Source organism: Pezoporus occidentalis, unplaced genomic scaffold (assembly GCF_034315485.1).
Source record: "Pezoporus occidentalis ecotype Australia unplaced genomic scaffold, CSIRO_AGI_Poc_V1 ctg3, whole genome shotgun sequence".
NCBI lineage: Eukaryota > Metazoa > Chordata > Aves > Psittaciformes > Psittacidae > Pezoporus > Pezoporus occidentalis.
The window spans coordinates 17,203,855-17,492,212 of record NW_026914940.1 but is presented as its reverse complement, the minus strand read 5'-3'; the positions used below and the strand labels follow the sequence as shown (position 1 = coordinate 17,492,212).

Genomic DNA, 288,358 nt, shown 5'->3' with positions numbered 1-288,358 from the left:
TGTTCCCCATGCTATGAGCATTTGTACAGAGGCATCTGAGCCGAGCTCCAACTGAAGCCGGCTCATTGGCTGGAGCGGCTGGAATATATTTACATTGCTCCAAGCATTTATTATAGGTGCTGGCAACTGACTGGGTGTGTCGGGATGGAATGATGCCCCCCTCCCCCGACACATCTAGTTTAAAGCCTCCTTGACCAGTCTGGCAAGCCTCCTACCAAAACTGCTCTTTCCCTTCTTTATCAGATCAGCTCCACCAGCCCCCACTAGACCTGGCCTACAAACTTGAGTTACCAAGACACCCAAACCCCTGACTATGACACCACCCTTTTAACCATTTATTAACCTGGCCAATCCTCCTGGCTTTTTTTAGGTCCTCCCCTCTACCCTGGAGAATTGATGAAAAGACTGTCTGAGCTCCAGAGCCCCTAACCACCTCTCCCAGGGCTCTGTAGTCCTTCTTTATGTTCCCCAGGCTACTACTGTCTATATCCCTAGCACCCACATGGATCACTAGAAGTGGGTAATAGTCTGTGGGACTTACTAGAGCAGGCAGCCTCTCTGCCACATCCCTGATCCATGGCCCCGGTAGGCAACACACCTCCCTTGAGATGGGGTCTGGCCGGCAGACGAGTGCTTCTGCCCCTTTCAAAGTAGAGTCCCCTACTACTACAACCCACCGCTTTTTCCTGGCAGCACCAGTAGAGATCTTTAGCAGTGCACCAGCCGGCTGTTTCTGGCGCGAGTGTGTCTCCTTATTAGCCCCCTGCAGGACAGCAAAGCGGTTCTGTGTGGGGACAACAGATTTAGGGGGAAGCCCCTTGCTTTTGGTTGTCCTTTTCCTCCTTTTTTCTTTTTTTTTTTTTTTTTTTTTTTGTCACTAATTCCCAGCTTCCCGGGTTAATGGCCTCCTTCTTTCCTTCATGAGCTAGAGGGGAATCTTGAGGCCCCTGCACAGTTTGGGCCGGGAGCAAGCATTCCTGCTTCCTCTCAGCTTCCCTGACATCTTGCAGTCTATTAACAGCATCCCGCAGCTCAGCCCCTGCTGCAGGAGGACCTCCACCAGGGAGCACCGAGTGCAGCCCTGCCCATTGTGCACCCTCCCCTCACCAGACCAGTGCAGGCACTCTCTACACCCCGAGCTCTGCACTGCAGCCTCCCCTGTCATCGGCTCTGTGTGGATGCCTATGCTGGCCACCACCGAGGCAGCCAGAGCAGAGCACCCAGACCAGTCCCTTGATCATACGAGGGGCTCTCACCATCCTGCTCAGCTGCCCGCTCAAACTGCCTCCCCGCGCTCCCTGGGGCAGGTTTTTACCCACTCAGGGCTGGCGCCGCTGCTCCTGGCTCCGCCCCCTGTGAGTCAGCTGCTGGCGTCAGCTGAGCTGCCGGCTCCTGGGCATTTCCTGTCGAGGACTTGAGGCTCCCTCGGTGGCTCTTGGCGCTCGGAGTTGAGGCTCCTGGACGCTGATCCCCCCCCGCTCCGGTGTTGAAGGCGTCCTCTCTCGAGCTACTCACCTCAGCAATTGACCCAATCTTGCCAAATCTTGCCATTTTTGAAGGCTGTGGTGACATTTGCTTCTTCCAGTCCTTAAGCGCCTCTCCCGATTGCCATGGGAGTGGCTTAGCAATGATGTCCACCAGCTCCCTCAGCGATTGTGTGTGCAAGAAGTTTGTCTAAATTATCTCTAACACAATTCATCCCAATCAAAGGAAAGACTTCCTTTCTCCAGACCTTGTCCCTAGTCTCCTGTGACAGGGATTCCTGAGGGCTGGCCTTGGCAGTGGAGACTAAAGTAAAGAAGGCATTCAGTACCTCCACTTTCTCTGCATCCCCTGTTGCCAGTGTCCCTGCTTCATTCAGTAGAGGGCCCACATTTTCCCTAGTTTTCCTCTTATTATTGATGTATTCGAAAAAGCCTACCCTGTTGTCCTTGACATCCTTAGACAGATACAATTCCAGGAATTGACAGGGATATTTTTAGAAAATTGGAATAAACTCAATTTTCTGGGTCAGTGATTCCTGTTTGTAATCAGCCAATCAAAGTTTGCAGTCCCCTAAAATATTTATTCTAGCTCCATTTTAAAAGCAGTTATTTTTCTTGCCTCCACTGATCCTGTGGGAGAGTTGTTACAAGATCTTGTTGCTCTGGTGTTTAAGAATACTTTTTCTCATTTCCATTCCAAACTTATCCATATACAAATTTTCACTTGTTCCAGCATGTCCTCCAACCTTGCAGACTCCCAGCCCTTCCAGGTAACTCGCAGTTACCTCCTGGGCATGACGTGCTGTGGTATGGAATACCTCTTTGGCTAGCTTGGGTCAGGTGTCCTGTCTCTGCTTCCTCCCGGCTTCCCCTCGTCCCTGGCAGAGCCTGAGGCTCACAAAGTCCTTGGCCAAACCAAAACATCATTGTTATCAGCTCTGTTCCCGAGCTGAAAGTCAAAACACTGCACTGCACCAGCTACCAAGGAGAAAAATGACTGCTACTGCTGAACCCAGGACACAGCATTGTCCTTTAGTTCAAATCTCACACTTGATTTGTGGATATAAATGATATTCCCCTTTCAGCCTATCACTTCAGATCACAGAGACATTTTCTCCCTTTATCTTCATCATACCAGCATGATGTGACATGAGCAATTTTTGCTAGGAAACCACGGTGCTCAGGTCAATACCAAAACGTTTAACACAATTAACCCAACCTACTCTTTCAAGAGCTCAACCAAAGTCCCCTTTCAGCATGATACTTTGAACGCTGCTCTTTGGCAAATCAGAACACAAATTACTAAATCCATATTATTTTTCATTTTCCTTGGCTTAATTAATAATTTTAAATCCTCATTAAAGTTTATTTTCTGCAGTTTTACATTCTATATGACTGATAAAAAAAAAAGGAAAGATTACTATTACTGTAAAATGCATTCCCTTCAAATCATTTTTCCAGAAACAAAGAGGAAGAATATTCCAAGAAACAAAGACTATTTAGAGGTTATATTCAGTTATGACCAGAAACAGAAGTGCTAGAAATCTTAAAAGTAATGATCCTGCTGCAAGACTTCCAGCCCAACTGTGTAGATTCCAGAGTATTAGATAAACATCTGAACTTTCAGATACTTGTCCATAGCTTACCCAAATTCCAAGTCTTTTGGGGTCACCCATCATTATGAATTTCCTTATTTTTATGTTTTCCAGACCCTTTTAACCCTACATTTTCAGAGGTTCATAGAATTTAATTGTTCAACTCCCCCAAAATCCAGAGGTAGGGTGATTAAATTCCACTTAACTCTGAAAAGTTAAAGTTCACTGTTACTTAATGTATAACCCTGTCTAAAAAATGTCATTAACATGCACAATTCATACAACTGTGGAAACTCTAGTATCCCCTTAAGGTGAAGTTGCTATAATCTTGCTATTTGTAGGTATGTGTCATTATATTCCTTGTTTATGAGTGCATATTAAAAGCAAATGAAAATCCCCCCCAAAAAAAGAAAAAAAAAGAAAAAGAAAAAAAAATTCCCTTCAGTGTGTTAAAACTCATGAACATTAGAAAATACAAGTTCTGCAAAATGTTGAAATTTGCCAAATTCTTTCATTTTCCTCAACATAATGTGTTCTTTAAGAATATGAAATTAAAAAAAATCTGTACTTACACATATTTTTGTGTTGTACTGTTTTGTTGTCCTTAAAAACTATAACTGTGGTTCTATCAGTTATGCCCTATTTATTAGTATTTTTAATGTTTTAAACAAAGTTTTGTTCACTATTCACACCTGTGTCCATGTGTACTCATAGAATAAGTAAATGAGGCACCTTTTAAAAATGTTTCTGCAACTGATTGCCTGAAAGTAGGAATATAAAATCCTAATAAAGATTTTAACTTGCTTAATTTTCAGTACCAATTTCTGTCATCTTGCTTAACAGCAAAGAAGAAGTAAAACACAAATCTTTGCAGCAGACTTTTGTTTGATGTTTAAATATTGCATCTATCAGTCAAAATAAGAGAGGAGATGAGCACTCTGCTGGCCTTTTCCATGGATTTTTCTGAAAAAAAAAAAAAGCAAGATGAATTCAGAGTTGCTCCACCAATATTCTGAATTCCTATTTATGACACTGTCACTTGTTATGTGGGCACTTCTATTTCTATTTTCTATTTCTTTGCTTTAACCTGGAAACACTTGTGCAAACAGGGATGGCATATAACAGTACCTCAATAATCAACACTAGTATAAATTTCCCAGAAGACCACTGTGGTCACAATCCTGCAGAGACGTGCACTTGTTCTGAGTGTTGTGTGCTAGGATTAGTGCCTTCAAAATCAATGTGATTAATAAATGCGATGCCTCACAGTGTGTGTGTTTGAGCACGGATTTAAGTTGTTGCAGGCTTGTCCCAGTGGAAGAGAAAGTTTCTGGTTTCTACAGTGATAACTTCAGAACTGAAAAGAGGCTAAACATTGAAGAAATAATACATCTGAAACACTTCTCCAGTAATTTGGGAGGTTCTGCTTTTAAATGCAGAATTCAAAGGGGAAAAAAGGGATTTGTTAAAATAATTCTCACAAATTATTTTCATTAAAAAGTAATTACAGAAATATCTGTAAAGTCTAGCTTTTGCATACATGTTGAATTGCAGATTCCTAAATGACTTCTAACAGTGTCTTTGATCTCTTTGCAAATAACTTTCCTGCTTGTATGATTCAACATGAAAATTGTGAAGAAATGAACCACTAAGGTCCACCACTCCCCCCCCCCAAAAAAAACCAAAACAACAGAGAAACAAAAAGTCCAAACCTGACACTAAAGGTACTTTTGTACTCCAGGTCTCCATAGTGGTTACTATAAAGTTATTTCAGAAAAAAACACATTCTTCACATTCTTTCAGGAGAGTGTTATGTGGTTTCAAAGATGAAACAGATCTAATAGTCATTCTAGCTCTAGTTCAAAAATTTCAGTATGACAGTGACTTTTGTACTTTCCCTCGATGAGAATCATGTTACTTTCACGAGTTTAGTGTCTTTTCATCTTGGAGCAAATGACAAAATGTTAGTTTGACACTGAAGTATAGCATTTATCTTAATACGATGGCAAAACAACATTAGTCTGACATTGCAATGTGGGATTTGCCCTAATATGACCATTTTTCATTTTATAGTACTTTTGATTGCCAAATCATTATTCCTACTGGCAAATCAAAATCACAAAATAGCCTTTAGCCTTTCATTTTGTTTGAATTCCCCAAACTCCATTTAAAAGGCAATATTGACATCCTTAACACATTACAACAAAATCCTGTGTCATGGCAACAAAAAGCAATGAATTTGTTTTGTGTTTGAAATTTGCTACGGTCATTTCTACAATGCTATCTAGTTAAGTTTTTGGCTCTCTCCTGTTGAATACCCTTTCTAGGTTTCAGTCATCTTGCTGGACTTAACCGCAATCTTTGTACTGAGGTTAGCAAGGCATAAAAATTAGATTGGTTCTAAATAGTTGTTTAAATTGGATAATGTACAAAATCTCTGTCTCTGTGAGACAGCAGAATGATAAATGAGCATATTTTAGAGTGGGAAATCCTCCAGATTTTATACCTCCTCAAATCCCCCTGAAGAGTGAGAGCACATCATAATATTACTGTAGTTTTAGGTATCAGTAGTTAATTTTTGACAAGAGAAAAAAAAAGGAAATAAACATTCAGAAGGAAAGATGCAGTATCAAATAGTTCTAACATAGTTACAGCATTAACAAATCTGTTCAGAAATGAATTTGAAAGGAAGGTAACCTTCACCAAAGGACAACACACATGACTGCGACTGTAATTCAGATTTTGAACCTCCCAGATCATTATCTGTTTCTGCTAAAATGATGGAAATTTTTCCACTGAAATAAATAGAAACCACTCATTCTGTGCTGGGGGTGGTAGAAAGGCAGTGTCAGGAGGAAAATGACCTTTGCTGTATGCAAGTACTGTGTAATGTACTGCAGTTGTGGTTGTATTGAGATCACTATCAATTCAAAATAATGAAACAAAGAATCTGTAAAGATAATGTTTAGCTGCAGTGTAGAAAACACAAGGCCAGCTCCCAGTGCCTTTCCTCATGTTGACTCATACTTAACTACTCTAAGAGGAACCCCACTGATTTCAGTGAGATTGTTTCTACTGAGAAACTGCTGGGGTTGAAACACATCAGAATCTGCTCATAATGTGTAAATGGTCTGTATCACAGAGCTTCCATAATCTCTATATAAACACACTGTAAATAGTTTATACACGCTAAGGTGAAACAACCATCATGCAGTATGAGGGTCCAACTTGCAGTACTTGCTGTCTTGATGAAGAGTGGTGGGATTGTCCTGCAGAAAATGATGGGAGTTTAAAGAAAGTTCAACAATAGTTATAAAGTTCTACCATATGGTATGTTATCGTTTTCATATGTTGTGAAGCATGGGCAGGCATTAGAGTGAGTTCCAGAGCAAACCTGAACCTTCCAGAACTAAGCTGAGCCCAAATCATGTCAGTCATTAAAAGATAAGCCAACTATGATAAATTTCATTTTATTCTCTTTTCAGGTATCTAGCTCATATTTTTCAGACAGGAATTGTAACAAACTGTGTGAAGAAAAGGTTTTTATCACATTATTGGTTCAAATAAAATTTTACAAGTTATCTAGTCCTATATAAAAAAAAAAAACAACAAACAAACCCACAAGTGTATTGGCAATACTCAGGATACTCAAAACACTATTTTTTACTTCTCTACATCAAGTTGAAGCTTTCCATCACAACTTGTAAAATCCTACAAGACTGCATTCCAAAAGACATTTCTCATATGTTTATCAGAAGAACAAAATGACTGAGATTAGAAGGGACCTCTGAAGATCATCTGGTCCAAGACCCTGCTCAAGCAGGGACACCTAGACACAGTTGCCCAGGACTATGTCTAGATGGCTTTGGGTATTTCCAAGGAGAGAGATGCCACAAACTCCCTGGGCATCCTGTGCCAGTGCTTGGTCACCTTCACAGTTAAAGTATTTCCTGATGTCCAGAGGGAGCTTCTTGTGTTTCAGTTTGTGTCCCTTTCCTCTTTTCCTGTCAATGAGCACCACTGTCTTTGTTCTCTTTGCTCCCTCCATGCAGGTATTTGCACACATTGACAGGATCGTCCTGAACCTTGTCTTCTCCAGGCTAAGCATTCCCAGCTCTCTCTGCCTTTCCTCATAGGAGAGAAGCTCCAGGGCTGTAATTGTCATTGTAGCTCTTCTCTGATCTCTGTCCAGTGGCTCCATGTCTCTTTTGTACTGGGCACTCCAGAACTGGACACACTACTCCACCTGTGTCCTCAGCAGTGCTCCCTCAACCTTCTGGTAACACTTCTTGTGCAGTCCAGGATACCTCTAACTTTCATTGCTGTAATAGTACATTGCTGGCTCATGTCCACTGGGCCCCTCAGGTTCTTTCCTGCCAAGCTACTTTCTAGTCAGTTGTCCCCTAAGGACGTAGTTTCTAAAAATTATTTTTCTTTACCCCTTGAAGAATCCAGAAATACAAACAAGTTGGTCAGTTGTCACATAAAAAGTGTAGTCCTGCAGTAAATTATTAGAAAATATGTATATGAGACTCCAGTTTTATATCACGGTTGTTTGGGGCTATATGAACAAATGACAGCCATTGGGAGAAGATGCCTGATTGTTTGCTCAATGTACAGGTACATTTGAAGGATACCTAAGGGGTTATTTTAGCTATCGACCTTAAAATTCTCAGGGCAGCCTAATAGTGGTGGGCAGAAGATAATAGTGTTTGTATATTTGGATGGAAAAGAAATATATATTTTCATAAATCTGCAAAGACTGCACAAGGCGGCCATAAGGAACAGCCAGATTTAGCCAGGGATGATTCAGCCCTGTGGAAGTGAAAGTAGTGAGGGCAAACCATCCAGGGAGACCGCAGGGAAATAGCTGAGAGTTAAAGAATATGGAAAATCTTATTCCTCACAAAAGTTCCTTTGTGCAGTTCAGCTTAGTCCACTTTGGGAAGAAGCTTGTTTAGGCTTGTCCACATGGTGACTTCCCATTATTTTGCAACAGCTTTCCTTGGCAACAGTTCAGATTGATTCAAACAGCCTGTATTGATATGACAGACAATGCAAGCACTGTCAGAAGTGAGAGAGAAAGGGATCCTTATAGGGACCTGTCTGAAATAGCAACAGTCCGTTGCTTTCTAAAGAGTTTTCTTTTACTCACTTCAGTAGCCATAAGCTTACCACAAAAGAAATTCTTTTTTGCTTCTCAGAAAGGTCAAAACAGATGAGCAGATGACTGAAGATAAAGAACAGATCTGACTCCAGTGTCCTCACTCATCTGAAAAAGATTTGTGTTGCTTTTCAGACTATCTCCTCCCTATAATTCCAGTTAGGATATGAAGCTGAACAGACAGAGAAAAAAAAAGACAGTCTGGTTTTGGCTTAATCAAAAGTCTCATGAGATTACCTGTAGCTCCAAAATTACCAGCATGATTTCTTAATATGGAGCAGGCCAAACAAGCTTCTAACAAACATTCAAAAATGTGGAAGTTTATCTAAATCATTTTCCATAACAATAAAGTCCCACTTAATTTCAAATCCATGCTGGAATTTTAAATTTATACTAGAAATTGAGCAGAAGAATTAACTAAAGAACATATTTCTTTTCCCAGTGCTGATCTATCCAGGGATCACTGCTAGCTAATTTCAAGTTGCCTGTGTTAATATTTTCAAATTCTACTATACTCTCTATTGTTTAGTGCACAACTTCCCATTAAAAACCTTGATTTTAATTCTGAAATAGACTCAGAGAAGTTGTGTAACCTTGAATATTGCCAGACAAGGACAAAGTGAAAATAAAGTAGCAAATGAAACCAAAATAATAAAAAGTAGGCTAGCTTTCAGTGTCAAAAATGAAAATAGATTGTGGGTTTTGATGCTTTACACAGAACTTCATTGTTACTCTGCCTTTTACAGAGTAGGACAGGAATATATAAAGACAAAAAGAGATTTTTTTTGTGCCGTGGAGGCAGACCTCCACTGGCATTAAGTGTGATTTTATACACAGTGAAACAGCATCAGGTCTAGCAGCTGAGATTTAGCCTCATATTTTGAGCATTTTTTCCCTTTTCCTGGTCACCAATAGCTATGAAAACATTTTCCGAATGCAAATATTGTCTCAGTAGACCCTTGCTGCATGAATCAGTATGGTTTTCCTTTGGGAGCTCATTACACAGCCTTGCTCCTTTGCCCAAATATTCTGCAGCTTTCATACAGTCCCTTGCATTCTGCAGTTGAATTATACAAGCAGGGTAAAATGCAGTATCAAGTTGCATATGAATTTTCAATCCCTGCTTTAATAGGGTCTTAGTCTGCTGCTAGTTTTGAAAAATTAAAGCCACCAAAACTCACTGACATACTGGATGTGAAGCCCTTGGAGAGACTCTGCTGAGAAGAGACACCATTCAGTTTTGCATGGACAAGTCTCTGCACTGCTTCCATACTCACCACCTGAGTGCTGTGATTTATGAGACCTTTTTTTCTTCCAAATTCCCACCCCGGTCACAGGAAGAACTTTCAGCTACAAAGCTCAGTTTTCTCTGACAATGCAGTATTATTCCTCTGACAGTAATTCATCTCTCTTACAGCAGAGATGCATTAGCCTTTATCAGATGCAAAAATATACGAAGGCCAGCTGTCAGCTACACAATAATAAACAGACCAATAATTTCAAAATATGAAGATTCAGTTTTATATCAATACAACAAACTTATCTGTGAGCCAAAATCAAAATTATCTTTCATTAGTGACTTTCAGACACCCCCAAATACAAATCCCTATGTGTTCAGAATTTTATCATAAATAAAAATCCTGCTAAGCAGGCTACAAGTGTGTAATCATTTTCAAGGCATACTAATTGTAAAAAAATATCACAAAATCCTTGCTGTGAACTGAAAAATACTTAAAATTATCTCCTTTAAAAATCACTTCTTAAGAGAAAAATATTGTAACACTGAAGATAAGAAATTTCATCAACAACGACTGAGGTTTTTTAAAGTTAATAGACCAGGTATTCTAAATCTTCCCATATAGACTGTAAACATGCAGAGAACAGTAAGATTTATAGATAGTAAGTCATCCAGTAGAACATGAAAACTCCTGTAAATCTCCATTCAGAAGAAAAAAAAAAAAATCAATAAAAAGAGTCAAAGCAGAATAATGCAAAAGACTGAAAATACAAGATTAACATAGAACATGTTATTAGCTTCAGACAACTAGACAGACATTTAGGATGTTTGGGACATAGCAGGCTACAAAAATTACAGATAACGATAAGTATTTAGAAAATATTACCAAGTGCAAGGCCAGCAACATTTCACGTGATATGACTGATGACTTCATTTTATATGGAGTTGAAAACTGTTTAGCAGATTATATCAAGCAGTTTGGTTTACAGCTTCTGAAAGTCTTCTGTGTTAGAGAGTTACGTATCCTGTTAAGAAAGGTTTGTGGGCTTGTCCTTGCTATAGAGCTATGAAAATTAAGCATTTAAAGAGACTCAGATAATTTTTTCCTATCATGTGACTTTTATTGTTCTAAGTAAAGTTGAAGTCAAGAATCATATGTAAAAATAAAAATGAAAACATTTATGTGAAAGATCAACCTAGAAAGAGAATGCCTATCTAAAATATCAGTAGAAAGCAAAATTAATTTTCATTAATGTAATGCCAAAGAGTAGAGAAGCAGTTAAATTTTTGCACTTAAAATTTTAAATAAGTTAGAAATGGAAAAAAAAAACCAAAAAAAGTTTAAATAAGTTAGAAATGGAAAAAAAAACCCAAAACAACAAACTCTTTTAAGACTGTGATATCTACAGAAATGTGCACTGATTTGAGGGTTTTTTAAATTTAATTCCATGCTTTTTAGCATGTTCTTGCACAAGACAGCATTAATAGTCATTTTTATTACGTAGTACTATTGTAAATTACTGTTAAAATTAGAAGACTTTAAAAATTATCTGCTTCTGCTCTGTGACTTGGGCAAGCTCACAGATACCTATATCATTCTCAGCAGGCTTTTGCATGAGCTCAAGGTGTTTGCAAACCTCGAATAAAAGATTCCACCATGTCCGAAATATCCCTTGCTAGAACTGAGTATTTCGACCTGTCCAGTTCTTGTGACCAAGAACAAATTAATCACTGTTCTTACGGTCTCTTTGCTGGAAAGCTCTCATGTCCTCCTCCCTCAACCATTTGTTTCCTAGATAAAACAAAAATGAAGTCTTTTGACCTTTTCTAGTGGTTTGTAATTTCAAAACCTCTTTTCATGCTTAGTTCTCATTGCTGCTATCGATATCTTTATGGAAGTATAGCATGCAGCTGGGCGCAGCCATCCAACCAGCCATCCTTACCATCCTTACATTTCCCAAAAATAGCTTACTAGTTACTTCCTGGATGAAAGACACACCCTTTATCCTGGAATGAGATTTGTTCAGTTCTCCTTGCAGCCTCAAACTTACGTTTAGTTTGCTACCCAATTTAATAAGCCAATTTCTGAAGTAAGAAATAGCTTGTTAGTTATCATGCTTTTTCTTCACAAACACTTCACACTTTTTAAACTGTATTTTACTTTGTTGCTTTCAGGCTTTTTCAGCTGTTAACAACCATTTTGAATAGTGTCACATAAGTAATTACGTTAAGTTTAGATCTTGTCATTAGTTTGACTTCAGTGTTATCCTTCCATAAAAAAAGATTAATTGCCCCATGAAAGCAGTTAGTGCCTTCTACAATAAATAATGCTTTTTATTTCTACCCAGGGGAGTTTAAAAAAGCTATGTTCTCTCTCTTCTTCAAAGTAATAATTGACGACATCATTGAGGTAATAAAGTCACCAAATCCCAGCCACCTTACCTATGCTGTTAGTTCAAATGACTTCAAAAAGTTAATAATCTGAGCAATTTGAATGGAATTTGGCCCCGATGACATACTGGTCGTTTTTATAACCATTAGATAGAAACATGGTTTTGTGTGAAGAATGAACTTCATTTGTCAGTTCATTAAGATTAAAACGCAGAACTTTAGGGAACTCCGGTCTGTATGCTACCATCACCTGTCTTGTGCTAAGAAAAGTTCAACAAACCAAGAAAATTTAAACACTGAACTGATAAATAAGATAAAATGTTTTCATGGATTGTGTTCAAGCTCTTTTCTTGTGGTAACAGAATGAACACTGAAACAACTTGCATATAAACACTAAGTGATTCCTCTTCAGTTTTTTCAAAAGAAGAAAAATCATCTATTTTATGGCTATAGATATTTTTTCTTTTTTTTTTTTTTTTAAATTTATTGTGTGGAGCAAACACCCCCAAGAAACACCCAAAAGTCTAGAAGAGTTTTCCTTTCTTGATCAAGAAGTGTTTTTAACTTCTCAACACTATTCCTGGGATAAATATGCTAGGGTACCTACTTATTTAGGTGCCTCCTTGAAAGGGAGGGAATTTTGCATAACATGGAAGGGAGGAAGATACTGTCAAGTCATTGCCACTGAATGTTTAGTTGGCTTGTATCTTGATCAAATTGCCTTAATTGCATTACACAATCCCATTGTGCTTTAGATGTTACACATCTGGAATGCAGCATAAAGGGTTTACTGGATTGATATCTTTTATTTCTTTAAAATATAGTACTTTAGAAAATCTCATTTTTCATTTGAACTGGTCTGAAGAGAACTCAGAGTAGGCAGGGATGATAGGTTTTGTTGTTACAAAAATGCTATGTGCAGTAATTAAAATGCCCCAAATATTTCACTGAAAGTGACTGACAAGAGTATAGCATCACTTTGATTATTTACAGACCTACCATTTCAGAACAATTTACTTAAGTAAAAAGATTTGGCAGCCTTGTATCCCCTGGAAACCTGCATGAGTAGATTTGGATCACAGTTTTATTAAACAGTGAGAAAAAGTTTAGAGGTATTTTTCTTCTTGCCCTCTCAATGGGATCTGCAGATATATCTAAGGGACCTAGGGAAATTCCTTATCTGATCATGGTATTAGTAATAGATAAAGTTCAGGTTTGCTTTTAACATACAATAACATGAGACAAAGTCAATATTGTTATTCAGATATGCTTCACTTCTGCAAAAAGAACTTAACAGTTTGACTATACTTGTTTATATTTTGGCAATCAGGATCAATTATTGTGCTAGAAGAAGACATCATCACAGTGTGTCTGCAATCTCATTTAGGCAAGATAAAACTGATGTGTAAAATACAAAAGAGGCGGTAAATTTACAGATACTGTACCAAATAATCAAATAAAACTCTGCCAATTTTGTCCAGATTCTTTTGGCTATCAACTGCATGTCCATCTTTAAGATGCACCTAGCGGGTAGATTTGTATTCAGAAACATTTGACCTGGAAGCAGTGTCAAAGCAAGTTCTTATTTTTATTTGTTTGCCATCTGTAGCAATAATTATTTACTGATTTCTAATCAGTGAAATACAACATAGGCATTTCAACTTTATATCAGATGTATTTCCAACAATAACTGTGTCACATGCTTCACATTAATATTAAAAAAAATACCTTATGAGTAAATAGAAGTGTGTCTAGTAGTAGAAACAGCCATAATCACTGAGGTGTGATGTTTATTACTTATTCTGAAACATGTGTTTCAAATGCATTAAATATGAATGCCCTATTTCTTTTCTCTGGTCTTCCCCCTTCCTTTTCTTGTGAGGGTGCTAGGAACATCCTATGTCAAAATGTTTGAAATGCACTATGTAGAAAAGTATTACCTTTCATGTATTTTAGATTTCTTACACTGCAATTTCTTTAAATGTTTCACATTTTTAAGAGCTAGGAGAAGAGAAGCTACAAACATGTAGTCTATATTTCATTCTTTACATTCTTTTATCTAGTGTCATGAGGGGCTGCCTGCTTTGATAGGTAAAATAGGTTTTGAATTATTCTAGATATAAACAATTTTTATAGTCATAGGTTTGGTAATGTCATCATGCAATTCTGGTTCACTCTGTGTTCTGCATTATTATTTTTTTTAAAACTTTTAAGACAGGGTGGCCAATTTCACATAAAATATTCCAGGCAAACACATCAATGAATCGTGTAATGGTAATAACATTTTAAAATAAAATTTCCTAGTTCTTGCAAACCCTAGTGACTTAGGTTATCTTTCAGCTGATTCCTATCTAACTCTTTTGAACATAGGTCCTCACTAACATATCTGCAAGGATAGCCAGATCCCTAAACTGATCTGATGCTGTTAATATCAGACTCTTCTAAAGTTTTTGTCTATAGTATTGTTTTATATTTATCAGCATTGAAATCCAACTGCAATAGGAGTGACTTCATTTACTCCACTTCATTATGCATCTCTGAGTGACTTACCAAATCCTTCTCATCGGTAGCTGTATTATTATCTACCAAATATTTTCTACTTTCATTTCTCCCAGAATGTACTCGCGTTCTCCATAAAATCAATGATAGTAATGCAGAAATTAGTGAATATTTAAAAGACTTCAGTACTTCTTCTTCTGGAAATAAAATTGCTTCTTGAAATAAGGTTTGTTTGGGGGAATAGGAGGAAAATAGGAAAGAGGAAATAATCATAAGAAACTTGTAAACAAAATTATTTTGTGACGTTACATATACTGGAGAAGGTGCCTAGAAAAGGAAAACTTAAGAATTTCCTAAGGCCAAACAGACTTGACAGACAGACTTAATGACTTTAGAGCCTGATTTTAGTATCGTTTTCTTTGGTAAGTAACTCTTGACCTCTACTTTAACTTGGTATTTTCTGGGCGGCTGTAGAATTTGCCAAGACAAATCCTATTCTGTCTGGTAACTGCCTTCAAGATCTTCAAGAACAGAAATAAGTCCTTAAACTGGAAGAGGAAGTCCCTTACCATGATGGAATTCTATATAAACTTATTTTTTTATACTTTTTCAGTGGCCAGAACCAGAAGGAAGGCAGAAAGGTACATTTTGTAGCAGCTGGAACATGCTCATGGCAGTGACATTCAGTTTCAAAACATACATTTAAAGTAGTCTTCATGGGAGTCAGGAAAAACTGCAGACTACTGCAGTAAAATTCTCATCAGAGAGAAGGAAATTAATTTCCCAGCCAGCTGGAGAGTTAAAAAGGCATTTCTAGAAACGGATGTTACCTGCTCATGCAGTGTCAAACAGAGCCCCGAGGCTTTGCTGTGATGGATGACAGCTGTATTTCTTCAATGGAAGGCAGAAGCATCTTTTTTTTCTGACCAGATATTCAAAGGATTTCCCTATTCTGCTCAGTATTACTTCACTCTTCACTGGATTCAGTCTGACCAGTGAGGAATGCCTCTGGCATCCTGACAATCTAAAACCAGGGAAGTCCGTAAGTCCATCAGCTGACATTACCTCAGAATTTCCTCCCTCTACTGATTGCTGGTAAAGGCAATGTCAGTCATAATGTACTTCTCAGTTATGTGCAATTATCTAAACTAGCCAACTGGTGCCCAGTCTTCTTCACAGAGCTTTTGATGCATGTCACTGTCATTTAACCAAAGGCTTAAATGTAGCAAATGGAGGACATGGGTATTTGAGCCTTTGATGCTAACTATTTAAATAGGAAGATAAGATGAGTATAACTGCCATCTACTCTCTAATCTAGTGCGGTATGTGCAGGGAAGAGGAAATATCTTTTATGTGAAACACAGAAAGACAAAAAAGAAGAAATTCAAAACATCATTTTTATATTGCCAGCCTTAAAAGAAGATACTTATCATCAGAAATGAAATCAATATACTATAATATCCACTCGATAAAAGTCTTTTATTATCAGTCTATCTCTTTTAGGAAAATATGCCAAAATACCTCTAAATATATCAAATAATCCATTCCATTCTTTGGAACAGGTCGCCTGTGTTAAGTATCTGTAGAGTGATTGATTAAAGCAGGACAGAAATAATTTTATGTAACATTAATAGTAATTATGTCTGCCATAATTTGAGATTAAGCAATAATAAATTTAATGAAAAATAACCTACCTATCCCTATGGTCTTCACAAAAGTAAAACCCTACATTGCCCAATATTAGCATAACTTTTTTTCTGACAAACTAAATAACAGAGACGATCTTGTAAAACTTTCTGACTCTAGAAAACCTGAGGGGTTTACAGACTCTTTGGGGCAAAAAGGGGTTTACAGACTCTTTGAAGACCAAATGGAGAATGGCCTGTCAGGCAGTTTATGTCTTGTTACAGAAAGAATTTCAATTCAGTTGTCTCTGCTGATCAAAATATGTCACAAGGGAACTTGTGATCTCTTAGGCTACATTTAAATAGCTATATACCTCTGGTCTACAAAAATTATTTCCATATTTGAGGCCAAGTAGCACAGGCCACCCACACCCACATCTCCTATGTCTCTTCTCCAAGTAGCCTATGGTTCTATGTTTTATGTGTTTTTTATATTCAAAGTGTCTGCAAGCAATGTTAAAGCCTACTAAAGTGTTGGGGTTTTCTTCATAGCATGGTATTGCAAAAGTGTGTTATATGCCAAAGGGTATGCTGGGGAGGTAGATGAGAACATTTGAGATGGCAAAGCTTGTTGGAATAAACAAGAAAATATGTTTAAAAGTTCAACATTAGCTGCAGTCTTGACCATGCTGACTATTGGGGATGGTCCTGGGTGCCTGCTATCCACAAAAAAACATGCCTAGGATTTGCCTCAGAGAAAATTAGTAGCCATTACTGACTAAACAGTACCTAGATGCATGATAACAGTTAAGGAAAGCAGGCAGCCAGCAGTTCCTTTATCTGTCAGATGTCTGATGTGCAGTGTAAAGTACCTTTGTACATGACTGCCACTTTAATTAGTCTTGAAAACAAGATAAACTAACAATGCTCACATAATAATGGCTTAGTTCATTTACAGAAAAAAAAAACTTATTTAGTAAATTAAAGCTTGTTTAGTTTGTTTAGCAGATTGTTGAGTACCAAATGGAAGTAGAGCATAGAGTAGTAGTTAAGCATTGGTATGACAAGGTGTGGATGACTGCTGTAAGATTTGTATCTGAAGTAAACAAACAGTGTCTGCTAGCTGTCTCCATTTGAAAAGAGGTGTATCTTCAAACACAAAATGCTTAAAACTTTGTTTAGATAGGTCACAGAATGTCAGTACTTTGGCCCACTGTCCAGTACAAGGGAGTCCCAGCCTAGTTGAGGACAGCTTCACAGCGCTAGTGTAACACATAAATAACTGTTTTTTTTTCCAGTCCTATACATATATATGACATTTTAAAGAGCATCTTTACTTACAGGGACCTAACTTACCTCATTCGGTAATTTTTAATGAACTCATATAACTTTTCTTCTGTCATAGCTGAGTTTTGCTGCATTAATACATGATTTCCTGGAGAACTGGCTAACTGTTAGGAAGAAAGTATGTTATACATTTCCCTGAAGTGTCACAACACTTAAGATTTTAATGCTGAAATTCTTTTGTGATTGCATTGCTCTCAACCTCTCATTAAAAGCAATTTGGGAGTAAAGCTGCTTTTTTCATGCAATCATTTTCTCCAATTAAATTACTCTTCTCCAAATTTTTAAGGGTCAACAGTTACTTTCTCTTAAAAATGTCTATTTTTGGCAGGCTAACATCTTAGTCACCTCAGAGAGAACTGTCCTGCTTTGAAGAATCAGGGCACACAGAAATCAGAAATATGAGGCTTTGGCCTAATTATTTCTTAATTTTTGTTGCCACATTGATAGATGGTAGTCTGTTATTTGCTAAGGTAGCGATAGAAACAGGAGTAAATTTTGCATATGATGACTAACATTTTGGCTCTGTATTTATACTGTGTTATATTAAAATACCAAGTTTTCCAAGAACTGGAAACCACAATAGCTCTATTTAGGCATGGTTCATGCCAAGTCCTAACAGCAAGTGATCTGAAACCGAAGTTTTTGTTAATATTTACGGGACAATTACAGCATCAGTTGACACCAAGGACCCAAAGTGATCTCCAGATTTGTAGTGGTGTACTCCTGACCTAAAGAGCTGAACTCTGAAAGTCGGAGCTGTAACTGATCTGCATCTGAAAGGAAGCAGTTGAACTCGTGGGAGCTTAAGGGCAATGTATTGAAGCTTGTCACTAAATTTCAGTTGAAAAGTAGGCATTTTGCACTGCATATCAGACATCTTTGTTCAGCAAGCACCATGGAATTATTATGATTTCTGCAAACTAGAATTTAGACTAAGATCCCAGAAAGTCTCATTTTTTACAGAGGAATGGCAGTGTAACTTCACTCTGGTGAAAATGATTTGAAAACCAGGTTTCAGTAGGAATTAAAAAAAAAAATCAATCTTGTTGCCATGTGGGCTAGCCAGTGGTGTTGACCTCAGTCTTAGCAATGGTCCACAGAAATGAGCTGTAAACAGAGAAGCACATTAAATCATAGAATAAGTATATAGAAGTTATGAGTGATCTTTACACTGAAGTAAGTGGAGAAGCAAGTTTGTTGTGTACTACAGAGAGATAAGGCAACTACCTCCATAGAAGAGCTGGCTAGGGACCTCAATGTTTTCCATGAAAAAATACTTAATCATTAGAAGAATGACATATACTGTGGGAATGCATCTATTTCAGTATCTTCCCATTGGAAATAAGAGAAACCCTGTTTTCTGACAGCTTATAGGTCTTCTTTGCGTTTGCCCCAGCTCCTGAACCAGCTGGGCTGCCTGACTTTCAGGAATCATAAGCTACCTTCTTGGGAAACTGTGTGCCACAGAAACCCCAGCTCCCCAGTACAGCCAGTACAGCTGGGCCTTCACATTTCATAGCCCTTAATATACTTCACACTGCTCCAAGAATGAGTTCCTCTGTGTTTCAACAGTTTCTAAATCATAGCTCCCACGCTTTTTTTTCTTTACTATTTTTTGTACATTTTAAAATACATCTTAAATATTCTAAATGGAAGATTTGAACAATGTTTTAAAAGTTTCATTTTAATTTCTTCTTCAAAGTACCTCCTCTGGTGTAATAAAGCTATTTCAAACCTTGAATCAATATGTAAAAATGTTCCATTATAACATCAAGTAAGGGAATAAATAGTTTGAACAAGAAAGTAAGGTGCCTCACTCAATGCAAGTCAGAGTAACAGCTTTTTTATTACTGCAACAAAATGCAACCAAGCTGCCATCCAGATATTAAAACCAGATATCTATCTCAATTGTGCTGAGGGCTCATCTTATTTTCTAGTTCAAAGTTTAAGAGTCTTCTATAAAAACTTTAAACAAAGGGACTCTGAAGAGAAAAGCCACACAAACTTTATGTCAGAAGCAAGGGTTTAAAGTTGAAAAAATTATTTTGCGTTAATTTAAAACAAAAAACTAATATAAATTCACTATGTAAAAACATAATAAAAAAATCTAAATCAGAAAAAATAACATATTGAAATATTCATAACTATAAAAATTTGCATTCTTACAGTGATTCTAAATTTAATTTATGATTTTTTTAAACCAAATATTGAAGTTAGTTTGAAGTTGAACTTATAATGGATTCTTTTTTCCTAGGAGACCTTTGTAAATTTTAGTTTTCATTTTAAATTCAAATAGAAGCAAATGTCAAACCCTCTAGCAGTGGATTTACTTGTCTTTGTCCAGTTCTGTTTGCAAGCACCAAGAGATTCTTTTAGGCTGCACTGTGAGAATATAGCATTTTCTTTGGCAATCTGAGAACCACAAACAAGAAGATATTGTCTTTGTATATATCAGTTTAGATGCCTACAATTTCAAACTACAGTGTATTTCAAACATATGTCTGCTACAGAGATGCCAGTTCAATATATAGCATTCCTTTGGGATTTACTGTTATTTGCAAAGTACCTTTACAAGAAGCACATGAAAAGAAGGCTGAATAAGAGTGAAATGTATGAATTGTGGAGAACTGGATATATTAACTGAAACATAGAGAACTAACTCTAAAATATGAGAATGTTTTACAAACTAAGGCCTTTGCAGGAACATGGTGTATGTTAATCAAATCTTATGGAAACTTCTCATGTAGTTAATTGTGAAGATTTTTTTTCTGTATAAAACATCTGTCATGAAATTTGCGTACAGCTGTACAGGTGCAGCTGTACCTAGAAAGTGCAAACTGCTAAGGTCTGAAATCCCTCCTGTCCCCAGGAATTTTTCCTACTCTAATTAGATTAATACAAACCCCATTTTTCAGCATAAGTGTAAATTTCATTTTGTTACTTTACACTCTAGATAGCCGGAGATGCAGTTATGGATTGGAAGTGCATAATTGTTTTTCTAATCCACTAGTTTTATGTTCTGACTTATTCCTTAGACTATTGAACATGCTTATTAAAAAAAAAAAAAAAAAGAAATTAAATGGGGAAAAATTCAGATTAGTGTTGGTTTTATTTTAAGAATAAAAGATACTTATATCTCTTTTCAAGCTCAAAATTTTTAAAAGTAGAGCCTTATATTATTTGGAAATCAAAATCATAAAAATTTGAGTTTTCTTAAAATTTACATAATTATTCCAGTATTTTAATTAAAAAAAATAATAATATTGAAAGGTAAAGCTGGTGAGTTGCACCAACTCCCAACACTGTTCCCTTTCTGCCAATAAAGTTGGAGTGCTGTGAGTTCCTCCTTTCTTTCCTGTACTCATAAAGATGCACATTTATCATTTATTTATCCAGTCAAGGAAGGAATAATTTAAGCCTGATGTCCTGAGCTAATCTTTGAATGAAACCTTCCACACCACATCTGCCTGAGTGACATAAACTCTGCTACAAATAGTGCCAATTCTGAGTGCAGCAGTCTAGAAACAATATCCTGTTTTTCAGAGTCTCTTAGCAAATCTAGGAAAGAGTGATGACTCCTTTACAGGGCAGTGGCACTTTTTTCCCCCTGGAGTACTCCTTTCCACCTCAGAAGACATTTTTCATGTTCTAAAGTATGCCTTGCCATAATTTCCTGGAAGTATGCCATATCTAACAGGTTAAAGCCTTTAAAGAGTGTCCCGTCTGCAGGATTTTTTAAAGAGTGGGAATAGCTCAAGTATGCTGTGGGTCCAAATACAGAGTTTAAAACACTAGAGATATCTAAAAATAGTGCTTAACAGAAGCAGAGAAATGTTCCTGGTCCTCCTTAATCTCCAGATTCACCATGGGATAGCAGCTGCATATGTAGATACCAGACACTGGTGATTTGTGTGCATGTAACAATTGAATAGGTATTACAACAGATCTTCATGGGAGGAAATGATTTGGACAAACCAGTAAAAGTATAGCTATTGGTCTGTTGTAAATCCTAATCCCCCGGGAGAAAGACAGTGCAGACCTGCTCACAGATCAGGGAATGCAGTATTATGGAAATATTCTTACTGCTTCTTTTTGTATGTAGAAGCTTTTCATACCAGGTCTACATTATCATTTATAGCAACACACTGTACAGAGACTCGACTAGCATGATAGGAACAGGTTTCTGGAGATGGCATCCTGCACTGTCATCTTCTATGCCTATACCTTATTTTTCTTCTACTCAGTACCAGGTTAAAAGCATCACTTGTTCTTGACCATTGCTATCAGTGCTTCCTTTTTATCTCCTCAATTTACTCCCCACATCCTGCCCATTCCTTTCAGTTTCTCTTCAGTAGCCAGGTTTGACACTGTTTCTATATTGCAGCATTCTTGAAAAGCTTTTAGTCTGAAATACTTTATAAACCACAAAAATATGGTCATACAAATCTCTCTGGCTCCACTGCAGGTTAAAGAGGTTCCACTACTCCAGTTAGAGAGCAAGAGTGAAAAGAAAGTTCTTAATTTTGGTGCAGCAGTTGTGCAAGACCCCATTGAAATGCTGGGCTACATCAGTACTAAATTTATCTATATATCAGTCTAATTAGGAAAGCATACACTCCTGAGACCTCTCAAGACATAATTTTCATTAGCTGTTACTTATAGCTTGATTTGATGGAAAGCAATGAGCCAGATTTTCACTAAACCATCTGTTAGATAATAACGATGAGATATCATGACATATGGCCATTTAGTGAATATATTCCCAATATTTAGAGCTATGTAATGAGAAAAAATCCCTTGACATAAAAAAATCTTTTTTTCAAGGAGGTCCTGGGAAAGACTCCAGACACAGACAGATTCACAGATGAAGTGTCACGGCGTATCGTATATTTATTTCAGTAAGACAGTTAAAGAAATAAAGCACAGCCATTTGAAGTAACATTTGCAAAGTTCCAGTGCTCTCATGGCTCTCTATCTGAAAACAGGTTAATCATGTCCATGCATTTCATCCAGCCATTACCTATCTCTATTACGGGGGAGACGCAGTAGACAGAAACAATAAACACTACTAATTATAGGTTTAGCTTGTGCTATATATTTTCTTCATGCCAGGTTCCACGTCCTGTTCATTCATACCTCTAAGGGTATATGTACAAACACAAGCCAAAAATAAATAACATGCATCTCACACAAAGAAGAAACCCATATTTTTATTCCTGTTCAAATATCACTAGCACAGTAGCACTAAAATACATAGATCATTATGTTCTAATAGACAAGTGCCTCAGCATTTAGCGCTTAAATATTCACCCTTGAACATTTCAAAAGGAAACAATTCTTTATGTATCTCACGTTTGTTAGATAATTCTAAATATCTGTTAGAAGTAGCATTAAATCCTTCAGAAGGTGTTCAGTAATGCATAATAAATCTGTTTGTAAAAAAGTAAAATTAATCAGCCTCCTACTTCAGAGGAGAATCCCCCACGTATTTTCACATGGTCTTTAATAGCAACTAAAACCTATTTCTTATCCTACCAAGTACTGCTGAGGCAGCTGCAGAGAGACAGTGAAAGGCTGTTTGTAGAAAGAGCAGATTATTTTTCTTTCTCTGGCTAATATAACATTTTAATTCTTTTAGACCTTGAAGTTATTTTTGGCGGAACCAATAGAACCAGGCATTGTTACAAAGTCTCATCTCACAGCCCTCTACTGTTGTAAAGGATAGCCCCAGTTTTCATCCTCTGTAAAAATATTAATCAAAAAAGTTCCCCTAAAAAACCTTATCCCCACCCATCTATTCCCATTGCTAACCAGATGTTGAATTTTCTACACACCTCAAAGCCATTCTTTGCATGAATAACTAGGAAATCTTAATCACCGTAAAAATGATGAAAACACGGCACTGATTTCTCACCATCCACTGATTAATCATGTGCATGTTTCTCTCTAGCTCACAGCTGCACTTCTAGGGTCTAAGAAGAGGCATACCTGTAAACGCCCTGAAAGCAAGGAAAAAGCCATTAGAGGGGGCATACCATAATCATAGTAAATCAAAATAGGGTATGTGCAGTTTACTACCAGAACATCAGTCATCAGAAGTAAATTGCTATATTTCGGGTGACAGCCAGAGTCTGCAATTTTTTTTGAGTAATAATTGTGAAGTTCACAGCAACATTCCTTGTATCTGGCAAAACCTGCTCAGACCAGCCCTGAGCCGAGATGCACACAGAAAGGCACACAGCCATGTCCACCTCCATTAGCTTGCAGCACTAATCAGATCACAAAATCCATCTCTGGGAGTACATATGTAACTCCATGTATGGAGACTCAAGTGGCAATGGAATGGAAATGTTAAATCAAGGCTTCTAAAATAGGTACATCAGTGTGCTGTTTCAAGACAAGCATAGTTAGTAGTGATGGATATCTATAATGCTGCCAAGATCCAGCTGGGACAGCTTCTTAAAAAGTACAGAAAAAGGATAAATTATGTTTTCTTCTACTGAAATTGAGCTCTCATCTACATTGCTACAAATCTCAGACCTCTGACACTTCAAAATGTAACAAGACTGTTAATTTTAAGGTGGAATACGTTTTGAAGCGGTTACGAAAACTGAAGAGCACCATAAAGTCCCTCTTCTTTACTGATTACCTTTCTAGTGCTGAAGACCAGAGACATGAATAAAATATTACTGAATTTACAGAAAATCTTGAAGGTGTTAATTTATTTTTGCAAAATCCTCTGTGAAGAACATTTTATATCAGGTGGTGTTTATTGGAACAGAAATAACAGGTAGCTTAGAACATAAACAGGAATAAAGTGATCAGAACAATATCCTTCTTTCCAATGGTGTAATGCAAATATATTGCTGCACTTAATGCATTGGTTATGCAAGATGAAAGAAGTTTTCTCAGGGCAAGTGGAGCCTGTAGTGTACAGAAGTTCCACTGACATAAGGAAGCACTAGATCACACATTTAAAAACAGTAAGTTTTGACTTCTCCTGTCACTGATGTAAAGATGTTTCAACATTTACACTCAATAAATGACTGAATCTGTTTCTTTTTTTCCTTTTCCCCTTTAAAACCAAGGCAAATCTCTGCTGCCTGCAACAAGTAGGGGGTACATTACCATCACTGAAGTGTGACAAATGTTTTTAACCAAGACAACCTAAAGCAGTGACAAGAGTAAAAGCAGGGATAACAAATGGCAGTATAGAAGCACACAATAAGAAAATATGTATTTCTATACATCTATAATATTACAAGAACTAAAACTCTCTTGGAATAGAGAGATGGACATTGAGTGTTTATCACATATGAAATGTAGATAAAACTTTAACTTGATTGCTTTCTTTAACACTCAGCCTGATGCCTTTTTTTAAGCATTGTCCAGAACCTCAGCTTTAACAGTATAATTATTAACTAAAAGACTAGGAGGAGTAAAACTGATAACATTTGGTTTTAAACAGTAGGATACCCGTATAAACCAGTGAATTACCTAATTTTGAAGAAGAGTGATCCTGAAAGGATTGCACTTACATCAAAGAAGATCCCACAGGCTTGAAATCTTAGCACCAGTCAAAGTGCATGGAAACAAAAACGTTTTACTGTTAAACACACCTCCTTTAATGAATCACACACAAATCTGACTCTGCCTAGGGAAAATATTTTCACCTCAGTGACTACTTGAAGTAAATAAAATAACTTCATAGTAGTGCAAATACATCCCAATGCAAACAAAATGTGTATAATAATGTGTACCTTTTATGTTACACTTCTGTGAAGTGATTAATCTGAAATACTGCTAATATTGTAATGATGGCATAACAGTAGTCAAGAAAGCCCTCTATTGTGTTAGACCTTCTCACCACTGTATGAAAATCTTAGGTTTTGGAACACAGAACCATTCGGGTGACACTGGCTCTATGTTGTCCATAATTTTCTTTTGATGAAAAACTGCATCTGATGTTTTCAGTGAAATAGATATGAAGCACAGAGACAAGCATACTCTGCCTGTCATATGGTATCTACTAGCTCAGCTAAAAATATATAGTTCTATACTGTAAAGCTTTTCTTTGATTGACATAAATGGGCAGAATTGCATAAATACAGTAATAACCTTTTAAGTTTACACTTTCAATGCTCATTTTCCCTCTTGAGAGTTGTGAAACACTATATAAACACAATAACAGAGAATATAAAACCTCAGTCTACAGGATCACACTAAAGGTGCAGGAAAAACATGAGGAGTTTTAGTGATTGGCCAAACATTCTGTACCAAAGCTGTGACAGTGCCAAGAACAGAACACCAAACTCTGGGTTTTAAATCTTTAGTTTTAACATTTAATTTCTTCCTGAGAAGTCTTCCTTACATCTTTAATGTATCACATCTATATTGGGCATAAATTCAATACAAACCATTCTGATTTTAGCAGATCGTGGTCTTGCTAATGTGATTATATTCATGTCTTTGAACGATACCTTAATGAAAAGTGAAACTACCAAACATTCTGAATCAGTATTGTGATGAATTCTTTTAAAATCTATGTTAGAGGGCAAATTTTCAACTCTTATTCCTATGAGACCATATGCTTAGCTGGGTCATGCTGGTGTTTGGGTTTTAGGTGGATCAAATGGCACTGTGTTACACACACATACACACACACGTGCACACCCCATTTCTTTCAATGCAAGTAGGTTCATCAAGTATGCTTCACCACTCAGAAGCACAAAAAACCTGGATGAAGAACCATAGCATTACTGGGATTCCTTTTGCAGAACCAAACATGGGTGAGTCACACCCTGATAATACACAACTTTTTATAAAGCCATAGCAACATTACGTATCTTGGTTTCTTTTTAGGAGTTTAAGGGGTTTAGCAGTGATATTCCTGAAGACATGTTTCTGTAAAGTCTCAGGTGCTTTACTGAACTTATATCCAAAATACAAAAAAAGATGGGTTTTGTATCAATGTTGGAAAAAAGTGATTTTTATTTACACTTTAGAAATTAAATGTCTAAATAGTGAGAAGAATATTTTTTCTTAATCAAAACCTGAGTGCCCAGTAAATTTCACAAGCACCACAGTCAGCTAGGAAGACAGCCAGATTCTTTATTGAACCTTGCATCCTCCCAAAGGCAATCTCTCTTAAATGATCAAAAATGATCTATTTACATATGTATCAGCAGGTGGTTTTCTTAAGGGTTTTTGCATGCCTAAGAATCCAGACTAACAAAGCCTGAAATATAGAGTATAAAACATCAAGTTACACTATTATATATCAGTCTAGAATACCAAATAGCATGATACTATCTCAGAGCTATCTATTTTGCTGCTGTTAAATAGAACAGGGAAAGAAATTTATTTCTTGTTCCCTGCTATTGTTTTCATAGTCTCCGTAGGTTTTGGGATCATTCACAAGTCTGCCCAACTGTCACAAGATGCAGAAAGCAATTTTGTCTTTGGTTAGTCCAAATAGTTGTTAGCAAACTAGTTTATTTATGCAGCTATTCAGTTTCCTCTCAGCCAAAAAGCAAAGGACCAAAGGAAAGTACTCATTTTTCTGCACGAGTTACCATAAAACAATCAATGGGTTTGTTTTCTCCCCACCTACAACATTCAGAAGAGTTGCACATCACAGTCCGTAAGTGCATCCTGTCAGCTGTCAGTGACAAGGCTTTCATAATGTGGACTTTGTGGGACTGTAATGGCTTCTGGCCTTGGAAAACAAGGCATCAGAGAAGCTGTTCTGCAGCTATTTCAACCCATCACTGGTGTTTCAACAGAAACAGCTACAAATTAGAAATATTTGCTGGAATTAGCTGATTTGTCACCTCAATTCCCTTCCTCCTTCTTCCCATGAAAGTTATTCACAAACTCAATAAACAGCTCACAAAATTAAGCACACTAAGAAGCCTTGCAAAATACACTTAAAAACAAAAATACGCTTGGACTTGAAAAGACTCCAACTGAGAGCTCAGCAGTAGTGCAAAATTCATCCTACCACTGATTTTATTGAACCTGTCTTGTACCTCTGTTAAGAATAACATATACATTTCAGATGCAGTCCCTTGTATAACACAAAATTCATTCTAGAATATAATGAAAGAAGTAAGGAAATACAGAAGTTGGAGCTGAATTAATTCTGTCCCTGGGAAAGAATTTCTACCCAGAAGCATTACTTTATGTATAAATATTTGATAGGTAATGACAAACTACCTAATGATTAGAGAAGCTGTCAACACCATAGATTTGTCAACAATAGAAAGCATCTGGAGCCCTATGTGGAAATAGGTGCCACAAAACCAGATTTTAAAATGAAATGTGCCAACCCTGCTTACCTCATTGCATAAATTCTTGTTGCACTTCTGAAATAATCTCATATTTATGTTTTAAAAGATAGGGAAGTGATACAACTCAAGAGCTGCCATCCTAAAGCAATGACCAAACAACAGAGTGTGAGAACTTTAACAAGCAATGATAAGTCACTTATAGAATGTTCTCTAAATAATATCACTCACAAGTGTACTGAAAAAAGTGGTAATAATGCATGAAAGACAGGAATGTACTTTGTAATTTCAGAACAACTTTATATGTCAGACTGCCAGATAAATATTTACAGCACACTCCAACTTAGCTGAACTTATATGACTTCAATCAGGGGAAACTGCTTCCAGACACGAAGGTCGTGAAATATGTTATCAACTTTCCAGAGCCTCCCTTCAAAATCACATTGAAAGTGGAGAGCCACACGGCTGTCTAGTGTTATGCAGACTTAGAAACACTGATAAAGAAAAGATTGTACTGCTATCACACTATTTAATAAAACTAGGGAAGGTTGTTCTTTATGTATGATCCTTATAACTATGCCTGGGAACACCAACCTGTGACATAGGAAGTTATGTAGATTGCTGAGACTGAACATGGATGGTAAGAATCACTCTGACAAGTGAGAACAAATGCATAGAAAGGATGTGCAGCAGGCACCTAGCCAGATCTGCAGTGTCTAATTGTCTTCTTTTAAAAGAAATGTTACTAGTGCTATGCAAGAATGGAAAGGGAAAGTACAGCAGTTAGAAAAGACTGTGAATGAAGCCAGAGACCAGCTTCATTTTCAGTGGCTGTTCTCACTTAACAGCTACAGTCACAACTGGCAACAAATGATTATTTGATGTGAAAATCTTTTAGATCTTGAAGAAAATGTGAAGAATAAACAGTGTTTCTAAGGAATGTCACATTCTACTTGACATCATTATTATTCTCTTATTAATAGGTTAACTCATTATATAAAATTAGCACATAAAGGACCATTTACCCTGCTAAACAGAAGACAGACAGAAGAAACCTATTCCAGGTATGACAGAAGTCTGCAATTTAGCCATTAGGTCACAGACAATAAATTCTTCAAATTGCAGTTAAAAGGAGTGTTTTGGTGCCAATTACTATTTTGAAGCAACACTAACAACGCTGAGAATTCAAAAAATTCCCAGTCAGGAATCCTTTCTCTAGTTAAAATGTTTAGCTTCTTTCTATATGCTTTCAGTTTTCAGAACCTTAGGCACATCAAAAATACTTTTTCCAAATGATGAGAAAAACTAGAAATTACTTTTGCTTCGTTTGGATTTCTTTTTTTTTTTTTTTGTTATAATAGAACTTACAATACTAATTTTCTACATTTGCTTCATCAGAAATTTTTGCTCATCTGGAAAAGCACAAAGGAAAGGATTAGTCTTTTAACTATTTTCTTGCAACACTTCTTTCATACCCAGTATTACATATTGCTAGTCCTGCTGTACACAGAATCACAGAATGTTTTCGGTTGGAAGGGATCTTAAAGATCACCCAGGTCCAACCCCCTGCCATGGGCAGGGACACCTTCCACTAGACCAGGTCACTCAAAGCCCCATCCAACTTGGCCTTGGACGCTGTCAGGGATGGGACAGCCACAGCTTCTCTGAGCAACCTGTGCCAGCACTTCACCACCCTCACAGAGAACAATTTCTTCCCAACATCTAATCTCCCCTCTTTCAGCCTAAACCCATTTCCCCTCATCCTATCCCTAACATGCTCTTGTAAAAAGTCCCTCTCCAGATATCTTGCTGGCCCCTTTAGGTACTGGAAGCTGCTCTAAGGTCTCCCTGGAGTCTTCTCCAGGCTGAACTGAGTAAGACTCCTGTTGGATCCACCTGCATGCACTGAAATCATCCATAGATATCAATTTGCACACACTACAGGATACTGCTGAATACTTCTATTACTACTACTGGATAGCAAAGTTGGCACTGAAAGAAAGACTGTAAAACATAGTAAAAAAGTATCAGTACCTACTATTTTCTTAGCCAGCTCTCACAGGAAGTAAGAAATACCATTAACACCACCATATGTATAAATTCATGAACAAATCAATGAGTTTAGATATGTTACTGCCTTAAGAATCTGAAATTTGCTCACCATGTCCTACAATAATAATGTGGACTGTTACTATCCATACAGTGAATATGTTAGTTCTCAGAACACAAGACAATGCATGCAGCATACATAAAGGAAAGAAGCAAGAAAAGGCAGACCCACAGACTATTCCCTCACTTTGATGAACTTTCTGTCTCTAAATGCTTTTAAATAAAGCAGAAGCATTGTGTATATTGCTCACAGCAGACTTATGAAACCTGTGCCAATACCCAGCCCATTGATCTGAGAAATACAGGTTAAGATGACTGCAATTTAGACCTCCAGCTGGGATTCAGACTGAGTTCTGAAATGATGATGATGATGCACAGTAGGAGAAGCAGCAGGTAGGTGACAAGAAGGGCTAAATGTATCCTTTTTCAGAGCTGACACAGGAAAGATTTTCCCACTGTATTAGAGACTTATGAATCACATTCTTGGCCTAATGAAAGGATGGCCAAGTTGTGATATTTAGCCTGACCATTAAGTTCTTTTCTTCACATTACGACTGGGCTCTCGCATAAATTAAATTGACTGATTTAACTTACAATATTCCAAAGAAAGGACTGGGGGAGGTACTTCTAGTTCATGGGGAAAATGTGCATGTTCCTTTTTCTAAAAACAGTCCTGGGAACACAAAACAACTTCATATGTAGTCTAAATCTCCCCAACAGCAGTTCAATGATCTTCGCTACTATTTAAGCAGGAGCCTATCACCAAAGCTAAATGCACTTGCCATGTCATTAGTCAGTTTTAGAATCAGTTCAGTTTGAGTTTGCTATAGTCACACAGAGCAGCCACAGAGATCTGACAATTTTTTAACATTTGAACTTCTTTGTCCTGTAACCTGTTTTATTTTAGCACAAACTGTCAGAAGAATAAGATACTGTGAAACCCTATTGCTGTCTCTTACTGGCGAGATAATCGATGTTGCAGGCCTGTTGCTCTTATCTTTGGGAAGTGTTTAACAGCATGATGGGAGTTCCATTTGATTTCTGACTGTTTCAGCTGGGTGGCCCAAGCATCCTGTAGAAGGTGTGAACAAGCAGACAGCTAGAGTTTTTATAAAGTGAAGAGTTTGTTCTGAATGTCAGGTTTTATTTTTGCGGCAAGCAGAATCAGGATTACAGTAAGACCTTGGGATCAAGCTGTTGTGTGCACATCTGATAATATGAGATTCACACATGCAAAATCAAGTCTGTCTGGAACTAGTTCATCTAAAGAATAATACCAAAAAGGAGGTACTAGAAGATGTACTTCTTCTTGTAGCCTAAGCAGCATACCATATGCAGGATCATGGGTTATTCCAACAGCACTTCGCAATTTAAAGCAAAACGAAATTTTCAGATGTTTGGCCTCTCTCAAACCTCTTTTTAAAATGTTTGCCTTTCAAGCATAGCATCAATCACTGTTGCTTGTAATGTAATTATGTGAAAAATGCAATTGAGAGAATACCTGTTTACATAAGAGGCCTTAGGTTATTGAAGTATTTCAAACACAATGTTACATTTAAATGAGTTCAGACATACTGAAGAAGGTGGCAAGAAAATTACTGTTAGGAAGCTTCTCTGGATCTAGAAAGGCATCATGTCTACTGATTGTTTAAAAAAATATGTGCAAACCTAACATCATTTATTGTTTTCTACTAAAAAGAGAAACAAATTGCATCTGGTTTTGATTGTTGGGGCCATTATTTGATTAAGTGTATTTCAGCTGAAGGTTTTAAGCTGCAAGATAGTTAGGAAAGTTGATGACCTACACGAATATGTAGAGTATGCATGGTGCTGAAAGGCAAGAGAGTGAAGTTTGACTCTATTAAGATGGATGTGGAGTGATTGATAACATGTGTGAGAATGTAGATAGGAGTCTTGAGCACGGAAGCAGAGGAGACAGTGAGTGTATTTTTACTCATTTCTAAAACTTCTTTTCTAGAGCCAGAAGGGACAACATGCAGATTATTTGTACTCTCCTTCACTTTGCTGTGGTAAATATGACTTTTTTTAAAAATCTATGGAACCACAACTAAAAATAGAACACTATAAACTTTATGACTTGAAGAAACATTGATCAGATTCATCACAAGGTCTTCTTATTTGGTCTATGAATCATGTTCCTATTGCACACAATCACAAAAAAGCTATCAACGTCCATTAAGAATATTACTTGAAACATAAAAACTCATGAGTATTCTTTTGCTTTTTACAGAACTATCCTTTAATTTTCTGTGCAGCTTGAAAACTGAGGAAGTAAGCTGAGAAGACTGACATAAGCACCCTTATAAAAAAGAAGACTATCTGCCTTCTAAACTTCAAAGTGGTGCTTAGAAATAATTCTTCAACTACACCTTAAGTGTGAATTGTGCCATTTAAAAATGTTGGGTCTTAGTCTTCTGCTCATAAATAAGGCACGTTATACATGTTTATCCTAAACCCACTGGTTTTAATTTATTGCAATCAGTAGACTCTCAATCACTACACAATGATGATTTAACTCTATTTTAAACTTAAACATGAAAAGTCATATAAGCAAAATATAATTTATGCTATCCAAGTCAGTCAAATGTTCTCAAACTTCTAGTTGTTATAACAACCCATTTTCTGGGCTTAATCATTCAATGTACTTTTAAAAGATTTCATGTCAGTTGTTACCCCTTTTCTTCATTATCTTTATTTTGTCAGTAACACGTCTTTCCCTATGAGAATTTCCAAAATTCACCAATATGTCTTGGAACAGCAGTCTTGTAGCTAGGATGTCCTAAAGCAGTGATGACTCTAACATATTTCAGCACACAGGCATACTCCCCATTTCAGCTACTTTTCCTGTTCCCTTGCATTGTGACAGCAGTACACAAGCAGGCTGCACTTATGGCAAGAGATAAATAAGATGCAGAAAAATCTTACTGCATCTTACTGAGAGTTACAGAGTGGATGTTGTTATTCAAAAGGGAAGAGAGGACAATCATCTAAAACCAACCATTCCTCCTTAAGTACCATGATCTTCGACTTGCCGCTGTCTCTAAACAAACTTGTTATTTTTCATTACTCTTAACATTTTCCTCCAAGTCATAAATTGTCAGTAAAAGAAATAGGTTCATAAATAGATTTCAGCAACTTTTTGCATTTCACACCAGGAAAAGAATATCTCTGGAAAATGTGCTACAGCCATTTCCCCTGCTTTGTTCAGATTGGTCATTCAGAAGTTCTCAAGGTCTCACCCAGTATTTTCCATTTTATAACTACTGCTCCTAGTGAAAATGTACTTTAATCTGCTTTCCATACATCAGGAACTTTGAAAGTTAGTAAGTATTATCTCTATTAAGTTAAGTAAACGCAAAGAACAGAACAATCAATAGCTTTGTGAGCTATTTTTACACATCTAACTTCAGACACACTGTGGAAGTAAAAAGAGCAGTGATCCATTTGTCTGAAACATCAAACCTTTTAAATTTGGCATCAAATAGCCTGAGTTTGGGGATCACTTCGAGTGTAAGCTCAACACTTTCAGGGTGTCTTCCATATTATTTTTTAAGAGTTTAAGTGTAAGTTTAGTAGAAAGGAGCTCCAGATTCTGCCACCTGATTTCTTAAAAATTGAGGAAACCAGTTCTTTAAACTTTTTGTTTTTATATATACATATATATATATTTAACGTTTAAAATGCTAATCTATCACTGTCCCTATTTTGAGGTGAGTGGTTTTAGTATTGCAGGACAGGGCGGCTTGGTATGCTCACACTCGTCATCTCACCGCTACTCATCTCTCTCTACTCATTGCAGGACCTTCACGAACCCTTCACTTTCCAGCTTTTTTCAGCAAACCAAAGCAAGCATCATACATTTCACAATAAAGGCCAGAACACAAGCATTACCCAATGATAGTTTCTAGCTCACTGTGGTTACATTCATCATCCTTGGGGTATGTTTATTTTTTGTACTATTTACTTCTCCTTAATATGATCATTTAACAATGAAGCTATGCCATGTTTACATGTGCAAAATATTGACTTGTTACACATGAACAGACCTTTAGTTTGTTGCCTTCATCTTGACACATGCAAGTAGATTCGTGAAAACACTTCTTGTTTGGTCCTCACGAATTCTCCCCCATCTGAACATTCTTTTTATGCTTTTTCATATTTGGCTTAAGTCATAGTATATTATGTTAAAAAACTTTTGGCTCCATTTTATATCATTGAAGCAGAAAGGCTCATAATAAATTGATTTATGATCTGTAAAAAGACCTTACAGAATGTTCAAGTCCTTGCCCTTATTTCAGTGTGCATATATGAGAGAATATATGCATGTGTGTGCATTTTTATGTACACGTATTTTGTATGTATGTGTATATGTTGTTATTACAGTGTGGCAAGTGTCCAGTATCTGAAGGTTTCCAGCTATGGTATGGCTTAGAACCTTAGCCAAAATACAGTGATACCATGTATATCAATAGCACAGTCAGCGGAAACACACTTTGCAGTAAATGCCTCTTACCTCTGATAATATACAGATATTTCTTAGTAGAACTTATGTACAGGACTACCTTTCTGAAAGAGAGAAACATGGGGAGTGGGGAAAACAAGTAAAAGGAAAACTGCGTGGTGTTCCATCTAAGCAAATCACTACAGATGTCTCTACTGATTCTTACAGATTTCACTAATCTTTTTAGAGGAGAAAACAGTTGGCACATCTTTGTCAGGGTGAAATAAACAGAGCATTGTTTTAAGGAAAGAGTATATACATATTTTTGAAACCTCTTCGCATGATGAGGAGTGGGACATTGGGGAATTAGAAGTGTCTGTTCTTTGTAAAACTCCTCTGGTTCCTACAGAGATCCTCCCTGCCTACAAAGGTTTACAAGAGAAAAGAAGATATAATGAATCGTCTCATAACTGCTTAGGCCTCAGAGACGATTTTTTGTAAATACCTCCTGATTCTTAGATAAGGTACAATGCTTTTTTTTTTTTTGCCTAGCACCAGAAGGACTTACTTCATGAAAAGTGAACTACAAATTTGACTAAAAATAAGTAGAAACAGTTAGGACTCAGATATTTTACTTTTCCCCCAGATGCAGTATTTAAGTTTAGTTGTAGAGGGCCTGAATGTTACTTTGTTTATCTGAAATTTTTGCTGCCCTGTGTTTATAAAATTGCAGGAAAACTGGATGATAACTTTGTTTTCCACATATTTTGGTGGTGATTTTAGAACAGTGATATTGCTTTTGTAATGTAAAGCTCTTTGTGCCTTTTACTTAAGCAAGTCCAGCCTTTATCCTTGCCTTTCTATACCTATCCTTCTTCAGTTTTACCACTTTCCAAAACCTTTTAGCAGGTGGCTAACCCTATGCTCAGTTTTACATGTAAGAATGCAAAAAATTCAAGATATTACAGTAGCTTCTCCTTTTTTACAACAAGCCGAGAATGGTCATATATCTGTCCCAAATTGTATTTTAATTATTTGAAGGAGATAAATCTGATACATTCCAACTATTACCAAAAATACACTGTAGTGATGGCTTTGGAATCCAAATCTGAATATTTATTATACTGTAATGCTCAGAACAGAATATAGAAAAATAAACTATTCCTGGGATAGTCAAAACATCTTAAGGCTCTAGGGATTTTAGTCTGAATTTTGGAATAAACTTCATTTAGAAGTGCCATTTTGGTTGTACTTAATGGTAAAACAGCATCTAACTGTTATCAAATCTTTTCTCTTTCTGAATTAGGCCTCTACATATGCTTATTTTTGACAGACATGAGTCTATAAGCCCTGGAGTTGCAGGTAATTATAGTGCTAGCTCCGTTGCAGATCTTCTGTATTTATTTTATGCATTCCCAAGGAAATATTGACAAGCATAGAACCAGTTAATGTTGACGAGGCAGAGCTTACTTTCATTACCAAAGGCGGAGCTGAACTTAAAATACTGGCAGAGAGCTAACTAGGAGTTCACTGTTCTCCTGAGAAAGTTTGTGAGTGGCCATTAAAGGATGAAACAGTAAGTACACAGGTTAAAAGTACTTTTTTCATACACGCAATCTACACATGTGCCTGCATTGGTACAACTACCCATGACTAATAGACAAGTGTATGTCCATGGGGTAACTTAAAAACATGTGGAAAGCAAAAAAAGATTTTGAAATATAGTTCTGTTTAAAATAGTATTTGTTCCATTGCTCTGGTTCTTCACATCCTCTCTATAAATAATGAGAGATTTTTTTCCTAAAATCTTTGTGTACATTTGTCTCAATCATCTATGACTAGGTTTGATGATGAGGACAACTGTACCAACCAACCTAAATCACTGGTAGAATTGGGTCTGTCAGAGATAGGTCTGCTGGGTACTAAATTTGAAAAAGATTGTACTCTGGCAATACAAATGTTCTAATAACAGCCTTGGCACAGCCACACACATCATTAATTTAACTTGTTAGGCTCATCATGAAGTAAACTGCATGCATTTTATTTTGATTTAGCATATAGCCTATAGAAAGCAAGACCTACATGAGAAACATACAAAAGAATGGGGTAAAGCACAGTCTCATCATCAGTCACTTGGATTGAGATTGCAGCCCACACATTTCCCCACCCGCTGCTTGCAAGGATAGGCAGTAAAATGGATCCAACTTACTGTGACAGAAAAAAACAGATAGGATTCTGCTCAAGCAATTGCATTTGCTCAGGGTTAATGCTTAAGCAACAGGAAAGGTGGTGCAAGCCCTATTGAAATATGGATGGCCTACATAGAGGCTTCTGTGTGAGTTCTGTAACCTATCTCCATAGACTCCATAGAAATCGTTTCAGAGGATATATGCCACTAGGTTTTATCCATTGATCATTTTCTGATAGCAATGTTATGGACACTTCATACTAACCTCCAGGAATTATTTAAGCATTTAAACCAGGATTTATGTGCCCTAACTTGGGCATGTCTATATAGACGTGGAAGCATGACATCTACAGGTCCCATTTTATAGACATAGATCAAAATAAGCACTTTTAGCACATCATTTCATATTGAGATACCTTTGATCAAAGATGTCTCCCTACCACCCTACTGTTTAAAGTCTTCATTCCTGCAATACTTTTAAGAAGTATAGAAGCACATCCAGCAGTAGGGCAGAAAGATGCTGCAGGTAACATTCACAAAGATATTTAGACGACTGCTCTTGATCAGGTACCTAATTTCTTCTGAAATTCACCAACAGTTTGTGTTTGCGTAAGGTTAAGCTGTAAACCATAATCATCTTGTAATACCTGGCTTTAGCAGTTTGCATGTTATCATATACAATTTTTTTTGGCAGAGCAGGAAAGCAACACGACTTTTGCAAATTTAGACCAACATTAAAGCTACCAAGTTATCTGCCCTCTACATTATCTCTCAGCTTTGCCTAGCTGGTGCTCCTTCCTTAGTGTTTATTCAGCTAGTTTTTATGTCTCCATATCTCACTGGACTCACTGCTTAGGAGAAATTGCCTTATCCTTAACAAAATCACTCCTACAGCAAAGAAGTTGTTTGAAAAGAAGTATAGATATCCCCAAAGAGGATTAGCAGAGCCTTCTTACAGCAAGCTGACATGCTCTCCTTTGTTTTCTAGTCTCTTCTTCCCTGGCACCACAATACTTCTTTCTGAATTCAGACACTCTAGAAGTATCAACACTCATCAACATGATGGGTTGTCAGCTTCACAGCTAAAAACCTGAAGGCAGGAGACATTTAGGTAAATTTCAAATCAAGCCAATCTCAAAAATTTATAAAAAAAAAATAGCTTGTTCCATTTTAAGAGAGAAGCAGCTGATAAATGAACTGACCATTCCCAAACCTCACACTCATATCCCGATCAGCCTGCTATCTGTTCTGAAGAAAGAGCAGGGAATTGAGGAACAACTCATGCTATAGTCTTCAGTTCTCTATGTTGGTATGAATTGCCCATCAGATGAGACAGCTCTGGTTTAGAGCTGAATAGATGTGATAGTGCAACAAACAAATATGTTCATCTTCTGATTGGAGCTTGTTAGCTCCAAAATGTGGTGTGCAGCTAGCTATGTGCCACCTGAGATGTCTAGTTTGTGTCTGACTTTTCACACAGGTAAAACTTTCCTGCATTTACCAACATCAACCAATAAACACCTTTCCATGACACACTTCCCTGTGTCAGTCCAACTGGCTGGTGCCCTGCAGAACCACAGGCATGTGAGGGGTCAGGTCCAATGGACCTGTTGCACTTCCCAAAACCTGAGGGGAAGGGAAGTCTCAGCCATGCTTCCTGCTGCTCACACTGGGATTCATGAAGCCAGTAAGCCCATGAGAGGGATAAAGGATCTATCAAACTGTCTCACACCTCTGTGTGGCCAAGTGAAGATTAAGTTGCTCAGAAATAAAAATCAAGTTGCAGAGACTCTGTGCCATCGATAATGTGTACAGAGGCTTCAGGCATATCTACACAGGAAAGGTGCAAAACATTTGAACTCAAAACTTTATGAAGCATAAGCAGCTATTTGGAGTCCAAGTACTGCTTTAGCAACTATTTATTGATACATTTCCTGATCCCATATATTCAGAGAAAGACATTTCCTGTTTTTCTAACAGGATTATCCATTCTGTCAGAAAATATGCCAAACAGCTGATTACCCTTTAAACATGGATGGATGCTTTCCCTGCTCTGCAAGAATGACTCTTTGAAACTAGTTATAATGACATTATAAAAGCACACAGTGTTTTATAATTAACTGCTAATAGGTAGCTACATGATTTGAAAAGGCTTAATAGATTGAATTAAACTACCTAAACATTTACATTGCTTTAATCAAGTGTTAGGAAATGAGCATGATACCTGGATTTAGGATTAAGTTCAAAAACCTTTTATGAATTTGAATAGCCTTTAGGTTGAAAGCTATGTATTTATTAGTAAATGTAAAACGTGAATGCTTGCACGCCTTATTCCTTAGGAAATGAGTGTGGTTTCTTTAGCAGATGTTTGCAATAAATGAAGTAAGCTCCTGCCTGGAGAGAGTTTTACAGAAACTGTAGTGTATTGCACTTTTATGTTTAATTTATAAGTTTAATTGATATGTTTAATTTTTTATTATTAGTATCTACCACAATAGCACTTAACAACAGGGTCAGGTTATACTAGGTGCTGCTAAACAGCTGCACAATCAAACAAGATTCAACTCTTTAAAATTAGATAATATAATAGTTTATATGGATGATCCAAGACATTTCTACCTGTCAGCTGCTTTGAAACTATACTGTTTCATATTAATAAGTGTGTTTTGTACCACAGCACTAAATTAAACCAGGCATCACACAAGTTGTTATGCAAGCACCCACATTTAGCTTTGCCAGCAAATGTCAGCACTGACCCCACAACACCCCATGCCTAGGGCCTCTCTATCACAGAGAACACCAATTGTACTGAACTGTGGGAGCACTTGTACTGTGAAGAACAGAGGCTAAAACAAGACCCACCAAACTTATTTTCACTTGAGATCAAAGACAGAATGTGAGTTCAACTCTCCAGACATCAAAGACCAGCACAGAAGCCCACTGTGCCACTTCGACCTGAAATTATGCCCTTATTATGTACAGTGGAAAGTTTACAGCTTTTATCTCAAAACGCAATGCAAGAAACTCAGTTAGTTAAAAATAAAAGATCAATGTAAATAATAATAACAGTGGTAATCACCACCATCAACATCACCATCATCAGGACTTGACTGGTAAGAACACTGCTAATTAAAAGAATTGTTTCTAGTCTGCCAAGATTTCATGTTAATTAGACTATGAATATGATTGAGTAGAAAGACCTTATCCACATACAATGAAATCAATATAATTTCCTTTCTAATAGAATTTGTTTACACTCTGACTTAAGCGTCTCATGGGTTTGCTTTGTTTCATGAACAAAGACATCAGAGCTGGCTTCTAGTTAAACCTCTCTTACTAAATTGGAGATCATTAGCCACTGCAGTTCTGTTTCCATACCCTTTGAAACCATTAGAAAGGCCACCTGCCGCTTCAAGAAAAGTGGGGAAGCAGAAGGTTCCATTGATGTAGGTAAGGTTAGTTCGTGTTGAACATTCACATGTTCTTATAGGTGAGCGCATTGATAACAGTGTGAAGACTTCACTAGTGCCACCAAGGCAGATGAGTGTTAGATCTGCAGTGCTTTGTTGTTCAGTAATGAAACAGATAAGAGATTATATAGACAGATGGTTTCCTAAATTCCAGTAGGTAGTAAAGGTAGCTTGTTATGTACTTGTGGATTGTGACTAAAGCTATGAAAGGTACGCCTAGACTAGATGGCAGGCACACAAGGGTTATGGATCCTTACAAATACATACGAAGGACCTGGTCAAAGCAAGTTACATCTTTCCAGTGAGCAACTTGAGCTTCCTTCTGTGGAAACAAGGGTGTGTAAGGGAGACAAGGTGTGCAGCACGTACTGGGGTCCAACAAGAGTGTGGTGTGTGGAAGTGCTCCAAAACCCTGAGGCCTATGTCTAGTGACACGATTGTCTCTCCCATCTGCAAGAACTTTTCACTTGTTAACTGTACAATAAAGTTTTGTGAAATATCAGCAAAATAAAACTAGTGTACCTGTAGCACTATAACAACCCAGAGTAGAAAGTCCATACATGATCTGAAATTTTTGTTTCTGAAAAGCTGCAAAACAGAAGATGTAGTACGCACAAATATGTTTGCACTCTTGATCACCATAAATCTGTGCTACAATGTCAGCTTCTTTTCTGACATTGTAAGATGATGGTGCAAGGGTCTACTTTATGGTTCACATCCACTCTTGTTGCCTTGTGTTCAACTGGCCAGTCAGTATTGATTGCTCTTGACTGACCACTCATCCATCACCCTGCACCCAGGTTTGAACCAAGGCCATAAATCAATGCCCTTAGCTCAGCTCCTGTTCAATAAGTGAACACACAGTGCAGTACGACAAACACTTGTAGCTAATAAAAGATGTAGGACTAAATAAGCATAAAAATTTAATTGTCCTTTGACCCAATAGGAGTGTAGCTTCTCAAGCCGTGAGTGAGGAACATTTGCTATCACATGATGCCCACCCACAATTTATCTAGGCCCTGAACATATTTATATATTAAGAAAAAAATTATTTGAGTGTTCTACTATATAAATTTATAAATATAGAAGAAAACAGTACCTTTGATATATTCTAAAGTACTAGAATTTCAAAAAGAAATTATTCAACCTCAGTTTTGGCTTCAGGGTGTTTCTATTATTGTATTTTATTAAAATTTTATATTGCAATATACTTAGAAAGCTAAATATTTATAAGAAGGTGCCAGTGAATAAAGACTCCACACAGAATTTCATTAAAAATCTTTGTGTTTTTCCTGTCCTATAAAAATAAATAACCTTTTCTTCCACTGACCAAAACGTAGTCATTTTGAATAAGAGTACAATTCATCATCCATCCAAGTTGCTCTTTAACAATACCCTTTCTCTCTCTGACATAAATCTGTATTCATTGCTTTTTGAAAATTTCCACTCTTAAAAGCCTGTAAAATTAAAAACATGTACTGAAAATACTTTGGATGTTTCTTCCAAAATGCATCTTAAAGAATAATGAGACTTAATTTCAAAATAGCTGTTTAATAACCACAGGGTTCCAAATATTCAGCCTGAAAATCTTGAGAAGTTTTAGAAGGTAGAGGCATAACTTCAGTGTGAGCAGAGTTGTGCAGTTTGAGCAGACATATACTCCAGGTTGGATCACAGACTAGCTAGGCACTGTCACTGTCAGTCATGGCTCTCAAGACTACAGCTAGTGTAGACCCCCTGGATATTCAAGGCGAGATAATGGAGCAACTGGGTTTCCTGGGGAAAAGGGCAGTCGACACTGCTTTTTGGGGGAGTGGTAAGGAGCAGAAAGTGATCTTGCAGACAGTTATCATGTAGCGTGGTGTTTCTTCCCACCACAGTGGAAAGCAGTTTTAGGCAGTCACCACCAAGACATATGACTCAGAAATAGAGCATAAAAAAGGTTTACATGTGTAAAACCTGTGTCTGCAGCTAACAGCAGATAAGGCAGACTGACATTAGATAAATTGTACCAAAGTCAACTGGACATACCAGCAAATAACTTCCCATCAGAGAACTGTTAGGTGACAGTAACACACAATGTAAACAAGAGTGCCAGAACCTCAGCTAGAATAAACACAGTGGCACAACAACAGATTAGCTGTGGTCATAGCACCTTTGCTAACTTAAAACTCAAAATCTATGATGATTTGTAGCCAAAAAGCCCTGGAATAGCTCATTTTGAGCACTTTTATAAAGTGGGTGGAAGAATTCTTGGTGGTCATAATGACTGCACCTTCAACAAATGAAAGCAAAAAGTTATTTTAATCTCTCACGTTAATCCCTCGCTAAATTTTGTTTTCTAAGTAATATTGTTTTAACATTTGTGCCAATAGAAGCCTTGCCAATATTTTCACAGAATGTTGATAGGTTTTGCCAATATTATATTATGAAGGACATCTAAGAAATGAAAACATTTAGTAGACTTTTATGAAAAGTGATGTCTGTCCAGTATCTCATACCACTGGATAAAAAAGAAAACAAACCCAGAACTAGACCTCTGGAATACATTCATATCTCGTATGACAAAAAGACACACTCTTTGTCCTGTGAAACCCTAACGGTCTACAAGACAACAATAAAGATGCATGAATATACAGAAAAGAAGTAAAGAAAGAAAAAAAATGGGTGATGATACTGAGGTCATGAGACTAGATTTCTCCAGATTTTCATTGGTATTAATCACACCAAATAATTCTAAATAGGTAGGTTGCTTCTTATATTTATAGCAAATTATATAAAAGTATTTGGTTGAAAAAAAAATAATAAAATCATAGAATCATAGAATCAGCTAGGTTAGAAAAGACCTTTAAGATCATCAATTCCAACCATTATCCCAGGACTGCCAAGTCCACAACTAAACTGTGTAATAGCCTCATCTACATGGTTTTTTGAATGCTTCCAGGGACAGTGATTCCACCACTTCCCTGGGCAGCCTGTTCCAATACCTGACAATCCTTTTGGTGAAGGAATTTTTCCTAATATCCAATCTAAACCTCCCCTGGTGTAGCTTGAGGCCATTACCTCTTGTGCCATCACTTGTTACTTGGGAGACCAGCCACGTGGTAACAAACTGATGAGGAGAGACACTGTCAGAAAAGGCATACATTTAGAAGCTCAGAATCAGTGAAGAAATAGCAAGGGTTTCAATTAAGTGCCCTTCAATAAAAGACAGGCACTTTGTGTTTTGTGCCAAGAGAAGGGGAAACTACAAAATATGAAGGCGTAAAATGTATTAGGGACCAAGTTCTGCATAACAGCACCATCTTAAATGATGTAAACTGAAAGATTCGGAACTGATAGTTAAGATTTGCTTCTACGTGGATAAAAAGGAAAGATTAGTCCCAGAGATGGAACCTGTAGCTCTGGAAAGGAGGTTGAGGTTGACACAATCCCCATCTTTCAGGCATCAGTCCCAGGGAGTACAGTGATGATTCCATGGCAAAGATAATAAAGAATGTAAGTATCACTGAGAAGACAGAAAAAGAGTGAATTTAACTTGGAGTGGAGGAATAAACCTGTCAGCCATTGGCATACAGATGACAGCTGGAGTTGTGTTTGTAAAGAAGATCCACAGAGGGGAAAAGAGAAGTAGGATAAGGGATGAGTCCCATGAAACCTCAGAGAAACTTGGAAGGCATACAGGCTCCCCAGGGAAACAGCAGCAGCAAATGTTTTTTGCACTTATTATTGTAACTTGTGTTTGAAAATTCATAATTTTGTTTAAAGAAATACCATTAAACACAGCTGAATAGAAATAAGCTCTATTATATAGTGACAGGAAGATGATTTCCAAGTTATAAAGGATGGCTTTTGTCAAATAAATTTGGTGCAGTATCTGTATCAGGCTATGAGCAACAAGGCAATCACTGCTGCCAAGTACTCATGATATTTAATATAACTCAGGTTCTTTTCTCTTGGGTTCTCATATCACATCTTCTGGTGTCTCACTGTCTCTTAAGTGTATTTGTGCTTTTTTTCACTAAATTTAATAAAGCATAGTAACACTTTCAACAAAGTTTAGACAAAGACTGTACAAATCCCTTAAATTGAGTATGTTATTTCAAGAACTCTACAACAGCAAGTAACACAGAATTTATACTCATGTCTGTGAAGGTAAACAGAGAATTATAAGACATGGTCAAGAAATGTCTATAAAAATTGATAGCAGTTCTAGAAATTATACTAGTTTTATTCTTCCTTTAATTCCAGGATACTTCCATAGGATTTTATTCTTTCTGTGGTGCCATTTCTCCATCTATACTTCATAGAATCATAGAATGGTTTGTGTTGGAAGGGACCTTAAATATCATTTTCCACCTATTTGCAAAATTTATTTTGCAAATGACAGACTATGCTGTGTATGGGAATCTGAGTACATTGTGATTTTTTTATTAAGATCTCACAGTCAATTGACCTAAAATGAAAAGTTCAGCTGCACTGACAAATATAGAAATATAGCACATCCACAATCACTATTAAATACTGAAATTATTTATTATTCATTTAATGCACCTTTAACTGGTAGTGACATTTAAACCATCAGATTTACAGCATCTCAAACTGGAGAAAGTTAGGATAGTCATGTTTAGGTTGCCCTCTACTGTTTAAGATTATCAAGACAAGGCGTGTTTTTACAGGACTAAAAAAACAGAGTTTGGGCGAGGAAGGTAGTTCTGGAACTAGAATATGAAAATAAAGGCTTGCACAGAGGATTTGTATCGTTATTAAAAATCCATTCATTTTAAAAGGCAACATCAGAGAAACTCTCTGAAAAGGAGTTCATGAAAGAGCAAATGTACAAAGTTCAGTAATGTAACTTGATTTCTGTGAGATTGTAAAACTTACTTTTCCTGGAGAACCACCAACTATAGGAACAAATCCTGCAGTTGTAACACAATTTCCCATTCAAATCAATGCCACAAATTTAATTTCTGGAAGTTTGATCACTCAGCTGAAATTACTGGCTTAGAGATTTTGACCTGGGAATGTGGCAAGAAACACTGACTTTTTTTATATCTACTTTACAGGGGTACTATTTTTCAGTATCATATATATCAATTTGGAAAATCCAGGGGTTGTGATACCCAAATAATTGAGCTAAACTGGATCCAGGTGCTTCCTGAGCCTCAGCAAAGTTCAATGCTAAAGCACTTGAAGGGTGGTCCTGGAATGACAAGCCTTTCAAGAAATCAAGGTAAAGATTTACTGGACAGTGAAGAAGCCCTCCATTCTAGACAAATAAAATCATGGCTTTCCTTAAAAAATGATCATGTCCATCCCTTATATAGGGTTTTCTTCACTAGCTTTTCTCAAAACAGGACAAAAGCCAGCTGAAGCATCAAAGTAGATACCCACATTCCACTATGACTTTGAGAAAGGTAGTAGGTAATGGCAACCCAGGAAAGCTTCATAGATTTTTGCTTGCTTGCTAAGTCAGCTGATCTTTAACAGTGCAATAAGGGCAAATCAAATTTGTTTGGTCCAGAATGAAGAGAGGCTGGATATGCTTGATTTAACGGGAGCAGAAGGGTAAATAGGTTTGTTGCTTGGCAGTGGCTGTCAGTCATGGTGTCAGTTGCTGTCCCAGTATAGTGACTGTGGACCTTTATAACGTGCTTTTGTTCTGGGCAGGTGAAGAAGGTTCCAAATAAAGGAGGTTTCTTGCTCAGTAGTGCTCATAGGAAAATGCAGTGGTCTTTGCTTTGAGTGCTTTATATGGACATGCTGATCTGCTGATTATGCTGTTTCTTTCCTTCATGAACATACAAAACAATCAGATTTTTGTCTAAAGAGAGAAGGTAACAAGAGAAGGTATAGTGTCGGTCGGAAATGGAGGAGTAACGGGAAAAACATTTGGTAATTTGGGGTGATTCAGTTCTGCTGGATGGAACCATTAAAGGGAGCACATTTCTTTAAAAGAGTTTAAGCATATGAGGGCTGCTACGAAAAAAAAACAAATTATTGCCACATGACATCACTATGGAGTATGGCAGGGGTGGGGGGAGGAGGGTTGGTGGGGACTTGAATGTCTTTCCTGTGCATTTTCTTCATCAAATCCATCTAGGTTTCTTACATGGCTCTGTATTTGTTCTTCATGCCCTTTGGATATCTTTATTACTCCAGATTATAGCTGTATCTTGTGACCTTGAGCTTAGCATAGTTTTTGTCAAGGATTGTGTATATTTAGGGTCACTACCAATTAACTTCTATACAACATTGAATTCACATAATAAATTCAAGAGAATACAGTGTGGAGAGAGATCTCATTGCCTTTAGGGACAAGACTTTCTGCCTCTAAAAAACACACTGAACTGACCCAGATGTGCAAGAACAATTTTCACTGACTACACAGAACAGGTTCTGGGGTCCTTTGATCTTAACCTCCCCATTTCTTTTCTAAACATCTTCAAAGGCTGCCTTTCTGAAAAGAAGTTCACTCATCCTCATTTTCAGACTGAACAGGAAGGGCACGTGGAAGCTTTTTTTATTTTATTGTTTGATTTATTTAAAAAGCAAATGTAAAAGGTCTGAAATATGTGACACTTGAATCCAGGAATGAACGCACAACTCAGCTCTGTATCACAGAAAATGCAGGGGAGTAAATAACTACAGAGAAACACATGGATTATTGAAATGAGTCAGTGTGAATGTTTTTTCCATTTACACACTAGTCTAATGCTACAGAATTTCAACATGGCTAAATGCTGTCTGAAGTGTCCCTGTCACTTACAAAAATATGAAATACAGACAGATCTTGGAATACAGAAGTGTTCTTGTTCATCAGAAATGTCAGTTCTCCGATTTTTTTGTTCAGACTATTTGATAAACTGAAGGAAATGTGTAAGTGGCTTCTTTTGTATTATTTATAGACTGACTGATTAAGATCTCTCAAGCAACATTGTGTTTATTATTTAAGTCTAACAAGTAGGCAAGAAAACAATTATTTAGACCATTTCCCCAAAACTGACAGGGTAGAAATCAGTAGCAAGACTAAAGTATGATGCAGGATCACTACTCTATCTACTTCTTTAAAATAGTTCAAAGCAGATGTGGTCATGTTTTTATGGTGTAAGGCAGTTCAGAGACTATTTCATGAATACTTTAGAGTGCATCTATTTCTGCCACACCGGAATCCTAGAATTTTAGTCATTATTTCAACTGATCCTCTGTATTTTCAATTCTTTTATGAATAGGAAGACATGCACTTCTCCATCTTCCAAGGTGAGGACAGAAGAAATCAGCTTCAAAATGTGCCTCAGAGATATTAAAAAGCAGATTATAGCTATCTAACTATGCTACCTTTCTGATTCTCAGAAGGGTAAATAAAACAAACATCATGACAATGGGAACTCTCAGAAATAAGTTTGTGGAAGTTCAAGTTTCATATGACAGCAAATCGCACTGATTTGTGAAGTTTCTAAATATGGGGACTTCTGAAATAGGACTTAATTACCTAAACACAGAATAAAGTGCATGTCCTTATCATCTGTCCAATAGTTACTCCACATCTGGAGCACTGTGTCTGGTTTGTAGCTCCTCAGTACAAGAATGATGGTGACACACTGGAGCATGTTCGATGAGGAGCACTAAGCCAATGGGCCAGAGAACATGATGTGTGAGGAGAGGCTGAGTGAACTCTGCCTTAAGAAGAGAAGATTAAGGGAAGATCTTAAGAGCTGTCTACAGCTACATGATTAGAGGACGGATACAATTGAAACAGAACAAGACTCTTGCAAATACACAGTCATAGGAAGAAAGGCAAGAGACACAAATTAGGAACATGGAAAATTCTGATTAGTGATTAGAAATCTAGCTTTTTCCATTAAATATTGGAACAGGTCACCCAGAGAGGCTTGGAGATATTCCACATACAGCCCTGAGCAAGCTGGTTTAAGCAGATCTGCTTTGGATGATCTCTGGAGGTCACTGCCTACATAAATGGTGTGACTGTGTGAGTCAGTGGGTGATGTTCTTTACCCACTAATGTCACTGTCTGAGAGCCTGGGCATATTCTTGTGGATTTGAATCCTAACAGGCTGGAAAAGTATGTTGACTGTAAGACTCCTACTTTCTGGCAAGAGCTCTAACTGACACAGAAGTCAGAAAATACATCCTCTACTGTCTGTTCTGCAATAAATTAAACTCTACTGTCTTCTGTCAAAGAACAGATATATAATCTCAGGAGCTTCATATTCTGGCTCCTAAATAGACAAAAATGCCTGTCTATAACCATTATAAAAATCTATGCAAGTGCTACCAATCAACGGTTCCTCAAAACTCAAAGTTAACCATCTTTTAGAAGATCTGAACTTCATTTACCACAATTTTCTCTCTTTGCCTTAGAGTGGTATTATGGACAGAACATACAACTCTACATATTGTTTAATTACTAACAAGGCTTCTGCTATGTTTCTTTTTTCATGTCAAAGAGTACCCTCTTAGACAACATGAGAAAACAGTTTGGGGATGGCAAAGAGTGTAGGAAAAAGAACATTTAGCTATAAGGACATAATCTGTGCCATGACAAAGTCCCTGATGTCCCATTTTAATTACATTCACTGATTCAAACAAGCATTCTAACTCTTAGGCTTTTGGCTCCTTTCTTGGATATAGCTTGTAGTCATCCAAATTACTTACCCATACAGAAAGCAGTGAAATTACTTTCCAAATGCTACTTAAGTGTTTATCCATCTCTCTCTTTTACTCTAGAAAGCAGAACGTAGAAGAAACTAGTCAAACTCTCTGAGAATACCATCCCAATGCAAAACGCCACAGCAGCCTAGTTACAGCATACAACCATCAGAAAGGTCCTAGTGCAACACCCCGTACAGACAGCAGAAAAATTTCTACATTGTTAGACACTGGATTAAGTTCAAACAAAGTAAGAGAAGATGGAAACTAACTATATATATATGTGGAATTCAAGAAATATAATTCAGGAATAAAGCAAGCAGTGATAATACTAGAAGCATGCATCTAAACAGGAAGCTTGTCAAAGGCACATGAGTAGAAATTCCTCAACAAAACTTTAGTTGAGAGCCAAAGAATGTGGATTTATTTCACTAATGATGACAAGTTCAAGGCATCTACAGAAAAGTAAGATAAGTGCTGAAAGATGAACTGACACAAGCTGTGCACTTCATTGGAGGAGTGCAGATACTGTTCTTACAGGAGGATAGAATCATTCAGAGCACAAAATTATTATAGACAGAACAATGACTGTTGTAATGAAACGATGTACAACAGGTCAGAGGCATACAAAAGCTCTTTCTTTCAGGGGGATACTTGAAGGCTTTTTCTAGTTTAGAACTGATAATAAAATTTTCTATATTGAGAAACAGCTGAGAATTCCCAAGCACAGTATTGCTATGCATTGTATCAGTTCCTTCACTTTAGGTTTAGGTCACACTTAACCCTAAATGAAAATTATTTCTCTTGGAGGCATGCTTTTCCAAATTTACAAAAAAAGCCAAAACAAGCCAAAGCAAACCAAACCAAACCAAACCAAAAACTTGCATATGCATCTTCCAGTTTGCTATAGTTTTGGTTTTAGGCAGAACGCCCATGGAACATGACTTCTCTTACCATTTACACTCAGCGATAGCCATTTACAGAAATTAACTTAAGATTTTTATGTTAAAACTTGCACTACGTATATTTACAGATATCCGGGATAAAAAGCAATCTAAACCTAAGAAAAACTATTCAACCAGTATCTTTCCTTTGATATATTTGAACGCTGAACTATGAAAACCAAAAAAAAATCTTAATCAGCATGAAGAATATTCTAGTCTTCTACTATTTAGACTAGAGATGGAAGAAGGGTGAAAGACATGCAATATTATGCTCACGTAGTCCCTGAAATCTTGTATCATGCCAGATCTGTAACACTACATTTCATTTCATATTCTTAATCTCATTTGCATACAATGGAGGAATATAGATACATATATACACAGAGAAAACAAAACAGTTTTGCACAGCCAACCATCCTGAATGAATTAGGTCCATCTACTTATCTTATGAACCATCTGAGAGCTAGTCTAGATTAAATCTCTAAATGTTAAATTCAACCCCACAGAGGGAGATTCAAAAACTCAGCAGGGCAAAGGAATTTTGTGCACAGGAGTGTACATATTAAAGATGTTTTGTAGACAAGACGTAAATCCAAGCCTAAGTTTAGAATGATTTATAGCCCTTCATAACTAAAGAAAGCCCATTTAGCTGAAAACGCCACAGTAGCAGCTCATTTCATGGAAGTGTACTCCTGTTATTAGTAACAGGCAAATACGGTACTTAAAGGCAACTAGCAAGATAAAGGGGTTCAGAGAATGGCATCAGCTGAGAAGGTGTAAGTAGGATGAAATCCTCACATGGGATAGTCCTATGAGACAGACTGAAGTATCTGATAGTCTGATCTTTTTTTCTTTCTTTTCCATTTGTTGAACAGTGCTGCCCATTCTGTTGTGCTGGGTGACAATAAACTTATTTTGAATTTTAGACTAGTGTAATAAGAAGTACAAGGAAAATAAGCATTAGAAATGTATTCTTTCATAATCAGGAACAAGTTTTGAGACTAAGAGGAGAACATACACATTAAATTGATGTAGAAAAATGCCAAGTTAAAAAAGTATTCAGTAGTGCATTTATTGAGAAACAAACAATAAAAAAATTAGTAAAAATTATAGCCTTAAATCTCATGGACTCTACTATCTTAAAAATAAATAAACACGTTAAAACCAATTTACAAATGGAAGCCGGGGATCTTAAATCATCCCTTGCTGAGAGAAGGGAAGCTGAATATTTTTAAAAAACACGGAAATATTGAAAAATTTAGGACAGAGAAAAAAAAACTGTTTAATGAAATTGTAAGAGACAGACACATGCATTATTTATGCTTACTCAGGAAAAAAACAATAAAATACAACGTTAATGTTTTTGTTTACATAAGCAAACAGTGGAATGAGACAGCTTGAAAAAATATTTAGAATATACTTTGAAGCTTCACTAATATGTTTATACTTTGTGTTTCTTTAATTAAGTTCTTACTTATTTTCCAATTCTGGAGCCTTACCTCACCCTTAAAAATATTGTATCTAGATAGTAAAGTAATATGAATAAATAACTTTGGTGCAGTGATTGAAACATCAGCAATACACAGTGATGACTCATAGGATTAACTTCCTATGCAGCTGTTTGTAAAACATGTTTAAATCTTTGGAAGAACTACTAAAGAAATACAAAATATTATTATTAGAAGATGTTACAACAGATGTTTCCCAACAATTTGCTACAAAAAAAAAAACAACACAAAAAACAACCAAAAAAAAACTGAAATTATTTTATAAAGAACCTTTGGTGTTTCAACAGTCTTTGAAGTACAGAATAACATTTTCTAAGATCTGTGATTTACAGGCATACTGTTTTATTTGGATTTTTTTGTAAATCATGTGGTGTTTTTTCTCCTCTTATAATATGACAGCTTAACTCCTCTCTTATGTCAGAACAAAATGAAAAAAATTCCATAAACAAAGGAAACTCTCTTAGGACTTGTAATTCATAAAGTGTACTTTGTCACGATGCATATCAGAAGAAAGCTGTAGGCAATTTCACACTTGCTTTCCTTTTCAAAGCCTGATGACTGGAATTTTATGACTTCATCAGAAGGATTTTAGATCTAGTTTACACTAAAATTAAACATTGAAATGTGTTTACTCTTGATATCTAACTGAACATGATACACTTACATTTCACAAAAATTGTCCTATAAATCATGATGTGGTCCTGCATTGGCCAGGGGTACAACCCAGACAATTAACTGAACTATTCAGTGGTTGAGTAATTTTGAGAGCCAGCCCTCCTGACACCTTTGAGTCTAGAAGCAGAAGATAAGAAGTAGGATAAGTTTTCTGAAATGAACACAGGTATCTCTGTAACACACTGCCCCATCCACTCTGGACATGCCTATAGCTCCTGAATCAAATTCATTCCTCTTGAGCATTTCCCCTGTTGGTGAACCATAATATGCTATAGAAGGACTAGAACTAAATGGCTTTTTAGTAGCATAGTGTTCCTCATGCCAATAAGCAAAATCATTTGTCTCATACTAGAAATACACGGAAAGTGCTCCAAAATGATCACCTATTCTTAATGTTTATATTTTTTAATAAGTACTTTGACTTTTTTTTATTATTAAAAATTGCTTTAACTGTTGAAAATCCCCATGATATTTTTTTATTCACAACACTGATCCTTAGAATTAAACTTTTAAATAAACTTAGTGTTGGGCTGCTTCTCAAAATTGTCATATTTTGTCCCAGAACATGACATTTATTCACAGACCTCTCGTTAACAAGGTCTGAGTTGAACACCTGCAGTGAATTATAAAAGAAATACACCACTTACCAGAATTAGTAAAATCTGTGGTAAATCTCATGTCTTTTCCATCCCCAGTTCCCTTAATTTGTAAAAGAGAAAAATACAGATGACTGAGCAAAATATTTGTTTTCATGAGTAACATAAACCAGTTTAACCATATCTTTACAGAATTACTTGAGCATTTTCTCAGCCTTTACAGTATTTTTCTTAAAATGGTTGAAGATAGTACTGGATCTTGTACTGAACAGGTCCCTGCATTGCTCCTGGAAGTATGGACCAGCAATTTGTGCTGCAAAATTACCAGAGTGGTTTGCATTTGGATTCTTTCTCTCAAGCAGAAATCATGAGCCCTGACAAGCAATGATAAACAAAACCTTGCTCTGCTGCTCTGTAAACCAAAGAAAGAGCAAAACTCTTTTAACGACTTAGTGGTAGGTCAGCTGAGATCACAATATTAATACCTGTCGGTAGCTAATTAAATGAATAGGAATACAGAAAAGCCTGATGATCTGTATTTGCTGAAAGGTTCACATAGCTTTACAAACCTAATCTTATTGAGGCAGGCACCTACAAAGCCACTAGTTATTCAGAAGTTGGGAAGTTGTGAGAGGGAAAATAAGTGCAGGAAAAAGTCTCTAAGTGCATTTCATGCTCATGCACTGTTCTGAATTCAGAATAAACTAATCTGGAAAATATGTCTAGAAACCCAAATGGCTGACTACATTCATGTGTGTCTGTCTCTCTTAAAAAGTTCATTGACATCAGGGAGAAATATCAGAAGACCAGAATGTGTTTAGATGCAATATTGTTCAACATCTAGTGTAAGTTGTAAGGGTGCACCAGTACAGGCCTGAAAAGGGTTGACTTAACTTTCTTAAGACCTGTAAAGAATTTTGAACAAAACTGTAACTGGGAGATTCTAAGCCAAATGCTGAAAGCCTTAACCCTGAAAACTGAAATGCTGAAATATTTTTGGTGATTTTATGAGTAATCGTAAAACTGTTGCTGTGCTTTGCATTCTTAAATTCTACTTCTTTAAAGGGTCATTTAAAATATACGCATGATGAAATGTACCATTAATAGAGATCTCCTGTGTCAGTCTAAAATTCATTCTAAATTGTACTCTTTCCCTTCTCAGGGCTTTCCCTCCAAAATGCATGTTTCTTACAATTCTCAATGTTGCTTTAAATGAGTCAAGTATAGGTGTATGTTCCAGTTTGATCCGTACATCTAGGATTTCTTTAATCACTAATTTTCCCATTAGGCCATGTAGAGATATTACAGCCTTGTTCACGGAATTTTGCATCAAAAAGAATGCATGCATTTGCTTGATGAAGGGAATTAAAAAGAGTCTAGGATGCTGGAGTTAACTGCATGGGCTGGTTACTTGAGGCTTAACAGTTCTTGTTATTCACAGCTGTCAGTATTGCACATAAGTGTTAGATTCCCTGTTGTCTCTCAACTCTTAGTACTTTTTGTAAGATTAAAACTGCTTTATTTATGTAAGACGTGCATCTGGTAATCAACAATCTACCGTTAAAGCACTTTTAAAATGTGCTGGATATTCTAATCCCTTTAATTTTCCAGTTGTAAAAAAATTGTCTTCTTATTTTCCCCTAGGGAGTTTAAAACTCTAATCTAAGAAAAGAAGAGGCAGATTCATTTCTTCATTAGACGTTTCCACACACTTTAATAGTAAATCTGAGGTTGGAATCATTTGGCCAAGTATTAGCTGGTGCATAGGGAGGGAGGAAACTGACCAAATGACTCGCAAACAACTGCTGCTTTGTAATACCATCCATTCCCTATACCTGAACATCAGCATCTCTTTCCAAAGAGAGAATGGCAAAAGAAAAGGTGAAGTGTCCTGCATATGGAGGAGAGACCAGGGCTTAATGGAGACCTGAGCATTTTTTTCTCACAGTATCAGTTTGAGGACAAAAGGGAAACAACAGAGATTTCAACCAGCATTCATCAGCAGGCATCCTTCTTCAAATTGTCAGGCTTCATCCTGGGATGAATTAGTGGGTGGATGGATGGATGGATGGATGGATGGATGGATGGATGGATGGATGGATGGATGATTGGATGTATGGATGGATGGATGGATGGATGGATGGATGGATGGATGGATGGATGGATTTTTTCAACAGAAGTCTGTAACAGAAATATCAAAAAGCTAGCTAAGCTCTAACTCCATGGTAAGCAAAAATGAGAAGTGACAGCAGCTTGATTTAACTTACTCCGTCTGGTCTGAAATTCTGACAATGAATTTGAAATTGTAGAATAACAAGTTTTGGAACAATATATTCTTTTCCAGTGTTCCATATTATGCTCTAGAAGAATAATAGTTTTCTCTTTGAAAAAAATAAAATTTAACCCATGTAATGGGAAAGATTGCTCATGAAGTTTAAGCATGCCAAGTGCAAGGTCCTACACCTGGGTCGGAGGAATCCCAGGCACAGCTACAGGTTGAGCAGAGAAGAGATTCAGAGCAGCCCTGCAGAGAAGGACCTGGGGGTGTTGGTTGATGAGAAAATGAACATGAGCTGGCTTTAGTGTGCGCTTGCAGCCCAGAAAGCCAACCGTATCCTGGGCTGCATCAAAAGGAGCGTGACCAGCAGGTCGAAGGAGGTGATCCTGCCCCTCTACTCTGCTCTCGTGAGTCCTCACTTGGAGTATTGTGTGCAGTTCTGGTGTCCTCAACATAAAAAGGACATGGAACTGTTGGAACAAGTCCAGAGGAGGGCCACGAGGATGATGAGGGGACTGGAGCACCTCCCATATGAAGACAGGCTGAAGAAGTTGGGTCTCTTCAGCCCGGAGAAAGGAAGGCTGCGTGGAGACCTCCTAGCAGCCTTCCAGTATCTGAAGGGGGCCTATAGGGATGCTGGGGAGGGACTCTTCATTAGGGACTGTAGTGACAGGACAAGGGGTAACGGGTTAAAACTTAAACAGGGGAAGTTTAGATTGGATATAAGAAGGAAATTCTTTCCTGTTAGGGTGGTGAGGCACTGGAATGGGTTGCTCAGGGAGGTTGTGAATGCTCCATCCCTGGCAGTGTTCCAGACCAGGTTGGACGAGGCCTTGGGTGATATGATTTAGCGTAAGGTGTCCCTGCCCATGGCACGGGAGTTGGAACTAGATGATCTTAAGGTCCTTTCCAACCCTAACAATTCTATGATTCAATATTTTTCATCAGATTCATGTTTTGAATGCTTTATCTGACAATGTTTGCAGAGTCTAAAAAGATAGTCTGAAGCATGTGACTTTTCCCATTTGGGTATTAGATCGTCCACAGAACTCAGGAAAGGAACCCCTTGTAGCAAAATAATTGCATATATTTATGTTTTCCCCTAAAGTTAACAAGGAGAAATAGGAGGAAAAAGTGTGCAACTGTTCCTTTAACCGCTGTGCAAACATGTCAAATGCTTTTCATTTAGCATGTGACATTTCCAGCTTTTTCCACTGTTAAACAAATTACCTAAGAAAAAAAGATTTTCTATGAGTAACATCTCATTAAAGTGAGTCGTCGAGAATTCCTGGCTTTTATAAATGAGGAAAAAAAAAAGGAAAAATGAAGCAAATTACCAAAGCTGAACACAATCCCAAGCTAGAAAAGCCAGACCCCAACAGACCGGCAAGAGATTTGAGCTCTGAAAGTCAGCATGTCAACAAGGACTCACAAAAACCTTCGTGGAGCTGTCGGAGCACACTACTGGAAATGGGTCTTACATCACTTGTGCAAGAGCTATATTAAAACCCAGTATTTGCACTGGGGCTGGAACACTAGAAATGCCACTTTATTCCTTTGTTCATTTAGTCTCCACTCCATCATCTCTGATCTCCAATTATATTATAAGTACAATATTGATCATGTGAAAATTAGTTTTTCTAACAAGTATTCCAATGTAAGTAAAGTAGCATTTCATACCTTGAAGGGCTGTTGAAGAGCACATTTTTTGTTATTTTTATTTACTCCTGTAAACACAAAAATTGGGGTCAGCTGTCAGTTTAGTTGAAATTAAAAGTGTAAATATTACTTTAATGTTACAGTTGAAACCAGATTACTTTTTAAGGAAAGAAAGAAGCAGAAAGTTATGCATTGAAGAGTTTGTAGATTTATTGCAAAATAGTTTAATACAACCACAGCTAAGATGCAGTATATATTGTTTTATTATTCATACAGCTAATTCTGACAGATACTAATTACCCCATCCCAAACCAGCACATGTATTTGATCATCACTTTGTCTCTAAAGCTGATTTAAATACCAGTAATATAATCTAAACCAATTTAAATATATTTCATTGTATTGGGAATTATACTTTTTCTTCATTTTGTGTTTAAAATATAATTCGCCTGTTCTTACCATTTATTCTGAGATTGTCTTGCTTGTCTTGATTTTTCCCTCAAGAAAAGCCCAGTTTAGTACTGTTTTGTGAGACCAGGTGCACTATTAAACTGGAAACGCAGTAGAATGCAAAGCTGATTGAAGTCAATGAAAACAAAATTAGACAAAACAAATGCAGTTAGTTTCAGTTGACGTTGAGTAGGATGCTGCCCCCTTTGCATGTAGTTACATCATTAAGAAAATATTTGCAAGTAAAATCTGGTAGCCATAGCCTGCACCAATGCTAGCTGCATTCTAGAAATGTGGTAATCTTTCTAAAGCACTTATCACCCTGCTGTCAACAAGGCCATGCCTGCAGCAGTATCTTTCTTACTTGGCTTTGTAAGGGCTCTCTAGCCTGCTAGGCTCCAGAGTTTTCACACATACCTACTGTAATGACCTCAGATAATCCTACTCTCACCACATAACATGTCTTTCTCCTGGTAACTTCCAGCTGTGTGCTATTTTATACTTTACAGGTATGGCTGTTTCTCTAAGTGGCAGAATGACAGCATGTAGCTGCCATTGAAGAGCTCTGGTGAAGTATGACAGCGGGGATGCTGCCTGCTGCAGGAAAAGATCTTCCCTTGCTGTGCGGTACCTGACTCTGTTATTGTCTACAGGGTATTCCATGGGGTGCTCCTGAGCCATTCATCAGTCTGCTGTGCTTCCTGGAGGTGGTCTCTTCAAGGTTTCTGGGGTATTTCAGAGAACTGCCCGTTCAAGGGAGATGAAGCAAGCACAATACTCAATGGTCTACAAACCTCTCAATGATTTTATTATGGTCAGTTTGCAGGAGAGAGTTCCAAACTGTAGGAGAATCCTATAATTCTGGTGAATAACAGGGAGATGGGGATATTTGTTTCCTTTCTCTTACAACATTTTAGCCTTTAGTACAAAGAGTCTGCAGGACATCTACTCTGGTTACAGAGTCAGGTTGCATTGCCCATTGCTGTCCTATGAAGTTTGTCTCCTGTATTCCTGACAGCAATAAAGGGACAAAGATCCTGTCTGACTCTTCTAACGGATGTCTTCCTGAAATTTCAGTGCTCTGCGACTCTCACCTGCCTGTAACTAATGGAGAGTTATTACTTGAGAGTCCAACCTGTCTCTCATTTGTCCCAGCCACCCTTCTAGCAGAGCTAGGAAGCACTTGTCTTGTCAATCTATAAGAATAACAATATTATAAAGAGGGAAGGAATGGTCATATCTGTACTTTCTAATGGGAGATGGGTGAAGGGCTCTCTTGTGACTCCAATTCCTTGAAATGAGGAAGCTGGCCAGCGTATCTACAGACATTTGCTTGACATGAGACATGGACCAAAATGTGCAGGAAATGCACCTTCTGTTTTTCAAAATGTTTCTTCCTGGGCTGAAAAGAGAGATTAACAATGTTCTCTGATTTTACACCTTGGTGAAATTCATCAGCCAACTGCTTCTCTCTGAAAACATCGCATCCCGTGAACTATGTGACTGTAAGAATTTCCAGGTTTGACCAGTGTCTTCTCATTCAGGTTATACATAAGCTAGTCTCTGAAGAAGATGGTGTATTTGGAACATCTATTTTATCCTGACCTCTAAGAAATTCTGATTTGGATCCTGAATCTTAACATTTAAGTGTGTCATCCTTCTCTTGATACCTGCCTGCTTAGAACAATGTTGTCTCTCTCTTCTCTAATAGTTACTGCCCCCCTGCTCCCCACCTCTTTGGATATTCCACAACACTGTAGCAAATTTCCACATCTCTGGAAAATCCCTGGTTGTTCTGTGACTTTGGTAACAATCTCCTTGTCCAGCTGCTCTTAGACTTCTGATCTCCCTGGGTTCTGTCTCTGGCATGAGATGGGAGGAATTATATTCTCACCTCAACTTTATATAAGACAACATAAAAAGGACATGGAACTGTTGGAACAAGTGCAGAGAAGGGCTACGAGGATGATCAGGGGACTGGAGCACCTCCCGTATGAAGACAGGCTGAGAAGGCTGGGGCTGTTCAGCCCGGAGAAGAGAAGGCTGCGTGGAGACCTCCTAGCAGCCTTCCAGTATCTGAAGGGGGCCTATAGGGATGCTGGGGAGGGACTCTGCATTAGGGACTGTAGTGACAGGACAAGGGGTAATGGGTTAAAACTTAAACAGGGATAGTTTAGGTTGGATATAAGAAGGAAATTCTTTCCTGTTAGGTTGGTGAGGCACTGGAATGGGTTGCCCAGGGAGGTTGTGAATGCTCCATCCCTGGCAGTGTTCAAGACCAGGTTGTATGAGGCCTTGGGTGATATGGTTTAGCGTAAGGTGTCCCTGCCCATGGCACGGGGGTTGGAACTACATGATCTTAAGGTCCTTTCCAACCCTAACAATTCTATGATTCTACGATTCTATGATTTTGAAAGGGAAAATATGAAAGAAGCTTTCTTAAACAAAGTTTTTTTTCATTGTCTGAAGCCAGCCTTTACCTCCTCTCCCCAACGACTTTCTTATGTCCTTGACATTAAAAAAGAGAGGGGACAGAAAGGATTTTTTTAACTTTCCTCTGGCACTTTTCTACTACCTTAAGTACATTTATACGCGCTTGTCTAGGCAAAAGGAAGCAAATCTGATCAGTATGAAGTAAAACTTCAACTTTCCTGTTTTCTACTGGTACATCTTTGCATATCACAATTATTGCCAGCTAGTTAGAGCAGTTAAATCTGCCTGCTCTGGCCTAAGTTGAAAGAACAAATTTATCTAGTGTAGATAGATAGATAGATAGATAGATAGATAGATAGATAGATAGATAGATAGATATAGATAGATATATAACAAACATGTGTCCCCTCTGGACTCACCCTGAGTTACTGCTATGAACAAACTGCAGGTTTTGGTACAAGTCAAGAGGGTAGAAAGTGAGGTAAAAGTATCAACTTCAGCTTTCCATTGACAGCTCTCAGTGTCAGGCTGCCAAGAATAAACAGCACCTTAAAGAGAAAGGCAACGTTTTTCTTTTACCTCTGTATTGGGGGTTTGACTTTTGAAATGAAACTGAGATTTAAGTAAATGGGGGTGTAAAATTATATAAAAGGAATCTTTCATCCATCATTTATCATGGAGGTAATTTATTTTCCTTTAATATTATAGTCTCATTAGCTAGAACTAGGATAGCTGGACTGCAGGTGAATCACAGATCTCAAGATAGACGGATCCTGAACAAAAAAAAGGGAATATTATTAGTTTGGTACCATATATTTCTCCAGGAACCAGCATAAGATCCATCTTCTCTAGTGTGTTTTGTTTCCATAGAAGAGAAATCAAGGTATAAAGCAGGATCACACAATGTAATATCGCAATCCTGGACTTCAGGAGAGCAGACATTGGCCTTTTCAGAGATCTGCTTGGAGAAATCCCATTTCATATTGTCCTGGAGGGAAAAGCAGTCTAGGATACCTGATTATTTCCAGGAATCACCTCTTCTAAGCTAATGGATCATCCTCATGCACAAGAAATCAAGCAAAGGCAGTTTATAAAAGTCTTGCATGAATGAACAAGAAGGTCCTGACAGAACTCGAACATAAAAGAAAATCATACAGGAGGTGGAAGCAAGAAGGTGGTGATCCAGGAGGAATATAAAAACTGTCTGAGCATGCAGGGGTGTAAAAGGCATATCCATCTGGACTTAAATCTTGTGAGATATGTGAAGACAATGAGAAAGGATTGGTAATGTGTGTTAAAGCCATGTAGCTAAACTGAAAACAGGTAAAGAAAGGAAGTTATGCTAAATTTATATATTTTATATATATATATACCTAATTTATATTTTATTTTTGAAAAAAAATGCTGAATTTAGCTGTAAGGCTTTTTTCCCACACAGTAAAGTACGCAAAAAAAATTAACTTTGCCTTTGCCTTTGCCTTTGCTAATGACCTACATATAATTATAGATTAAACAATGGGCAAGATTTGGAGGGCCTTATATTTTTCATTAGATTAATTTTGTCCACAAAAAAAAAAAAATTCCCTTCGAAATATTGATATTCGTTTATTTTAACTATTGCACCCATGATATTTGTGCATATAAATACCACAGGCAACATCAGCAGGGAAAAAATAGAATGTATATGACAAAGCCATATCAGTACATCCAGAGAAGCTGTGACCATTCTATGTCAGATGAAAATATGCCGGCTACCATTTGTCTATAACAGTAAGAGGAAGAAAAGTCAGAAAAGAGAAAGTTAAGACTGTGAATGGATCTCCTGCTTGAATCCAATCTGAACTCAGATTAAAATATATCATAGAATCACAGAATCATAGAATCGTTAGGGTTGGAAAGGACCTTAAGATCATCTAGTTCCAACCCCCCTGCCATGGGCAGGGACACCTCACACTAAACCATATCACCCAAGGCTTTGTCCAACCTGGTCTTGAACACCGCCAGGGATGGAGCATTCACAACTTCCCTGGGCAACCCATTCCAGTGCCTCACCACCCTAACAGGAAAGAACTTCCTTCTTATATCCAATCTAAACTTCCCCTGTTTAAGTTTTAACCCATTACCCCTTGTCCTGTCACTACAGTCTCTAATGAAGAGTCCCTCTCCAGCATCCCTGTAGGCCCCATCATATCAATTTACCTTCCAAAGAATATTAAACTCAGTTCAGCCTGGTTTTCCTTTCAGAACAGAACAGAACAGAACAGAAAAGAACAGGAGAGCCACGACCTTTTCGCATCCCCGCATAAAGATAACACCGGGACCGTAAGGGATGAAACCCCTCCGTCAGCCTATTGTTATGGCGGGAGCCGCGGTCAGCGCGATCGCGGACTGCCCTGCGAGGCTCCCGCGGCGGCAGCAGCAGCACCAACAGCCGCAGCTCTCCTCCGTGGCCTCGGGGCGGCACTCGCGCTCCGCGGCCGGCAGCAAGAGCCCTCCCTGGAGCTGCAGCGCTTTTATTCCTACGTGGCAAGGGCATTTCCCGTAAGAAACTAATCTCGTTTTCCTAGAACTCCCCCTAGAAAACTAAAGGTGAGCTATGCGGTATCTATGCAATAACTCTTATGCTTGGCTCTGGCCAAGGTGGAAGTGCCAAGAGAACAATAGCAGCCCGTAATAAGTCAGTGTTTCTAATTCTGGATGGGAATATTAAAAGAAACACACACATATTACTGTTCTGATTTTGTTCAGAGATAAATGTGAAGGGTCAGGCTCCTTTTTATTAAAAATGCTCTTACTCTAATCCACAGGAAAAAAAAAACATAAGGCATGAACATGCAATTTGGGGTTTGGTTTTGGGGTTTGTTTTTTTTGTTTGTTTGGTTTGGTTTTGTTTGTTTGTTTGATTGATTAATTTATTGGATAAAATTCCTTAGATGAAGTTTCTTGGATTTTTTATTCAGGCAATAAGCCAAAAATCTGTTCAGATTTCTTTGAGAACTTTTCCAGGTTTAGTGGATCTGATTTTTCCTTCACAGTTCTGCATCAGAACGGTTTGGAAGTGAGACACTTTTTTGTTACTAAAAGCTATGATAGCAAAATCTCTCACTTCTATTCAAGCTGAACACCATTTTTCTTCAGTCAAATAGTACTTAATTAGGTAATGTTTAATATAAGGGAAGATGAAACTTTCCTTTAGTTTGTGCATAAACTGAATCTGAATTAGCAAAAAATCCAAAGTCTAAACCACCTTTGGTATACTTAGCAGCTGTCTTTAAAGTATGTTTTATAATGTGATGAACAAGGAAAGAAAAGTGTTCTGTACTTATCATTACTCGCATATGAAGTGCCCTTTCTGCTGTGAATTTAGGCAGAATTAAGTACTTTAAATTATTTATTAATAGATTTTTATAGAAAATATCAACCTCATTGCCTCCAGAAGATGCCTTTTACCCAGAAATTTTCATTTGATTACTTTCAAAGGAAGCAGTGGTCAATTTTGATCAATTGTCTTACATTCAGAAAGTGTTTATTTTGGTTCTTGCTCCTTTGAGAAGATCTTTTGAAGATTTGTGTGATGGGGTTTCTTTGTGAAATCTAATCTGTTAATCTTCTTCTTATGCAAAACTGTTAAGCCGTTAGCAAGAAGTCATACATGAATATAATAGTTGTTAGATAATAAGGCTCTATGAAATCCTCGTGAATAGTGACAGACTGTTTAGAGATTACAGATGAGATGAAGATGATAAAGCAATTTACTCCTCCTGACTAAGCCTGAAAGACTAGAAACACTAGTACTAGTGTCTTCCTACACAGTGCTGCTAGTCTTGATATATTGCTGTGGATGATAACAGCAAATCAGCACTGTGGGGCTGGGGGGCAACTGAGCAGAAAAATGCATGATAAAAGGGTATGTAGAAAAGCAGGGGAGTTAAATGGAAATGAACAGGACAGTACTATATCTAGTAGCATGGTATTTCAAGAGTAATGTAGAACTGGCATTAGAGCCTGAAGTCTACACTGCATGGACACAAGCCACAGACCTTGCTTTAAGCAACCTTGAAGAGATTCCAGAAAAAGAAAAGTTGGTAAGCTTTGTCCCTCAGCAAACACGCGTAAGTGCATAAAGCACAATGTGTAGAAGAAAGTTTATCACTGTATCTTCCATCTATGCTTGAATAAAACCACATGGGAGGCAGGTAACAGGAGGAGCCCTGTCAAAAAAAGGACCCTCACTAGGATGTAACAGCAACCAAGCTGACGAGTCATACATGCCAACATATACATGTCCTAGATCCTGATGATCTCACATTTAGGTGTGGGCCAGAAAATTGCCTGACATTAAAAATTTTGTCCCTTTGTCCAATGTACAGTGTTGGCAAAATCTTAAGTTTACTGTTATGATGACCATAAATATTAGCACATTACAGTTCCTGCTCTGTGATGCCCAGTTTCCACAGGAAATTTAGTCAAGGCAGTGGAACATTTTCTCCCTTTGTGCAATGGTCAGAAAAACACTGGAGCTATTAATGGGTAATGATAATATTTTACTAAGAGATAATATGTTTCTAAATAAGAGCCTTGTACGATAGATGGATACAGCAGTATTTTTCATAGGGCTTGAGACAAAGGAAGAAATCCCAGGCAATCAATAATACTGAGTGTTTTCTCTTCCTACATAAGCAGAGATGACTATGTGTAAGGAACATACTGTATGGAATATGCTTGCTCAGACTGGAAAATAATAATAAAATTTGAACTTTTCAAACTGTTCTTTCAGCAATAGAATACTATTGCATTAATACAATACTGGCAGGCAACTTACTACTCTTGAAACAAAAGAGTGATAAAAAAAAGTTATGGTAAAATTTAAGTTTAGAGGAAGTAAAGCGCAGTCAGACAAAGTATTCAGAAAATCCTAGGAGGTGATGTGCTTAAAGCAGTCCTTTTCTCCATCTCTCTGAAAGCAGCAGAGGAGAATGTTATGGTGAGGAGTGTTATTAAAAATGAATCATTTTCCATGTTTCTTGAGGGCACCATTTGACATTTGCAACAGAAAGGGCTCCAGTACAGCTCTTTGCTGCTACACTATGTGTATCATGCCCCAATCCAGTCACACGCTCCACCAAAGTCCCTGGACAATTTGTGGCCTTCTGCAGCGATGGGGCTGAAGCCTCTATTCCCTTTCCAGTTTTCTTTCAAGACTTGTCAGTCGCTCTCTGGATAACAGTTCCCTTCTCCATATGGGCTGTAGCTCTGCCGTTGCTAAGGGAAATGATAAAAAGCCCAAGAACATGTTGGGCTGCTCTTAGTTTTCATGCTAAGAAGGATGAAAATGTTTCTGATCACAGCTTTGGAATGCTGTTGCTCTCCCTCTCCTCTGGGGTGGCTTCTCTTTCAAGGGGCTTGTCCAGAAAGGTCTGGACAAACTAGAAAGAAATGCTGCTATTCACTTGGCAACATTTATTACAGGCATGGAGGGCAAACAACAGTCAGTCAAGCCCTCTAAGTGCTGCTTTGACTTCCAATTTACACCAAAAAAAAAAAAAAAAGAAAAAGAAAAACATCTTCTTTGGCTTCTACTCAGTTTTATGATACACAGAAATCTGCATAAAATTTAATGTAAATTTTAGCATTTGTATCGCAGAACTCTGTTCAACAAGCACTCCCTACTTCCCCAGAGCTTTGTACAGTTTGAGCCATCTCTGTGGCTTGATTTAAATATTTACCTCTTGAAGGTTCAGCTTTATTTAACATTAAATTCATTAATGCATCGTTGAGCTAATATATCTTTGTTATTGTTTTAGTTACAATCTTGGTACCTTTCACTATTAGAAGCATTTTTGTTGTGCAATGCCTGAATATTTCCATTTGTTTTGTGCAGAGAGCTTGAATTAAAGGACAGCATGGGGTAGAAGGATTTTATGAGCAGACAGCTAGTCAGGAAAAATGCATGAAGGCAACAAACATAAGCTGTAATTTAGGACTTCATGCAAAAACTGGAGATTTTGAAAAGTTTAAATTGGTAGCTTCTTGAAGATGTGGCATTAATCCTAAGGAAGGATCCAAGCTTTACTAAGTATTGTAGCAGGCAGCTGATATCCAGAAGAGGGTAATTTTGATGTCTCCTGTGCAGAAGTGAACAGAACAAAGGATTCCTTCTGCAGCACTTCCAGAGTGGCTGAACTCCTGGTGCCCAACTGGCAGTCTCCTCAAACATACCTTGTTGCTTTGGTAAATATCATCCTGTCTAGACCTCCAGATCTCATGGACGAGAGAGGTAGAGATTCAGTTATGAAAAACACTGCCTGGGACATTTTGATGACCATCCACTTCCTCTTCACAGACATGCAAGAGCACACTCCAGTTTATCCTTGGTTGAGAAGACAGCAGAATGACCAGGGGCCTTGATTTGGCTTTTTCTCTTGAAGGCATTGCTGCCAGTGATCCTTTCATTTGATTTAGCATTTAGGACAATTTGGTCTCTGCCTGTTCTCTTTGTAAGTGCATGGCAAAAAAGTGTCATGATGATCCTAAAAGCCTTTTCCAACCTGATTGATTCTATGATTCTATGTAGATACGGGCATTCTCTGACAGTTCTCCAGTTAGAGTTGAACTTTTGTCTCTGCCTCAAAGGCACTAGGCTAAGGAACTCCGAAGGGTTCCCCACAGAAGTAGCAGAAGGCAAGAGAATGGTTGCAACGCTATTTGTGTGATGTTAGGATTTCTTAACATCAAGAAGAGAAAAACTCATGTCTTCTCACCAGTTTTTAATCAGAATGATGACATTTAGTCAAAGTGATCCACGCACAGAGGTCAAGCAAGCAGTTGGAAGAGTGCTAGAGAACAATGCTTGGGACACAGCCATGTGAATCTGTAAGCCCCTTCTTTTGGCTTTGTTTTTTTTTTTCAAAATCTCACCCACAGGGCAGAGGAAGAATGCCAGTTGTGAAAATCTTGATGGGAAAACCACTTTCCCCTCACATGTTTCCCTCTACTGACACACCTCTCGCTAACTGCTTTCTAATGGAGACTATTAAACGAAATGCAAGCAGGATTCCCTGCAGAACACTGTGGCCTCAGTGCATACTTGAGTGGCTTGTTTTTGAGAAGAGGGTTAACACTGCAATACCCCACAGCTGTGACAAGTTAAAGTAATTCCTACTTGTTGAGCCAGCAAAACCTGAACTATCAGCTCATCTTCAAATGACTGCGCGCTGACTGCAGAAGCACTGATTTGGACTGGCTCTGCTCTTATGTATGCCTCAAATACATCATGTTCAGTCAAGGGCCTCCTAAAAACCCAGGCTTAGAGGTTAAATGGATTTGAATTGACTCTTACCTAAGAGACAGAAGGTTAACATTAGAGATCCTGTAACATGGGGCATTTGAGAACACCAATTCTGTGAAGTGAACCATCTGTTTCTATTCTAGGCCTCCATTACTGTCTGCAAAAAAATATTACTAGCTACCACTTTACACAAGGTATGAGACAATGAAATGGAACCACTAAACAAGTTCCTTATTAAGACCACTCTAATTCTTCTCTTTTTTAAGTGTTGCTGTTACAATTCCAGTCAGAGCTTGAAACTATTTTTTTCTTCAACACTCCTGCTAAATGCATCCATTTAGACAGTATATTACCTGGGAATATTTGCACACAACCTCTGATACAATTTCAAGGAAGAAAACAACAAAAAGAAATGTTAAGCTGCTGACAAACCTAACAGAGTTCATTTCCTTTACTCCTTCCTTATAAAATTCTAATGTGTTCAGGACCAATTTATTACTTCTCTAACCTGAGTGCTGTTAGCAGTTCCCTCAAGTTGGCACTATTTCTCATGCCAAACATCTGAGGGCAGGGAGGCTTTTTAAAATTAAACTGCAGTTGTGCTCAGTTCAGTTGAAACCTGACTAAAACATTCCACGATGATTCTCTCTGTAGCATCACAGTGGTAGCTCATCTTGCCTTATTTCTCCTGCTACAGCCTTTTTGATATATATTTCTGTTTCTTTGATCTTAAGCGAGAGACCACACACCGCAGGACCATTCCTAAAAGCTCTTCCAGGCTGACACAACACCATGAGCCAGAGGTTTATGAATCTCTTTTCATCTCATGGGCACTAATTTTTCTACATAGACTGCCTTCATCATTTCCCAACAGGACTCAACAAATGTGAAAAAAAGTTTTCATGGATATTGCAAAACGAATACTACATAAAGGAGAATTTTGCGTATGAAATTGGGATCTCCGCACTACCAGCACTATCAGTCTAATTCAGCCGGCACTGTTGTGGGCAAAGCAGTCTAGCTTTGAAGAAATCTGCTGGAGTACCAACAAACAAAAACCTCCACTTGACAAGTTTGGTATTGAGAAGAAGAACACACAAACACAAAAATTCACCTTCATATAAATCCCTATCCTCTTCTATCTTCAGTCTCTATTTTCCTTCTTTCTGTTGTGGATTGCACAAAATCCATCAAAACCCATCCAGTGAGACGGTAAGCCACAGATGCCAGGTATCAGTCACCCACAGCTGCAGTCTCCCAGAGGTGTACGGGCCCCAGAGTAAGTCTCCCACAGACCCATCAGCATATTCATACTCCCTTCAACATGGAACAGCTCCTGCTCCAAGGGTGTGTCTCCAGGTCACAGTAGTTGCCATTGTCTTTCTAGAACATTTTTGAATAGCAGCACTGGGGGTTTCTGAGTTCAGCTAAAGATCAGGGATGGGTTTTCCGGCTGTTGACGACACTTGTTTCAGAGCCAGCTGGAAGCCGCTGTGTCCACCACAGGGTAAGTTCATGGCCTCTCCACATTGGTCACCACTGCCTCCCCCTGAGACTTGAAACCTGTAACTTATGTATACTATGCCAGCATGACAAATAAAAATTCAGGAAAACATTAGTGTGTCCTGAAAAACAAAAGGTTGCTTTTGACAAGGTAGTGTGAAACTAGAACTGAATTTCTAATACCTCAGATATTTATGTTGTACTCTTATGCTTCACACCACCAAATATTTCTTACCAAAAGAATCCTTTGAACTTATTATTTGTATTTAAAGTAGGCATTTAATGTTTGGGGGTTTTTATTTAACAAGTAGTTTTGCCAATTGACAGATATCAATCATCCCCCAATTCTGGTTAGCAATGTGCAGACCCTTTGAATCATTTACTGAAATAAACAAATGATTTTTTTTTCTCTAAACAAAAGAGCATTTTCTGGCATTGAATATGCAAGACATTGGGTCCAAGCCGATAGCTCTCCATGTTGTTGAGAAGTTCATACTTGCACACATGCTTTCTATCTCTCTGAGGATACAGAGATACCAGAGTCGGTTAAAATAATACTCTTGGAAGAATGAGGGCATTTTCAGAATTTTGAGAGCTTATTAGGCTTATACTAGTATTTCAGTTGTTGCTCTCCGTCACTGATGAAAAACTGCCTTTGCAGTCATACTTTTTCATGAAGACCAGAAAAATTATATTCCCCAGAAGGCAAGAGGTTTAGCTACACACACTGAATGGGAAGAGGTAAAGAAGGTCTTACCTTTAAGGCTGGCTTTTAAAAATGAAATAGTATTTTTATGTTCCCATTTTCAAAAAAAAAAAAAAATACTGCCTAGATTCATCCATGTATCAGATCTTCACTACTTATCTAAATGTGTCATATGCTATCCCATGTGGCATATAGTTTTGAACAACTCTACAGCTGGTCATAGCCTCTGAAGTGACCTCCTTTCCTCTTAAGATCTGAGTCCTGTGCATCTGCCATGTTTTAGTTTAATAAATACATATACACAATATCATGTCTTCTTTATTACTGCTGTTAAACAGTTATTAATGGTATACACACAACACACATTTTAGACATACTTTGCTTTGAAAGCATGAAACCGAATAGTATCTACCCATGGACAGACTTCACAGACAAATAGCATTTGTGAGCCTGTGCTTCTGATTACATCTGATACAAAATTGCAGAAAGTTTAAGGGTAGTATTCTTGCTAACTTAAGATTACCCTGCTCTTCACTTGGGCAGCGAATTTCTGGAATGTGCTTGGTTTTGTTCTTATCTGCATCTGACTGAAACCAGTATGATTTTTCTCAAAAAACAAACAAAACCCAACTCATAGTGATGCACTGAAGTCTTTATGGGCCTTCTGGCAGCTCACAAACAAGAGGAAAACAGTTGTGTCTGACAGCTCAGCAAGACCTACAGATTCAGCTGCAAGGTCTAGTGAAGCTCCAGCACCTACATGTTTGTCTCAGCTCCACTCTGAAAATTAATGCAACATAGCAGTATGTTACAAGGCAGAAATCTTGTTTCTGGGTGGTTGTAATTTATAACCTCCTAAATGCAGATATATTTCCATCTATTTCAATTTAGATGAATATGCATGCTCTTAACAAACATAGCTGAGGAGAAGGCTGGTGATGATGACCCCTGGCAGTCAGGTGGGTACTCCAAAGTGCCTGGCTGCCACAATTAAGTTAAGGAAGGCTTGAGAGTCCTCAGCAGTACCACCTCAACCATACAGACACATTTATACAAGAATTAAAAATTAGTTACTGGCTGCGCACTGCCCTTCTCTCTGGCCGTATGCACATCTAGTCCTTCAGAACAACAAATGCATGCAGACCTATCACATACTCTTTTGAGGCAGGTATTCTCCCTTACAAATGACTTAGCTCTTAGTTGGGTTTCAATGTCCAAGAGATGGCAAAACTGTTAATAGGCTAGGCCAGGATAAGCAAAGCTGTAACAAGTTGGGATTGTATATATATGGATCTTCTATTAAGACTCACTTGGACACATATTCCTCATCTCATACAGAAGCAACTGTATAATTTTAAGACAATTTGCTGATCTAGGTGCACTTTGCATAGCAGATGCCATGTGGAAAACATATGGATGTCATAATTAGAACATTTCGGTGCTGTGTGAGATCTTTCATCAACAAAACTTTCAGTGAAACTCTTTTCTTCAGTGAATGCTTAAGCAAAAGCATTTTAACAAACAAAAGATAGCAAAAAGCAACATCAGAAGAATTTCAATTAGTGTGACAGAAGTGAACTAGAATAGCACATAACCAACAGAGGATGGATATGCTTAGCGTTGAATATAACTTATAAATGAGAAGTAAGGTCACTAAAACTAACACCACCTTAGCCAAATTTAGAATCTTGGTCACTCCAGGTTTCTCCAGACATTTCAATCTGCCTAATCAATTCACCCTTGCTGAGTTGCCAAGAAGGCAGAAAGTACACAGAACACCATGTATGCAAAAGACCCCTTTGCTTAAGTCAGCCTCAGGACTGCAGCTATCTGGATCATGATCTACTCCTAAAACCTTTAAATTATTTATATAGAGGACAGAGGTGGCATAGAGTTTTCTACAGGAAAGGAAAGTGACTTCTGCTTGGCAAATGTGACATTCAAAATGGGCTACAGCTGGTGGACAGTTTTGCTGCTGGAATAACTAGGCAGGTGAAAGGCTGAAGGAAGGCATGCCCATCAGAAGCTTGATGTGGAGAGAATGAATGGCTTGTTCTTTTTGAGAGCAACTCAGATGGAGGAAAACAAACATTTCACGAATTGTGTCCTACAACCTGTTATTTTCCAGAGAAAAAATTCTGCTTAGGAATCAAAATTGTCCTATTCTAGGTTTCAAGTCTTACTCCATATCTTAAAAAACATATTCTGGGCTTGAAGACTGGTATGAATAATGCCTTGGAGATACAATAGTCTAGGCTGAAATGCACACTACAACTTCATTGTTAGTAAAGGTTCCATCAGCCTTAAATGACCTCTATCTGCTCAAGAAGCCTTCATTTATATTTAGAATCATAGAATCATAGAATAGTTAGGGTTGGAAAGGACCTTAAGATCATCAAGCAATGGGCAGGGACACCTCTTACTAAACCATGTTACCCATTTATACCTGTTAATTATCCATTTTAAGAGGGAAAAGGTAATTTGGATTTATGATAAGGTTATTTGGGGCAGGAAGTTCTGTTGTACAGCTGAGTACTCCATCTCCTCTGTGTATTCAGCACAGTATTGTTAACATTCTGTTTAAAAAAACACCAATCTTCTTTAGTGGTAATATGGTCAAAGGTCTCACTTTTCTAAGAAAGAAGTGGATTTGGGGGCTTCCCAGATAATACATCTGACCTTTCTTTTTATAGTACACCTCAAAAATGAAGCTGACCAGAGAAATCATAAGAATTAATGTATTTCTCCAGACTGCATGTTCTACTTACTTCTCTCTCTGAATAACATCTGGATTTTCTTCAGAGTGGCTGGCTGTGTAACTTGGAAATACATGCCAAAACATCTGCAAGCCAGCTACATATTGCAAAGCATCTGCAGCTTGGAGCTCATGGGAATTCCTTGAATTATGGTATAGGGAGCACCAGCAAGCTGGAGGGAAGGGGAAGAAAGACTAAGCAAAAAAAGCCAAATCCTTGTTCTGCACTGTTTGCATGAAGAAAAAAATTATAAAAAAATGAGATTAAGAATGAAGAATGATTGCCTAATTCAAGTAATCAGCACTGCAGAGCTGTAACCTATTTATAATCAGAAGAAATACAATTTCAGTCATCTCAGTATAGATTTTATAAATGCTATCATTCACCCTTCATGCATCATCCTCATAACTGCCTACAAAATTCAGACTGAAAATATTTTTTCTACATTTGTTCTTATTGTTGCCCATCTTCTATGAACTTTGTCATAAAGTAGAAAATCCTTCATGTTTTTTTTCAAGGTCAAGTATACCTTTAGGTGATAAGAACCTTCCATCTTCCCTGACAAAGTCAATGACTGTCTTTATCAACTGTCCTACCAAAGTTGATCAAAGACTTTGATTCTGAACAATCTCATTGAACTGGGATTGAACTGATGTGAACGTACAAATTCACGATGAACGCATGATGAAGAAAAAAAAAGGTAGAAAAACTGTAATCTAAACTTTTATATAAAAATCTAAAAACAGGCTCTAATGAGGCAAACCAACAGTTCAATATTCTGCCTCCAACAGTGGCAACGGGCAATGCTGTGTAAGGTGAGCATGAGCCATTGTCTGCAGTTCATTCATCTCATACTCCCTCAGTAGCTGCAATCATTGGATCAGGGATGGTCATTATACTTGCCTATATACTTACCTATTCCTGGTTTAGATGATGGATGTGACAGGATACATACTTACCTATTTCTCTCATACATCATCTGTATAGTATCAGATCTATGAACTTCTATTTAACTCTCTAGTGAGAAAATATTTGATCTATTTAACTCTCTAGTGAGAAAAATAAATTACTAGGATTAGCCTTAGAGTTTGAATCCACATGCTGTAGCCAAGAGAATAAGTAGACTAGAAGATGTTTGTGGTAGAAGGGCTGTTCACTGCTCCTGCCGAAGCCAGGCCACAACATAACAAGGAGCACAAGGATGAAAGGAGAGTACCAAACTGTGACAGAGAAATCCTGTCTCTCCATGTCCCTGAGATTTTTTGTGTTTATCACCAGACAGCAACTAAATAGAAGACCAAATCAATCCTGGAGCAAAGATCAGGAGTCCCCCTGCAGAAGGGCCTTAGCTTCTGTAGATGGCAACAAATACCTCCAAGTCCACTCAGAAAGAGAAAGCAAACATAATCTCTTGACAGTTTCTGATAAAAAGAGGACTTTAGGGTTAAAAAAAAACCCACCACAACTTTTATCTTTCCCATAAAGCCCCCTTAAAATCAGGGAAGCTAAGACATAGTTGCAAGCCAAGACATATTCTCTGTTTGTCCTCTTGAGTTGAATTTCTGTTTCAAAAAGTGACTGGGGAAAAACAAAACCATCTCAGTTTCAGTGTTTATTCATTTGTGGTCTGTGAGCTATTAGTTAGTTTCATTGGTACTGCCCAGTTAAAATCAACAAGATTACATGAGTGTCACTGACGACACAATTTGAAAACAAGTATGCTGGGTAGCTCTTTCACAGCTGACATGACTACAGATACACTACTGGACAGTTTAAGGAAGGATCCAACTGCAGTGGGGTTGAGGACATATATTCATTAGTCATAAACAGAGATAGTTTGCATTAAAAAAACCCAAACAACAGTTGAGGTCTTAGAAGAGTTAGACAACAGGCTAAAGGCTGGGCTCAGTTTGTATGCTTTTTCTAGTCCTAGTTTCTTTATGGCATTTTTCACTCCTGAGAGGAGCTGTACTTCAAACACTGTCCTCTTCTCAGTGATCTCCCTGATCTCTCCAGATCAGGCTGTTCTAACACTTTCAGAGTTTATGTCCCTTCCTTGCTCCTGGATAGAGGCTTCTCATGAAGGAAACAAAGCCAGGTTCAGCGCAGAGCTTTTGGTAAAACACTAAACAAAAAGCCGACAGCGGTTTGTGGGTTGCACTCTCAGAAGGGTACATTTTGTTCTTGTTGGTGTCAGGCCAAAATAATATCAGTCTAAATTTTACTGGAATTTATGCTGGCGTACACCATTGGAAGTGAAAGTGAACTAGTGTCAAGAGACGAATACATTTTGGTGGTGAAGGAAAAGAGATGTGCAGCTTGAATTAAAAAATATCTCATACCCTCTGGTAAGTGTCTGGTAGCATCAGTCTTCAGTAGCATCACCCACTTAAAAACATGGCACTTATTTTGATTCTATATTCTATTTCATCAGCATAACAAAGTTGAAACACTAACTTTGATCTTAATCTGTCTGAAAAATTCTTCTCCATTTGTAAGCTTTATAAGCTTTCAATCAAGATTTTTTACTAACATTTTTTATTTTCATTAAAAAGAAAAAATAAAGTGAACATGGCATTTAATTGATTTTTGCTTTACTTTTAGCTGACTCAAATGAAAATCTAATTTCTTTTTCTGCTCTGCAGTTTTCTGTAATAAAAACTCATACTAATAAAGGGAGCATACTAATAAAAGCATGCTTGCACAACATATAAGTTGTCAAAGTATCCACTTTCCTTTCATAGACATCACTATGTCAAGCACATAGGTATAAACAACTTCCTAGTACTGAGATTAGTAATAGGGAAGTTTTGCATTGCTGTAATGTGGAATGCGATTGTTTCCCCCCTCCTCTCCCCAGGAATAAGTAAACAGACATGTAACAATAATTTCTTACCAGCAAGAACACCTGAGATGCAGTAAAGACCAGTCAGCCGCTAAATAATTGTTTTAAACTTATAGCTGGGTTTTGGGGGTGATTCATTTATTTAATTTAAAGAGAGAGATGCTGGGTGGTCAGGATAAGGTGAAGTATACTGAGAACAGAGAGATCCTAAATGCAGAGTGGGATTATGCAATTGTGTCTTCTGGGACAAGTGCTAAGATATGAAGGAACATACAATTTCCAAAGAGAAGTCTTTGTCCATCATAGCAATGTAACAGTTGTTTAACCAATGATTAACCAACAGCATGGAAAGTTTTTTATCCTACTAACCTGAATCTTTTCTTTTTTTAAACAGATTTCCAATAGCTGATCATTAAACTAGGGTTATATAAATCTTGTGAACACAGAAATGCCACTGCTCTGTATTATTCCACTGCTTGAGAGAAACAAAAAACAAATGTCAGCTGTCAAAGGAGAAAAAGGTGGCATCTCTACCTGGTCAGCTGCTTACCAAAAAAGACGTAAGACCTTAACAAGGTCACATTTAAAAGAAATAAGAGGCAGAGTGGGTGCAGGGTGTTTTCATGATATCCAGCTTTGAAAACAGGATCTTCACTTTACCAAGTAACAGTATCTGTTTGAAGATCCTGAAACAGTAGCAGATTTGATATAACTTCAAGGTTAATCCATTGTCAAGCAAAAATTTGGACTAGATGATCATCTCCCGACATCACAGAATCATAGAGTATCTAAAATTAGAAAGGACCCATAAGGATCATCAAGTCCAACTCCCTGCTCCTCACACGACTACCTAAAACTAAACCATATGACTAAGAGCATTGTCCAGATGCTCCCTGAACTCGGTGTAGTGACCATTTCCCTGCAGAGCCTGTTCCAGTGACCAATCACCCTCTCAGTTAAGAACCTTTTCCTATGTCCAAATGGTCCTTTCTAACCTCAGAAGTATGATCCTACAAAACCACCGGTGCTATGAATATACTGATAGGACACACCACGCAAAGCCAGGATGAAAACAGATGTCTAGGACAAAGAAGAAACTACACATGAGGGCACTTGCTAGAGGTGACTTGCTTGTATCTACACTCTGAAGGAAACTCTTTAACAAAGGTGACTGGAACAAAAGAAATCAATGTATATCGAATGTACAGTGCTTTTTCAAACATGTTGTAAGTATCAACAAAACAGATGTTTGGAAAACCCTCAAATTTTCCACTCCCATGGGAGAAAATCTGCATCCACACACCTACTCTAATTCTTATGCACATTTGCTTATCTAAAGGAATATGATCTTTGAATTAACAAGGACCAAAAATATTTACTCAGAATCTTGTGACATAATTTTATTGTATTTTGTAGCATTCTTTTTATGACATGCCTAATACAACACTTGTAACCACTACTAGAAGGATTGTATGAGGGCATTCACTGAATTTACAGCCAAATTTGATGACCAATAAGCGAACAGGCAGCTACAGTTCTTACTGTCTTTTTTTTTTTTTTTTGTAAGTGAGCATTTAAGGTCCAAAATAGCAGCCCAGGAACAGAACAATTTTACTGTCCTTAACATTATTATGTTCTAGTTAAATATGAACATATTCTAAATGAAAGATGGCTAAGTGAAAGTCCACAAGCGTCTTCATGGAACATTCATACATGCCTAACCACTGCACATTTTCATAGCAACACTTGTTCTAGCTAAATAAGAATATAGTTGTGCTTATAGTTGCTGTAGTTCCCTAGTTTAAATGTGAAGCATATAACCCATAAAACTGAGACTTGTGGGATTTTTCTGAAGTGTATACCAAGAAGAGTTTTGTAAGGTTCTGGGGCCAGCTTTACTTTTTCTTTGCTTTGTGTAGGTCAAATGCAAGTTTTAGCCCTAGAACAGGAACAACATATCTGACAGCATAAATGACAGCCATTTTAGTGTGGGCTTTTCCCAGCAGGTACTCAAAACCTTCTTTGAATGCAAGTCCAATAAAGCTAGATAACCACATTACACATCCTGAGTCATTTTGACTTTGTACAAAGAAAATTGTCTCCACCTCTCCCTCCCAAACCTAAACAAACACCAGATGCAGATTAAAGTTGCTGAACTTCTACAGATAACTGGCAATACTGGGACACTGGTGTTTGCTATGCTTTTGAATGACTGAACTCACATAGCTGTTTCTTGTGTTTTTCCCCTATTCAGGTATTTGTTTGCTGTATCTGACTGGCTGAGGACTAGAAGAAATAAAACATTGTGCATTATATTTGAAAAAAACCCTACACATACAATCTCAGATACCAAGAAATTCCCATATAATTTCTCTCCTGACACTCAAAACATCTACTGTCATAGTGCCTCATCTTAAAAAAAGTTACACTTCTTTTTCTGAGACAAAAACACCAGGACTGAGATAGGAGAACAGAAGAGTGGAAAAGATTTGCTGTTTACTAGTCTGGCACGTCTACTTCAGAGCTGACACTCTGAGAGGGTCACTACAAGGTAGTTTAGCCATCTGAATGTGCTTTGCAAATTCGAAAGAAAATCCAGTTTATAACTGTTGAGAAATATGAGAAGATACTTAAAACATAGTAAAAAGTAAACATTTACTGGATTAAAGTATATTACTAGGACCAACAGGACATAACTTTAAACATGTATAAAGTATTATACATAAAAATGCATAGATGTACAGTAAATATGTTCATTTATATGTAGCCAGAGTAATATGTACACATAGAGTCTGTTGTGCTTCTGTAAGTCTAAGCAGTAATTCTCATGTTATGTTGTCTTAAAGCACTTTTATTATACAACTGTTTCAATGTAGCAGGTGCTGAGAACAGTGTACATTAACACTAAGTAGGTAAGTCATATCTATTTACTCTTGAAATGTTCAAATATAGGAAACAAGAGCCATAAATGCAATAGTACCTACACCTTCAAGACTTCCTTCTTTTTTTTATTTAAATATGCGCAAGTCCGCCTAATGGTGATATATAGGTTTCTTTCCTGCTTCCATTCCATGTCAGCATGTTGACCGTGCCCCCAGGACAAAATCTCTGATGCCCTTCAGCACCACTTCCACTGACTCAACTCAGTGAGCTCCTGACCTTGAAGTCTTCAGGTCAAAAATGACAAGAAAAAATAAAATAAAAAAAATATAAATAAAACAAAGAAGCTTGTGGATTTTTTTACTTTTTCACAAGGTATTTGCCACCAATACTGTCAAAGCAGCTGAATCGTAGTGCATCCATGGGCAGGAGCATATAGCAGCTTTTGTGCGCTTTGCAAAAAAAAAATATATTAAAGAAAATCAAGTCTTTACTGGCTTGTTTTATCTGTTGCTAAAAAGATGCTGTGCTGCTTCTGAGCTCTTTCCATTAAGTTCTTTTTCTTCTTTTTCTTGTCCTTTGTTTTGGTTGGCCTTCTCCCTAAAAAAAAAGGAAAAGCAAATAGTATCAATGAGACAACTAAGTAAAGAATACAGAAGTGACATTAGACTGTAGCTGAAAAACTCAGTGGCATAGATATTATCAATGGGGAATGCAAAGGTAATCCTGGCTAATGAGCTTTGATCATCTGTGAAAACAGAAGTTTTCAATGTGATACAAGAGGAAGCAGGATCCCCAGCTGTCATCACTTTTCTACAGGCACATTTCACTGGTATGAGTAACCATGTTGATGTAGGTCTCACTTTCGGCAGAGTAACTCATGCAAGCAACGTTATGCAAGTGCCTCGGGCCCGGAGCCAAGCAAGTACATACACTCCTAACTCACTGAAAGCTGGATACATGCCTTAGACCCTTGCGTAAACTTGCTTGAGTGAGTAATCCTATTTAAGTCAAGTCCAATACATCCGTGATTTCAATAAGAAATCAAGCATTACAGACCACGTATTTGGTTGGATGTCATCCTACATGCTTTGGCCGAAACAGTGCTGCCTCTGCGAATAACTGTTGTTACTGCTTCTTAGTGCACTCTGCCTAATTCTCACAGCACATTACTGTGCGGAAACAAAAATTTCCTTACACACTTCTTACTATCAGAAGTTCACTGAAAAATAACCAAAACTGGGAAATCAGGATCAATGCACAGAAAAAAAATTCTCAGGCTCCTGGGATGGGAAATGTTTTCTTTCTGTTCAGTTTCAACAATAAATCCGCATCTTTTGCAAATCTCAAATACAAAGGCCCTTATTCAGTAATGCATTACCTTTTAAATATATGCTTAAATACTAGTGAGTCTAGTAGGATTTAAAGAGATGACTGAATGCTGTCTGGAGTGAGAACAGCATGAGCTTTCTTGGCAGTATCATATATTGAAATATGTGATCAATGGTAAAAAAATAAGATTATTAATCTCTAGAGCTGCTAACTTCATAAACTTTCAGGAGAACTAAATGAACATAAGAAGACAGTGAAAGGAAATTCAAGTAGCAGACAATATAAAAATGTGAAAATGCATTTTTCATCTACATTTTCAGTACATTATTAACTGGGGGAAATGTTTGCCAGATTGGCTTCCTCTTACTTCCATATTGTTTCTTAATTAAAAAGCCCAAATCAGCATGAAGCATTTATCTCTATTTGATAATAGTACTGAATAAATCAGATTCTAAAAGTATCAAAAATCATGATTAATTAAAAATGTAGGGTAATATATTTCAGATTATATATCTGTAATATGCCATCCAGGCTACAACTTGCTAGGAATTAATGGAATACTTGTATATAGAATAGGACAGGACATTGAGGTAACGAGCACATGAGTTTAGTCCATATTAAAATCATAAGGGTCCTTGGAGTTTACTTCTGCTTCTCATTAAAGTCTGGAATTAATGCTACTATGGCATTTTGCCATTTTTAAATCTAGTTAATCCTACACAGTAAAACCTCAGTCTAACCAATCATTAATCAAAGCAGCTTTTAAGTTAAAACTCTTTAGTAACACTGTATCTAATGAATAGGCACACGTAATGAGGTCAGAAGGAAGGAATACTTGACACAAAATAGCATTACAACAAGATGGTTTCAATTATAGAGATTTCCATTATTTTCTCTCTTTTTTTTCTTTTTTTTTTTTCCTTATATGATTCAATTTGGGACACTTTAAGGCAGAGAACTGGGATGAATGTATAATTCAACACTGAATTCTAACTTGCACTTTAAATATCCTATTTTTTAACCCAAAACTTCAAAATACTTACTGAGAAAGGAGTAGATGAGGAGAAACAATTTGAAATGAGTAACCAATGCTGCTGGTCAATTGATTGTCAGAAGACCAACAGAATCAGTCAGAGCTTTACTGGAGGTTTGCTCAATGATCTTACTTTCTGAGGTTTTTCACCGTACAAACTCCACTCACTGCCCATTTAGTTTTCTCTACAACCTCCTCCAGAGAACTCAGAAAGAGTAACTTCTTTACTGTAAGTTTGAGGTAGTGAAAGATCCTATTATTTTTCCTTAAAAACATTGAGATGCACAAATAAAATGGCCCACAACCCACTTGGTATCTTTGTCTAGGCTTTACAAAATAGCTTCTGTAACACAAGCATCAAATCAAATAGCCAAAACCCCCATACAATATCCTTAAAATAGACATGAACTGGACTCAAAGATTTGACATGTCATTGTGCTATGAACACATTATGGTGCATCTGCTGCTCTACAGCAATTGTCCCTGTACCTACTTTTGCCCCAAGGCTCACCAAAGACAAATTACCTTCTTTTACACATGCCATGGAGTAGTAACCTGAGGCAGCACCACCAAGCTGTTGATATCTGGTAATTTGTTCTCTTGTGACTGAGTATTTTGGCTGCTCACTATATTTCCAAGTCCCCTGTTGTACAGAATAAGTTTCATTATTTTCAGGACAATATTAAACCACACAGAGAAAATCCAGATGGCTGGCAATGCTGAGTCCTAAATTCCAACTGTTATTTTAACCAGAAAACTGAATATAAAAGGTATTCTTGGCTAACCATTGGTTCCTATATTGTTACGAGAATGCATCAGAGATTAGAGATTAGTAAGAAAAAAGTGACTGTAAAGATTAGAGAGTTCAAAGTATGCTCCTGAAGTCCACACTCCTGAGAATTTTAATTAAATACAGATTTCAATTACAGTTCTTATTTTGTCAGCAGAAGCACAGTGAACAGAAGTAACTTCTGAATATCTTGCTACAGATGTCTTTTGAAGAATAAGATGTTTATGACACAGAAAGTAGATCCTCAGAGAGGATCTGGGAGCCAAACTCTTCCAGTTCCCCGGCTGGAGGACAGTGGGGTGAGAATAGGCAATGGAGGAGATGCTGCCCTGGGGATGAGATGGCAGCGGCTTCCTCTGCTCTGTGACATGGGCTGGATGTGGAGAACCTCATCTGCAGGGAGCCTTGCATGGCCTCCCCCATACCTCAACATGCGCAATGCTCCAGACAGCAAGAGCCCTGACCCCAAGCCCTTCTCTCCATAGGAAGCAGCAGGACTCTGAGATGCTGTAAAGTTGTGTTCATACATTGTAATGTATAGGGCCTAAGAAAGACCTGAAACTTAGCTGGATTCAGTGTTCAATTATCCAGCAGATAAAAACCTTAAAAGCTTATTTATCATTCTGTACCTCATATTTCTGCACAGGTTACTTTACATAAGCAAGACTGGCAAAGCCATTCATTCGAACCCTTTATTGCAATATTATAAAATTCAGTTTTCCTATTTGTTTCAGAAATTACCAATGAGTTAATCCTAATTTTCTAAGTAACTTATCACAATTTTTGGTATCTTTACAGTGTTATTCATTAAACTTTTATTTGGATCACTTGGTTCTGACAGATGAGTGGGCAAGTAATACAGTATGCTATGAAATCTTCTCATTATTGAACAATGTACCACAACTTCTGAGGGCATGATTACATATAGGTAATGGTATGGTAACATATAGGTAATAATGCAGTTTCAACATGAACTCCTGAAAAAACATCATGATAATATACACAGCAATAGTCTGTAGACAAGAGTAACAGCTACAAAAATAATTATTTAACTTGGCTCTTGATGGATTATTATTCTTCCTTTTTTGTTGTTTTTGTACCATTTGACCAGTGTTGCTCCTACAGCTGCTGTGTGCTGGTATATTAGAGACTTGGGCTCAGTTTGACGGTTGTCTCATACCCTGAGTATGAATGTGTTTGGAAATACTGCATGCTCCTTCTGGATGGATCCACCTGGTCCCTTCAGGATATGTATTACCTGGTTCAGAAGGAGCCTTCATCACCTTCTGTCAGATGCAAAGGCAGCTTTCTCCAGACAGAGCTTGGGCAACAGATTCCTAACACTCAAGACACCCCTGCTTATCCAGAACTAAAATGCAGCAAATGTATTCACAGGGACTCCCAGCTACATTGCTTGAGAACCTTGGCTCAGACTGACAGCATCAGTTCAGAATCTGAAATGTCCTTCACTTGCTGTATAAACAGTGCTGTATATACTGCTCTTCTAACAAAATCTGTCCATTGCAAATTTCAGCAGATGGAGAAAACACAGTATACATCCACACGAGGGCAGCAAGGATTTAAACTTAAAACATTTCATCCAGGAAAAAAAAGGCAAAAACTATTTGCAGCTTTATTTCATAGTGCAATCACCTCAAAAATTTTAGGTGTTCTTACACACAAATTATTACCTTAGAGACATCAGAATGTTTAATACCCCCTTCTTTATTTAAAGCATTTTTCTCTTCTAGTGATGATTACTGAATAATGAGGCTTAGATGTCCTGCCCCTTCCCTGGATTTTCATATGCAGAACTTTCATTGCAAGCAGTGAAGGCACCATGGTTCCTGGGATAATGGCATGGTTCCTTGCTAAATACATCTTTTAATATTTTCTTCCCTTCCATTTGTCGTTTTAGGAGCTAAAAGTGTTGTACACTTGTACATCAGTCTGTGGCTGCAGTTCTACCATAGGCCCTGCATGCGGCAGAATCCCATCTGCATGGTAAAATAAAAAAGTTATTACACTCAAGTCACATCACTGAAGGATAGGAGACACCAGGGAACTAAGGATAGCACTGGAGAGATGACAGAGATACTCAATGATTAACTAGCTAGATCAACTCAGGAGAAAGATGGCAGATGGAAGCTGCTGTAGGAGCCCTCTCTGGCAGGACAGCTTCTATACTACTCAGACCCACGAATGCTTCATCATTTACTCCCCATTTACACCACACATCAAACTACACATAAACAGTGACCGCAAAAAAATCCAACAACCAACCAAAAAAAAGATTCAGTCCAGAAATTACTCCCCAGAGGCCATTTATTTCCTGGGGCTTTCAGTCAGGTTTAAAATTTTGGATAGTGAAACTTCCAGAGAAATGTACAAATTGCTCAGAAATCTTATGAGCACACACTCAATGAGAGAAAAAAAGTTCCCCAGTTCTACAAAGTCAACTTCTTCCTAAAGCATGGTTTATGAACCAGCACTGACAAGTGGCCCACAGGAAGAGGATGCAAAGAGCTTTAACAACTTAGAAAATATCATGCTGTGGGCATCTCTACCAATGTTACCACAGCTTTCCTGAGTTAGTTTGCATGGAATTTTTTAACACCATTAAATTAAGGCTGAAATTGGCTATGCTCAATGTTAGGTGAAGGAGGAATGGGACTTGGGGGAAATTGTCCATAGTAAAAGAACATTTTGGACAGGGAGTGAAAGACATTGGGACCTGGATGGTGACGCTGGCAAAGAAGTAATAAGGTTGAGGAGATGCGACAGAAAGGGCCAAGGAGATGCGACAGAAACCAGGTCCTCGTTTTCCTGGGTAAATTTCTGATGTAATTTGAAGAAGTTCTGCAAACACATTTTTGCCTCTGAAGACAGCAGAAGTGATGGTATAATCACATAGAGTACATCAGCTGCCCCCAATACCATTTCAACTCCCAAAATACCAGAAGTTGTAAAGGTGGGTTAATTAATGTTTGCAAAGCACAGAAACATAGTAACAACAGAGATCAAAGAAAAGTAATGAATTATTTTATCATTCTTTCTTTGTTTGCAAAGGTTGAATAATGTTGAGCAAATGAGGTCTTAGAACAATTACTGAATAAAAACAGGGAAAAAAGCATGCCGTAATTACAGAATTTCTCACAACTGATATGAAGAAGAAGCAAATGAAAGCACTTCTTCAGCTTTGAAGTGCTGGAATTTGCAAGTTTACTGGTCTTCTTTTGTACTTTTTGGTGCAATACTAACAGCTAACGGTAAAAACTATATGTATTCTCAGCCTACTGAAATTAATAATAGACTAAGAAAATGAGTTCCCTTATGTAAATGCAGTCTGATGTTTTTCACACATTCTTGTCTATTTGATGTCAGCTTTCCTGATGAAAATCAGGGAAATTTCTGTCTTGAGTAAAACTTTGTAATTTCTATACAAATCATTGCAAAAGCACTGTTAGTGCAAAACTATCCTGCATGATACCATATTCAGTTCCTGAGGCCCAGAATCCTGATACTTTATTTTCAACTTAATAATTACACATCTCTGGGTAAATTATTATATCTCAAACAACAAATAATGTTGTGTTTACTTGATGTTTGTATACACCAGACATCAGCTACTGAGATGAAAGCTGAGTTAAAAGAATCAAAGAATACTCCCTCAACTAACAGAAATATCAAATTATCTCAAGTTTCTGAATCTTAATGCCACTGGCTTTTTTTGCTTTGACATATCCACTCAGAAATAAAAGGCTTTACTATTTAGGGCAAGAATAAGCAAAGTGAGGTACTCTTTTTCTCTCAAAGTACACATCTACTTTTCACCTGGCCTGAATACAAACTAACTAAGCAATACTAAAATCTTATGTTATTTCCTTCTGGAAAATATTGAGTATCATCAGACATTGTTATCTGTTTAAGAAATTCTGATTACTCTACCAAGAATAGAATTTACATGTCATAGCCTATTGAGAGTTCAGTGGAATTTTTCGTCAACTTTAGGGCAAATTCACTGGGAAAAAGAGTCATCTTACATTGCTGAAATGCAATGCATTTCCCACAGTGCAGTTTTTGAATGTACACAGTAGGTGGCAGTGAGATATTAACTGAAAACTGGTTTCCATTTCCATCATTTCAAAGAATATGTAGTACCCATTATTCTGCTAGAACGTAAGCTATTCTATTAATTAAAGAATATAATAAGTACAAAAAATATTCATACATATGGATGCAGAGAAGAAAGAGGGAGAAAGGACATCAAAGGAAGAGGAAAACTAGCAAATTCAAGTTGACATGGAAGCACTCGGAAAACTCCGATAGAAGACCTACATAGAATCATAGAATAGTTAGGGTTGGAAAGGACCTTAAGACCACCTAGTTCCAACCCCCCCTGCCATGGGCAGGGACACCTCACACTAAACCATCGCACCCAAGTCTTTGTCCAACCTAGCCTTGAATACTGCCAGGGATGGAGCATTCACAACCTCCCTGGGCAACCTGTTCCAGTGCCTCACCACCCTAACAGGAAAGAATTTCCTCCTTATATCCAATCTAAACTTCCCCTGTTTAAGTTTTAACCCGTTACCCCTTGTCCTGTCACTACCTACATTTACCTGAATAGTATAGATTTTAAAATGTTGGGTCCCATTATACTTTCACTCACAGTGGTGTAAAAACAGGTGGGTCTCCATTGCAGTCAAAATGTTTATCATCTAATGTAGCTCAAGCTCAGAATTCAAAAGATATGAATATCAGTTGCATGCAGGGTACTCACTCATCTTAATCAACACCGTGTCAGATCAGATGCTTTGCAAGCAGAGCCAAACAAAATATTTCCAGTGAAAAGTCTGGGTTTGTTTATTTTCCTCTTTCACAGTGCAATGTAAAGCAAATTTCAAAATAACAGAAAAATATTTATAGTCAAAAGCTCACATACACATGTAAATACATTTTAACTCCATGGGCAACAATAACAGCTAAAAACTAATCGGCTTTGAACTTCTTTAGGTTTGACTGAACATTAATCTGACTTAAAACTCCCTCTGTCCAGTTTTCAAACCATATTCTTTATTTTTCTTCCATTTCTCCTTTTTCTAGCCGATCTAATTAATTTTATTTTTATCTCATCGTATAGGGAATAGAAAATAAATTCTGTTGAGACAGTATTTACCTGTAGCACCTGCAAGGTTTAATTTCATGCTAGAAATTGCATTTTGTTTATGGGTGTCTTACAGAGAGAGACATAATACTCTGTAGTTTATTTATTTATTAAGATTTTTTTCTTCTGTAAAACACTATTTGTTCATGTTATAAAGGATTTGTCTTTTTAAATTCCCCTTAGGGATTCTGGTTAAGAACGGAGGAACAATTTTGTTGTAGGCCCTTACTCTCCTTTTTTTTTTTTTTTCTTTTAACTGAAATAGCTTAAAATATAGTTTCAATTATCATTTCTGCCTCTCTTCAAGTATTGCATAGGTAATATTACTGAAGTTCAGTATGAAAAGAGGCGAAAGTGAACACCTGATAATAAAGTACAATCCAGCAGGAACACTCCTACTGAATAACAACTGAAAGTGAAGATGAATGTATTATTTCTAATAATATGATGCAAGTTGATTACCCTCAGCACGTGCGTCAGGAATGGTGTAGCAGAATAACAGCTGCACCTGCATTGCTTGCTGTTATTCATTTGGTTTATACTCAAGAAGGTGCTGAAACAGAAGGTATTCACACTGCCTACCTAAATTTGGTCAGGTTAGTCTGTTTATTCATAACTACTTCGGTGCATACTGTGTATACTTTTCCCTTCTCCAACATTTTTCTCATACAGTGTGATGGACTCACACTTGATTTCTTCACCAAACCCACAATCAGAACTGCACTCCATCCATTATAGCTTCTATTATCTGTGCTCTGGTCATGACGGAGTTACTGTCTTGGTCTTCTAGTTAGGATATTATCTTTTCTGACATTTCCCCTCTGCTGATGGAGTGCAACACAGTCACTATACCTAATGATCTAAACTTAGCTTTCTGGACTTCCCTTTACCTGTACATCCCGCCTACACACTATGGCCACAGACTTCTCCAGAGCCCCTGCATTACTAAATTAAATGGTATTAGAGAATATCCCTCAATCTTCAGTCATATTTTCACCTGGGGCAGCCCCTGCCTTTTGAGGGAAACAGCACAGGCCATTGCTGCTCCTGCAGGTATGTCCCTGTCATGGGACCTCTGAAGAGAGCAATTAACAGTGCCAGACGTTTAGTTAGCAACTATAAAGACAGTTATTGTCTTTGTGCTGTGGCCAGTCAGGATTTAAAAGATGTCCTGAGTTACGTGGCTTTATCCATAAATGTATTACAGTAGCTTTCTTGGTGGCTTAAAGAGAAGCACTTTCCCAAGGCTGCCTATGAGGACCTAATATTTATATGCATGCCAGGCTGTAACTACTCAGTGCCACTTCATATACTAGCTACAGGAAGCTTATTCACTATCAGAAGCTGGAGAGAGGGCATTTCGCATACTAAATCTTATTTGTTTCCTAATAGTCACACAGGAGTTTTTCATTGATATTAATACTGCACTGTTTATGAAAAATGGAGAAATACAGTACCCAATATGGCACTTTGCCTTGTTAAAGCTTTTGTTTGTGCACTAGTATCATCAAACCACTGTCAAACTGTAGAAACACCTTTATGATCCATGGAACTTTTTTGGAAGTCTGTTGTTTGTATGTAGTCTACTTTAAGATGAAATAAGGAACATAAAAACACACAACTGGCTTCCGCTAACTATGATCCGGACCAGCTTTTGAAGCTCTGCTGTTATCTCTGGAAAAGGAGTGCACAAGGAGTTCTGCAAGGAAGCTAAAAGACATCAGGATGATGGTCCTCATGCTGCCCCTGAGCCTGTCCACTGCCTCTGCAGTAACTGGCAGCACAGCTCTCCCAGGATGTTAAAGCTATTTTTTTCTCCACTGCAAACATGCCATGGAGAGAACAGTAGAAAGGCACAGCTGGACTAAAAGGTGAGTTTCTACTCTTCAGGGAAAAACAAAATTTCCTCCCTACCCCAAAGCTGGTATTCAAACAGGTACGCAACTACCATGTGTTCGTCAGCACAGTGTGTAACTTTGGTTTTAAAGGAGACCTATTCAGACTAAAATATCAGATACCGACTGTTTCATGCTGCCTGTCAGACTTGGCCTGGAACATGAAAGAAAAGCAAGTTGTATGACCATCAGCTCTTTGTAGCTTTGTCTATTTTATTTCAAAAAGAAGTACCATTAACCCTATTTTCATTTTCATGTACCATGCACCTAGAGCTTTGCTGTACTCTGGCTCCCAGCCTGACCATGATTCTGGCACACAGACATCTTGAACTCTGGACCATGAAACTGTAAAAACAGTCACCATTAATTTAAAACTACCAAATGAATTCTCTTCAAACTTCCTCATGGACTTTTTTTCTGAGTGTTTTAGCAATGTTTCGTTCAACTCTCTGCATAATGCTTGTCACAGGAAAAACTTTGTACCCCCATCCCCACAACACCCCTCAGAAGCAGCTCCTTAAATGTCCCGATGTTGCTCTGAAGTGTTAACTAAAGTTTTCTGACCAACAAGCAACTAAGGCTTAAATACGAGCTGGAGGAGGACAGGAGGAAATATCAGTAAATTGGGATCAGGGACCTAAAATAAACTGAGTTTAAAGTATTTCTTTTTGGCTTTCTCCAAAGCAACTCATAACCAGACCATAGGGCCACCTAACTTCACCCCCCCACACCTTGTCCTCAGGCACTAAATGGGTGCATACCACTCACCAATTTTTTGTTCCACGGAAAAATAATTTTGCCTTAAAAATATGATAGTTCACAGGTTTCAGTGAATGTGTTGCAAAATATTTAATTTATTTGTTTTTGGTATTGCAGATATTGAGTTATTGATTGGCAAAGTTTTCTTTAATATTAATCAGAATATAGTCTTAAACAGCCAAAAGCAGAAAATTCAGCCTGGCATGCTTGGAGATTTTCAAAGTGAAAAAGTCACATTTGAAGACAACAAATGAGGTAGTTTCAAAGTTATGATTATTTTTAAATGGAAATTCATGTAGAAACAAGCAATTTAGTCTGTACTTTCTTAAAGTTATACTCTACAACGTTTCCTAATAAATTCAAGTCTGTATCAGATCTAATGTATCCTATATTAAATTTTACTGCAGATGCACATAGGATCATAGTAATGACAAACCCGAAGGCAAACCAATCTGTGATTTCTCGAAGTTTACTATTAGACTTAATAACATAAAGTGTCTTGTTTGCCTTGAAGCCAGCTGAAGCAGTTATCCGAAATTAACTGTACCAAGATTTCTCAAACTGGTATTCTTTTTTGAAGTTTATGGATTAAATAATAAACCCAAGATAGTAAAATTAGATAATGCATATCTCTAAGAATACTAACACTTTATTTTAATATCATTGAAAATATGTTTTATTCCTTAAAACTGAAGATGATACAGTGATTAAAAGTGAGAAGTGGGGGTCAATAGAACCTCCAGTGAGATCTCCTACATACATATCAGAAATAAAACATTATTCTCTGCTCTGCTGCTGAGGCTTGCTGCAGAAACAAATCTGGTCTAGAACTGAAGGCAACAGGAGACAGAGGATCCACCACTTCCTCTGGTAATTTTCCCAGCAGTTAATCATTCCACCTCCAGAAATGTCTGCCCAATTCCCAACTTAAATTTTAATATCCACTTAGTATTTCTCATTGAGCCTTTCTGTCCTAAATCGGACAATTCTCTTCATGCATTGTAGATAAATCTTTACTTGTCCATCTTTCTGAGAAGTTAAACATATGGAACTCTTTGTGCACCTTTCTTTAAAGTTATTTTGTAGTCTTCAAATGAAGTTTTTGACTCTTATCTGCAGTTTCTATCTGAACTGTCTGATCAAATATCTTCTATAAAATATAGGTCTCAGACTGGATGCCAGAGCTCTTCTCATACATAAGATAATGTTGATTTATTGTGCTTTTTGCTTATTACCAAAGTTATATAGCCAAGAATTACATCCGAAAATTTTCTTTCTACATTGTAGTGGACTAATGTGACTTGTTCTGAGAAACTCTGCTTTTTAGATGCCATTCCTCATCCTGCAGGCATACATTCCTTGTTCTGTAACTCTTCAATCCTCCAAGATAACTTTACATTTAATGAAAATTAATTGTTTTTGAGTGGGACCACTCTACAAAGGAACCTGATTTTTTCTTTTGGTCTAGAATATTGTTTACCTTTATTCTCAGATTATTTATTTTGGAAAAAAAAAAATATGTATAATTGACTGAAACAAACAGCAATGCTTACAGGACTATATTAAGACCATCACCACTTTTTCTAGACATTCAGCCCCTTTGTGCTTTAATTTTATATGTGGTGAAGATAAAACTTTATATATCTGTAAAAGTCCCAAGTCTGAACATTTTCGAGTCTGGTAGCTAGTCCTGGCCATGACTCCTGTGACAGTTCTTTTAGCCTCATCTCTACAGCTGTAAATACTAATCCAAAAGGAAATGACTTTTCACATATGACCTGAAGAACAACAACAAACATACTTTTGCCCTTCCCAGAGGTAAGTAACACTCATTTGCTAGGGAATGAATGCTCTGCAGCAGCTCTCTTATACCAGCCTGTTCCTGCAGACGGTCTTAGCCCACAGGGGCTTTCATTCCCTCTCATCTACACAGCAGCTGGAAACAGCCTTGGCATCACATGATGTAAGAAGCAGTATAACATGATATCTAATAATACACGTGTAGTGGACAAATTAGGTTGTCTTCTTATCCTGATACACATTTGCAAGAAAGAAATCAATAAAATCTCCACCATCAATTTAAACAATCAGTCTAAATTAACTTGAAAACTAAAGTTTCTTCCTGCATAAAAGTTTTAAAGTATGTATTCACTGATAAAGTTGAAGAAAAATGTGTGGGTGCTTTCTTAAAGAGAAAAGGGAAAAGAATATGTAAAACAAACACAGCATGTAGCTTAAAGACTACTTGCCATAAAAGGCTTTTCCTGACTGGAAGTTACAGTTGTACTTAAAAAACAGATGTACATCAAAGACTGTTGATTAGAAGCACAGAGAGAAGTAATTATCAGGTTTTTTTGTTGGGTTGGGTTTTTTTCTTCCAAAAAAGAAATTCTTTATTCTAATACCAATAAAAGCTTAGTATGTACAGAATGATTCTATGGGTTTAATTAACCATATGAAAAATATAAATGTATGTGCTATTCCTGCTCCACATCATCACATTCTGATGGCTACTTTGGGTGAGCTTCTGATGGGTATGAGATCTTGTCTTTGTTATTTTGTAATAGTATTAAAGTCATTGCATAACTGAAACTGTTCGAGATCTATTTATTTTTTTGCTTAAAAGTGCCTGATGTTAACAATTCTTTGTGGGATAGAGGTATTTCCACCAGTAGATATTGAGGCTGGCAGTCATAGTCCATCTGACTGTATGGTACTGTGGGTACAGTAGCACAAACCACAGACCTCGCTAAACTGGTGGCCAGCTGCAAGGGCTAAATCTCATTAATAACATACAAAGAGCCAGAGCACAGGTTTGAATAGTGCCTTGAAACACTAGCAGGACTCCTGGCATACTTCTGACTTGTGCCAACTAGTATTTCTCTCACGAATGGCACACTCTTGTCTGTACATTCTTTGCAGAAGATCAAAAGATGATAAAAGAAATATTTACCCAGACCCTTTGGACCTCACTGATTTCAAATTAGCAGCTGTTTTTCAAACTGGATATTTTTTACAATCCTAATTTTAGATATTTATGTGATAACCCCCTGGGCTGGAATAGATGGTCCTAAAACCCATTCAAGTTGCTATGGTTTCACCTGGTAGGCAGCTGAACACCACGCAGCCCTGGCTCACTCCTAAGGGATGGGGGAGAGAACTGGGAAAAAAGGTAAAACTCATGGACACAAACATATAAACTTTGTCAACATACTTGAACTGGCTGATACTTTTTTGAATGTTGAAAGGAACTATTTATTTGAACCAAGCTAAGCTAAGTGATTATCAGCTTCTCACATTGAAATATAGTTGATCTCTACTGAATGTTAATTATTTCATTATGTTAGCAAGTACTCATTTCTTGGCCAGTGCCTTCATCACAATCTATTCCATGTGTTGATTTAAACTGTCCTATAAGATTAATAGGGGGTGACAACTGGATCATTTAGGGTGTGACATACTGATCAAATTAGTTACCAGTATCCACTCAATTGTTTATTTTCTCTACTGAGACAATTAATCCACTATTACAGCCACTTCGCTTCTAACTCGGATTGGAAGATAGCATTTTCTTCTTGACATTTGCTGGCTTTAACAGATTCCTTTCAAAATCCTGTTTGAATTTATTCTCATTTCACTTATGCTTAACATCTTCGTTTCCTTCTGTGTAGCCAAATAATTACTTTCTCCCTAACACTATCCAGTTATTCTTCTTTAACCTTCTTTCCATGCATACAGGCTTTGAACATGTGGTTTCTGTTGTTATTTTCTGTGTAAATATACTTCAAGTAATAGTTCTTTTCCCAAACCTGATTCCAAAAAAACCCAAAGTACTAATATGCAGTCAAGAATAAATGGTTGTAATACAGAATAAACATTTCTCCCTGGTTTACCTTATTTTAATTAATATTATTATATTAATTAATAATAATATTAATTATGCAGATAATTAAAATATGCACAATTACATAGATTATTTGTTAGAACTCAACAGTGTTATAGTTTGTCTCTATCACAACTATGGAAACATCCTAGGTAAGAGTCACAAAGTATACAGACTCTCATTTCTCTGTAATGAACATTCACAATGTGCATTAATAGTTATTTACTCTTAATTAACTAAATGGAAAAATACTGCCAACTATAAAATATGGGGAAAAAAAAGTTTAAAATGTACGTTAGGATGTAATATTGATATTATAAGTTAGAGTTTATACAGTTAAATTTTCATTGAATTTTCATTGATACACAGCTTTTCAAAGAAAAACAGCTTAGCTATTTGAATATTTGTAGAATACCAAAAATAATGTGACCAGTTTAAATTATTGCAGTTTCAGCATGGATCTACCCAACAGAAAAAAACACACAGAAGCATTTAAGTGTGATTTGTGAGGTAACAGTAATAAAGCAATTATTCATTGTCAGGAAATGTGTCTATTTAGATTAAGCGATCATAATATTATTTGTTTCCAACAAATACAATTCTATGATCTTGAAACAATACATTATTTTGAAATACCTCCAACTTAATAAATTAGATGACTGACTTATTTTTGAAAATCTGGAGAAATATACCAGTGAAATCGTTGTGAATTAAGACTTTCCATGCCAAGTCTCAACTGCAAGGGATTTTCTAATGCTTAAGTATGAATTCCTGGAAAACATGGTTTATCATAGAAAAACTGGCAAAACTTTCACAGCATTTGCTCTAACAGGCACCACTGTAATGGGCTGCAGATCTGTGAATAGGCCAAGAACAGAAGCTAAAGCTAACACTGAACAATACAGTATGTTACAAACTGGGTAGTTTTTTTCTTGTCTAAATTATAATAGATGGGATTGATTTCAATCCATAATTTATATCGTGAAGAACTTCACTGGCCCAATCTTATAATTTCTCAAAGCATTGTTTTGATAAGTGATTCTGTTCAGAAATTTCATCCAGAAATGAAAATACAGTCATCTTTGAAGATATGATTTATTCCCTTCTTACATGCAAGAATTAATGCTTGGGAACATAACTGAGCTTTCAAACAACAGATCAGATATAAGTTACTATTGCTATCAGAATTCTGTTCATTCCATGCTGGCTGTAAGTTGTGTACAACACTCTGACCATCAAATTTCACAGATCCTTAAAAACCTCTGTGCATAATGTTACAGGCTGAGATAGTCAGCTGGTAGCATGAGAATACAAAAACATGGAAGTGGCTGATCTGGGTCAACCAAGGATCCATCAACACCACTACTGTAACTGTAGCCCAAAACTAACATGCCAGTAACAGTTCAAGAATAGGACAAAACTCTATGCTTCCCTTAACAAGAAACTTCACTACCACACATCAGCCCTGGCACGTACATGGCCATAAGGAAGCCCTGAATGTGGTGGAAGGCCTTGCAAAGAAGGTTTTTGCTGGGGAATGTATTTTCTGGTAGAAGCAAAAGCCCTACCGCCCTCCTGTCACTCAGTAACTTCTTCACCACCTTATGATCCTAACCACAGAGTCATAGAATGGTTTGGTTTAAATTTAAACCCATTACCCTTGTCATATCACTACAATCCCTGATGAAGAGTCCCTAGGTTTCGTACTATAGAAAAAGTGATGGGTATTTCTGCATATGGCTTCAAATTATTCACAGTTTCAAAAGACTGGTCCAGAATGGTAGTTACAAAGATGTGGAGAAACTAATTTCTGATAAAATGACTGATTAAGATTCTCTCTCTTATAACTACATGAGACAACACTCTGAAGTAAAAGCTGTATCATCTTTGGGAAAGGAAACAGAAAATTGTTTTCCTGTGCTTATATGGGGTCAGAAAAGAGAAAAGTGCCTGTCAATAAACTGTGTTGAAGAAAGCTTGTTCAGCCAACTATTGTCCTAATGAAAATCCTAATAGTTGCATATTTGTATCTGAATATAATGCAGCCAAATCATCTGACTTTTTGCAGTAAGAAACTACACACAGAAGATGGTGGTGAGTTCAGTAAGCATTTGAAAGAATACTTTAAGCACAATGCCTTCCTGCCAATGCTCCCGCCTCAACCACCAAAACTGCAGACTTTCAGTTGTTAATTTTATCTTGCGAAGGTTAAGATGCAGGGTGACTCAGAAAAGAAAGAACAAGTGGCTAATGGATTTCAGACTTTAATGTTGCTATTTCAAGGTAGAAGGAAACTTTTCAGTTTCTACAGTCACATATATTGATGATGATTATTATTAGTGTAGCAGAGAGATAGTGATCGAAATACTGACAGGAGATTAGGGGAAGTATTTTAGGATAGTACAAGAGACAAAAACGGTGCTAGTGTCTCAGCTTTAAGGAAAGAACATGTACAGTGAAACAAAGAATTATGTTCTACCTTCAAATACATCAAATAAGCTGCAGATATTTTGCTGGCATTACTATATCTTAGGTAAGTTGTCATTAATTCTTTATTTCCATAATACTCCAAGGGTTCAGAAATCTTCTCCACAATCACCCTCTGTGTTCCAGTGAGATGTACAGTTTCCCATCACTCATCTAACCACAGAAATTGCCCCTTCCAGTATGGCAATGTCCATACCTGGACTAAAACATATGGTGCTCTAAGGTACATAGCACAAAGGCACATGTTGCTGGCATCATTCTTGCTTTTAAAGATAAATAGTGCAATTATTTATGGTTACTTCAAATCCCATTTTGAAATCAAACTATGCATATCAGAGAATGATTGAAGTTGGAAAGAACCTCTGGAGGTCATCTGGTTTAAGCTCTCCTGCTTGAGCAGGACCATGTAGACTACGTCCCAGTGGCTTTTGACTATCTGTCACCAAGGTGGGAGGCTCCATAGCCTCTCTGGGCAAGATGTTCCAGTGTTTCGTGTGATTTTCAATATACACTATGCAAGCACGTGTACAAGAGTAGATCTACTTTTGTACAAACATCCCAAGAGCAGTCACTCCATCAAAGAATATCAAATCTCTTCTCAATACAGGACTGACAAGCATAAGATTTGAATGGAATATTGCCGTGGTTTAAGCCCAGCCGGCAACCCAGAACCACACAGACACTCGCTCACTACCCCTTGTTCCTCCCCCCGCTCCCGGAGGGATGGGAAGGAGAATCAAAAGAATGTAACTCCCAAGGGTTGAGATAAGAACAGTCCAGTAACTAAGGTATAACACAAACCACTGCTGCTGCCACCAATAATAATAATGATAAGGGAAACAACAAGGGAAGAGAATACAACTGCTCACCACCTGCTGACTGATACCCAGCCTGACCCTAGCAGTGATCTAGCCCTTCTGGGTAACTGTCCCCAGTTTATATACCGGGCATGACGTGCTGCGGTATGGAATACCCCTTTGGCTAGTCTGGGTCAGGTGTCCTGTCTCTGCTTCCTCCCGGCTTCCCCTCCTCCCTGCCAGAGCATGAGACTCAGAAATTCCTTGGTCAGAGTAAACATTACTGAGCAACAACTAAAAACATCGGTGTTATCAGCACTGTTCCCAGGCTGAAAGTCAAAAACACAGCACTGCACACGCTACTAAGAAGGAGAAAAATGACTGCTACTGCTGAACCCAGGACAAATATTATGAAATATTACCAGACTCCTTTTTTTCCTCAAAAAAAAAGAAAAAAAAAATCATTTTTTTGTGTCTATGTTAGAGAACAAAAAAAAAGTCAAAAGTAGAAATGTCACAACAAAAATGCACAGTGTGAACAACAGCTATGTCTCCGCTCCAAACCCCATTACGTCATTGAAAATCATTTAATGTAGTATGCAGTAAGCATGAAAAGGAGTTTTAAGTTTATTTACTAGCCACAATTTGACATTTAGAAAAAGAGCTGTATATCAAGTAACACAATTATACACAGTACAATAGCAATATAATCATACAAAACAAAACACAATCCATTAATCACAATTTGAATATTTTCATATGTTTCTGCAATTCCCACTTTTAGCCAGTACTGGAAGCAACAAAATCTGCTCCTATGGCATAGTTTCAAGGAGAGATTTTACATCCCTTTTTAAGGGCAAAATAAATTAAATAATGGTCAAGAATTTCTGCAATGATATAGAAAGCTAAATATTCTTAAGGTCATGAGTAGGATTCTAGGGATGAGAGTTAATATCCAGACTGTATTCAAAGACACACTGTGCTACCATTATTTCAAACTAATAAGTAATTCACAGGTAGCTACATTGAAGAAATCCCTGACCCTCATTCTTTCTTTCATTATTTCACCCCTTGATTTAGATCTTGTAAACATAAGGTTTTAAATACTTGAAAATAAATTTAGTATATTTTTATTGATACCAGACAATTCCAAGAATAGTGAAAAATAAAATAAAAAAAAATAAAAAAAAAAGTTTTATTGCTAAAGTGTTTCAAACTCAATTTCTAAACCCAAGTTCGGGGTAGGGGGTCCCTGAGGAGTGTTCATCAAATATGACCACTAGATTATTTTGTCCCATTCAGGATGAGATGTGTAACTGCAACGTAGCCAAATATTTCGAAGATTAGGTCACTGCTTCTGACCATTTATAATCTAGCATTTTACAGTCTTGAATTTTAGTATAGAGAAATATAAGACTACAAAAAACCTATAGCATGCTCTACAATACCATTACTTTGGGCAGAAAAGACTAACATTATGATGGACATTTTCACAACGAGCGATTCAGACCAGCAAGTGCAACTACAAGTCAGTAAGGCATTTTGAAAATAGATGAAGGAATCTCTTGAAACACACTCATCGTTCTGAAAGAACACACTTCAGCAAATGTTCAAAAGTGCTCAGCACTCAGTAGGACCTGCCATTGTCATTGAACAAAGTTTTGAAAAACAAATAATTACATTTGTGTATTAAAAGAAGTACCAATAACTAAAGACTCAAGTTATTCTAGATGCAAGTATCTTCTGGATTTAGCAAATACTAGTGAATCTGGAAACCTACAAACAATTTATTTCTATGTGTATATGCAAACGTGTTAATATTTGTATTATATATAAACAACTATTATCCCAATGTCTCTAACATGGAGCATTAGCTTTTGGGGATAACATGGTAACCTTTAGGTATAAATGAATAGCAAGAGATGTCAAGCCTATTTGGAAAAAAAATTAAGCACATGCAAAATCTAGGTTGAGAGTTATAAAAATCAAAACAGAATAATAAATGTTGGCTCTTGAGTTACTGTAGCTTAAACAAAAATGTTTCCAAATTTTAACATAATATACATGATTAAATACATAATTTCCTGCTATTTTTCCACTGAAATAAAGCTAGGCTGTAGTAACACTGTATGAAGCTTCAGGCAAGGAAGATCTTGATCTTATTATTAGTTTTTTTTAAGTTTTGCAAAAGAACACCCCAAAACTTACAAATTAGAAAAGTACCTCTTACACTTAACCTTCAGAACTGTAAGAACACCATTTTGGCTCCTTTTTAATGGGAAAATATGTTTGTTAGCAAAAATGACATTATGGAGCTTGTTTAGTATTAACTTCAGCCAAGCATAAACAATTTTTCTCTGAGTCATGTGGCTAATGGCAGTAACTATTATCACTTCATTTAATATAAAATGGCTTAGGCTTTAAACCTCCCATACTTTCCCAGTGCAACTCCTCTGGACTGTTAAACAATCAGAAAATGCTTGCTTTCGAAATCTAATGCATGTGGTAGCATGGTGGCATCACTATCAGTCAACGGCCTTTCAAAATGTGCTTTTTTACTTTAAATTTGGCTCAGCTAAACACTGTATTCACATGAACATTAATGTAAATAGGAAGCCTTCAGTCAACTCAACTTTGAGGATCACAAGTGACACATTTTTAAAAGAAAGCTACTTTTTACCAGCAGAATGCAAATAAAACCGAAGTATTTTTTATCTGCAGCAGGAAATTGCTGAGCTTAATAAAGGATTTGGAAAGTCTGCCTACATCATAACCGGGGTTAGTGCAATCTCTTTGAGGACACACAATTATACCTATTCAACACAAATGAAACTGCTGACAGGAACCAAGGAAGTAAATTACAAGCTATTATTTTGCTAGGTCACAATGCTTTGCATTAGTTCATTTTTCAGAGCCTAAAGTAGAATATGAATTTTTATCTTCTCAAATTAGCATGTTAGATCATTGCACTGAAATGCTCCTTCACTAATAACACTTGATTTTTTGCTGCTGACTAGGTTTTACATAAATACTATGAAAGCAAGCTCTTTGGAAATACACCAAAGGTATAGCCCCACACAACAACATTCTCTTCTTCAGAAATTATATGCCAAATGTTTTCATACTAAAATATATCAGAGTTTTCACATGAATAACTGAGACACAGCATTTTAGCAAACACTGAAAACTAAATCAGAACCTTTAAATATGTTCCTTTTGGGGTTGGATGCTGGGTACAAGTTTGACAACCAAGTTAATCATGAGCCAGTCACAAGTAAAATTCAAAACCACTAGATTTTAAAACAACAAATTCCAGTGCTTTTTATTTAATTTATGGTGTTGAATCATTCAGGGTGTCCATGTTTTCAGCTTCTTGCCTGCAGCTAACAAAGACTTGAAAAACAGCTAAAACATGAAAACTGTTACGTGTTGGTTCCAGCAGCTTAGCTTTAAGAAATCAGAAAACTGGTGACAAAAATCATGTGAGAAAACAATACAAAGATCTCTCAATGCCCTAGTTACTACACTACTCTCTTTACTAAATCATTTTAGCAAGTAAGAGGTAAAGCCCTTTTATAAGGGTTCCTGCAAGTGACACATAGTAACTTCACAGTTCAAAGAGTTCTGCTGAAGGAGGAACCTGAACATCCTCCAAGTGTCCACGGGAGATGAATACTCTTACAGATTTCAGGTATCTGTACCTTTCCTTCTTTTTGCAGATAAAGCATTGCCATGCTGAAAGTATCAGAGTTTCACTTCCTGAAAATGTGTCTTTCCAAAATGTGCCATTTTTGATTCAGAGAGAAGCCCAAAGTTTCCACATCACTCTCTTCTCAGTAGAAAGGCCTTTCCCTGTTCTCTTCTTTACTATTATCTTAGAATAAAACCAGCACAAAAATTAGCGTAAGTGGTAAAAAGGTAGACAAAAAAATCAACTGCTAGTGACCTGACATGATGTCTTAACCACATACTGAACAGTTACAGACTTTTTACACAGTTGACTGTGTAATTAGATTACATTTTAGTTCACACAGAAAAATAAATCATAGCCCTATCAATAGATCCGCACCCTGTTTTAATAGCCCTGAAAGATGATATGGAGAGCTGACTTAGACAACTGTTAATAAATAAATAAATAAATAAAAATTAAGTAGTTCTTTTGCAACACGTTGCTCCCAGCTTTGAAGTGTATGCACTGATACAACCAGTTACAACTCCAAGTCCAGCAACACCACTTGAATTCTCATTCTACACTCAGCTGGTTGGGGAAAGTGCATCCTTCTCCCCAGCGCCAGCCCCCACCCCCCCTTTTTTTTTTTCTCTTTTTAATCGTTTTTTTTGGACAACCTTCCCTCAATTAGACAGAGGTTCCAACACTGTTCCATGAAGTGAGGAGGACTGTAGTTATATTCTGGCTCCTATTTTCAGTTCACTTTTAAGTTCTGAAATCCTAATATTTTGTGGAACAAGTAACAGCTACAAAAGTGCCAGATTTGCATCTCATTTAAACCAATCAATCAATGAAACTTTACTGGCTTCGGCAGAAATTCTGACTTTCGGCAATAACCATAAAGAAGCTCATGATCATCAATGCTATAAAAGACCAATGGGAACACATCTACAGAGCACTGACCTACTCCAGATAGGTATCACACCCAAAGAACTAGGATGCAAATGCTTTATAAGCTTGAGGCACAGTCTGAGATACTATAAGACTATGACACTGCAATAAAAAGGGGCATGAGGGGAAGTTCCCCTCCCAAAAAATGGAATTCTTTTTAACATCCTGAACAAATAATTCAGATGGTTGGAAGAAAAGTAAGAGAAAGTAATACATTATTCTTTCACAACATACTCCACCCAGAAAACATTATTCTGGAAAAGACATATGAATCAAGTTTTTTTAAAGCTTGAAACTTTAAGGACAATTACTTCTTTAATAAAAACACTCCAGTTGAAAGAAATATTCAGCATGTTATAAAACTTCTTACGAAACCCTTCACTGGTTTTTGGGCCACCTCTATTACTGAGCTCTGCAGAAATGATAAATCCCTCTTTTTTTCCTTGCCACAGCTGCAAGAGTAAAATAAACCTTATCCCCCAGGATTTTTCCTTTTCTGTGTTTAGGACTCTTGTTCCACGGGCTTCCCCTGTTCTCAAGAGGTATTACTGCAGCCTACGCTCAAGCTGGCATTGGGCTGCAGAGCTGATTAAGAAAGTCTGGTGGCAAAATAATCACATACTGTGGGCTGTGAATTATAGCTGATAGCATATATACGTAAGTCCCGCAGAGAATATATGTTTAATCACCTTCAATGATTATGAAAAATTGATTCTGACCATTACATCAGAATGTCAGTATTACAGCTTATAAAACTGAGAGAGTCTGAAATGATCTAGAAATCTTCCATCAGCTATTCTAGTTTCCTAACCAGAGCAATGATTTGAAGCCTGACACAGGACTTGCTCAGCAGATATTTTTTATCTGTGGAGTCTTTATGGTCCAGAAATTTCTTCAGCCATCAGTTATCAAATACAATCTCTTTTCTTCTGTTGTAAATATACTCAAATAATCCTACTCATATATCACTCCTAGTGCTATCTGACAGAGTTGTGCACTGATTTTTAGAGCATCTCTCCTGTACAGTCTTTTGCAATGCTTAAAATTTATTCTCTATGTTCAGCCAAATTGTGGGTTTTCTTTACTAGGGCTCACAAAAGTTGTTTTTTCTAGTTTAGATGTTATAAGGAACAGACAGTAAATCAGGAGGTAACAAAATAATCTGATCCATAAATTCAGAGCAAAAGCACAAAGCTGGAATTTAACCATCCCTGTAGTAGTTTTTACCTATCTTCATTTTAGGAATCATTTAGGCATTTGTCATTTCAACTAGCAGATAAATGTGGTACTTTTTTCAGTATTGAAGATACTGTAGCATTAAAGCTAAATGCAATCTAGCTTCAAGACAGCTACACTCCATCTGATCAAAGCTGCTTGGCACTTGTATCTAGTCAACAGCTAAGGTTTCATTGTGCAACTTTAAAAGCAATGAATTGAGAAAAAAACATTTGACAGTTTTTACAGTACTCTTTCTACTGTGCTGAACTCTTTGTATAGGAAGAGCTGGCAATCCATTCAAGATGTTCACATTTGTATCTGACAGAGAAGTTCACATTCGTATCTGTCAGAGAAACAGCATGATTTAACAGCTGGCTGTCATTTTCACCAGGAGCTCACTCTAATGTGTGCCATGGTGTTATCATGGGATATTAATGCCATTCGAAATACCTGTGATTTTTATCAGTGCAATTCAAACATGGGTGCTTAAAAGTCATGCCCCTTGTTTGAACTTCCTAAACAAAGTTCTTAACAAATGTGACATGCCGTAAAGCACCTGCTCTCACTGGTGTCCTACTGCAGTGGCTCTTTGAAGCTAGATACCTGCATGATTATCTGCTCTCCAGCAGTTTGACTTGGTACAAGGTTCACAGACATCATCAGACTTAAGTGTCTGATTAGCTAAGAATGCCAAGGAATGCTCATGGGAAACCAATAAATTAGAATTTGAGTAAAAAGGCTTAAAATGCACAAATATATGAACAGCTAAGCTAATTGGGTTCTACAAAAAATATCTCAAAAGAATAGTCTTAAAAGATGAGCTAACAATTTGCTACTGTGCCTGCAGTATTTATATGCACTAAATAGATGTGCATGACACAAGATTAAAGTATCAAACTTGGAGGTGATATGCAAAGCTGTATAAACTCAGCCTTTATTTGAACTCAAATAGCCTTCTTCCTTATTGACACTCTATGAAGAAACAAACTGATAAACTCTCAAATTAAATGGCAAAGATGATAGAGGATTCTAATTCAGTGGAAGACACTTTACATCAGATTTTTGGGGCCTCTTCAGAATTAAAGCTGTGCCAGCTTAGAAACACAAAATAAATACTCTTAGGGATGAAGATTTATTGCATAAAAGGAGCCTATTTGGGACCCAAACATTGGTGCAGTACTGTGTCTGTCCTAATTAATACTGCTTTTATGCTTGATCATTTGGTGCAGAATGTCAGACTGACACAGGTACTTGATTATCTCTGTGGTATTGCATTCCTATTTTACATGTTACTACTCATTTTAGGCTAATTCATTATTAAGACAGTGCCCAGAACATTATAAAATCTACCCATTTTTAATGTGAGGCTATAACACCATATAAAAATCAATGCACAGAAAGACTGCCCTGTTCAACATGAGCAGTTCCTGCTTTCTATTGGTCTTATTCTCTGCTCATGTTCTCACTCCTTTTCCAAACATTATCTGCAGTCATGTTTGAATTTCTTCAAAATGAACCTGAGATTCAAACTGTTCAAGAGTAAGTTTTCATTCACTTCTGAGGTGCAAAGCAAAAAGAACGATGGGGATCAGACCAAGCTTTCCAATCTGAGGTAAAATTATCTCAAATTATTTCAGAAAGCTCTAATAAAATACCACACAAACAGTCAAAACCAAGCAACAATAACAAAAAGAAGCAGATCTTTTCCCCCATTCCCCTCTTCCTGTGGTGCTCATGACATGTAAAGATACAGGTATGTCTAGAAACTCTCTATGAGTGTGCAGTTGACTCCAGCCTAGTTCTAACACTGGCAGCAACTCGAAGTGAGAGCAGCTGGGGGGACTGCTCCTTCACCTATTCCCTTGGCATTCCCCCTTGACTCTTGTACCCAGCTGGTGAAAGCTAATTAAATTAAATCTGGTCTACAGCAGAGTACTGGAAACTGTGGCATTTATGAATTGAGCAGTGTCCCTGTCCAGAATTTCTCTGAGCATTGTGGTAGTTATTTAACAGGAATAAACTCCACAAGAGAATAAGTCCCCCAGGTTAGCGCTCATGAACTATGCATCCATACAGCAAACCACAGTTCTTTATCACAAACGTAATACCTCATGGCCTGCACAGGACTGAGCCAGATCTAATAAATCCTGTCTCTCAGCAGGGGTAACTAACTTGTGCACACCATTATGCTGACAGTGAGCTACCTTGTGCAGCATCAGACACGTCTGTTCGGTGTCAGATTTTAAAGGACACTAGAAACCAGTCAGTGAAGCAGCTTTACCTTTTGTAGTCTGCTAACAAAGCCATTAATTGGGACCCAAATATCTCTATATATGTTTTTTCTGTCCAAAGAGCCAAACAACAGGAAGAAGCCATAATTGTCTATTTCTCAGATTCTTTCCTCTCTTCTCGTCTTCGCTGGATTCTTTACTCTCCAGACTTGCACCCTCTGGCAGTGGCAAACTATCTCTGCTGAATTCAGCCCAAATCCATGAGGTTTCTCTCTTAGGCTACCTTAGATTGCCAGTACTTGCTACAGTATCTAGCAAGCAGGCTGCAGAGCATTCAAAATGATGCTCCAGCAGAAAGCTATTATAGAGGGTTTGGACAGTTCATTACAATCAATCAAGTTACAGCAGTCTAATGAGTTCCTAGCTTAACAACCAAGCAGCTGTATTTAGAGGGTGGCGCAGACTTAGATAATTTACTTTCATTGGTACTGTGCAATGAATATGCACCCAGTTATGTCTGAAAAACTTTATCTACTTAAACTGATAATTTAACTGATGGCTATCACATGTGCATCCAAATAATCTAATTTCTGTCACGGCTGGTTAGAAATCACCAAGCCAGTTTGGCAGAGCAAGGCCCAACATTCAGGGTCATACACATTTTCTTACAGTATCCTTAAGTGTGATGAGGGGGACAGAATCTAAGTATTGCATAAAAATATTGCATATTTTCTAAATATTATAGTACAGCAAAGGTTTCTACTTCAGTCACAGTCACCATTATTCATAGAGTAACTTCCAAAATCCAAACCCTACCATTGTTGGTTCATGTTCTGCTGGAAAGATGAACAGTAAAAAAGCTGAGGAGTATCAGAAGAGCCCAACCAAAAATTCTGCCAGGAGTATGTCAGGATGTGGCCCTTGTATTAACGTTGTAGAAACAAATAATGTCTGTATAGCCTAATAGGTTTATTACTTTAAAAAGAGATTTCTGTGCAAGGAAAGCCTTAGTGAATCCTTAAAAATGAGCAAGGCTGATGATGCCATACCTGTAGCAGATGGGTCTGCAGACCTGCCATTACCTAGGCCTGTGGTATGGGAGAGGATATCCATAGAAATGTGCCTTACTGATTGATCCCCAGGGAGGAAAACAATTTCAGGTAGGAGAGTGTTTGCCGATTTCTCTGCTGTGACTGAAACATCTGACTACAATGTAACAAAAATAACTCCCCGGTTGAGAAGTAGAAATGAGTATATATGTGGCTTTTCCTCCTTCAGGTGAATTGTAGTTACAGAATGAACAAAAGACAAAAACCAAGAGGAGTAACTTCATAAGGGTATCACAATAAAATTTGTCAAGTACCTTTTATGGACAAATTCAATTTATGCACTTGGATCAGCTACAGCACTCTTCGGTATTTGTATGTCCTTGTGGATTAGCAGCTGGCTCTCCTTCAGCATTTTTAAACAACCCTGAACTGCATAATTGCCATGGGACGGTTATAACTCACACTGGTCATTTATGAGGATTTACACGCTGGTACACTTGGTTATTCATTAAAAAAGATTACTCCCATAAGAGATACTGCCTCACATGATACTCATGCTACTTCTCAAATACAATATACTTAAGAAAAAACATATGTTGAAAGTACTTTTCTGGCCTAAGATATAATAATGGCAATAAATATATTGTGCATACAACCTTTTAATGCTTGGAAAAACTGTGTGAAAGACTTCCCAAGAAAATATTTCCTATTACTTTAACTAAAAAGGAGGATTGAAGGATAATTTATATTCAGAAGGAAGGGTAAAACATGCTTCAGTTGGCTCTTTTGCACTGCAGCAATTCCCTGATAATCTTTTTAAATAAGTTGAAAATGTATCATGCTACAATATGATAAAACACTACATAAAATTCCACAGACTAAATTGTCCTGATAAGATACATAGAGCTAAACCCTTGCACTTAGAAATATATGGTCCATGACAAGATGTGCTTTGGGCAGTTGTCCTGAAGAAGGAAAACTAAAACAAATCAGATGACAACTCTTTTCCACGAAAGTATTTTGCTCATGTCATAAAAGGTACATTCTAAAGGTCATTTTAGAAAGATTTTATTTCTAGCTTTAAAAAGAACATGCATTTTTAAATTCTCCTGAAGTCAAAGAGAACTAAGCCCCTTAAAATCCTTTGAAAACCTGACCCATCAGTTAAATAAACAAACCAAAACCACATTTCACAACAGCACTCCAAGGAAATTTAGGCTATTTATATCTATCCAAGCTAAGTTACAGGTTTCAATATAAGTATTATTTCACCATATTCACACACCCCACAAACGTTAATAACCACAATTATAACCCGCAGTAATATTTATCTGGAATGAAACAGCAAAAAAGTTTTGTAGCAGTATTGTGACTTAAAATCAAGCTGCCTCAAGTCCCATGCATGATCCACCATACCAGTTTCAAAGAAAATACCAACCCAAATATTGAATAGTTACCTAAAGAACCAAAATATTGAAAGGATGACTTTCAATAAGTGTTGATATTTTTCAGAACACTTAATTGCTTAGCTGCTTAATTTAACCTACTTATTTCAAACACAGAAAATGCAGGAGTTCGAGTCAACAGCCATACCTTGCTCACAGAGCTTTGAGAGACATCTAAATCATCAAGCAGTTTAGTAACAGAGCAATCATTCCTGTAAAATCTGCAAAGGAAACCTGAGTGTTGGTCCTTGACAGATAGCACTTGGCTTTAAACTTAACTGCTACTCAAGCTGATGTACAAGTTTATATAGTTTATAAAAACTATTTCTAAATACTTTTCAGATAAGAGTCTAATTGGATTGCGTTTTCCCTTTAGAAAATTACTAAAGAATGGATCACTTCTAATAATGTAATATAAAAAATCCAGCATTTTTTTAAAAGTCACACTAAATTTACAGTTGAACTAATTTTAATAAATATAAATCAAATGCATACATAATACAGCTATTTCATCTCTTAGCTCATATATGTAGGCATTTTCTTTTCTGCATTTATTCAGGGGTATTTCTTGCTCAGGTGTGTTTTTTTTTAAAAAACAAACAAAAAATGAAACCAAAACAAACAAAAAAAAAAACCAACAAAAAACGCCCAACAAAACCCAAAAAAACCCTACTAAAATAAAATAGAATTAAAACCAAAAAAAAAAAACACCAAGTGCTGCAACACTAATTCAGTTGAAACATTTAGTGTGCAAGGGAAGTTTCAGAACAGGATTTCATAGATTCATTCAATCCCATATTTCCTATTCATATGACCAAATAACACACAAATTACATGAAAAGTAACATTTATATGAATCATGCTGTAACTCTGTCTTATGTGTGTGTGTATCAACATGTCATACTTGGTTGTGAGGACCTAACAGATTTGTTATTCATCAACATTAAGAAAAGAACATATCTGCTCATATTTCATCATTAACACACCTTAATTTTCTTTACTGCTTTGATATGAAAATATGGAGAAAAACGCTCCTCCATCAACAGATTCCTAATTTGCCTATCCCTGCCACAGGAAGGAAAAAGAAGATATACACACGTGAATTATCAGTACCTGGTTTTTTGCTTCTAAGAAAAAAAGAGTAAAATATTATATTTTAATGCACAAATAAGTATATGAAGAGGAACAGAGCTATGTCCAAAAAAGGAAAAATATTTAATATCTGAGAGTTGTTAGAGTAATTGCTAATCCTGTTTTTCTCACAGCTGACCTGATTTGAACAGGAGGCTGGACTAAAGGACCTTCTGCAGTCCTTTCCAACCTGAGCTACTTATGATTCAGGTTTTTTTATTATTATTATTATTACCAAACAGAGATTACAACCTTTGTGCTTTTTTAAGGAGCTGGCACAAACTGATTTTATATTGATAACATAACTACATTTCTTGCCTATACCCCTTAATTTAGACTAGAGACTTAAATTTAGACTCAAAGTCTAGTTGCAGGCACTCTTACTGAAATGGGCAGGATTAGGAATTTCTTTCCATAGGGTTTAGATTTCCTTTACTATTAGTTTTCTCCTGCAGCCATCCCTTCTAAATATAATCAGCTAAACAAAACCCCAAACATTTTAATACTCTCAGCACAACACTCCCTGTACAAAAGCAGATATTGACAATCCAGACGAGCAGATTCGGCAGCTGAGAAAAGCTTGTTTCCTGAGCAAACATACTAATAAGCATGCCAGGCTCCAAGTGTTAAGCCATACTCCAAGCTACATTCATCTTGCCCCTTCCTGCTCCCAACTGCTAGCTCCTTCACTAAATGTGCAAAATGGCCATCAACTAAAATACTCACAGAAATACTTGCTCTATTACTATTGCTATTACTATTACTTTCCAAACCTGCACTGTGCAAAGTGTCTTTGGTGGAGCTTACTTCTTGTCAGCTCTCTGCTGATGCTGAAAGAGTTCTTCCTTTTTTCCTGCAGAAGCTTTGAGTTACGCTTTGTAACTGAAAATTACCGGCTGTATTTTCAGACATGCTAAAGCCAAGTCTTCTTGGTCTGAGGTTAATTGGTGGTCGCAAAATACAGCAAAGGAGGCAAGCCTGCTTGGTGATAACAATATCCTAGCAGAGCCAGAACTCAGTGGAGCTACACTTAATGCAGTTTCTACCTGTCTGATGAATGTGAAAAAAGGGCAGATTTGGTCCAATGCCACTGCAAAATTAACAGAAAGATGCAGTAGGCTGTATATTGTAAATTCTATGTACTACAGTCTGCATATTCATTAGCTTTCTGTATTTAATTATAAATTCTTTTATCTTTTAGTCTTTTTAGTCATAATTTCCAAATATTAATAATGAAAATCTGATTGGGTCATTTTACTGTTAGATAAAAGATTACTGCACAAAAACCCAGTCAACCAGCATGACGTCCAATTACATGCCAGAGTCAAGGCAAGCAGTCCCTCCCACTATAGCCTTATGACCTACCTGTCCTGCTGCCTTCCCCCTTTTGAGCTCAGGAAATTAATGCATACATATATGACATCTTCATCTCTCTTGATTCATGTCTTAAATAAGCATTCATAAATAGCATCATCATTTGTACTAGAATTAATGAGTTTGGCATAGAGTAATATTCATGTATTACTTAATACAAAATGAGAGCAATTTGCAAGTTTCTCAAAGGTAAAAATAAAAGAGGAGTAACTACTAAGGTGAACATGGCGACCATGTAAAATAAGAGGTAAAAAGAGAATACTTGTAATAAATCTATGGGAAAACTTCAAGACTACAAGATTTATCAGTCCACAGAACATTTCTGCCGCTAATTTCCCCATTGCTTTTAACATAACCACTCTTTTTCAAAAATTCTTTTCTTTTTTTTTTTTTTTGAGATAAAGAGGAGAAAAATTCTTATCAGGAAAAGACCAGCATGGGCAGGAGGTAGCCTGAACAATCAAACTAATCTTTTTCTAAGACCAGCCTCTCATAGTATGAGTCATGTTACACCCAAGCCACAGGGTAACATACATAACAGGAACAGATACACAGATGTCACATTCCCACCTGGTAATAAGAGTTAAATCAATTAGTACTGACAATAAGAAAATATCACACAGTAACATATTTGAAATCAAGTAGAGTATCCTCTTAATGTTGCTGGCTTAAGTAGGAAAGAAATGAAATCATCTTTCACTTGCATTTCAGGTTGAACCTCTACAACTCCGCAAATACTGGGAAAGTGATAAGGAATTCTTCATCACTAGATTTGTACCACAAACCCATTGCCAGATGGTAACATCTGATAAATCACTGATAAATATGAAACTGAAGTACTTAGTAGGAAAACTGAATTTAACTCCAATTCTGCAAATCTGTAAAAATCTGTTTCGGAAGTTTTTCTGTGGTGTGGACCATAAATAGAAACAGTAAACTGTACAGAAGTAGAAAAGCATGTGACAAAAGCACTGTTTGACCCTGTTCTACCAAAAATAACCTTACTGCCTGTGCTCGGTTTCATCCATCACAATCTACAACTCTTTTAGCTTTATAATCCAATACTTACCCTACACATTTGTGTGAGTTTATATACCGAGAACATTAGGAAAAAAGCACTTATTAACAGCCTCTCAACTTGCATTTACAGGGGTTATGGTTCCTCAGTCCCCAAGTAGTGCTAATCTTACATTTTCCTCTTATTTCCTCAGTTTAAAAGTTCAATTACAAAATCTCTGACATTAAGAAAACACCATATTTTAGGAGGTAGGATCTGCTTGATTTGAGTTTCCCTGTAACCAGTGTCTCTGTCTCCTGCTGCTTCACACTGATTAAATAAGCAACAAAACACTTTGAGTGTCTAATGCAGCAACTTGCTATCTAAATTAAATATGATAAAGAAGCGGGATCTTAGACCAGCCATGTGTATAATCATAATTAAAACATACTATGAAGCAGGCATTACAAACAGGACAATGCCTATCCTATGGCTTCCTCACCTGCAGAGATAACCAAACCAGGAGATGACTTAGCCTAGGTACTTAAAATACCACTAACACACTCGCTCACAGAAATTTCTAAGGTGAGAGAAGAGAGTTTATACTCTGGCCAGTGTTTTATTTGATGGTACAGAAGCATTATTAAGCATCAGCATGTAGTGTGGGGAGTTCAAACCTGCAGTTTTATATAAATCTATTTTTATCTCCAAAAACACAGGCAGGGAATCCACACATTAGAAGGACAGGAGAGAACTGCTATATTTAGGATTTACTGGAGACTGTAGTTTTGAGGGAGTACTTCAAACCTTTCACACTGAATTTTTATTCAATGTCTTTCCTGATACTTAGTGAAAAATTGCAGAGATTTGATCAATGATCTTGATACAGTCTAGGCAACAAATTTCCTAACTCTTAGTAAATTTACCTCTGGTAACTATCATAAGCTAGTCTTCTGATGAAAAGCTTCATATATATCACTGTGCTGCAAATATCACATCTATCAAAGTTTAGCCCTGATCTGCAATATTCAGAACAAGCAACATTCCAGCTAACAATGCCATGTGTACCTAACTTTACTGAATTTAAATCCCCATCACACCAGCACTGGGTGTGCTGCTTGCAGAAAGGTTTAGAATCATAATCTCTCCTCCCATGTGCAAAGCAATTAGTTATTCCACCATCACTATTGTTTCAATGCTGAAGCTCAAACTGCAACCTATTTTCTTCCATGGGGCACCTCTTTGAAAAAGCCTCAGTACCACACCGGGAAAAATAGTTTCACAGTATACTAAGACACTAACCATGTTGAACCTTTCCCTTGAGCCTTGATGCACAAATCAGGGCTGCCGCAGTACTGCCTTTCAGCCTTAGCTGGCAGAGTAGGGACAGGATTTCCCCTTTGGCTGGGATGAAATAGATCTTTTCAAGTTAGAAATAGGATTTCAATTAAAAGAAAGCTCATACAGATTTTTGTGGCATGGATTACACTTACACGTACCTCCTGGACAATGCCTCATGACCATTTTACACCGTCTGGATTCTGCAATGGTTGGGCACGGTATCGTGTCTTTTGCTGGCTTCTTCACAATTTGTCTTGTTCTCGTTTCCAGGCCCCACTTAAATCCACATGTTTTGTTATTTCTGCTGCAAGTTCCCCACTCACTCCACTGACCTACTTCACAGCCTTCTGATAAAGCAAAAGAAAACACGAGTAAGCAATTATTTTGTTTTTAATTTGTGGTTGGCTTTTTTTATTGGAATACAATATTATAAAGCGTCACTTGAAAGTTTTACTGTTAACAGGCAAAAACTTCCAAACAAAATTAAAATCTTTTACAGAAAATCTCTGAAAATCATTTCAGCCAGCGTCAACTTGAGCGTAAAACCATCTGACTATCAATATGAACGTAGAGACATCATGTTATTCCCAAATATTCAAAAAGCCTTCTAAAATCACAGTTTATTAATATTTTTTTTTTAATAAATAAATCTCATTTGGTTGTCACCAGGATTTGCAAAGTTTAAGAGTTCACATTTCCAGACCTTAGCCATCATGAAATTCAAAGGATACTCTTGAAAGACAATCTGTTCTGGCACAATTCCAAGGCTTCAAGCTAAAACACCAAATTGTGAGACTTGAGAAATACTGTGAGAACTGCCAATGCTGGTTGGAGTTATATAGTAATTTCTAGGAAAAAAAAAAAAACAAAAAAACAAAAAAACAACACCCTTATTTTTTGGTTTATATTTGTTACTTCCCTTGGAAAAGGTGGGGGGCTGCAAAGAAACTGAAAGTGAATATGTTACAGGAATGCAACCTGCCCTGCCCCTGGATTCTGGCCTTGGTAAAAGGCCAAATGAGCAGGTAGTTTTGTGAGGGCAAGAACCCAACAAGTACATCACTGATTTACAGTTCTAATGCAAAAAAATGGCCTTCCTAAAATCTTGTAAGTTCTGAACTGTAAAACCTCATACACGGTGATTTACAATTGAAAGGACAGAACTTTCTGATGCAGGACAGACTGCCATTCCCATTAATGCAGTATTTCAAAGTCTGGGGAAAAAAAAAAATCATTATTTTTGATAAAAAAAATGCAGACCCAATTCAGTAGTCAGTATTTCTTCATAGGAAATGTTGAGCATCAGCTCAAAAACAGTGCCATATTTGAACTTGCCAACTGGAAAAAGAGCTGCTTTAGCAGCATTGCTGTACTAGAAGACTCACCCACACATTCCATAAGCTCTTCCAAAGCTGCGAATCCAGGGGGGCATCCTCGGAAGCAGCGACCTCTGTGCGAGTAAAAGCCAGTTTTGCATTTGGTACAAAAGTCTCTGCTAAAGCAGGAGTCGCAGTTTTCTATTCTGCATCCTGAATTAAAAGGATCATAAGGAACAGTGAAACAGCTAAGTTAGGGTCAGACTAAAAATTGAACGACTGTTATAAAAAAAAATCAAGAAGTACTCTAATGAGGAATATTGCCATCCTGAAATTCATCTGCTCTGTAAGAGAAATTAACTGTAACTATTTACCACATTTTCCCCTACAACATTTTAGTCATATTTTTTAAATCAAAAATATAGCTAAAACCTCTATAGTTAGGTAATATTTGAGTTAATTACATCTTTTTGGAGGAAAAATGTTCACTCTACATTATTTTTGTGTTTAACTAATTTTGAGCCAATGATGCAAAAGTTTTGGGAAGTATGCATGTATTGTATGCACTGTCTTCAGTTTACCATTTGTCATCAGAAGCAGGATATGTTTTCTTTTCATGAGTTGACCCTGTAAATAGTTGAATGAATGCTTTCATGTATTATATCTGATGTCCATATCTACCAGATACGCGCTACCATGCAAAAAGCCTCAATTTTTCTGGATGTAACTCCTCTCTGTTATTAAGGCAGTTAACCCATAAAAAAAAACAAAACCCAACATTAAGTGATTAACAAACATAAAGCTATAAACACTAGCAAAAAATCCCCCAACATTAAATATACTATTGTGTTTTGAAATACTGGATTTCTCTGAAAATTTAAGAGAACAGATAGACTACATCCATGATAGACTACAGACTCAGAGGCAGACTGTTCAGAAACATCCTATTCCATACTAAAACATGGCAACTTGGAAATGAACTAGATATCAACATTCAGATGCACACCTGAGAAGTGGAAATACTTACATGGAGACTTATGAAAGTCAGTCACACATACCTAAAAAAAAAATGCCAGGGAAAAATGGTCCCAAGTTTAAAAAGGAAAAGCGATTTTACTTGGAAAAGTAATAAACACTTCAAAATTATTTTAAAATAATCTAATCCTTCAGCTAACATAGTTAATTTATAGTTAACTATCCTGTCTTCAGGTATCTGAAGTCACAGAAGGAAACATTTGTTACTCAGGTCATGCAACAATATACGAATATTTTTGGTCAATTAATTTATTCTTCATTCTTTTCTAAAGAAAAAAAAAATACAAACCATAATGACTTCTGAAATAGCTATTGGTAAATATGCCCTTCCCTTAACAACATTTCAAATTTAGGTAATCCTTATAAAACAGATTTTAGTATTTATTCCTGAACTTCAACATGCCTAAGTAAAGCACAACATAACAAACTGGGTGGTGGTGGAAAATTATTCTTTGTTAGTAATTAGGGCAATATGAGGCTTTTTAGATCAGGTTTCTTGTGGCATTGGACAATAAATCAGGCATATTGCATGAAAAAAAAAAAAAAACAAACAAATGCTGGTACTCCTTTCTTTGGTTAGAAGGAATGCGAATATCAGTTTGAAGTCTTACACTGCCAATGATAAGCTCTGCAGGCTCTGTTTAGACACAACCACACATAACCTGTATGCTGCTGACTCCTGTGTCCAGCATCTCTCAAAGGGGCTTTAAGAACTTGTGTTCACACAAGCAGCACAAGCTGGGCTTCTTATCCACAGTTTACTTTATAGGAAATTCCCAAGAACAAGGGTTGAACCATTCTCCAAAGAAGAGAAGATCACTGCCCAAGCAATAACCCTGCAACATCACTCCCCTAGATTAATCTGACTGCACAAATGATATGGTGACTTGCTCTGGAGAGTTACTGCAATAGTTAATTGCAAGTTATTTTATTATGTTTGAGATTTGTTATCTACTCGAGATGTACTATGCAAGTACTTTATTACTTGCAATGCTTGAATCAAACACCTAGTGTGCGTAAATATTCAGAAAAGAACGTTTGCCTCTTGCCCGCCCACACAAGACAGTTTGAAAAGACATCAAGGTTTTTCCAGATCTTGTAGTTCAACGATGAGGTGCAATACAGAACATTAAAAGAAAAATTAGCATCATTTAACCCTTCTTCGCATCCAAGTGACACAAGTATATTTTCTGAAATAAATATCGTTTTAACTGTTGCTTTCAAAACATGTTGGGGAGTTACAAGTTTAAACTTTAAAGTTAATCCATTTGAACTTTTTTGGGTGAACGAGAGATTAAATGAAAAGCTTTTTGACAAAAGTTGCCTTTTTATAACATATAAACATGCTTAGCAGGCAAAAGCCTGCCTCACCTTTGCTTGGGATACCCTTCATAAAACTACTGCTATTTAAACTGCTATTGTGTATTGCTAGTATACCCGCAAATATCTCATATTTAAACATTAAATTAGCGAATGAATAAATCTTTAAAAATATGTAGAAAATGGTGCCCACTAGAAGTTTTCAGATAGACAAGGGCGCCTGGGAGACTTGAGAAGCAGTAAGAAGCCTAGAACTCTGGGGGGCGCAGGGAAGATAAGATTGGCTTAAAGGGGAGAAAGAGTTGACAAATTCAGTCCTGCGGAAGAACCCCAAAGAACAATCACATACTTTTGGCAGGCCTACCATATCTGTAGGGCAACAATGACAGAAACCTAATCATCAAAACATGACAGCAAAGAAGTAAAGGGTGCTTCATTGGTGCAGCTCCCATTTAGCTAGCAACAAGAGGTCTGTAGGTCAGCGTTAGATGCTCGAGTCCTGACTCCTTCCTTCACTTGTATTCAATTTTCAGCATCTCACCAAGGGTCTGCTTCCAACTAGACCTCAAATCCCTCCTGTTCCTGATCAGCATCATGTCTCCTTATATCCCCCTGGCCCTACTGCCCTCTATTCATAACCAGGACCTCTCAGACATCATAACACTTACTGCAACTCTTCTAGCACAATCTCATGTATTCTTTCCAGTGATTCTATTTTGAGAAAGCCAGAAAGTGAAATACATGCTTCCATTCTTTCACTTGAAAGGTATAAAGCACCACTGAAAGCCACTCCCATGTGAAGACCATACATCTTTTTTCCTACCATTCACATATAACTGGACTTTTAAAAGCACTCAGGGAGGCCCATAGAAATCTGCTGGTATGCTTGATTAGCCACACTGTTTCTAAACAGATGACACTTTTTAAAATGTCACACCATACTTCCCACAAGAGTTGTATGTAAATACTAAAAGGAAAACATTCTGACCTCACCAAAACCCATGGCAAAGGTCCTAATTGCTTCAGCAAAGGCTGTTTTAAACTAGTAACTTTCTTATCCCATCAGATTGACCAGACCCCACTGAAATTAATGGGAAAAAGTAATATTAGAAACAATAAAGAGTATAATGTTTCATGATAAAAACATATTTATAAAGTGAAAAGTGAGAACTGGAAAAGAGCAGTACTCCAAAAGTTAGAAAAACTTTCTAGTAGATTACTTTCAATCACAAGCTGTCCCAGGAGTGGTTATAAATTCACAGCTCCATGACTTCACCCCCCAGGGGAAAGGGTGGAAGAGAAGTCACTACTCTGTCTGGTGAAGCTGAGCTGGGCTGAAATCAGACAGAAGTGCTTTGCTCAACTGTCTTTGGTGTTCAGACAAAACAAAGCGAAACAGAAATTTACCTCTTCAAGAGCTTTAAAATGCTGCTTTATGGGACAATATATATAACTTTTCCATTGGAAAAATCTATTGATACTGTGCAATCTCTTAATTTAGGCTGACAGAAGAGTAAGAATGTGTATGACTGACATTTCAGTAGAGCCCAAGGGTAGATTATAGCATGTAAAAGTGCTCCCATGCCTGAGAGTAGTTACAGAATATGCTCAAGAAAGAAACTTAACTCCATAAGCTAATATTGCACTGCTCAGTCAATAGGCAGGAAATCTACCAAACTGAAGGACGTCTTTGGTTCTAGAGAGAAAAAGGAGAAAAGAAGGATAGTATCATCTCCCTTAAAATAGGCCATTGTCAGAAAAGAATTCAAAGACAGAAATTTAAACCATATTTGACTTTGATTGAAACAGAGTGGCAAAAAAGAAGTTATGTACAGGACTTAGGAGTCCAAGTCCCCTTTTCCTTGATTTTCAGTGAGCTCTAGCACCCCTATGACACTTAGAATCATAGAATAGTTACGGTTGGAAAGGACCTTAAGATCATCTAGTTCCAAACCCCTGCCATGGGCAGGGACACCTTACACTAAACCATGTCACACAAGGTTCTGTCCAGCCTGGCTCCATCCCTCCAGGGATGGAGCAATCACAACTTCTCTGGGCAATCCATTCCAGTGCCTCACCACCCTGACAGTAAAGAACTTCCTCCTTATATCCAATCTAAACTTAAGTTTTAACCCATTACCCCTTGTCCTATCACTACAGTCCCTAATGAAGACTCCCTCCCCAGCATCCCTATAAGCCCCTTCAGATACTGGAAGGCTGCTATGAGGTCTCCATGCAGCCTTCTCTTCTCCAGGCTGAACAACCCCAACTTCCTCAGCCTGTCTTCATACGGGAGGTGCTCCAGTCCCCTGATCATCCTCATGGCCCTTCTCTGGACTTGTTCCAGCAGTTCCATGTCCTTCCTATGTTGAGGACACCAGAACTGCACACAATACTCCAGGTGAGGTCTCACAAGAGCAGAGTAGAGGGGCAGGATCACCTCCTTCAACCTGCTGGTCACGCTCCTTTTGATGCAGCCCAGGATACAGTTGGCTTTCTGGGCTGTGAGTGCACACGGCAGCTGGCCCATGTTCATTTTCTCATCAACCAACACCCCCAGGTCCTTCTCTGCAGGGCTGCTCTGAATCTCTTCTCTGCCCAACCTGTAGCTGTGCCTGGGATTGCTCTGACCCCGGTGTAGGACCTTGCACTTGGCATGGTTAAACTTCATAAGGTTGGTACGGCACCAGCCCACCTCACAAGCATGTCAAGGTCCCTCTGGATGCCATTCCTTCCCTCCAGAAAAAAATAACTTTTTTCTGAAGTATTTTGCACATGCACCAGATATTTTGAGAAAGTAATAGCTGTGAGCCATTTTTCAGTCAAGGTTAGGGCAACAATTAGATGTGTAAGAAGTCTATTTAGCTGGCCAGGAATAGTAAGTTTGTATTTAGGCTTTATGATCTCATTTATGTTGACCCACATATATTTATGTAAATGTCACAAAAGAAACAAATCTGACTGATGCGGATGAAACTTAATATTTATAGAAAACTATATAAATAGTGCATTAAAGAACTCTGGAAAGAGAAAGCCCAGATTATAAATCGTGTCTAAGTTAGAGATATTGGGGTTTATCTGCTTAAAATGTGATATTAAAAGATTTTTGTGACTTGCTTTTGCTTCCTGACAGTCATGATAAGCCAGTCCTACTCATTCTTCTTTTAAAATGAGCATTAAAGAATTGACAGTCTTACGTTTTAGAGATAGAATCAAAAGCCCAGGAGTTCAAAATGCAAATTCAGATATTGAATTAAATATAGACTCAGGTACATATGCCTTTATTGTAAAAGAAATAGTACATGCTCTGGTAAACATCATCTGTTTGTATTAAAATTAGAGCTAGCGTAACATTACCAAAACAAATACCATACTTCCATAGTAAATTTATCACCAGCTTATAAGGTGATGCAGAATCAGATGAATTGTAGGGAAAGATATGCCTTTGAATATATGCCTCAAAATATTGAGATGCATGTGCTTCGAATTTTAACATACCTTAACAAGGTTTATTATATCATTTTCTTATCTGAAGCACAATATGATGAATTTTAAGGTCAAAAAAGGTCTACCTCAACTATAAAAAAAGTAGTGATTCATTTGTACTTTTATTGATATGCATAATCTTGAAAATTTTACACAGGCCTTATTTTGCCTTTGTGAAAGATCAGATTCTGTAGCATTACCATTGCAATACTGTCCTTTCCTAAACATAATCAATGTGACTATCCATCCATAACTCCCTTCATAACAAAGATATTTAGAGGTACACATAGTGGAAAAGATTGCTGGTCAATTTCTCGTAATGTTAATAACAATTCACAGCAAGTTCTGCTCCATATGAATCTTGGACACGAGTGAAGAGAAGTTGACTATAGGGAAGGGAAGTGAGAACATGCGAGGGGATCTGCATGAGTGGAAACCAGCAACCACTAGTGTAAGAAAGAGAACTGCACTGAACACCTTCAAGGTGGAGAGATAATGATCATATTTTGCAAAGAGAAGCTGCTGACTGAAGCTGTGGAAGGAAACAGGGCATTCCTCAATTGAAGGGCTTGGTAATCTTAAATACAAAAGAATGCCTCAAGCAAAGAAGTCAAAGTAACAGATGATGATTCACTACAGCTAGTGTTTTACTTTTGGAGGTCAAACTCAGTCTTTAAGGCAACATTCCAAAGGAGCCTCTGGGCCCATAACTTGCGAGGTTGGTTATCTGGGGAGTGACAATTGTTGCTTGGTCCAAAGCATTAAATACTTGAGTCTTTCCCATGGACTCTGACCCAAAGCTCCCACTCTTCTTTCCTCAGATTGCTGCCTCTTCTACCCTACAACCTCCTAATTTCACCTGTCCCCAGACTGTCCTCATGCCCATCACACTCACTCCTTCCAACTGCTGCTCCCATACCTCTGCTGGTCAGTAAAACAGCACTGGTGCTACAGACTTCATGCTGCCATCCTGACGTGTGCATTGGCATTCCACACCAATCTGTCATGATCAAGCACCACCTTCCAGAATTTCTTGAGCTGAGAGATACTTCAAAAATCCAGACAGACTACAGGTTTTGTAGCTAATCTTGAGGACCCAAGGGCGCATGAGGGGCAAAGACTGTGCTAGTGCTAACAAAAAGAGACAGATGCAAGATGCTGAATAAAGTTATGATGTGAAAAGTTCTTAAAGTGGATGGAGTATCATTTGTACAACCAATGGAAAGAGAAGAGAGACCAAAACTTTCAGAAAAGTCCCTGAGGAAACAGTAAGAACAGAAGGAAAACCATAAGTAAAAGAGCTTTAGCTTACAATGGAGTATCTGTATTAGATATTTAACCTCCTAAGCAGCTATGGCATAGGTAGTTACAGGTTTATTGTTATTATTATTATACAAATAAAGATTTTTAAGCTACAGGGCTGGGGTCAAACATGAATTCTAGAAAATGACACACACTGCCACTTGACCACAACAGGCCCTGAAGTTTATCACAGGTCTACCATTTCATAGAAAGCAATGCTTGGAATACAACATCCTAATTATAAAATACTTTAGTGAGGATATTTTTTAAATTAAATTCACTTAATAAAGACTTAGTGATACATTTCCAGTAAGTTCTAATCTCAATTCATTATTAGATGAGATCTTTTAAATAAATGCCAAACCACAGTGTTTTCAATTATTACTTCACATATACACAATTGCCTTATTAAAATCTAAATTGACTACAGATTTAATAAATCTTAATTCAAAACACTGTCATGATTTTTGTTGCCAGACAGATGGAATAAAACTTTTCCATCAAAACACAAAGGCCAAAACTAAAAACAAATAGATAAATAAATAAATACTCCAAATTAAAAAAAAAAAAAAAAAAACAAAACAGAACTATTTGAAGGAAGGAAAGACATTGAAAGAGAGAAGGAAAATATAAAAGCCTATAAAATATTGACAGATGGACCTCAATTTCTGGCCATTCAACTTAATTTTCAAATCCCAAATGCTATATTAAGTTTGTTTTAAAGAGATAAGGCCATATTGGAAGAAAACAAATGCAAAAGTAATGAAAACTATTTCTAAAAAGTCAGAAAAAATATTTAAAGCAAACAGTGCTGTCCCTGTGGTAACTGAACCCCTCAGCAGACCGTTACAATTGCATTGACTACAATAGTCTCAGACAGTCATATGCTCAGCTATATTACATTAGAAATAGTCAAGCCATGATATATTAATGATGCCTTGCTATTTTGTAACAAAGTTTAAAAAAAAAAAAAAAAAACTTTCTTAATAAAGTGAATTTACTACAGGTACTTAATAAATGCTCAATTTATTTAAAAGCTTCTCTTTATCTTGATTTTACTGAAGGCACATGGAAGGGGAAATTACACTTTTAGCAATGTCGAGCTCTCCTGTGAAGAAAGAAGGTGAACCTAAACAAATGGAATAGCCAACCAAAGCTGAAGGGAGCTGTAATTTCTCAACACTGAGTGCTTCCTCCCCCTAAAATTTTAGAAGTTACTATGGATACAGACTAGGTTGAAAGGTTCAAGATAGGCTCGATCCATTAATCAGACCAATGTTAAACCAACCACCCAAGTGACAGATTTCATCTTAGTCTTTAATTCAGTTTTATTTTTTTCTCATGAGATTTTTTTTTTGAGCAGTTCAGTTCAAAGTCAGTAATTATTAAAATTTCTTGGAAAACTAACAAAGTGTAGCTTTTCTCTTGGGTATTCTTCTACAGAAGAGACTCAACACTTTCCAATTTCATGTCCAAATGTACTGCATTCTCATACTGCAGAGCTCAAGATGAAAAATATCTCCAGCAGGAAACTCTACATCGATTTCTAGAGACAGGCAGTCTCAAATTACATGATTCACTGTTACTAGAAAAACAGTCTAGAACCACTTAGCAAATTCAAGACACACACATACAGCTTACATGTAGAAAAGAAAGCTAATCTTGAAATTCAAAATTTCCATCATTTTAGAGTTGCTGCACTTGGCTGTTGCATTTATTGTGTTACATTTGGCACTAAATATGTTTGGATTTTAAAATCATGTCAACATTTTCCACAAAGATGTGTTCTATCGCTTGTCTAACAAAAACGGGCAATTTTGACTTATGTAATTCAAGCCCTGTAACCCCCAGAAGGATTTTTAAACAGCCAGAATTTTTCTTATTTTTAGCTGAGACAGTATTATCTGAGCAATGGAGTCTGTAACTAAGCATACCTAAAAGTATCTAACATCAAGTAGGAAGAAACCTATTCTACTTCTTAAGAATGTTTATTTTAACTCAACTTCAATCCACATTCAAAATGTCTGTGTGTCCCCAATGCAATGTATGTGCCATGCAAGATCACCAAACCAAATTGAAAAAAAAAAAGATGAGATTTATAAATACACCAGTTGGCAGTTACACTAAAATAAAAATATACAATACAAAGGTCATTGGAGGAGAACCAGAACTGGTCGGTAAATGCAACTGCATCATTAGTCTCACAGGGGGAGACTGTCAAAGGCATGAGGGTGAATTAAGTATCCAGTGCTCGACACATGCCGACATGGGTTGGACACAATTCACATTTATGCTTTAAAAACTAATCCTGTAATTCAGGGAAAAGGCCACTTTCAGTAAGTGGTAAAAATGAAAAAAGTTATATTGAATTCACCTTCTGCAAATAATCTTTTGGTTTGGGTTTTGTTGTTTTTTTTAAAGTAAAGAAAGACTTGCCAGTACAGACTACTTTTTCTATTTCCTAAGCACAGTACAGGCTAATACAGATAAATTAACCTATTTCCCAAAGTTGTAACTATATTCAAAAACATTTTTATAATGGGCAAGTTTTTACAGCATGGTTTTGAAAGGTTTAAAGTGGACAAGTTGCTGAATTCATAAACATGTTATGAAAATGAAGGCCAAAATCCTAAACTAATTTACAGAAGGGATACATAAACCATATACTGGTCTCACTTAATTTTTCATCAAAACCTAGCCACCTGGTATAGATTAGGCAGCACTTGGCAATATTACACAGCAGTTGGGGATGCAACCTGAAGAATACCGTATCTATGGAGCCTGCACAGGGAATGGGGAAAGAGGCAGGATGTCATTCCATGGGCTGGGACAGGTCCAAGCATGGCTATGAGTGCTCATCGTCCAGTTCAGGTTGCCACAGACTGACCTCACACAGGTCTGAAGATCATATGTGATGTGATGTGAAAGCCTTCACCCACTTTCTCACAATGTGGTGCATATCCCAGTGACATGTCACAGTACTGAGGGGGAGAATGTTGTTCATGGAACAGACACTTGATTATTCCAGGAAGCAAAGTAAAGCTATTTCTCACTTCAGGTTCCTAGGTTCAGTGACTTAATTCTGGTTAGACTATGACATACACACACATACAAAAAAAAAATCATAAATATGAATTAGAGGTAGTAACAACAATTAATAATCCATATGGGTAATACTGCACATATGAGCATATGGAAAACTCGATATGAATCAGTACAACTGCCAGACAGCAATGAAATAATGTGCAGAGATACCAGAGCACTTGTTGATTTTAACAGTTGTGCTTCTAAGCACAAACATGCAAACAAGGAATCTTGTTGCACATTAGCAGGTTGTAAATTTCCAAATAAAATGCAGTACTAAAAGTGAAAGGTTGTTTGTTTGGTTTTAATAGTACATCTGTTTTATTAAAATAGCAACACTTACATACTAAAGTATGTCTGGTGCGAGGTGTCTGGTCACATGAAATTTGTGTGGGAACAAAAAGCATGACAAGAAGCCCACCCATATATTAGTGTATGTACTGACAAGTTCCTACATGAGGCACTGTTAAATTAATGCTTAATCCTTTTTATTTTCATATAGTGGGAATCTGTTAAAATTAGGACTATCTGCTTAGATCATCATTCTTTCCTCAACTTCCTTTCTAACTAAAGCAATAAAACCAATAAAAATAACCACAACAATAAAAACTACACTAATGCATCAACTATTTAATCTGCTGAATGTTACATATCTTGGAATGAGTTGGGATGTTCTTTAGCAAAGAAGTTTTATGATGATCTTGAGACCTTCCTACAACAGTGAATGTAAGGGTTCAAAAAAAAAAAAAACAAAAAACAACTCACTTGAACATCTGTTCATATCTGGCGTTCGGAGTCCGTAGTACCCCGATGGGCAAGAATGCAAGCATTCACCATACTGTCTCATTCCTTCTCTTCGTAGGAAGAAGAATAACTTGTGTTGGCATCTGATGCACCCATTATCCTTTGAACAAGATAAACAACCTTTGCAAATTGGATTTGGTCCATAGCTAGCTGCAAAATAAGAAGATAAATTGCACTTTGAGATCATTTTGAAATTATTTTGGCTAGAGGTCCTCTTCTCTCTAAAGTGTTACTTATCTACCACATGGTTACAAATAGTTTTGAGAGGAAGTTTCTGAAAGTGCACTTCACTCTCATACATCTGCACTGGCAAGTGAATAAAGAGAAATGCAATCTCTACATTTTTTATTGTACATAAGGCAATTTAATGAATTTACACACACTGAAAATAAAAGTATCGGCAAGCAGAGACCAAGCTATATAAAGTTCACCAGTATAACTTAAGTAAAACCCAGGTGCTGAATTCTAGTTTGAAGCTGGGAACATAGGCACGCAACAACAAAATATATGAACAAGAGCACACTGATACATGCACCTGGAATGACATGTTCATGGAAATCTGGCAACCACACTATTGTAGTTTCTGACTTGTGAAGAAAGCAATATTAAGAGTAGAGAATTCTCTGCAGAACAGGTACAGCACTAGCAATGCTGTCCCATAGCTCTCAGGGTCCAGTCCTAGAACAACTCTCTTCTTGCAACCTTATCTCAATCTTTCTAATAAGAATATCAAGACAATTATTTCCAAGAAAAGAGTAGAAATTTTAACTTCCAGTCGCCTTTCTCTACAAGTTTCTACCAAAATGGGCTGAAAACAATATGCGCAAACATTACTGAAGGAGATACCATTTTAGATCACCAGTTGCTGTGACTTCAATTCTATTCTCAAGTTCTGGTTTTCTTTCCCCCCTTTTGTTTTTTTTTAATTACTTGGCTGATAACTTTAACACAAACCTCAGCTGCATTACTTTTGCCCTTATGAGCTTTTATTATCCTGCCTTTCCACAGAGTCACCAAACACTGCCTTGTCCCCATAGGCTGTCAACTCCTCAAGCCCCGAGTCGGCACTAGCAGGTTAGCAGAGGGAGGATGGCTCATGACATTCCTGGAAACAGCATAACTTAACAGGTCTGGTTTAAATATTAAATTGGCTACAGGACTTAACAGAAATTTGCTAGTTCAAACTCTGTTTACTGGAAAGAAAACAAAAAAATACCATGCAACAGAAGGAAAGTGTCTTCAGGGTCTCACGAGCTTTTTAACAGAGCAGCTAGCCAAAAGAACAAAGACTATGTCTAATGGTTATATTTTTAAAAACTTATAAGTATTTACAGCCTAACAAAGTACTCTGGTACTTTTATCTTGTATGGATGGATAATTGAGGTTGTTCAATGGAAGACTTGGTCAGCAGAGCCAGGAAAAGAAAAAGCCCACCACCCTCTGGAACCGGTAGCTGATAAGCTTTACTCTCACCTTCACACATCTGCACACCACATTCCCACTCCCTCTCTGTTCCCGTCCCCCACACATGCCACACCAAATTCAGTCCAACAGCATTCAACTCTGATCTTGTACAAAATAATCCTAGTGGGTGGCAGGCAGGACAAAAAGGCAAGCAATCAGTGTGAAACAGCTCAGCTGTGGGACACTTTGAGTCCTGAAGTCCTCTGACACCAGGCTCACATAATGAGAACCACTTGATGGGAATGACATCCTTACCCTCTAGGGTATATGTATGATTCTTTGCCTCTCTGATAACCCTTATGTAACAAGGCTTCCTATCAGACCAACTGCCTTATACTACTAAACCAGTTCCCATCTCCTGTTGCCCACAAGACTTCAGATATAACTTTTTCCTACACTTCATGTTGCTACTATTCTCATTCACAATCCACATCTTCAAAGACATATAAGAAACAAACAGACGATGAGCTAGGCGTGGTGGATACATCCCTCATCTTACTGTCAGCAGGGAATTGCCTATCTGTAACCACATTAAATAATGTGACCACGTACTCCAAAACAATTGTTGCTTAACGCATGGTGGGCAATCCTGTAGTCTTCTGAATCCCTTTTTAGTCTCCTTGGATCTCACTCTTAGTAAATCTGTACCTCCAGCTTGTTCAAGATTCCTAAGAGAAGCCTGCACTATACAAAGAATTAAATAGAACAAAGGAGTGAAGATGCGAGATGCCTGATTTTATTTGTCACTCAAACACTTTTCTTTGGAGTTTCAATCAGCTGAAGTCAGATCTCATATACAGCACGTGCACGATTATGACTCTAGGGCCAGGCCAACCACTGAACAGCATGGTTACAGCTAAAGGTGACTATGAATATACATATATACACAGATATAACTAAAAGCTATACAACAGCAGGCTTGCTGGCAACAGACAAGGTACCAAGGTACACCTGCCTCAAAGGGTTAAAAGATCTTTGCACAGGCCTTAGCAGGGCTCACTGAAAGAGCTTCAAACTGGATTTGAAGAGGGAAAAGGATAAAACCAGGCTCACTAGAGATAAGTCTGGGGGCAGCACACCAATGTTTATGGGACAGTGTGCTAGCCAAGGTTCTTCAGTGTACCACCATCTCAGTGGAGGTAGGGGATTGAGATCCATGAGGCAACAGTGAAGCAAGTCTTAATGATGTGTTAGAAATCACAAAAGTGCCTGAGAATGGTCACATAGCAATTAAGGCTTCTCCCCCCAGAACAGTGGCAGAATCAATAGTCCAACTGAAGTGCCTCCACACCAATGCATACGGCATGGTAAGCAAACAGGAGGAGCTGGAAGCCACTGTGCAGTAGGAAAATCATGACATAGTTGCCATCATGGAAACATGGTGAGATGACTCAAACAATTGGAGTGGTGTGACAGATGGCTATAAACTCTGCAGAAGGGATAGGCAAGGAAGGAGAGGCAGTGGTGGAGCCCTGTGTGTTAAGGAGTGTTTTGATAGTCTAGAACTTGATGGTGACAATAGGGTTGAGCGTTTCTGGGTAAGAATCAGGGGAAGGCCAACAAGGCAGATATCATGGTGGGAGTCTGTTATACAACACCCAACCAGGATGAAGATGCAGACAAAATATTCTATAAGCAGCTGGGAGGGGTCTCTCAATCACTAGCCCTTGTTCTCATGGGGGACTTCAATTTACCAGATGTGTGCTGGAAATACAATACAGTAGAGGGAAAACAAACTAGGAGGTTCCTGGAGCGTGTGGAAGATAACTTCCTAACACAGCCGGTGAGTGAGGCAACTATGGAACACGTCCCACTGGACCTGTTGTTTATGAACAAAGAAGAACTTGTGGGTAATGTGATGGACAGAGGCCATCTTGGGCATGGCAATCACAAAATGATAGACTTTTCAACTCTTGGAAAAGTAAGGAGGGGGGCCAGCAGAACTGCTACTTTGGATTTTTGGAGGGCAGATTCTGGCCTGTTCAGAAGCCTGGTTAACAGAGTCCCTTGGGAGGTACTCCTGAAGGGCAAAGGGGTCCAGGAAGGCTGAACATTCTTCAAGAAGGAAATCCTAAAGGTGGAAGACCAGGTTGTCCTCATGTGCCAAAAAAGAAGCCAGCAGGGAAGACAACCGACTCGCCAGGTCCTGAACTTGGGTCGCAACAACCCTGTGCAACGCTACAGGCCTGGGGAAGAATGGCTGGAATGCTGCTCAGTGGAAAAGGACCTGGGGGTGTTGCAGACACATTTAATTATGCTGATTTCTCTGAGCTTCAGCCATAGCTTTGTCCTAACATACTCTCATGCGAAAAGGAGCTAACAGCAAAAAATGATCCTCCATTATCCTGTGTTATCCCTTTTTTGGAGAGGGATGGCACATCTTTCACAGCTTAAGGTCAACACAAGATATATGAAGGAGTTGAATAATACAGTAATTTTGTAAGTTGTATACATTTATTCCAAAATTTTGACATGTATGGAGGTTCCTCAGACCATGACATCTAGACTCTCTTATCTCCTGACCAGCCTTAAAAAATTATTTGTCATTTCTATGCTTGCATCTTTTTTCCCTGTTACAGAAACACTGGGAGAGTCAGTTCATCAGAACTTTAACTCACTCATTGACTTTGGATAACAGAGTTCAAGATGGTCACACAGTTAATGCTCACATAGTGATGACCTTCCTTGTTCATCTAGCTGATTAAGTTATAACAAAAAACTAAAAACGCATCAGATATTTTTCTTTTTTTTAATCACACTAAGGAAAAAAAAAACACTAAAGAATGATAGGGGTGTAAGAGGAAATAATATGATTTATATGATGCAATACAGCCAGTGAACTTTATGAAATAATCTGAAAACTTTCCACTGTGCTGCTCAAGCATGACATTGAAAAATTTCCAAGTATTTTATATACAGTAAGTTACCGTGAAGTTGGTGGTCTCCCACATTGTTGTTGCCTTTATTCTTTTCAGACCTTCATGGGAAGCATACTGACTTCTGTGACAGTTTAACAATGCAGGGAAAATCATGGTACGGTCTACTACTACATTACTTGGATACTGAACAAATACTTTAACAAATCAAGTATCACAGCACTGGTTTCGGTGTCACATCAGCAAGCCATCTTGAAGATACCAACTTAACTTCCTCTCTTTGCCCCTATGTACGCAGGCTATCATTAAATCCTACTGAATCCCCCCGCCCCAAAGTATTCCCTTTCCATCTTGGTTTCTTAACATAGCAAATACAATGCATTCTTATCACATACAGCTTCTTCAATTCTCATATGATTCCTCTTTGAAGGAGGAAGCCAGTGCCTGTGTTCAACATAAACACCTATACACTTCCTTTCAAATTTCTTCATAATTTTCTATTTCTTTCTGTATTAGACTGTAAGAAAAAATAACAAACTTACAAAACATGGTCAATTAAATTCCAAGTATCCAGCTGCAACACACACAATGTAGAATATCACACTACTCATCCCTGTTTTGACCCTGCCTCTAACACCCTCCTCCCTCAACTATGTGTGCCAGGCAGAGGGGTTTCCTCCAACGAAATCCCTCATGGAAACTCACTCCTTCCACAGGGCCTACAAATGTTAACCAGCATCTGAGCGCTGCTGTCGTCACATCATAAAACTGAAAATGCACACATGCTCCAAGTCATTACCATCCTCTGGGTCTCACAGTACATGACTACCCTGGCTGTCTGTTAAGATTGTAAGGTCTTTGCAGAAGGACTAACGTTTTGCACAGCCACGTAAGTATGTGCATGGGTGTGAACACCATGCAAACACACACCTTTATGCAGATAACACATTTTTCTATTACTTCTGCCTGCTGCTTCTACAACTAAATATCTGGAGTATAAAGAAAAAGCATTTACAGGCTAGATTCGCTATGGTGCTTTTTTATTTTAGATCTAGGATTAAAGCTGCCAAGTTTGAAAAGGTTACTTCAGAACACATACTAGTACCCAAACACTGAATGAACTCTCTAAGTGTGTTCAAAGTTTCATGGTTTGGATCTGTACCAAGTAAAATCAAATGTCAGCTGATTACTTTAACTCTTGTCTGGATCAAAAGTATTTATATTGCTGAAGCAGTTTTAACTGAATTGTTATGACTGTTTGAAATCACAAGAGAATCAATAGTACGAAATGAGTCTAGCCTGTTCCCCACAAGAATACAAGTTGATCTGTAAGCAACAGATCTAACAGCATTTGATTTTCTGTGATCTGTCTTGCAGCCCGTATCACAACAACTGCTACTAATTTGTGTCTTTCTTGTATACCCACTTTTTAGGTGTCACAAACATCTTTTGAACCTGGTGCTTCAGTTGACCACAAGATTTGGTATTTTTACACTTTCATAAAATCCCAACTGAAATGGACAAATGAATCCAAAACCAATTAGAGAAAGAGGAGGGCCTGGCAGAGAAACAAGCAATAGAAAACATCATTACCTAAACATAATTTCTTTAGAGGGACAGGCTAATGTGCTCTTTAAGTGCCTAATATCCCTCATTGCCTGGTCTCCGTATCACTTTGGCAATCTTTGGTCTTTGGAACTCTCTGAAGTCAGAAACCAGGTTTACTGGTACAATGGCCAGCTTGATAGCACACTTGCCCTAACTGGAATTGCAGCTACATAAATGCTGGTACCTGGATTTTAGTTCAGATCTAGCAGTAATGTCTCTAAGACATTCATCACTGTAAACATTAGGTGTGCAGACAGGACTCAGAGGAGGGAAGCAACTAAAAGACTACTGCAAGCTGCACTTTTTGTAGAAAGAATTCACTTAGTGTTATAAAGATATCCCATGCATCTCAATAAAACCAAATAAAATATGCTTGGCATATATCTTCAGAGTACCAAAGAATAGAACAAAGAATAGAGCCTTACAGGTACACCAATATTACACAGTGTACCAATGTACTAACACTGTAAGACTGCAAGGTCATTATAGTTAAAAAACATCTGACAGGCTAGGAACAGATGCTGTCCAAGAAAAACACCTATTTGTCATTAGAGCTGTGTAAAAGCAAAAAGTAAGTTTTGGACAGAAAACTTCAATAACAACAAAAAAAAGAAGGGGGGGGAGGTGTGGGGGTGGAATTACTAGCTTGACTCTAGTCATCGCCTTCAAGAGAATTAAGAGAATCAAGGTCAAAGGGTATTCTCATGAACAATTAGCCCAATGTCCTATATAAAGAAGCCACAGAACTTGCGCTTTACTAAAACATATAATTTAAGACACCATTCAATCTTGATTTTTAAACTGTCAGCAGTAGGGAACCACCATAACCTTTGTTAAGATATCACAGGGCTAATCACTCTCACTGTTGAAAATCTGTGGTGGAATTTTGAACTTCAAATAGCAACCACGGGACCTTTTTATATCTTCGCCTGCCAAATTGTTAACAGTTTTTCAATGTTTTTTTTTCCCCAATGCAGACACTCTGATCAGGTCAAGCCTTAGCCTTCTTATGGGTAAGATAAACAGAGCAAGATTCCAGAATGTCTCACCACAAGGCAAAGTATCCAGTCCTTTGATCAATTCCTTACCATTTTATGAATAGGCTTATGGGCACCAAAAAAACTGCTCAGCATGGGAAAAGCTATTGTACCAATGCCAAAGACAGAAGCAATATAACTTCTCTACTTTTCCTAGATACTACTCTCAAAAACATTCATGTGTTATATAAGGTTTTTTGACCACAAAGACACCATTTCCCAAGTTCCATGCTGGTCTGGGTATGAAGCCGTCATTTTTTGGAGTTACAAAGACAGCTCAGTGCTATCTTTATCAAGAGTTGGGCCTTAACCACTCAGAATTATTTTCTCTGAAGTTCCCCACATGTCAGAAAATCCACGTTTCCCACCCTTCTTCTGGAGGCAGACTAACTGTAAAGTGGCATTTCACTTCAATGAGTTTGGTATAAATCTCCATAAATTTATGCTCGTAAACGAACAATTTTGCCTGCTTATTATGAAACCATTTCTTCACTTCCTTTAGAAGTCTTAATTGTATTCTCAATATCATAATTTTATGCTTAAACTAATCCCATTTTTCAGCTCATTTCATTCTCTCACTATTGATATATGTCGTTCTGATTATTCTAATCTAGGCCTCAGAAGACTTATGGTCATTCCATCTATATTCAAAAGACAGTGAACGTTTTGGACTTTTACTCCACTCCCAAATCAAAACATTCTACTTTTCCTACATGGGTATCCTATTGAATACTTTCAGAATTTTCTGAAAGTAGGAAGAATCACTGTGAAGATCAGTTAGATGTTATTCTCCTTCAGCACCCTGGCAAGTCTCAAGAAATCACCTACACATTGAGATATTTTGCAATATTTAGTAAGTACATGTATTAACAGCACTGCATACTGACTACCAAATTCAGAAGCCTACTTTATCAGTAAAATGACATGCATGTTGGTTTCAGGATGCCTTGGTTGCTTAGATATTTTGAGAACATTACTGATGTTCTTTCCAGCTGGGCTGAAGTGCCAGAGAGGTAGCTCAAAGATCTCAGGCATCCTTCTTCATTCAACCTTCTGGAGCTTTTAAAGGCATCTCTCAGTCACCTTCTGGATACCTGCTATCAACTGGAAACATTTAACTCCCCTTGTCCTCTTCTGTCTGCTGTTCACAACCTACCTGTCCTCACTTGCCCTCAACTTCACTCAATGCTGCTTCCTCCTGATGTGAAACTTCCTCCACATTTTCCCTCTGTTCAGTTCCTTGGGGGACACTTTCTCTGTCCCTGAAAATGGAGCAGCACTGTTTCTTCAGTCTGGTTGCTCTTTTCCCCAGTGACAGTACTCATCCTTTCAGTCCAGTGCTGTCAACAATTTGCATGTTATGCACAAGAAGCATTTTCTGGCTACCAGATGGAAAAAAAATATGGAACATTTGTTGCAGGTTACAAACACCACTCCATCACCTGCCATCCTAAAACTCAAGTACAGAAATAGACACAGAGAAGAAAGTGTCCTACTCCCTGCTCAAATATCCTAGGAAATGTTAGCTTTTACTGCTGTTCACTGCTCATAGATTCACCAGTTTTACACTGGGTATTCCTGCTTCCACTGACAGAATAATTCAACACCAACACTTGAAACAAGGGAGAAAAGGTCCAAGCATCACAAGCAGAGACAAACAAAAAGGTAAAATAAAATATACTATTAAAAAGTCCCCTTCCCTCTTGCTCATGCATACAGGTCAGCTACATAGCCTGTTCATAAAAAAAAACCACAAATCCAATCAAGTCTTATCAACCAACTGATTCACAGGTCATCTACCTTGAAGCCTAGCTCCAAAAAAAAAAACATTTTTTACATTTGATGTTCACAAGTCTTGGGCACATGATGCACATTCATATGCACATTGCTAATCCCACTTCTGAGCTTTTATTTATAAGGCAATCCATTTCAGCTATAGTAAGAAATCGCATTACACCAACAAATGGACCAGCCATTTCCTTTAATCCATTCAAAAGTTGATTTGTAAAAGTGGCTGCTTCAGTTGTTATCATGCTGAAAAGAGTCCCTCCAAGGTGACCTCTCTTTCATCTGCTTATGAAATGCTAGAATGATTCTTTTTTAAGAAACCTTTATTCTAGCAGTACCAAATCATGGCAAATACATAGCTGCACTGTTTGAACAGCTGTGGGCAGTTTTGTCTACTCCAAATCTCAAAATTCTTTATCGTTTCTGGCATCTTCAGTCTCTGTAAAATTATCCATGATGTAAGCTTTCAAGAAACTTGCATCAGGTAGCTTTATTATTTAGGGTACTTTATATGCCCCAGAGAATTTGATTAAATGATGGTAGTTTCATGTATAGCAACCTCAAGGAACTCCAAACACAAAACCCAAGAGATTTTTTGACATGTACTAGTTTTGAGGAATAAACTGTCATCCAATTTCTCTTATTTAGATGCTATATTAATTAGACTTCCAGCGTTTTTGCAGGTCTGTAGAGTAAAATGTAGAAAATCCCCAAAGCCATTACTTAAAAAAAGAAAACAATCGCATCTGAGGTTCTGGGTTGTTCCACAAACTCCAGCAATTCAGACATGAAGGCAAACACCACAAGTCAGTATCTTTGGCAAGAGCACATCATTGATTACATCTGATGAAAACTGCATAAATCAGTTGATGAGACAGAGACCAGAACCCCAGTCTGCTCTACCCCTAGGATCGAACCCAACGTCCATCTCTCTCCGGCACGCTCTTCATGCAGTGGAGGGGCTCTTTTGCCTTAGTGGCACAGCAGGCTGGTTCGAAAGAAGGGACATCTACAGCTCCCTCCCACCAGACCACCTCTCTGTCACTCACCAGTCACAGCTCTCCAGCAGGCACTCAAGTTCAAAACAGTGTGAGCACTCTGCAGCCTCTGCGCCTGCACAGAGCCAACTTTAAACCATCTACAGCAGGAACAGGGAATTTTCAATTTCCTGACACACCAATCGCTGTGTCATCCCAAACACACTATTGAAAAATCTCCTCAACTAAAGTTTTATCTCTTCTTCACTTGTATCTCCTTTACCTCATCTACATATGAGACATCAGAGCGCCTTCATGACAAGCCTCACATTTCCCAGCTCATTTCAAGTGGGAAGTTTATTTGCCTTCCATTAAAAATAAATTCCACTGGGAAGCATGAGCAGGTGCTCAACCAGAGCCTGGTAGTTCCAGAAATAATTGTGGCACTTCCAGATACTCACTATACCTGGGACCAACTCTTTATATATGGTGTTAATGTGCAAAGAGAAACAAAACTTAAAGAAGAAATAATCCTTTTCTTTCCTCATAACACCATATGGGTGGAGAGGCCTGGTCAGTGAAGTCCACAAGACTGCACTTCCACCTCTCAGGTGGTTAAAAGTCTCTTGACCACCAGCAGTCTCAGACCTTCTGTTTCATGCTGTAGTCTTCCAGAAGCGCATGGGCTGTCGCAGCCTATTTCTTAATTACAAAACAGCACAGAAATACACAGAAATGCATTTTGCCCGTGTACGTATTCCATGTGCCACTATCTGATAGCACATTCAACAGCAAACTTTATCCAGCATATTGCTGCTGCAAATCAACATCTGGGACACAAATCCTATTGGAACAAAGGCCCAGGGTTTAAACAATTCCCTTTTTTCCAAGCCTTTTAATATCTAGACTATTTCAGCTAGCTCTGTAAGATTCTTCTCTAGCATGCAGGTGAATAAACACAGATTTAACTTTTTCCCTTTTGATGGTGTGTTTACTTTGTCTTCTATTGTAAGTTATAACTTTTCCAAGCATTGAAAACTGCAGAAATCCAATGTACTGGCTTTTCAAACCAAAACACAGCTCCAAACCAGATCCACCCAAATCACTGAAGACAAAATGTTACTGGAAGCACTAAAGCTAAGTAGATGAAGATCCAGGACACTATTTAAGATACAAAGTACAATGGCATACAGGAAGACTTTATGCATGATGTACGATATTTCATGTTGCCTTTTCATACTTTTAATAAACAATTTCCAAAAGGGTAAAAAAAGATTGAGGAACAGAGAAAGAGTGGGTAGAGAAGGAGCTCGAGTATTTCTTTTCAGTTCCTGGGAGACTGAATTCAATACATAATAAAGTGATAGGTATCAAATCTGGACTCTGAAGCTAGATAATTGATGCAGCAATTCCAACAGAAATAAAGGCAAAGACTATACAGTTATTCTCATTGTTATATTAGGCAGCACTAAACTAATGACTACACACTTAACTACTGTTTACTATCACGTTTTATAGTAGAGCTGGTATGCAAAGGAAATGCCAAACAAATAAATATTTGACTATGAATTGTAAATCTGTAACAGTGTGAAGAACATGCCTTATTTCTCCAGTTTGTAAAGCAGTGAACACACTGGTTTGGTATTTCATAAATACCAAACTTCTGAAAATACAGAACAGCATAAAAATAGATCTTTTGGCCTTTAAAATAAAATAAAAAAATAAAAAAATCCTAAATTGAAAGGTAGAGAAAGTCGTACCCCCTAAGAATGGGGAAATGCAAGGTTTTAGACAATTGGGAAGAGTCTGGAAGATCTAATTGCCTCGAATACAAGGAGCTGAGTAGGAAACTTTAAAATGCATATAAGGTTATATTCACCGTACCATGTTTTACACAAGAAATGTTGTACAAGTCTGTCATACACTGAGCAAAAGCTAGTTCTGAACAAAGCTTCCCTGGGGCTCTGTACAAGCAGATCTGCCATGTGTGCAAGCCTGACAGAGGCAACCTGAGTTTCAGGTTAGGCATTAAGTTAAGAATGAAGCTTAGACAACACAGAAGTAAAACTGCTCCCCACAGCCTTGCAGAGGAGTAGGCTGGTATCAGGTACATGCAACAAGCCTGTAGAGAAACTCATTTGGGTAGTGTGTAGACACAGCTCAGCATTCCCCCAGCAACAGCAGCTGACAGAATAGTGAATGATTATGTTTGTGCTAGAATACCAGTAGCGCTTACAATGTCCCAGATGGTGTACTTGGGATGGATCCATTTCAAAGCTATTGAAGCAGTAGGCAGAGAGAAGACAATGTTTTCTCCTTGCCCAGGAGGAAAATTCAAAGCAAGATGGACAGTGTGGTTACTCCAACAGCTATCCATTTTCAGTAAGCCCAGGACTACAAATGATACCACAAGACTCCTGAACAGGTAAAGGAATGCACAGCCATTTCAAGCTCTGACTAACCTGGTCTGGCCTCACACCTGACTCTTCTTTGAATAGCAGATTGTAAAGGGATGTCCAATCTCCTGCTTGGGAGGTCTCTTCCAGACTGACTTACCCTGTGGTCCTATGACCTGCATCTGAAGTACTACTGCCTGCTTGAAGGAAGCAGCAGCTTGAGCTACATACATGATGTGCAGTGCACTTCTGATGGAGGAGGAACAGGTAACAAAGCACACAGGGATACAGAAAGTTTTCTGGATGTCCAGATATATTCCTTTTCACAGGAGATCCATGGAGGGAGGCAACAAGTATCAATGAATGAAATGGAAACAATGCATTTTGGAAACATGCTGTAATTGCAAATAAGGGATCCTAAAGGATAACTTTACAGCTGGAAGTATCCTTTCCCACACAAAGTGAGCTCTCTTAAGAGAAAATAGCTCACCAGAGGCAAAGACCTATAGGAAGCAATGCAGCTCAACTCAAACAAGATAATTCAGGAAAGCACAAGATGACATCCACCACTGGCCTAAATCCCATGAAAGTGCTCCCCAGTGATACTCTTGATTTGAAAAGAACAGAGATGTTTCACAAAGACAGGTGAATTTGGATGTGCATACCCACTTTGCTTTACCAAGACTGAGAAAAGGCTGTATGTCCAAATGCTGAAAATCCAACCCCACCAATGACAGGTGAATTTGGATGTGCATGCCCACTTTGCTTTACCAAGACTGAGAAAAGGCTGTATGTCCAAATGCTGAAAATCCAACCCCACCAATGACAGGTGAATTTGGATGTGCATGCCCACTTGCTTTACCAAGACTGAGAAAAGGCTGTATGTCCAAATGCTGAAAATCCAACCCACACTCCTCATTCTGGGAGGTGAGACTCTCATAAGCTGTGACAGGGGCAGTATTCTGCATCAAACAGACAACTACCCTTTAGTGTCACACACACAGAAGTATAGAAACTCCATGGCCTATAAACCTCACTCACAAGACTAAAATGTTAGTACTGGTATACCTCCAGCCTTCCAAAGACACCAGGATAAATTCTTCCTTAGCCATCAGCTATCATTAAAGAAAAATGGCATACCAGAAACTCTGACACTGGAGAAATACAATATATGTCAGATATTAGCATTTAAAGAACATTACCTAAAGTTTCTTTAATAAAGTGGGGTCTTTTCTGTATTTATAAAGGGCACTACCTCAGTGGGTTTATTATGGCGCAATTCAAAGTTAGATTAAATTTTAAGACAAAAAACAGGTAAATGCTGATCAAAAATCAGCAGTTGACAATGTACCTGTGGGTTTTAGACTGGCTTTATTTCTGCCATACAAGCAGCACATAGCATGAACCAGAAACGTGATTATTTGAAACTTCACAAGTTCCAAATTTGCCATGCTTAAATTACTTGTTAGTGTAATTGATTGGAAACAGAAATTAGATGTTGGGAAGAGCAAATTTGTAATTGTTTAATGATATTCTATTGGATGAAGAAAAACACCATTCTGACTAAAAGCAAAAATAAATAAAAAAAAATATGTAAGTGGTATTAAAGCAGAACTTCAAAGAATGGAAAACCAAGGTGGAAATAGCAAACAATGACAGTCAAAAAAAATGAAATAATTGACAGATAACCTAAAGGGAAAAAAAAAACAAACCAAACCAAAAACCAAAAAAAAACAACACACAGAAAAAAAATGTAACCCCATCCCTCTAAACCTTCAAATCCCAAAACTCAACAGTGAATAGAGACCAGAATAACAAACCCTATTTCTAAGACTTAAAATAACAGACAAAGCAAAAGACCTCATCCATTACGTCTTGTGCTTGGATGTCTCCACCCAATGTGATAACAGCTGTAATCAAAACTTTGCCATCCATACAAGAGGAAGCTACACAAGACCATTTGCCAAAGAGGATAAGGATTACGCAACTACCACTCCCAGCCAATTGCTAAATGCATTAACTTAATGTTTCCCTCTAGAATTTTTTTTTTTTTAATAAATGCTTGAAGATTGAAGAAATCCAACAGCTTTAAGGAAGTGTTTCATCATGGAGAATTAGAGACTAAATATACACATGTATCTATGTAATAGACTAAGCGAGGGTTTAGATCAAAATTAACTGTTATTCACTATGAGCATGGAAGAAAACTGTTGGTGAATTATATTTAAATTTCTTCAACTCATTTGTCTTATTACGTGCCATTTTGATTTTAAAGCCCAGATCACAGACTAATCTCTAAATGTACACTGTATTCAGAAAGAATCAATGCTTACCAAAAAAGCCCCAAAGAATACACAAAATCTTTCCTGGCACAATCTCCAGATGACAAAAGCTGAACAGGTAACAAGTCATCAGTAGAAACCACTACTGGCAGTCATCGTAAGTCTCGACTAACCATTTACTACCTAAGAAATGCAGCTGAACAAAGGTAAGAAACAACTACCCAGGAAAAGAGGAGGAGGGAGGAGGTCCGTCTTGCTGATGATGACTGGAAACTGAAGTTAGGCTTGAACCTAGGTTTCCCAGGATATGTCCATCCTGTAATCAGATATTGAAGCATGCTATCTATAAGATGCAAACGGGGACAGAAGGGAATGAGAAGAGGTCTGGACATGCTGGAAGACCTTGCTAGGGAGACTATCTCTCTCTCTTCCGAAGTTATATGCTTTAATGGCATTTGTGGTATAAAGTATTTGGATCATGACCTGGACGTGTCATGCAAGAACTTCAGAATACATGACTCATGTCTGTCACAGTTTGGGTCATCAGTGTGCTTTTATATCAGGAATCCAAACCATCACCTAACGACTGAGCTTTGCTCTACAAGCTGGAGCAATCTTGAAGCTTCATTTCCTTCAAATTAACCTCAACTGGAAAACATGCTCCAAGTGTACACCTAACATTCTTCAGGAAGTAGTATGCGCCCACTTCACAGGACCAAATCAGAGCTAGCCCAAATTAAAACCCTGAAATACGTAAAGTATGGGCATCAGGTCCCCCAGTACTAGTTGCTTAGTTCTACAACTGCACCCCAGTGGACCTTATCTCCTGCTCTTGTAGACATGGTCAGTGAGTCTCTCCCAATCCCAGGTAGAACACAAAGGCCCATATTGCTCTCAGTAGTCCCATGCCTGTTAAGGCATCAATTATAGATCACATACAGAGTCACAGTTCAGGGCCCAGCCAGTAACCTGAAAAATTTACCAACTTCAGTGTGCAACTGGCAGATCTAGTTTCCCAAGAACAAGGGAAAATTGTTTTTCTTCCTTGGAACAATCAGAGACTGGCCATATCTAAGTGTGAGTAACACGCTAGATCAAATCTAGTGTCTAGTTTATATATGCCCCTCATATACTCAGAGTCAACCTAGTTATTATATTCCATTCAGAAAGGAATTCTCTCCCATCAAAGCAGCATAGACTTGCAGCATGTGGCACAGTTGGCTGCTGGGACTGTCTGGGCAATTTTCATTTAATGTCTCGCCTTTCCAACGACCTGAAGTGTTTTGTGGCTGCTTGGTCACTGCTGTGGTCTATGAAACATAGTTGAGTAACCTGTGAATTGAACTGGTTTGTGCCAATTTGAGTCTTTAGACAACATACATCTGAGTATAAGGTAGTAAGACTTGGCAATATACTACAAAAACAGTCCTTCCTCTCCTTAAAAAGTGAATGAGGATATGCTCAGTAAAACAGTTTAATTTTTATTCCCTTTTATTAGAAAGGCTGTACCTCTGAGAGGAGGAATGAAGTACTCAAGGGAGTCCTCAGGTTAGGGTAAAGCACACCTAGGTTCAAGGAATAAGTCAGCTACTGCTGATTTCATGACCTCAGCAAATACCTTACCTTTTCATACTCTGAATTCCTCATTCCTAAAATTGAGATTATTGCACTTCACTATCTCAGGATAGTGAGTGTCAAGGAGTGTCAATGCCTTAAAGTAAGAAATTACATGGGCTTTCATCTCACTTTAAAAAGAGAGAGAAAAAAAGAGATCAATGCCATTGATACAATGCAAAACTTCATCTCTGGAGTATTTTATAAAGTAGAAATTATTTTTCCAAAGTTCTCCCCTCAGCTCTTAAAACACTCCATCCTAGAGACCACCGGAAGTAAAAATTGTGTAAGCCACTGAAAAAACACCTACTGAAAAATACAGAACAGTATTTTCAAATGAGGCACTTGAAACCTGGCAGCTAAATCAATACGTTGATATTGGAACAGGGCTTTGTTTTTTATGCTGCTGTACATTAACAGACTCTAATAAGTCAGCAGGAGCCAGAACCATTCCAGTTACGGGTCTCCTGGTAGAGTTTTCTGAATGATAAATATTTGTTGGTAGTTTCCCAGAAAGAAAGGACTGTGTAGTACAGCCTTGGTGCACCTATGGTCTTTAACTCAGCCTGCTAATTCACACCATGATTACAACCCTCACTACTGGATATTTGACTTGAAGAAATTGACTGGAAGAAAGAAAACGATCTTTCCACTGGGAATAAATGATATTAGTTTTCTGTACAGATAGGCAAAAAGTCTTTAAGAATTAGACTTTCAGGAAAGCCCATGGTGAGCCCAAAACCCATCATCTGAATAAAGAAAAACCTAGCCAGACTGCCATTTAACAAAAGCCACCTTAAAACTTAGCAGTACTAAGCATGCTGTCACATATATTTATTCAGAGTCAAAAGTTAAAAAAGTAAAAACCTTAATTCACGTAAATATCTGTAAATAAAGTCTTGGTGTGGACTTGGTCTGGGCTCTAAAACAGGAGGTGAAAATGACCGAGAACAAATTTACTCCATTGTATACACTCATGCAACCTCGTGCACTGAGGAGAGTGTACTCAAATGATGCCCTAGTACACCTGATTTCTTCACACAGCTCTTTCACATGAAGAAAGTGAATTATTTAAATGCACATCTTACTTTGTATCTCAGATTTACTCGAGTTTGTAATTCCTGAAGATTTTGAGGAGGTGTTTGTGATACAAAGCTGCAGCTGAGAATCACGAGCACGTTTTCATGTCTACCACCAGAAGCAAATTTTTAGGAAGTTATGAAAATTAGAATCATAGAATCATAGAATCATAGAATCACAGAATCATAGAATCATAGAATCATAGAATCACAGAATCATAGAATCACAGAATCGTTAGGGTCAGAAAGGACCTTAAGATCATCTAGTTCCAACCCCCCTGCCATGGGCAGGGACACCTCACACTAAACCATGTCACCCAAGGCCTCGTCCAACCTGACCTTGAACACTGCCAGGGATGGAGCATTCACAACCTCCCTGGGCAACCCATTCCAGTGCCTCACCACCCTCACAGTAAAGAACTTCCTCCTTATATCCAATCTAAACTTCCCCTGTTTAAGTTTTAACCCATTACCCCTTGTCCTATCACTACAGTCTCTAATGAAGAGTCCCTCCCCAGCATCCTTATAGGCCCCCTTCAGACACTGGAAGGCTGCTATGAGGTCTCCACGCAGCCTTCTCTTCAGGCTGAACAGCCCCAACTTTCTCAGCCTGTCTTCATATGGAGGTGCTCCAGTCCCCTGATCATCCTCATGGCCCTGCTCTGGACTTGTTCCAACAGTTCCATGTCCTTTTTATGTTGAGGACACCAGAACTGCACACAATACTCCAAGTGAGATGTCACAAGAGCAGAGCAGAGGGGCAGGATCACCTCCTTCAACCTGCTGGTCACGCTCCTTTCGATGCAGCCCGGGATACGGTTGGCTTTCTGGGCTGCAAGCGCACACTGCCAGCTCATGTTCATTTTCTCATCAACCAGCACCCCCAAGTCCTTCTCCGCAGGGCTGCTCTGAATCTCTTCTCTGCCCAACCTGTAGCTGTGCCTGGGATTGCTCCGACCCAGGTGTAGGACCTTGCACTTGGCATGGTTAAACTTCATGAGGCTGGCATCAGCCCACCTCACAAGCATGTCAAGGTCCCTCTGGATGGCATTCCTTCCCAGAGGCAATTACTTTTGCCTCTGAAAAAAAATACCATTAAACACATTGATATTTACATTTATCTTTAGATACTTAAACTGAAACCTCAAGTTACATAATCTCTATGGTGCTGTTTTTTTGTTATTTATTATTTTCTGGCATTGTAAAGCATACAGAAAACATGCTATCCTGACCCGAAAGAGTCTTTAAAAACTGAATAAACCATGCAGTTTGAATATTCTTCCAAGCACCTCTCCTCTCCAAAACATGACTTTTAAACCAGCACTATGATGTTCCACAATGGTACCTTAAGGACTTACAGAACAGTTTGCCCAAGTTATGAGCTCCACATGTAAATGTGTACATGCACACATATACACAGGCATACATATTCTATGCCAAAACCAAGCCTAGATAAAAACTAATTAAATTCTGTCATGAAAGGTGCTTGTATCACCCTCAAAGATTTTGTACTCATTATGCTTTCTATTAAGCCATATAAAAAACATGGCCTTCATACTTAAAAGAGAGACGTAAATAAAGGCCAGTGTAATTTTATTTCATTATTCTAAGAGTACAAGCTGGAATCAAAAGCATTTTTTGTCACAGCACTGGCTTTGCAAAGCCAAGACAAACAAGAAGTGTTTAACTCTATGAAGCAAGAATGATAGAGAATGCATGCAAGGCAGTCCCAGAGAAAACACTTTATTTTATAAAAGATTTTTTTAATGTTTTCAAGACTATTTAATTTTTTAATTCAAAATATAATCATGTCTCAATCTAGTCCTATTAACTGTTGCTTAAACACTCATTTTCAGTTGCTAATACTTCAATCATCCAGATATAGGAGCTTCTAATTTTAGTGTCCTCTTACGCCTATTAAGCACCAGCAGGGTCTCCTTACTTTTGGGGTCACTGGACAATACGCAATGGTCCAATGCACTAAGATGAAGGACCTAGCATTACCTCCATGAAGGGAGAAGGATGGGAGCACCAAGCCCTGTACCTACAGCAACTGCCAGTGCCTCTGTATAGAGCTGTAAACTCCTGGCTTACCACAGCTGCCTACATGCTGGTCACCACAGGCAGCCTGTGATGGTAAGTTTGTGACTGCAGTCAACCCTTTATAGTAGGCTTGCCTCCCCTCTTTCCACCTGAGCAGGAGCAGTGGCCTGTGTGACTGAGCCTGAACTCGGGCCACCACCAAAAAGCAAGGTGATGTTAATTTTGTGGCTGTCTTCCTTTAAAAAACTTGCCTTACATCTGCCTGAATGTAAACTAAAACAGGTAAGTAGCCATTCAAGCCAAAAGTTAAATAGATGATTAAGAATTACCATGGAAAATGCAGGATAGATAATCACATGTGATTATCAGACTTATGTATTTCATTGTAGCCAGAGGGGAAGACTGGTTCTTGGGAACAGCTTCCCCTCTCTGCAGGCTTTCTGCAGGGACTGTTTGATGAATCGGTGGCAAAAAGATATAAAATAGCCTGCAAAGAAGGAATGAAAGGGGAGGGGGAAAAGGGATATATATATTTATATAATGGCACCTTCCTATGCACATTCTCTCCTCCTGCACTCCTCATATATCACCAATCTCACCATTCCCCATGGAGCTATTAAACTCAACATATAGCCCCTTACAATTACCATAACCATCTGATTTTTATAACTTCCCACTCCAGGCTTTCATTAACCCCAGACTCACTCAATGCCAAGTCTTCCTTCCTGGAGCACCAAGGCTATGTGTGGAGTCCAGCTGGCGAGTCAGGGAGACGTCGTAAATTGGAAGAGTGTGCTGGAGCTACTTAAAGTTGTGGTGAACCAGAGGAAAAGGACCAATTGCACAAAAGACTTAGGAAATGGATAGAAGGTGTGAAAATACCCATCAAGAGCATAATTTGTGAAACAACATTGAGAGCATAACAGCCTAATGCTAAAGACATCTACACAAACCAAAATCATCCATGCAGACCTGACACTGCACAGAGTGACCTGTAAAAGCAGACTCCAAACAGCCACCACACACCTATTGTTGTACGTTTCCTGACTTCTAGGAGTGCAGCACAGTCAGAAAGCAGCAGATTTCCCAGCCTTGTTGATGTGTCTGTAATTTCAAAGCTGCCAGATTTTAATTGCTTTTCAGCAACGACCTCACATGGCATGCTTTGGCTGGGAACATATTTTTATAGGCAGTTACAGCTCTCTTTCTCCAAATGGAAACACTGACAGGTTTGTAACTCCAGAAATATTAGCAGGAACCATAACAACACAAGACTGATTTAAAACACAACCTGTGACCTGAGAAGTAATTTTTAACACTTCGTGGTTTAACATTTTGTGTGCCTTTTTAGGGCTGGTTAAATGTGAAAATTAGAAACTGAAAAAGAATCCTAAGTGCCAAAAAATGTACAGATTTCCTCACAGATTTCCACAACCCTCCACTATGGTTCTTGTTGAACAGCTGTCTCCATCTCCAAAGATGGAGAGAAAAACATAATTGTGCCACAACCTACATTAAGACATTGTGCTATACTTTGCTCTGCTTTACTGCAACCACTGTAAAACATATTCATTTTATCTTTCAAAAATTAGCTAATTTGTATTTGGAGAAACAGAAGGATGCATGAACAAATTCAGAGAACCATATGATCATTTGGAAGGGAACTTTAAGTCATCTAGTGAAACCCCTCTGCAATGAGCAGGGACATATTCAACTAGATCAGGTTGCTCAGAGCCCCATCCAACCTGACCTTGAATATTTGTGGGGATGGGGCATCTATCACTTCTCTAGGAAACCTGCTCTGTCTTCCTTACATCTAGTCTGAATCTACCCTCTTTTAGTTTTAAAACCATTACTCTCTGGCCTGTCGCTACAGGCCCTGCTAAATGGTTGACCCCATCTTTCTTATAAGCCCCCTTTAGGTCTTGGAAAGCTCCAATAAGGCCTCCCTGAACCCTTCTTTCTCTTCTCCAGGCTGAACAAACTCAACTCTCAGTTTGTCTTCATAGGAGAGGTGTTTCAGCCAGTATCCCAAAGTCCTTCTCCTCAGCAGTACTCTCAATCACTTCATCCCCCATCCTGTACTGTTATCAGGTCCCAGCAAGGACCCCTGAAGGATCACTTGTCTCTGATCTCCATCTAGACATTGAGCCGTTGACCCCACATCCTCTTCATAGCATTGCAGCAACTCATTTATCTGCAGACAGCTCTAACAGGGGACAACGAGCTTCCAGTGAAATTGACTCAAAGATGAAAAACATCTACTTACACAAACTCACTCACTTGCAGAACAAACTGGTATATACTAGAGTCATAAACTGCCTCATAAAAGTGAAATAAAATCACCCCAAATGCCTGACTAGTTCAAAAAACAACAAACCTGAATTAAATCACAATTGTGAAAAGGTTTCTAAGATAACTTATAAAAGTTATATAAGATAACTTCTATAAAACAAAAGGAATTTTATATGCCACAGTATACTTTCTCAGCACTCATTCTGTGATGACTTTCTGAATACAGGTTTTTAAGGTACTCTGTTCTCTAACTACGTAAGTTTCTATCATCTGAATCTATATAATAATTCAAATCCCTGTAGTACAGGATTTGGTCCTTCTCATTTGCAGGGATGTACAAAAAAATATAATCCCACTTTACAGTAAATCTTCCTGTTTCAAAAATCAGTCTTAATTCCAGTCCAGAATAAATTACAAATAAATATTTCAAAGGTAAGCCAAGTTCTGGTGCTGCCCAACTAACAAGAGCATTTCCCAGAGCTGGAAGCAGGAACACAGGCACTGGGGAACCAGCATTTCCAAGGCTTCCCAAGTGCTCATGTGCCTCCATATTATTATACATAGTGTGCACGTCTACAGGGGCATGATATAAGAGGCACCACAGAAACATGGTGGGATGGCTCCTATGACCGGAGTGTTGGAATGGAAGGTTACAGGCTCTTTAGAAAGGACAGTCCCAGCAAGCAGGAAGGGGGAGTTGCTATTTATGTTAGGGATAGACTGGAGAGTATGGAACTTTGTCTGGGGACAGGTGAGCAGTCAACAGAGAGTTTGTGGGTCAGGGTTAAAGGGAAAACAGTGATGGGAGACATCACTGTGGGGATCTGTTACAGACCGACTGATCAAGAGGACTCTGTGGATGAAGCACTCTACAGACAGATAGGAAAAGGCTCACACTCGTAGGCCCTTTTTCTCATGGGGGAACTTCAACCACCCTGACATCTGTTGGAAGGACGGTACGGCCTGGCACAGGCAATCCAGGAGGTTCCTCGATTGTGTGAAAGACAACTTCCTTCTGCAAGTAATAAAGGAGCAGACAAGGAGAGGTGCCATGCTTGACCTCGTGCTCACCAACAGGGAAGGGCTGGTTGGAAATGTGATGCCCCAGGGCAGCCTTGGATGCAGCGATCATGAGATGGTCGAATTGGAGATCCTCAGGACAGTGAGAAGAGCGTGCAGCAAGCTCACTGCCCTGGACTCCAAGAGAGCAGACTTTGGCCTCTTCAGGAACCTGCTTAGTAAGGTTCCATGGGATATAGCCCTAGAGGGCAGGGGGGCCCAAGAGTCTTGGTTGATATTCAAGGATCACCTACTACAAGCTCAGGAGTGTTGCATCCCAACTAGAAGAAAGTGCAGCAGGAGGCACAGGAGACCTCCATGGATGGATAAGGAGCTGCTGAGGAAAATTCAATTGAAAAAACAGGCATATAAAAAGTGGAAGCAAGGACAGGTGGCCTGGGAAGAGTACAGGGATGTTGTCCAGGAAGCTAGGGACCAGGTTAGGAAAGCTGAGGCCCTGGTAGAATTAAACTTGTCTAGGAATGTTAAAGATAACAGGAAGGGATTCTCTAGGTACATTGCAAATAAAAGACAGACTAGGGACAACTTGGGCCCTCTCCAGAAGCTATCGGGAGAACTGGCTACCCTGGATTTGGAGAAGGCTGAGGTTCTGAATGACTTCTTTGCCTCGATCTTCACTGGCAAAGGCTCTGACCACACCACCCAAGCCTTGGGAAGCAGACACAGGGACCGTGAGAATGAAGACCTTGGGCCCACTGTAGGAGAGGATCTGGTTCGAGACCATCTTAAGAACCTGAACATGCACAAGTCCATGGGACCTGATGAAATCCATCCGTGGGTCCTGAAGGAGCTGACAAATGAAGTTGCTAAGCCACTGGCCATCATATTTGAAAAATCATGGCAGTCAGGTGAAGTTCCCGATGACTGGAAAAAGGGAAATATAACCCCCATTTACAAGAAGGGGAAAACGGATGACCTGGGGAATTACAGACAGTCTCACCTCTGTGCCCGGCAAAATCTTGGAGCACATTCTCCTGGAAGGCATGCTAAGGCACATGAAAATCAACAAGGTGCTTGGTGACAGCCAGCATGGCTTCACTAAGGGGAAATCCTGCCTGACCAATTTGGTGGCCTTCTATGATGGGGCTACAGAACTGATGGACAGGGGTAGAGCAGTTGATGTCATTTACCTGGACTTGTGCAAAGCGTTCGGCACTGTCCCGCACGATATCCTTGTCTCTAAATTGGAGAGACATCAATTTGATGGATGGACCACTCGGTGGATAAAGAACTGGCTGGATGGCCGCACACAAAGAGTTGTGGTCAATGGTTCAGTGTCGAGCTGGAGACCAGTAACGAGTGGCATCCCTCCGGGATCAGTGTTGGGACCGGTCCTGTTCAACATCTTTGTCACTGACATGGACAGTGGGACTGAGTGCGTCCTCAGCAAGTTTGGGGATGACACCAAGCTGTGTGGTTCGGTTGATACGCTGGAGGGAAGGAATGCCATCCAGAGGGACCTCGACATGCTTGTGAGGTGGGCTGATGCCAACCTCATGAAGTTTAACCATGCCAAGTGCAAGGTCCTACACCTGGGTTGGAACAAGCAGAGCTACAGGTTGGGCAGAGAAGAGATTCAGAGCAGCCCTGCGGAGAAGGACCTGGGGGTGTTGGTTGATGAGAAAATGAACATGAGCCGGCTGCAGTGTGCGCTTGCAGCCCAGAAAGCCAACTGTATCCTGGGCTGCATCAAAAGGAGCATGACCAGCAGGTCAAAGGAGGTGATCCTGCCCCTCTACTCTGTGCTTGTGACATCTCACTTGGAGTATTGCGTGCAGTTCTGGTGTCCTCAACATAAAAAGGACATGGAACTGTTGGAACAAGTCCAGAGCAGGGCCACAAGGATGATCAGGGGACTGGAGCACCTCCCATATGAAGATAGGCTGAGAAAGTTGGGGCTGTTCAGCCTGGAGAAGAGAAGGCTGCGTGGAGACCTCATAGCAGGTGATAGTGATAGGACAAGGGGTAATGGATTAAAACTTAAACAGGGGAAGTTTAGATTGGATATAAGGAAGATGTTCTTTACTGTAAGGGTGGTGAGGCACTGGAATGGGTTGCCCAAGGAAGCTGTGAATGCTCCATCCCTGGCAGTGTTCAGGCTGGACAGAGCCTTGGGTGACATGGTTTAGTGTGAGGTGTCCCTGCCCACAGCAGGGGGGTTGGAACTAGATGATCTTAAGGTTCTTTCCAACTCTAACTATTCTATGATTTAGTGGTCTAAAAGGAAGCTCCCCATGACCAGCACTGAGACACGCCTCTCTGCTCTCCCCAGTGTCTGGGAAGCTACTGCGGCAGCCAAAGTCCTGGCAGCACTGGAACTTAGTGGTAAAGTGAGAGCCCTAGGGGTCATACTACAGCAAACACCACTCCCAGCTTCAGCCTCCACAGCATCTTTCCTAGCTACAAAATACTGCCCCAGGGAAGCCCACCAGACTAGGATGGATTTATATGTCAGTGTGTCCTGGGTTCAGCAGTAGCAGTCATTTTTCCCCTTCTTGGTAGCTGGTGCAGTGCAATGTTTTGACTTTCAGCTCGGGAACGGAGCTGATAACAAGCGATGTTTTGGTTTGGCCAAGGACTTTGTGAGCCTCATGCTCTGCCAGGGAGGAGGGGAAGCCAGGAGGAAGCAGAGACAGGACACCTGACCCAAACTGACCAAAGAGGTATTCCATACCACAGCACGTCATGCCCAGGAGGTAACTGGGAGGGAGCCGGAAGGGCTGGGAGACTGCAGGGTTGGAGGAGGTATCGGTCGGAGCTTGGTCGGGCTGGGGGGGGGGCGAGTTATCGGTTGGCTGGTGGTGAGATGATGTATTCTCTTCCCTTGTTATTTCCTTTATCATTATTATCATTGGTGGTAGCAGTAGTGATTTGTGTTATACCTTAGTTACTAAACTTGTTCAACCCGTGGGAGTTGCATTCGTTTCGATTCTCCTCTCCGTCCCTCCGGGAGTAGGGGGAGGGCAAGAAAAGGGGGGGGAAGTGAGCGAACGAATTACCTGACTGGGTTTAAACCACTACACAGTGGTTTCTTCAGCGATTCCAAGATGGTCTAGACTTGGTTGCATATAATGACCTGCTGACTGGCAACACTGCTGTGCACCCACATTTATTTTACGACTAACAGTCTTCCTGCTATTGTATTCAGCAGTGTCTCCCTGGTCCCCTGGAAGCAAACAGGCTACAAGAGAATGCATGCAAATACATACACGGCACAGTAACTGAGAATCAGCTTACTTTTTAACCATATCCAGTAAATTTTACTTTGCTTTACATTTTTTCTCTCTCAGCAGAAGATATGAGATACATGATTGAAGAATCCCAATTTACAATCTGAATAAACTATAATTATTACTAGATAAATCATTTTAGAGATGAAACAGTACACTGGGAAGCACAAGAAGTTACTTAGGATATATACTGCTTAACTTACTGGTTGAAGACTAGACAATGTGCATTTACCAATACATATATGTTCAATAGGAAAAAAAAATTACCATCTCCTTTTAAGAGCTGCCTGAACTCTGTTTCCTTAAGGAAACAGAGTCTTGCCAGCCTTAATTATAGTTTCCTCCAACTGTAACATTCATAGCTCTTAAATCCTTAGTTTTATAGCCAGTAATTAGAGAGTGTATGGTTTCTGTCCAAAAGACTGAAATGTTTTAAAATATTAAGAACTTTGTCAAGAAAATGAAGTACTTTGCTATTGCCAAATGACCGTTTCACTCTCCCCCCTTTACTTCCATGCACTCTATTTTGCTGAATTAATTTTGAAACGTAACACATATCATGCCTGGATTTGTCCCAGACAAATGAACTTGAAATCATTATTTATCATTTACAATGCCTTTTCTAAACACATTTGGCAATCGAATCCCAGCCAGATCCCTTTTTACCAAAGACTTTGTTTGAGCAAGCAGGGCTTTAGAAAACAGTTTGTACCAAAAGTCAGAGTATTTAACCCAAACTTTCAGTCCTGAATATATTCTGCAGAAATAAGTGCACTTTCAGAATATGTGATAAAATAGATGACTAAAATGTGTGACCAACATTTTGATAATTAGAGCTAGAAAGAACATATAGGTTAAACAGCCTTGTAAAGTAGTGGAGTGGGCACACATACCACAAAACAGATGCTGTAGCAATCTTCTGCTATATGAGCCAACTAATGACACATGCTTTGCATCCAAGTATCATTACAGGAACACGATCAAACAGCACACAGCAAAGCAAGGCTGTAAAACTGGACGCAGACTCTGCAATGTTATATCACTTATAAAACAAAATCTTTTAACTAGAAACTACTACAGGCACTGCTACCTTAAGAAGCTGTGGTTTGCTGCTTGGAACACTTCATTCATGTATTATTTTTAGGAACATGGACATCTAAAAAAAATCTTGTAGACACACAGGGTTATCTCAGGGTAAAACAGTTTATCATATTCAAAAATACAAGAGAAAAGGAACGCAGAACTATATGTGTTTACTGGGGCAGTCTTTTTGGAGAATGTGGTGATTAGGAGGGAAAGAAAAGACTTGGCACTTGGCATAACTCTTTCAGTCCAAGGTGTGCTCTTAGAAATCTGCACCACCACAAGGCTCGAGAGGTGTCTCAGATAAAAAGATGGTACTTTCAATATCACTTCTTTTCAAGAATGGACTGCTTTCCCATAAATAGCTGCTGGGGAAGCAAGGAGTGCCTTGGTAATGAGTCAGCTAAAGTCTGAGTTCATCCAGTTGATTGTGATCAAGCCGATATCTCCTTTTTCCTGTTTAAACAAAAATGTGGTCTTTCTCATAGCTTTGGTGTCACTAGAGTTTGCTGCAGGGACAAAACCCTCTAATGCCCTCAACTGGTCCATCAGAAAACTGTTTTACCACCACCAGCTTGAGCTTTTCGTTTCCTCGTACAGGGAAGTTCCAGACAACTGCTGTTCTACCAGAACCTCCTGCAGCACCTGAACATCCACCTAACATGGCATGGATCCCCATGGAAAGGCCTAGATTCTCTTATTCGGTGCAGAGATGATTAGGAACACCTCAGTTACTAACCCAGATGATCAAGTATTTTTATGCCCAAGTATCTAATTACATGTGTTCTGTTACTGGAGAGATCACACATCAGATTTTTATCCCAGAGGGCCACCAGCTTAGCTGGTCTGAGGGCATGTAGGAATATTAAAGACATACAGAAGCAATTTCTACAAGTTTGCAAGGAGATTTGTGTGCAGCACAGTTTTACAGGGGAAGAACACATGTGCGGGAAGAATAGACAAGAAAAAGTTCAAAAGCGAAAATCAGTCCATCACATTCACAGCATTTTCATGTTATTCCACCTCTTATCAGAGGAAAAAGTACCACAAGAAACCTTGCTCCAGGACAGGATGCATTTGACTTCAGCTCTTTACTGTATACACTTTATGAGATCCATATTTACAACCAGAAGCAGAGATACAGCAACAAGGAAGCCTAGGTTACATTCCAATACAGAAATTCTGTATGCTCATCTAGGTTCCCCATCCTTATTTCTAGTTGACAGCAAAATGTCAATTAGTTTTGAGTAGTAAGATGCTTAAAACATTCCTACTATCTTCTTTTACCATCCACCCTCAGTTCTTTTTGCTTGCCTCCACAGCCCAAGTTTGGTTGTCAGAAAGGCTGCAAGTTTCGCATTTAGCCTGTACTGAACCATTGGAACATTTAGCAGCATTTAGCTGATTTAGTCATTTGAACTATAAGAATTTTATATACTGTGGGGATTGCCTTTCTGCTGTTTGTGTTTTAGCAACTGTGCCATTCCCACCCCCATCAATCCCTCTGTGTGCAGGAAGTCACGCTCCTTTTCTAACAATGGGATGTTACACTTGTGTATGTCTGCATGCATGCGTCTGTATCCAATGTTAAACCACTTCCTTGGGCTTCAAGGAAAGGTTCTTGGAGACAGTGGTGTGCACAGGAGTGGATGTAGAACAAAGCTCTTGTGGAAAAGGAAGGGAAAATAAACACCAAGGTAAAACTAGCAAAGAAATTTGTCTTGATTTCAGGTCCTACGTATCCCAGTTGTAAAACTGACAACTGATTATTGGATGAATTCTGCATCCTATGAAAGTCCAGTCAATACTTTAGGAGATGCTTCAAATTTCTTATATTCTCTAACAGTTTGCAGTTCCATGCTTATCTCCTAGATGTCTGCTGCGAGTTCTGCATGCTGCTGGGATAGACTAGCTAGTAAGATACAGCTGGAAGTTAACAAGCAGAGTCTGGCCCACTGCCTTTTCCCAGGAGGAGGCAAACCAGCCAGCATAGCACAGCCAGCTGCTGCTCACACAGCTGGGCTGGGAGCATCTGCCACCCCACAACGTCATGGCCTTGGAGAAACCTGAGTGCTGCAGCTTTCTTCAAATGTGGAAGAAAGAAGAGTCAGCAGAACTGCAAACCTCTGTTGACCAGAGGGGGAAAGGAGATGGGAGCGGAAGAGGATGGCTTCCAGCACAACTCAGGGCTGCCCTGAGCTTCTGCTGCTTCTGTCTCCCAAGAAGAAACCCAAAATGGACTTCTAGTTCACATGTTAAGACTGGACCACCTTAGGCTAAATAAGAGCCTTCAAAGTCTTCAAACTAGAATACAAAAAAAAAAAAAAAAAAAAATACAAAAACAAACAAACAAAAAAAACATGAAAAACCCAAACACAAACCCTGTTTTGGAACCAGATCAGAAAGGCTAAAACTGTAAACTGCAAATGCACTAATCCCAAACCTTTCCTCTTGCTTGGCAGTAGGAATCATCAGTTTGATGTACATGAAAGGGACATATCACATGGAAGGCTTGGAGAAATCTTGGAGGTTTTTCATCCCTGTAAAGAAGATTCCTGTGGAAGCACTCAGCTGGAAAGGCAGGGAATTGCCAGGCTCCTTTGGGGGCAGAAATGTTAACTGGCATCCTGCTGGGAAGCTGTAACATCTCTGCCCATTCATCAGCTTTTCCTCAAAGGCTCCTGCAGCTCAGGAAATCTCCCTTCAAATGCCCTTTTCTGCATACATTGTCCAGGCAACAGAAACTAATGGATATGCTGAAGTAGGATTTACAACAGGAAAAATGAAGTTAGATACTCTGAAAGCCTCTGAGAAGGTCACCTTTCATAAAGAGGAGTTATCATCGGGTCAAATTGCCTTTCTTTAATCATTCTCCACCCTCTGGTAGGAACCTTTAGACACTGCAATTCAAGAGAGCATGAGGAAAAGTACCTGTCCCTAGAAGCAGGAATTAATACAGATTTCAGAAAATAATGCCCAGAAAGGAAAGCTTATGCACACACACGTGCAATCTCTGTAGCTGGGTGGCTCCACCATTTGCTATCAGAGAAGTGCTCTTCTAAGAAAAGAAGCGACCATGAATCAGTAAGACTAAAGACAAAAAAAATAAAAAAAAAACAATCAAAAGAAGCCAGACTAACACTGACTCCCACTGCAATCCCCAAAAACACTTCTCAAATTTCCCTCTCCCAAATGGAGATGCTGATTAAATAAAAAATGCATTTATTACAATAAGGAGAAAGGTAACTATATGATTTTAGTAACAAAGCAGTTTGGATATTCTAAGAAAAATTACTGTATCAGTTTATCTCTGAACTGCTTAAACTGAGAATTAGTCTCATCTCCTGCTGCTGCTGCTCTTGCAGACAGATGTGATCTCAAAATATCATGTGTCAAAACAAACAAATAAAAATGCATCCAAAAGTGGAAAAGCTCATCCAAGTGTACCTAAGCATCTTTGGCAACACTATGCACAAATACATGAGAGAACAGACTCGGGTTTGCTCAACTGATACATCAACTTCTGACTGCATCCAGAAAGTGCACACATGTAAGATTCTGGCATACAGCTGGAGGAAAAACATAAGTTAATCTTCATAAACCGCAAAATAACATCTGCTTACATATGTGGTGCAGTTTCAAGTATGTTCTTGTGAGATCTCCCTGGTGCAGTTTCAAGTATGTTCTTGTGAGATGTTCCATCTTTACATACTTACTGTGCAGACCATTTTCATTGACTTAACAGAACCTTTCTGAAGGTAACACCATCATGGAGAGATAAAGCTGAATTCTGCTCAGCTCCACTTGAAGCAATAGGAATCCATTACCAGCTTAATCAACTGCATTAAGCAATTGTATAAAAACAGTTGCACCATTGTCAAAATAGAAAGTATACTGATACTCCTTACTTCAAGTGGTCTTGAAACCAGCCAATTTGACTAGATAGTTAAAATCACTTACATCTGTTCAAATTTGAATTTGGAAACGTGTATGGAAAGTAACTTTCAAACTGAAATGATAGGGGAGTCTAGACAATACATGGTACTAAACAAGCACACTTGGGACAATAAATCAGTTAATCAAGCCATGTCCATGAGATCCAGAGATCAAGTGCTATTCTTCCACTTGACATGAAATAACAAGTACCTGTTCTCTCATTGCCAACTGAAGCAGCACAGCAGAATACCCTAACCTGTCCCTAGCTGCAGTGAGTCTGGTCTAACAGTAATAATAGGTGTTTGTGGAACTGGAATAAAAGAGACTTAGAGGGGAAAAAAAATGGAAAAACGCAAACAAAATAATGACTCTAATGAGGTGTTAGACATAGCAAGACCATACCTACCATTCTAAAAATCCTACCTTAAAGTACAGGTGCATACAAGTATTTTCACCTGCATGTAGCCAGTAACTTTTCCATGAGAAAACTTGCACACTTACTTATAAGGCATCAGAGCATAAAATGGGAATTCTGTTTTCTATCAGATAAGACATAAATATGATAGGAAACCCCTATTTCTTTGTAGAAGGGAGGGAAAAATAAAATCTAATAGTCAAGAAACTGAATTTAGATTCCTTGTAGAAATAAGAATTAATTTGCTGAACATATTTTCAATAAGTCCCTCAAACCCATGAAACATGAGTCAGACCAACTCTTAAAGCACTTTTAAAAAGCACTTTACAAACTCCCTTTGATCGACACCAGAGACATAAAACCTACCTGCAAGGTCAGCTGTAGTGAATATCGAGAAAAGCAGGGCCACACAGAAGCACTTGCCTACACAGACAAAACAAATACAATACATATAAGATTTCAACACATTTTCAAGTCTTTTTAGAGTTGGCAGAAAATGCATGTTCCCTTGAGCCTCATTGAAACCATAAACTTCACCCAGGTCTCAGCTTCAAGAGTCTGTTGAAACAACTGTGTTTTCCGCAGTGTATTTTGTGTTGACTACAAATGTTGGGAAAAACAGTACATATACTTTTTCCTTTCTAGTTCTTTTTAGTTCTCTTTGCTCTCCAAGTCAGTAAGTGAGCATATGAGATGATACAAAGAACAAATGGTAGCACGCTGTGGAAACTCTAAAACAAACACATCACCACAAACATAAATATTACAGATAAAGATCAGTAACTACAATGCAAAGACAAAAATATTTAGGAACTAAACAGAAGGCAGAAGCTAGTCAAGCACCAGTGCCAAAAGGCAAAACAATTTAAGAGGCAAACCACTGCTCCACTACCCCACCGAACAAAAAGCCCAGGATGGCAACTATGCAGAGCCAGACAGGAACCAGAGGAAAATAATAACCCATTTACACATACAGAATACTACAGATAGTTTAGTATTGCTATTCAAGTAAACATACAAAGATTAGGAGCTTGGCAGAACATCCTAACGTGCTTTCTAGGCAATCCTAAGACTCAAAGTACCATGGCAAGAGTCTTCACAAAAACTACTGCAGAAAAAGTCTGAACTTTTAAGCTGCTTTAACAGAATTAGAGACAAGCAGATTTCTTTATTTGGTATTTCCATAAGCTCATTGACGCTTGTGAGCAAAAGGATGACACCCATAAGAACTGTGTTAGCTTTGTGCACATGAAGGTTTGCTGGATGTGTTGACTCCAATCTATTTTTACGAAGCCAAAGTTTTGAAAATATAGGAATAAGGAATAGGAAAGGACCTGTGCAGGTTGTAAAATGTGAAATACTTGTCATAATTCTTCTAAGTTTCATCTAAAAAGCATTCTTCTACTATAATCCACCCCACTATCGTTCCATAACGGAATGATGTTTCAAAAAAAATTCACTGAAACTTCAGTCTTCAGGCTCCACCAGAACTTCCCAGACTGAAGCCCACCTGAAGGGATTCCGAGTCTTGACAAAGGTATTCCTTTTCACAATTTCACAATTCAAAATGTGGTTTTACTCAACTATATTAAAGCAAACGCTCTGCTTTACTAAGTACATAACAAGCGTGTTTTAACTTCCACCACAGACATCCTGGATCATTCTCAAGTCATAAACAAATACAGCCCTGTAACAAGCTACAATATTTAGCAAGCTAGGGCTGAAATTCACCTCAACTAACTTCACCAGCTAAAATGTTAAGGATTCACTCTTAGGTTAGCCCCTTGGGATAAGATAAATTACTCTCTGGAGATGTTCATCCTTTTCCACTGACTACAGAAGAACCTAAAAGCTAAGTGGGCTGAGCATCACTGCTGAGATGCTCAATCCCTTTTCACTAACAACTAGATCAGACTGAATCTAACCTTCAGATGGCTAAAACTGTGGGAAATGGGTCCCTCTCTAAACTTTAATCTAGGACATTCTTGTACACTATTTGCTGTAACAATCAGCATGATGCAAGGGTCCTACACTTCTGGGGTAGGCAGAGATGCTTGTCGGTAGTACCTGTTTACTAGGCAGCAGCTCCAAAAACTATATCATTTACATAAATAGGTAACAGAATTAAGAAGCTTTAGTAAAATAAGGGTTATTTTACCTATTATTTCACAAGAAGCTTGAAAATATCTTTTTGCTGTACATTTGGCTGGGAACTACAGTCACTCAATGCACATAAATTCATACCAACTCCTTGAAGTTGCCTCTGAAAGACCCCTTCTATTGCAGTTTATTGATTCCATTTAAAACTCCTTAACCATGCAAGAAAATGACTTGTGGCTTAAATTTCAGTACAATTACCTTTCAGTGGTTGAATTTCCAGCTCTGAGATTTAAGGGAATTTTCTGGGGTGTTTTTTTTGTTTTTTTGTTTGTTTTTTTTTTTAACATATCTGCGTTTAGCATGACTGTACTGTTATGTTATAGGAAATGAGGCACTCGTACTTACAGAACACCAGCTTCTTGTTAAATTCAATCAGCACACAAACAACTGTGTCTTTGTCACAGAAGCCCAAGTTCAAATGCATAAGGATCAGATAATGAAGAAAAAAATATCTTGTATGACACAATATGCTTTCACTGTATTTAAGAAGTGAATGCACAAGTATCTAACTCTGATGCTCTGGAACCAAAGCAGTTTAAATGGATGCATTTTGAAGCCTAAAATATGTTTAAGCAGTTGGACATTATAGCACCATATACCACATTGAAATTAAGTTAAAATCAGACTTTCTGGTAGTCTTAAACGTAAAAGAGAAAAAAAAAACAAAGCAAAACAAAAACACAAATAAATGGCCTTAAGCTTCAGAAATACTTTTACAATTTGGGGTTAAAAGAATCAGACTTCATTTCAGAAACAAATTACCATCTCAACATCCTTGTCTTTTAAGTTCTGAATATATAACAGGAAGTGGGAATTGTCAGAGGTATGTATAACTATGCCTAAATTATAGCTATAAAGCCAGCTAGCCTAACTCTTAGAGAACTTCTAGTTAGAACCTACTCAGATTACATGCAGATAATAAAAAGAATTAAGCTAGGAAGCTGAAGGGGTTTTTTGCCCACACACTATTTAAACATGAATCCAATTACTGAAGTTTCATGGAACTGCTGTCGCACTCCATTCAGTTTCCCCTAAAACAAAGATGATATAGCTGTATCGCAGTGTTGAAAAATCCTGAATTAATTTGGGCAAATGAAATCCCTTCTACAATATTATTCTGCTGTGGGAGGGAGTATGGAGGAATCCCTTTTAGCATAGTAAAAATGATGGTGATATAATGAATAATTATTATGGTATTTCATAGCTGGAAGGCATGGTAGTTATTTCAAAGCTATTTGTAACCAACAGCCTTATAAAAAGCTAGACTATATTACATGTGTGCAGAAGGTAACTGCAAGCATGTATTAAAACTCAGCATCTGAAATAATGAACAAATGTTTGTTTATACAGTAACTACCTCTTTATCAAAAAATGCGGGCTGACAAGCAACTAAATTAATTATCAGCCTTTTAAGAAAGCAGAAATGAGGATTTAAAAATCAGCTGCCATGAGTTGAAAGCTCTCCTTTCCTTCTCTGACAGCTGCATGACTCCCTTCCTTCCAGCAGCAATTTGGTTTCCTGTTGAAATACAGAGCCTCCAAAAGGTGGCATTGCCAATACTGAAGATGTGTGAGAATGGGACCCCAGGTACCCAGGCCCTAGATTCCTGTAATAACTTTTTAAAAGGCAGACAATAGGATTTCTTTCTACTCTTCTTAAGGTAAAAACAAAAAACAAACAAACTGTAAAGGACCGACAGAAGCAGTGGTGTCTGTCCAAGTTTGCAGTCAAGTTTGTATACAGCCTTGAAATCCATGAACTACTTTACAGACCATGAAGATCTTAATTTTGTGCTTTATCTCCCTTGCTGTACAGAAATATCAGTAATTCCAATAAGTTTTGAGGAAACTGTTTTACTTCATTATCATAAAGTGATGCTGTGATACCATTCAAGATGTTGGTCCATATGCCTTCTGTCTCTCTAGGAGTTAAAAATGGATCCCACTGCTGTTACTCTCATATAGCAAAAGAACATTTAGGTTGGTAAGGGATATCCCTGTCTTTATCTCAACCCATGAAATTTTTCATCTTATTTCTCCCCATCTTACTGGGGAGGGGGAGTGAGAGAGTGGCTAGGTGGGTATCTATCTGGCAGCCAACCAAGGTCAGCCCACCCCACTTAGATACTTGCAACAATCACGGCATGAAGCGTGAATATCCACGTGGACTATGGATACAGGAGATCTACCTGAATGTGGGTCGGTTCCTTTGAACAGACAGACTGACTGCTCTGAATGGGACTTTGAGGGAGTCACCTACAAGTACTAAAACAGCTCTTTTCAAGGTCAGTCTAAATTTTTAAGCAAATCTAAACAGCTCATTCAACTACTAATTCAATATTAAAAAAAAAGGAAGTAATAGGTTGAACTTTATTAGGTTTTCAAAAAGCCTTGGAAAAGACCATTTAAACATGCTTTTCTAATATTTATTTTTGACACCTAGATAGAACATAGTGAGAACTTCAGCAGTATGCAGTAATTTCCCTATATGCGCTCACGTGCTTAAACACACACACACACTTTTCTGAAAAGCACAAGTCATTTTAAGACATCTAATGAAAAAATAGATTAGATTCCTACCTGTACCCTTTTAATAGAACCCTGGCTTTTGTGTTTTACCAAAACATGCTTGTCTCATTAGTGCACTGTTATGCAAATGTCCAGAATTCCCATTTCAGGGTGCTTCTGTCCCCCCTTGCAGTGTCATGCAACACTCTATGGCTTTGATCCTTGCAGCAGCAGACCCAGCTTGGTCTGAATGGTGAAGCAGCACACCCCCTGACACAGTGAAGGTATGCACATTCCTCACCAGCCAATGCCTAAGGGGCAGAAGCGAAGGAGGGATTGCTAAGGACTTTAACATGCTTTCCACAGGACTGCTGATACAGAATCCAGTGATCTCATTCTCACTACAAAAGGAGTGGCTAGGCCAGACAGCACCCTTGTAGGATCACGGGCTGGGAACTACTCCCAAGTGTAAGTGCTGTTTTGGGGTGGGCAGGCGAAGGATGAGATCCTGATCAGACCACTAACATAATGTGGCCCTAAGATGGCTAACTACCCATTAGTACCCAAGCTCTATAGCTTCTTAAAAATTATACATAGAGCGGCTTTATTTAAATGTTTAGCCATGAAGGACTAGTTATCAACATTCCTGTATAAAAAAATATCCCTGATGCAGGAAGACTGCATCCCATATACATGTTTTCCTATATACATCTACTCTTTTAGTCTTTATTCTGAAAGGGCATAAGCTAAGGTATGCATTAAAACAATTGTTCTAAAATGCAAGTGATGTACTTGAAAAGCTGCTGCTTGTTCAAAATCAGTTTTTCCTCAAAAGCAGGGATATTGCATTTCAGTTTTCAGGAATTTAAAGGGACAATGCAACCAACACTGATGCCTGATTATTGCAACAGTGTAAACCATAATACTGTTGGCTTGAATCCATTAATGAATTAATCTTTCTCAGAAGAGTGTCTATAAAGAAGGTTCTTAAAAGACCCCAAGGACATTATAGCACTGATGGTTTACCATTATGTGGTATAGCAAAGTTTTACTCAACCAGTTCTAAAAGCAGACATATGGAGTCCATTAAACCTCTCTCTTTTTTGTGGTGTAATTCTGAATGGATGTATTATGCTACTTATTTAAAATACGGGTTGTAACTTCCACCACCAATTAATAAGAGTTCTATGCATTGCATGCAATTTATAAGATGCACAAACTGTCATCAGCACCTAAAACTGAAACAATGTCAAGGACTGTATTCCAGCAAACTGTAACAAATAGAAGACTAATATGATGAGAGATGAATAACTTTGACACGAATTAAGTCAGGGGGACACAGTTTAGATGCTGTTAAAGTCAATGAAAAGGTGCTTCTCCCATTAATCTCCTGATATTTTGAACAGATTGTTTTTTAATGTATACATTGCTATCCTGTCACGCATGCATAACCATACACAACCACAATAGTCTCAAGTAAGGAACTTATATTTAATTCTATAAACAAATGTTTTAGAAAGAATCCCACACATGAAACTAATCAACTCAAATCTCCATTCCACAATAAAACTGCCTTCACTGTTCTTTCCTCTTGCTGCTACATTTTGTGCCGTTACACCAGCATCATCTTTTCCCACCTTTATTCATGTTCTTTTGGACTTCCTGATCAAAGCAGTTTGTCCTTAGTCTTACAAGTGGTTCCTGAATGCAGTGGAATTTGTTACAAACCTACAAAATCCCTTGCATATACCTTACTTCAAGGTCAGAGCTGCAATAAAAGATCCCAAGAGGCATGGACCAGGGGTACACACTCAAGGTTCAAAGGACTATCTTCTTGCAAAACATTCTACCCAAGTAGCAAACAGCAAGGAAGTAAAGCTTATGGGGTATTTAGAAAAATATAGGTGCACTGCTTTTGCACAAATACTTATGCATATATGGATTGTCACTTCACAGCAAAGACTTAATAATGAAAGAAAACAACACAGGAAAGCTCATTTATCTTTACTCATCCCTCTTTTGCTGGGAAATGCAGTTAAAATGCAGAAAACCTACCACGTTTAGTGAAGTTCAAGTAGTTAAGCAGAAAGATCTTCAAAGACACAAATATGAGTAAAGGAACTTCATTCTCTTACTGAAAACTTCAACTTTTCAAGTCCATATAACCACCACATTCATTTTAGCATAACAACATCTAGTACAAAAATAAATGTGAGCTTTTGCCACAAGTTCTAAGGGAGCCTGGGAGTCTACAAATACAATACATCACACTCATGCTGGCCATTAGAACTAAATAGAGTGAAGAAAATCAAAAGGAAGAAAGTGCCATTCACTTGAGACTTCTCACATGCCAGCCTTTAGCCTGTGAAGTGTTATACAGCCGTGAAGTTAAGGAAGTACAAGGTTCTTTGTTGAGTAGACCTGTGTCTTACTAAGCCCATCACAGGCTTGGTTCAGCTCAGGAGACCAAGAGGAGATGATCATGTCCTGGAAGATGTTGGAAGTTAATACTTGCCAGCACTGTTGTATATTACAAAGCTGAAGTTGGACTTAGGTGAATGCAAGGTTCCCAATTAAATGCTTTAATCAAGAATCTACTATCATCTGCAACTTCACAGTAACACTATCGCAGCTTTTTCATTCCTATTTTGGCCTCATGAGCTTAATTCCGAATGGAAAAGAGAAACATCATCTCTGTGTGAACCCAAAACAGGACTTTTCCTTTGAAAACTAGCTCTTACACTTATTTCCTTTCTGTAGTTATAAGTCCCTAAATAATTCAAACAGCAATCATATAACCAAAAATTAACAAGCAAATATAACACAGCAAATGTTCTCAGATGAGTCACTGGACTCTTCATATTCTTGATTTGTTGGCTTCTTTGCCAAGCAATCATCAGCTAATTACTGGACTAATTATAGCACACCAAAATCATTGCATCTGCTCAGACCTGGCTGTTATGGAAAGAAAAAAAAAAAAGATTTCTCATTTCATATTAGAGTTAAAATGAATGTGTACATAATGATAGTTTTCAAGTGATCTCATTACAGCTTTGCTTCAGCTATTCACCATTTTTCACATCAGTATGTTCTTTATGTTTTTGAGAGGGCTGCACAGCTGTATTATCTAGAACCACAACCCTACCATCAGGGTACTTTCCCAGGTCTTGTAATACATTTGAGCAGATACAGGTTCAATAGCTGTAGAATTCCAGCAGATCAGGTAACATTACAAAACCAGAAAATCTTTCTACAGAACACAGGGTGTATTTCTTTTTTCCCATTGCTTTTGCATCACAAACAGTGAACAAGAAGCAATGTCATATACTACTCCAAAAGGGTTTACTGGTCTTTTAACCAATATGATAGTCAACACAGTAGACCAGAGTTGCCCACTGTACAGTGCTTTGGGATTCACAATACACAGTTCATAGCAAGGGTCTCTGTATCCAGGAATGTTTCTGGAATGTCCTCCACTGCATCAGTGACCTGTTAAAATCATCACTGTATCCACACAGAAATGCTTCTCTCCCCACCGACAGTTGCTCTAATGGCAAAGTACTTGCCAAAGGGGGTCTGGCTTTTGTTCAAAGAAAACAATGCAACATGGACAACAGGCAGCTAAGCTGTAACAGCAGCTTCTTAAAGTAGCAGGAAAGAAAAATTAAGAAAACCAAACATTTTTTTCTGAAGGATCTCTTTTTAAGGAACTGTTAAGAAGAATGGCTACTTCTGTTAGAGATACAGGTACCACTGCTGGTAGATATTGTTTCCAATTATTTGTTATAACACAGCTGAGAGTGATTAGACGGTTTACATATGACTGCTAGTAGCCCAGTGCACATTATGTGGGCCATCAGGTCCTGCAGCCTAAACACAATTCTTGATTTAATGGATAAATGAATTTTGCTAAACCACTTCAAATACAGGAATGTTTTCTGAATCTGTGCACAGGCTGTTAGTCTGTTTCCATGAAGTCTCATTCCAAACAGATCAAAACACACTTCGTCAGACCCAATAAAAACTGCACCCCAAAATCCCATGCCAATGAATTCGGTACTGTTTTCTATGGCTGCTTGAAAGTTTCTACACTGATATTTTGTTTAGCTTTTTTTTTTTTTTTGCTTTTTATTAAGTGGCACTTTCTTTGAAAGTAGTCTGCTTTCCATGAAAAAGGGTTTTTCTCCCTATTTCTCTGCCTAACTTCTGCCACCAAGTTTCACCAACTACAGTGGTTCCTTTGCTTTTTTCCACATTAGCATCTCTGTGCTGTGGGAGCAATGATCTCAGTCCTAAAGGAAAGGCCTGAAACATAAGAAAAAGTAAGGCTATAAAATTGTTTTTCACTGCATCTTCTAATGCTCAGTTGCCAGTGCTGTGGAACTTGACCTGTTCTTACAAATGGCGTTATTGAAGAACTGAAATTTCTGCTATGCTGTCTTTAAGAAGGAAAAGGAAGTAATATTGCAGTACACTAATGCAATACCAGAATTTTGCAGCATTATTAGATAATTAATTAAGCATTAATTAGGTAGTCTCAAATGTGTCTTTGTTTATAAAGGGACTGTCCTTTCACTACACAAATGCATTTGAAGTCTGTCTAACTGGGAAGCCAACACACTAAAATATCTTCAGAACAAGCTCCATGGGGAAGATAGTTAAACTTTATAGAATACAAAACAACACATGCTGACTTTCAACACAAACACTCTATAGTACATGGTGGGTCCGTTTCTGGAATTACAAACCTCAAAAACATTTGAAATATCACAGATAGTGAAGGCCTTAATCAAGATTCTGGTCTTCACAAATTTCAAGCAGAAGTCTAATACCTTGACAGTCCAAGAGGAAAATACTTCATGGGAAAAATAAAACTGTATTCAAAGATTTCAAATTTCTTTTCCACATGCATACTCCCACAGATGAGCTACAGGTAAGATACACAGGCTGTTCGCTAGAGCATACTTTTCAGTTTGGAGGTCAATTTTACCCCACTGAGTAGCATCAACTAATTAATTGAACATATGGCCACTGAGAACATTATGATCATCAGTTCTAAGATTCTTGTAGTACATGCTGTGGCATCAATAGGAATTTATTCTTTCCCTCTTCTTAAGTGATCTGAGTAACTCTTAGATTACATTTGGGAAGAGAAACCAGTGCCAAATTAAAAAAAAAATAAATATGGTAAAATAGAAGAGCTTGGATTTACTGCTTCATTATCTCAATTATTAATATCATTATTCTTCCAAAAGTAAAAACTTAATCATTTGGATAATTGAGGAGTCTTTTTTTTCCATAAAACTTACTGAAGAACGCTTCATGTATTTTTTGTCTTGTTTCTGGATTCAATGAAAAGTACTGAGCTGAAGGTAATAAAGCCACTAGCCCTATCTATTTAAGCTATCTCCAGCAAGATGTGATAGACATCAAAGTATAATGTCAAACAGTTAAAATTTCTGAAGTCTTTTTGCTCTTAACCCCAAAATAAACCAACAGCAGATAAACCTTGTCAATAATTTGATAGTTACTTAGTAGATTCTGACTACCATGTTCTAGAATGCATATTATATATATCTGGTTGGCATGAAGAACATATTTACATCCTGTATTTTTCCAGCCCTATTCACTATATTGCAGGATTAATGGACCTAAAGTTCATGTCAGGAACCAAATTGTTCTAATAAAATATGAAGCATTTATCTACTAAGAGGCTGGAAATGGCACTGGTTGTTTATTGCAAACTCTGAAACAAAACCAACAAAGGAATACATTACTTAATTTCATCCATGCCCATAAGATTTTACATTCTAATACTATGCTGAGTAAATAAAACTCACAAGTCTAAAGGAAATCCTATTCTCTTATTTTTGTTGGGCATTAGGAGCAAGCTTGGCCCTCTACTGGAAACAGTCTATTTTCCAGCTCACCTCAACTACTTCTAAGGGACCTAAGCCCTCGTTATAATCTACATAAAATATATACTGGGCAAATAAGAAAAGGAACACACTCCTACTAGATCCCAGGAAAAGCACTGGATAAGAAAAGTTCATTCACAGACATATCCAACTGTCACAACATTTCCTTGGTACTGGTGAATGAATAACGATATTCTCATTCCACTCAGATCAATGAATTATGAATTATTCATTTCACAGGGACAGAATTCACCCTTTATCTTTGCCCTGAAAAACTCACAAAACAGTTTAAGTGAATAGAAGTACACTACTCTAAACTCCAGACATGAGGTTTTGACCATCATGGTGTTGGTTAAGGAGAAAGCTTCCAAGCAGCATGTGGGATAAAGGCACTAAAAACTGAAGATAAAGGATGCTAAGGAACAGGTCTTTCCGATTATAAACATCTGAACAAAAAAGGTTCGTAGCAGAATGAAAGCAGAAACAGACAACTAGATCACAAAATCATACAACGGTTTGTGCTGGAAGGGACCTTAGAGATCATCTACCTCCACTTTCCACTAGACCAGGTTGCTCAAAGACCTGTCCAACCTGGCCTTGAACACTATTAGGGATGGGGTAGCCACGACTTCTCTGGGCAACCTGTGCCAGTGCCTCAGCACCCTCATAGTGAAGAATTTCTTCCTAATATCTAACCTAAATCTCCCCTCTGTCAGTCTAAACCCATTCCCCTTTGTCCTGTCCCTTCATGACCTTGTAAAAAGTCCCTCTCCAGATTTCTTGTATGTACTGGAAGGCTGCCATCAGGCCTCCCCAAAGCCTTCTCTCCTCCAGGCTGAACCACCCCAACTCTCATTTTTCTACATACCACAGGTGCTCCAGCCCTCTGACCATCTTTGTAGCCTCCTCTGGACTCGCTCCAACAGATGCACCACCCTCTTCCGTTGGGGGCCTCAGAGCTGAATGCAGTACTGCAGGTGGGGTCTCACAAGAGCAGAGTTGAGGGACAGGATCACCTCCCTTGACCAGCTGGTCACGCTTCTTTTGATGCAGCCCAGCATATGATTGGCTTTCTGGGCTTCAAGCACACATTGAAGCCAGCCCATGTTGAGCTTCTCACCAACCAAAACCTCCAAGTCCTTCTCCTTGGGACTGCTCTCAATCCATTCTCCACCCAGCCTGTATTTGTGCTTGGCACTTGGCCCTCTTGAACTTCATGAGGTTCACACTGACCCACTCCTCTAGCCTGCAAGGTCCTTCTGGATGGCATCACTTCCCTCCAGCATGTCAACCACACCACATAGCTTCATGTCATCAGCAAACTTGCTGAGGGTGCACTCAGTACCACTGTCCATGTCGCTAACAAAGATGTTGAACAGTACAAACCCCTGAGGAACACCACTCAATGACCTCCCCTTGGACATCAAGCTGTTGACCATAATTCCAAGCACAGCTATCCAATCAATTTCTTACCCATCAAGTCGTCCATTTGTCAAATCCACGCCTCTCCAGTTCAGAGACAAGGATGCCAGTTTAGAGAAAAGGATGTCAGTTTAGAGACAAGGACAGTGTCAAATGCTTTGCACAAGACCAGGTAGATGACGTCACTTGCTTTTTTCTATCCACTGATGCTGTAACCCTCTTGTAGAAGGTCACCATATTTGACCTTTAGTGAAGCCATGTTGGTTGTCACCAATCGCCTCTGTATTTTCTATGTGCCTCAGCAGTTTCCAGGAGGATGTGCTCCATGATCTTGCCAGGTTCAGAGGTGAGACTGACTGGTGTGCAGTTCCCCAGGTCATCCTTTTTCTCTTTCTAATAATGGGGTTATTTTTCTCCTCTTCCAGCCAGTGGGAACTTCAGCAGACTATCACAGTTCTCTAACATGATAGATAGTGGCTTAGCCATTTCATCTGCCAGTTTCCTCAGGGCCCATGGATGCATCTCATCAGCTCCCATGGACTTGTGCACCTTCAGTTGCCTAGATGTTCTTGAACCTGATCTTCCCCTACAGCAGACAGCTCTTCAGTGTCCCAGTTCCTGCTTTTGCCCTCTGTGACTTAGGCATTCATTGGTGAAGATCAAGGCAAATAAGTCATGGAGTACCTCAGTCTTCATATCCAAGTAACCAGGTCTCCCGTTTCCTTCTGGAGAGGGACCATATTCCCCAGTAGCCCCTCCATGTTGGTGAGAAGAACATCCAGCATAGCACCTCTCCTCAGTGTCTCCTCTAGCACTTGGAGAAAGAACACATCAATGCATTCATACCTTCTCACCCTTCTCTCTTCTGCCTGTCCCTCCTGAAGAGCCTTTATCCTTCCATTCCAAGGCTCCAATTACAGTAGCCAGACACCACATCTCTGTGATGCCAATAAGATGATAGCCCTGCAGGCACACACACACATCTCTAATGCTTCTTGTTTACTACCCATACTACATGTGTTTAAGTTAGGCGCCTGATGAAGCCAATGCATTGGTTGGAGCATCAGGAATTCCTTTATGCTGCTCTTCAAGTGCTCCTCTGCTGACCCACAATCCCTCTCCAGGCTCTGGGCATCTCTTTCTGACACTGATATCAGACTGATAGGAGTGGGGTAGATTGAGATCCCCCTCCCCTGGCAACTTTCATTTAAAGCCCTCTTCACAAGCTTGGCATCCTGTTTGTGATGATGACAGTTGTCACCTTAGTAACTCCTTCAAATTTACATTATTGCTGCAAGACACGTGTTGTAGTGAAAAAAAACAGCAGTAATTTCTGCACACTACAGAGCAGTGATGCAGTAACACAGATTTTGCTGTCTCATCTCTGACAGACATGAGAATGCAGAAAACTTCCCCATCAAGTCTCTTAGATCACTGCCATGGATGTAATGTTCTGCATGCAGGTGTGTGCCCAGTCAATAAACTCAGAGGCAGGAAGCTTACTGATGTGCTTATTATCCTTCATAATAACTATACACATGCCTAGAGACCAACACACTAGGACCTCTTAAGCATGCAAGTCACTGATACAATTAAAATTGTGCTGTCGTAATGCAGAAGCAAAAGAAAGACAGTGACTTCTTAAGCTGTGAGTGCTCAAGACTTACAAGAAAAAGAGAGAGGAAAACCTACTTTGCAGACACAAATGCAGGAATCCATTATGGGGGGTGGTGGGGTAGAGGAATCTGGTTTTAAACATACTGACCAGCTCTACTGGTAAGAGAACCAGGCACCTTGGATTCAAATTTCATGCTCTCACCACAAAACCACAATCCCTGCAGAGCATTTAAGTAAAGCAGTAAAATGAAACATCAAACAGCAAATGCAAAGCTCTAGGATGTACTTGAATACTATCAAGAGCATTCAGCTAATCATATTCCTCCTTAGCTCAACATATGTAAACAAAAGAGAAATTATTACATCCAGTAGAATATCATAGGGATCTCTAAGTGGTTACTACATGGAGAGAGGAGATAGTGTTTCTGTTACAAACTAAGCATGAATGACAAAAATCAAGAAACAAATGAACACGGTAATGAGCAATGATGACAAACAAGTCAACTACGGTTGTGACCAAACAGAACGGTTGACGCTCAGTCACAATTTCATAAGTTAGCCGTGTGAGATGTAAATGCAAAAGAAGGATAACACCAAGTAGTTCCAACATTACATCATTTCAAAATAAGTCTCTTGAGAGACATGCTATTCCTCCATAGCATGGCATTTCATTGTGTGCTTTTTTCTCATATCTGCCAGGCTCAACTCTGGGTATTTTTAAGATTAATCAAGCCCAGAAAGACAAGTGCTAGGCTGAGCCTCACAAAGATATAGAATCAAGTACCGTTTTCTGTAGAAAGAGAAAATTTGTAATGAAAATTTCACATGGAAATTGATATACTGAGTAAAAGCATTGCTCACTCCAGCAGCAGCCAATAATGCTTTCAAGAAAGGTCCAAGAAACCTCTTTGTAATAAAGGCAAATTTATCTCCCCATTAAGAGTACTCTAAGTCTAAGATACTCAAGTCTAAACCTAGAAGCATGAGATGAAGCAGTTCCTCTGTGTCCTGGTTTTGGCTGGGATAGAGTCCATTTTTTTCCCTAGTAGCTGGTGCAGTGCTGTGTTTCAGCTTTAGTCTGAGAACAGTGCAGATAACACCAATGTTTTAGTTGTTGCTAAGCAATGCTTATTCCGATCAGGGACTTTTTCACAGTCTCACACTCTGCCAGTGAGGAGGGACACAAGAAGCCAGGAGAGAGCAGAGACAGGACACCTGACCCAAAGTAGCCAAAGGGGTATTCCATACCACAGCACATTACGCCCAGTATGTAAGGTGGGGAGAGTTACCCAGAAGGAACAGATTGCTGCCTGGAAGGGCCTGGGAATAGGTCAGCAGGTGGTGAGCAATCTTTTGCCTTGCGGAAGACCTCAGGACATTATAAGCCCACAGACTAGACTTCTACACCTGTAAGAGATATCTCTCACTTTGGAGAGGTGCATGGGGAAGTATCCTGAGCCCTCCAAAACTCAATCACAAACAGAAGAAAAAATTACTTTCAAAGATACCATCACAGTAGGCAGGTTAGTAAGGATATGAGACTGTTGGGTTTGCTAACCCTACACAATCAGAAAACAAAGACCATGGTGGAGGCAGTACCATTGCTACTAACCATTCCACTGACTCTTCTCCTGGATTTTGAAGTGTCAATGCATGCACTTTTTGAAGCTGTCCACATCTAAGGATATGAACTACACGTGTAGCTGTTTATCAGCTAGAGTACATACACTGAGCTCCCAGCAAGGATAAAAATAACAAGATGTAGATGAAAAAAAATGTTAAGACTTTGTTAATTAGCAAAAGCCAGCTGCAGCTAATAAGGAGAAGGAATGTTAAACTGGGATTTGATTATTTTTTTTCTTTTTAAAGAAAAAAACACCACTTTATTGCAGCTGAGACACAGAAGCCAAGTAAATCACTGGACTCTTTCACTGTACAACTGCTAGGAGAAAACTGTGCATGGAAAAACTACTGCAGCTGATCTGGTAGGAACACAAGCCCTAAATGGAGGTCTTCATTCAGGTCAAGCTTTGGCAAATTCTAATCCTTCTCAGGTGACATTACTTGAATTCGACCACATCCAGTTGATCTCTTCAAATATTTCCTTTCCTCTCCTCCTTAAGCCTTCCAGAGTGTGTGTTTAAGTAGCACAGACTAATGTTATTTTACCCAATGAGCCTCATATTACACGAGGCTCAATATGCAGTAGTTTCACTTGGTGGCTGCTTGGAAAGCTATTAAGAGAAAACAATATGAAACCAAGTCTGTCTTCAGATTCAGGTTTAACAGAGTCAAATTTCAACTCTTTTCCAAAAGCTGAAAAAAAACCTACACATTGATGCCATTGCTAATGTTACAATAACTGAAATAAAAGTCAGAAGTACCAAGACTTTTTCCAGGAGTCTGATGGAAAGAACTAAAAGTAATCTTAAAGAGTTCTCAATACAGCATTAGCAAAGTGAACTACAGCTCTTAAAAACTAGAGAAGTGCCTGACTTTGAAACTTTCTGTATGATCTGATAGTAATATTGAATGAGACAACGATGTACCAGAGCAAGCATCACTTCAGAAATATACACTATACCTGAGACAGACTGACACTGGCACCAGATTTACAGCAAAATGAGTGAGACCAGACTTGTATCCAGTATCTTAATCATTACATTCTCAAAGCACTCCTTGGTATTTGAAAATATTTGGAAATTAAAAAAAAAAAAAAAAAAAAGAAGAAAGAAAAAGAAATGGGGGAGCAAGCAACTCATATGATGCAAAATCAGTGCAATGCAAAACCCTATTTTTACAGTAACTTTAAATGGCTCAGATGACCCACATAAACATGATTTTTTGTCTCCCCTTTGATTTCACCTTTCATTTCCACTGTGCATCATCAGCAGTTTTTGCATGGAAGTATAAAGCAGAGAAGGGAAGTAAGAGGTGGAGCAGGTGCAAATTGCAAGACTTCTGCTAGACTGGGAGCCTTGTTGAAGGGAAGTGTCAGAGTTCTGGGCAGTCCTGTGTCACTGCTAAATACCAGAAAGCTTCTCTGGGTTGATCTCAGTACTCCAACAAATTTAAGGTGATGGCAACAGCACATGATTTGGCCACGTATTCCAAGGATTCCTAAAGGGAATGGAATCTCCATGTTTCCTCTCCGCAGCTGACTATTACTAAAAGCCAAGCAAGGCACAAGCTAGGCACCTGATACATTTCTAACCGCCTTTATAGTATGGCTGAGGTTGGAAGGGACCTCTGGAGGTCATTTGGTCAAATCACCCTGTTCAAGCACAGACACCTAGATGCAGTTGCCCAGGACCAAGTCTGGACAGCTTTTAAGTATCTCCAACGAGAGGGATTCTACAATCTCCATGGCAACCTGTGCCAATGCTTGGTCACCCTCAGTGTAAAAAAGTGTTTCCTGATGTTCAGAGGGAACCTCCTATGGTCCAGTCTATGGCCACCACTTCTTTTCCTGTCACTGCACACCACTGAAAAAAAGCCTGGCTTTGTCTTCTTTGCACCCTTTCTTCAGCTACATTGATGAGATCCCCCTTGAGCCTTCTCCATGCTGAACAGTCCCATCTTTCCACCTTCTCTGACAGGAGAGATGCTCTAGTCCCTCAGTTATCTGTTTGACCCTTTGCTGAACTCTCCCCAGTATGTCCATGTGCCTGTGGAGCCCAGAGATGGACACATTACTCCAGGTGTGGCCTCCCCAGTGATGGCTACAGGGGAAGTATCACCTGCTGGCAACACTCCTCCTAATGCAACCCACCATTAGCCTTCACCGCAGCAAGGGCACATTGCTGGCTCATGTTCAACATAGCAACACCATGACTCTCAGGGCCCTTCCCAGATGAGTGGTCCCCAGCAGACACTGATGCATGGGGTTGTTCTCTTCATGGGTGCAGGACTTTGCACTTCTTTTTGAACTTCATGAGGCTCCTTTCAATTTCTTCAGCTTGTTGAGGTCCTCCTGCATGGGGTGGGGGGTACTTTCCAGAATACTGCTGGCACAAGATGCAAATAACAAGCCATTTTTAGCAGGACAACATCCTCCTCTTCCTGTAGCCAAAGTAGAGCAAAACTAGATTCTCTTTGACACAGTATAGAAATGTCGGTATTGGGTTACAGAGATTATGCAAAAGAGAGAGCATGTGCAGCACAAATACAGGAGCAGTTAAACTGTTGGCTTCCTTGCTGACAGAGATACAGATGAGGCTGAAGTCTGCTATCTGAAATGAAGGAAATACCCTTTTTGTGTGTGTGCTAGCACATGCCCTCAACACAGAGGTGATACATAACCCAGTTAACATGGACAACTGAGAAAACTGGAGATCAAATACCCAGCTTTATCCCAAACTCTTAATCACCAGATTATTCTGTACCTCCTCTTCCTCTTCTACCCTGAGACTGTTTTGCTCACCTGAAATCTTCAAAAGTATTTTTACAACTACACATCTGTAAGCAGTAGAGATACATACTGTGTAGCACTAGGTGGCCTGCAGGCTCTGTTCACCTAAGCGTCTGAAGAAGATTCCACTTCTCAGTTTCACAGCACACATACTGCATTGAAGCAGTTCTTAGTTTGGAGTTTCTACAACAATCTATATAAAAAAAAAACTCACAAACATAACACTGTAAACTTGAATCAAAGTTTGCTTTATAGAAAAATATTGTTACTTCAAACACTACAAAGATGCTGGGGATATTTCTCATTTTACTTCCAAACTACAATTGCAAGTGTTTCCTAAAACTAAATTCTCCCCTCTCCCCTCCAAAAAAAAACCTCCAAACAACTCTGAAGGCCAAAGACAAAAGATCAAGTTCAGCAAAATCTAGGACTGAATAAAAGTTATAGTAAGCACTTGTAATTCTGCAGTTTCACTAGCTAAAGTGCAGCCGCTGAACTCCAGTATACTGCAGTAGTGCTGTGAGAAACACAGCTGGTGCTTTGAGGCAGGTGCTTTGGCTTCCATTTCAATTACATGCTTCCATTATTAACTCCCATACAGCCATAATACTAATATTTGACGCTGAAATTTCACACACACCACTTAGCATTTACACAAAAAGAAGGATTTATTCTCTACTACCATTGCCATTGGCACACATAGGTATTAAGCAAAAGTTTTGCATGTGGAAAGACTAGTAATGCAAGCAATCCCTTTGACTTCTTGAAGGTACCCTCTCACCAGGAGGGCAGACTTCCCTGCACTGAACCCTGACAGGTAGACAACACCACAAAACAGGTGATCAGCCCATGTGCAATGAATATTTACAGAACATCATAAATTCACCAAAGACTCATACAGGCCAGGTATATTTTTGATGGCTCAAGCAAGGACTATATGTTGAAGAAATGCTCTGTCATCAGCTGTAGCTACAGCAGTAGACCACAACAGCAAAGGCACAAAACTGCCCTACTCCAAAATGTGCTTTCCCTCTGATGTTCCTCAGAAAAACAGCTTTCCTCACAAGTGACCATTCAACAAAGCAGAGGAGAGAAGACTGACCATTTTGGAGAGGAGAGGACACTAAATTTAGAAGTAAAACCACCTCCTGAGAATGCTCCTAATGAAAGTATTAAAGCATATAATTCAATGAGGACGAAGTGTTCTTTCGGTTTAGGTCCCTTGCAAGAGTGAAGCATCGCATATTTGTATTTTGCAATATTTAGCAATAGGTCTGAGCAAGCTAAAAACAAGTAGCTGCTGTGGTCTTGTGTTGTGAACACAACCTAACACACCTTGGGTGCACTGCAGTGATCCTGTCAAGACACAATTACCCTTGCAGAGTCAAAAATTAATCCATGTCATAATGTCCTAATCATAGCATCAGCTAGGTTGGAAAAGACCTTTAAGATCATTAAGTCCAACCATTACCCCAGGACTGCCAAGTCCACCACTAAACTGTGTCACTGAGGGCCTCATCCACACTGTAATCCTTGAAAATCAACCAGCTTTCTCAGATGCCTCTTCTCTCCAGAGCTGTAACCCATGGGATTCTTAGATTCTTAAGGCAGATCCCTAAACAAAGTCTTTTCTGAAGAGTGAGGTGCTTTTTACATTCCGGCTTCCTCTCAGGAAGTTGCATCAGGCTGTCCTCTCTTCTGGACTTCACTTTGACAGTGATGGCTGATGATGCAAGTTAATTTTATCCAGAAATAAAATATATAAGACTTACTCTCTCACCCCTTGATGGGCTTCATCATGTTATTGGCACACACTGTGTAAAGTGAGGCCTAAACCAGCCATGAACCAGCTATAATGAAAGGCCAAAGAACATTTCTGATAGTGGAGGGTAATCTGGGACAGATTCTGCTCTGGCAAACTTAAAAGTTAATTCAGTCTGGATTCTTAAGTACCACCTCAATATAGATAAAGTGAAAGATGATGAAGCTTTAATTCCCATTCTAAAGAGCTGTAGCTACACGCTTGAAGTGGAATCTCTTGGGAAGCTGGTAGGTTTAAAATCAAAACGTATCATACCCACTTCAATTTTTTTAATTGAGTAATCCAAGAAAGCAAGAGCAAATCACTAACACCCATCTTTGCCAAGCACAGTTGCCGTTCCAGTGGTTCCCAAGTTGCCCAAAAAGTTTCAGTGTGGATGCACTGGGTGTTGTCAGCACTGCTATACATGTGCAGATTAACCTGTGCATGCACAACAGCCATCTGTCTGATATGGCTTGATGTGGCTAGTTTGGGGGCTTTTTGGTATTTCAAAGGTGGCAACCATACAGCTGAAGAGACCATACATCAGTGCAGAGTATTTGTGTGTAACATATTTCAGCCAGCATTTCAACCTGAAAAAGAAAGTAATATCTCTTCAGAAAGCTTGTATTTTGTTGCACCATTGTAACGCCCTAACAGAAATACTGCTGTCCCTTTGCAGTGTAAAGCAGTACAAGTTTCTCCCAATATATAAGAAGGCACAAACATTGTCTTCATTGCTGCACATGGTCTACTTGGGAGTTAGTGTTCATGCAACTGCCCACTGATTAAAAAAGCACCAATTTAGGCTGTACCTAAAAGCCAACATCACAAACACCATTTATCTTTTAGGCCCCTTCCTCTGCCTCACTACATTTATGTTTGGGTCTGGTTTTCATCAAGATGGAGAAAATCTTGACAATTCTCAAAAAAAAGGCAAAAGTTCTGTGAGGTAAATTTGAGACTCATACTCCCTAAACCATATGCTCTGGATTATTTTCAGATTTACATTTTTTAAATCCTAGAGAGCAAAAACTTTTTTTTTTTTTTAAACAGAGAATCATACTAGAAGGATTTTCATAATGTTCTGGATCTATGTTAACTATTCCTGAGATTTGCTGTTACCCTCTTCAAATAACATTCATAATTCAATTAGAAGTGTTTATTTTGAAACGTAATTACAGAGCAGCATGCCTCTTCTAAATATTACCTGTAATTACTTACACTTCCCTTGTTACAGTCATGGAAACATCCCATAAAAACAAAACAAAAGAAAGGAATGAAAGCAGATAGCATAAATTCCATTCCCTCATACAAGGACAAAGTCTTACAGATACATCAAGCACTTGGCTCTACTGAAATTTGCATTTCAAAAGGAAATACATAACTGCTTAATTACTGGATGCCAAGATTTGCAAACTGCCTGCTATCAAAAGATATTTCTCCTATTACAATGAAACAAAGAGCATGAACATTTTTTTGCACTGCTCACCAGATCTTAACAGGTGGCATCTTGAAAACCTCCCCTTGATCACACAATCGAGGTACCTCAAACACTAGTTGTTTTTCTGCTTTCCCTGAAAGAATAAAGAAAATAGTCTCTTTCTGCCCCCACGCTACAATTTTAATCCTTTTTTTTTTAAGTCTGTTTGCTCTTCACAGTTTGTACATTCAATTCCATAAACAAGAAGGTCAGAAAATTTAATCACCAATCTTCTGCACGCTACTACCTAAAAACGAATTTTAAGTGACAAGTTTGCATTTAAGCAATAAGCAGTTGCATCAAAATAGAATAAGATTAAAGCAAAGCTATATAAATTCATTGGAGCGTTGCATTCAAGAGTATTTAGGTACAAACACAAGGATGAGACAGGGTGACTTGCATACATTCAGAAAATGCTAGCACCTGATCCATGATCCACAGTTTAATAGATAAAGATCAGAGATGTGCTAACCAGGGTGCTCAAATGGAGCAATGCCAAAGTAAAGACATACAGTTATGGTCTTAAAACCTTGCAGTCTCAGAGGATTATATACAAAGGAAAGTATTCTGATATGCCACCATTTTAGGTGAGTTACAGTTGTCATCTCCAGCCCATGCTCAGAACATCGATTTTCACATCAATTAAGTATTTTGAAATAGGATTATGTACAAACACCAACTCCATGGAGTTTCTCCTCCTGCCACCTCAATGCAGAAACTGCACTGCAAGGGTGACATCAGAGTGTCTGACAGACTCATTCTTTCACTCTTCCTTCTCCTGTGTTTGACATCGTGTTACACAATTTTCTGCTTTTGGGGGCACAAACCAGAAGGGCAATCCCTTTTGACTTAATTTCTCCTCAGAGTTTTGAAAAGGCATTAGTGGAGATGAACAGGACAGTGCATCTCATGTTAAACCCTTTGAGAGCTGGAAGAACCAGAGAATGAAGTGATGCAGACAGGTTTCAAGACAGGTTTACAAGCTACACTATTGACCACAAATACACACACTTCAACAAGTGTAATGGTAAATCCTGGTCAGCAAGTGGCCTTTATGTATGGAGCTAGCTGGATAAATCCATCATGTAGACAGGAGAAACAGCTGTATGACCCAAACTCTTCATCTCCCTGACAGAGCTCAGAGACAAGATCCCCTTGATACTTCACTTCCCAAGATGTTTTAGTTAGAATCCAGATATCAAGAAGTCGTACTAAAAGTCTATCCCATGCTCTACACCTAAAATTACTTGGGAATAGGCTTTAAACTCAACACAACTGTCCCAAAAAGTGACAAGACTTACTCTGCATGCACCAAGTGGCTTTGCAGCATGTGACTGATGCTTTCCAAAGCACTGCATCTGCTAAACGAGTACTACAATGAGTATGAAAAACATGGCAGCACCTAATTTTGGTGTCTAAAGCAGCCCATGTTGAAAGGATTAAGCTGTTACATTTGTGCATTATCAACAGCCAATATATATGAAGTCATTCTTTTCACCAAGAATAGGATTAGCAAACACTTGGAGCCTAGGCAAACACAGAAAGTTCTCCAACTGTGACCAAACAAAACTTTAAGGTGAAAAGAAAAAGAGAAGGCACGTCTGAGGAATCTAATTTAGTCCTTACAAAAATACCTGAAACTAAATGAATCTCTAATACAAGAGAAAGTATCACTTTCAGGGACCTTATCTGTTAAACAACTGCACCAACACACAATTTTAATGTAAGTGATAAGATTGGATGTGGTGATTCCCTTCTCATTTGGGGCTCATTTCAGCTTATTACAGGGGCTAACAGTAAAGTGTAGTTCAGATGTACACATCTTCAATTACAGATAGAGGTAGTCAAGTCATCTTATGCTTACTAATTTTGGGGTATGCTTTATCTTATCAAAAGCAAGCACCTACTGTAGGATGAGTTAAAATGTACCACCAGCTCCATGGACTGTACCAACTAGCACTATATCAATTACTAAAGAAAACATAGATTCATACAGCAAATAACTACACAAATGCCACCCCTGGAGTTTATAATCAAGGATTCATTTTTGCAAAGGGATTTTATGGTCAGTTGTATGCTTCAGAGTTTGATGTAAAGCACTGGGAGAAAAGTTTGCAGCCTGTGATGGTCTGCAGGTTTAACTAGACAGTCCCCTCTACTGTATGGTTAGCTAAGGGTTTTGGGTATTGAAAAATAGCTAAGTGATCAGAAATGAAATGCAGACCTCCATGGGATAGTCAGGCTCTTGGCAGAAATAGCAAGAGAAATTAAAAAAAAACCAACCAAATACAGCTTGCAGAAAGACCGTTGTTTATGCCTTGAGTTTTGATAATCAACACCTCTTCCACTTTTCAGCTTTTAAATAACATCACATTTTTCATTAAAAGCAGCTTATCCAAACACTACCATGCAAACAGACTTTGTCATAGTAATTATGCTGTATGCTGGCCTGTGTATTGTAAATGACACATTTAAGTAAGAAATTGCATTCTTGCTGTTAGCATCTTAGCTTCCCTATATTAGAGTACAAACTCACTTTTGGTATTTGTCATGCATTTTGAGCTGCTCTAGTAACGGATTTCAGCCAAATTCTTCATCACAATGTAAATCACGCTGCAGTTTTTAAAACAAAAAGCACATAAGTATGTGGCAGGGGGGGTGGAATTAGATGATCTTAAGGTCCTTTCTAACACAAACCATTCTATGATTCCATAAGCATAGACTTCAAGGCCTACAGCCATTGAGTCCAGCATCTTGACCCTAAGTGGCCCAGAATGGAGGCTATGGGGATGGATTCAGGCGAGGGAAAGCATACACACAGCAACACTGTGCCAGCACACACTCCCAACTTTTAGTTTCCACTATAACAGGCCTCCTTGAGACATCTGTCAGGTGTATACAAGTTGTTCCAGGGTATCCTGCCTGACCTCCTCTTGCTCAAGATCAAATACATGCCAAGCCCAGGCTCCCTTTAAATATCACAAGCAGCACTAGAAATGTACTTCAGGAAACTGAACCAAACCCCTAAACTTAGGTGTCTGATTTCATGGCGAGTCATCTGCTCTTGGTATTTTGATCATCTCATCTACAAAACTTCACAATCCACTTCAGCATCAACTATCCTCAGTAACTCTGCACCATTACCTAGTTTGGTACTCAGTCACTGACAGAGAAGTTCTGATTTCTGCCGGTATTTTAATGTAAGGAACTTTCTCAGACTTAACAGATCATAGGCTGTAGCCAAAAAGTTTAAAAGCTTTTACTTTTCAGTGGTTACAGTGTTACCATATTCTTGCTGCTGTAGTAATGATATGTATATAAAGAATGCTTAATAACTAACTATCCTAAGTAGTAAGGGGCTGAGGTACAGAAGCTACCCTCCAAAGCTTTACAACTAATCACAAGTGCCTGGAAATTGCTCCAGGAAGTGTTAGCATGTCTCAGCTCTTTTACAAATTCTGCTAAAAGTATTTAACGTAACACCTGAGAAAAACAGATATCTCAAAGTACAGCTTCCTCCTTTTAAGGCTTAACCCACAGACAAAAAGTTAACTGTCCTCCAAATGTAAAACATGTTTCAAGTTCAAAGGGAAAAAGATAGAATAGGTAAAATATTTGGACACTGTTGGACAATTCAAAGATATTCTTTGTCATATATTAGGTTTGGGATTTTTGAGATCGCAAATTACTCTTTTGGAGGTAGTACAGTCCCTATAAAAGCAGATGTAATGTTTACTTCAGTTGAGTACTTCCAACATAGATTCCTTTTTCCTAGTGCTCAAATCATCAGTATTTCCAAAAGCCTGACTGCACAATCCAGCTGAGACAGTTTCCAAGATTCTTACCATCTCATAAGTATCTAGTCAGGAAAGGTAAATCAGTCCCCAACATCTGAACAGGGTTTTTCTGTAGCTGAAAAATCCATGTAACAGCCTATATATAATTATAATATTAATAACTTGTTTGTGGTCAAGATTCCCATCTTACATAAAGGTGATACAGATTTCATCTACATAATTTTGATTCCAGCTACCATGTTCCTCCATACATGTATATACTGCTATGAGTGCCATACACAGAGCTATAGTGAGCTCCAAAAAAACACCTGGGTAAATCTTCTTCACGCATTCCTGCTATTTCCACCTGTGGATATTTTGCCATGGCCACTGTCACATACTATTCACCCATTGCCACAGATAGTACCCCTTTCTTTAAGTACATCTAATACTGAGTGAGAGCATAAAATCACAGAATAGCATCCAGGAGACAAGTACGCACCTTAACCCTTATGACACTCCTTGAACATGAGCTAAACAGAAAGACAAGTATTCAACACCCATAGTTTTTCTTTGAGTTCTTGGATATAGGTAACTTCCAATTTCCTAGGGCTAATGTGTCCCATTCACATCACTCATTATTCCAGAGCTGGTTTCACCAACTCCAAAGGGCCTCACTGGAGGTACTACAATTGAATCTTCCCATCAGTGCAGGCACTGCTGTCACATTGACTTTTTTTCTGCCCAGGGAATTCTGTTAACCTCTAGATTTTGACAGCTATTTACAGTGAACCCTATGTACTTTTCCATGTTGTACTGACTGCTAAATATAAATCTGAAGGAAATTTTAGTTGAAATGAAAAAGTGAGTAGGTATCCACAAGAAATTAAAAAATAAAGTTGTACAATTAGACAAGAAAGAGAAAGGAAGTGCTTTGATATCAGGTGTGAGATTACACCACTGACCTTCAAGCTATGTAAGTAACCCTTAGATCCATTTTAGAATAGGTTCTGCATGAAAAGCAAATAATCATAATTACCTCCTCAGGACAGAGACTTGCAGAGAGAGAATTTGATGGCATGTTTCAACGGAATCAAGGTTCTGAGCCAGCTAGGCACAGAAATATTCTAATGAGTTGCAAAAGTAACTAAAAGCAGCAGTGGAGTTAGAATCTGTTGATTATAATGCATTTAGCAAATAATGTTTAATGAAATAACACTGACTAACAAAACACAAATCAATGCCAGGTAGAAACCACACTCTAAACCTCAATTTTTCATTCTGCTTCTACTGCAAAGTTGCATGCCTTGGTTTGGGAAAGGGTTGAAGATGACTGGGAACACCGCCTCGCATTTACTGAATTCTTGTTCACTAGAATAGCCTACATCAGATACAAATCCACTCAAACTCCAATATAGGCGTACATACTTGAAGCTTACTGTACATTTAGCTGCTTGAAGAAGTCAGCTACACATGGTAGTTGCCCACAATTCCACTGAATGCAATTGATTTCTACCTCACAGGAGACCTGATCTATGCCAAAAATTTTATTTCATTAAGAAAATGATATTATGGAGCATCTGAGATCATGTAACAGACAAAAACAGAATGCCAGAGCAATTTTAACTGCCAGTACCCCACAGTGAATGCCTGATTATTTGCAGATGGGATATGGAAAAATTGTGAAATTATTGGAATTTTTGGGTCCTGTACGAAAGCATTACTTCAGACTGCATGTGTCATAGCAAATGTCTATTATAATTTGAATACATTCTTAGGATTTGCTTTCAGTACTCAGAACTGGCTATGCTTACTTCTTTAGACTTATTAGCTGAAAAAGACTGCATTCTTCAAAGCGCAAAACAGAAACCTTAGGTGACAGCATAAAACAGCACCAGTAAGTCAACTGTCAATACTGATGGTATTTACCCAATAACTAAACTAAAACCTAATTTAAATCAATCTCTTTTGGAAAAGCCAACTGTTCAACAAGCGCAACAATCGGTCTAAGATCAATCAGCGAACATGAGATCAATTAAAACCAGCTTAAGTTTTTGTAGGAGGACAATTCACACAACTCGAGTTGGATGTCTATTCATTTCAGTACTCCCACAATGCAATCCTTAAGCTCTGTTGTAAAGCAGAAATACCACTATCACCCTCCACAGTCTAGCCAGCACTCTAAGTAGTTCCACATTTAATTAAAGACACAGTACACCCTTTGTTAGCACAGATAGTTTGGTCACTTTAAAGGACTGCTAGAGTTCTAGCCACACACAAAAAAATTAAATTCCGGAAACCATCTGTTGAAAAAACACCAAAATTAAACTGCTTCACAATTTTATTTGTATGTACTCTGAAGGGTGACATCTGTATAAAAGTGCAGACTACTGCCCTTTCACACTTTCAGTGCTATATGTACTGGCTTAACACAGGAGATATTAGCTCCTTCCCCTTCCAAATAACTTCACCAAAAGTCCAGTTCTTTCAGAAATACAAATGTCTCAGCAGCTGAGACACCTGATAACCTCAGCTAACTTTAGAAATGGGAAGACATGGCTGAGAAAATAATAGGAAAGGGGTTAGCGAAATATTTGTATTATAAAAATATTTATACTGAACGTGTAAACCCAAAAACAGGAAGGGGAAAAAAAAGTTAAGAGAAAATTAAAAAAAGGAAAGAAGCAGAAAAGCCCATCAGACAGCCCTGACAGCTGGGAGAGCTGCAGTAACCTTTCCGTCCACATGGGTGCTGTACTGGCACATCTCACCGCTCCGACTCCTGAACTCCAGTAATCCCGACACCAGCACTTAAGGAAAAACAGATTAAACTCTAACGCACCGTTTCTCTTTTTAACTCAGAAGGATCTGCCTGCTTTAGCCAAAATTGGCGGCACAGGCACCCCTTGCCGCTGGGAGAGGCGCGGTTCGCTCCGCCTTAAAGGCAATCCCGAGCTGAGCCGCCGAGAACCGCGGGAGCGGCGGGGACGGGACCGGGACCGGGCGGACAGGGGAGAGCCCGCCTTCCTGCCTCGGAACACGGTCACCCCAAGGATGCTGCACGGGATGCTCTTCAAAGTTCGCCGCATGGGGACACAAGCCTGAGCGGCGCGGGCGAACAGCGAACCTCGGACCACCGTGAGCTACGACTGCGGGACCGGCCGCTTCCACGGCTCACGGCAGCAGAGGGGCCGGCAGCTCCATTCCCGCGGCGGGCAGCTCCCGGAGAGGCCCCGGCTCGGCCGGCCCCGCGGGGAGAAGGACGACACGTCCTAAGGAACTGGAGTGGCGGGGAACTGCACTCACCGCTCGACGGCCCCGGCAGCGCGTCGCGGAGCAGACTTCCCATCGAGAAAGGGGCCACGCCGCTCTGCCCGCTCCGGCCTCCCAGCGAGAGAGCGGGAACCAGCCCCGCGGAAGGGTCCCCACGCCCGTACAGCCCCGCGACCCCTCTCGCCGTGCCTGCGCGGAGCGGACACAGCTCACCTGCCGGTGCTGCCCCGGCGCGGAAGGAGGGGACGGGCACACGCAGTCCTGGTGCCCCGCTGGCACCACTGACCCGGGCGGGCGACCCGGGAGAGCGGCGGCGCTACTCACCTCTCTTGCTGCGTCTCCAGCGGCCGGCTTGGCAGTGGCCGTAATCCATACAGTTCAGTATGATCAGGGCAAAGGAGAAGAGGCGAAACTGCATCCTGGGCTGAGGGGTGGGCAGCCTGCTCCGGCGGCAGCGAGGGGCGGCGGGGGGCGACTGCGTACGGGACTACGAGCGGCTGCCAGCCGCGGGGACCGGCAGGAGCTCACACGGCTCTCGCCGTACTTCTCAGGCGCTGCAAACTCGCTGCAGCTTCCAGCATCTCCCGTGCGCCGCAGGGAGGGAGAAGGGGAAAGAGCCTGGCTCCGGCTCTCCCGGTCCGCCCCCTGCTCCGGCTCTCCCCGAGAAACAAAACGAGAGGCAGCACTGCCGCGGGGCGCGCACAGACCGCGGGGCGCAGCTATCCGCAGCTCGGCGGCCAGCGGTGCCGCTCGGCCCGGGCTGTCAGCCGCGGCACAGCGCTATTTATCGCGGCGCAGGGCGCACCCCGCCCACACGCGCTCAGGTCGCGGGCACGGCGGGGCGCAGCCGCTCCCCCCCACCCGACCTTCGGCGTCACGGCCCCGCCGCCGGGCCCGGACACCGGCTCCGCGCCACGGGGCAGCCCCCCGCGGGCTCGGCGGGGCGGGCGGCGGCCGCATGCAGGCGGTGTCCGCGCCGGTTCCTCCCCCCCCGGGCTCCAGCTCCTCCGGGGCCGCGGTCCATTGGTAGCGCTGCCGCCGCCGGGGGACCACCCTCCCTGCCCGGCCCTAGCGCCGCCCGCCGCCGCCGCGCCCGCGACCCTGCCTCCGCCGGGCCCTAACGCCCGCCCGCCCCGAGCCCCCCACCCCGGCAGCTGCTGAGGCTTTCGCCTCCTTCGGCGCGCTTCTCCCGCTCCAGCAAAGCCTCCTCGCCGCTTCCCTGCACTGCTCATAGCCTCGGGAAAGCTGATCCTCAGCGCTGCTCTCCCACTTTTTTATTCCTTTTTTATTATTTTATTTTTCTTCTCGCAGTGTTTGGTAATTAACTCTGTTTCCTTCTTTCATCCCTGGCTTTAAGACCTTTATCCATTTATTTTCCCCTCCTTTTCTTCTGGCTTCTTAAAATATGAGCTCGCACTTTCCAAATAAAGTGCCATTTTCATTGTCCTGGGAACATGGCTCTTGACTTCCTGAAGTACAACTTTTTTTTTTTTTTTTTAGCTGTTTCTAGCCACATCTCTACTTGGCAAAGGTACTGTGGAGCTGGTAAAGCAGGAGCCCCAATAATGCACATGAGAGAGGATGAAACAAGTGACCATCCAAGAGGTTCCAGGTGAACTTAGCTCTGATGAAGGAGGGCCTGTTAATTCTCATAGCATCTATTACACTGACCCCACAGAGCTATCTGATTTCTCTGCTCATAGCCTGTACCCCAGCACTGCAGGTATCAACAAACCATGGCTTCTTGTTTGTGGTGCTGGACATAATGAGCCCCAGAAGACCTAGGACACCACAGAGAAGGTGTGGAAGCTGGGGAGGCAGCTTGGGTCTGACAGAGCTGGCAGGTCTCATAAACCCAGCTGGATCCAGACTGGCTCTGAGCTTGGTGTTTCTGCTCCTTTACACCCACCGACAATTCTGGTTGTGGGCATGTGGTGCCAAAGTACCTGAGCTGCCTCAGGATAGAGCCAGGTAGGTTCTCACCAGAGCAGATGTATGCTTTCCAGACCAGAGCTGACTCTAAAAGGAGCGTAACTGTGTTCACATGGCACTGTGCCTGAGCTAATAAATCATGTTAGACCCCAGCTGGCTTTGCGTCCGTGGCCCAGACAATTTAACCACGATAAATGGTGTTTACCATCCCATCCTGAGACCCCAGAAATTTTGACTGTATTTATTAGTATAATATCCCTCGGAAGCACAGAAGCATCAGTACCCTCAGTTTCCAGACAGAAGACTGAGTTACAAAGAAGCTAAATAACTCCCTTGAAATCAAAAAGGATGTATGAGACAGCATCAAAACTTAGTCCTGAGTTTCCCAATTTCTCAGACACTGCTATAAATAACCCCTTGGCTGCCCTGTTTTACACTTACTTACTGTACAATAGCAGTGATGTACAGGTTTAATCGCTTGTATGAAATGTAAACGTTTTGTAAAGTCACATTACAGCATCTTCTGATGTCAAGTCTTTATTTATTGTAACTGTCATTACGGGGTTACAGTGTACGAGATCCCACTGAGCTACGCAGAGCACCTGTACCTCTCAGTGTTGTCATAACCTAAGAATTTTAGAGATGTGACCTGTCAAATAATTAACACAGACCTAAGAACTAGGTCAGCCAAGGTCAGCCTAGCTCAGTGTCAGTGGTCTCTGAGTGGATTTGGAGTGGATGCTATGGGAAAGAGTGCAAAAACAAAGGCATGTCTAAATGTGGTTTGTGGTCTCTACTTCCCCTATCTACTTACACAGTGAAACTTTACAATATATCTTGTTGCAACAGAGGCCATAATTTATTTTAGTGCATGAAGTTTACTGGCAACCAGAGTTCTCCAAGATGTGTAGTCCCCATATCCACTCTAACTTCACGTGACAGGTTGTGTGCCACAGGTACCTGCAACTGACACTTTTTGCACTGGCACTGTCTTTACAGCACATGGTTACAATTTTCTGATGCAGAAATAAAAAGCATACGACCACCCTAGAGATCCCCCCAAGCTGTAGTGCAAGGGAGAGAGACATCAGACTACAAGAAGAAGGGGAAATCAGAGGGATTAACCACAGCTTTGTAAGTACTCCAGGATGTTGTCTCCTTTACTGTTTTCAGGTCTACAAACCCATACTTACAGGGCTTTGTCTACAACAGTTACCTGGAGATGTGCCTTAGAGTCCTTTGTTTAAGCAGTGATAGCAAGACCTCACCATGAACGCAACTCCATTTCTGGATGTGTCTGAAATGCATAAAAATATAAATGGACTTTCAGAAAGGTGCCCTGCTGACACTGACGTTAAGTCCCTCAACATGTAGTACTGGGTTTCAGGGGAAACAGGTCTCAGACATTGCCCCATTTCTTAAGGAGGAAGCCTGTCACCCTTCGCCCCCCTGGGCTCCAAGACGTGGAAAAGTAAATACAAGGAACGTATCTCCAAGTGAAAGTCTTAGATTCTAAGAGCAGGAGTAAGCCTCAGCACTGAGATTTTCCTATGTGTAATGGGGTAGGCAGTAGCCCAGGCAGAAGCCAGCTCTGCGGAGGAAGTCTGCAGTCAGAGCCTCAGGAGCTGCTGGGATTTCAGCATCCAGGCTAGACCACCCACAGGCAGCCCCTGTTATACCTGGCATGGCTAGCCATGGGCTAGCATCCTATCATGCCGTGTAAGTACAGGACATAGCTACTTCCTTGGGACTGTTTCATGTGATTTACATCAAGGGACAGCAGGCAGGGAACATCTGCAGACAGTGAGACACTGTCGGTCTGTAACAGGCAGGCATCTGAGCTGGAGTGGCATTTTCATTACTTTGGGAGGAAACACAGCTGTGACAACTTTAAAGGAATATAATTATTTATTTATTTTAAAATTATTTATCAAGAGATCTTTCTAGGTGTGTTGGACTGTTAAGGAGACAGTATGAAAGCACTTGTATGAAAGATCCAGAGTTTGAGTGGTGGACACCTGCATCCTGGATCAAATGGTGACTGGAGGTGAACTCTCAATACTGCATGAGGTATGATAGGCAAGAAGTGCTTTCAAAGAGAAGACAAGCAGCTTATGCGTCATATTATGAGGAAGAATCAGTGGAAGTACACAAGAAAATTTATTACAATCAAAGTTAATGGCTAAGAACACAAAGCTAGACAGACAGCAAGCTAAACTGGATTTAAATTCACAGAATGTCGCAAAAAGCAAGATATTTGGCAGTAAGAATATGGATCACAGTTTTGACAGTACAGTGGATGGAAATTCATGTTTTAAAATAGGTTGCATGGAAAGAATCTTCTTTCTAGATACAGATCAAATATAGTTTGGTTCTTAAATCTGCAGGTAGGTCTCAGATGATTAGTCACCATTACAGAAATAATATCTGAACTTGTGTTTTCAGAGAAGACTACCCAGAGGTAGAGGGTAGAAGGAGGAGATAAATAGGACATTGAAGTACCAGTCAGCCCCTGTTAGGCAGCTGGAAAGTGGGTGAGGATCACCAGAGTATCCCTTTTGGGTGATCTTCTGAAGGAATATTAAGAGGAAGCAACCACTGAAGAGAACAAGAACTAACGTAGAAAAAGAATTCAAGCACATAGGTAGCTGTTCAGGATGGTCAGTAAATCAAGAAGAATTAAAGTAATTTTGAGATATAATTAAGAAACAGTGTTTAAAAATCTTGGGAAGAATGGTGCCAGTGTCTCAGAAGCCAAATCAGAGTCTGTGGAGCCCAGAATATGTTTACAGTCACAAGGGAAGGACTGAGTGGGCTTGAGCAGACAAGGAAAAAGCACCGGGATGGGTTCCATAGGATGTCGTAGGCCTTTGTGCCTGTAGTCCCCCTGAAATCAACAGAGAGGAGTTCACTGTAGGCATGGCACAGCATGTGTACCGTCATGCAACACTGGGGCACTAATGAACCCTGCGTGCATTCTAGGGGGGAATTTGTCAAAGTGAGGAACTGGGACAACTACCTGAGCAATAGTGTGTTCACTGAACATGATCATAGAAAAAAGCATTAGTCAAGGCCCAAGAAGATGGTGTGGCAATGACTGAAATACCAGATGATGAGAGTCTGGGCAACAGCTTTAGCATGGGGATAGCTCAGAAGAGGTGTATTTTACGTAGTTTATTCAAAAGTCTCAGCAACCAAATTAATGTACTTGAGCAGTGCTGAGACGATTCGTTACAGTGTTCAAAAATCATAATATTTTATAGGACTAGAGTTCTGTTCATTGAAAATTCAGTTTTATGTGTTGTGCTCCACAGATGTTTCACTGACTGTAAAAGACCTTACCTTCTACACTTTGGCTGTATTAAAGCCAAAGTACTGCTGCTTCTGCAATATAAAGTAATTGAACCTTTCCTTCCATTCTTTATTGGGCTCCATATGATGTGATCTGTAAGTATCCTAACTTCATCACATAGCAGAGAAAGATCTTAAAATGAACAATACCAAAGTTTATTTTAAAAGAGATTTCTCCTTATTTCTGTAGCTGGGCAACTCATCTCCTTTGAACTGAAGTCATGACCTTTCCTAAGGCCAGTTTCAGCAATAATATGTAAGTCTTTATGCTGCAGTAGAAGAGATGTATCTTTATTTTCAGCGGAAGAAATGAGTGATCCTGGCAAGTTTTACATCTAAATTTGAAATAAATTTATACACAATCCAGCTTCCAACTCTTTATTTCCAAGATAACCTTTACCTCCTTTAAATTGTTTAAATGCATGTTATCCATTAATTCTTTCAAAAGTGATATAAAATAATAAATAACAATAATGGAACATTGTGCCCAGTTTTGGGTCTCCCAAAACTGTAGCAAGACCAATGAACAGCCACCATGTTTGGTGACTGGAGTACTAACCATGTGAGGGAAGGCTGAGGGACCTGGGTTTTTTCACTCTGAGGAAGGGGAGTGTTTTAGTTTAACCTCAGACAGTAATTAAGTACCACACAGCCACTTGCTCGCTTCCCCCCCATCTGCAGTGGGATGAGGAAGAGAACTGGAATAAAAGGTAAAACCAGTACAGGTTGAGATAAGAACAGTTTAATAATTGAAATAAATTAAAATATAATAATAATAGGAAATACATAGAGAGAGGAAAAAAATAAATAAACACCCCCAAGTGATGCACAGTACAAGTGTTCACTAACCGCTGACCAATACCCAGCCCAACCCAAGCAGTGATCAGCCCCTTCTGGGTGACTCCCCCCAGTTCATATACTGGGCATGAGGTGCTGTGGTATGGCATACCCATTTGTCTAGTTTGGGTCAGGTGTCCTGGCTCTGCTCCTTTATGGCTTCTTGTACCCCTCCTCAGTGGCAGACCATGAAAGACTGAACAGTCCTTGATCAGGGTAAGTGCTACTGAGCAACAACTAAAACACTGGTGTGTTATCAGCACTGTTCTCAGACTGAAGCCAAAACACAGCACTGCACCAGCTACTAGGGAAAGAATTAACTCTATCCTAGCAAAAACCAGGACAAGGGGATTTGAGGGAGGCCTAACAGCTCCTTCCCATACCTATGAGGAGGTTACTGAGCAGGTGGAGCCAAGATCCTTATGGAGGTTCTGGGCAGAAGAATGGGAGACAGTGGTCATGAACTGAAATAGGAGAAAAGTTCGCACTGGCTGTAGAAGACAGTAATTTTCCTTGTGAGGGTGAATACTCACCGGTCCAAGTTGTGGACTTGCCTTCCTTGGACAAGATCTTGAGCAACTTAGTCTGGACTCTTCTGATCCTGCTTTTAGCAAGAGGTTGCATGGGGGCCTTCCCCAGATCCCTGCCAGTCTGGATGATTTGGCAATCCTATAAAAACCATGAGTTACCAAAACAAGATTGGCCCATACACCTTTTAGGCACTCATGTAGCTTCCCCTCAAACACTACCTAGCCACCTGGTATCTCTGCAACACAGTGCACAAAAAAAAAAAAAACCCTCAAACTCTCATAAAATCCTCCATAGTTTGAAGAAATAAAATGATTGAAGTAATTAGTCTGGTTTTAATGTTCAGCTACAATGTTCTTTAAAAGTTATCATCTGTGTAAGCCAGTGAATTCACTACCTTGAATTCTTCTGTCTACAGAGATTTCAAACTAGGCTAATTTTAAAAAAGGTCTTGTCTCAGCAAAAATACCCAATGCCTTATGGAGGAAGACTGTAGTTATTAAGAGATTGTGACTAGAAGCAAATCTAACTAAATTCTCTTACATAGAAAGACTGTCTTCCTTCTAACTCTCATGCCTCCCTGAAACACAATCCAACTCCTACTTTTTCACAGACTTGTGCAGGCTTTGCTCATGCAACACTTCCAGCAGTATCCATGAGCATTTTCCTGGAGAAGAAAAAATCCATTAAGGCTGGAGGTTTTCATTAAGAGCTCAGAGAAGCAAATGGAAAGAAGGGGTAACATCTCTAAAATAACTTTTGTAGCTCTCTTGAGTTTAATTTTTTTTCTGTAGAAAAAAAAAAAAAGGGAACGCAGAAAAAGTAATGAGAAAGGCATGCCCGAAATGATGTGTATCCTCCTCTCCCCATTTGGACCAGCACAAGACAATCAGGTCCTGCCTGCCAGCGGTGGACACCGTATTTCTCTTGGAGTGTGCAAGAGCCAGTGTGCTCATTTGTGGATATCACATTCTGAAGGTGAAGTTCAAATTCCATCTTGTCAGCTGCAGATAATTCACTTCTTTTGGAGAATGGTGATTTCAGTTTGCCATCAACTTGTATCAGAAAATTACTGAAAAACTAACGTATAGCAGGACAGTTCAGGCTTTCTGGTTTGCAGCACTTTTCATTGCACCCTAACCATAGAGTAGAGGTTTGCAACATGTATATATGAGTTTAAATTTGCTCTAATATGGCCTCAGAAAAATGGCTTTACAAGGACACGTGGAATGCAAAGATGTAATGTGAATTGGTTTTTACATAAGTTTTTACACCCTTATACGTAGATTTTACATCCTGTGCCCTAAGCTGTACACAACCTCACTGCTTTATCTCTGATACACATATAAACCCATCAGCACAAGATCATAGAGTAACTGAGCTTGGAAGAGACCTCAGAATACCGTCTGTTTAACTTCTTGCTCAAAGCAGAGCTAACTTCAGAGTGAGGTCAGATTCCTGAGGGCCTTCTCCAGTTGAGTTTTGAGATTCCGCAGCCCCTCTGGGTGCCCTATTCCAGTGCTTGTCCATCCTCATGGTGAAAATTTGTCCCATATATTCAGAGAGAACTCTCCTCTTCACAAGCTGTGACCATTGCACCTTGGTTTTTCTCTGTGCACCCCATCTTCTTATAAGCTCCCTTTTATATCTAAATATATTTATATGTTTGGTTGTATGCATCTCTTAATATATTGAATTATATGTTGATGGTATATTCTGTTTTAAACATATGGTTTAGTTTTTATTTCTAATTTGCACTTCCTCTGTTTCTTTAACACCTATAAATCAGATGATAAAGAACATATTTAAGATATTTTTTAAAAAAGACATCCTTAAGATCAAAGATGTCTCTTTTAAAGGATGTCTCTTTCAGACATCTGTTTTAAGGATATCTCTTCAAGACATCTACCCTGTTTTCCCACTGTTTCTGTTGAATAGATATATGGAGGAAATTCTTCATTGTGAGAGTAGTGAGACACTGGCACAGGTTGCCCAGAGAAGCTGTGGCTGCCCCATCCCTGGCAGTATTCAAGGCCAGGTTGGACAGGGCTTTGAGAAACCTGGTCTAGTGGAAGGTGTCCCTGCCTGTGGCAGGGAGGGGGTTGGAACTGGATGATCTTTAACAACCCTTCCAGCCCAAACCATTCTATGATTCATTTTATGAACATCTTTTCTGAATAACCTTCTAATTTAGAAACTGTCTTTGGAGGTGTCTTCCAAGTACAATTTAGAGACCTTTACTGGTTAATGTTAATAAAGGCTAAGTGTTAAATATTGTGAGGCTAAGCACATGCTTTCTTCAGCATATCTATACAGCAATAAAGTGCTTGCAATATTTATTGGATTATACAAGAAGCATCTCTGCCAGATGATAATAAAGAAGTGAGTTTAAAAAGAATTTTGGACAGTTAAGAATCCCCAGATAAAATCCCACAATTTGTTTAGTTAATCTACAGTGAGTTTCAGAAGTGAAATTGCATCCATTAATATATGGATATTTCATAATCTTTCATAATCTGCAGAATATTATACTTTTCCACTGTCACATCATTGATTACCCCTTGTCTTATATATCTAACAAACAAAGTTCAGGAAAGAAAATATTAAAAGGCAACACATGAGCATTCTCTCTAAAACATTGTGACCTCCTTTAGCTCAGCTCAGAAGAAAGCCTGGATCCATAGATAATCCTACAGCAAAGGATCAGTAGATAGTGACACCAATAGGAAACGGGTGCATGATCTCATTGTGCTCAGGATACCAGCCCTTCACATGTTGTTGTGACAAATACCTGAGCCCAGAAATGAAGGTTTCCAGTGAAAGGGCAAGAAAAGAGCTTACATCCCGTTTTGTCAGAAGAACTGCACAGTTATACCCAAGGACATATTTTCAGAAGTTGAGAGCCGCGAAATACAGCTTTTAATTTTAAAAAGTGCATAAACCACATTAGAATCCTGCTTTGTCTGGGCTCTATACCCTGCTAATCGCCATGGGAGCTGAATGCCAGCTTTTGCTTCATTGCAAGTTTTGGAAAGGTGTATCATACCTTTCTTCTGGAACAAAAATTTGACTCATATCTGTCCTTATAGTAAGTTAGAGCTAAGCCATAAGCAGAAAAAAGTGCAAATTTAAGGTCACCATTCTTCAGAGTAAAATTAAATTAGAAAATAGGGCCGAGAAACTGTGATGTCTGCCATTTCAACAACACCCCAAGGGCTGAGAAGCCCTGGCTGGAGCCAAAAGCATGAACCACAATGTGTGAGTAGCCGTAGTCTTTAACCATGCCTATCTTCTGCTGATCAGCAGAAAAACCTATAAATCATGCGCCTTACAGACTGAAAGACTTAAATAAGAATTAAAGAACTCAGTCATGCACTGGCAGAATGAAACGTATGGTAATCTAGATGTTGTCTACCTTTAATTTCTACTTTTGTTTAGAAGCTTTTTTTTCCTCCACTGAGCCATTTAAAACAGGAGAGTAAGTGAGGACATGCCAAATGCAGATATTTCACTTTGCTTTCCCTGAACTTAACACTGAAGTTTTTATCATCGCTTTAATGGGTATTTTCAGCTCACTTGGACCTCAGTGATGATTTTCATTATTTAATGTCAGCTTCTTTCCCTGGGGAAAATTCAAGGTTTGGGGTTTAAGCCAGCATGACAATTAACAAATGGAATATTACATATCACATGCCCCAGTCTAAAAAAAGCTACTGATCATCTGCAGTGCCTTCATGACACTCCCAAACCTTCCTTCACCCCAGTCCTGGTTTGGCCCACAGCTGGCAGTTGAATATTTTCTGACTGATAGCTGGCTTGGTAAATACAACTAATAATAACACTGGGCCTGAGTCCACTCCTCACTGTTTAGTCCTTCTGGGGAACAGCCTCTTGCACAGTAACCAATTGTTCCAGTATCAAAATCCACATTTTATCTGCTTAGTGTGAGGGATGCAGAGGGATGTGGCTGGGAAAGCTTCAGGAAAGGGGTTTTTAAAAGTGAATTAATCTTATGCTATTGCTGTGTCCTCACCAAAGGGTCACCTTCAAAACTTAAGATGCTTTTTCAATATTAGGAAAAGATAAGATGCTGTATCTTATTCCATATATACATATATATATATATATATATATATATGTGGAATAGAAACTAAGGGCTAAATCATAGAATCATAGAATGGTTTGGGTTATAAAGGACCTTAAGATCATCTAGTTCCAATCCCCCTGCCATGGCAGAAATGCCTCACCCTAGACCATGTCACCCAAGGCTCTGTCCAGCCTGGCTTTGAGCACTGTCAGGAATGGAGCATTCACAACTACTTAAGGATCAGTCAAGTGGAACATTTTTGAATGTCTGCAACTAAATCTCACCTGAGTCAATACACCTAAATCCAAAATGGAAATAACAATAATTTAAACCCCCCCTTTTTTAGCTTGCTTCTCATCTAGAGGCTTTGAACTCAGTGGCACCATTTAGCCTGATTTCAAAGATCCTGGAGGAACAAAGCTTTGCTTCTACCTCAAACCAGCAAATCTGGAAGGCTGAGGCCCTCACTGACACAAGCATTCTCAAATCTTAAATGCAAAATGTGTATCAATGACTTCAGTCTATCTCCCTAGCCATGACTCTGTGATTTATCAGACACATTCTGAGAAAATCGCTGGGAATGGTTTCCCTGCAAAACCCAACTGTGGTGACTTCTTTGCAAAGACACAGACGCAACAATATGCTCATACCACACAATAACAATTTTCCCTCTTTTGCCCAAGTATACGAAAATTTTCATCTCTGAATGTGTCCTAAGTAATTAGAACAGAAAGGCAGGGTGGAGAGGAGGCGATCTATACCACCCCTATGGCATCGGGCCCCTATGCAGGAAGGAAATCAGGATTTGTTAAATTAGAGAGAAGCAGGAGAAAAGAACCCACAGCCTAGGAAAGAGCCATGCTTGGATTTCAGGTTTCGGGTTTCTGCCCCCCCAGAAGATGTGCATATACATTCATCAGTTACTGCATAAAATGTTACATGCGTCAAGCCACAAAAACATTTCAGAACAGGAGGCTGAGAGCCCACAGCTATATAGCTCATTTGGAGCAATCATCCCATGACACACTCTGTCCATGATCAATCATAGAGTCACAGAGTGGTTTGCATTGGAAGGGATCTTATAGCTCATCTAGTTCCAGCCGCCCTGCCACAGGGCCGCCTGCCGCAGGCAGGGACACCTTCCACTAGACCAGGGGCTCAAAGCCCTGTCCAACCTGGCCTTGAATAATGATTAAGTTGCCGTGAGTGAAGGAAACAATGCATCTCTTGCTGGTTTCCAGTTAGGAAAACACACGGCTTTGTCCAGGAAATGTGGATGTGACTAAACACAGAGGGTAAAGACGGGTTTGAGTACTCTCTGGCTGAATGGCCAAGCCTGTAAATTACTGCACAGAATGACAGAATCATGGAATCAACTGGATTGAAAAAGACCTTTAAGATCATGAAGTCCAAGTGTTCCCCAGAAGAAAGACGTGAACTTTCCAGGCTTTGTTTAAAAGAAAATGGTGAATGTTGGTCTGTTCTTTGACAGAGTGGCTGTAGGTAAGGGCACATGGTGACCATACTTTTCCAAACCCTTTGCTGGTGGGAGCAGTATCTGGCTTGTGGTGGCTCTTTGGAGAGCAGCTGGGACACTGCACTGCCACCTCAATACCTTTGGCTTAGGATGCAGTAACTGTAACCTGCAGTGGGACTCCTTCAACAGTTTCCTGAGCAGCTCCATAGAACAAACAAGGTCAGCTTTTGGGCATTCTGGGGGGAAGCAGAGGCCTCTGCATCATTGGCTTAGACCTACTTGTTGTTTCATGGCTTTTAAAAAATATCTCACAAGTCAATGATAAGAAAATGGTCAAAAAGAGAACACTCACCAATGTGCTTGCTGAGCTTCACTCACCCACTTGCATGCATCTTAGGCAACCCTTAGATTGCAGTGTAACACCCTGGGGCATGAAAATCTCCCAAGCTAAAGGAAGCCCAGACCAAGATGCTTTGTATTGGTATCTGCTTCATTTGAAACACTGATACGGTAATGTGACTGCTTGCTGGATGAGGTGGGAAGGCAGCAAATCATCTTTCTTACCAGTGGCAGTAATAGCAATAGAGTGGAAGCATGAAACTGCTGACAAGACTTAAAGCAGATTTCTCCGTACCACTGATGGTTTTCTCACTCATTCACTGTGCTCGTCATTCTTACATTATGCTTCCTCATGAGAGCTGCAAAACACAAACTATCTTTGAATGAAGATGACTCCTCCAGAACCCCTTCCATTCATATTAGTGCCCAGGGTATGACTCAGGTGTTCACAATAGAAGCAGGATTCTCCTCTGTCTCCAGAGGACGCACCAAACCAAACTTGCTTCCAGACCTTCATTAGAGCTCATCATGTTGCTGTGCCACATGTTGGCCACATTCATGTTGCTGGGAGCAACTTATTTTGCTTATTCATAAATTGCCGGGAGCAACTTATTTTGACATTCCAAACTATTGTCCTTATGTGGATGGTTTGTGCTAGTGGAGATCTTGGACCTCCATCCACGGCAAGAAGCACTGTATCATGCCAATCTTGGAGAATGCACTCTGAGCAAGTTCTGGGGCTTGACTTAGCTCTGCCATAGCTGCATGGCCATGTCATACTTTTTATTAAATGTTGGCAAGTTGCACTATTTCGTACTGGCACGTTTCCAGTCAGCAGTCTCATGTACAAGGACACTCTGACAGAATCACAGTGTGGCTGAGGTTGGAAGGGACCTCTGGAGGTCATCTACTCCAACCACCCTGCTCAAGCAGGGACACCTGGAGCTGATTGTTCAGATAGCTTTTGAATATCTCCAAGGAGGGAGAATCCAAAAACTCTCTAGACAACCTGTGACAGTGTTTCATGATCCTCAGATTAAAAATTAGGGGGTTTGTGTTCAGATTTAATGTAATGGTTTTTAACTTGTGACCACTGCCTCTCACCCTGTCACTGCACACCACTGAGAAGACTGGCTCCCTCTTCTTCATTCCCTCCAATCAGGTACTTGTTTTTACACATGAATAAGATCTCCCTAAGCTCTCTTTTCTCCGTGCTGAACAGTCTCAGATCCCCCAGCCTCTCCTCATATGCATTATGCTCCCCAGTCTCTGAATCATCTTTGTGGCGCTTCAGTGAACTCACCCCAGTAAATCCACACCTCTCTTGAGCTGCAGAAATGAGTGGTGGTTCTTCTGAGCTGGCACAGAAAGGCCAAGTGAGATGGACACAGGCCTAAAACTGCTTAAGAAGCCTGAGGACAGAAGATCTGGGCCTGGTTATGGACAATGTAATTGGGCTGATAAACTGTTGTGAACATACAATCCAAGATCCAGCAGAACAGAGGCCATATCAAAATTATATGACAAATGTTATTTTACTATCTAACCTGGTAGAGTCAGTTTATTCTGGGACAGAAATTTGGCTGAGGTAGCTGCAGTGTGTTTAATTAAACCCCAAATTGTCTGCAACTGGTTTTGCATTTGACACTGCAATACATGCAATACTGACTGAGAAATTTATTGATTTCTATGATTTGCTTTTTCAATCTTCCAGCAAGATACTCTGGAAGCAGAAAGCTTTCACAAAAGCAAGTAGTAGCTTAACAGATAAAACATTCCAGAGCAGCTAAAATAATTTAGTATTTTAGGTAAATATATATATATATATTTAAAGCCCATATATCATACGTGTCCAGCATGAGACCTGGATATATAAGAAAAATTCTGCAATACTGTGTAAATTGTTCAAACAAATAGTAGAAGAAAGCCATCCTTTGAGCCAACCACCTGAGGTTAGCAATTAGCATAGCTATGCTAAGAATGATTCCCATTGCAGATATCTCATATGTCTCAGATATCACTAGCTGATACCTCAGTCAACATAAATCCACTTTGTCACTCTGTTTACACTGGTGGAGAGCTCTGGTTAAACCAAAACCTTCCCATAAACTGCACTGTTTTGTACACAAGGTATAGAAAATATTTGTGTTTGGGTTTCTGGCTTCTCAGCCAACAGACTGCTTCTTTTTCTTTGAGATAGCTGGCTTGCTTTGAACAAAGCACTTAAATGTTGATTATAAGGGAACAAATCTCAAGCTTGCTGGGGCAGACCTGCTCCAAAAATCATTCAGGAAGTGTAAAAACAGGAGAAGGAGAAGTCACCCTGGTGCTTTGTCGTGGTTTAAACCCAGTCAGGTAACTGGTTCGCTCACTTCCCCCCCTTTCTTGCCCTCCCCCTGCTCTCGGAGGGACGGAGAGGAGAATCGAAAAGAATGCAACTCCCACGGGTTGAGATAAGAACAGTTTAGTAACTAAGGTATAACACAAATCACTACTGCTACCACCAATGATAATAATGATAAAGGAAATAACAAGGGAAGAGAATACATCATCTCACCACCAGCCGACCGATAACTCGCCCCCCAAGCCCGACCGAGCTCTGACCGATACCTCCTCCAACCCTGCCGTCTCCCAGCCCTTCCGGCTAACTCCCAGTTACATCCTGGGCATGACGTGCTGTGGTATGGAATACCTCTTTGGTCAGTTTGGGTCAGGTGTCCTGTCTCTGCTTCCTCCTGGCTTCCCCTCCTCCCTGGCAGAGCATGAGGCTCACAAAGTCCTTGGCCAAACCAAAACATCACTTGTTATCAGCTCTGTTCCCGAGCTGAAAGTCAAAACACTGCACTACACCAGCTACCAAGAAGGGGAAAAATGACTGCTACTGCTGAACCCAGGACATTATCCACCCCTTATTCTATACCATTCACGTCATGCTCAGATCCCACATTTTCAATATACCATCACTCTTATCTCGGTGCACTCTTATCTTAGTGCATGGACCAGTCCCTATAAAGCTGCTGTGTCCATCTGGTCCATGATGTCAGGCTCCATCTCTTGTAACAATCTTCCAGAGCAGGAGAGACTGTGTGCAGTGCTCACACTTGTGAATAACCTGGGCAATATTGTCCATTGCTAAGTCCACCCCTCGATCATGAGTCCATCTCTGTGTTGCATCTCTGCTCTGATGGCCTGAAGTGCCATGGGCCCACCAGGCTTAAAATAATTCACTGTCCCCTTAAGCAGTTTCTGCAGCTTGTTGCTGGGGACTCCATACAGCTGCCTTCCATCTCCGACGCTTCCAAAGCACTGGAGGGGCCCAGTGGACTAGATACTTGCCCATACTGTCCCACACACCCTGCCACTCATGACTCTCCAGCCTTGGAGAAAATCTCTTGGTCCCCCTATATTGTCGTCTAACCCCAGGCAAGACCCAAACCTGACTCTGCTTAACTTTTGAGATCAGACAAAATGGTTGTGGGTAGCACACAGTCTGTGTGTGTGCCAACATGCTGATCCCCATCACAATCAGCAGGCAGGTCCCAAGGATACCCAAAGGCCATTCAAAACCCTCAGAACTCTCAGTTGATGCTGCTGTACTTGTCCCTGGGGCTGGTGTAGCTGCTGTGCTTGCCGGCCCTCCCACCGCCAGCTTCTCTTTTCCTGAGTCCAGCTCTTCCTCCTCTGCCTTGCTGGGAAATGCTGCGTGGTCTCCTGCATCCTCCTGGGGCTCGGCGGGCGGCTTCCGGGAAACGCTCTCGGCCGTCGCGGGGCTGGGCTCCTCCGCGGGGCTCGGCTCCTCCGCGGGGCTCGGCTCCTCCGCCGCCTTCTCCCGCTGCTCGGCAGCCGCCTCCTTCCGCTCCTCGAGCACTCCGGCCTCCTCCACCGGCACCCGTCCCCTCGCGGCCTCCGGCCCCGCTCCCGCGGCCTCTTGGTCCCCGGGGCCGCTCTCCCGGGCCGCTTCAGCAGCCGCCGGCTCCCGGGGCCGCTCCCCCTCGGGTCCCCGCAGCCTCACGAAGATGGAGAGTAGGGTGAGGGCCAGGACGGTGAAGAGCAGCCGGACGGCCAGGTACAAGTCCACGGCCACGTCCGTCCCGCCCTGCTGCTGGAGCCCGCCCGTATTACAAGCCATTGCCATAAAGCACAGTGAGACAAGAACCTTAGCCCAGGCCCCATACTTGATAAACACTAACACAGCAAATACCGGCTCTACGTAAGTTACAACATTCTGAAGCTGTGAGATCAAGCAAAACAACTCTGAGACCCAATAAATCAGCATTGTGACGAATGACTATTAATTCGGTCAGATCTGTTGTTATCTCAACCCTTCGTGCCCCACGTTGGGCGCCAAAAAGAACTGTCGTGGTTTAAACCCAGTCAGGTAACTGGTTCGCTCACTTCCCCCCTTTCTTGCCCTCCCCCTGCTCTCGGAGGGACGGAGAGGAGAATCGAAAAGAATGCAACTCCCACGGGTTGAGATAAGAACAGTTTAGTAACTAAGGTATAACACAAATCACTACTGCTACCACCAATGATAATAATGATAAAGGAAATAACAAGGGAAGAGAATACATCATCTCACCACCAGCCGACCGATAACTCGCCCCCCAAGCCCGACCGAGCTCTGACCGATACCTCCTCCAACCCTGCCGTCTCCCAGCCCTTCCGGCTAACTCCCAGTTACATCCTGGGCATGACGTGCTGTGGTATGGAATACCTCTTTGGTCAGTTTGGGTCAGGTGTCCTGTCTCTGCTTCCTCCTGGCTTCCCCTCCTCCCTGGCAGAGCATGAGGCTCACAAAGTCCTTGGCCAAACCAAAACATCACTTGTTATCAGCTCTGTTCCCGAGCTGAAAGTCAAAACACTGCACTACACCAGCTACCAAGAAGGGGAAAAATGACTGCTACTGCTGAACCCAGGACATGCTTTCTTGAGAGGTGAGATGCTGAGGTTCAAATCCTAGATCTGAATCAGGAATCAGAGAGACGTAACCCTGCCACTGCATGTCTTGGGCATGGGCTCAGGCTATCTGCAGACATCCCTCTGTTGTTTTTGTTTGTTTTTCTGCTGTGCCAGCTCTCACAAATAGGTTCAGAGAGAGCCCACCATGCAGGATGGACTCCAGGTGAAAGAACACAGTGAGCTCTTGCAAAGCTCAGCCTGCATACACGACACTGGGAATGTAGCCATGGGGGTATTCAGAAGTCTCAAGGGTTAGATTGCAGCTTTGGAAGGCATTGCAGGTTTAAATTCGTAGGCACCTGCACATGAAAGGAGGATTTCCTATTACTAATACATCCTGTAGGGTCACACAGGGACATTACTGGTGACAAATGGTCTAATGGTTACTGAAGTCATCCCCCAGTTACTGTGATCCCACCACCCAGCTGGAGAAAGATGGTTCAGTACCGACTGTTCTTACACATTTCTGCCTGTTAAACTAACACGACCTCCTGTGCTAACTAACACATCTCCTCCTGCTGGTTTCTTTATCAATAGAATAATGGCTGAAAACAAATTAAAAATGAACACTATACACTATGTCTTGATGATCTGAGTAAACACTGCAGCAAACCTCCCGCAGACTTTGTGCCAGATGTAAAAGTAGTTAGCTATGCTGTTCTGAAAGCCACTTAGTTTTGGGAATGCATAGTGTGGTGAGGACAATATTGCTGTAAGAGCAATAGTAATGTCCTTACTTCTTGATATTTACAGGGCAGTCCTACCATTGCTATAGTTTGGGGGATTTTTAGCACACAGATTAAATCAGTGCTGCAAGTGAAACTGCAAGTGTAAGCCAGCAGAGATAGCTGGTTTGCTTTGAATAAAGCACTTAAATGTCAATTATAAGGGAACGACTCTCAAATGTGGTTTGGGCTTCACTTGGGGCTCAGACCTTCCTGAGGTCCTTCATCTGCACTGAGTCCTGTAACGCAGCATCCTCATTGCTACTAGTTTCTTTATCAGGTAACTTCAGGCTGGCACGTCTACACCCTCATATGCAGTGGTCACACCTCTGTTCTTTCGAGTACATACTTCGCTCCATGAATGCTTTAGATTTTCCAAGCCCTGTTCACACACAGCTATTTACTAAAATTTTTATGGGCAGATCAGGTGGATGTAAAGAATAGGCTTAAGGCTCTAATTCTTCAGTGAACTTTGTACCTTCTCCATCCGCCAGTTAGACAGATGCACCTGGAAGGCGGCTTGTGGAAGGATCTGAAAAGCAGGTCTGGGGTTGGAAACTCCTGACTAATGCAACAGCTACCTTTCTGGTTCCATATTCCAGGCCATTTGACAGCACCAAGACACAAAAGCTACCTATAATGCTTGGAACAACTATGCTCTGTGATTTTTTTATCCTCATTTTAGATCAATCTAGCAGTAATAAACTGATTCCTACGGTTCCTGGCAGCCTGCCCCAGAATGAGAAGTATTCTCTCCCCTGTTTAAATGAAGGATTGTTCAGCCAGACTTCTCCTCTAGCTCTGGGAAGTTTGGACTGTGGTGACTTCTTGCTCCTAGCCACCCCCACATCGTGTTATTTATTTGTGGCATTTTGCATAAGAGTTCCTATGTAAATTATAGCTTGGAGCCTTTGTCCGACAGATAGCAAGAGCTGCACTGTGCTGTTCCCCCAGCGACAAGCCTGCTTCGGTGTCAATAAATCACCATTCCGAACACAGCAGAAAAAAATATAAGCATGCTGGAAATTTAAAATCGGATCTTTACTGTCATTCTTCTCTCATCACAAGTAAACCAAAAAGAAAAGAAAGACGCTTGTGGTACTAGAAGCTTTTGGATTGTTACAACTACTAACCAAAACCCCTGATAAGCTGCCAACCAGACTACTTTCCTCAAGCTTATTATTCCATTTCTGTTTCTGCCATTTAACTCCTCAGCTGTAATATTTCCATGCAAACAGCATGGTGTGCCCAAAATATCTTATCTTACATTAGAGAGAAAACAAAAGTTTTCAGAGAGGATACTCTATCTCTTTTCCCCCACATGGCTGCAACTATGCAAAACCAAAATGGTTTCTCTCTTGGCAGAAGGCGGGATTCCTAATGAGCCAACACACAGAAAACAGATAAAATGAAGAGACAAACACCAGTGCTTATTCTATCCTCTTTCTTTCCCCGTCCTACTTTGTCCAGCTCTTCCATCCCCATTATTATCACTAACTACAGCTGACAGAAATCGTGTAATCGGCTGATGAGCCCCATACATTGAAGCAAATTTAACACTTCTTCCCCATATTCATGGCATGGAATATTTACTTTGTCTGTATCTCTGCTCTAATTTCCTCCTAACTTTGCCTAGTACTTCTGATTCTTCTTATTAAAATTCTTCTTATTTAACAGATTCTTTTTTCTCTTTCTTCCATAACATGCTTCACCCTTTGAATACTTTCCTTAAGTTTTACCTCTACTTGCTGTGTCTTGTTTCTTTGCACATTCCTTTCAAGCCTTGAGTGGAGGCTTCCTTCCCACCCTTTACATTTAAATAGGTGGATCCTACCAGCTGATAGATACCCTTTTATATCATAGAGTCATAGAATAGTTAGGGTTGGAAAGGACCTAAAGGTCATCAAGTTCCAACCCCCCTGCCATGGGCAGGGACACCTCACACTAACCCATGTCATACATTTACTTTTCTCACAGTGTAGAGAGTTAACACTTAGAGAAGCTGGAAGAGAGGAAGGCCACCTCTACAGGATCAACCTTTAGAGCAAGTGAAGATGAAGAGACCGTGGTGGGGTACTGGGATATGTGGGCTTAAACTAACACAAGCTATATGTTTTTATGGATCCCTGTGCCTACACGTTTAACAGTTCACTGAGGCTGGCTCTATACATGAGATAGCCTATTAATAATGTTTATTACATAATTTTGCTTTTATCTCCCCCTCGGGAAAAAATGTCAGTATTTTATCACTTGCAGTTCTGCTGACTTCTAACAAGCCATTTGGGGGTATTTTTTTTCCTGAGCTGGTTTTGGTGGTGAGTAGGAGTGAAGAAATTCAGTAAGTCTGTAGGCAATTGCTGTACTGGCAGTGTGCATTGGTTTTCGTTTTGGAATTGGCATGAAGGCCCTCCAAGTAACACAAGCTCTCCTTTTTGACAGAATCGACAAATAAATTATATAACATGATGCAGTTGGACAGTTTCCTTGGGGGGATGAGGACTGAGTGAGGTCAAAATGGAAAGCTCCTTTCACATCAGGGGTATTCCCTCACTTTACTGTTAAAACAAAGCACGTTTGAATGCAAAAGGCTTCTATGCCACTTTACAAAATGTAGCCAAGATTTGAGATAACACAGCTGTCTAAATCGGGTTCTTCAATCTATAGACAGACATAGAGTAATCTATGATACTTGATATATACTATATATATACTACTTGATAATCAGAAGTGTTTGACCTCTCACAAATTCTGTCTACTTGGCCAGGCAGGGACACTGCAAATTATTAGTGCCTTTAATCTGTGCAAGTAATTCAGCTGAAACTGTATATTCTTTGAAAATACTGATTGAATTTGTACAAGAAACTAGTATCTAACTATGTTGAAATCCAAAATAGACAAGTGTCCTTGCTTCTTCTAACTTAATTTGAACCCCACAAATTCTCTGACATTTCCCATTCTTGGTAACACTTGCTTTGTATTCAAATCATACAGTATATTGGACTATATTTTTCATATAATTTCCAATAAATGTTTTCAAAGCTTTGGAAGCTGACCGCCCTGAGTGAGTTTCAGATCCTTTGGGGAGATTTATGAGGCGGTAAGAAGTGAAGGAATGGAGAGGAAAAGAAGTTTGCAATACAGCTTTTGCCACATACACAGAAAGAAAGGCACAGAATCATAGAACCATAGATTCTAAACAAATAGTCCTAGTTAGGTCAAAAACAAACCTGCAGGAAAAAAATAACAAAGAGATTGCTCTCTATATATTGCTCAAACCTCTAAATTTCCTGTATTGCAAACAAGAATTCTTTGTTCTTTTCAAAAAATCATCAGGAAAAAGGTTTTTTACACCAAGGAAATCATACAACACAAAGTTCATTTAAGTCCGATAGATAAACTGCAGTTTGGTGAAGGATAAACTCTTACTATCTAAATGTCATCATCTTTTTGACCCTTCACATCAACCTGGCATCATGGGAGGCAGAATGCTCTTTAAAGCAGTAGTAATAGGGGGAAAAACAACAAGTTAAGCATCATCTGAACAATTGTTATCAAATAACACATTGCAGTTCTGTGGCCCTCTTTGTACAAGGATGTGAAAACATACTGAAATAATTTAATTATTAACATATCAATACTCCAAAAAGGTACTTTAACGTCTAATTCCTAAGCGCAGACACAAAGATGACACTTCCTTTTTTTGAGTTTAAACAAGAAGGCTGTGTCCAAGCCATGTGCAGAATCTTGATCCTTCCACAACCAGCCTCATGATTCCACCACAAGGTTGACACCTTGTGACACGGTCAATAAATGCCTTTTTGGCACAGGACAATTTTTTCCTTAAATACCATAACCTCTGACCACTGAGGCACAATTAAGTGCTCTCAATGTGGATATAAAAGGATCCTTGTCTTAAATAGTTGCTTCCACATACCTTGCCCTGGGTCCTTGTTAGATGAATATAACCTGCATGTTCCCACCTCTTAAAAGCTCACTTAGTGCAGCTTCCAGGCCATGGCTGTTTCAGCCAAGGCAGCTGTAGCTGAGCAGCACAGCCAGCACCTTTCTGCACTTACTATTGCAGTGTGTGAAGGCTCTCACGAGAATCCAGTATTTATGATGAATTCTTCTATGTACATTGGATGTTCACTGGAACAAGCTCAATCTACTGGAACAAGCTTAAACTTTCATGTTGTTGGCATTAAAAAAATCTTTGTGGCTTACTTAATAAATGCTTAGTGTATTCAGGGGTGGTTCCTCCAAAAAGATAAGCTCCAACATCATGATCGCCTAATTCATGAATGTTTTCAAAATCCTTACGCTATAGAATATATTTACATCACATTATAATTTTATTTGATACTAAAGTGCAAATTTGCCCAGTGGCCATAATGCATGTGTGAGTGCAAACCTTCACAGAGAAGATACTTTGGGACACAATGGATGGAGAAATTCAGTTCATACCATCAGTGCAGCATGGATGGGTGAGGTGTGCTGTGCTGGTCTAGGCTGCTAACATGTAGCCTACTCTTTTACAAGGGGAAGTAGGAATTGAATGCCCTCCTGCCACTGAGGATGCACTGAGCAAGAAACAAACATAGTACTTATAAAAATGTGTGTGGAGTGGCCAACATGTGGCTTACTCCTTAGCTGAGGCTGCTGAGAAACCATAGCAATCCTCTACTTGAACAACTTAATGAATCTTTGGATAGCTATACAGCAATGACAGTTCTGCTCTTTGCAAAGCATTGCTCATTCTCATACAAAATGAAAACATTAATTTGGAGGTTTGCAGTTTTGCATTTTCACATCTTTAAATTATAGTTTAATCAGGACTGCATTATACAAGCAAAGAAGGATGTGAGTTTACAGCCTGTCGGCTGGCTGGACAGTCATGGTAATGATTTTCACAACCCTGCTGCTTCTGGCAGCTGTCATCCTTTCTAAGGATGCAGAATCAATGGCTCCAGCTGTAGGAGGTTATGCACTGCTCCTGCACAGTGCATTGGCACTCTGTCATCGGTACTAACCATGCAGCCACGCTGTCACATGAAGTCTTTCCTGAATTATTTACCTGTAAGGAGGTAGGTATCTGTTTGTTACCATCTTGTTTGTTTACAGTGAAGATAGTACATACACTGCATTCTCTGTCAACAGGTACAAAAGGATCAAGGAAAGCCAGGTCCACGTCTCAGCAATGCTGTGTTCTCAGTGCTTTCCCCTGACCTCCTTCAGTCACTTATTCCTGGTCCTGACTCATCACCCTTCCAGCAGCCAGCGCTTTCTGTTGGCAGCACTGTCTTAGGCCATAAAACTTAGTGAGGACTTGGAGTAGAGAATCATGTGTCTTTCCAAGCTGCTGGTGGGATTTTGTTTAAACCTTTATTTTAATATACAGCTCACAGGCATCTGATTTTGTTTTTCTCCTGGATATTAAAGGTTACATAATTAATCATCAGCTTGGGGGAAGAATCTGCAGGGAAGATTAGGAGTTCCTCACACTGCTCTTCCACTTGTACATGCTGTAAAAGGAACCCATTACCAGCAGCAGAACTGTTCCTGTACCACCACCCTGCTCTTTTAATTAAAAATCCTTGAATGGGTGTTCAGATTCCATTTCTGATGGCATTTCTACAATGAGAACCGAGAAGGCATTTATTGAAACCATTAAAAATTTTATTCCAAAATTACAAACATAACAACATGTCTTCTCTAAGTAAGATCAGAAATGAAACATTTTAACCCCATGAGATTCATAGCTTTATGTGCTACACTCGTGTAAAGAGAAAAACAAAATTGTTATTTTCTACACATGAAGGAAAACTTGGCACTGTAACATTGAAACTGCTCAATGAATTCACTGGAAGAAAAAAAAAATAAAAATCAAACTTTGTTTGAAAAGATTCCTTGCAGTAGGGGGAATTATAGGATTTCCCCATCTTCTGCTTTTCTTCCCAAGAAGGAAAGGGGAAGGAAATCTTACACTGGTCTTCCTCTCCCCCTTCCAAGGGCTTCTTTTAGCAGTTACTACAAATATTTTTTTAAAAGCCAAGCCAAAACAAGAGGCACAAAGTGGACCTTATCTTCATGTCATTTAAAGAGAACAACTATTCTTGGATGTTTATAAAATATTGCTACTAATGAGATTGCTGAATCTTAGTCAATAGAAAGTTATGACAGAATTTGCGATTGTCATGCTTGAACTCTCATCTACTGCCAACCTACTGCAAACCCCTGCTCTGGCCAGCTGTGTCCCCTGGCTGAGAACATGCTTTCTACTGTCTTTTGCTCAGTCCCTGTGTAATTCAGTCATACCTCAGTTATTTTGTGACCTCCTGACTCGCTCAGCAAGGAAGACAACATGTTATCAATACCTATGGGACAAGCTCTGCTGAGCATGTATTTAGATATACGGAGAAGCCGTATGTCTAAAAACGGCTAATCTGCATTTAGATAGACAGAGAAGTAGCAGCGCAGAGTGCTATGGCAGTGATTTCGGTTCAGCAAAGCTTTCCTCTCCGAGTAGCAGCACAGGCACGCAGAAAAAACTAAATCCTCTAGGTCACTGGAAGCACCCAGTAGGTTTACTTCAAGATCTACCTAGAACTATAGCCCTTCACAGTCACCAGGACACCCTGAATGAAGCCTTCCCCTTTCACTATCAAACCAAGGTGAAATCCATGCCGTTTAAGAGAAACATTTTAGCAACATTACACTGACTGTGTAACAGCAGATAGACCTTTAGAACACTCCTCTCCACCACATAACTATCTACCTTTATGCTTTGGTTTTTATTTCAAAGACTGACATGAACTTTCCACTTCTCCTAGGAAGAGACAATGTCAGGTAACTAAAAGAAGTAATAAAAAAAGGTAATAATAATTTGTTTAAAAAACCCTTTCACATTAAATCAGAATGGCAAAAAACTGGAAATGTTACTCACAACATTCTTACAGGTACCTGAAGTACCACCAGTGATTATGGCTTACTCTGAATTTTACATGATTTTTACAGTACCTATTTTAGTGAACTGACTGGCAATTGTCTCTTGTGGGAAGTGATATGAATTCTCATTTTGTACTCCTGAAGCCCACCTGACTGCATGCAGTGACTGACTGACTGCATCAGTGGTGTCAGTGATCACTTCACCTGGATTTAAGTGCTAATATAAAACAAAAACACTCCTCACCCCCCACTTCGCTTCAACATATAAAAATCATCCCACAAAAGCATCAGTTTTACACCTTCAAAAAATTGAAGAAACTTCACCCTTTCAGTGTCCTTAAAGGGACCACCCCCCACCCCCCCCAAGTCACTGTAATTTACTGCATGTGAACATAGGTTTGCTTTGTGAGCTGGACTGATGCCTTTCATGGAGGACCCCTTAAGATGTACAGCAGCTTGTTGGTGGAGGAATTCAAGTGTGGGGATGACAAAGTATGATGATGCACAATATATTTACAGCAGGTACCTTCATCATTTCAAACTGAAGCTATCCTTTAAGGTTTACACATGAAAAAAATTCTTAAGATTCAAAACTGTTCATGTTAACTAATGTTTCATTAAGTATCCACCAAGATTTGAAACAGTGCTACTATCTGCAGGTACCTTTTGTATAAATGCACACCTGCTAGATGAAAGGTCAGGAAAAAACCCAGTAAAAGCTATGACAACAGTTTTGTGCTCCTGAGATGAGATGATTTTAAAACACAGATTATTTAAGTAAATTCTTCCTGTCAAAAGGAAAACTGCATGTGGGCCATGTGCCTGCTGTTTACAAAAAACATTCCAATTTTATCTCATTTAAAAATTCTTTAATTATTACACAACAGCACTTTTGTGATTGTGTTATCAAACAGGGAGCATGGCTATTACACAATCTGGATTGTTCTAAAGTGAGTGTTTTGGGGCTGTAATGATATAGAATGAAATTACAGCTTGCAATTTAGTCAATCTCTCAAGAAAAAACTTGAGGAGCAATAAGAAACTTGGCATAAAGAGCATGCTTATTAGCCTTAGGAAATGTTGCTGTCAAAAAGCAACTTGCTACCTTCAGCCCCAATTCAGACTCTTCATCCTCATCATAAGAGCCAATCCTATTCATAAAGTGAATCCTTGTGCTCCAGACCAGCTTTCTGCATTGGTGTATATAGTCCAGCAGAAATCTAGCTTTAACTGCTTATTTTCACTTCTTAAAATTCCCCCTGCTACCCACCACAACTGCTTTGACTGTCATAAGGCAAAAGATGTAACTAAGCACAATAAACCACGCTTATTACAGCTAGATCAGTTCTTCTGATAATATTCTGCTGTATTAAAGTATGTTTTAAAATAAGTTGCAAGTATTCTAAAATTAGTTACTAGTATGCATCTTAATAAATAGAAGACATTAAGTCATAAAATCATTTAGACTGTAAAGAGCCTCTGGAGGTCAACTGAATCCAGCTCCCTACTCAAAGCAGGTCTAAGTCTATCAGGATGGTGAGGTAAATTCACTTGACCATCTCCAAGGGCTATGATTCCATAACATCTCTGGTTTCATTGCTTGATCTTCTTCATAGTAAAATCCCAAAATAATATTTTTTTTAACCCCTTAAATCTAACTGGAATTACCCTATTCGTGTCCACTGACACTCATCCTGTTTCATGTACCTTCAAGACCAGTCTTGCAGTGAATCCTCCCTTCGAAGGGACCAAAAGCAACAGTAAGATGTGGTTTTAGCCTTGCTAATGAAGCCCAGAAAGGACACTATGGCTCTGCTATGGTCATGTCTCTTTCCACAGGGGCACTTGCTGCTTGTGTTCACCTTGCTGTCCACCATGTCCCCAAGCCCTTTTCTGGAAAGCAGCTTTCCGTTCAGTTCAGGACCCCTCCCTGCACTGCTACATGAGGTTATTCCATCCCAGATACAGGACTTGACATTTGGCTTTGCTGAACTTCAAGACATTTCCATCACCCAAATCCTCCAGCCTTCTGCACTTCCCCTGAATTGCAACCCTGCCCTCCAGCATACAGACTGCCCCTCCCCTCCTAGACTGGTATAGTACAGGATTAGGCATGGAAGTGAAGAGACTAATCTGTCTTGAAAATCACTTCTAAAGAAAGAAACCTGCCATCCTGATGGACAAATCAGTTCCTGTGACTGTTACCCAGCCAAAAGCGTAACTGCAGACAGTAAGCAGAAGCGCTGGCAAGTTACAGCAACTTTCCACATGTAGATGAATTCCAGAACTTTGGGAGCAAAGAGGGAAAAAAGGTACATGGATGGAATAAGGTGAAGGCAAGTCATTAATTTTTCCCTTCAACCTTAAATGCAAAACTGCATAAAGATAAGTGTCTGTTTCTTTCCAATATTCACATTCACCTCACTTATCAGTCACTACACAGAACCTTGAAAAGGATCTTGAATTTTCTCAGAAGTGTTATGATATATTCTGCAGTGCAAATGTGCTAAGGAAACAGAGGGAAGTGTGAAACCCAAGCTGAAAAACCTAGAAACTTAAGAAACCCTCCAAATTACAACAGCTGAACACCACAGGGTTTTGCTGCTTCATGTTTGCATGATTAATCTCAAGAACTTCAAAATTTCAAAATGTAAGCTTTAAAACATACACAGCTCATTACTTACACCTTTTGAAAGGCTTTTCCCCTCCTTGAATCAAAAAGCTCTACTCCAGAAAGCTTCAAACACTGGGCAAGATTAAAAAGGAGATTTAGGACAGGAAAAAAATCTGAAGCATGAACACACAGGTCTACACAAATTATTCTGCTTGTAGGTTGTTAGGTTTCATGAAAGGTGTAGGCTATACATGCTTTTGCTCCACCAAGCTGCTTCTGTGGCAAACAAACAAAAATCTGCAAGTGCAGAAAGATTCCTGTTTGGCCAAACATTCAGTGGGAATCCATTTGTTTGTACCATCCACTTATTTTTTTTAAATGCAACAATTGCAACAGTAACTGTAATTTTCCACTTCCAAACTCAAACAGCTCTGACAGCAACTGCATTCTTCAGGACAAATCTAACAGAACCAATACTGTAAATTTTGCAGACTGTGATCCTAAATGCTTCAGACCACCATTATGCTAAAAAGCTCCTATACAACATAATTATCTGTTTAAGTTAGAGAGATGCAGAGGCTGTTAAAATTGGCCAATTTTATTCAAACATTGTTAGATGAACACATGATTACCTTCTCAGAAAAGTTACATATTCATGTGCTTTTTATTGAAAACTGTTTTTTTTTCCTCTACAGGAATATTTCAGTAGAAGCCAGAGTCTTGAGTAGCCCAGTTGGGTGCCTAAAAAAATAAATAATGATTAGTAAAAAAGAAATTATTATCTATTGGCTATTGAAATTTATGAGAAATTGTAAAAAAAAAATGCTGATACATAGCTATGAAGTGGCAATATTGTTAATTAGGGAAGAATACCCTACAAGTTTAAAGCAGATGTCGATACAGCAGAAATACATGATGCAATTAAGTTGTACAGCCTGAGCCCTCTAAGCTGGTACTTTCAGAAAGGAAAAATTCTAAATGAGTCTAAAAGAAACACATAAAATAAGCATATATATTTTTTGAATGCAATAATATCACATAAGTTTCACGACTTAACTTCAATGGAATAAACTAATGCACCACTCCCTGTCCAACTCCCATCAATATTTCAGACAAGCAATGAGGAAGCCCAATAAAACTTCTAACACTTTCCAAGTTCTTTTAATGTGTGGTTTGGTTTTTGGGTGTTTTTGAGTATATATGGCTGGGTCCTTAAGTAGACCTCAGAGTTATCCACCCTACACTGCTGCTCTTCTTTACAACAAAGCTGCCTATGTTTTAAGGCAGACAGAGGCAAAGCCAGATGATCTTGCCAACTTCTTCACTTTCACTAGCTCTACTTAAACCTCTGGCTGACCTAATTATATTCTCTAGTATTTCATGAAATGGGTTTAACAGTTAGGGTTTTGCACAACTCCTCCTTCATGTTCCAGTCTTAAGTCTTATATATACACCTACAGATATTTAAATACAACCCACTTGAAAAAAAGTAATATAACTACTTTGACAAAACAGCCTTCAAAATTAGCCCTTTTCAGGTGGTGAAGGAAACCATTTAAAGGAAGTAGAGAATCAAATGGTGAGAGAAATACACTTATTTATGCAACAATAAAAGGAATACTTGGTGATTAAGAGACAGGCAAGAACAAGAATCACTGCCTAATGCTCACCATAAGGAAAAAAAAGTTTTGCAATTTGATTCCTAGTGCCAGAACTAGAAGTAGGTATATTTGATGAATTAAAGAACAGGCTAAGAATTATACTTCAGTATATCTCACAATAAAAAAAAAACAAACACACACCTCAGGAATTCAGAAAAACATAACTTATACCAACCTCAGATCTACCACTCTGATTCAATTTCTTCTCAATGTTCATAGCCAACATTTGACTACGGAAAGACAGGCTTTTGGTCTTTTCAATCACTTGTTGGTAAGGTGAGACTGCATTGTTGCCCATGACTACATGGCCCTAAAACACAGCAAAGATAGAACAATTAAACAATTACTCAGAATGCTAAGCCTTTAATAGAATGCTCTGCTTTCAAAGCTTTCACAGTTCATCTTACACACAGGATCAAAACAGAATACATGAGTCACTTTATGGGCAAAGAAAAACAGCAGAAATCAGAACTCTCTGTTCTTGAATGCAATAAAAGAAATTTAATGAAAAACTCAACAAATTCACCTGGATCCATGTGTACAGTCTTACCAGCTTTGAATCCAATTTGGCATCTAGTCGTGCATTTCGAATTAGATTGACAATCCATCTTTCTGCTTCTTCAGGAGTCATATTTAGTTTATCTGCCAACATACTAAAGATAACAGACTTATCAGATTGTGAAATAAGAGTCCCCCTGATATTGGTAAACACTAGTAGGGACTGTGGAATACAAGTTAAGCTAACACAAAATTTGATACAGCCCTAGACTTGTATTCAATAAATACCACAAATCTGGGATGCACACTGCCATTTGTCTGAAATGACTTTAAAGCTTACATACATGCACTCTTGCCTTATCTCTCACCCCCATTGCTTTACACTGGGACAGCGTGAATAAGGAATTCACATCCTTAAGTATATAATTATTCTGAACTACATCATCCTATAGCTAAAATTTTAACCTGCACTATTTTTCTGCATTCCTATTAAATCGTGCCTATGTGAACATTCTTTGGAAAAATGTCAATTAAGTAATTTAACCACAAGTTAGCAAACACCATTGTAACAAGAACGATTGAACTGATTTTCTTCTTACTTAAATCCAGCCAGCAGTCAAGAGAGTTTAGACCAATTAGTCCAGGAAAGTGTTTATCAATAAACTTCATATTGAAGCTTCAGGAGACAGAACCATGAGACAGAGTTTAGTATAGAAAATGGGACAGATAAAACTGCAAGAAGCTTGAGCATAGTGTAAGGAGGGAAAGTGGAGGAAGACAGAGCAAGGAAAATTCTTATTGAAACAAACACTCTTTTCCAGGAGTAATTCCTTCTGATGGCATTCCCTGTGGCTTTCCAGCCAACTCCTTCAGCTTCTGGATGGCAGTTTGCTCATACACAGGACATTTATAATGCTCATTCTTCCATCAGCTTTCTGACTAAGGTAACAAACATGAGGCAAGGGCTACAGACATGACCAAAAAGCCTTCTGGCTACACTGAGTAATGACACATTCAAGTTTACAAATACACATTAACACCATTAGTACTAAGGAATGGAAGTATGAAAGTTGTACTCTAGATGACCATTGTTCATAAAGACCCCCAGTGTAATGCAACAGAAATTGCCAAATAACGATGCAGTGATTTTATTAATGTTTCAAGAACACTGGTCTCTCATTTGAGGTTAGAGGTGATTTCAAAGGGTACTTTCAAAAACAGTTCCTGAGATTATTTCTGTCCCTATGTCTTAAAAGGGGATTCACTTATTTGGGTCACAATTTAAGTTTTCCTTTGCTTAAAGCACAAGTTTACCAAATTCCACACATCTTTGTATATAAACAAGCCCATCTTGTACTGCACAAAAAATATGTAAAAAAAGAAGAATGAAACATATTAAGGTCTTCAATTAAATCCAGGCATATCAAACTAACCAAAATACATTCTGAATTATTTTCATCTATTACTCCATGTTAAACATGGTATTTCAAACAGTAAACTAACTGCAGGATGATTTGGAATGTGTAAGTTCTACATTACAACTGATAAAGCAACTACATTCTCTGAAAGCATCAGCTGCTTAACACATGTAAGTAGTAAAAAACAAAATTAACTGGGCCATCTATTTTGCACTGAACATAAATAGCAGATTTCCCACTAATTGTTTTCAAATTTGTTCTGAATAGTTAAACAGTACTTATCAAACACTGTGGTACAACCAACTAGTTTTCAACTCCAAGAATAGCAGTGAAAAATCACTTTTAGACAAAGAAATGCAAGAACCATGCCTCAGTCATTTAATTAAAAGCATTCTCACTAGCAAATTTCTTCAAAACCAAGCCTGAAATGCACCAAGAAATACTTAAGCACCCTACTTAATAATCCACATCTAATGATTGTTAAAGCTTGGTGAAATTTAAGGCTTATGTCCATTATTTGAAACACAATGACTTACTGAAAGGAATCTCACAGTAATTACCTGAAGTGATATATGGTAAGAATATTCATGTCAATCTGAGATGTGTCTGTCTCAACTCAAAGTACATAATTCACCTCAGAGAACACTATAATGCTTATAAAATTATGACACTGCTGCCTGTATTTATGAATCACACATAACAACGAGAGCCAAATACAGCATTTACTATCCTATTTGAAGTTGAAATGACACATACAGCACAAAAAATACAAACTGTAAAATAAGTGAGCACTAAATAAATGACAATCATCTACCATAACCTGGATTTGTTAAACAGAGCTTGCTATTTCTGTTGTAACAAATTACTAGTATGTTACACACACTTTATCAGTATTTTTTGACAGACTGGGAACATATTTAGGATATAACCTCCACACTCTCTGCTAACTGACTGGAGCCAGATCAGAGAAGCAGACTTCTCACAACAACATCTAGTCTTTAGTTAAAAAAGCTTAAGCACCTAATTTCCTTTAAAACTTGTGCTTAAATATGCACAAGATTCACAGTACTAAAAAAAATAAATAAAAAAAATTATAGGAAATAGCAAGAAACGATCAGGAAGAACTACATTTGCATTTTTCTTCCAAATACTTATTCAAAGACCCCTTACCCCTGTGTAGTACTCAAAGTGATTTTAGCTGAAGTATTAGCCTCCTTATAAAGTGAACATTGAAGTTAAGTACAAGAATTCAACTTTGAAATCTGATTGTTGTAATTTAAGTATATCACACTAGAGCTATAAAACTAGAATGACAACTATCCAATTACACTTTAGTTTGTGATTTTATCTGATGACTGAGTAGTCTAGTACTGAAGTTTACACTGTCTGCCAAACCGTCATCCAAGACTGATGTTTCTGAACTGCCAAATTAAAAAGTGATCTTACCCAATGCTGATACATTGATGGATGCGACAAAAAGTTTCAAATATAAAGAGACGGGCATTCTCAATGAAGTCTTCAAGGCATGCCACTAAGAAGAAATCATTCACAAGCACCTGCAGTGTAAGGAGAAGGGGAACACTGAGGACAAACATGGAAGTAGCAATTTACTTGTACCATCAATATCAGTAAACAGTTGATCTAAGCACAGTTCTTGGTATATTCTAAGATGTGAAGGAAAAGCTACAGATTTAGAGGTTTTCATTGTTCTGCAGCTTGTTAAACAAAAATTGTATGCTAACATGATTACTGAGGTCTGACTCAAGAAGAAAACAAAGGTCCCTGCAACACAAATTTAGCCCCCTGCTCATACTGTAGGATTCTTCTCCCACTCCACTTTGCAATTTGATCAGCATTCTCCTTACCAAGCAAACCAGCTCCTTAGCAGTGCAGGTGTGCCTATGAAGTTTAGATTACAGGACCAGCAGCCCTATGTAGTGAAGACTATTACAAACCACCTGATTTTCAGTTAGGTGACTAATACTAATGAAAGAAAAGCCAAACCAGAGGCTGTAAGAAATAGTACTGACGGTCAGCTATTGGGAATACTGACTTTCACAGGAGTCAACCCAAGCATTAGGTATCTTCTACTGTTCACAGTATATTAACTAAGGGTTTTCCAAGAATATGTACCTAGCTATCTTAATGTTACTTCCATTACTTTCCACCACGACAGTTCCAGGATGCAGTATCTTTCACTACAAAAGGATAATCCAAGCTTTTCTTTGAGCATTTCTAAAGCACTAATGGAAAAGCTGAAGCTCAGCCAAATGAATGATTACCTATCACTACTTCTAGAACTGATAAAATGCAATTTTAAAGCTATATCCTTACCAGCAAGTCTTGTTTAAGTGGTACAAAGTAAGTTGTTAAAAATCCCCCTCCCAGCAAACCCAACTCCACACACTCGTGAATTAAAGCTTATCAGAAAATACTGGCAATGGAATCAAACACCACTTCGAACAATATTAGCTGGTCATTATGAATTTGAGGGATCTTTACTTAAAGGAAAGAGTCTTATGAATGTTATAATCCTTACTGTTTCACACTCTCTCAGCTTCTTCTGTGCACCATCAAAATCAAAATTAACGTATAAGCATTCCACAAACTCTGTGATAGGGTCCCTGTACGTGTAGGACTCCTGTAAAAAAAAATAAGGAATAATATTAGGAATCAAAGCCACAAGAGAACTCAAGTATTCCTTATATTCTTTAACCACAATTTAATACTAGAAACAAGTCCATTATCATAGAATCAACCAGGTTGGAAACTACCTTTAAGATCACCAAGTCCAATCCTTACTCCAGCACTGCCAAGGCCACCCCTAACCCATGGCACGAAGGGCCTCATCTACACAGTGTGTGAATGCTTCCAGGGACAGTGATTCCAGCACTGCCCTGGGCAGCCTGTTCCAATGCCTGAGCACCCCTCTGGGGAAGGAATTATTCCTCATCTCCATCTAAACCTCCCCTGGTGCAGCTTGAGGCCATTTCCTCTTGTCCTGTCCCTTGTTCCTTGGGAGCAGAGACCAGCCCCACCTTGGCTCCATCCTCCTGTCAGGCAGTTGCAGGGAGTGATAAGGTCCTCACTGAGCCTTCTCTTCTCCAGACTAAACCCCCAGGTTCCTCAGCAGTCCCCCATCACACTTGTGCTCCAGGTCCTGCACTAGCCACACTGTCCTTCTCTGGCCCCACTCCAGCACCTCAATGTCTCCCATAAACCACCCTGGAGAATAATAACTAAGTTAAACTTCACCATTCCTCTTTTAAAAGCAGTATAACTGCACTCTCACCCACCCACAGCAGCCTGGACAAACAACCAGAAGCGTAGTTTCACATTCAGCTTTTAGTGCTGTAGTCTTTGGGTCTGAAAAATGTTACAAACTAGAGCTAGTTCTAGCTCAAACCTCCAAATTTCTTAAAATATGGAAGAACAGACTGACAGGCACTCTTCCTAAATTCTGGTTTCAAACAGTAGTCCAAGACAATATGCTTCATATTTCAAACTGAAGGACTGTTTAATTCAAACAGACAACATAGCTATCAAATAATGCTACTTTCTCTCTATAAAAAAATACTTTATTTTGGCATGAAAAAAATTACTCAACTTTCAACTACAAGGCAGATCTATATACATCTGGGTAAATTAAGATGTAATTAAAGACATTTAACGTACAGTTTTAAGACAGGTTAACTCAGCATCTGTCACTACCTGCTTCAGTATACAACAAAATCAGCAAATTAAAGTAGTTACTAATAGATTTATCTAGATCAAAGTTGTTTTTTCTTCCTCAAAGAACTGTATTTACAGTCTTATTATCTAGATTTAAAATTCAGTTTTATAGGTAGAGGGGTCTTCACATCACAACTGTCCTTGTTAACCACATAATTAACATCCACTATGTAAAACAGCCTTGGATCAATCATCTTCTAAAATTAACAGAGATGAACAGTTTACCTGTTGGCTACAGATTTGCAAAGGTATAACCAATCTCTAATTGCTAATAGAGATTGGTAATTTCCTATGACATTTGACAAATCACTTAATTTGATCCGTTGTTTTTCTTATGTAGCAAAGTCACTAGTTATCCCATCTAATCTACGTTAAAATGTATAAAACCTCTGCATTTCATGATTTAATGTAATGAACCATACAGACTAGAAGAGTACTAAAAAATAAATCTCTTATCAGATATTTCAAAATCAAATCCAGCAAAGTTGGTATTTTCAAAAGGAAAACCCTAGTGATTTTTTTTATTCATACCAATTGTAGAAGATAAAACAGAGGCAAAAGTTGTTGCGAAATGTTACTTCAAATATTAGAATTTCAACACTAAAATTGGGTTTTAAGACAGAAGATGAGTCTTAACAGTTCAACTACTTTACAGTTTCTTATGCTACTTTTGCGAACACTAATGCTTAGAACCAGATTAAGATACACTTAAAAGTTGATCTTTGCATTGATTGTGCTTTGTATAGGTACTTAAACATCAATGCTTGAAGTGGATATAACTGACTGCTACCCTGTAATAACTTCACTGTCACTCATATACCATAGTTTATTATTCACTATATTGTTATAATTACAAGTGTTCAGAATAAAAACCTTTTGCCATAAGGTCCACTGCTATCAAGCACAATTCTTTTATTGCTCTTGTCCACATCTACACCCTCATATAACTGACAGAATAATTTTTAAGAAAATGCAAATAAACACAAAACAATATACTTCAGTGGTTTTGAAATGCAAGCAAGATCCAACAAGATCCCTTATTCATAGAATTACTTGGAGGAACGGCTGAAACACAAGAATCAGATCCAAAGCCATTTCACACACTGTGCTGAATTTTCTGCATTTAAACACAGAGAGAAATCAAAACCAAAAGCATACTCTGATTATTACTTGTTGACATCAAAGGAGGAAAAATAATCATTCTGTCCTCCCACGGATTAACATGCATTTTACTTCACAGTGAAAAACTGTTCAATGAAAGAAAAATACAGACATCCTAAAAAAGGCATATTATTAGAAGAAAGTTATGAAGAAATTTCAGTAAAAATGATGAAAAAATTAATGGATTTCAGTCCTTACCTGCTGAATAACCTTGACTAGATCTTTCAGCACTTGTCTACGTTTTCGAACATCCTTATTTGTTATGACTGCAGTAGTCAAATATCTGAGAATATGTGGGCACATGGTCTGAATTGCATTGAGATACCTAGAAGGATAAAATACAGATCAAGCTCAGATAACGCAATTTTGCATCAAAACAATATTCATGATAAATAGCTTAGACACCTTTTATGCAATTCAATACCAGGGCTTATGACTGGCCACTTATTAAAATACAGAAGAACAATTTTTTTTTGTCAGTCTTTCTGGGGCACAGGGAGGAGGAAGCAAGGGGTAGAGAAGGCAGCAGTGCACTAGGGAAAGAAGAGGCTAGTACTGCAGAAGAATGGTTGATATGCTATGTTCAGGTCAATGCCGGCCTTGGCTGTCAGCTACACTAGTTTCACAAGAGGGGTTTGGACAAGCACAAAAAACCACAGGAAATCCTTTTCTGAATTGTCATCTGAACCTGCAACTTTCCTGTTCAGCTGTCCAATGAATTAGCCCATAAGTACAAGTGAGAAATTACCTCCCCCCCCCCCCCAACACATATACTATGAAACAAAAAGGAATCAAAAAAAGCCCGCAAATTACCATCCCACTGCAATCATCATGGAAAAAATTCAACTGCCTTTTATTACTATTATTCCCATTGTAATATCTCATCTCCAACTAGGTACTACTTGTAGTTTAATTTCTCAGTGTTCAGCTGTTCTTGACTTGAAGATATACGTACAAGTCAGTCGTCTCACAAATGGCTATAGCATTTCAATCTTAATTTTTATTCTCAGATTTTTCTCAAGTTGCCTTCTTAAAAAGGTTTTGTAAAATCAAAATAGAACAATACCTTCCCCTAGAGTCTTAAAAGGTGTGATGGGGTTGGTAGTCTATCAAAATCCTTTATTCCATCCCCTCAAAGCACCAGAATAAAGAGTAACTTCCTACTTCCACACTGTTTTCCCTTGAAGCGGGAGTATAACAATGAAGAAAAGCTGATTATAAACACACATCAAAAACCCCAAAATAAAATCAGAAGACAAGCATGGAAAAAGAAAGGCTTGGAAAAAAATATTCTAATTGTCACTGTCATTAGAGCTTCTAAAACAGCTTCAGGCTAAAAATGTTTGACAAGCTTGCATGTTCATCATCTGCCTTCATTTTACAGGCTGGAACACAGCACAACTTACTGTGGTTGATAGAGAAAAAGGTCAATGATATTGTCTCTCCCTTTAGGATGATTAAAAAACACAAACAAAGACCAGTGAATGAGCCAAGTTCTTTGCTGAAGAGACTGCAGCGGGGAACTGACAGACTAAAAGAAAACATAACATTAGTTTAGGTCAAATGGAACACAGTTTGCATGAATACTAATGCATGGAAACCTGTAATTGTTCAAAAGTTTGTGATTTTCCCCAGCTCCTTTTAACTGTTAGTTAACACTGTCAGGCTGAATTTGACCTCTAGCTCTCTAACCCATCATCTGTTAAAGATAAATGTGCTGAATATTATAATAAAGATAAATTTTCCACTATTATATTCTAAATTGTTTGCCAAATTTGTATTTTGTTAATGTCAACAGGATAGATTTTAGTTATCCTAAGACCACCACACTAACTTAAGTTACTCTTTCCCTTTCTAATCCTGAATTGTTTCTTGCATTCCCTCTTCAGATGTGATCTGAAGAACTACTTGGCTTCTCCAGCTTTTCAGTTTTACTTCCTTTCAAAAGACTCAAAAGCTTTTTTGCCACATACTCTCAGACACCGATGAAACACTATGATCACTTTCAGCCAAGAACGCAACTATGTTCATTTAAGCCAGCTGATAATGACACATAAGGAATCAGCACTAAGTATCTGTATTAGCTCCAGATTTCAGCAGCACTTCAAACGGATTGCAAAGCAACATTTTGAGAATGAACTCGCATAGCAAATAATCACTCTAAAGACCATGACAAGTAACTACTATGATTCTATCCTAAAAAAATCTTGGCTACAAATGAGTAAGTCAAATTTAATAGTCTAGTTTTATAAAGAGAGAAAATTAGAGAAAAATAAAAATCTATTAACATTAGTTATCTGCTACAAAGAACAATTCTGGGGAGAACAACAACAGGCAAAAGCCAGTCACAAAAAACACTCAACCACCAGACGCCTTTTCAAGATTCCAGTTCAGGAGAATAAAACTTCCATATTTCATATATGGCCATTGAAGCCTCATGAGGGGAAACACTGAAAAGTCCTTAATCAATCTAGTTGCTCTGAATTAATACTGCAGTCCCACTCTTTTCCTTTATGTTTTTAATGCACACTGAACTCAGGAGCTGACAAGGAAGCTGAACTGGTTGAAAACTATTTCCAAAACCAAGCTGTCTTGCACTTTGTGTCAAAAATGTGGTTTCACGTGAGTGCAGTTTTGTTACATGCATTTCATTCATTTTGGAAAGTTAATAGTACAACTATCTGAAAGTTAAGCAGGTATTTCACACAATGATATCTTGCCCTCAAGCTCATCTTTGAGAATAGGTTTTCTGGTCACTGGAAATACTTTAGGAGTTCCCAGCTACATTTTCAAATGTGACAAGAGGGAAGCAAATAATTTGAAAAGGAAGCTTCACTAGTTCAAGTAGACTTCGTCTCTTCCCACCATTATTAAGAAAATATGTAGTGAAAAGCTTGTAAACTACTCAGAAACAAAACTGCAAGCAATTCATAATAAAACTTGAATGCTAACACCTCTAACCTCTCACCTTAATGACACAACCAAGATTTTACTTACATTATTATCTATTGTCTCCTTTAGTCTCGTAAGATCTTCCATGGCTGCATCCCAATTCTGCATCAGAATTTCTGATGCCAGTTTTCCCCACAGAGAACTCAAAGCATTTCTGTCTGTTGCTGGAACCTATTTTCAACAGCAGCAGCAAAAAAAAAAAAAAAAAATCATACTCTCAATAATTTTTCTAAATTACTTTTAAGAAAGAAAAATATTTCTGGCAGTATTTTTAAGACTTGCAGGGTCCTATCTTGCTAATTTAAGTGCTTCTGAAGGACTAAACCACTGTTCTAACAAAGCAGTCTCCTAAGGAACTCACTGCCTTAAAAAAACTAGTACTCAATGTTCTTTCTGCTAATGAGTGCCAAGAAGCATATTTCCTAAAGAAATGTCCAGTAAACCTCTGATTTCGCTGTAGTGAATATGCTTCCTGGAAGGGTACTCCTAAGGTCAAGCAGTGTTAGTTTTATACAGGAATGAATTACACTAGGCTACTCACAGTGTCAAATTCTGTTCTCAGATCAGTTACAATAGTTCTTTCATAGGCTGCATTTCATCACACAGAACTTTAAACAAATCTTCTTCCATCAGAATTAGTAATGAAAGTCTTATACCAAGCTTTATGAAATTAGCTATTTGACATATAAGAGCATAATGCTAAGCCCAGAATTAAGAATGAAGAATTAAAGACAGCTGCTCACAAACCTACATATATAACTTATTTTCTCTCAGTATACAGAATATATCTATAACACTGACTGAGCTTTATAATCAAAATTTCAAGCAAGAATTCAGTTTGTTGCTACTTTAAACCCCACTCTGATTAAAATACATATTTCCCAATTTTTCTTCTTTAATTATAGCCAATTACAGAAATTATTATTTACTCTAGCATTATTTCAGAAAGTTATGGATGTTTTTAATGGGACTAGAAATTATCAAGAAACAAACATCAACATATGAGCCACTATGTATCTTCAGCAAATGCACCACATACCCATGACTGTGAAATTTACGGTTCAAAAGCCATTATTTTCCAGGTAAAAAAAGTGCCAATTTAGCCAATACTTTTAGTTGTGAAGGTTCACACACACTCTCCTGGTTCCAAATCATTTAATTACAAATAAAAGTTAGCTATTCACAGTAACTTCCTTTAGATACTGCAGCTGCTCTAGCTACAGTACCTGGATTTTCAAGCAGTCACCTTAAACCTCCATTTCTCAGTAAAATGGCACATTCACTGACCACCAATAATAAATTTACTGTGTTAAGATGCTTACAAGACACCAACTCTTCATTCTCAAAATTCACTCCCACCGCAAATTGTATGAATTACAGCAATATGAAAAGCTTTGCTTCAGAGACTATAATCTAGTTCTACAATTCTCATTTAAGCTGCTTACATCTCCTAGGCAAATGACTTATACTCTTGATTCTATCACAAAATTCAAAACAAGACAGATGACAGCTCAGACGATAAGGTGATAGCTCATTACCACCAATTACATTCAATCTACCTGCAAGCTTTTCACTACTGTGAATTACATCTGTGCACAAAACAAGTGCTCATTTTGCTGCTAGTGTTTGGTTTGTTGTTTTTTTTTTTAAACGTATTTTTCAGGATACATTTGCAGTGAGGAAAGTATGTCACATTTATATGTTACCACAAGACCTAAAAATTAAGTTCTAAATTCAGCATGAAAATAACAGATCTGGTGGGCAATTGTTAGAGATGATTATTAACAACTAGTTTAAACTTCTGTGGTGCACAGTAGTTGTCTCAAAAAAAGGACAAAAGTATTAGATTTTAATTATTAATATAGACACTGGTCTAAGTATTTCATGAAAATAAATAAACCACAACTTCCCCTTCTTCCCCAAGCCAACTAACATCCCAAACTTACCAGAACCCTGAAGAAGTAGAGATATTCTGCAGCTCCAGAATAGTTACCACATTCATACTGGAATTTTGCATACCTGTAGAGTGTATCTAGGTACTCCTGCCTAAACTGAAAAGGAACACAGAGAGCTTTTCTTCACTAGGAAGAAAAGAAACATACTGCTGCAAGCCAATTTTAATAGTAAGTTAACCTTCGAAGTCTTTAGATTCTTAGAAAGATGCTGTACACAGGAAAGACAATATTAAACTATTATACTCTTAATCAGTGACACCAAATGCAAGATTATACCAATACTGGGAAAACTGTGAAATTCTGCATTACAAAGTAAAGCATATCTTAGTTGTAAGCATGCAGCTAACATTACGTTACAGCTTTATTTTTATTTGTATAAAAATTAAAAGATCAAAGGCATTCAAGTAAAATACATTAGCATTAGGAATTCTGCCTATTTACAATATTGACATGAGACAGGGCAAAATGTTAGCTCATAATTGCTCAATGCTGCTTGTGGTGAGGGAGGCTGGGTGGAGATATTTAGCCAAATTCAAACAGATAAAAGAATTAACACACTTACACCATGCTTCTCAGCTAAATAGTCAAACAGCATCCGACCATCCCTATAATGAAAAAATAAAACCACTGTTTTTGCAAAACAACCTGATCGTCACCAGTCACCAACACACTACACAACACAACCTTCAGCCCCTAGAAAATATCCAAAGAGAATATAAATTTAAATGATACTCCTCCACTTGTGCAAAAGCAGCTGCAGAAACAGCAGGCCAATTACCCTTAAAGTGTCATGAAAAAGTTTCAAAATCTTAAAATTACTGTAGTTTTAAATAAAGAATGCCACCTGCAACAATAACTGGAGTTAAAAAAGGGTAAGAGGCTGGTTTAAATTTGATGGCATAATGAGCTTTCAGCATGTAAGTTAACTTCTGACTTAAAAGAGCTTCTAATTCCACAGCAATTTCACAGTCTGAACTTAAAAGGAGACAGGAAAAAAGTGCAAAAACTCAAATAAAATAAAATGAGAAACTTATCCCAGTGCTAGCACTGGGCATAGCAGTTAGCAAGAACACTTCTACCACTGCATATGCCTGCAGACTGCGAAACTACCAAAAAAAAATAAACATACTTGGTAAGGTCTAAACATCTAATTTATACATGATCACATTTCTGAAGCCTCTTTTTTTAGTCAACATAGATAATAGAAGGACAAGCAGTATTACCTAGATCAAAGAAAGGGAAGTTCAACCCTCCAGTAGGCAAGTGTAACATTAGCTACCACCAGCAAGTCTCACATTAATGACCAAACTTTAGATGAACATTTTTAAGCACTAGTTAACTTAGTATTTTCTTCTCCAGTTTCTGCAATGAATCTTGATCAGCTCAGAGTGAAATTTTAGCACACCAGCTTTTCAATGCAGTAAGAATTCCATTCAAACTCTGCCGCAATCATCTGGCAAGAAGAACCATAGCTGAATTTGCATTCATAAATAAAGCCAAGTATTTTCAACTTGGCAGTTTGATTGTATGGACTGCCTTTCTCCAATACAGAAAGAATTCATGTTACTTTTAGTTTTCTCCAGACCCCCGCTCCCCAGGCACACATCTACACCTGCAGCTCCCCCCCGCCTTCACCTCTTTTGTACATTCACACTTCAACCAACTAATGAAACTACCGTATCTGACAGAACATGTAACCAAGATTTAACTGAAAAGGTGAACATGAAGCTAGAAGTTTTTCTTGGGGGAAAAAAAAACAAACAAAAAACAACCCAAACCCCCAAAAACTAACCACATAGTCTGCCCCTCCCTTCCTCTCCCCCCCGCCACCAAAAAAAAAGGGGGGCAAAAAAAGGAAAAAAAAACCAAACACACAAAACCATAAAGAACATGACCCTTAAACCAGTAAAAGTTTATGCATTGGAAAACTTCCTCATTTACTCTGAGATGAACTGACTGCAAAGCTGTGAGCTTGTTTAATTAGAACTCATGATATAAAATTCTACAAGGAAATGGCATACTGCCAAAGTAGCCAAGAATGACAATCTCCAGTAAAGCTTGTGGAAGCAATGAAATAATCTCATGGGTTTCTTCCAGTGGAACATACTTGAAGCATGAGGAATACTGACTATTCCTCTATAATTTTAAAGTGAATGTCCTCCAACAGCTGCATATGAAAAAGAAAGTGAAGTATTTCTGGCTTACTCTTGAAAGAACTTCCACTTGCAAAGTCTCCTTTACACATCATCTACTATCATTTCCCAGACTTTGATGTTCCAAACAACACTGTCATGGAGCAAAGGCTGTGATCTAAAACCCTGATAATATGCAGCTCTAAATTTGATAGATTCCAAATCACCAGCAAAAATTCACAACAGCCAAAGAATCAAGAGTTGCTTTCTACTATCTAAAGCATGCTCCTCAGGGTCTAGACAGATTGACGCCTTTCAGCCTAATTCCCCCCATTACTGTACAACCCCAACAATCTGGAAGGGAACTTTTATCGAGCCAGTAACTAAAATAAATTGTTTCTGAACTGTTTTCAGATATTTTACAAACAAAAACGATGTACCAGTTCCAATACAAAACTTGCTGCATATGAGGAGCAGTAGAGTTGTGACAGCATCAAGCAGTCTTTTTTGTTTTTTTTTGGGGGGGGTTGTTTTGTTTTTTTAATTAAAATAGACCCAGTCAGCAGCTTCAAGGTGGTTGATAATGGCAACTGGGCCTTTCACTTTCAAAGCTGTATTTCCAAAAGCTGTTGACTGGCTCCTGACTTCACATAACCACTCAAGTCATAAGCAAATGTAATTCTTCTCCTCATACAGTTATCCGACATAAATATCCAAGCTGAAATCAGACAGAGATTTGATCCTGCACCTAACAGTGCTTTCCTACAACAGAAGCTTAAGTATGCTCTGGTGATATGTAAACAGAAGATAGAATCTTGTTCTGAAGCGCTAGAAAGCCAACAGATTTCATGATTTCTACTGACATCTTGTTTCATGTGTGCATCAAGACCCCAATATATTGCACCTTGCCATTTCTGTACTGAGTTCTAAACTAGACTGTAACAAGTTCTGAAAGCAATATGCAGAGGGGTGGAGGGACACAGAAGGGAAGGGAATGAGTGAACAGTTGCATAGTACTTAGCCGCTGACTGGGGTTAAACCACAACAGTGGAAAAAACATAGGACAAAAGGGTGGATTAGGTTTATCTGCAGGCTGGGCAAAGATGGGAAAAGAAAAAAGGATGCTCATCTGCACTTGAAATAAAGAGCAAAGTCTAATCAAGTTCTTCCCCCTTCAGGGACCCATGTTCTTCAGAGAGGTTGTTCCCAAACACAGGTACACCTTGTCAAGATTTCTGCAGGCTAGAAGGAAGAGTTTATGCATTCAGTACTCTAAGAAAATTCCAAAAGCAATGTTAGTCTTCTGTATCAGGAGATGCATAAAGCTTGCCAACAATAAATCCAAGTACAGGTTTCACCTTCAAATTCACATCAAAGTGTTCTATCTAATGTGGTGTGCTCTATTTGAAAACTTAAAAAATGTAAGGCTGAGGAAGGGATCTAATTACTTTTGTTGGTTAGACACACTGACAACAGTAGTAACAACGCTTCCTATGTAAAGACAAAGTTGTAATCTACACTAAATGCCTACCCATCCCTCTTCTGAAGTCTTACTTCCTCAAAACCTACAGTTAGGCTCTCCTATAGGGCCAAATTCAGACTTAGCCATAAGAAAAAATTTATAGTATGCAGATATAATGTGCAGCCAAACTCAATCTCCTTTAGTTGCTCCCATAAGCAAAGTGAAGAGAAATTGGGTAAGTCTTAAAGATAAATATCAGCACTATCTCACACCAACAAGTTAGCCAGTTTGGGGGGTGAGGAAAGGGAAGGACAGGACTCCTGAAGAGTATATGCTGTGAGGCTGAAAGGCTGCTTATCCACTGGGGCTCCCAGACTAAGGGCACACCATAACCCTTTGTGGAAGGTAGAGAAAAGAGAGGAGGCAGATGGTCTCCCAGAAAAAGAGCATCTGAATTGTTTCAGCCCATATTTCCCCTTAAAACAACAAACAAAAACCACCACCAACCTCCCCCAAACCAATCCTGGCTGTAATTTGACTACACTGAATGACTGTCACTCATCTGGAGTCGAGTCACAAACATTAACAGAGACGCCTTATGCACAACAGTTAAAAGTACTGAAAAGACTGAATCGTGTCCAGCAATTTCAATTACCTGACCACAAGCACTACTTGAATTTGTCTGGAAATAAAAATCTTTTTTTTTTTTTACAGTTGCTACACATGGAGCATTCCTATCATCAATGCCTAAGAAATACCAAGAAGCCATACTGATAAATATAATTACCTGGTGGACTGCATTTGCCTTGTAGTCTCTGGGTCCTCAAACATCTTGACAATAGGTTCAGTTTCAGCTTGAAGCTGCTTCAGCTGTGCAACAACAGTTGTTCTCTTCTCACGCAAAGCTAAACACACAGAAGATTTGTGTGATGCATAAGTTTTTATAGACACCAACCTGTAAGTACATTGTGCTGACAGCACATTTGAACACATGTTCTCATGTTCTCCTATCTCAACTGTCCTCTTAGTCAAGTCACAAAAACAGAGGTATCTAACAATTCAGTAACTTAAGAAAAGCTGATAACATTTGGTTTCTTTCTTCCTGTGCAGAGTTCTAATCAAGCCACTGAAGAGCAGGTATAGCTGCAGCAGTCTGTATTAGACAAGCTATTTTCAGGCTTCCACTAAGGCAGAAAGAACCTTTTAAGCAAGTTCATTTACTCCAAATAAACTTGGAAAGAAGTAAACAGTGCTATGATACAAATAATGTTAATTTTCCTTTAACTGACTAGGTTCTGAAAGCACATTTTTATAAAACTTTAATGACAACTGACAGGAAGAATTTAAAGCAGCTCAACCTGCAAAATTACGATCTGAAACACTATGCATGCTTAATTAGAACATTAAACCTGTTATGAAAAAAGGTGAGGAAACAGAACTAATGGCTTTATGGTGATTGTTTTATAAACCCAAACTTCCTCACCAGATGCTAACAGTGCAATAAAAATGAACACTTAAATAAAGCTCATAAAACCTGAAAAAAAACCCAAACCAAACCCTTAAAAAGACCCAAACAGCAGCCTGACACCGGCTATATGACTCAAGAAACATAAAGGAGGATCAGAGAAGCCAAGCCCATATCCCAGAAGAGAACAGTATGCAGGAAACTGGAAGTGATCCATACACCAGGACACTCAGTGCCACAGTGAACCTTTTAGACATCTCTTTTGTGATTTGACTACCTATATGTATTTGAAAAAGAGAGTCCAAAGTGACTAACACCATAATGGTGACCCAACCTAAACTTAAGAATGACTTGCCTGATATGAAGTGTTCCAATATGGAGAAATTATCTCCAACTTCAGATGAATCTTGAAATTATAAGAGGAAGGGCAAACAAATGACAGAAAATACATTCATTTAAGAGTACAAAAATGTTTTCCTGTGACAACTCCTGGCTGCATAGTTGTAAGTTGTTCTCAAGGAAAACAAGACAAAAGCAACTATAAATTGTGCAGGGACATTTCTAAATATAATGGCATAAAGGAACTTAGCTTTGAGTACTTAAACAAGTGAGGTCTTAAAAAAAAACAAAAAACAACAGTGTAAAATTCTAACAAAGCCAGCAGTTCCACATGGCAGAAACACCTGTGTGTACACACATTCTGGTGTTGATGCATGAATATATGTCAGAAAGATCTCAGAGCCAGTTAAGATGGTCTCAAAGAAAGCTGTACAAGCAAGCACCCAGAACAACCAACTGCATGTGAAAGTACTACCGCTGCTTAATGTTAATTTTACATTGTTAAATAAGAGCCACAGATTAAATAGAAAGTCATATGAAAAAAATTTTGCCAATCTGATGTAAAATCTTAGAGATATTTGAAACTAGCATCATAAAAACGTTACAAGTGTGGAAATTGTTTGACTGCATGAAGGCAGAGCTCTTCCAGTGACCAAATTCATTCAACTTATTTGCAGCTATGGCCTCATGAAACACACTTAGCAATCTGCTTAACTGGCTGTAATCAGAACAGTAAAGACATTAGATGAGTTACTTTGTGAAAGTGTGCTAGGACTATTTTTTGTGCTGTTTATGATTTTAACATTTTACTACTGATAACAGTAACATCCTTCACCAGTTTAGAATGGCTGAAGAAAGGAAAGAAAGAAGACCTATTCAGCTTTGAGATTTTTACAGCCCTGAAACGGTCTGACTTTTTTTGATCAGTAGAACTGGTAAGTAAATCTAAGGGTGAAGCTATCATTACAACCATTTTAGATTACAAAAGTGAAAACCTCTGATTCTAATTATTTGTTATCAGTCTCACGCACCATTACGTATACACCCATAGACAAGACCTAACTGTAGCATATCAAAGAGTTGGTCACACACTGAATCCAGTGTTCATAAATCTATCAGTCCTCTTCAAAGAGGCTACCTGCCAACTCTCCAGTTTCAAGTGCCTGAAAAGAGTAAGACCCAGAGGCAGAACAACTGTTGCATCTTGTACTTGACTACGCAAAAGCAACCAAATCTTTTCCTCCTAAGCTGCGGCCAAGACAAACTGTAGTCCCACTGATTTAGAAAAAGGAGAGAAATTCCACAAAATGGGGAAAAAAAAAAAGAATTAGGAATAAAGTTTGTATTTAAAGACTAGGGTTAGGAAGAGAAAAAAAAAAAAACAACACACTAAGAAACAAACAAAAAAACAACCAACAAAAGTCAGTAGGAAAACACAAATGAACAAAATACCTCCCACCCATCCCTCCAAAAAAAACCAACCAAACAAAACAAACCAAAAAAACACCCCAAAAAAACCCAAAGTCACAAAAAAAAAGCAAAACAACAGAACAAAATAAATAATACAAAGAAAACCCCCAAAACCAAACATGAAGTGAGGTATTCAAATTTCTCCCTTCCTCCCCAAACACTCCTCAGGAAAATAGAAATTTAATTACTTAACAAGAAAGTCTCCAAAAGCATGTAGAAGACAGTAACAGATTTAACTTCTGCATTCACTATAATTGTAAATATCATTGAGAAACAGTAGTTTATACATAAAGTAAGGAAAACATGTTTTCAAAAACATCTGTATTGCCACAAAGTCCAGAAATCAGTCATGGACAGACTGATTAATAGAATTACTCACAATGGAAATCCAGCCTCAGCATACTGGATGCTTTAAAGAAAAAAAAAGTCTAGTAACTCCAAATCATTGTGCAACAATGTTTAACTTGGCAGATGAAAGAAAAGTGTGACTCTTTTAGGATATTACCTTTAAAGTGCTTGAAATTAAAATTCAAATACTTCAGACATAACTCGAATACTAAGTTCCTATTAGACCAACAAACCCAAACATGGGATTAGGGGATTCCACTTGTTTCAGTATTGCACTTCTTTTCACTAAGGCCAAAGTTAAATGTAGTCTTTGCACTGCACTACATTTTTGCCGTGCAACAAGCAAGTTACCACTACATATTTATTTTAGACTGAATGGCTGTAAAACAGATTTTACTTCTAAATAAACAGCTTACCATGTGGAATTTCATCAGAATAAAGATTTTTGTACACATCCATAGCAAAATCGACCATGTTGGTATCACTAAGGAGATCCAGCTTTCCTTGGAGTAGCTCTTTTTCATTGTAGATCTGAAATAGGATTAAGAGATTTCTTTGAATATTATTAATTTCCAGTTCATATTATGCTTATGGCACAGTTTATGGATTATTTTTTGTTCCAATTAAATAATTCTCAACATCAAATTTCACAGCTTTGCAAGATCTCACAGCTCTGCCATTTAGTGTGCTTACTGCACAGCCTTTCCATATTTCTGATGTTGACAAGATATCAGTACAAGTAGCAAATACAAATAATTTGAAGTGAAACCTAAGAGATACTCAAGATCATGTTTTTAACTGTAGCACAGACTAATCTAAAATATATTGTTAGGTCTATAGCACAAGAGCAAGTTTAGTTTAACTTGTTTAACTGGATGGTCAAATTGGCTTTCAAAGCTCCTTCCCCATAATTTAGCCACGAGCTGTAAACTGCTGTTAGGTCTTGAAGATGTAGGTAGAGGCCTCAACTAGAGTACACCTCAAAATTACATTTTCATGAAAGTTGTACTATAATTCACCACATCACATTCATAAATCTCTCAGATACAGAACCTACAAAAGTTTCACCAGCATGTTGGGAGAGATTTGTAAAACCAACTCTATTTAACTTGAGCCAAAATATTAAAAACGCCCCTGAGATGACAGACATCAAGCAAAGTCCATACACTACACATGGAAATGGTCACACAATCAAGCTGTCCCAATGCATACATGCTTAATTGGTTCATTTCTAAAGTCTAAAATAGTACCCATTTTAAATTCAAAGCCTACGTAATTTTACATATTTTATTCCCATTTTAAGATGGATCAGATAAACTCCTCAAATACTTCAGACTAAGCTGTCATCAGTGTAAATTATCTCCCGCATTACCAGGCTCTCCACAGTATCATAACTAAAATTATATATATAAAAAGACCAAGGTGGGACACACTAGATGAGACTTGCACTTGGTTTAAACACAAACTCGTAATGACAACGATTTAGAATCAAAACTAATTAACACTGTCTATACTGATGCTACCCGGCATTCGGCCTTGCAGCTCCACGGCTAAGCGGCAGCATGGTGACAAGAGCCGCAGGCGAAGCTCAGGGCTAACGAGGGTTGTCTCACGCTGTCGGGAGGCAGCAGAACACGAACCGCGGCTGTGAGAGAGAACATTCACTTTTCCCACCCGAAGATAAGAAAGGAAACGAAAGTACACCTAATGCGATGAAGGGGAAGAAGTTTCCACCTTCAAGCCTCCTCTCATCCCCCACGGAGAAGGCCCACACACCTCGCCCCGCGAGGTGTGGAAGCCCTGAACTCCTCCCTTCAGCAGCCAGCTCCAAGACGCCTCACGGGCCGGGTTCAGGCCGCGCACGGCCTGAAGACGGAGACGGCCGCGGAGCGCCTAGGCCCAACCGGCAGCTGGAGATAGTACCTGCCGCTCTCCCGCTCCCCGAGCTGCGGGGTCGGTTCTACCCAGTCTGGGAGAGCCACGTACCTCCTTGACGGAGAGGAACTCCAGCAGCGGGAAGACCAGGTGCCGGTCCAAGAAGTGCGCAATCTTGGTGGTCAGGTCGTACTCCGCCATCTTTGCGACAGGGAGGAAAGAGAGAGGCGGGGCCCAACGACGCGCGGGGAGGCGAGAGGCGGCCGCGGCTCTTATGGGCTGTGCGCCTGCGCCGCTCCTGTGCATGCGCATTCTGCTCTCCGCGGTCCCGTCCGGAGGGGGTGTGGTGGAGTGCGCCTGAGCAGTGATGTGAGCGGGGTTGAGTGCGGCTGTGGGAGCCGATGGCCCGGCTGGCGGTGGGGTGCGGACGGGACTTCGGCAGGGAGCTGAAACTTTGCTGTGTCGTTGCGGAGGGAATGACGGAGCTGGGTCCTGGCCTGGTTTCTGCTTGGGGCGGTTGTAGGGCCCGTCCGGGTGCGCGGTGTGGTGGGGGTGGGGCCTGCCTCCGCTTCGGGCTGGGTGAAGGAGTTAGTACAGCGCGTTAACGAGTGCTCAGTAGAGATAATTTGTCTCTTGTGGTATCAGCGGAATAGAGTTCGATGTCTGAAGTGGTGAATTTCTCCAAAAGTGTTACAGAGTAGCTTTGAAGTGCGAGTCCAACCACTCTGCGCTTCATGCGGAATCTTGGCTTAATTTAGTCTGGTACAGAGGAGCTGGAAAAGGACCTAAAATGTTTTTGGCACTAAGTTAAATATTTTAAGTGTTGGTTTGTGTTGGCCATTTTTCTGAGCTCGTTGTGGTGAGGGCATGACAGATCAGAGGCAATAAGGAGCATGGAGACCTAGCTGTCAATGACTTACACAGTGAAATCCAACCAAGGGTGGAAATGTAATGTTGAGATTAGGAACAGAAATAGGGGAATCAGTAATATGGATGATGACTTGAATATTTCTTGTAGCCAGAGTAAGGAAGCATTGGAACAGGCTGCTCAGAGAAGTGGTGAAGTCACTATCTGTGGAGGTATTTAAAAGGTGTGTAGATGTGGTGCTTAGGGACGTGGTTTAGTGGTGGCCTTGGCAGTGCAAGGTTAACAGTTGGACTTAGTAGAATCTTAGAATGGTTTGGGTTGGAAAGGACCTTAAGATCATCTACTTCCAACCCTCCTGCCATGGGCAGGGACACCTGACTCTAGACCAGGTTGTTCAAGGTCCTGTCCAACCTAGATCATTTTAAAGGTCTTTTCAAATCTAAACATTTCTGTAATTGATTCACCATGATGTTAACTCACCAGAACATTGATGCATCTAAAAGGTACTTTTTGCTTTCATACCGTGTACATTTTCTGTTGATTTTTGTCAGAACGTACAGTTGATTTTAGTGAGTCAAGTCTCATCTCTTCACAAAAAGCATGACATCAGCCTTTGTCACAAGGAAGCACTTCCATCCCTAAGCAGAGGCATAAATAATTTGCTTAGTGAATCATGTAACTACAGGCTATGTCTATGGCAGCTGCAGAGGCTGAATAGTGAGTTAGTATAGTTGTTAGTTAGTACAGATTAGTTTTAGAGTTGGCTGGTTTGTTTTAAATATAAATGGGAAATGAGAAATAAGGACATGGTACATCTACTAAGCCATTCATGACATGACAGGCTGGCTTTTGGAGATGAGTTTTCAGAGCAGCTCAATGATTACAGTGGTAAACTGTGTCCCATAAGGGGAAAAAAAGTATGCAGGATGAATGAAGTCAGTTTCTCACGTGACCATGAGTTACTAACTCTTTAACATGAATCTGTGGTCTATGAAGTTTTGTATTAGTAACAGTCTTCTCAGAATATCAGCTGTGGAAGAGAATCTCTTTTTATCTGCAAGACCACCTTATATTTTCCATAGTAATTGTAGGTATTACTTTGTTTTAATGGTACCTATATGGTGCCTACATATTGCTGATGATATACATCATCTCATCTCCAGTGGTAAAAGCTGTCTCTCTCTAATACTTTTACCGTAATAACTATGTGGGTTTCACCAGGGCCTGTTCAGACTTGCTGTTGATTTTTCTCCTTATGGCAGTTAGGCTACGAAGTTGTCAGTGGAAGGCCTTCAGCAATACAAAAGGCTAAAGCATTCAAGGCGCTGTGCAGTACTCAGTTCCATTTGGTGAGTGACTGTGTGCAAGAAACAAGTCCAGTAATAAGTGAAAAGGTGTAAAGGACTAGCTGAGGAGAGCCTTTTAGCAGAAAGAATCTTACAACAATACTGTACCAAGAGGAGCTGTCCCAAAGTGGAATATACTCTGAAGACTACTGTTCTGGGAAAAGACAAGCATGTCTAACTGCTTTAGCTATATCATTTAGTGAAATAGCTATAACTCCCTTGGTAAAAATTTTACTCAAATATATCTAAGCTTTCATGGCGAAACAGTCTGAGCTAGTCTTAACTGATTGACTGGAAATTGCAGTTTATTGTGAATTCTTGCACAAACACCTGACTGGGGAATTACAAGGCGTAGTAACCTCTGAGCCAAATCTTTGACATAGACCAGACTTGAACCTGAAGTGCTTCAACCTAGTGGAGTGTTTCCCTTACGGAATTTCAGTCCACTGTATATAAGATTCTTAAAGATTGCTAGTTCATGAAATTTGGTTCATGAAATAAAAGCCATTTGGGGGCAATTACCTAAAAAAATATCTTCAGAAAATCATCATGAATGTTTCTTGCTCTGGTCTTTTGATTTTGTAATTCTTAAATGGGAGGAAATTTTGTCTAAAGTATTGATTTACATAACTGGTTGCCATTCATCTTACTGTTAACACAGCAGTGGGATCCAACATTCTTTGAATTGTTAGAACTAAATTATCACTAGGAAATCATACTGAAATATTTTTCTGTCTCACATTATCAAGGGGAAAAGGAACATATTAACTTCCTCCACAACCTTGACACAGAAGATACAGTTCACATCTTATGAAACTTGTTTATTTTTTTCTTTTTGTATGTATTAATAATTCTGAAATTACATTTATCTTTTTTTTTTTAGCTTTTTTATACCTGAAAAAAAAAAGTAATTCCTGCATCCATAAATATTTTTACACTTGTTAAAATCAAAAATGTGACATCTAGAATTCACTGCTGTCAGCTATTTCTGGTAGCAGTCAAATTTGCATAACTGTATCTCACAATTTAGCTAAATCATAAAATAAAAGATTGCCATGTTGATGTGCTATTTAAAGTATTTGGAGGAAAAAAAAGTAGGAGACATAAGGGTCCAAAATGGAAGTAGCATGTTAAAACCTTATTTGATACCCTTTTTCTGGTGCAAGGATATTAGTAAAGAATTTGTCTCACAGAATGATAATTAAATTAGTGGAGCTACTCTGCATTTGTACTAGTGGAACTTGTATAAGCAGGTTTTCATCACTTGAAAGGATGACTGTATTAAAAAGCTGAAAGCAGCAATGCTTACCAGGTTACACGTTACTAACAAATGGTGTTAGGCTCTATCCTCAGCTTTCAATGTGACATTTTTTGTATTTTTGGAAATACTTCTCTTATTAAAAAACCCAAACAATTTATGGAACTCTGTGTTGAAAGCTTCAGCAATAATTTGAATAGAGAGGTGAACAGTTAAGTAGAAGTTAGTTTTAATACATTCTCTCTCAAGGTTTCAACCAAAGTAGGTGTGTGTAAAACAAGTAAATAAAATACTTCCTCCCCTTCCACAAAGGTGATGGAAGAACAGAGGAAGCAATGAGATAATTATTTCATAAAGAAAAAGGATATTATGTGACCATTCCACTTGTGGGGAAAAATAGTCCCTTTCTCATAGGTTCCAAATGTAGGATACCTGTCAGAGTAAAGGCTTAAAAGTTGAATCTTACACATATAGATGTCTCTGTTGGCTGACATCCTCTTAAAGGATACATGATATGTCATAATACACTGATACATACTAGGGTTAAAATTATAATTGCAAGGAAAACCATATGACTTGAGGCTTTGAGCCTGTTCCTAGTCTACTGCTTTGCTTTATAGAGAGAATGCAGCGTGTCAAAGGAATGGAGGGAAAACCTTTTACACACAAATAGTCTTTTATCTTTCCATCCTCTGGTAGGATTTTGATTTTGTTTATCCCAGTAACAGTGCACGTTAGGAAAAAGTATAATTTGATTTGAAAATAACAAATGCATTTTCAGTGTTACCAGCTTGTCCAATTCTATGCTTTCAAGAGGAATTTGAAAGGCCTGTTAGGGCAGAGCTAGATCTGGGAATCACAGAAGACTTCAGTGAGCTTAGTTGGATTGCTACAGAATAAATGAATTTGGCTCCGTAAGTATGACATAATATACTTTAAATATACAAAACAAGGTAAAGGAAATGATCAGTAAATCTTTTTACCCCAGAGCATTGGAATCAGTGAGGAAGGGCATAATTTAATCTCAGATCTTTGTTACTGGTGATGATGGATGAGCATGAGAGAAACCAGCTTTGCTTTCCACTCCCAAGTTGTTTTCAGGAGAGGGGTTTGGAGAAAAAATGTTGGAGTTCAAGTATACTTGATCTGGAGATCAGAGAAACAAATGAGGCTTTTCAAAATAATCATGTTCTAAGGCTATTTTTCAAAATAGCATTATATGTTAAAGGATACAATAAAGCATATGTTAAGAAATTTGAAATTGTTGCTCCTTTGATTTATCAGAAAAGGGAAATAAAATAGAGCGGAGGGAAAGGAAGATTTTCCTAGTGGGGAATACTTTTAAATGTTATATCCCCAGGAAGTACTTAGGGAAACATAATAGGTTACTATGGAAAAGTTCCAATATAATCGGTGTATGTACAATGACTTGCAGTGAATATTATTTTATAAGTTTACATACACAAAAGAACTCTACGTGCTGATGAACAGCAAGCAGCTCCTATTGTATATTCTTTCTCTGTTCTTGACTGCTGCATCAGTTTAGGCTCAGTTATGAAAAATTAAGTATTTGTGGAATGATTGTGCATGGGAATCTGAGTTGAAGGTGATACGGATATTTACATCACCAGGCTTTTTGAAGCAATCATTTGAAAACCATCTGAATTTGATACAAACCTGGTTGTAACCATGAACCTTTGTTCCTGTTATATGGTCATTTTTGTTTTGGTGGGTTTTTTTTGGCTCAGATGTATTTTCTGGCTGTGGCTTTAAAAATTTGCTCCCCTTTTCATTGTTCAGGAGACAGGGCTAGAAACTGTTCTAGCTTAAGATGTTTACCTCCAAAGTTTAGTATTTTAAAATGTTTTAAAAATCTTTTAATGAGTAGAAAATAGGTTATTTGTTTCACAAGGAATTCAGTGTAAAGGTTGCAAACTTTAAGCAAATGTAGCAAATGGATGCATTTCTTGAAATGGAATAGTTTGGAAAAGGGTGGTGGTGAATGCTTGCAAGTAGTGCCAGATGCCTTTGCTGTGGGTGCCCTCTGGGGTATATAGTGTAGATTTAAGGGCAGTCTGGAGTTATATAAATATAGGCAGGATATTTCACCTTTGAATGCCTTTATTATACATACCTGTCTTCAGGAGGACATTGTAGTGGTCACAGTCACCATGGCAAACCCTGCAAGAAAGCTGTGTTCAAATTGGTTTAATATATTCATGGCCTTGTGTGTCAGTGTAAAACAGATGTCATTTGTTCAGAAAGGATGGGACAGTTACAGGCTGCAGGATTACCTTGTAATGTTCATGGGGCAGGCAGAGTAACCAACAGCCCACAGTGATCTAGGTACTTGGGTTTATGCAAGAACCAACTGGATTAGAGCTTTTACCCTACTAGATTATATCACATGTACTTGCTCCCCTGCAGAATTATGGTCAGTAGGTCTTGGCTTCCCTTCCCAGCAGGGAGGTCACTAGTGGTCCAGGAATGCTGGATGTTGGATTATGGTGTGCTGCTGCTCGCGGTTGCTGGCCTCAAGCATTGCAGACCAAAGTCCCTGAGCACCCCCTGCCAGTCATTTCCATACAGACCCCTTGATCTCTAGGATTGTTTCTTCAGCTGGGATTTTTACTGCCTTCTTTCCAGGCCCCTTTCTTGTCTCGAAAACCACATCATTTTTTCAGGGAACCCTTCTTTGAGGCCCCTTGCCTCCCATTTTCTCAAGTAGTCTATGTGTAGAAACACAATGAGTGATCAGCCTCCTAATTGGGGGTTCTGTCCCTGAATTAATTGGAGGAGTTAGGATATGCCACTCCTAAGTCACGGTTTTATCAAACTTCATAGCCAGACCATACTGGTTGACTGTAGGAAGCAGCAGTCTTCCTGAGAGTTCAAAAGTTCAGTTTCAGCCATTCACACAGGTGTAACCCAGTTATCACCTGCCTTCTAGTGTTTGAACTCCTTTTTCCCTACAACAGTAGTGCACCAAAGATGCCTGAAAATACAAAAAGATGCCATCGCTGTTCTCGGGCTTTGTCCATGGGAAGTGGACTGAGTCACCATGCTAACTACAAGAAAAACATTCCAGTCTTAGTGTTCCTGTACTCATCTCAAATTAACTTCTCCAGGAGGGATAACATTGTAGGCGCATTTGTTGAGGAGGAAAATTGAAGCAGGGAGATGATAAAGACTTACTCAGAGCTAACACAATAGATTGGTGGCAGGACCATGGAAAGAGGAAAAGATCTGACCTCACTCTGGTCTCTTGCAGTACTTAATTGTTGTAGGGGCCTCCAGTCGGTAATGAGTCTAAGACAGTGGAAAGCAGAATTTCTCACGGGGGCGGGGGTTGTGGTGAAGATGTTCATTTCTCTTCTTTTGTTTGAGAGCTGTATTTGAAGGCATTGTTCTTCTGCAGCTGCAGTAGCCTACATTCATTGTGATAATTGTGGGACAATATGTAGAACGGGTGATTGATACATGAGATAAAGTTGTGCAAGAATATTACTAGGAGATCATATGAACATAATAAAATACACAAAGGCAGCTCCAAGAAATAAGCTAAGGCCATTTTTTGTGGGGCACAATGTGGGAGATGTTACAGCAGATCCAAGTAGGGATGAAAAATGGGTAAGAGAAACAACAGCTAAAACATACGTTGGAACAAGTCGTATAACAGGACTGTGTTGATGTATTACAAATAGGTAAGGCAGAAAAAATACAGTAAGCAGCTTGTGGGCAGAAAACATAATCTGTATATTCATGAAGAGTTCTGTACCTCCTATGGACCCTGTCATCTTTTTTCCATATTGAGCACATTTTTCCTGTGGTATGGAATCCAGGTGTACGGGCAGGGTTTGGATATTTGGGAGGCTGGGCCCAAAAGACACCACAGAGCCTGCAGAGCCATCCAGGCACATCCAAAGAGGCAGGAAGTTGTAACAGTAGAGAGACCGCTGCCCTACAAGACGTGAGCTGAACTCAATGCATTTGAAGCAGAGCATGTGTGGGTAGGAGGTACTCTTTTACACTCCTGAAAGGTGTAGGATATAGGCAGCAGTGAGCAGGCAAAGTTTGATTTGGGTTTGATATATTTTTTTCCCTGAGACACCCTTTATAGATTTGTTACCAGCTCTGTGCTGAGGGTTTTGAGAGCCAGCTATTCTCACGTTTTCAAGCTCTTCTGTTCTCACAGTTAATCAGTTGTACTGTATGGCCTGGACAGTTTGAGCTCTTGACAAATTTAGTTTTAAGAGCATCTTGAAAGATTATATAACAAGGAAGTTAAGTGGATAAAAAAAAGGAAGATGCAGCCTGCAGTGAGGAGAATGAAGGAGTAGCTAAAGTAAAGATACAAACTTGTTATTAACAGCCATCTACTGAGTCCACCACTTAAGGTTTTTAGCAGATACTCTAATGAACATGGCTACTTTAGGAACAAGCAGTGTAAAGAGGAATGCTGACAGGCACTCCTGTCAATGTATCAAATTCACCCTGTGGATATGGGCTTCTCTCTGACAATAAAGGGAGATTAGCTACTGACTCAGATGCTGCGATTGGCTCTTCTGGTACGAACTGCTTCAGAATCCCTGTTCTAAATGCAGCCTCAGCCAGGAAAGTATAGAGAAAGCTGACTTTCCTTTCTCACTGGTGAACACATAATACAATATTGATCTACACAATTTGTATTAGTGTTTTCAGTCAACAGAATATAATGTCTTAGATCTCAATAATTATTCCTTTCTTGCCTAAGAAGACTAGTATGTCTAAATGTCTGGTATCATTTCCTTGTAGAGAAGTCTGCTATTTCAGTATATAATCTTGGGAAGTTTTATCCAAACCGATTGAAGACAGTGAGAAGGATCAATTGATTTCAGTGAATTTTAGAAGGTCCGAGGCAGATACAGGATTGAGACCAGGGCATTAGTGTGATAGGTAATGTTATTCCCTGCAGCAGCACACCATTTTCCCTACTATACTAAATCACTTTAAGTCCAATTTTCCTTTCCCCTCCCAAAATACTGAAAGCATTGCCTGTGCTAATCTTTTACAGTATTGTTATTCCAAAAATGCAGGCACCATAAGCTACATACAGGCACAGAATGTTATGAAAGTGTGATATGTTTTAAGTTGTGGAAACAATGTTTGTTCATGATGTTGTGCGTTAAGTTTCATCCCATAGGGAATGTGTATGTGGGTGTTCAGGGTTTTTTGTTTTTTTTTCAAGCTGAGATATTAGGCCCTGCCTGAAAAATGGAAGTGCTGGTACAATCTGAAATAGTGTTTCCTGAAGGACCATATTAAAGCAATATTCTAGGAGTCTTAATAAGCCCCACGGTGAATGTCATTTTATCCCTACAGGAAAATTTGTAAAGGTTAGTGAAGGTTATTTGTCAAAGTTAAACACTGCTTAAATTTTTTTTCCAAAGTACAGGTAGTTTGTAAATATGGCCAGTTGTCCATTTCAGTTTATTCTGGTAAAAATAGTTTTGAATAGGGTCGATGGAGAAGAAAGTGACTAAAGTGAAATTGTGTATATACCTCCTTAATTATGAAGAATTATTTTTCTGTATAAATAGTTTCACACTGAGCCTGCACAGTTTTAATCAGAAAACTAGGGTGGTCTATAGGTAAAAATGCAGGTATTTTAAGTAGGATTGTTTTGAAAGAGGAAACTAGTGTTTTGGTGGCTAAAAATATATGAATTGTGTATCCTGCTCTTTGTTCTTCTCTAAACGCGAATGATGTCTTGGAATTCCAAAATATTCTTGCCAGTATATATTTCAAATGGTTATACTTGTAAATGGAACTTAAGCTTCCAGTCTAGTGAGTTCTCCCTACTTAACTCTGATATGGCTTATTAAAGTTTCTGTATAAAATATTTGCAATATTAGGAAAAAAGGCTGGTACAAGAACTCTGCCTTTACAGTACTGTGATTTGTGGTTATTGCTTTTTAACATGTTCTTTAAAGTATGATTGTATGAAAATACTTACAATTGAAAATCATGTTCCACTTAACTGTGGCATTAGCGTTTCACAGTGAGTTGGATAAGACCCTTTCTTCTTTTAAATTAGGGGGATTTAGGTTTCTCTTTGTATTTTTCAACAAGTTACTAGCTAAATTCTAAAAAAGCAAAACTGGAGAGTTTAGACAGTTGAATTCATAGTAAACTTGTAGGTTTATAGGGTCTGTTTTAAAGTAACCCTTAGGTAAGTGATGGTCCTTCCACGTAGCTTGGTAGCCAGTCACTCCAATTCATAAAACAAATACTGAAACAAAAAATGGAGTGCTTGTTTTCCTGAACTTTTTAGTCAGCAAACTCCTCCACAAAGATGGATCGAACCCTCTTTTTTAATTTACTTAGCATAAATTAATTAAATTGAAACCTGATTTGCTCACAGTTAGGAGAATCTCTTAGCAATGACTTGGAACACTTGCTCGGGATTAACCCAAATCCCAGGCCCTGTACTCTTCTGCACTGCGTTTTCTAGTGACATCATTTATTCACAGTAAGAGACTTTCGAGCCCTTCTTTTAGATGTTGCTGAAAGACTTAGTGCCTTTCACCTGTGTTTGAAAGTGCTTATATGTTAATATTAGACTCAACAATTCTCCAATAAGAATTTTCTGAGAATCAGTTAGTGAATCAATATTTATGAAGTCAAATGTGTAAATTGCACGAAAGTATTATTATTTTTCTCTAGGCAGTAGAGGAATTGCCATGATTGTAAAGTAGTAATTCCATTAGCTTCCTGTCTAAGCTATGCCTTTGTCTTTTCTGCTAAAGACAAAAGCCTTTGTGTAGGTGCTTGCTCATTATCGAGAAATAATAGGATAATGCTATGAAGTTAAATATGAAAAGTTTTATTCTTACCTCAATGACAATAAGTATAACATTAGCCTGTTCACATAACGAAGTCTTTAAAATAATTGTTATACATCCAATGTTTATAGGAGTTTTACAGAGAAGTCTCATTTTTAAGTCCAGATCATAGCCAAAAGGTGGCAGTATTCTATTCAATATTCATTTGCAAAACAGTATGAAAATGCATTTATTTATTGACTGTTTGGTTTTTATACCAGATCAAAGTGGATGGTTGTATCCTGAAAATAATGTTCATTTATGAAAACACTTATGTAGAATGAAATTAGAAATGAAAATTCTTGCTTATACCTGAAAGGTTGTGAAAAATAATCTGTTACATAAAGTTTAAATATTAGGTGTGTAGTGTTTCACACAATGTCTACATTGACACATTACTTTGGGGTCTGGATGTTCTTGTGGAGTGCTTAAGAACATCAGAACTTTTCTTCTGTTGGCAGAGTTAACTCATTTTACCTTCAAAAAGAGAGAAATTAATCTCCACATGATTTTAATATGAGCCAAAGCTGCTGCATTAAAAGCAATTTGTTTTATACACCCTAGAGATGTTGTAATATTTTTCATAAAGTGAGTATGGGCTTTTTTGTGCTGAGACAACAATAAGTTGAAGAATTGTTGAAATGCTGCTTTGCCTGCCTGCCAAGTTGTTTAGCTATACGTCAGTGGTTTGTCTTGGAATACTTTGAGGTAGAAGTTTAAATATTAGTGGGAGAGAATGCTTGCAAGTGCAGTTATGTTCAAGCAAATGTTTCCATGTAAATTTTGATCCATAGTTACATCAGATGTAAATATGAAATTATGGTAGTTACAGCATAAGTTTAAGTCCACTTGAGTAAAAAAAAGTATTTTCTTTTAATATGAAATGTTCTTAAAAATCACTTTTTGTTACAGCCTTTTAGAAATACTTAAGAATAAAAGACCCATTCCCCAAATATTGGCCAGTCTGTTTTCCTGTGGCTGTATTTCATCCTTTTCAGTGTTCAAAAGTTTTGATAAACACTACATGTGAGATAGAAGAAAACTTAATTGAGAGGCCAGGATCTGGGAAATCCAGTGGAAATGGTAGTGCTTTATAATATGCTTCCATATTCACCTCCAGTAGAGTATAATTCACACCTATCTGTCTTTTGTAATGTCAAGCAAAACGTGTTCCTGAGGGAACTGGAATTAATAGGCCTTGAGATTCTTCAATGACTTCTGTCTTTTGCCACTTTATTTTCTGGAATAGCCCACTCACTGCATCTCTAAGGGCTGTTCTTTTGAAAAAGGACAAGAGACAACACTGTTTTTTGAAGAATCATTTGGGTGTTCTCACCTAACGAGAACGTGATGTGAAATTTAATTTTTTATTTAGTCAAATGAGGCAGAGCATTGTATCACTAGCACAAATTCATGTAGCATCATGAAGGTAAGCAGGATGCAGATATCGGGCAAATACAGTTGGGTGCCACAGATATAACTAAGAGACTGTTCAGAAGACCAAAATGGATGATGTTAGTTTTTCAACAATAACTCACCACTTTTTAACATGAGGAAAAGTCCTAAGGAAGTACAAGTGTGTAAATACTGACTTTGCTAATAATCTGTTTCCTGCTGGGCTCTAATGTTTGTGATCCATCTGCTTCTAGAGTCTATCCCCAAAGACTATTTTAGGAAAGCTTACTTACACAGAAAGGCCCAGAAATTTCCTGAAATTATTCTGGGAACAAATCCAGAGGATAGTGAAAACTCTGGGACATATGGTTGTATATGGATATCAAAAAGAACTATTGCTTTGGGCAGTATGTGCCCAAGTTATTTGATATATCCCTGGAGGACGGGGGGGAAGTCGTCTCACTGTATGCATCACATTTGAAGGAAATTTGGTCAGGAATCACAGCATGACTACAGCAACAATATGCTTACATGACATTTCAAATACTGTGAGCACATCTAAATCTAAAGGCAATGGCATATATTTTAAATAAAATATAATTGTCATAACTGTCACCATGTAGGTTACTTTGTGTGCGCTCTTACATAAGTGAGAGCAAATGATGCTCAGTTTTCATCTTGTAATTAATCTAGGGGTGTATGCATTCAGGTATTACTCTTAACAGTAAGCTACTTTGTGATCATATGTAAGTAGAGCAGTAGGTTTAAGTTCTGTCTGCTAAGAGAAGGATGAGCTCCCTGAGCAGAACAGAACAAGTGTGGGAAGGATTTGGAAGGTTTTCACATTTGTGTGGGAGGAGGTTTGCATCTGCTGAATGTATGTGTGCTCTGTACCATAGATTTGCTGCTGCGGATGGCCTATGCACTTGTTTCTAGGGGTTGCTATCTCTGCTCTTTAGAGGGGCTGTGGTTTCCTCTTTAACTTCTGCCTCTGCCAACACCCTCTGTTTTGTCTTGATGCCATATGCAGCAGTAGGCGGATGGGGGAGGCTATGCACATGTACAGCCATTCCTGAAGTGCATGTGCTGCATCACGTATTGCTCATTGGGTGAGACTACACTCCTGAGGCCCTAGTGAGTTATCCCTATGTCGTGCTGATATGTCAGTAAAAATACAACTGGCTTGCATATTTTGTTCTCTGTGTTCCTCCAAGAAGAGCTTGCAATGTGCAATAAATCAGTTATTACTTACATGCTACAGTGTTTGTTTTGACCTGTCCATACTAACTGTGGAAATTAATGGAACATTTGTTCTCTCCCACTTGATAGGAATTCTGTTTTTCTGGTGATGTTTCTGTAGTAAACCTTTTAGTAGCTGGCCTTCCTAGCAGTGTTTCCAAGCTTCAGTTTTGATTGAGCATACTTGTTTTACTTAAAAACTTAAAAACTGATGGGCAAAACTTGCCAAAAAGTAGTTCATTACATTTGTACACCACTATTCTGGATTGTTTTTGTTGAATAAAGGCAGGGCAGAAGGTAGGTTCTAGGAAATTTTGTGTCTCTTAGGGGTTTTGATAGTATTTAACGTGGGCATAAAATGCAAATCATTCTAAAAGGGAAATATAATTCATATAAAACTGTGCCCAGCTCTTTTGGAAGTCATAGAAAGATATTTCAGGGGCTGAAAGGACGTTGAGTAGGCCAGCATCTCCTTTGAGATATTGATGACATTGCTAAAGAACATGAAGACAGTGGGACTGACCCTGTGCTCTTTGTGTGCTCTGAAGCTGCTGTGAAATAATAGAAACTGCAGGTTTTTGCTAACATTTCTTTGTGGCACTCATGATTACTGTGCACATATCTTAACAAGGCACACAAACAAGCACAGCACTGGTTCTACAAGAAACTGCTCTTTCTGTCGCTGATTATTGGGAGATAATAGTCTAGATTCTGTAGCACTAGTATCTTCTGCTCCCACTTTTTGACATACCTAAGCTCACACGTTCTAAGTATTACATGTGGTGAATGTCATCATACATGCACATATTTTTCTCTAGAGGCTTTGGGGGCTTTATTTTAAGGGCTATTTTTCATTATGCAGTATGCATTATTGTAATTTTTTAACTTTAATTTTTTTTACCTAAAATTTAGAACATTTTCAGGACAGTTTTCTGTTTTATGAGAAATTCATGATCTACACATTTCAGTAACACTGTACAGGGGATAAACATCTTGTTCTATTCATCACACTCTTCCTTCAGATATGGATAAGGAGGCCTTGAAGGAGGATTTTTCAAGTGTATAAGTTTATTCCTTGCCAGAGCTTTTGAACTGACATCCCATTATGGAGCTTTGTGCGATTGGCTTCACTGGCTTCAGAGGATTTGAAATAGGGAATTTGTGAAGTAGTTACATGAGGATAAGTGGATTGTTAAAAACTCAGAGCCACCTCCTTTTGCCTCCTATAAGCATGATCTGGTAAAACCTTACCTTAACTGCATTCAACAGCCATTGCTTCACATGTAGTAACTTGAGAGGTCCAGGCTGGTTTTTGACCCAATTCACTGAGGAAGTAAGGCTTCTGCAGTCGTGTCACAGGTACCTCTGTTAGTCCTCTTGTAACCTGTAGGGCATTTCTGTCAACTTTAAAAGTAGAGATCCTAGAAGGGAAAATCTCCTGCAGTACTTCAGGGACTGAAGACAGGCCCTGAACCTATTTGTTCATCTGCCAGAGGATGAGAGACTTGATTTTCGTCTGGATTTCCTGGCAGCCAAGTAGATCAACACTTTCAGGTTAGCCAGTCCATCAGGTATGTATCTAGCTGCAAAATGTAGAGCGTTACATGTCTTGTCCAGCAGAAAACAAAAAGAACTAGAAAAGGAAAACTTGAAGATAGAGTTGCAAAACACAGTGTGTGTGTTGAGGGGCAGGAGGGGGCTGTTGGTGTTACAGTTCAGCCATGAGACCAAAGACAAAACCAGCTTCTTCAAGAAATGTTTAATTGCAGCTAATTATGTGTGCAACAAACCTTAAGCTGTTTTAAAAATAATTGCACATTAATAATGTATCTACAGTTGAAAATATCACGCAGGTTAAAGAAAACTGACATCAAGGAACTTAGCAGTTTTGGACAGTTACTGTCAGGTTCTTGCTCAGTCTCACAGTCATCCTAAATTTATCTGAAATTATTAGAAATTCTGCTTAATCTAGAAGAACTTTAAAATGCTGGAAATCCTCAGGGGAAAAATATGTCCTCCAAAAAGACAAGGCACATCCATATGGTTGATGAAGCTTAAAAGACTTCATTTGATCTTTCTGGCAACCAGCCTATAATCAGTCTGTAGTAAGACCTTTCTATGTATCAGACTTTAGGAACTGCTGAAATCATGAGAAATACAAAAGCAGAAGTGAACTTGTTCATACTTCTTTTCCCATAGTGATGAAATAAAGATCTAATGCACGACTGAGGGGAAAGGTGTGGGTAGTGTTGCTTGCAATCACAATCCTAAGGGCCTTGCTCTTTTGGGTTTAGGTCAAGATTGTATCAGAGATGGTGTTTTCTGCTCCCTCAAAAGGATGTGAATGTTGCTGTATGCAGCCCCTTGGAAGCATGAGTAGTTATTCGGAGGAAAATGCTTGTCCTCCCATTGGCAAAATATGTATAGGAATCACAGCTGTTACTACAAATACTGAGAATATCTTCAATAGCTGTATACTCAGAGCTCAAATAAAAGCTGTCTCTAGCTATTGCTGTTTTAGAAGTTAAGATTTCTTTTTATCTGTGTGTTGTTCCACCTTGCCTGAGGATAACAGGAGGTAGATTTTTGAAACTTTCAACTGTGTATATAGGTACAAAATTTAATGATATCCCTCAGTGAAAATGTTCAAACTCATTTGCGCAATGTTGACATAAATGGAAGGACTGTCTGTTTTTCATAGAAAACCCAATAAGGTGACTGGCTGCCTGTTGGTAACAGAAGCTCATTATGAAACAGCCCAAAGCAGAACATTTTGCAGATAGTAGGGTTCCAGAGATTACAATACACCTTATTTTGCAAACTACAAAACACCAATAGGCTGTCTTACAAAGTGTCTTCATATTTGCATGCATATTACTAGCTATTCTGACCCGTCATAATTCAGTATACCTTCAAGCTTTTCTAAGTGAAGTGTAATTATATACTGCTTGGGCAACTCCTAAAACTGAAGGCTTGGATGTAAGGGATGATTCAATATGCTGCCTTGTAGTCAACAACGTAGTTCACTGAAATAAAATTCACTTTTCCAGATTTTAATCATAGACTTCAAATTAGCTTGGAATACAATTCTATGTGTTTCTATTTCAGATTTTGCTGCTCATAACATGGTATGTTTTCCTATTTACATTAGTTGCACTTAGCTTGAAAGAGAGACAGTTATAGGCTCTGGATCAGGATATTACTGAAACATTAGCTGGTTTGTACATTTTAATAGAACTGCTCACTGAGCAAGTGTGAACATGACTGTTTAATGCACATTTAAATCCATGAATTAAATGTGATAGTTTGACAAATTGACAAAGAAAATTATATGAAAAGTCCTCCTCTTCCTGCAGATCTTTGTAACAGTGTTGCAAATGAGGAGTAACTAACTTCAGGGTGTGCTAATTAAGGATTGAAATGTTCCTGATGTATTTCAACTTGGAAAAAAGGGAATTGTGTCATAGGTTGAGAGAAGAAAGCACAAAAAACAAAATCATACACAAAATACGCTTTTACTCCTATTTTTTGTGCCAACTGCATATATCTGTAAGCAGCTCTGGTAGTGCTAGGTGTATAATTCTATGCTATACTTTTGCAAGAATTTTTCATGTTATATTTGATTGGTGCTGCTTGTAGAAAAGCAGAAATATTTATATAGGGAGCACTTACCAGTATTTCAGAAAACCTTTCAGAACTCTGAGGTAAAGCAGTAGATCTAACACTCTGTGGAGCATTGCAGTGTTTGAGCATCTTGGAGATGAGCATCTCATCTCCTAGAGATCCCAGCTCTTTAGCACAGGGCTTACAGCAAGCATCTCACACAGTCACCCCAAAGCAAAAGAGAAGAAGGAATTATCTTGAGGTTCACTTTTTCTCTAATTTTGGGAGCTCTTTGTCTTTGCTTCTCCACACGTGTTTTGAGGTGTCTTACTTCTTATTTTCAAACCAGTGTATATCCTGGCATAGGTTAACCTTTTCCAAAGCAGCACTAATATTTGTCCTCTCCTTGGTGATTTGTCAGAATGTGATTTTGAACTTAGAGCAAATTGCAAAGAAGCTCTTAATTGCTTCAAGGACAACTTAACTGTGGAAACATGGGAGAGCAGTCCTGAATCTGGTTCATCTTAGAATCATAGAATCACAGAATAGTTAGAGTTGGAAAGGATCTTAAGATCATCTAGTTTCACCCCCCCCCCCCCCCGCCATGGGCAGGGACACCTTCCACTGAACCATCTCACCCAAGGCTCTGTCCAACCTAGCCTTGAACACCACCAGGGATGGAGAATTCACAACTTCCTTGGGCAACCCATTCCAGTGCCTCACCACCCTAACAGGAAAGAACTTCTTCCTTATATCCAATCTAAACTTCCCCTGTTTAAGTTTTAACCCATTACCCCTTGTCCTGTCACTGCAGTAAATCTATCAGTATACTACATCTTGTCCATCCTTTATGAGTTTAAATGCTCTAATGACCTTAGCCAGTATCAAGGCTGTTGGCACTATCACCATGGTGGTTTTTATTATAGAATCAGAATGGTTTATGTTTGGAAGGACCTTAAAGATCATCTACTTCCAACCCCCTGCCATGGGAAGGGACACCTTCCACTAGACCAGATTGCTCCAAGCCCCATCCAGCCTGTCCTTGAACACTTCCAGGGATGGGGCATCCACGTCTTCTCTGGGCAGCTTGTGCCAGTGCCTCACCACCCTCACAGTGAAGAATTTCTTCCTAATGTATAATCTAAATCTACCTTCTTTCAGTTTAAAGACCTTCCCCCTTGTCCTATCACTATTTGCTGTTATAGAAAGTCCCTCTCCAGTTTTCTTGTAGGCCCCCGTTAGGTACTGGAAGGTTGCTATAAAGTCTTCCCTGAGTTTTCTCCAGGGTAAATGACTGAGTTCCAACAAGGCCTTGGACCATAGTAGCTGACTATGAAACCCAGTTTAATGTGCTACAACATCCTGAGTTTGACCTTAAGTCTAACTTCTCTCAAAAGAGAGATTTTTGGACATGCTTTTTCTAATGTTACCATTGAGCCTGGAGTAGAAAAATTTGATAATTGTTTCAATAGGACAGAAAGTCAAATGACTTCTTGTCCCCATTCACTAGTCCTTCAGATCTTTCTGGATAACAGTAAGAATTTTGCCTGAAGGAACCATTTCTTAGCAGCTTAGATTTAGAATTATTCGTGACACAGAATGGTAAAACTTCTGTAATAAGTTGAAGCATTTAATTCACTGTAGTGCAGAGAATGCAGGTAAGAATTGTTTTAACTATTACTGGGTAACTAAAAGATAACATGAAGAATAGGTGAAATGAAGGATAGGAAATGGCAGCTTTCAATTCACTTTGCAAGTAAAATCACCTCATTTTCTCTTTTGTTTTAATCTACATTTCATTTTACATTGTATTGTTCCAAAGAGGCATCATTAATCTTTCCAGTTATTCTGCTATCATCCCTGTGTCCCCTGTGGCTTTAGGCTGCAGATAATAATTATTTTGAAAGTTCCTGGTGTCAGTACATCTGTGCAATACTGTGATCGGAAAGAGAAAAATCTGTGGTGATGCTCCAAGTTGTCCTTAAGAGAAAAGTTGGCAAACCCATGTGGTTCTCTGGGGCCTTAGGCTGCAAGTCCCATTAAACAGTTTGCCAAATGTACATAACAAAACTGGAAACTGGTGAATTCTCATCGGCTGCACTGAAAAGCAATTTTTTCTTAAAGGCCCTGTAGGCAACGTGGATGGGAAGATTCATTACAATTTAGTGTAACTAAGTCTCCGTATCCCCTAAACTTTTCTTTACATGGGTAGTTAAACATTGTCAGAAGTCTGGCATGGTTCACAAGCAGGATTCCTTCTGTCGTCCACTCATCAGTTGCTGGCTCTTACGAGGTGCTGCCAGGAGAGAAGGAAATTACTTGCAGTCTGTGCAAAAGCACATTGGCCCTGGTGCCTGGCCCATGCAGACAGACATGGAAGAAGTATGCCTGTATGGGGGGATGGATTGCTTGTGTAGAGCTCTTCTGTCCTCTTCTCAATGACAGGTCTGTGTTTTCACACAGCTTTCTGTCAAGCTTTGAAATTGAACCAACTTTTGGAGTTGAGGGCACACTCAACCCAGGTGATATGGTTCCAGTAACCTGTGAAGCCTGTTTTAAAATCTGCTGGTAAAATCTTGACTGTGAGCAATCAGTGGCAAGGTTTGAAGGCAGGTTACCATTGACTTGAGCAGGATTGGACTTATGCTTGTGGGCATATACCTGACTTATAAGTTTCCAATTCCTTTTAAAAATGCTGAAAACGTGCAGTGCTCAGTGACCTCTGTAGGACCTTGATTGGCTGTTCACATTTAAAAAGATAAACTTTTTTAATCTGCTAATTTAGATAAGAATCTAAGAGCAATTTTACACTTTTAAACTTGATCTTTCAGCTACTCCATTAGTTTAAGGAAAGCAGTAGTAGTTGTCCTCACTACTAAGGTAAGCACACGGAAACCCCACAGCATTGTACAGCCATTTAACAGTTTCCTAAAAGAGAATGTTCTCTCTTGCTTACCAGTGAGCTGTTAGCTGGGATTTCCTTTTGTGTGTGCTGTATTATTCCCTACTTTCTCTCTTTGACCTTGCTGGTAAAAAGCTGAATATAAAAATAAACCAATGAAAATCAGAACTGATGTATGGATATGGCATTCAAGAATTTTTTGCCATTTTTTATAAAAGAAAAGTAATATTTGCATAATATAACCCGTATGTATTACAGCTCTGTGGGCTTACATACCAGTGAATGTTTCTGAGTCTTTTTGCAATAAACTACGTGGTCATACTTCTGGCTTTTGTGATCCCAGATTCTTAACACCACCTCCCAGCCAGTGACCCTGTAATGAATGTTGCATTTACATTACCAAATCTCATCACCATATGTCCGTGCATGCTGTGGGGCTCGGAGCAGTTGAAGACTGCTGTAGTTAGGTCTGTGAAATGATATGAAACACAACTCCAAATGTTAGATGAAGAATTTCTACAAAGGTGTTGCTTAACAATAAAGATGCGGAGGGGAAACTGATTGGAACTTGGTTCTTCATAAGGAAATTTGTTTGCTCAATGCTGACAGAGAGACTGAGGAAAGGGTATATTTTTGTAAGTACAGACACGGTGAACACTGGCAGATAGCTGTACAGGTAAAGAGATTTCTGTTAACTGCCAGTGTCCATTCTTTTCAATAAAACTGGCCATATGCGCTTTGAGGAGATCGTTAAGACTGGTTTTCCTTAGAATGATTGGTGACAAAGGACATACAACCAGACACTCAGGTTGACTTTGAGGATGAGTCATTCAGATACAAATGTTAAGTAAACCCAATTATTTTCATTGTACTTCTCTGAAATGATAGTTTGATGTAGATCCCAGCAGTGACAAATTTTTGGTCTAACACCTACAGTATCCTTTTTGAACCTTAAGGGTTTCCATTTTGATATTTTGTGATGGTTTAAACCTAGCTGGTAACTCAGTACCACGCAGCTGCATGCTAATTCCCTTTTTCCCCCTCCGCAAGAAGGATGGGGAGGAGAATCAAAAGAATGTAAAGCCCACAGGTTTAGATTAAGAACAGTTTAATAACTGAAATTAAGTAAAATATAATGATAATAGAAATAATACCAACAATAACAATACTGATAATAATAGGAAACAACGCAAAAAGAAATGGAAGCTCAGAAAACACCAGTGATACACAATACAGTTGCTCACCACCTGCTAACCAATACCCAGCCCAACCTGAACAGCAATCAGTCCCTTCAGGGTGACTCCCACCCAGTTTATATACTGGGCATGATGTGCTGTGTGGCATGGAATACCTCTTTAGCTAGTTTGGGTCAGGTGTCCTGGCTCTGCTTCCACCTAGCTTCTTTTGCCCTTCCTCACTGGCAGAGCATGAGAAAGTGAGAAGTCCTTGATCGGGGTGAGTGCTACTGAGCAACGACTGAAACATCAGTGTGTTACCAGCATTGTTGTCAGACTAAAGCCAAAACACAGCACTGCACCAGCTACTAGGGAGAAAAATAGCTCTATCCCAGCTGAAACCAGAGCACATTTTTTTCATGTCTTAAGAAGACTTAATGAAGGAGATTTTAATTTAGAAACTCTTTTACATCTTTATAAACTTCTGTATATTAAATATGCATATTTGCTCCCATGAAGAGAGAGATAACAAGGAACCATCTCTGTATATCATCTATCAATTCTCCTGAAAATACCTAATTATTCACTATAAAAATGCCTTGCCTGCAGGGTAGTTTATTATATATTTACAGATGCTTTGTCAAGTGAGGTTTGAAAGGTTTCAAGGGATGACATTTCCACCACTTTCTTTGGAAGACTTGGGTAATCAGACAGGAACATCAGTAGGAACTTTTTCCTTGATTCACGGCCTACTTTCAATCTCTTTTTCTTTTAAGCCATTCTTATAAGGAAAGACAAATTACTTGATTATACTGCTCTTCTGTTCATCCATCATCTGCTTGTCTGACAGTCCTCTAGTAATTTCTGAACCTGGTAGCCAATTTCAACCAAATTTCACGGAGGCTTAGAGGTCTCAGAACTATTAAGGTCTTACACATTTCATGAAAATTGATACTGAAAGAGAAACTCGCATCAGTGCCTGCTGAGTAAAGCTCAGTCACAACTTGCCACAGGGAATCAGTATAACTGGTTGCAAGTTCACACTAGGGAAGTTAAACTAGTGTGAGTACTAGCTAGCTCAAGCCTTGATCTTGTAGTGAACAGCAATGTTGTTTTTTGAAGTTTCTGCAAAAAGAGTTTTCTTGTTCTCGTTGCATTTGTCCCTCCCTTGCCTCTTCTTGGCAACTGAAGAGTGAAGAAGGTACAAAGGGGTTTTTAAAGCTGCACTAGAATAGATGTCTGCTGAATTTCAGACACTTTCAAAGTAGCGGCCTATGTGTTAAGCTCAATATGTTCAGGGGTAGATAGCAGATCATATTTGGTGAGTAGCTGTGAAGAATGTGGAGAAGTTATGGTTTGGTTCATTTTCATTTTAGATTGATCATTAAAACCTTTATTGTAGGACTGATAAAATTTGTTACAGAGGGAGTTAACAAAATCCCTCCTGGTACCACAATAGAGTGATTAAAGTTTGTTGTTATGGTAATATATGTTGCTTTAAATATTTTCAATGTGGTTTAATTTCATTTCTTGCCAATTAATGGTCTTGTTTTCACAGCAGCTGCCATTGTTATCTGTAAAAGTGCACGGGGTAATGTAGCTTGGAGTCCATCATTACTCAGGCAGATGTCCCACTCATTTCAGGATTAAACTTGTTAATGATAATGGGTTTAATCTCAGTCCTCAGTGGGAATACAGACATAAATATTTGAATAAATCTCTTTATTAAACCATTTGTTCTGTTGCGGTTGAAACATCTAACACATTGTCACCCAAAATGTGTCAGTAAACCTGACGGATGCACACTTTCCATCTACTGTGGGAAGGAATATTCTTCACCCTGTGTTCACAGGCTTCCAGACTTGTACCCTTAGTATTCTTTACCCTGTATTCACAGGCTTCCAGGCTGGTATCATGGTCCTAGAGATGATAATTTCTAGCTACCTGGCACCAGAGTCATTGCCGTGATATATAGCTTAGGTTACTACACCTTGGCACATCACGGTATGTCTGATGTTCCTCTACACAGGAGACCTCTATATTTGAGACCTCCGTAGGAGTTCTCTCTACAGTAGCTCAGGTTCAAGGGGCTACCTAAGCAGTCCATTGACAGGCATGTATTGGTTCTCTAGGAAGCTGGCTAGCTTATCTGGAAGTGGCTCTTCTGTCTCCTTTGCACTGCTAGCCTTCACTTCATTGAGACTTCTGATCCAAGCTTAATCCACCTAGCTCGCCTCCCATAACTTCTCTGGTGTCAAGGATTTTCCTGCAAAGAAACTAAAATGCTTTTAGTACATTTATGTTGTGAAATGTGTCTGCTGTGCAACACGATGCCTGGCTCAGGGACCATCTGGTGAGTGATGGTCACATCCATGTTTTTCAGGGCTACTCTACTCTGAAACAGACCAGTCTCATCCATAGCATTCAACTTTTGTGAGCCTCACATGGTGGCCCTGCAAATTGTTATTTTTATGTGTTTTTCCAGTAATGCCTGGGTTGTACTTCAGTCTCCTCGAGTGGTGCTTTCATTACATGAATGTTAAGGTATGTGCTCCAGGCTCTGAGGTACGACAGAAAGGAATGTGTGGTTATTTGCAATAGTGTTGTAGGACTACGCTAAGCAGGACCCAGAGTGCAAACTAGCCTATCCTGTCTTTTGAGAACAGTTGCTAAACATCTATCCACAGAGCTGCCCTCATGTTTTGATTTGAAGGGCTCTAGCTGATTTTTCTCCAGAGGAAGGCTGCAGAATAAGGTAGCCAGGTGACCACTACCTCAGAGTTCCAAGGAGCTAAGCACAGTGTAGACATGTGCATGAGGTCCCCATATGATGTAGTTCATCTGCTGGAAGGTATGATGTCATACTGGGGTATTGCATGATATGAAGCAGAATACCCAGCTCCTGGTGCAGTCGTGTGGAGTAGTTAGTGTTTCCACTATAAATCACCAGATTTCACCAGATCTGGAAGTTGCAACCTTTGCTGTTTTCATGGCCTTGATTGTGAGCCTACACATAAGGAAAACACTGCATGGCCTAAGGCAGCACAAGAAATTTAACGTTTTGCTTAGCTTGATATAACCTTTTTTACAACATTGCTTTGCTTTGCTTTGCTTCATCACTTTGGGCTATTTTCACACTTTTTCCACTTTTGTGATTTGTAATATTGGACTTCACTGTTGATTTAAGACAAAACTCCATTCATTTTTCATTGTTGAATGAAACTATTGTTTCAGATGGTAAAAATAAGATCCATTTGGTATTTGAATGCTTCTGGATACTAAACCATTTTCTGTCATCACTCCCTAAGCACAGGACTCATGATGAAGCATCATACCACTGAGTCATAAAGGACTATAAGTACTGTCTGAATTCATATGCACTTCTTTGGAAGCATTTCCACAATTCTGGCTTGAAGCTTTCCCAGTTGTAGGTGCATTAATCTGTCCACACCGTGGGAGAAGTGAGAATTGGGTGCTTTTTCTAAGGTTTATTCTTTACTTTTGAGAAATATGTAGCAGTCGTAGTTCATCAATTTAAGTCATCTTTCCTCTCCTTCACAGTACATGTCTGTGTTAACATTTTAGTGCAAATAAGGAGTACTTGGAAACAAAACTCCTGATTGTCCCTACTGAATGTGCTTTACTTCTCAGTCTGGGGTAGTTTTGGAGCATACAGCTAGATTCCTTGGATGAAATTAAATTGGAATATCGGATCCCAAAGCACACTTAATGCACTGCTCCCAAGGCAGGGCATTTAGTCTGTGTGACCAGCATAGAGTTAGTTCAGAAGTCTCTAAGACCACCAAGATAAAAGCAAAAAGAGCCTTAAAATGTGCTTACTGTGTGTGTCAGGTCTTACACACGAAGTGTTCTGCTTTACCAGTTCTGTCCTCTTGGTTGGTAGTTGATGTAGAAACCGCAGCACGCAATGCAGATGTTACATGCTCTTGAAGAATATAATTATCTTGAAGTTGTAAGAACAGTACAACCAGTTGTCCACCTTGCTCCTTTGTCTCTTTGGAAATTGTTTATCTTCCTGATGCCTGCAAGGATGTGCAGTCACTATACTGTCTTGTGTTAGATATCTGGTTAGCCACTACAGCACTGAACTTTGTCTGGACAAATACTTGTAATGTATGTTGCCTTTCACAAAGAATTAAAATCATCAGCTTTTATGTGTATGGGTGAGGATGGGGAAAGCAGAGGGGTTTTCAGATGTGTATCAGTTTGTTCTTGAATTGATTTCACGTTTGTTTCAGAGGAATTACTCTAGAGTTGAACTGTTACAAACAATGAGAACATAAAGGGCCATTGCTTGCTGTCCCCGTTTTATTTATGTGCCCCAAAATACCTTGGAGGTTATTCAAATAAATGAACTCCATTCCGTTTACTTGACTGACTGATGGCTTAATCATGCAAATAATTGTATGGATGATATTTACTTGACTGTCCGTCTCTTTGACTGTATGCTAAAGCATACTTTCTTTTTCCCCAAAGAAAAAAAATTAAATTAAATGTAAAAAAAACCCATCATATTGTAATGCTACAGTTGAGATTTTAAACACACAAAAGTCAGGACATTCAGAGTTATGACTCCCTGGAGCTTGTAGTTCAGTTGTGTTTTACATGTGGTGCAGATTAAAGCAGTGTTTTCTTCTCCTTTCTGCACTCCTTTCTCTTCTGGATCTTTTCCTCGTTTTGCTCTTTCAAAATGTGATGGAACTCTGCCATGGAGTGGGTGACCCTTTAAAGGCCTCAGTGGACAGATTGCCCAGAGAAGTGGTAAATGCTCCATTCCTGTCAGTGTTCAAGGGCAGGTTGGACAGAGCCTTGGGTGATGTGATCTAGCGTGAGGTGTCCCTGCCCATGGCAGGGGGGTTGGAACTTGACGATCTTCAGGTCTTTTCCAACCCAAACCATGCTATGATTCTGTGATTCTAGGATTCTATGATTCTACTTTTTATATTCTGTATTACTGCAGAATGTGAATAAAGTATGACATACTCTTTAATGTGGTTACTGTTTCTTTGCTGGTATTGCAAATAACTTCTACTTTTTTTTTTTTTACTTGGCCTCATAAAACTCCCAAAGATCCTCCTCAACAATATAGATTTCTGGAGGCTGATAGGTATAAATTGCTCTGAAGAGATGCTAGTTTGTTTACACTCTTCTAGGCCAAATCCTGTAATGGAAGAGCTCCTCTGCCCAACTGCTTTCAAATGCGTATCATTATACCAGTCTCTGGATCTTCCAAATAAAAAATAGAAGTATTTGAGACCGTCATTATTAACAGCTAAAAGTTCCTGTTTTTCAATACTATAAACATTGGGATAATTAAAATATTATTCTAAATCCTTTTGAAATAATAGTTTTGGTTTAGTTATTGCATGTCAAGCACTGACTGTAGTAAAAATAAACACATTTCTATTTCAACTTATACAAGCAGGATATTATTTCCAAGCTCCTCAGGGCAGGGATTGTACTTGCCCTTGTAGCTGCAAATTCTTTATTGGAAGAGGGGGCCCTATCCTCCATACAGCTTCAGCATTAATATTAAGTGATGATCTTCATATGGAAAATATTGAATCTGAATACACAAATTTTTGTAAGTAGCAGCAGCCCATTGTACAATCATAACAGCCCTTTTTCAGCTTCTCATATTTCTCTCATTGGTTCTTCTGCATCTCTTTGTTTAATTGACTAGAGAAGAACAAAACAGAAAAGCCAGACTCTAAAGTTAATATCTGAAATGCAGTCCCTCTGAAAAGTGATTTTCTTGTTTTCTGTAAGATGGCTGAAGGATTTATGTCCAGGTATATTGAGTGTGATGAGGACAGGGGTTTTACTGGTTTAAGAAGGAATTCTGTCTCAAGTCTCACTGCTTCATGGACTAGTCTCCAGTATGTGCCAGCCATGCTCACATCCGCTCTTGGGAGCATCATTTCCAGTGCCATGGGACTGTTGTGCTTGTGGCTAGCTCAGGGCTGTGTTTCTGCTGCCTCTCTCCAGTCAGCCGTGTGCATGATGGCCAGTCATGATCAGCTCTGAATTAGGGATACCTCTTTCTGACAGGTTTGGGTTATTGGGTTCAATTTCACCTCCTTGTTAAAGACACCTCTTCCCTCAGACACATAAGAAAAGTTAATCCAGACATAAAATCCTTAACAGCTGTGATACTGCAACAATGTTAATAGACCAGCTACTAGTTAGCAATACTAGTCAATAACTGTGAAAGTAAACCACCTGTAACTGATGCAGTCTAGCTGTCCCACACAGTGGCTTCATATAGGCGTTGTGCTAGGATGCCTTGCCTGACAGTGCGCTCAGGGGGAACCTCATCACATCTGTGTTGACCCCTCAGACAGTATCTTTGGAGCCTTCCAGATGAACTCTGCCTGTTCCTGCACGTTAATAGCTTTATCCCTTGCAAAATTCTTGCTTACTTGTACGTGGAGCTGAAATGTGAGCAAGGTTGAAGTCCAAGAAAGAAAAGCAGATGCAAAGGAATTGGTTTGGATATGTGGTTTTACTCAGTGTTGCCAGTTCAGTTTCTATTTTACAACAAGCTTTAACAATGGATACATGTAGTATTTTTAGAAAAAAGCAAATACTTGCTAGTACAGAGGAAAGTGTATTCCAAGATTTAGTGGGAATTATACTACCTTTTCTTCCTTGGTCTGAAGAAAGAAATAAACCAAACTGATTCAGGCCTGGTTTTGATAAAGTAAGAGGAGAAATTCCAGGCAATCACAAAATGGGGGAAAGTAACAGACGTTATGAGAAAATATTGGATGGAGCAACAGTCATTGCCAGCATTATACTATAATTGAATGTACGGGTTATTTGGGTTTTCTTAATGAAATGCTGTATATAGATCTGTAAAAGACAGTACCTTTTGTCCCTGCTTAAATATTTACAGATTATATTTGGAAGCTGTTATCAGAGTTAAAATAAAAGATTCTACTATTTGTATGTTTGCATAAACCCTACCAGTTCACATTTAATAGGATTTGCTATCAAGAGAACCACAAACTGTTTAATTTCATAACATCTGCAGCTTTTCCCCATTTTTAGGGGGTTTATGTCTGAGTAGATTTATTTAACTCAAATAAGGAATTATGGAAAAAATTAAATTTCTTCCCTATTTTCGTGTCACTGACAGGCTTCCATTTCGGCTTTACAATATGGTGTTTCTTTTCACACAGCTAAAAGAAGACATTCCACAGGAACAGAAAAATTGCCATTTTTGTTGCCACCACAAGCATATGATATCTGCCGTTAACAGCTGGGAAAGTTTCCATTTAAATAAATATTAGAGAAAAACATATTTAAAAAAACTTTTAAGCTGAGTCCCAGTAGGTGTGTGTTGCGTGAGCACACACCAGTGCAACTCAGGGTTATATTTTCATTTTTGTCATTCATTGGGGTAAGTCTGCCTTAGATCGTTACATTCACATATTTACAAGAAACTGCTTCAGTTATACACAATGTGCCTGCCATTAAATTTATAGTTTGGATTTGTACTTGCTTATGAAAGAGAGAATAAAAAGCAATACATTTTAACCTGCAAAGTGTTGTCAAAGATGCATCTTACAAAGGGTTCCCCACTGACTCATTCTTTGTGGACTATTGTTATAAATGTGAGGCTCTTCTGTCCCACAGCAAGGATCAGTCTGGCAAGCCAGGTTATTTTCAAAAGCAATGAAAGACATGCATGATAAGAAGAATTACTTGATACTTTACTGTGTCCTTCCTGCTCCTAATGAAAGGTTGTTCAATGCAACATATTTTACATTACTTCACCCATCTACTTTTTAATAACACATGGGATGCTGATTCTTTATACTTTCCTGCTGAAGTCCACTCTTGTGTACATTACAGTCTTTTGTGTGGATTATTTTTCCCCCCTAAGAGAGTTTCTCTCTTTGTTACATGCTCTTGTAATGCCCTCCACAACTTTTCCCACTGGGAGGGGCTTTGAGTGCTTGTCACTGTTATGACATAAGAAGAATTTACATTCCTCTAACCTGTCTAAGAGGAACTAGTCCTTTGTAGGCTCTGTGTGTCCAGCTGGAACCAGTCAAACTTTTTAGAGCCCCAGTTTTGCACCCAGCTCAGATCAGCTGAGAAAAGGGAGAAAGGAGAAAGCTTGTCCCCTTTTTCCCCTCTCAGCAGCACAGGGCAGCATATTAGAAATGCAGCAAAGCAAGAATATTTGAAGTTTAGCATGAATCTGTCAATAGAAGGTAGTAAGTGCTCAATTTTTTCTTAGCAGTTATAAAATGCATACTCTCCTTTCTTTTATGGCTTGTGGTTTACTACTAACCTGAGGATTCTGGAGGTGACTGAAAGCAGAAGCTGTGAGTGAGGTTTGTATCTAAATGTGATACTACTTCAGATGCTTATGTATTTCTCAGTCCAGGATATAGACTATAAGGACACAGGTTACATCTTTTGTTCTTATGGTTTCTTCTACATTATTGCTGGGAACTATGAGATGATCAGAAATACCTGAATGAATTAATTGCTCTCTTTATGCATTATTCTTCATTAATTAGTATTTATAATAATAAAGCTGCTTACTGAGGAAAAAAAATAACTGTAAAACTGTTCAGTCCTTAGCTTAGTAAATGCCAACAGGTGTGAAACAGAGGAACTCTCATATCTGTTATAGCTTTATGCTGCTTATCACTGTGCTTCTATCAGCCTCTATGGAAAAAACTCCACTATCATCCTGATCCACCTGGGAGAACTACTACACTGTCTCAGCTACGGTGAAGACAGGAAACCAGAAAAGAAACTAGATTTGATTTTGGTCAAGTTGTTAATATTTGTAATACTGATATGTTGTTGTTCTCTGTTGTGAATGTGTATATTTCCAGTGTCAATCAGCTCTCCGAGATGGGATTTACAGCAAGAGGGTGTGGAACAGCAGAAATGTGTTCCTGTGCACATCTGTATTGTACATGTCTGACCTGGACGTCCATGGTGGCATACATTTCTCCATCTATCCTCACCCTATAGAGCTAGATGTAAGATAGACTAAGGCTGTTGTCTATAAAATAATGCCTATAACTAGGCTATAAGATAATGCAATTCAGAGGTGGTAAGGGAATTCAAGACCACCACAAGTGGTAAGACTCCAAACCTATCCAATCTACTTACTAATTGTCTTCAACACCACTGACCTATAATTAATGTGAACATCCATCTCAGCCTTGGGAGTGGCATAAAATTTAGGAACAGCCAAAATACAGGGGCAGTTGAATGTCTTGTTTTCCATTGGCTTGAAAACTACTGATAATCCTTAAACAAGTTAAGGTCTGCCCAGTGCTCTGGGACAGTAGGAGGTTACTATTCTGTATGTCTGAGAATGTGCCAGTTTGAGCAGTTTTTGGAAGCTGGAGAAACTTGAAAGGCTTGGTCCCTCCACCCCTGCTGCTGGACCTGACAGACACGTGCTCCAGCACTGGGAAGCCACAGGAGTACTGGTGGGTCAGGTCGCTCCCCTCCTTCAGCCTGGAAAAGTACAAAGACACATCCTGCTTCAGACTGTTAAGTGAGAGCTTTGCTCCAGAGGAAGCATCTCTGAATTAAAACATACTTGTTCTCACCTGTAAGAAATTACCTTTTTTTTTCCTAATGGAGCTTGCTCTAACCCCCTCTGTCAATCCCCCTTTGTGCTGAGGGGAGAGCAGAGATGGCAGACAGTCTGCTGTAGGCAGAGCTGAAGGAAATTGCCTGTGTAGCCGAAGCGAACAGTGGTCTCAGCTCTAGAGACCCTGGTACAAAACCGTATGATGACAGTGACTATCACATATCTTTGCATGAGAAGGAGTTTGCCATCCTTGAGAGAGGCTACGGAGGAGCTGCTGCAGCTGGTAGGAAGTGCCAGGGCCCTCCTTTCAGCCTGAGCAGCACAAGGGTGACAGGCTGCCGCTCAGCAGTGAGTGAGATCAGGTTAAAAGAGCTTTATATCTCTTTTTTAGAGTAGATTTTTCTACTGTTTTTTTTGTGTTTCTGTTGAGACCCAGCAGTTTTTGTGTGTTCCTGAAATGCCTCCTGCCAGCCACAGGGCCTTGTGTGAGTGGAGCTGTACCCCAAGCTCATCCGTCTGCTCAAGCAACTGAGAGCAGTCGTTTTGCTTCAGCACAGCGGAGTGAGGTTTTATAATGAAACCAGTTCTGACAGTGCAAAGCAACAGCTGGTACAGGTTTCTCAGTTTTCCACTCCTTCTGTCCACAGTTGAGTTGCGATCAAAATCAAAGCTGATTTAGCCATGTTTAAAAGGCATTGTTCCAAAGCAAAATTAAGGGGAGTTGTCTATTGATTTTGGTAGTTCATATTGTTCGGGAGGAACACTTCCCAGCAGCTCAGATCATAGCAGAAGATAAGAGAGTATAAATTTGCAGGGTTTTCTAAAATCCTGGAGAAGGAGAAGGCCAGTGTGTCAGTGCAGAGCATCTGAGCCTCTCGCAGCACAGTCCCTTCCTGAATCTTCAGGCTAACTGTGCCTGCAGTCAGTCTTGCATTAGGTTTTCAGGTGTACATGCGCTTGGAACTCAAAGCAACAGGGGAAGGGCCAAACCTTAACATGATTGATGTTTCCTTCACAAACAGGAAGTGGACTTCTTAGCCTGTATTAAAAACCCTTTGTCAGGCTGCATACTCTTGAAGCACAAACCCAGATAAGGTTTCTATCATTATGCATAATTACTAATTAGGAAGAGTAATCTCTAGACATACAGTTCAACTGTGGTTCTTAAACCTGTAGTCTCTTGTATCAGTACATTTCCCAGATTAATTACCAGATGTGTGAAGGAGTTGTTCTCTTCCTACATGCAAATTTAACTCTTGAAAATTTCATGGAGATGAGATAAAAGATGCAGAAAAGCAAAGAGTTTCTGTCCTCCTATGAACCCAAAGGGGGATAACACTGTAACAGTAAGAGCTGGAGAAATCTGTAGTAGTTTTTAAACTGTTTTACTTCAGGAGAGATGAAAGCTTCCAGACAGAATCTTTTTTTTTTTTTTTTTTTTTTTAATTTCAGAGCAAAATTTTTGAGTGAGAAAAGTGTCTTAAGTAGTTGCTTACATATTTAAAGGGACCTGCATTATAGAATAATGAGTAATAGACTGAAGTTTGTTTAGCACATGCAATACTACTATAGGTATGACATAGGTTGTTATGTATTAGTAAGGCAAATTCCCCTTTTTCAGCCGTTATAGCTGACATTCCTTGCTTATTTTTCAGCCTGTTTTCTCCTTTATGTCTGTTCCTATTGTGCTTTTTTTGGACTACAGGATTTCCAGTTCTCCTCAGGGTTCTGCAGATGTCACGAGTTGATATTAGAAACAAATGAATGTCACATTGGCAACATTTATGTGACTTTTCAGAAGATGTAGAGAAATTAGAACTACTAAGAAAATTGTTGGTTTTTTTCCTGTTTATACAACAAATACAACCTGAAGAAACAGAAGTGATGTATTTCTGCAAATGAGGATTTTGTATTTCAGAATATTATAGTCTTCAAAATGAGGGAAGGCTTTCATCTTTCCAGTTGCTTTGAGTGAGTTATTCCTGTCAATTGACCTACGTAATCCATTAAAATCTCTTTGAATTTAATTGGAAATTGGATTTCACTTGTTGTGGCCAGCCACTTCTCATTACAAAAGAGATGGTCTTAAAGCAAACCCTTACCTTGGTATATAACTCTCCAGGATCCAGGCAGCATGGCTCATCTCTGTTCGGGAGGGATTCAGAACTGTTGTTTTCATTTTCCTCACAATACAGTAGTGAACTGGGGACCAGAGTCTGAGGTGAACCTGTAGTTCAGTCCTGGCTCCTGGCGCACACACACCATGGTCTTGTTTTGATGGTTTGTTCTCAAGAGTTAATTGAGAGATGGCAGCACAGCATATGCATTGCTCTGAAGAATGATCTAATGGTCAGGAGTTGGGTGTTTTATAGAATATTTCCTGTCCCTGAAAAAGCAAATTTTTCTTTCTTTCCTTTTTTGGGGGAATATTTTTCCCCCAGGTATCTGAATAAAAAGTGATGATCACAGTAAGAGAAATTGCAAGAGATTTTCCATATCTAGGGGCAGTGGTGACATCGTCATAAATCATGGGTAACCCTAACAAAGACAGTGTTAAAGAGGCTTAGTTGTCATACATAGGTAGGACCGTTCCCATCATATTTATCTTTCACTCTAAAGCTTATAGAAACCAAATTTCTGTCATCAACAATTATTAATCATCCATTTACCCTGCTGAGCCATCTAATAAGGCATCAAGTACAGAGCTTGAACACGAGAGAGAAAATGTAATCCAAATTTTCAAAAGTATAGCAAGAAAAATTTCACATCTGTGCAGCACATGTTCATAAATTACGCTGGCCTGTGAGCATTTCTTCTCTCATCTATATGTCACACAGATTTAATAGTTCATAATCTCATGGAAAACAACATTATTATGCACCACGCTGAAGAAGACGTGTGATCAGCTCTCCAGCAGCACTGCTATAAGTGGCTCCCACTGAGGGCAAGCTGGTGGTGGTTTAGCATCTTGTGGTGTCTCAGTCTTTGCATGCAAAGCTCCTTCTTGATGGCCAGACTGAGGGAAGCACTATTCAACTGCTCCTCAGGGGCCCTGGCCTGAATGGGATAACCTTTGGCTGCCCAAGGAAATTAATGTTTTATGCTCTGACCACCAAAAAATGTTGTTGGAGTGTGAGGGGTCGCTGAGAGTTGCCTTTTAGATTAGACAGCAGGAGGAAGCTCTTCCCTGTGAGGGTCGTGAGGTGCTGGCACAGGTTGCCCAGAGAAGCCTTGGCTGCCCCATCCCTGGCAGTGTTCAAGGCCAGGTAGGACGGGGCTTGGAGCAACCTGCTCTAGTGGAAGGTGTCCCTGCATGCGGCAAGGGGTTGGAATTGGATGATCTTTAAGGTCCCTTCCAACCCAAACCATTCTGTGATTGTTTCCATCAGCAGTACCTTAAAGCCTTTTTTTTTAGCTTGAATGAGAAAATGAACACATTCAGTGTTGCACAGTTAGGATGTTTCACAAAATTTTTACCCACCACTAAATTGTAGGTGCTAATCTAAATGTGTGTGCTTCTGTCTACTGAACCAAGACAAGGCAATGGTGTACAAAGGAATACACAGATAACCACGTTTGCTCTTGCCTTTTATTCCTGGTGTAATTTATCCATCTCTGCATAAAATCTATGTGTGCCATTCAGCCGCAGGTCTTGGGCTGACTCTGCATGCCCATGAAGGAAGTCCAAGTGTTGTGTCTTGTAAACACTTATTCCAAGATGTGGAGGAAAGCAATGATTTAGATGCAGAGCTAGAAGCAGAAGAGTGAAGGAGAAAGACAAGTGTAATGAAAGGAATTTTATATTATCTCCCATTTTTAAAATAACTCTCTTTATCTCATCTTAAAGAAGAGATAGAGCTTATAAACATACAAGGGGTTTTGCCACATAGATATGGCTAATAATATAAAAAAATTAAAAAAGAAAAGAAATATAAGCCATGGATTCTAATATACAAGAAACAAAAGCAGTATCTTCAGAAAACACAGTTGCAACAAAGTTTGGAGATTACAGTCATTCCAGGAGCTGTGTGCTAAACAAACTCAACATTTATTCTCCTTACGGCCTAAAACTTAGCTTAAAAATTAAGTAAAACTTAAATTTTATTTTAATATACACCTTTAGCATCTTGTTTAAGAAAAATACATCCTGGAAACAATTTCCAGCATAAGAATTTTCCACCATCTCACTTTTTTTCTGATTTAGGGAATCAGAATGCTATAGAAGGCGTAAGGGGCTGCAAACCCAATTTGAAGCATTTCAGATTATTATCCTAAAGAACAGGTCACGGTTGCTGTCTTCCTCTGCCGAAGTCTTCATTTAACAAAGTGCTTAAGCACAAGCTTATAGATTGATTTAAGTAGAAGTTCTGTCAAATTTGGTAGGGAACTTTGTTGCAGTTATCAAATCCTAGCAAGGGATTGATTTCTAAGTAATCAAATTGCTCACATTTCTCTTCTGGACTCTTGAGACAGGGACTGAATTTTACCAAAGGCCATTAACAGTGCAGAGCAGGCAGAGCCCACTTGGCAGAAGGGATTACTTACCCTGGCTGTCTTCTCCAAAGGAGGTCTGAACCTGCCAAGGAACTGCATGCAAACCCCATGGATCTGTGCAGGCATCACCAGCTGATGGGAATAAGCCCCCCCAAACAGGTAAAAATAAGAGTCAAACACCGGAACCAACTTGTTGGAAACTGCCTTTGCCACCAGTACAGTGGAATAATTCCAGTTACTCCAAGCACACGTGTAATTAACTTTTGTATAAGAATTAAGGAAACTTGTGAAGCCAGAATGCCTTAGCAGCTGAAATTTCAGGTTTAAATATCATTATTACTATCAGAACAAATAATAACTTTTTTTTTGTTCATTTTTATATTTTTCATGGGAAGAGAGTACTATAGAATCATAGAACAGTTGGAGTAGGAAGGGACCTTAAAGCTCATCCAGTTCCAACCCCCAGCGACGTGCAGGGACACCTTCCAGCAGAGCAGGTTGCTCCAAGCCCCGTCCAGCCTGGCCTTGAACACTGCCAGGGATGTGGCAGCCACAGCTTCTCTGAGCACCCTGTGCCAGCGCCTCACAACCCTCAAAAGACAGTGGCTGTGTTTCCATAATGAACAAAATGAGACTGCAGCATTTCTGTTCTCACAGCAGGAGCAGTTTTCCTTGCTCTCCAATCCCCTGTACTGTGAACAGGTGCTCTGGGATGCTGTTGTCTTGCAGACCTGCTGTTTCCCCACCTTCCAAAGGCTCGAGTCCAGTAAATGTCCCATGAGCCTGCAAAGATGAAACATTTCTTTTTATCCTGGCAAAAGGGTGAGCAGAAATCAGCTCCACAGCATGAACAACTTCTGACTCATACCTGATTAGATCTAGTCTACAGCTTATTGAGTTTAGGAGAATCTTACTGGGTTCCTTCTGGCTATATTTCAGGATGATGGTTTAGGAAGTGAAGTTGTGTTGCATCCATAAGCACTTCATTTCTTTTCAGTTTTCATTCATTTTTATTGAGTCTTTTGTTTGTCATCATGGGGTAATATGTTCCTAAAACAGTAACCTCTTACAGTCTTTGAAATTATTATTTTGGACAGAAAATTTTCTTTAAAATAGCACTGTTGCTAAGTAAAAAAAAACTCCCCAGGAAAATAATGTCTGCAAACATTGCAGGATTTTAATTAATATCGAATCATGGTATGAACAGGCAACTGGAAAATACAGTCTGCAAAATTCAGTTTAATTATTCTTGTTATTTAATTCCAGAGGATGCTTTGATTTGTCAAACAGAAGATGAGTGTACTTTTCCTCCTGAGGAGGCTGCTTGCAGGCAATGTTTGGTGAGCACAGACAGCAGCTGCAAAGGAGGTTTAAACAATATAGAAGCTGCTGGTACAGATACATTCTTTTCTCAGGGATGGAAAGCAGAGTGTATAGGAGAAGACCTATGGGATAGGAACTCTGTGTTCAGGGAACACATGATCACACTAGAGATAAATATTGTCAGGAAATACATGCATTCCTGGATGTATCTTTGCTCCCTCTTTAACTCCAGGTGCCAGAAGAAGCTTGCTTTTTGCTTGATTTTGACTGTTCACAGCCCAGACAATTCCTGCTGCTGCTGGACAACCCATCCCTCTTGTCAGCATTGTGAGAAGGATGTGACTAGAACAGATTTACCATAGAGGACATCAGAGGGAAGTTCAGCAGCAGCTCAGCTGGGGTTCTCATTCTGTTGGTGGTGAGCTGCGATGATGCATTGTGTGGATAACATGGCTGAAGGTACTTTCCATGGAAAATTCTGAAAAGAGCCTGCATGAAACACATACCCACTGTAACTGTGTGAGCTGCCTGTAAAATGGAGTTCTGAATGTCATTTCATAGAATCATAGAGTCAACTAAGTTGGGAAAGACCTTTAAGATCATCAAGTCCAACCTTCACCCCAGGACTGCCAAGTCCACCACTAAACCACTGGGCAGCCTGTTCCAATGCCTGATCATTCTTTTGGTGAAGAAATTTTTCCTAATATCCAGTCTAAACCTCCCTTGGTGCACCTTGAGGCAGCACATTTCAATATTACCCACATTATAACTCCAAGTAAATTCAAACCTATTGCTGTTCATGTCTCACAAGGTGGCTTTTGCTCATGTGACATGGTTTAGTGTGAGGTGTCCCTGCCCATGGCAGGGGGGCTGGAACTAGATGATCTTACGGTCCTTTCCAACCCTAACTATTCTATGATTCTATGGTTCTATAAGCATTTTGAAGTCTTTGTGGGCTGCAGCTACATGGCCCAGCCAGGAGAACATGCCATCCCCTGGCTTGTGCTCTGCTGGGGAGGCTCTGCAAGGCACTAAAAGGTTACAGATGTAGTTCACAAGTGGCCAGATCAAAAAACAGCATGAGGGAAGCATTTAGTCCACTCTGTAAAAGGATAAGATGTTTCTCTGCAGCAACAGAAATGAAACTGAGGATCAGATTAATACCTGGACACTAGCATCCTAAGCTAAAGTGCATAAAGAAATCAGTGTTTCATTGAACCTCTGTAAAATGAGACAGGGAGGTAAGTGATCAGTGCTGAGGGCTCAGCTCCTCAGTGGGGCAGAAACCAACAATCCATTGAATGAAAGTTACAGCTTTAACTTTGCAGCAGGGGAAAACAGCATGTTGGCATATCGGTGGCATTTTGAGTTTGTTGTATCCCAAACACATAAAAGGAGTTTTCCAGAGGAAATATAATAAAAATTGTCCGTGTTTCTATGTCATTTTCAAACCGCAGAAATTACAGACTATAGGGTTTAGGAAAAAGTTGTTAATAAGTTGAGATATTTCCCTCAGTTTTACCTTACAATACTGTTCATTTGAATATATTTTATAATTTTATACCAGTTTTCAGGAATTCATATTTCCAGATAAATAATGAAAGAGAATCAGATATTTGTATCTCCTAATTCTGGGATTAATAGTTAAGCTTATTGCCTTATTTCTGATCACTCCCTACAGAAGTTAGAAATTTTTCATAAAATATTTTTTATGAAAATGTTGCTTTTGATTATATTGAAATATTTCCTTTAAATTTTATTTTGCTGAAAAGTACATTGAAGGTATTGTAAAATTTGATGTAGATTTTAAAAATATTATTTGCATTCTATTATATTAGTTCTCATTTTTGTATAACTTTCACTTGGGCTTTATTCAGGTATGGTGATGGTAATGTATATTATGCACATGTAGTATCTATGTGTCCAGCTGTCTCATTATCAAACACAAGGTCTTTTGGCTTAGGAAGGAAATAAAAATTGTTTCAGTGAAAATTATATGTGAGCTTAATGATCATATCTTTATGGATTCTGAAAAGGTAAAGTAACGCTTTTAACAAGGCATAATAAAATAATGTAAAATAAAATACCAAATATAACATCAGCAAATACTATCTTGAAACCCTCTAAATGACAACTTTCCAGAATAATAGCAGTCCATTTTGAAATACTGGTTTTGTGGATTTTTCCCAGTTGAGATTCTCCCTGATATGTCAGTTTCAACTAAACAGCATTTAGCTGCACATGGGTTTAATAGACAAGTTTATTTCTGAAAGTCTATATAGAAATTGGACTTTTTAGGTAGTTTAGAAAAACAATTTATCTTTACCTCTTGTGAATTAACTGCTTGAACTTCCCATCAAAGCAACTGCAGCACTACCAAATTTGACAGCGCTGCAGGTCGAGTGAGAATTTGGAGGTTAAGAGAGCTGCTATGGGGGCTGACAGGACTCAGCACACAGCGCTAGGATGAATGCATTTTCCTAGGACACAACAGCTTTACTGGGAAAGGCAGAACACCTGAAGAAAACAAGACTCAGATTTTGAGGACTTCATCCAGGACTTCACCTGATTTTACTGTTCATCCTGCAGTTCTTTTTTCTTACTTTTTTTAGATTTTCCTTTGATCTTAATGAAGTGAAGTTTAAAGCACATAGACATATCTACCTATGGGTTGCAGTAGTGTCCCAGTTAAGGTAACTGTGCATTTTTGACAGCTATGAGTGATTAGGGTGTGTGAAGAGGGCTCAAGGGGAATGACAGAGGTGCCTGCAGTCTTGAATCTTGCCATTTAATGAATGCATGTTAAATACAGTAATGGAGGGGAATCAAACTGGTTCACAGCTTGGTCATGTGCGTGTTAGTTTTAAATGTTTGTGTCCATTTGGACCAGGTTTGGGAACAGGACTGTTGAAAATGCCAGGTTGGATGGAGTCTTGTGTGACATGGTTTAGTGTGAGGTGTCCCTGCCCATGGCAGGGGGGTTGGAACTAGATGGTCTTAAGGTCCTTTCCAACCCAAACTATTCTATGATTCTAAAAGTGCACAGCAGCAGCAGCAGACACAAGTCAAAGCCTGAAGCTGTCATGTTTGAGCTGGTACTTTCTGCTGGTGATACCTCCATGTGTGGCTGTCTGCTTGCCCTCTCAGGGGGACAGTCTGGTGTGCACCAAAGGAGATGAGTTTCCTCATCTGCCTTTTGTGTGCAGGCACATGCTGAAGGTGGGAGCCGGGTTTTGCTGAGACAACAGATGCACATGTGAAGATAATTTCTATTCTTGTATCTAACTCTTTGCTGCAAAATAACAGTGGTGAGTGGTGGTCACTCAAGAAAACAAAAAATAGAAACTAACATAGTGGAAACAGGATGATAGATTAATGTCATTTTGTATGACAATGGTTATTGTCAAGTTACTGTCACAGGGTAGTTTTGCTCTGCGAAAATGTTTTTCATCTCAGCTCTCTTATTGTCTGGTTGTTTCTCAGATCAAGAAGACACTGGAGCTTGCAGTGCACAGATCGTTACACGTATGGAATTGATAACAAGGATATAAAATGTAGGTAAAATGATAAAAAAGTTGAGAAGCGGTGTGAGCAAAGACCTGCCTGTGAGCCTTCACCTTGAAGGCATGGGCATGCACATCAGAGGAGTGAAAGGAAACCCATGGAGAAGGCTGGTATGGCATGAAACTCCATTGAACCCCTGGATATCCATTACACAAATCCCTGAAAAAACCAGGATTTCTGCAGGTGAATACTTTCTTCCATTGTTTTTTACAGTTATAAAGGAGTTGTGAAAATGGAAGAAGACACATGGCTATGGAGCCACGTACAGAAATTATGCTGTAACTTTGTTACAACTTTTTCCTTCCCTTTTAGGTTTGTCCTGAGGATGATTTAGCTACTGAAGAGAAATAAAAGCAGAAAGAGGCCACACCTAAAATCATAGAGTGAGACTTTTTCTTCTCATTGATATTTACTATTTTTATATTTAAATATTTATTGATATTTATTTAGATCCTCGAATCTTTGTTCCAGACATTGACTCTGCAGCAAATAACCATATCAAGGGAAGAAAGATTTATGTGACTATTAAGTGCAGGCAAAACTGTGTGTATCTGATGCATAAAAAGGTTTCTGAATTTTGAGATCTACTAAATCAGTTGGGTTTTATTGCAATATCTTTTTGTGGTTCATTTGTTCAGGAAGACAGCCTATATTAAATATGAAGGTCATATATATAGGAAAATATTTTATTAGTTAATAAAGCAAGAAAAAGTATGTCATGCCCTGATATTCCTTTAATCTGCTTATGCAGTGCTAGTGTAATAGATCTTCCTTCTTTAACCAGTCTTCTAAATGAATGAAAGTCCCACTAAATGAATGAGGCCCTCTGCCCACTTTCTAAAGCTTAAGTTATCCAACAAAGACTGAAAATAATGATAGTGACTCAGGTAGACAATGGAATTCTAAATTTCAAGTATTAAATGAATGCTGTCATTCATGTAAATTGTACCATAAACTGACTTAAGACAAAAAAAGAATGCAAAAAAAATTTGTAGCACTTGCTATGAAGAAAACTTGCAGTCAGAGAAAAGGCTGAGTTAATTGAATAAATAATATGCCCATACCCCTTAATATATAATACATTAATGCAATATATCTTCATATTGATCTGCTACCAGACAGTCATGACAACTTCATTACTTTTGTGTAAAGAGTAGGCTTTTAGAACACCAGCTGACATTCTTTTTCCTTATTTCAGGTTTGTGTTGGACTGTGCTCACTATGTGCCGACATTAAATTCTCACTCTGTGCAGACATCAGTTGAAATGCACTGAAAAGAGCTAAAAAGCTTTCCAGATTTCCTAACTTTCAAAAACTCCCATCTCTCATTAAGGATGTGCAAAAGCACACTTCTAATGAATATCCCTGGGTGACTTGTTGTCACATCAAGATTTCATATAAAAATGAATTAGTAGAAACTTTGGCCAAACTTTTTGGTAATCTGTATTTTTTACATTTAGCATTTCATGTGAATCAGATGTTGAACAGCAGTTCTATCTCGTACTACCTGTATGCTTTGCAGTTACATCTTGCTTCCAACTGCTGTTGTATACCTACCAAACACCAAACCACGGAGCTCCCAGGGGCTGCATAACCTGTTTACAAGAGGTGCGCTGATTCCTGTGGTTTCACAAGTTCCTTGGAAAGATGTCTGAAGAGGCTTTCCATCACCGACACGAACAGAGGCAGGCTTCCCAACGTCTTTCCCATGGCTACAGAAATGATCCAGAGGTTTTCCCATGAAGGAATTCATGGTAGAGGCAGAGACTGGAGAATTTCATGGGAAGAAGTTGCTGGCGGGGCTCCTGAGCTTGGGTCCACTGCAAATGGCAGGTGAGGCGCAAACGCTGCAGCACTGCTGTGTCCCTCAGAGAATGCCTGGGCATGGAAGAGGGCTGTGGGAGGTCCCTCTGAGCTGTGTTTGGTGCTAAGCCACATGGAGCTGTCATTTGGTTAATGCTGTGCACTCACAAATACTGCTGCTCTCTGTGCTGGATTTAATTTTGGGAGGATTGAAAGGAAGTACCTTGGGAAGGATTGTACGAGAAGAAGACATATAAACCTTTTTTCATGACTCAACTTTGTTATTTTCACAAATGCAGAACACATTTGGTCTGGCATCCCATTTGATTTGTTTACTGCTTTTGTGTCCCACATTTGCACAGGCTTTCCAAACAGAGATACTTCTCTCATCTGGCCCGTCTCCGTCTTCTGCACAGAAACCTCAGTATAGGTGGGTGGAGTACATGTCCAGGGCATTTGAGTGGGCCATGGAGGGGAACAGAGTGAACTTTTGGAATAACCTGGGCTGTATTTCAATCTTGCCCATGGTTCAAGTGTAGAAATTACAGGATTTGTTTGGGAAATGATGTTAGGCAATATCAGCTATCAGCCCCTACCTTGGTTGCACACAGCTTACTCTTTACGTGATCCACTCCTGGATGTGGAATATTACAGCACTGTTACGAATTATTCAGTCTGTGTGCTTTGGAAAGTATGCACCGTGGCTCGTTTTCAAACGTCACCTTTGTTATAAATATGAGTGGTTCCTACATTGACATGAAACTATTCAGGTAGAATTTAAAAGAGCAAAGAATTTCACAGGTGGCTGATTTGTTGCTTCATTGTGGTGTGTGTAAATAGTTCTGTGCTTCAAAAGAATATCATAACCCCACCACAACCACCACCTCCCCCCATTGCATTCTAGATAAGGCTGCTACTAGCTTTTCCTAACTGTAACTCCCGGGTTAGTTGGGATGTATCTGAGTTAAATCAAACTGAAAGAAGGAACAAACCCATCCTCTCAGCCCAGCCTTTTTCCAGCCAGAGCCTTCTTTTTAACCACCGTGTCAGCTGGCCTTGCCCTTTTCAGATATGCTGAGAATGAAGCACTAGCTCTGCTGTCCCTGTCACCTGGCATATCTGCCAGAAGGTTGGGAGATCTAAAAAGGGTAAGTTTTTTCTGCATATGCGCTGAGGCTTGTTGTATAAACACTGTCATACTGCAGCCTTTCAGAAATGCATTGGCTTCACTTAAACACCTTTGTAATGGCCCGTACGAAGAGAGTTTCCCCAGAAGCAGTTACCTAGCATGCATCATTCTTGGCAGTATCTGCAAATAAACTTCTTGTAATTGATTTAATAATTTTCAAATAAAAAAATTATGATAGCTGCAGACAGCTATAAATAACAGAAATGAAACACATTATTTGCACGGTGCCTTCACATGCACTTGTTTAGCTCTTCTTGCTGTTAAGTTAAAACATCTGTTTCTATGGAAGTGGAGCATTCCATGCAACAAACACAGCACTGGAAGTGACCCACATATTAAATGACAACATTTGACAAATTCTAGCAGTTGATTACTGGGGAGGAGTAGACTGTGGTTATAATCAGAGTAAACCAGAAAAATGTGTACCTTTATAAACCTAGAGTTTAAATGAAACATCTGTACTAAATCATGTTTGTAGAACAGCACTGTAGCCAACTACCAGACCATATGATAATGGGGTGTTTTTAACAATCCCTATTTCCATCGCCATCCTCCAAATCAGATCCAGATTCTGCCCAATGGCATGAATTCTGCTGGAAACCAACTGGAATAGCGTCAGGCTACAGTGGATGCTGTCAGTTTAAGATACAGATACCCATAAAAAGTTAGTGATTCCAATACCTTATAGAGATTATAAGCACAGGTAGGAGCTCCATGAATATTGGGGTGCTTTGCAGACAACAGTCTTTTCCAGGCATATTTTAACCAAGATTTACATACTGGAAAAAGGTGCCTATGGCAGGGGGATTGGAACTAAATGATCTTAAGGTCCTGTCATACCTAAACCATTCTATGATTCTATGATTTGCTGAAGTGACCATGGAATCTTATTCTTAAGGAACTGTGAGTGTGTAGCAAGAAAGTGGATATTAGAATTACAGCAGCAGGTCAGCTGGTGATAAACTGAAAGTGCTCAGGCTGGCAACAAACCCAGGTTTGGCAGCTCATTTAAATACAATTCTTTTGGTCTGTGAAATTGGTATACAAAAGTCAAGTAAGTACAATGTTTTTTGAGTGCTTCCTGTTGCTGTTAAGCGGATACAAAGCAAAAGAAAACTAGTTTAGTCCACCTTTTTATGTAGATTCTTGAACTGACATTCATTAGTATAATCTGAACAGGCGAATTTTCTTGTTATTGTAGAATATTCTCAAAATTAATTTAAAAAACAAATAAATGCCCAAACCTTGTATTAGCTTTACACAGTCACTGCATTCTTTCAAAAACATAAAAAAGGCAAACCCACCCTGCAAAAACATTGTTAGTTTTAGACGACCCATCATAAAAAAGTTGCCATCGTATTAGGAAAACCTGTGCAGAATTCCTTGGCCAACATGAGTGACACCCAATAAAAACTGTAATATTGAATGAGTGAAATATTACTTGAGTGACAATCAAGAAATCAGTTATTTTGGACAGGGTAAGTTCTCACTCTGAAGAGGTAGATGAGTGCCATTTGGCAAGAATTAAGGCTACATTAACAGGGAACAGATAATATAATGAGTGGTAGTTTCAACAATTATAGGTTAGCAACACATACCTAAAATACTATAATAATGAAATTATCCCATTATTTAGAGCTAACTAGCAGGGCTTTATGTCTGTGAGAAGTTAATAGGATTCTTATTTAAGAACAAGGAACAAGTTTTTAAGATAGCATGAAAGTTGTACAATTAGGAGGTAAGGAAAAATCTATGCAGTATTCATCTTAACATTGTGATGTATTTTGATGATCCAATATTTTGTTTTAAACATTCTGTTTAAGTTTACAAATAATATAAAAGAAGCTTAAATAGTTGCACCACCACCATAATAGGAATTGTGACTGGTAGGTTACTGAATTCAAGAATAACAACAGGAAAGTGGACTACCAGTGCAACCAGTGTGCTTAAATGTAGAAGAAAATTTTAAATAAAAAGCTGAAGTGCTTTGGGATAAACACAAAATGGGAGGCAGAGAATGTTAAAGCTCAAAAGACTTAGAAATACAAGATCATCTTTGGTCTTATGTTTTATTAAAACTTTTTTGTAGATTTATAGATGTTATTGTCACAAGGGACTATTAGATCATCTGGCCTGAGCTGATCTTGTATAAAAGCAATGTCTAGAGAGTCCTCTGAGAGGGCTCTTCCTCAGTTTATTTTATACCATATAACTGATAACTTACAGTGCTATTAGACAAAATTAAACCCTTTGTCATCTAGATCTTCAATGAAATAATTCTCACAATATGTTCCTTGAAGACCCATTTTTATGGCGGCATTTATTCCAAAATCCAATGCAAAACTTAATTCCTAGTATTTACCTGAGTTTTAAGTTGCTTGCTTCTGCTGTCATAGCATCCGACAAATAAAACCACTTGATCAGAAACATCTAAATTTTCCTTATTCTTTGGCTTCTTTCAGTGTCAGGCCATCGGTATATATTTCAGTATATTACTTCCTGAGTTATTGAAAATGGCACAGATGAACTGTTGCATAAAGTTGAAAAAATACCTCTGAACCTGCCAACATCAGTGTCTAGTTTCTTAAGACTAACCTTTTGGTTTGGAAGAGTTTTACAATGGTTGTATGTCTCACTAATGAAAGTTGTCAGCTTAATCTATCTCATCAAATACACTACTCACTAAAATTCTACTTCTATTTAGGAGGAGTGTTAGTAATTGATGAAATAATACCAAATTCTGTAACAGCAGTTTCAGAGGGTTTTTTTACACCACAACATGAAGGCTGCAAGTTACACTATATACCTCATCACTCATGAACAGCATAGCCTTATATGCACAGTAAATAACAGCTAAATTAAATGGAATGAGTATTTTAGACAAGTTAAGAGCCGAGATAAATTTTGGGCCATCTTTCTTAAAATACATTAGGCAGGTAAATTTACTCTCCTCTCAAGAAATGCAGTTACCTCTTAACCTCATGATTTTCAGAACTGTCTGGTGTTAAACTCACTCCAGCAGAGAAATGTTGGATTCTGTAACATCAGGGAGCATGACCACCACCATTTTGTAATTCTATTGCATTTTTCTTTTCATATCATGTACCATTATTTAATTCCACTTTGCCATTCCTATGTCGTGTGGGATTCTGCCTGCATGGCATGACAGTTGAAAGTCTGGCGCACATTCTTGACAGCTGTTTTGAAGTGAAGGCTGCAATGCGTGCTACATCTGGAGGTGCTGAGGTTTGAGTGCAGACAGTGGAAAAGTCCAATTTCTCTTTAGGGATGACTGGGATAGATTTACAATATCTAAGCTCTCACTCAGGAAGGGGACTCCATAAGGATCTACTCAGGCAGATGCTGTTGCAAAATGAAAGCCAAAGATTCTATGGCACATTTTGTGATACTCCAAAATAAGTTAAATTAAAACAAGTTAAATATTGGGTTAGAGGACTCATGAACATTGCCTATGCTATCCTGAAATGGCAGGCAAAAGATACCCATTTTCTGTGTGATTTCCTTCTAATTTTTAAGATATGGTTTTGTTTATAAATTGTATAGGAAAGCAAAGCTGGATCTAGGCTTCATAGCAGACTTTATGGATGACAGGAGAATTGCTAAAATGGTAATACTATCAATGTCAAGAAATCCAAACTGAATTAATTAAGATGCAATGTGTCTTAAGAAAAGTGGGTTGGAAGGGAAGGGGGTTGGCAAGTCATGTTTTTAAACTTGATCTGTTAACGTTTTGTTCTGGGAAAAGGATGGATGATCCTTTATTAATGTTTTCATGTCCTGTCCATTCAAAAACTCTTAATTCACACGTTTTTTTCACACAAAACTAGTACATTCTTCTAGTTATAAGACATCTTTTAGTGTCATATAAAAATACAATCAATATTGCTTAATTTCAGAGCAAAACAGAAATTCACTTTGTGCCCTTGCATATTTAAAGAATAAAGCTGGCCAAGCTCTTCTACACACTGTAGCACTCCAGGTGTGATGCATTTTTGGAACTGTGGGCTTTCCTCCTGAAAAACTTATTCTTGAGAGTAGTACTTTCCAAATATTTCTGGTTTCTATTTATCGATCCAGAATGTTCCTCCTAAAATAGAAGTATCCTGAGTATTTTATAATGCATAAGGAAGTGGCTGGGAAGTTGACTGGTTTGGTTATTGACATTTTCTTGGGTTTTTTTCTAAGCATTTTCATCCTCCTCGCTTTTGGAGACACAGCACCAGCTGTGAATACTGGATATGTCTCTGAAGCAAAAGGGGTCAGTGGGAATATGAGGATCTCTTGTGTTCCCACTACATTGTATCAATCTTCAAAGCTGTGTTGTGCCACATAACAACAGTTTGACCTCACTGTACGACATCATTTGAGGCCTGGATGGAGTGTTTCCCAACTCTGCCCAGTTCCACAAATCCCCTTTGCAGCGGAGGAGCTGTCAAGGTGTTGAGTTGCCCCTTTCTCCTCCAGCAGTGCTACATCAGTGCTCAGGACAGTGAAGCTCCACAAGGCATGGAAGAAAGAACAGCACATTGGATAAAGCCAGTCTGAGATGCACTTGGGATGTACCTAGATGCTTTGGTGGTTGTTATTACAGAAAATCCAGACCTGTCTTCGCCTTTGTGCTAAAACTGGAGATTCACACTGAGTGCTTTATTCTGTGGCTTCACCAGAGTATATTCTTGTTCAAGCATGGCACTGTGCTTATTCTTCACTTCCAGTTTCACAGAATCTTATAATCAACTAGGTTGGAAAAGACCTTTAAGATCATCAAATCCAACAATTACCCCAGAACTGCCAAGTCTACCACCAAACCATGTCACTGAGGTTTCAAGACTGTATTTGTATTTGAAGCCAATGGCATTGTTTCATGGAAATACAGAAGTCCTTGCCAACTAAGAATAAGGCAGTCATCAAAAAAAACTTCCACTCTGGTCATATTTCAAGAGATTCAGTAGAGCCTAGGACAGCCTGACAGCACTGCATCTCCTTGTTGAAGGCCCTGTAGCACACAGAAATACAAAATTTAAGTGTTCAGATTTTTGAGGTGAAATTCTATCCAAATCATTACAGTGCACAGAAATGTGCAACCTCAACAGAAAGAGTTTCTCCATCTGAAATAAAATATTAGCGCTGCTGTTGATGTAGTCAGTTTCCCCAAGCAAGCACCATCATCAGATGGTCCTAATTGAGTTCTGACACTCAGTCCAATCAATGTGTATTAAAGAAAGAGCAAAAGAACTTGACTTTAGTTTTGGGAAAATTACATATTTAAAAGATTTGGTGTCAGCCACAGTGATTTTACATTAAGTGAAAGCTGCTGTTAGGAAAAATAAATGAGAAAATCTCAAATCTACTCAGCTCCATTCGCTGCACATTTTAAGAAGAGAAACCTTGTTGATCATAAATACATTATTGTTTGTTAAACGAGAGACCTGTATATTCCCTGGATATGTTATTTTTAATAAACCTTGCTTCTTATCCACATAAACATCAGGGAACATTCAAATTACTATTTTACCTCTACAAAATGTTCATTTTCTGTTTTCCCCCCTCAAGAATAACTTTGAAAAACTGTGTAGTACTTCAGACTTCTATAAGCGGGTGAGGTTTTACTCGTAGAACCAATGGCCAAATGATGGTTGGGTGGTCTAAAGTTTACTCAGCACCCACATATTATATGGTTTCCAGAACTTCTGTGGTTGAATTTGAATATTTAACTTTTTTTCATTCTGTGCATTAAATCGTTATTTCAAATTATTGAGGAAGTAATGGAAAACTGTTAGCTTCAGCATGATATAATAATATAATGAAAGCCTGAATTATTTCTCTGACATTTAAGATGTTGTTATGTATATTTTTAATTATTTATACATTATGCACTCATAAATACTTACACTTCTTTGTGGCAACCAGATCTCTTCAAAATCGTTGGTTATTCATCATGGACGTCCACATGAACCTCCTGCATCCCAATGGAAAAATAAGTCTTTTGTCCTTTACTCTTTCCTATCAATAAGCCTTTTCAGTGTTTTTTGTTTTTAACTAAGTATTTTTTAGAGCTGTTATCTTAGCTTCATGGTGCCTAAATTTATCTTTCTGTATGAAAATTAAAATGATGAAAGGCAGATTGCAAAGAAAACATTGAATTCTTATATTATTTCTGAACTAATCAGTTATCTTTGGTTTCAAATATGCAGTTCCAGGAGGCCCTGGGGGCCCCAGTGGTGGAAACCATCTGCTGCAGAGGCTTCAGTGTCTTAGGGACTCAGAGTAAAAGCTTCAAAACCAATCAAGGATTTATTTCTGAACATGATCTCTTCATTTTTAATTTTCTGTTACTTCTCATTCTATATAGAAAAAATAATGCAGAGAAATAGCATTCCAGTCCTTTTTAGCTTTAATTATCTGTTAGCAAACATTAGCAAACTGTAGTGGAATCTTCTGTATTTAGTGAATCTGGCCAAGATACATTTCACTCACTATCACACCTAGCTGTTTGTCTAAGCTTAGACATTGGTGTTGGCCAAAGTTAAAAAATCAGGTTGACTGTAGTGTTACCAATCCTAGCCATGCCATCTGTCTTACCTCAGTATAATACACAGAACCATTAGGAGCGTATCAAAGGACTCCTAGCAATCAGAAAACTAAACAGAAAAAAACAATGAGAAACTCCAGAGCCAAGATGTAGCTGAAGTTTTTCCCATCATCCCAGACTTGGTTGTCTTACTTGCTTCTCTGAGAAGGAGAGTCACAGTCCAAATGCACTAGGTAAGGCAACCCTTAGGTTCTGACTAACAGCTTGTTTGTCAAAGCACAGCAAAAATAAAGGCCATTTTTACATATAATAGTTTTTTTTTTCCATTTTTACATATAATATCCCATGAAAGTGGGATACCTAAGTTCAGGTCCAGCCCTATCTATTAGTGTCAAGTTTGCATCTCACATCTCCAAGGATTCCCTGGGTAAGGTTAGAAAGGATTAAGCATTTCTTCTCTTCTCCTCATAAAGATGGACTATTGTGCAGCAAACTGCAATATAAAGGCTCTAACAATTTGGTAGGCAAAGGGTAAATTGAAGCAGAAAGAGGCAACAGTTTTCTAAAGATTATATACTTCTGGGTCAGGGGTGGGTTTGGAACACTGTTCCCAGTAGATGCTGTTACTAGCATCTATATTTTTTATATCATCTGTCTATTTCTTGTTTTTTCTTTAAGACTTCTTTTCTAGAAATCAGCTGTGGAGAACAGTCAGAAGTAACACTGCTTACCTGGCTGTTATGCTCCAAACTTTATAAAGCACATTATTTGTGGTTTCACTCTCTTTTACTCAGTAGTGCCTACAACATCAGCCCAACACCAACAATCCCTTGTTTATTCATTTCAGCTTCCAGGAGGCCTGCTGCCACTGCTGCTACTGAGTCATAGGTATTAGACTTTATTAGGCTTGAGAACACATGGTGCCTTAATAGGCATAATCACATCTGTGTCATGAAAATTAATGAAAAAATATTTTTAGGTCATTTATTGATTCACTGATTTAACTCATTCAAGCATCTCTCTTCTTTCATGTTCTGTGTCATTTTCCCTAGCTACACAGAACAAACCAGCTTTGCAGAAATACTTGAATCAATCTTTGGCTCTGATTTTACAAGAATATCTGTATGGGTAGGTAATTGGAGAGTCCCATAAATAAATAAGGGACTTAGATACTGTAAACCCTTCCCAACAGTCCCAAAAGAGAAACTGTTGTTTTCCACCATACTTTTCCACTCCAACCTCACCAGATGTAGTATACATCATATTTGTAGTTTCAAAACAGCTGTCAACAGTGTTTGCCAGAATCTCAGTTGCCTTGGCATTCAAATGGTATTTCACATGACACACAAGTGGCAATATCAAATTAAAAGAATAATGGCAACAGCACTGCAGAAATATCAAATGGATTGATGGAAGAGTAAATCAGATTGCAGGCATCTTTAGTGACACGCTTTTCCATTTACCCACTCAGCTGAAGTACTTATGTCTAGGACTACTTTTCCCACAAGTGTCTTTCTTTTGATTTTGGCATTGTTATATACTCCTATTCTCTTGGTTCTGGTATCACATTATGTTTATTCCTTCAATTCCTGTTAAAGAAATGGTATCCAAGGTAGGATTCTTTCTTCAGTCATCTACTAAAATTAGCTTCTTCCTGCCTTCCCAGAAACTTGTCACATTGGTCAAAATATTAGCATTGAGATAACCTGTTTGTTATGCATCTGAACTGTTTGGTCCTCCTGCTTCATGTTTCTTACGTGTTGTGGATAGTCTGCTTTCAGTCTGTTGTCCCTCTCCCCCTCACTGCTCTTTTGGTGTCAACCAGAAGCCAGCTGGCTGGTCCATCCTCCTTCAGTTCAAGGTTACTTTGGTGAGTACCAGAATAATACGGTACTTCCTCCAAAGGCCCAGTTGCTACCTTTCTCCAATCAGGCTTATAGGCCCTAACAAAGAATTCAAAGCGTCTTCTTATTGGGGAATTTAAGTCAATTCTAAGAGCAGCTGAAAAGGGACATTCATAAAGAAGGAATGAAGATGTCTGTTATCATGAGTCCCAGCTTTTCTGCTAGATGTTCTTTTCTCCAGCACTATTCTCATGATTGAAGCAGCAACAGGATCAAAATAACACACTGACCAGTTTCCAATATGCTTAATACGATCTTTGGACTGGACAGGCTAGTTTATGGCCCAGTACAGCCTGGTGTGGCTGCAGGGAAGTGCCCAGGAAGGTCTAGTCCTTTCCCACCACATACTTGGTTCCAGGATCCAACAGATAATGTAACACTATTCTGTTACAGCTGCAAATGGAAGTTATTTTATGATTGCTGGTTGTACTTACTTTGAAAAAGGTATTTTAAGAGGACAAATGTCTAAGTTGTGCTGCAGCTGATGGACTTTTTGCTTTTGTTTGTGAGAAGAGAGGGCCGTTCTCAGCCTAGAGCCATGGGCCAGAAAGCTCCTTATCCAATAAATTCAGGACAGGGATGAACATCAGCAGAAGCAGAGATGAGCACACACTCAGAAAAGCAATTAAATACACCTTCTGCAGTGAACTGTTTTCTCAGTTAGGCCTACTGTGAAAAATTTAGACGTCTCTCATTTTTCCTCAGAGAAAAGCTTTACATAGGTTTTAAGCAGTGATAAATAGCACACTTGCCACAATGCCTTAGTCATGATTGATTGCTATGTGTATTGTATGTGGTACGTTATATGCTGGTTTTCTGGCACTGGTTTCCTGTCATTACTCAAATGTCATTTCATCTGGAGCAATGGCTGAATTTCCAGATGAAAAGTAAGGGCTCTGATAAAAAGGACAATCACATTTTCACATTGGTGAAAATCAGGAGGAAATTCATTTCAATATAGTTGTTTTGTGTTTATGTCAGTGTCACTTAATGTAGAATGTAATGCTCTACACAAAACTAGGTCCAAAGTGTGTTGTTTTAATGTGATAATTTTGCACACTAATTGCCAGAAGTGGAAGTCTTGTGTTAAATAGGGATGTTCATGAACCAGTTCTAGTTTTGTACTAGCTAGTTTTAAAAATCTTAGAAAATTAATTCTCTCTAATCTTCTACATGGATTGGTAGAGAAAACAGCAAAGAATGATACCTGCAACCTCTCGCTGCTAAGAGGTCTGGAACAACATTTGGACAGGAGATCATGAAAGACAGTATCAGAAATGCTTAGAGGTATGGAAAAAAACATGTATAGAATATTTGTCTGAACACATTAATAAATCTAATGTCCTTAGCCCTTTAATATAGTAGTAAAAGACAAGGATCTACTTAGAAACATTTGTTTAAACACAATCCTTCTTGCCAGATATAATGAGTGTCATACACACAGAAATGGGAGTGCTTGCTAGCTGGACACTAGGGTGATGGCACTGAAAGACTCATTTTACTTTCCCACCTGGCAGAGGGCTCTAAAGGATTAAATGCATATCGCTGCTAAGCCCAGATCTACCCTGTCTGTGACAGTAACAGCTTTGGTCTGATCAGACTGTCAGCGGTTGTGGTGTTACAGTCACATTCCAGTGTTGTCATCCTGCACTGAAGAGCAAACTGTTGACAGAAGTCATAGGAGAAAAGGAATATGAGAAGATTGAATCTGATTTAACTGCAGGGACTTTGTATTTGGTTGGGTTTTATTCCATTTTAAAACTTTCTGTGTTTTGCTGAAAAGCAAAAGGATAAATCAGATTCTGTGCATGAACTATTTACTGGGGAGACTGAAATCCCTGCTGCTGGGATTACCTGTTACAACAGATACAAATACTGCAGTAAGCCGCCTCAAAGACTACCCAAGCACAGGCATCTCAGGGAGCATGGCAGCATATGCGCAGTAAGGGTTAATATAGTTTGGCACAGCTAGAACAGTAATTAAAGAAGAAGACATTACAGGCCATGGCTCCTGATGAGATACTCCTTTCCTGGGGTGTGCTGGAAGTCAAAAGACCAAAGGCCAAGTGACTTCATGCTTCTCAGAAGAGGCCATGACACATATCCTGGAATGGCACATGGAAATTTCAGAAACATCTCACATGGACAGAGGCCTCCAACAAACATCAGTGTGAGCCCTGGGACATTTTTCATTTATGATTGTTAACATAATAACCCAGCACATCTCTCCGAACAGCTAGGGACAGATATTCAGCTACTGTGGATTACCCCAGTACAATCACACAGTTTCATGTCTGCCTCTCTACAGCCTTTTTAAATCATCAAAATAGGCTTTTTTACCTATTTATAGGATTTGGAGTGCAAGCCTGTAGAAGCTCAAGTCTGATTCTTGATAAATATGCACATCTCTTTAACATGAAGGAAGATCTTTTCTTAGAACTGATGTTTTAAGGATTAAGTTACAGAAAAACTGCAGTCCATATGGGCAGCACAAAGTAAGTAAAACCAAAGACAGCCCAAAGTGTAATAATATCAGAAGAGCAGTCATTTGAAATGAGGTGCCTTATTATAAACTGCAGCCTGTTTTGAACAGGAGTACAGTCCAACTGCTTTCTCCCAAGGCTTGGAAGATTCACAGGCTCGACTAGTTACGCTCTGTGCAATGCTGTGAGATCTTCACGTGGTGCTCTGTAAAACAGCAAGTCTTCCATTTTCTACTTCAAAACAGTGTATTAATGCTTGTCTGAAGAATAGAAATTAGAAGCCAATGGCAAAAGTGAGATGGACATCTAGGAGCTGGGGTATTGGTTAAGGTCAACAAGTAATGAGTAAACAGTTATGTCTCCTGTAACATACCTCCAATTTCAGTGAAAACAAGGTAGTGTAGCAAATCATCAACGTTACTGGAGTTATGCCACTTTGTACTAATAGAGGATGATAGCCATTCTGCCGCCTTATAAAAAGACACACCTTTGTAAATTCAAAATCTGTTGATTTATAGGAAAAAGAAATCTGTTTTTTCAAAGTCTTTCTGTCAGTAGTATGAAAATCACATCACACAAAAATAATTATCTAAACAATAAGTTGTTAGTAATTCATATACATCTATACAAACATTAAAAAATGAAGAAAAATAGCAGTACAGTACAAGGCTCCATCAAGGCCATGAGGATCTTCATTATAATAACTGACGAGCCTTGGAAAGCACTGCAGTCCATGCAAATTAAAAGGTCTCTGTTGGCTAAATCACTGCCCTTTTTTTTTTTTTACAAAACTTTATGAAAAAGATACAGCCTAATTTTTCTTCTGATTAGTAGTCAGCTAATGACTGGTTTGTATAAATCCATTTTCTGTTCTGCCAGTACCAAGTGTACTTGCTTGCTGGTAAGTGCCCTGAAGCTATAGCCCACAGTGTTCAAAGGAGGCTCTCTTTCTGGAGGACAGGCAGCTGTGATGTGGGAGATATCTTTGTGAAGGGCAAATCTCAGAGCCCCTCTGGGTCTTTGGTTTGGAAATCTCGCATTGGGGTGTGCCACAATGGGAACTCAAGCACCAGCCGTATGGGGCTGGGGACTCCTTTTCCTGGCTGAACAGTGCAAGGAAACTAAACTCTCAGAGCAAAAGTATTCCTTAGCTCTGGAAAGCCTGGTGGTTTGTTTTTTTTTTTTGTTTGTTTATTTTATTTATCTGTATATTGTGTTACATTCTTCAGAAATGCAAGAAATGCAACATCTATGGATAATGAGTGTGGTGTCTTCTTGTGTTATGCAGATTTTGATGCTGTGTAAGACTTGCAATAAGATGGGAAAATAGGGTGAGAAAATTACGCTGCTCACCTAGAAGAAAAGTTTTGGCAAGTCTGCCATAAAGCAGCGTTTCCAGAAATACTAAAAGCATTTGTTTTGCCTTGCTGCTGAAGCAGGAGCCCAGGCATGAAGAGCTAAGGGCAATCCTCAACCACTCCCAGCTGTAATGCTTTGGTGAATTCAATAACAATACAAGGCAACTGAGGGTTAATCAGATGGGTCCTTGCTTCCTGCTCTGCTACCGACTTCCCGTATTGACAGTCTCAATTTACTAATCTGTGAAGAAATGGCTGCAGCAGCACTGACCAACTTGCAGTGCTTTTTTTTCATGATTAATCAGCAGTTCACACAATACTTGAACATCATATGGAATAAAGCACTAATAGTCCAGGGCAGTTTTTATGTGGTATGAAATCAGGATGTTAATGCTTCTGTTTCAGATCAGCCTTCAGTTAAAATGAAAAGAATGTGCACTACCATCCTTCCTCTTAGGACCGTCAAATGTATTCACCTCCACTTAGAGAAAAAGGCCATGAAATAACCATAAATTGCTTCAGCAAATTACAGTCTAGACTTGCTGATTTGTTTTAACAACACAAGATATCAAACCCATATGCAAGTGTTATTGTAAACTGCTGTTTCTAAATGCCTGTGAAAGCATTGTCCTGTAGACTAAGTATCACTGCAGCC

At 38.9% G+C, this 288,358-nt stretch overlaps 2 protein-coding genes and 3 long non-coding RNA genes across 7 annotated transcripts; 1 reads left to right on the top strand and 4 right to left on the bottom strand.

Moving 5' to 3' along the window:
* Nucleotides 1-75,548: 75,548 nt before the first annotated feature.
* RSPO2 (R-spondin 2) lies at nt 75,549-183,403 on the bottom strand. 2 transcript variants are annotated; one of them, XM_062627176.1, is made up of 6 exons: nt 182,848-183,403; nt 122,913-123,101; nt 111,990-112,133; nt 110,763-110,951; nt 105,910-105,982; nt 77,531-77,654 (listed from the first exon to the last, which is right to left on the bottom strand). In XM_062627176.1, the coding sequence occupies exons 1-5, from the start codon at nt 182,939-182,941 to the stop codon at nt 105,936-105,938; spliced, it is 663 nt and encodes a 220-aa protein (XP_062483160.1). In that variant the 5' UTR covers nt 182,942-183,403; the 3' UTR covers nt 77,531-77,654; nt 105,910-105,935. The 2 variants fall into 2 exon arrangements, with proteins under 2 accessions (XP_062483159.1, XP_062483160.1); XM_062627175.1 differs by lacking the exon at nt 105,910-105,982 and having other exon boundaries at nt 75,549-77,654; nt 182,848-183,394.
* A 12,324-nt stretch (nt 183,404-195,727) lies between these two features.
* Nucleotides 195,728-203,596, bottom strand: LOC134167959 (uncharacterized). The gene is made up of 3 exons (XR_009966342.1): nt 203,470-203,596; nt 199,994-203,438; nt 195,728-197,397 (listed from the first exon to the last, which is right to left on the bottom strand). It is a non-coding gene; the product is annotated as an uncharacterized LOC134167959 (long non-coding RNA).
* Nucleotides 203,597-206,412: 2,816 nt separating this feature from the next.
* Nucleotides 206,413-209,090, bottom strand: LOC134167960 (uncharacterized). Its single transcript, XR_009966343.1, has 2 exons — nt 207,610-209,090; nt 206,413-207,578 (listed from the first exon to the last, which is right to left on the bottom strand). It is a non-coding gene; the product is annotated as an uncharacterized LOC134167960 (long non-coding RNA).
* Nucleotides 209,091-210,899: 1,809 nt separating this feature from the next.
* Nucleotides 210,900-233,054, bottom strand: EIF3E (eukaryotic translation initiation factor 3 subunit E). 2 transcript variants are annotated; one of them, XM_062627173.1, is made up of 14 exons: nt 232,897-233,054; nt 231,327-231,441; nt 229,109-229,159; nt 228,076-228,193; nt 224,257-224,299; nt 223,686-223,790; nt 221,785-221,910; nt 220,194-220,318; nt 218,986-219,112; nt 216,434-216,535; nt 215,341-215,450; nt 212,529-212,631; nt 212,154-212,288; nt 210,900-211,058 (listed from the first exon to the last, which is right to left on the bottom strand). In XM_062627173.1, exons 1-14 carry the CDS (start codon nt 232,984-232,986, stop codon nt 211,020-211,022), a joined length of 1,389 nt encoding a protein of 462 aa, XP_062483157.1. In that variant the 5' UTR covers nt 232,987-233,054; the 3' UTR covers nt 210,900-211,019. The 2 variants fall into 2 exon arrangements, with proteins under 2 accessions (XP_062483157.1, XP_062483158.1); XM_062627174.1 differs by lacking the exon at nt 229,109-229,159.
* A 38,918-nt stretch (nt 233,055-271,972) lies between these two features.
* Nucleotides 271,973-281,261, top strand: LOC134167958 (uncharacterized). Its single transcript, XR_009966341.1, has 2 exons — nt 271,973-272,796; nt 279,612-281,261. It is a non-coding gene; the product is annotated as an uncharacterized LOC134167958 (long non-coding RNA).
* Nucleotides 281,262-288,358: the final 7,097 nt, after the last annotated feature.

Bases quoted from the DNA above. Each gene is read 5' to 3' on its own strand.
- RSPO2 (XM_062627175.1), bottom strand. From the start codon at position 182,941: ATGCAGTTTCGCCTCTTCTCCTTTGCCCTGATCATACTGAACTGTATG. The intron at 123,102-182,847 runs GTGAGTAGCGCC...CTTATTTTGCAG, and splicing joins CTGGAGACGCAGCAAGAGAG to CTAGCTATGGACCAAATCCA. The intron at 110,952-111,989 runs GTGAGTCTTCTA...TTGCTTTATCAG, and splicing joins AGAGCTTATGGAATGTGTGG to AAGGCTGTGAAGTAGGTCAG.
- EIF3E (XM_062627173.1), bottom strand. From the start codon at position 232,986: ATGGCGGAGTACGACCTGACCACCAAGATTGCGCACTTCTTGGACCGG. The intron at 219,113-220,193 runs GTAAGTTGTGCT...TTATCCTTCTAG, and splicing joins CTTTTTCTCTATCAACCACA to GTATCTCAATGCAATTCAGA. The intron at 215,451-216,433 runs GTAAGGATTATA...CTTACACTGCAG, and splicing joins AGCTGAGAGAGTGTGAAACA to GTGCTTGTGAATGATTTCTT.